This window comes from Rhizophagus irregularis, chromosome 14, assembly GCF_026210795.1.
Source record: "Rhizophagus irregularis chromosome 14, complete sequence".
Lineage (NCBI taxonomy): Eukaryota > Fungi > Glomeromycota > Glomeromycetes > Glomerales > Glomeraceae > Rhizophagus > Rhizophagus irregularis.
Genome location: NC_089442.1, coordinates 3,970,996 through 4,239,574, shown reverse-complemented (window position 1 = coordinate 4,239,574; position 268,579 = coordinate 3,970,996). Strand labels below are relative to the sequence as shown.

Here is a 268,579-nt window from a genome sequence, read left to right as displayed (position 1 = left end):
AGGTTGTGCTAGTGATAGGACAAATAGATATTGCAAAATTGCAAAATCACATTTTTTAATGAAACTTTTATTACAATATAGTTATAAAATATACAATAATGATTGGCTAGTTGTCACATGTCAGAATAAAATTGTTAAAAATTATAAAAATTCTGTTTTATTCCATAATACAGCAAAAATTCTGATTTATTCATTTATTATAAAAATGGAATTTTCCTGGGTTTCTGACTAGATATAATCTAGATAAAGTGAAAGACATATGTGGTTAAGCTATACAGAATAAGTCGCAGTTTATTAACTATTGATTATAGAACCAGTAGAAATATTAGAACAATGGAAGACATATATAATGAGACATATGGGCTGATTTGTTTACCTTTAATTAAAATATTAATTTTATTACATTTTTATTATACAAAATACTATATAATATACAGTAAATTGGAAATGAGTATTAAAAAATTTTTATTTAATGTTATTATACTATAATTTGGTAAATATTTCTTTTAAATTAATATAATTCTTAGCACTTACTATATATGTTAAAAATTTGTATCTCAACTTAAAACGTAAATATCTCCAGATTCAGTGATCCAATTGGCAAGCTCTTTTTTCATTCATATAGACCAGATCAAAGGCTTTCCAAAGAGCCTAAATTTATAAAAAATGGATCAGTGGATCCAAAGATATTTGCATTTAAGCATGTTAAAAAGTTCATACCTCAACTTTAAACGTAAATATCTCCAGATCTAATGATTCAATCGGCGAGCTCTTTTTTCGCCTATAAAGTCCAGAACAAGGGCTTTCCAACGAGCCTAAAATTATAGAAAACGGATCAGTGAATCTTAATATATTTGTGTTTAAAGATGGTAATACAAACTTCAACATAAAATAATTATTTTTATTGTTTGAAAATATCTATTATGATACCATTTTTTATATGATATTTTTATCATACTTTTATAAACATTTATAGCTACTAAGGCTATATAAATTTTTATTTTACTTTATATTTTATTAAAATATACTTACTTTTTAATAATATATGTTAAAAATTCCATATATATGAGAAATGGGTTTTTTATTAGTGAAATGGGTTTTTTCACAGCTTTTTTACATTTAATAATTTAAGTTTCGCAAATGTAAATTTTTGTTCAACTTATTATTTAGTCAAGTGATCATCAATCAGATGATTTTTTGGTATTACAAAACAATTTTGAATAACAAAAATTGTGAAAATCAATCAATAACTCTTTTTAATGCAGAGTAAACAAATCAGCCCATATGAAATGTCAAAATTTTACTATCGCTGTAACTGTAGATATTGGACTTGATCATATGGAATAGATAAATAGAAAAGGTCATATAATTGTAAGTTACGTGATAAGATATAATATTTATGATGAAATCACGTGATAAAAGTTATATGATAGAAGTCACGTGATATAATATATATGCTTTAGCTTTCAAAATAATTCAAAATGTAGAAGTTAGTCATATATTTCAATATTTGGGTAAACTTGGATAAAACTATTAATATTAAATTCAACTTTAAAAATTTCACAGATCAAAAAGTGAAAAATCAGGCATCAATCGATGCTTTAATCGGTCACCAATCAGGATAACTGATTGGTGACCAATTGGTGACTGATTGATGCCTGATTTTTTACTTTTTGACCTTTGTTTGAAGATATTTAAATATGTTATTTTTTACTTATCTTGAATTAATTTAAAAATAAGCCATCAAAAAAAATGAATCTTTTTCAAAAGCAGAACTAAAGAAAAGATGTGAATGTCTTACAGAAGAAATAAGATAGATAGAAGCATGAGGAAAAGTTTTTTTAAAAAAAAGCAATCTACTTTAAAACAGAAAAGCTTAGTCAACAAGGATAAATTTACTATTTTAGCTGAAATTTAGACTTTACTAAGATCATTAGCTAACCTAATGGGATGATTAGACAAATATAATGTTTTGGGATTTTGGTGTACTTGTTATCTTATATATAATTATTAACCCTTTTTTTACCCTGGCTTTTTTAATTTAAATCCTTTTTTTTATTATTTTATAATAAGTCTTGCTGAAATTTCCTGTAAGTATAGACTAAAAGAAGGATTTCAAAGTATGTATTTAACTGTAGAAATTACTCTCATAGTCCAAATTTTACCTAATAGTGTATATGTGAGGTTCTTTTTAGGATGACAAGTGTTTAAAATTTACTGATATTAAATAAACTGATTTTATTTTTTTATATACTGTATAATGTATTACAAATCAAATTTTCTAATAAAGTTTTAAATATAATTTTATAATTTATCATCATGACGAGACCAGTAATTCTCAAAAAGTGATCACAGTGAGTATTAAGAAGTTACCCACTTTTGCAAAATAAAAATAAAACCATATGGGCTGATTTGTCTACTCTGCATTAAAAAGAGTTATTGATTGATTTTCACAATTTTTGTTACTCAAAATTGGTTTGTAATACCAAAAAATCATCTGATTGATGATTACTTGACTAAATAATAAGTTGAACAAAAATTTACATTTGTGAAACTTAAATTATTAAATGTAAAAAAGCTGTGAAAAAACCCATTTCACTAATAAAAAACCCATTTCTCATATATATGGATTTTTTAACATATATTATTAAAAAGTAAGTATATTTTAATAAAAAATAAAGTAAAATAAAAATTTATATAGCCTTAGTAGCTATAAATGTTTATAAAAGTATAATAAAAATATCATATAAAAGATGGTATCATAATAAATATTTTCAAACAATAAAAATAATTATTTTATATCAGAGTTTGTATTACCATCTTTAAATGCAAATATATCAAGATTCACTGATCCGTTTTCTATAATTTTAGGCTCATTGGAAAGCCCTTATTCTGGAATTTATAGGCGAAAAAAGAGCTCGCCAATTGAATCATTAGATTCAGAGATATTTACGTTTAAAGTTGATGTACGAACTTTTTAACATGCTTAAATGCAAATATCTTGGGATCCACTAATCTATTTTTTATAAATTTAGGCTCTTTGGAAAGCACTTGATCTGGTCTATATGAACGAAAAAAGAGCTTGCCAATTGGATCACTGGATCTGGAGATATTTACATTTTAAGTTGAGATACAAATTTTTAACATATATAGTAAATTCTAAGAATTATATTAATTTAAAAGAAATATTTACCAAATTATAGTATAATAATATTAAATAAAAATTTTTTAATACTCATTTCCATTTTACTGTATATTATATAGTATTTTGTATAATAAAAATGTAATAAAATTAATATTTTAATTAAAGGTAGACAAATCAGCCCATATGCATATTTTTTTCTTTAATTTAGTAAAAGTATTTGAATCTAATAATTCTTTTGCATTATCCAAAAAGCGATTAGTCCAAGTAATATTAAAGTTTTGCCACTTTTTTAATGGAAAATTAGTTAATTGAGACAATGAAGCAAATGACGGAGTTCTGCTAGTATCATGTGATATAAAGATCATTTTTTTTTTAGGAAATTTGTGTAACTAACTTGCTCCATTTTTTGTCAGAAGTAAAATTTTCTTTTTTAAAAATTTGTGTAATACAGTCAGACCTCTATATACTGATACAATATATAACAATATTTGCTTATACCGATAATTTTAATTTTCCTGTTTTTTAACTAATAAAAAAACCTTATTATACCAATATTTTATATGATTTCATGATATAATATTGTTTAATACTATTCCTTTGTCCCTCATATAGTAATGTATATATAGATCTGATTTATATACCGATATATTAACTATTTAAGTTTAAATCACATAAATAAAGTTATGCAATTTTTCCTACTTCTAATTCTTAATGTAATTATATAATTAATACAATTTTGCTTCTAATTCCTAATGTAATATATAATTGATATAATTGATACAATTTTATTAATAAATTTTTTGAATTTTATAAATGTAGATTAAAATTGCATGTTTATATATATTAAAATATTTTATACTTATATTAATTACGTTATTTATAATAATATCGGCATATAAAATTTTTTTTATAAACTAATAATTCGATATACTGATTAGTGCTCAAACCTGTAAACTGTTAATCTGGATTGATAATGGATATCTGTTATTATCAGATATCCGGTTTGAAATTTTAATAACAGATTGTTATTCAAATATCAAATTAGCCGATTAGATTCAATCGGTTAAATCTGATAAAGGTTGGTTAATCCGGATTGGTTAGCAGATGTCAAATGATCTGTTGAATGATATAATTTACCATTTGCGTTTTTACTTTACATCAATTTCTTTTATTTTACATTATGTGATTTTCTCATTTCATTTTGTTTTACATTACGCGATTATATTATTATGAATGATATAGGAATAATAGGACTAAAGTTGCCTGTCGAAATTAGGGAGTTTTGGCATGTCGAAATTGTCAAAACCTAAAAATATTACGTTTTACATAATAACTTGGCATCCAATGATCGTAAAAAGATGTACTATAGCTCGTTAGAGTCGTCTCATAATGACGAGTCGAATGGTGGTTAGATCGTCTTTTTACTTTGCTAGTGTTTACGGCCAAGCCTCTCTCTACCTCTTCTTTGAGGCATTCTCGGGCTAGTATCTTATCATCTTTATTGGGCAACCATTATACTGAGTACTTAATTCCTCAGGTAACAGCACCACTATAGAAGACATTCCCCATCAGACCACTTTTTTAGGGCTGATCTGAAGCTAGGAATATACCGCCTACTCATCCTATACCCATTGCATGATACTGGTACTCTATTTATAGATCGTCTTTCTACTTTGCTAGTATTTATACGGCTAGAGTCCCTCTCCCCTCTTTTGCGGTCGTTGTGCCGTATCTATCGTCACGAGGAATAACTATACCGCCAAATCTTTGTGTTCTTAAGCAGACAGCACCATATATGAGGACATCTCAATCGGGCCACATTTAAGGCTGATCTGAAGCTAGGAATACACCGCCTACTCGTCCTTAAACCCATTGCATGATATTGGTACTCAATTTATTTTATGACCTTTAGAGATCACCTACTTTCATAGAGAACTTTTGACAGGTAGCATCAACCATCTAGTACCCTTCCATATCACCATTTTAGGTACGAGGTCTCACTCAAAAGCCACTACAGCTCGCGATTACCCAGCACTGATAGTACAGTTGTTTACCCTGCTGTATACTTTTGTAAGTGACACTCATCAGACCCAGAAAGTAGCAGGTATCTATCCAGGATCACCCCTTCACTTATAGTAGGGTATCGTAACCAATGAATAATCTCAGAATACAAGGGACGTAGGAAATTCGGCACACCTTCAATGTAGCTACCTGCGCTGAGTCTTCCATGCCAGGTCGGATTCGGTCGGATTTGAAGAATATATCTGACTCGACCCAGCAAAAATAGAAAAGATCCGAGTTTAACCCGACCCGAGTATATTTAATTCGAATAACCCAGGTTAAACCCAAAATTTTAGTAATTTTCATTGTCAGATGCGTTTAAGTAATATATCAAAAATATTTTTTCAAACATAATTTCTTCAATAACGCAAGGTAATTGATCTAAAAGATGATCATATAGGTCACACAACTTTTTATTATTAAAATTAAAGCTAAGCACGAATTTAAAGATATCTTTAATTCCTGTTTATTTATTGCTTTATATTTGAACTATGAAATCGAAATTGTATCACTTGCTTTAACAGAAATTTGACTATATTTTATGACTGCCAGAACTCTAAACACATGCATGCTCTAATTGTATCTGCTTTAAGCACTACATCTTTTTGCAGCTATCAAATCGGTTCCACCTGGCAAATACCTTTCTACTGGCTGAACGCTGGTTGCTTTATTAATTATCAAAATAAACTTATTAGCTAATGTAATATTAATAATTAATAATAATTCATACACATATCTGTAATTGCAAGGTGTCTTTAGCAATTTTCGCTATACTACTTCATTCATCTAACAAAATTATATAAAATTAATTAATATTAACGCGTAATCAATATGTGATCAGTGATTTTAATGATTATCTGAGTCTAATTTGGATCAAAACCCGAGTCAAGGAAATGAATAACCCAACCCGACAGGTTGGGTCATGCGGGTCACGAGTTATTAAAATTGTTAGTACCGACCCGATTTAAAATTCACTCGGGTTGAATTATCTGGATTAGACCCGAATTTTGCGGAGCATCTGCTTACCTGTTCTGCGTACGAACACCTTGGTTAGTCTAAGACCTAACAGAAGGTCTAACTACTACTAAGACATTGCACCCTCAGCTTTACCATCTAGGACAACCATCTAGCCATTACTGACCCTAAGCAGTATCGTAAAGTGACCCTTACCCGGACGGGAAGTCCCCCCCCCCACGAGTATAGTAGTGACGCAAAGGACAGGACTGCGCGCATGCCAATGGCCTCATAAAGAACGTTAGAAAGACATCATGACCATTAGTTGAAATGTGCGGCCTAACCGTACACACTAATTCACCATGATGCAGTCCAACTATGCTAATCTCTGTACCTTCACGCTATTGGTTGTAGCTAGGGATGGCAACGGTTGGTTATGGTTGGTTATGGTCAGTTATAATCAGTTATAGAAATTTAAACAGTCGGTTATGATCGGTTAAAAAATCGGTTAAACGGTCAGTTAAACGGTCGGTTAAACGGTCAGTTATACCATTTTACTTAAATAATTAGTCAAATGGTCAGTTAAACGGTTAAAAATAATCAGTCAAATGTTTAAATGGTCGGTCAAACGATCAGTTAAATGTGGTTAAACGGTCTGTTAAACGGTTATGATTATAACTGTTGCCATCCCTAGTTGTAGCGTTCGCTATAAAATTCGTTTAATTTCTGTGATCAGCGAAATTGAACCTGCGACTTCACCATACTCAAGCTTAATGAGGGTCTCAGTCATTTACCACTGAGAAAGGGTGATCAACCCCCTAGATCGTCTTTCTACTTTGCTAGTGCTTTACGGCCAGACTACCCACTGCCTCTTATGAGACTAGTCTCGGGTCAGTATCCTATCATCTATATTGGACAACTATTATACTGAGTATTTAATTCCTCAGGTAACAGCACTACTATTGAAGACATCCCCCATCGGGCCACATTTAAGCTCCGATCTGAAGCTATAATACACCGCCTACTTGTCCTTAAACCTATTGTAATGATACTTACATAACTCAATTTATTTTCACGACCTTTAGAGAGCACCTACTTTCATGGAGGACTTTTGACAGGTAGCATCAACCATCTAGTACCCTTTCATACCACCATTTTAGGTACTAAGTCTCACTCAAAGGCCACCACAGCCCGCGATTACTTAGCACCGATAGTACAGTTGTTTACCCCAAGTGGTATACTTTGTAGTGACCACTCAGACAAAAAGTAGCAGGCATCTGTTCAGGATCACCCCTTATGGTGGGTATCAACCACCAGGGATCACCAACAAGGACCCAAAGAGTAGGGAATCGAACTTTATGACCATGCTACCTGTTTTGTGCACGAACACCTTAGTTGGTCTAAGACCTAACAGAAGGTTAAACTACCACTAAGATATTACACCCTCAGTTTTACCATCTAGGACGACCATCTAGCCATTACTGACCCCAAGTGGTATCATAGAGTGACCACCCGGACAGGAAGTCCCCCAAGGTATAGTAGTGACTTCAAGGACAGGACTGCGTACATGTCAATGGCCTCATAGGGAACGTTAGAAGGACACTATAACCCTTAGTTGAAATGTGCAGCCTAACCGTACACACTAATTCACCATGATGCAGTCCAACTACGCTAATTCCTGTACCTTCCCACTATTGGTTGTAGCGTCCGCAGTAAAATTTGTTTAATTTTCAGGATCAGCGGAATTGAACCTGCGACCTCACCATACTCAGGCTTAATGAGGGTCTCAGTCACTTACCACTGAGAAAGGGTGATCAACCCTCTAGATCATCTTTCTACAATTACTGGATGCTGAGATATTAAGCGAAACGTCAAAAATCAGCATTTTATATTTTGAGATACTACGTCATTTGACGTTTTACATAATAACTCGACATCCAATAACTGTAGAAAGATGCACCATAGCTCGTTGGAATTGTCTCATAATGATGAGTTGAATGGTGGTTAAATCATCTTTTTAATATAACTAGATGCCAAGATATTAAGCAAAACGTCAAAAATTGGCATTTTGTATTTTTCAATACTGCGCCATTTGACGTTTCATTTAATAACTCAGCATTCAATGATCGTAGAAAGATGCACTATAGCTCGTTGGAATCGTCTCATAACGACGAGTCGAATGGTGGTTAAATCATCTTTTTACGATCACTGGATGCCGAGATAATAGGCGAAACATCAAATGGAGCAGTATCACAAAATACAAAATGCCAATTTTTGACGTTTCATTAAATATCTCGGCATCCAGTGATCGTAGAAAGACGATTTAACCACCATTCGACTCGTCGTTATGAGACGATTCCAACGAGATATGGTGCATCTTTCTACGATCATTGGATGCCAAGTTATTATGTGAAACGTCAAATGGCACAGTATCGCAAAATACAAAATGCTGATTTTTAACATTTTGCTCAATATCTCGGCATCCAGTGATTGTAGAAAGACGATCTAACTACCATTCGACTCGTCGTTATGAGACGATTCCAACGAGATATAGTGTATCTTTCTACGATCATTGAATGCTGAGTTATTATGTGAATATATTTGTGTCCGAAATTATTTTAGTATTACGGAAATATGTAATTACGTAATTCTGTAATTATTAAGTAATTCATTAAAAAACTCCGTATTCCGTAATTGATTTTGGACTCCGTAATTAATTTCGTATTACGAAAATATTTGGCCAAAATTAGCCTTAATTTTGGCCGATTTATATATAAAAACTTTAACAAATAATAACTCAGCACCCAGTGATCCGTTTTGGATGATCTTACTACCATTTGATTCGTCTTGATAAGACAATTCTAATGGTAGTAAGATCATTTAAATCCAATCACTAGATCGTGATCCGATACCAATAACTTTTAAATATTTATAGCGTAATAGCTCCGCCAATTTCAATGCTAGAAAGATGATCTTACCGCCATTAGAATCGTCTCGTCATGACGAATCGAATGGTGGTAAATTCATTCAAATCTAATCACTAGATCGTACTCCGATACCAAAATTCATTAAATGTTTATAGTAATTTTACTCCATTAATATCGGTGCTATAGATATGAAACACATATCATTAGATTCGCCTCGATGAGACGAATCGAATGGTAGTAAGATCATCGAAATCTGATCACTAGATCCCGAGATATTCGCAATTTTGCACTATTATGCAAATTTCAGAATTTCAGAATACGTAATCAATTACGATTTCGTAATTTCAGATTTCGGATTTGCCAATTGAATTTCGGAAACAACTATATATGTGAAACATAATATTTTTAGGTTTTGACAATTTCGACATGTCAAAACTATTTCAGCATTTCGGCATTTTAGTTTCAACATTTCGACAATGGCCTGTAGAGTTTTGGCAGGCAACTTTAAATAGGACAGGATCAACCTCACCCTAGAGAACAGCCAAAGATGAAAGAAATAAAAGCAATAAGCAATCGAAAAAAGAGAAGTTGGACATGGAAATATTTTGAAGATGTAGACATTAAAGAAAAAACAAGTAATAAAGGAAAACCACTTAAAAGATGTAAAGTTATTGATCTTAATGGAAATAAATGTGGAACCCTTTATATTAATGACGGTTCAACTGGAAATGCTATAAATAAGGTTGCTTGTTTAAACTTCTTCAAAATCCTACGATTAGTTTCATCAAAATTTTACTATAGATTTATTATAGTTTCAGCAGAGTTTCAGCAGTTTCGGCATTTATAATAAGTTTCAGCAGTTTCGCCTTTCTCCAAAGTTTCGCCAGTTTTTTAATATAACTTTAATATAGTTTTGGCAGAATTTCGCTTTTTGGCAAAACGCCATCTTGCCTAAACCCCTTAGGTTTCGGCAAGCAACCTTAGCTATAAAGTATAAACCACTTATTAAATGATTATGAAATAGCAAAGAAAGGCAAAATAAATAATGTCAGTATTTTTCATTAATTTATTCTTAATTTTTCCTTCATTTTTTGTGAATATTAAATTAAAAGTACAGTACTTAAGGGTAGGGTATTTTGATCATATGGTTACACATATGCAATATAATGTTAATCATGACCTAAGTCAATTTTATCAATTAAAAAAAAGTGTGACAAAGCCAAGCCACTAAAGAAACATATTATTATTGTTTAAATTTTTTATTTCCATATTTTTAAAAAGTTGTTATACCTGGTTTAATTAGTTTTTTTAGTATATGCTTTATTTTCAAAAAGTTTTACTTGTCAAGAGTTCAGTTGCAAGTTGCTCATTATACCTTAAAGTTGCTCATTACTAGAGCTCCGAACAGGTCAGCCAAATTCAGGTAACCTGACTCGATCGACTTGAAATTCAGTCGTACGAGATTTTTGAAAAATCAGGTGCATGGGCATTTAAGACCTCGACCTTAACGATTAACCTGTTGACCTGAAACTATTGATTCTACTATATAATAAAAGTGAGTTGCAGTATTGCGATTCACTTTTTTTATATTGATTTTATATAATAAAAGTGAGTTGCGGTATTGCGATTCACTTTTTTATATTGATTTTATATAATAAAAGTGAGTTGCGATATTGCGATTCACTTTTTTATATTGATTTTATATAATAAAAGTGAGTTGCGATATTGCGATTCACTTTTTTATATTGATTTTATATAATAAAAGTGAGTTGAAATATTGCGATTCATTTTTTATATTAATTCTATATAAAAAAAAGTGAATTGCAGTATTGGGATTCACTTTTTTTATATGATTTTAATATAAAAATGTTGAATCGCAATATTTCAAGAAAAAATGTTGCGAAAACGTTTTTTTCATAATATTATATTAAAAAAATGTTTCGTAACATTTTTTTTTTAATATTTCAATAATAACATTGCGAAAACATTTTTTTCATAATGTTATATTAAAAAAAAACGTTTTGCAATATTTTTTTCAATATTTTAATAAAAAACGTTGCAAAAAACGTTTTTTTTCATAATATTATATTAAAAAAAAAAGTTTTGTACCATTTTTTTTCAATACTTTAATAAAAATAGTCCTGAAATTTTTCAGGTTTCAGGTCAGGTCAGGTCAAACAGACAACCTGATATAACCTGACCTGACCTGACCTGAAAAAAAATTTCAGGTCAGGTTTATCAATTAACCTGACCTGATCTGACCCATTCGGAACTCTACTCATTACTTACGTTAACTCAGTCAGTTTGTGCTATTTTCTTACCAAACTTAAACCAGCTTCTTTATCTACAAATTCACTTATATAATAATATAATGGTAAGACAGATTTTTTGAAAGTTTACTATAAACTATTCCTTAAATTTATAGTTCTATATTGTTCTATTTTTAGATTTCTAGTAGTTTTCTAATTATTACTTTTTTTCATTATGGATAGATTATACATAGTAATTATGAATAAGCATATTGCATTGAAGTTATCAAGGAGTGGGTTATTGTTATTAAAAAGTAATTTATTTATTTTTTGGATAAAGAATCAAAAATCATTTACTGAGAGTACTTAAATATTAATTTTTATTGTAATATTTTATTTTTTGTAATTTATCTTACAAAATAAAATAATTATAATCATTATAGACGACAAATTAGTGAAACTGTGAAAATTTCTGAAGTTTTTTTCAATTTTTTCTTTGATTTTTCTTTCGTGCGAAATATTTCTTAAAAAATTGTCACGTGAAATTGATTGATTTTATTGGCTATTATTGTTGATCATCACATGAAATACTATTTTTAAAATGTTATACAAGTTGATCACTAAGTTAACTACAGAGTCAACAAAAAGACCCTACCCTTAATAAATTACTATTTTACTATACAGAACCAAACAATAAAGCTCTATATGAGCCAGCTTGAGCTGAGCTAAGGGCTAGCTCAGCTTGGCTCAGCTTGGCTTGTTCCAAAAGCTTACAAGCTAGCTCATTTTCAAAATCATATAAAATTTATTATAACTGAAATTTCAAAATGTGATAACTTCGCCAATATTGCTCCAAATTTAATGATTTTACTACAATTAGATTCGTCTCATCAAGAGGAATCGAATGGTAGTAAATTCATTAAATTTGGAGCAATATTGGCGAAGTTATCACGTTTTGAAACTTTAGTTTTAATTTTTAATAAATCGAGCTAAGCCAGCACCAAGCTAAGCGATAACTGCAGCTTAGTTTGGCTTGGCTTAGCTTAGCTTAAAAGCTTACGAGCTGGCTTTTCTATTGTTCGAGTTCACAAATACAAAGAAGGTCACTAACGTGAACTTTGTCAATTCTTAACTAATTGGATTATTGAAGATCTTCAGCTATTATACATTGTTCAAAGTCCTGCATTCTGCCGATATATTAGTGAATTGGATCCAGATTTTATAATGCCAGATGAAAAAGGCATTAAAAAGGTTATTTATGGTGCCTATAATTTCATATTGCCAACATTAATTGAAAAACTTAAGGTAAATGCAAAAAGTGTATCAATAATTGGACAAGGATATATTGGTGTAACTTATTCTTACATTGATATGAAATTTAACCTCAACGAAATTACTTTAACAGTCAATTATGTGAAATATTCTTATACTGCTCAACATATTACAGAAAGTTTGAAAGAAATATTGAAAGAATGGAATTTATATGATAAAGTTTTTACAATCACAACAGATAATACTGCAAATATAAAAAGAGCAATTGCAAATATAAAAAATATTAGTTGGCAAAGATTTAGTGCGTATACTATTCAACTTATAGTTGAAAAAGTATTAGTTCCAGCTAAAGTTCTAATTGTGCAAGTAAAACAGCTAATCGAATTTTTCATGCGTCCAAAATAATCTGAACTAAGGTTGCCTGCCTAAACCTCTCCAAAATTCTATGATTAGTTTCTCCAAAATTTTACTATAGTTTTATTATAGTTTTGGCAAGGTTTCGGCAGTTTTGGCATTTATAATAGATTTCATCAGGTTTCGCTTTTCACCATTTTGGCATTTCGCCAACTTGCCAAAATCCCCTAGTTTCTCCAGCAACCTTAATCTGAATGTTTAGAAGACATCCAAAAAAATATTTGAATGTGAATTCAGTAAATGATGAAAATCTAAATGAAAGAGAAAAAGAAATAATTGTAGTATTTTTATTATTATTATTATTTTTTTTTGATAAATCTTTAATCTATATTTACAATATAACTAATTTAATAATTTATTTAATTTTCTTTACACTTTACTACAATATTAGAATGTGAAAGATACGGCTAAATATCTCCAATTAATTAATGATGTATCTACATAATGGAACTCCAGCTACTTACTATATTTAAAAGGATAGATCAAAATTTTATTAAATACTTTATCATGTAATTCAGATTTGGATTCAAAAAAAGATGCAAAACGATTAAACCAGATAATGATTACTGATGATGAATGGAATCTCATTGCTGATTTAATAGAAGTACTATTATCATTTGCTGAAGTGACAGAAGACTTAGTAGGGAATAAATATGTTACAAATAGTATATGTGTACTAATGTTAATGGAGATTATTAAAACAGTAACAACTGGTTTATCATATAATCAAGATTCCGATGAAAAAGATGATGCATTTGAAAGTAATGATGTAGAAGAAGAAGAGCAGGATTCAACACTAAAGAGTAAAATTAATGAACCACTTAATACATTTGGATTGTTAAATTTAGTTAAATCAAAACTTTATAAAAATATAATAAAGTATTATCTGACCCTTACCACTGAAACCTAATACTTTCTATACTTGATTCTAGATTTAAAAAACTTGATTTTGCTCCTGAAACTTAGAGAATTGATACAAAACATCAATTACAAAAATTATTTGAAAAAGAAAGGAAAAATTGCCAACCTAGTTGTCCTAGCATAACTAATTCGTCAACTCAATCAAAAACTTCAAAAAAAAAGGAAGACTCTGATGGCACAGCTTTTCAAACCTAATACAGTGGTTGTTAATGAGATTGAAGAATATCTTAAGCTGCCCGAAATTTCTATAGAATCAAATTCTCTTGCATGGTGAAATGAAAAAAAAAAGAATTTTCACATCCTAAGTATTCTTGCTTAAAAATACTTAGCAGTTTCCGCAACTTCAACTGCCAGTGAGTGTCTTTTTTTAGATGCTGGGAATTTACTAACAAATAAAAGAACGAGAATGAAACTAAAATTATTCAAAAAGATTATGTTTTTAAAGAGAAATGCGTCCAATTTTAATACAATTCATCCTTGACTTTTAATGTTTGAAATTTTAAAATTTTATTATAATAAAGGAATTTGAAATTTAAATTTACATTTTTAAATTTATCTTAATTTTAAATAAATTTTTATATTTGCAAACCATTATCTATCCGTTATCTATCTGTTAAATAATCGTTAATGTAACAGTTAAACCAGTTTTGACCTGATTTAGAAATCAGATAAAAAATTCTTTAGCAAATGTCAATCCGGATTTTACATCTTAATTATGGTTGGATCTGATTAAATCACTAACAATTCAGAACTGAACACTAATACCAATGCTTTTTTCCTAAAATAGCAATATTGGTATATAGAGGTTTGACTGTATTGTATAATTTGACTGGAATTACAGAACTTAACCGAAATTAACTATATGACGAATAAGGTAATAAATATGATTTTTTCATTAAAAAAATTCTAAGTTCAAATAATACTTAGTAATTTTTGAAAGTTTGAGAATATGATATAAAGTGATGGTTTAAACATTACACAAATTTCTAAAAAAAGAAATTGGCGGTTAAATAAAAAATAAATAAATAAATAAATGAAAATAAATAAATTGAAATAAATTTAAAATTAAAAATAAAATCATAAAATCAAAAGTAAAAAAAACTACTAGTTAATTTATATTTTGCATTAAAAATAAAAAAATTAATTATTAAAAATTGAGAATAAATTATATATACTAATGGATCATTTTAACGCTCACTGGAGGTTAAATTCACCGGAGGACTCCGGGAGGTGAATTTCACCATATCACGTGATATTTATTATTATATTAAAATTTTGCTAAGATCGGTAATTACGTAACTTCAAATTTTTATGTTTGAATAAAAACGTGTAAAAAGTTTTTCTATTGACCATTTAGCATGAACTTATAAAGTTTTATTAACGAAAAGTTTCTTTTTAAATTACAAGAATATATATAACTTTAATTAAACTATTACACCCATCCACTAACCATTTAATCTAAGTTTTTTATTAATTTAAACCCTATAGTAATGCATAAGATATATAATCCTTTATAATTCAGTTAACAATTAATAATTTTATGACGGAAAAGAAATGAATATGTAAAAAAGGGATGAAGTGGATGATGAAATTAAAAAGACAATGTGAAAAATGAAATTGGAGTAAAGGGATGATGAAAAACAAAATGGGAGTGAAATGGGATGATGTAAATGAAATGAAATGACAAAAATGAAATGGAATGTTGCAAAACGAAATGGAGTAATGAAAAACGATATGGAGATGATGGAAAATGATATGGAGCGATATGAAATGATGAAAACCGATATGGAGCGATATGGAATGATGAAAGATGACATGGAGCGATATGGAGTGATGAAAAATAATATGGAATGATATGGAGTGATATGGAGTGATATGGAGCGATATAGAACGATATGGAACGATATGGAGTGATGAAAAATGATATGGAACGATATGGAGCGATATGGAGTGATGAAAAATGATATGGAGCAATATGGAGTGATGAAAAATGATATGGAGTATATAGAATGATATGGAGCGATATGGCGTGATGAAAAATGATATGGAACGATATGGAGCGATATGGAGTGATGAAAGATGATATAGAGCGATATGGAGTGATGAAAAACAATATGGAACGATATGGGAAGATATGGCGTGATGAAAAACGATATGGAGCAATATGGAGTGATGAAAAAAATGATATGGAGCGATATGGAATGATGAAAAATGATATGGGTGATGAAAAATGATATGGAACAATATGGAGTGATGAAAAATGATATGGAGCAATATGGAGCAATGAAAAATGATATGGGGCAATATGGAGTGATGAAAAATGATATGGAGTATATAGAATGATATGGAGCGATATGGCGTGATGAAAAACGATATGGAATGATATGGAGTGATGAAAAACGATATGGAGCAATCAGCAATATGGAGTGATGAAAAATGATATGGAGCGATATGGAGTGATGAAAAATGATATGGGAGCGAAAGGGATGATGATAAATGAAAAGGATAATTAAAAACAAAATGGGAGCAAAGGGAATGATAGAAAAATAAAATGGAGGCGAAGGGAATAATGAAATAATAAAAAACAAAAGGAGCGAAAAAAATAATAGCAAATAAATGAAAAGGGAGTGAAATGGATATAGAAAATGAAAAGGGAATAAAGTGATGATAGAAAATAAAAGAAACTGTTAGTATTATTTTCAATAAAGAAAACAATAAAATAGCAAAATACTAGCAATAAAAGTGAGTCTTACTTTAAACCTCTTGAAGTTATTTGAAATTGTTTTCTGAAAAACAAGTTAACAAGTTAGCATAAGAGAAAAAGAACATTAAACTAGCAAAGTAATAAGAAAATAAAAAAAATCTTACCTTAAAGAAGTTCCAGCCATTTTGGAAATAATACTACAAGAAAGCAAAAAACAAAATATGCGCTACGCGTTTGTGTAATATGAAATCACCTGGTGAATTTCACCGGGTAAATTTAAAATTTTAATGCATTGCAGATCAAGGTGAAATTCACCGGAGGTGAATGTAAAATTAATCCTATACTAATAATATATAGTAATATAAAATTTAAAGATATAATAAATTAAAGGGATAAATTTAACATTCACCCCAGGTGAAAATCATCTGGTCATGTGACATCAAATTTTACGTTTCAAAAAAAAATTAATTTATTTTTTAATATAATAAATAGAAATAATTTATTTATCGCACGTGCGATGCAAATTTTTATGTTTATCATTGCCATTTTAAGGGGGGTGGCGATGTATAAGCAGGTTGATCAACATAAATAATTTACAAAAAAGGAAAGTGGCGATGCATCGCACGTGCGATGAATAAATTTACTCTAATAAATAACATATGTATTATATAATTTACATTAATAAACCTTGTTTATAACAACTAAATAATATTTTTATTAGTATTTGAATTACATTAATAATTACATCAAAAATATCTGTCGTTCTTCTCTCTGATTATAATTTTCTAATATAGAGTTACAATACATAAAAATCTACGCTGCTCTCATATTAATTAAAGTAATTATTAGTACAATAAAAAATCAAATAAAGAGTGCATTCTGGTATAAAACTATGGAAGTATAGTATAATACCTCTATATTTTCCATTCCTAGCATTTAGATACTTTTTCTGATAATGACCAGATTTTCCACATAACAGACACCTGCGTTGACTCTTTGCCACTTGATAATTTGAATCATTCAGGTTTTCTTATATTGGGACCTATTTTTTTGATAATTCCATAGCGCTCTTTAATCTTTTCTTTAAGGGAGCATCTCATATTTTAGTAACATTAGGATTAGTAATCTGCCCAATTAAGTGTTGTAAGGAATAATTATATTGCTAGTATCTTGTGTCAATTGATCTTCTATATAATTATTCACTTCTAAATTATTATTAGTATAATCATTTCTTTCTGATTGTTTTTCATATTTGGCTGCAATAAAATCTTTTAGTATCTTAATTAATTCTTCATCAGTTTTTATTTTTAAAGCAACATTTATAGCAGTTTTTGCTGTAGAAAATGCAACTTCAAATCGATTTCTTTGGAATTATTTTGGCACATAATTTCATTAGGTTGAATATGTTTTACTCCTTGAAAATAACGCAAACTTTAAAGTGTAAAGTTATTTTGAGATGGTGGTGAATTTTCAAAACTGCAATTTAAATTAGTTATATTATCTTTGTACTATCTAGCAGATATCATGTTAATATGAAATTTTGCTGAATTTGAATATAACATTACCCTTCAGAAATGGTGACAGATAATGCCTTTTGTAACTGTTTCCATGTAAGTACAGTGAGTTCTATCAGATAACAGTGCCACTAAATTTTTACGTTATGATAATCCACCTATATGACGTATTCTTCATATTTCAATAATATTCTCAAGTTCAATACCACTTAGAAGTAATTGTAATGTTACTTGGGGTTTGTCAATTAAATTCTCTACAAAATCAGTACTGGTGGTATTAGATTTCAAATCCTATATAATATATAACAAATAAAGTAAATATTAATATTTTTATATCTAACTTAAACACATGATTTGTGAAATGATTTATTACCTCAATAAATGATGTTACCAATTGATCTTCATAAGTAAATGACTGAGAAATCTGAAATCTTTGCCATGACAATACAAGTGGTGTTAAGAAATGGATAAGAATTACGTCAATATTAGAAAAAAACTGGAATGATAAATGAGAAATTTCAACTGTAATTAGTTGATAATATTTGGATTCACTTTCATGTCTTTTGTTAATAGCTTTTTAACGTCACAGAGAGTTAAGATTACTTGCCAAAACTAGGGAGTTTCGGCAAGAAGGCGTATGTGAAACTGCCGAAACTAGTTTCGCAAACTATCTTAAAATGCCGAAACTGCCAAAATTGCCAAAACTGCCAAAACTGTTTCAGCGTTTCAGCATCATTTCTTATAATGATTTACTATAGTTTTGGCAATTAATAAGAAATTTTTACCATTTTAAATTAATTATACCATATGGATAGATGATCAGCCATTAACGAAAAAAAGTTTAATCAACATTTTTTAAATTAAACATTTTTTTTTAAAATAAATAATTTATCAAAAATTTTTTTCTGTTTAAAGAAATGGGTAATTAAAAAAATACATAAAAAAAAGCTATAAAACAAAATTCTTGAAAGATACTTATCGAATATGGAATTTGTTTCTTTTAGTTCTTTTAGTTTGGCGATTCTACTCTGCAAGACTCATAGTTTTGCGCTTAGTGATCTCGGCATTATAGAGTTCTCGGCCCTCCATAACATATAGTTTTGACGTTAATATTTATATATGTGATAGGCCCTGTATTGTATGTAGACTTTCTTAAACATGGAATTAACGGCAAGTTTATTTTTCTTTTACTTTTGTTTATTTCTTGGTTCAATACTAAATATACTTTATTATTAGATTTGCAGCTGCTTGGACTTGTTTGCTAGACATTCTAAAGTGGTAATTATAAAGGAAGGGGGAAGAGTTTTATGCTTTAATATAAGAGTGTTATTAACGTTTTTTTTTTCTCTTTTTTTATAGGAATGGACCTTTCAGCACTATGCAGCATTTTTACCAACTCCTGTTGTCTATTGATCAATAATATAACTCTTCATGATACTCGTTCTCACGACGTTCGTGGTGGATTTAAGATATACATAATATATTTAATATATTAATTCATTGGCAAAACTTTATAATTATTATTAAGGTTGCTTGCTGAAATCTAGGGGTTTAGGCAAGATGGCGTTTTGCCGAAAAGCGAAATTCTGCCAAAACTATATTAAAGTTATATTAAAAAACTGGCGAAACTTTGGAGAAATGCGAAACTGCCAAAACTTATTATAAATGCCGAAACTGCCAAAACTCTGCCGAAACTATAATAAATCTATAGTAAAATTTTGACGAAACTAATCGTAGGATTTTGAAGAGGTTTAGACAAGCAACCTTAATTATTATTATTATTATTATTATTATTATAATTGTTATAATTGTTATTGTTATTGTTATTATAATTATTATTATTAAACTGCTTGTGACTGCAAACCTCTCCAAAATTCTACGATTAGTTTCTCCAAGATTTTACTATAGTTTTATTATAGTTTTGGCAAAGTTTTAGCAGTTTCAGCATTTATAATAAGTTTTGTTAAATTTCACTTTTTTTCAGAGTTTCGCTAATTTTTTAATAAGACTTTCATATAGTTTTGGTAAAGTTTCGCTATTTTAGCATTTCGCCAACTTGCCAAAACTTCCTAGTTTCTCCAGCAACCTTAAACGTGAAAATTAATTATTAGTTTTCCTCCTCTTCATCAGTACTATATAATAAATCATCTACATTATAATTATAATAGCCTTTCCCATTTTTATTATCATCTTCACTACTACCAGCATCATTACTTACTTAAAGTTCAGAAGGCATGTCCGAAAACATAAGTCACCAATCAGTCACCAATCATAGAGCCTGATTGGCGACCGATTGGTGATCGATTGACGCCTGATTTTTCACTTTTCGACCTGCGTTGTCATTGTTCATATTCTCATCAAAATCGTCTAAGAGATCCTTTAAAACATTAATATCTTTAATTATTAAATCGTGTGATAAATCAATAAATTTGTTGATCCATACAGGTTCGATTAAAATATAACAATTGTCTTTTGGAATTTTTTCACTACCAGTAGATTTATGAGTAAGAGTAAGATCATCATTATCATCCTCGTCCGTTTCTTTGAAAGTCTCCGCTATATGAATATTTATTTCGTCATTACTAAGACGTACATTTTTCTTTTAATCGACTCTATAATAACCAAGTTCTGTTTTGGAATTAGATTTTCAATAGGTAATTAACTTATACATCAATTCTACACACGTCAAATGATCAAAAATAGGCAAAAAAAATGGTGCAAATCGCATAAACTATTCGCAAATTTGTATAAACTATTTACAAATAGTATAGGTTAATTCGTAAATAGCCAAAAACAGCCAAAAATAGCCAAAAATAGCCAAAAATAGCCACTGCTTTTCGCGCCATTTTTTTTGCCAATTTTTAGCATTTCGACCTGTGCTAATGTTGCCAATTTGAGGTTTAAACGTCTCTCAAAAGTCACCTTAAGGTTGAGAATCCACGTGCGCATGTAGCTGAATTTGGACATATTGAAAGTAAGTGATGGCAATAATTCAGGTTTTGGATCTGTAGCAATCAACTTTCACCAATTGAGTGGATCGCAATATCGCAACTCACTTTTTTTATATAGAATCTATATAAAAAAGTGAATCGCAATACCGCAACTCACTTTTTTTATATTAATTCTATATAAAAAAAAGTGAATTGCAGTATTGGGATTCACTTTTTTATATGATTTTAATATAAAAATGTTGAATCGCAATATTTCGAAAAAAAACGTTACGAAAATGTTTTTTCATAATATTATATTAAAAAAATGTTTCGTAACGTTTTTTTTTTTATATTTCAATAATAATGTTGCGAAAACATTTTTTTCATAATGTTATATTAAAAAAACGTTTTGCAATATTTTTTTCAATATTTTAATAAAAAACGTTGCAAAAACATTTTTTTTCATAATATTATATTAAAAAAAAAAGTTTTGTACCGTTTTTTTTCAATACTTTAATAAAAATAGTCCTGAAATTTTTTAGGTTTCAGGTCAGGTCAGGTCAAACAGACAACCTGATATAACCTGACCTGACCTGACCTGAAAAAAAATTTCAGGTCAGATTTATCAATTAACCTGACTTGACCTGACCCATTCGGAACTCTATTCGTAACTGACTGAGTAAAATATCAATTTTGTAAAGATTGAATCCAAGTCTTTTACCGATTGCAGCAACACATTTTATAATTTTTTTAAGAAAAACTTTTTTTAATGCTGCACTTCTGAAATGGGAATTTAAAAAAAAACATGTGATATATTTATTATCATCGAACTTATTAAAACGTTCATTAATAACTTTAACACAATGGCTACAAAAACAGGAATTAAATAATTTTGGTAACTTATTCAATACAGCTGCAAGTCTAGCCAAACTAAGAAAACAATCCGCAAGTGTAGCTAGAGCTAATACAGCTTTCCTTAATAGTTCCAGTACAAATGCAAGGATTTGTAAGTCTGAAAAAAATTTCGTGATTGAATAATTTGAGCAATACTATCATTTGCTAATAAGTTACCATTATTGGCAACAATTTCCATAAGGATTTGTTCCAAGTTAATTACTGAATTAACTGATTCACTTGCCGTAGTTCAACGCATTTTGCAATATGATTTCAACTTACCGCCAACAATCCCCTTTTCTTTGATTAACTGAGTTAATTTTGAATTTTCTTGATGTGAATTTTTGAAAAAAAGAAGTCAAGATATTGATTCGGCGTAACAAATGATCTCCAAATTCTTCTTTTACAATATCGCATACTATCAAATTTATACAATGCGTGATGCACCTAACATTTTCGATAATTGGAAACTTATCTTGAATGCTTTTCTAACATTTGAAGCATTATCAGAGACTACGGCCGATATTTGATCAACCCCAATATCAACAATTATCTTTTTGATAACTGATGATAAATATTCTGCAGTATGTGAACATTCTGATAAATCAGATAGTTAATATAGATATTCTTTTTTTGATGGCATCATTACAATAAAATTCCAAATTGGTGAGTGTGTGAGGTTTAGCGATCATCAAAAGCTAAATAAATAAAAAAAAATTATGATAGTGAAATAAAATAAAAATAAATTATATTGCCATAAACCTATTGTTAAATTAGTTTCACTCTCAATTTCTGTTTTCACTTTATTATTCACTTGTGTTAGTTCCCATTCTAGCATTTGACTTGCTAACATTTCTCTTGTTGGCGGATCATACCCACCATTGAGCTCTTTTATAAAATTTATAAAAAAAGGGTGCTTAACTATACGAAATAATATTCCGCATGAAACAAAAAATTTAATTAATGCACGGTTAATTCATGTAATTCTTGTATCAAAAAGGTCTGTTGAATCGTGATAATTGTCCATATATTGTTGACCACTTGAAAGTTTTCTTTTTTAGTCACTTTATCTTGCCATTCCAATATTTTTGACATATATTTTCTCACAATTGTTGCTGAGGCATTTTTGCAGTGGTTGGAAAGATATTTTTCAAGTTTTGAGACTTCACCACGCTTCCAAGTTATTTTACAATACTTGCAAAATGCAGAAAATTTACCTGAGCCAACAGATTCTCTTTTATTGATATCTTTCCTTATTGAATTTAACGGCTTTCCTCTCTTACTTTTTTGTTTGCCAAGAATAGATGAAACTTCTAAATCAGTGGCCATTTTGACATTAACAAAATTAAATGATACATGATCATATAAGGGGTTGTTAATAGTAGTGTTTGTATTCGGGTTTAGCATATCTGATTGTAATAGTGGATATCCGTTAAAAATCAAGTATCCAGATAAAAAGTTTTGAATTTTACAGTTATCCAGATTTGGATTTAATCTAAACGGGTTATCCAGATATAACCGTTAACTATAACAGATATCCATTTAAGTTAGCGAATATCCAATTTAATGCTAATCGTGCTACTAATGTCTAATGACCATTGACCGAAATCATGTGAAGAAGCATGTATTACAGATATAACGCGTCAAAAACTTGAAATTTATTGTCATTTTTGTTTTAGTTTCATGTTAATAGACAACTTGTAACACACTATCTTCATACGTTTATATTCAAAATGACATAACAAAGTAGTATTACACCCTTTCTTACTGCTCTTTCTCCAAATATACCACCTTATGAAGATTCTATTCAACCAGTAAAAAAGAAACAAAAAATTTCAAGAAAAAAAACTAGCTGAATATGGAAGTATTTTATCGAAGGGTTTAATGATAAAGATGAATTAATTATAATATGTCAAGTGGAAGGGGAAAAGGAAAAAAAATGTAATGTGAAACTTAAACATGATAGTTCAATGGGTAATGGAATTAGTCATTTATGGTCTGTTCATAAAATAACTAAAGATGGAAAACAACCTGCGGTATGGTATAGTTTATAGTTAAATCAGTAAAGTATTTTAATATTCAAATAGTAATATAATATAATTTCTTTTTTGTTAATTTTGTAGGATAAACAACAAAAGCTTGATGTAATTGAAAAACATCCAGAAAAACGGCAAAATACATTTTGTCAATTTTTGGTTAATTGGATTATTGATGATTTACAACCTTTTTCAGTTGTTAATAACCCATCATTTCGTATTTTTTGCAATGAATTAGATCCTGCATTTTTAGTACCAGAAGCAAAAACCATAAAGGCAATTATATATCAAGCATATAATTTTACATATCCGAAAATAGTAGAGCAAATTGGAAAGGAAGCAATATCTGTCACTAGTCGAACGATGTCAAATTGGGGACCAATCAGGTGACCGAATTCCATCCGATTGGTCCCTATTTTTTTAAAAATTTTCATCAATCAGTAAATCTGATTGCTGCCAAAAGATGGCACAAAAGGAGGATACTCGAGTACCAATCGGGATATTCAATAGAAAGCAATCAGGTATTAATAGTTACCAATAAGATATTTACTATTTGGCATATCAGTATACTGATTGATAACTTTTTGATTAAATGTCAGTATACTGATTGATTACTTTTCGATTAATTTATAACAATGTATTTTTATTTAAAATTATTTAGAATTTACATTAAAATATTAAATTACAAAAATCAGTACATTATTTAATAATTCCATATATAAATTATGATACTAATAATCACAGGTCGAACAGATGTCATTGTCGCAAAATTTGCCTGGAATTTTTCTGGAAAATTGAGAATTATCCCGGTAAATTGGGGTAAATTGTGTTACAATTTTGGGATAATGGAGGTCTTACAATTTGGCAAATTTTGTCAAAATGGCGGAATTCCTACAGAATTCCTAATTCAAATGTTGAGAAATTTTTCAGTAAATTATCATTAAATTGTGGAAAATTTTAGGCAAATCTTTAGTAATGATATGCAAACGAAGTGCAAATTGTGGTGAATTTAGTTAAATTTTTAGTAATTTTATGCAAACGAAGTGCAAATTGTGGTGAATTTTAGGCAAATTTTTAGTAATTTTATGCAAATGTAATGCAAATTGTGGTGAATTTAGTCAAATTTTTAGTAATGTTATGTAAACGAAGTGCAAATTGTGGTGAATTTAGTTAAATTTTTAGTAATGTTATGTAAACGTAATGCAAATTGTGGTGAATTTAGTTAAATTTTTAGTAATTTTATGCAAACGTAATGCAAGTTGTAGTGAATTTAGTTAAATTTTTAGAAATGTTATGTAAACGATGTGCAAATTGTGGTGAATTTAGTTAAATTTTTAGTAATGTTATGTAAACAAAGTGCAAATTGTGGTGAATTTAGTTAAATTTTTAGTAATGTTATGCAAATGTAATGCAAATTGTGGTGAATTTAGTTAAATTTTTAGAAATGTTATGTAAACGAAGTGCAAATTATGGTGAATTTAGTTAAATTTTTAGTAATGTTATGTAAACGTAATGCAAATTGTGGTGAATTTTAGGCAAATTTTTAGTAATTTTATGCAAACGTAATGCAAATTGTGGTGAATTTAGTTAAATTTTTAGTAATTTTATGCAAACGTAATGCAAATTGTGCTGAATTTAGGTAAATTTTTAGTAATGACGCCAAATTTACCAAATTTGAAATAAAAATTGTCAAAAATATTACATATATTTTGATATTTATTATATAATCCATTAATATCCCTACATATTCTTCCTACACCCTTATTGTTCTTTTTCTTTTTCTTTTGAGGTTCTGTGAGGAACATTATCATGAATATGTTCTGATTCTTTCAGACGATGGTTTGGATGATGATTTTTTATTTGTTTTTTTCGATTGATCACGCATGTTGTCAATAACTTCCTGCAATTCATCAAGTGCTTCGTTGTTTTTGTTTGTGGATTTTTTATTTTTTGAAATTCTTTTTGATGATCGTGTTTGTTGAGAAGTTTTCTGTGATGATGGGGGTTTTTGCAGTGGTAATGGTGGGGTTTTGGAGGATTGTTTAGATTGTTTGTTTGATCATCGTCCCGATGTCTGTGATAATGACGTTTCCTCTTGCTCCAGCTCGTTTACCTCATCCTCACCCTCTTCTTCTTTATCAGATTCAGCATTTATATCTAATTTATCGACGTTGAGATCTTAAAAGAAAAATTTTAAAAATTTTCTAAAAATTCCGTTCTATAAAAAAAAAAAGAGAACGGTAATACACAATTACCATAACTTGGTTGACTTTGTTGACTTTGTTCCTCCTCTTCGCTCTCCGATTCCGACTCATCATCTGATTCTTCGTCAATAGATTTATGGACTGAGGGAGATTCTCGCTTTCCGTCTTTAAGTGTCCACCAATTTAAATTTGGTGGTACTTTCTTATTTTTCCAAAATTCATCTTTAAGGATACGAGGACGTACTCTCTTATTTTCTGGAAAATATTTTTCCACGTACTCGTCAATTGAATGTAGAAGGTTCGTTAACTAAAAATAAACGTGTATTAGAAATAGATAAACTTCTGTTGTTTTTGAGGTTTGGCATTTTTCCAAAATTCGAAAGCATGCAAGGAAATTGATATGTCAAGATTTGGCGAAACCAGAAGCACCAATCACGTATTGATAAAGACATTTTAGTGTCACTGCGCATAAACAAAATGAATTGTCTGACTTACTTCATCAGATCTCCATGATAATTTGTAAACAAAAAGGTTTTTGCAGTCTGTGGATGCGTTTGGATCATTCTCCGGATCACTCTCTTCAGGAGAGTGGTATTCGTTCTTGTTTAATATTTCATTAATATCCTTGATACCGCGTTTTTTAAAAGATTTTCAATAATCGGGGTGATTCTTCATGGCTAATGCGCTCTTCATCCTTCGTTCCCGTTTCTTAAATTAAAATAACTATTAGTAATTTTCAATATTACCTAAAAATTTGGAACTTGATTAACTTAGGGCAGTGACATTTATTACGTAATATTTTAGGGGGTGGGAGGGTATTTAAAGGTCATATAACATATAAGTGTAACGTAAGATTTTTCATATTACATGGGGGTGGGGGAGTATGGGCTTATAGTAAATAGATATTATGTAATAAATGTCACTGCCCTTACTTCTGATAAACGGTTGATTATATGGCTCATTATTTTTTTTGTTTTATTTCTGCCTCGTTAAGCTGGCTTTCTTTCCATTTACGTCGGCCATTTTTATGCAAATCCGAGAACACATCCCGAACTATACTTAATGTTGCACAAATACCATGTTATTCAAGAAGTGATTAAATACGGGGAATCAGATCCTTTTCCAATTGTGGTGCAATCTCGCCGAACTTCTTCGTATAATCGATGGGAATTTCATCGATTTTTGCGCTACGAATTAGAATTTTAATTTCGTTCTATAAAATGAAAATTGATAAAATTAATGAGTTTAAACGTCATATAAATAATAAAAATATACCAAAACAAACTTTTATTTCTTTTCAATGCTTCTTATTATATTGTTTTTGTGCTGTCTCTTGCAACGAATGTAGATCTTTTTCAGGGATATATTCCTCATTGTCTTGTTTATCAAGTTCATCTTCGTCATCATCATCATCAACCTGAATATATTCTATTTGTCGATTTTGTCGTGAACGTTCTTGTGAGTTCAGAGAACGCTCCAGCATTCTCGTTATTTGCCTGAACCCAGTAGACATTTGTTCTTGAATTGACGACATTCCCCGTTCAAGTCGTGAAATACGTTCTTAATGTACAAAAAAAATAGTAATTTTTAAATTAAGTTTGCTATTTAATCAAAATTTCGAATGATCTGCCAAATTATCCGCCAAAACGTAAATTATACCTTCAGTATCCAGACTTGATGACCTATTTAATCGATTACGATTGTGTATTTGGTCGATGGATTTGGCTGAATTTAAGTGTGATAAAGAGCGAACTGTCTGAATGCCCTGTCCATCATGAGAAGCGTCGATGGATAAAGGAGAATGTAGTGTACGAGTACGACGCGTTAACAAACTTCTTTTTTTGGTCATTATCAGAAAAGAAATGAAGTAAAAGCTAGAAATGTGGAAGGAACGAATGTAAAATTGAAGAAACGTAAAGTAAAAAAAGAGTTGAGTAAAAAAAAAATTAGAAAGGAACAAAAATAAAATAATTTGAAAATTGTAAAGACGATTTTAATGTAAAGGAACAAAAATTGCAAAATCAACGTTTGTATTGTAAAAAAAAAATCACTCTTTATATATTTATTCCAATTAAATGTTTTCTTCGCATAATTGTTTGAAATAATTAAATAATTTTTGAATTGTTCTATTTTGGTCATCGCTGATTTTGGAAAATAGTTAAATAGTTAAATGATTTGAATTGTTCTATTTTGGTCATCGCTAATTTTTACAGGTCGAAATGCTAAAAATCGGCAAAAAAAATGGCGCGAAAAGCAGTGGCTATTTTTGGCTATTTTTGGCTATTTTTGGCTGTTTTTGGCTATTTACGAATTAACCTATACTATTTGTAAATAGTTTATACAAATTTGCGAATAGTTTATGCGATTTGCGCCATTTTTTTTGCCTATTTTTGATCATTTGACGTGTGTTTGGAATTAGTTAGCCAATCGCTAAGTATATTAAGAATATAATTAAGAATAATTTGGAATTTAATATATAAATTTAGTCAAACAAGGTTACGAGGAGTATACTGAAAGTTAAATTTATTGTTATCGCTGATATATTTAAGTATATAATTAAGAATAATTTGGCTATAAAAAGTTAAACAAGGAGTATACTGAAAGTTAAATTTTATTGTAGATCTGTTAAAATGTAACATATTCACTTTCGATTATGTATTGATCTACAATTGATGTATTGATGTTCGAAAAAAATATACAATTGATGTATTGAAGCTCGAAAAAAATAAAAATGTATATACAATTGATATATTGATGTTCGAAAAAAATAAAAATGTATCGTCTGATTATTTATTACAGCGAAATGCTGGTATTTTGGTTAAATTCACATTTTGTAAAATTAAATCAAAATTTGAAAAAATGATGAATGTTAATGAAAGACGCGTTAAAACAAGAACTAAAGAAAAATGTTATTGTAATAAATGCAACAGAAAGTATGTTGATCCAAGAACCAAACAAAAACATTCAATGAGTCTAAGTCTTGATGATGCAACTACTTCAAATGACCCAATGAGTATTAGATCGTCATTCGTTAATGAAGAAATCTCTATCAACCCTCAAGAAAGCACATCATCATCAGAAAATTTGTCAACATTTTCTTCGAAAAGGAGAAAACGAAGCAGGTATAATACTTATTTGGAGCGTGACACTCAAATGCAAAATATAAATGACAGTGATGATAACAATGACAGTAACGAAGAAACTGATAATTATGGCGATAGCGATGATGGGGATGATAGCGATGATAACGATAATGGGAATGATAGCGATGATAACAATGATGGGGATGATGGGGATAATAACGATGATGGGGATGATAGCGATAATGGGGATGATGGGGATGATGATGGCGAAGAAACCAACATTTTTGAAGATTACTCTCCACCGAATTATGATTTTCCAAACAATATTAATGAAAATCTGCAAAATATTGAAGATTGGATAATTGTGTTTGTTTTGAGGTATTTAAGGTTGCTTGTCTAAACCTCTTCAAAATCCTACGATTAGTTTCATCAAAATTTTACTATAGATTTATTATAGTTTCAGCAGAGTTTCAGCAGTTTCGGCATTTATAATAAGTTTTGGCAGTTTCGCCTTTCTCCAAAGTTTCGCCAGTTTTTTAATATAACTTTAATATAGTTTCGGCAGAATTTCGCTTTTCGGCGAAACGCCATCTTGCCTAAACCCCTAGGTTTCGGCAAGCAACCTTAGAGGTATCAAACTAGGTTTCGACTAGCAGATACCGCAATCGATACATTAATTAAATTCATCAAACATATTTTAACAAATTTTAATTACGATCGTTTTAAAGATTTTCCTACTTCGTTGTATACTGCAAGAAAGAAATTAGGATTGAAGCATCAATTTGTCAAATTTTCCGTATGTCCTTCATGTCACAAATTACATAATATAGATGATGTTAAACAACACACAATCCAACAATACAAAGCAATAAAAAAATGTGGTCATGTACAATTTCCAAATCATTGTTCACTTCGACAATGCAATGCTCCATTATCAAAACAAAAAAAACTAGACGATGGTAAAGTTGTTAATGCGCCATTATTAATTTATCCGATGCCCAGTATAAAAGAGCAACTTTTACAAATGTATCAAAGGCTAAACTTTGAAAAAAATCTTAAATTATGGGCCGATAGAAGCGTCAACGACCGAGTCTTATGTGATGTATATGATGGTGAAATTTGGAAGAATTTCTCAAATAGTGATGGAATAATAGTGGATGATGAATCTGACGAACAAAGATTTTTTAATAAAGAACATGCGGATGATCATTTGGGTATTATGATTAACGTCGATTGGTTTCAGCCATTTGAAAGGACAATTCATAGTTCTGGTGCTATATATGGAGCTATTTGCAATCTCCCAAGAGAATTGCGCTTTAAACCCGAAAATATGCTCATTTTAGGATTAATGCCAGGCCCTAATGAACCAAGCCTACATCAGATAAATCATTACTTGGCGCCAATTGTTGATCGATTTCAAACTTTTTGGGAAGGAGTGGGATTAGACAGAACTTCTGAACATTTATCCGGAAAATTGATAAAATGCGCAGTAATTGCTTGTTGCTGCGATATACCAGCTGCTAGAAAATTATGTGGCCATTATTCAGCCAATGTAAGCTGTCACAGATGCTTAAAGGTTGCAAGAAATAGAAATTTTAGTGGCATGGATGATATTGACGAATGGTTTGTTGCTAAAAGCGCGAATAGTCATCAAGAAATGGCTTTGGAATGGAGAAAATGTAAAAGCAACGAAGCTAGAAAAAGACATACGAAGCAATATCACGCGAGATGGTCAGAAATGCTCCGTTTGTCTTATTTCGATCTGATACGATTTTTACCTGTGGACCAGATGCATAATTTATTTATAGGAATTGCATCATTTATCGTAAAATGGCTTTGGTTAGGACATGGTAAAATAAATATGGATGATCTGACGAAAATTCAAAAAAACATGAACAATATTTATCCACCATCAGAAATCAGTCGAATTCCTCATAAAATAGATATTGGGGAAGGATTTTCCAATTTAACGGCTAACGAATGGAAAAATTTTTTCCTGATTTATGCCAGAGTCGTTCTTTGGGATTTTTGGACCAAGAAGACCGGAAAATCTTAGTACATTTCAGCCAAGCTTGTTCTATATTAGTCCGAAGGATTGTTACAATCAAAAATTTAGATGACGCGCATGAACATTTAATTGAAATTTTGAAACTTATCGAAACGAATTACGGAGAAGTTTCAATAACACCAAATTTACATCTTTCATTACACTTGAACAAATGTTGTAAAGATTACGGTCCTCTTTACTCATTTTGGTGTTTCTCCTTTGAAAGGATGAATGGAATTCTTGGTTGATATTTACAATAATATTATTCAAATTATTCAGAATTATTACTTACGATTTTACAATTATACAGGGAGTTTACCTAATAGTAGACGAAAAATTGAACCGGAAATTATGCGATTTATGATGCAGAGTTCTTAAATTGAACGAAGATTCAATACATTGGCTCTAAATCATCAGGCCATTTTTCAAATACTTGATTTAAATGATGATACAACTGACGATAACGAAAATGAATCTCTCGAAAGTGAGGAATTACAGGCATTTTTAGACATATCTGAAAAGCTGGTTTCTGGCGGGGCAACAGGAACGGAGGAATATCCTGGAGAACTTTTAAGTCCGATAAAATTGAATGTCATATTACCGGATGATATTTTGGATTTACTAGTTGATTACTACAATCACGCTTATGAAGAATATAATTTTAGCCGACCACGGTTAGATCCTTCTTCATCAACCAAAAATTACATTGCTGTAACTGGAAATATCACACAATATGGCAGATTGCGCATCGGTGCAGAATATTTTGGGTCAATATTATCCAAAAGGTATATTAGAAGCTCTTATATTTTAGCACGTTTTATAGAACAACGTGGAAATGATATAGACACATATCCCGGCCAGGTACAATTCTATTTCAAACATACAGTTCATCTTCCGAATGGTCTGACGGAACATTATTTGGCTTTTGTGAATTGGTATAAACCCGCTGCGACCGCAAACATCAGATTTTTTTTTTCTAGCGAAGATTCTGATGATTTTACGAATGATCCGGAACTTTGGAAAAAGGAGTTTTTTAATTCTTCGGTTGATAGTATAATTCCGGTTCATCACATATTAGATAGATTTGTTCCAGCAAAATTTAAATACAAACGTACTGAATACTTGGCCATTTTACCGTTAAATAGAAGATTTCACATTTAAATTTACCATAATAAATAATTTTTTTTTTTTTGCGAAATTATCTGATTATTATATCAAATTATTCAATATTCAGTAAATAATGTCGCATTTTTTTAGTAAATGATCTAATTTTTCGATAAAATGTTACATCTTTCTAGAAAATGTCAACAAATGTACATTTTGCAAAAAAAGTGTTGAAAAAAAATAACATTCTAACGAAAAATGTAACATTTGACCAAAAAAACATGAAATTTGCATGAAATTTGCTAAAAAATGCGGAATTTTCATAAAAAATGTACAGTCAACCCTTGTTATAACGAACCCTAGGTTCCAGACCTCAACTTCGCTATAGGGCTATAGTGAAGATTTTAAGAGATTTGATTGGTTAATTCGTTATAGCAAGGGGAAATTTATTATAGTTGTCTGAAAAATTCACTATATCGAGGGTTCGTTATATCAAGGTTTGACTGTACTATTTGGCAGAAAATCGGAATATTTGACAAAAAAAAAAGCAAAATTTGATTTTAATTGACAATATTATAACAATGTTATGAAATGTTGTTACAATGATATTACATTGGTGGCAAAATGTGGAATTTTCATAAAAAATGTACCATTTGGCAGAAAATCGGAATATTTGACAAAAAAAAAGCAAAATTTGATTTTAATTGACAATGTTATAACAATGTTATGAAATGTTGTTACAATGATATTACATTGGTGGCAAAATGCAGAATTTTCATAAAAATGCACCATTTGACAAAAAAAAAGCAAAATTTGATTTAATTAACAATGTTATAACAATGTTACGAAATGTTACATTTGAGGTGTAATGTAGTATTTTCCCAAAATTTCATAAGATTTGCTAAATCGGACAATGTTGTAACAATGCTATTCCAAAAAATTGCTCAGCGTAATGTAGCATTTTCCACAATTTCCCACCATTTTCCAGAAAAATGGGGAATTTGCATTTTTTGAATTTTGGACAATGGTGCCCCTTCGACCTGTGAATATTATCATATTCTTATACTTTTGAAACTTTTCTAGGATCTGGTAAAAAAAGTTTCGAAATGAAACTTTTCAAAACTCACTGATCCAAATCCAAGTCTAAGATCGGAGACAATGGTACCTAAAAAAACAGAAAAAAAAATAAATATTTTTTAGGTTCTAAAACGAAACTTTTCAAAACTTACCGTTACCGATCCAATTCTAAAGATCGGAACCAATAGCTGATAGTGCCAAAAAAAACAGAAAAAAAATTAAATATTTTTTTTAAATATTAAAAAAAGTTTCAAAACGAAACTTTTTGAAATTTACCGTTACTGATCCATATCCAAGGGAACCGGTAGTACCTAAAAAACAAAGAAAAAAAAAAGTTTTGAAGCTAAGCTCTTCGAAACTTGCCATTACCGATCTAAAGTCCAAGTTCAAAGATCGGAGCCAATGTACCTAAAAAACAAAGAAAATTAAATTAAATTATTATTTTTTTAAAAAAAATATTAAAAGTTTTGAAAGTTTAAGTAAACTTTCGAAACTTACTGATCCAAAATTCATATTGAAGTCCGGGATCGTTCCTAAAAAAAATTTGAAAATGGAACGTTAGTAATGCCTACTAATGTTCCTAATTTAAAAAAATCACGCCCTTCTTTATTTACCTTCCAGGCGTTTCATCAGTTCCGAAGCGTCTTGAGGGTCTTATAATAAAAAAAAAGAAAATGGAACATTAGTAAATGATACTAACGTTCATAATTTAAAAATAATATACTCCCCTCCTTCTTTATTTACCTTCCAAGACGTTTCGTCAGTTTCGAAGCGTCTTGAGAGTCCTACAATAAAAAAAAAAGAATTGGACTGTTAGTAAATGACACTAACGTCCATTATTTAAAAATTCACCCTTTCCCTTCTTTATTTACCTTTCAGGACGTTTCGTCAGTTTTGAAGCGTTTTGAGGTCCTACAATAAAAAAAAGAAAATGGAACGTTAGTAAATGCCTAACGTAACATTATTTAAAAAAAAATTCCCCCGCTTAACTTTATTTACCTTAGAGATGTTTCGTTAGTTTCGAAGCGTCTTGAAGGTTCCTACAATAAAAAAAAAAGAAAATGGAACGTTAGTAAATGATACTAACGTCCATTATTTAAAAAATCCCCCAACATTCTGTTAGTTCTGTGGGAAGGTTAATAAAAAATAAACTTTTTTTTTTATTTTTTTATAAAAAAAAAGATCATTGATCTGATAATCTGTTATTCATCGGATCCAATGATCTATCTGATACAAGTCAGAATAGTGTCGAAATGACGAAATCGACCGTTATTTCTGTCACGGAAAATATGAACAATTTGATAAATTCCATGATATCAGAAATATGAACCTTTTACAAATAAAAAGATGGAAAATAAAAATGGATCGACTTTTTTTACAGGGCGAGAAAAAATTAAAAAATTGGAACGTAACAAATGTTCTGATAGATTTTTTTTTAAAAAAACAAGTATTTGAAACGTTAAAAACGTTTCGATAAAAGAATTTAAAAATCTGAACGTTAGGTAACGTTCTGATAGGTTTTTTTTAAAAAAAATAACATTCGAAACGTTAAAACGTTTTGATAAAAAAATTAATAAATAGGAACGTTAGTTAACGTTCCTACAGATTTTTTTAAAAAACAAGTATTCGAAACGTTAAAAATGTTTCAATAAAAGAATTTAAAAATCAGAACGTTAGGTAACGTTCTGATGGGTTTTTTTTAAAAAAAAGAACATTCAAAACGTTAAAAATGTTTCGATAAAAAAATTAATAAATAGGAACGTTAGTTAACGTTCCTATAGATTTTTTTTTAAAAAACAAGTATTCAAAACGTTAAAAATATTTCGATAAAAAAATTAATAAATCGGAACGTTAGTTAACGTTCCTATAGATTTTTTTTTAAAAAAAAAGTGTTCAAAACGTTAAAAATGTTTTGATAAAAAAATTAATAAATCGGAACGTTAGTTAATGTTCTGGTAGATTTTTTTTAAAGAAAAAATGTTTCCATAAAAAAATTAATAAATCAGAACGTTAGTTAATGTTCTGGTAGATTTTTTTTAAAGAAAAAATGTTTCCATAAAAAAATTAATAAATCAGAACGTTAGTTAATATTCCGGTAGATTTTTTTTAAAGAAAAAATGTTTCCATAAAAAAATTAATAAATCGGAACGTTAACAAACATTCTGACAAATTTTAATAAAAATTCAAAATAAAAAAAACGAAATGTCAAAAAACTTTCCGTTTTATTTAAAAAGTAAAATAAAGAAAAAAATGAGTTAAAGATTGGTTTAACTTTTAAAGATTGGCTTTAACTTCATCTAAAAGAAGGTAATCTGAAGCTAAAACCGTTATATTCAATACAGCACGTGTTGTTATTTCGGGCAATCTTATTGATCAGCCAATATTATAGTTAAAAAAAAGTTAAACTTAAATACCAATTGATCAAATATAAAACAATCAGTAAATTTAAATTATACGATAGTTATCAATTGGGTAATAACCTTATTGATACCCGATTGAAGTATACAACAATTTCTAACTATCAAATAAATCAGGTGACTGATCAAAAAAAAAGTTACCAATCAGGTAGGTACCCGATTGGTCAGCATTTTACCTGTGTGTGGCACTAACAGCAGATTTGTGGACTGGCAGGAATCAGAAAGGATTTCTTGAAATTACATGTTCGTATATAGATCCAGAATTCATCCTTAAAGAGGTTATACTTGCGATAGAATATGTCCAATATCCACATAACGCTGAGCATATAGCTGAATGTTTTGAAGGTATTTTAAAGAAATGGAAAATAAGATATATTACAGCTACAATCACCACAGATAATGGCTTAAATATAAAAAAGGCAGTTAAATTGTTAAATGGAGTTAATTGGATGGGCTGTTTTGCACATACTTTACAGTTGGTAGTAGGAAAGGGACTGCATGTAGCGAAAACTCTGATATTACGGGTAAAACGTTTGATAGATTTTTTTATGCCGCCTAAACAGTCCAAAAGGCTTAAAAAGATTCAAAAAGACCATCCTTCTCTTGCTAATAATAAGGAAGGTGAAGAGCCTGTAGTATATATTATTGATTTAATTATTTTTTTTATTAATAATAAGGAAAAAATGTAATATGGTGGTCGTCACCTATAAACAACAATATTAATAATAGTCCGAAATTTAAAATTTTATTTATTTATATTGTGTAACTTATTTTTAAAGTACTTTGCTAAAATATAATAATTGCCGCATAAGCAGCAAAATTTTTTTTTGCTATATTACATGGAATTTTTGTGGATTTCCATGGAATTTTTGTAAAATCCATAAAAATTACATAAAAACTAGTCTGAAATTTTATGTTTTTATTATGGCTACTTATTAAAATTATCTAACTTTAACCCATAATATTAATTAAAATTCTTATTAAATTCTATAAAATAACCCGATAGAAATGTTCAGTACATGTTGTTCTATCATTTTATCGGTTTAGTTTTTTTTTTTACTATTCAATTTACAATTTATAAAAATTTGAAGTCACATAATATTAGTGTGGTTTATAGGTGACGGCCACCATATGAAATGTAAATACACTGAAAACACGTTAAAACAATTCATTTTAAAAAATAAATTAAAATTTATTAAATAATATTGACTACATACACGTTCTATTTAATTTACTTTATTTTAGGATGCTTCCAAAATTTCTAAATATCTGAATACTATTGCTGACGTTTCAACTAGATGAAATTCTAGTTACTTAGCTTGGAATCGTCTTATCAAACTAAAAGGATACATTAAGGGATTACTTAATCACCTTAAGCTTGAGTCTAATCCTGATTCCCAAAAGGATGCAAAGCGACTAAGAAATATAATGATAACAGAGGACGAATGGTCATTAATTTTGGATTTAACTAAAGTACTTTCACATTTTGCAGACGCAACAGATTATTTAGGTGGAAGCAAATATTGTACTTACAGTAGTATGAATCCCACTATAATTGAAATTATGAAATGGATTCGTCCATCTTCAAGTAACAATAACTTTACTGATATTAATCTTGATAGAACTGTTGATGCTTTTGGGGAAGTTTCTGAATTAGAAAAAAATAGGGAAATTAATACACCTATTAATACTCGCAATATTTTAGATCAAGTAAAAAAAAATTTGTATGATGCAATGATTCATTATTTTAATCCAGCATCATCAGAAGCTCTTCTGGCTGTCCTTCTTGATCCACATTTTAAAAAATTACAATCATTTACGCCAGACCAAAAGCAAGTTGCAGAAAATGAATTGCAAAATAAATATAATGAAATAAAGTCCAACCAACCCTCTACTGCTTCATCCTCACCTCCAGCTTCATCTCAGCGAAAAAAAAAGATCACTATTTGATGCCTTTACTAAACTATTAATAACCGAAAATAAAATAGGTGATTATTTAGCATTAGAAGAGATTCCGTTTGAAAAAGATCTATATGCTTAGTAGAATGAAAAAAAAGAAAAATTTCCAGTTTTAAGCCAATTATCTAGAAAGATATTAGGCATTCGAGCGGCATCTACTCCTTCAGAATGACTATTCTCAGATGCAGGTAACCTTTTAACTGTTAAAAGAACATGAATTAAACCTGAGTTATTTAGCCGTGTTATATTCTTAAAATGAAATAGTCACTATTTTGCTAGTATTCACCCTTCAGCTCAACAAGTAACTATTCTTGACGTTTAGAATTTATTATTCTATTATATACTTATATACTTTATATAAATCTCATAATGAATTTCAATAAAGCAATTTTTGAATAAAAATTTTTTATTTTTTTTTTATAAATCTATAAATACAAATAAAACTGTGTGAAAAAATTATATTAGGTTCATGGGTTATTTACTTTTATATCCAGATACAAATCTGTTTATAACCTGTTAGTTATTCACAAATATCACAGATTAAGCCCAGTTTAGCAAAAAATAATTTTTCTGGATAATCGGATTTAAAAATTCTTAACGGTAACAGATTTTTTTATCCAGATATTAACCGGATACAAACACTAGTTAATAGGGGTTATTAATAAAAAATGTAAAAACGCGTTATACATATATAACATTTTATATGATATTATTACAATTATATAATAATAGTCATTTTTTTACCACAATCATAATGTAAATATTATAAAGTAAAAAAAAGTTGGAAGAAAAATAATAAAAATACCGAGTGATCAACAGCTCTGTTAACTAATATGTATACTATTAAAAAAAGATAAATATGGCGTAACTATATTAAGATCTTATAGCTAGTTATACCGAAACTATAGATAAATGAGTCATAGAAGTTTCAGCATTTTAGGAAGTTTTGGCAGATTTCAGCATTTCAGCATTTCGCTACAATATAAGAGTTTTGGCATTTCGGCATTTCGCTACAATATAAGAGTTTCGACATTTCGCATTAGGCCAAATGGGTTTCAGCAAGCAACCTTACAGAAAGTACTAGTACTAGTGCTGTTTACTGCTTTCTTAATAATAGCATTAAAAGATTCAACGCTTTGAGTACTTTGTATTCTACCATTAAATTGGAATGGTAAATAAGATTTAGCACAACTAGAATGATTAAGATATAAAGCTTTTGTCATATAAGATTGACATTCTGGAAATAAATCTATCATTGATTTCCATTTTTGTTTAAACAATAACAATTCAATACTTAAAGCATTTTGACATGAATAAAATGCTTTACTAAAAGAAAGAAAATTTTCACCTAATTTTGCTTTAAGATGTTTTATAATATTCTGCCATATATGAAAAAGACAGTAAAAATAAGGTGTTATTGGGGAAACATGAGATGATGTATTGATTAGATCAGATTCAGAATCAGTCCAAAATGATTTTAGAGTCAAATTATTAGTTACTTTTATTAAGCATTGCAGGATCCATATATATGTAGATGCCATTTCATCCTCTACAAATGCATTTGCCACATTTCAGAACCTTCCATAATTATCCCTGACTATGAATACACTTAGATACATGTTGTATTTGTTAGTTTTGCATGTATTGTCATTCAATAATACATTGTGAAAACGGTGATACAAATCCTGCTGCTCAGATGATATCTAAAAAATGCCCGATAAATGACGTTCATTACCAGAGTGACGAATAAACACTTTCCAATTCAGATCCTCAGTCATTTTTTTAAAAAAACTATTAAGAAATGAACCAGAGTCTGGAGAGGACCCGCTTACTTATAATAAAAGTTACCGTAAAAAATTGGCCCTTTACTAATAGTTTTTACCTTACTTTTTTCTTAAATTCTATTGGTTAATTAGCTAAAAAGAAAAAAAATCATAACAATGTAACATAAAATTTCCTTTTATAGTAGGATCTGCAAAGAATTTTATATATGATTTTTATCTTAGGCCTGGGGGTGACCTATCTTATAAGTAAGCAGGATCCTGTCTGGAAATTCATTTTTACAATTTTCACGTAGCTTATAGATTGAATTATAGACATCTTGCTTATGAAAAACATGATATAGATGTTTTTTCTTAAGAATCTCTAATTGTATAATGGGCGCAACCTTGCAATCTATAAAAAATCTCAAATCCTGTAGACCTGTACCATGTTATCATTGAATTAACGATATCTTGCATTAAGATGAGCAATCTCAGTGGAATTTAATTCATGATTATATACATCTACTAATATTGTACATCTTATTTGTTGCTCTGTTTTTGGTAATTTGAAGTTGCAATGCCACTCACATTCTGTTTTGTTAGAATCTCGCACACGATGTTCATTCTGATTAATTTTCTTACGTGCCTCATAATTACCACTTAGAGAATAACGAAATGATTTGTGACAGGTAATAGTATAATCATTTAAATCTTTATCATTTCAATAAACCTGATAACCAAAGTCTCTTTCCTTCTATCAGTCCTGACTAACCTCGTGCCAGCAGTCACGGTAATACAAGTAGGCAATATTTGTGTATAAATCTATCAACAGATTTTCAGTCATCAAAACTATTTCCAATAGTGAGATTATACTAATAAGTAGAATAATCAGAAGTGCTTATATTATTAGATAAAGATTCAGATAGTTCTATAGATTCTATTGCATTAGATAGAGGTTCTACAACAGAAAAATTATTGTTTGGAGGTATACTAGTATCTTCAACGGAAAAATAACTATTAGAAAATATAGTAATATTTTCTAACTCAATGGAAAAATAACTATTAAGAGGAGTAATATTCTTTAACTCATTACTATTACTTTCGGGAAAAGATATATAAAAGGTATCTTCGCTATTTTTGGGAAAATTTATGTAGGATTCCCAGTCTAATTCCATTATAATAAAGAATTTGCAAGGATAAGTAATACTGCATTAATTATCACATTTTATAAACGAAAATAGTTTAGTGAGACAAATATTTATTTGAAAGAAATGTGTTTGACATATAGATTTGCGTGAAATAAAATTTAAAATAATTGTTCACCCCTAAGAAATAAAAAAAATTTAAAAATAATTAAATTCACCCTGTTTAAAAACTACCCCGAAAAAAATTTAAAATCATCTGAGATGAAATAATATTAAAATTTATTTAAAATAACCCGAGGGTGAAATTAAATTTAAAAATTAAAGTAATCACCTCGGGTGATTAAAATTAAAAATAACCTGGAGTGAATTTTAAATTAATTCAAATTAAAGTACTAATTTAAAATACAATATAAAATTAAGAATAATATATATTTCACAGAAGATGATACAATTTAATCTAGTATGATGAATATTATCATATGATTAATAAATAATTATTTGTTTATCATCATTTTTTTTAAATGTATTTTTCTTTTACAATACATACTCCTTTGCATTTCTTTTTTGCCAAATTTCAAATTAACTTCTAGAGATTTGTTTGTTATTTTATCACTTTTCTATTATGTTAGTTTTTTTCTTTGCTTTTATTAACTATGTTCTTTTTAGTTAATTTTGAAATGGCTTCTTAAAATAGTTTTGACTATTGAAGTTAAGGTAAATAAAACTTATTATTATTATCCACTCCATTCTTACTATCTGTTTCATTCAATTTTTATTCCTTTTTATGCAATTTTAATTTCTGTTTTTCTATCGTTCATTTCATTTATTTTTATTTTTCTTTTCTACTTTTATTTAATTTTGTTTCTTCTCATTTCTTTTTGTTTAAACCTTACTTTTCTTCATCTCTTTCATTTAATTTTCATTTATTTTTTTATTTATTTTGATCCTTTTATTTCTAATTATTCTTCCTCTTTAAAAAGTAGAGTTAATATAAAATCTGGTAATATAAAATAATTAAATAAATAATTTTTAAAACTATTAATAAACCACTTTTTTAATATTATTAATTGTGAATTAGATCAGTAAACTTTTATTTAAAAATTAGCCAATTAAATTTTAAATATAAATCATGTGATAAGATATGAAACTTAAGCATTTATACAGGAATGTTAGATCTAAATTTACCATAAAAATTAAAATATTAATATTAACTTTTTATTAAAAGTCTGGTAAAATTTTTGATTATTAAAAATAATTTTTCTATGAACTAAAAAGAAAAATTTATTAATTGCAATATATAAAAAAAAAGGTATTTTTTCTTTTTAGTTTATAGAAAAATTATTTTTAATGATTAAAAATTTTACCAGACTTCTAATAAAAAGTTGGCCAAATACTAATATTTTTAGTTATAATATATTTCAAAAATTAGTACTTAATTAATTAAAGTAATAATATAAATTAAAAAAAAAAATTAAAATAAAATCTAAATTTTAAAATATAAACTTTATTATTAAATGATATTACTGGTATATTATAAGTTTAAAAAAATTGGTTATATTTAAAATATATAAATTTAAGTTATTATAATATAAAAAATAAAGATGCAAATTTATTTTTTCTTATTTATTACTATTATATTATAAGTATTAGATAATTAAAAGAGTCATAATAATGTACAACAATAAAGAATTATGAAGAATTATGATTAAAAAATTCTTATTAAAGTTAATACTAATTATTACTACCAAAATTAATACCAAAATTAATAAATTTTTACTGAAATTTTTGACCAAAATTAAGCAAAATAATACTAAAATCAATAAATTCTTAAATTCTTACTGAAATTTTTGATTAGAATTCAGCTATTATCAGTGATTTTTAATTTATTGTCATTTTCAAATTAATGTAATCTCTTATAAGTTATTTCTCTAAAGAAATTAATATTCACAAATCTGAAAAATCCAGATTTTTTCTGAATAACTATATAGAGAAAGGTCAATTATTAGTGATTACCAGAGGAAATATTGGAAATTTTCAGTTATTTAAGTAGTTTTTCTTAAAAGTATAGTAATATTACATAAAGTTTTAAGGAAAACTACTTAAATAATTAAAATTTCTATATAAATTCCTTCAAAAATTGCTAATAATTGCCCTTTTCTACATATTTATCCAAGAAAATTCTGGATTTTTTAGATTTATAAATACCTATTACCTTAAATAGGTGATCTATATAGATTATACTAATTTGAAAATAGCAATAAAAAAAGAAATTACTTATATAAAATATATAGATTTTTTACAAAATTTTTGCTTAAAATTTTAGGAGTTATAATAGGAGTTATAATTTGCATAGAGGAATAGTTAATTATTTTAGAAAGGTTGTAAATTTGAATTACATTGGTAGAATTGCTGGTGATACCAGAATTAGAATAGAATTTTAGGCAGAATTAAAAATGTTAATGAAACTCTGCCTGTTGATATTTGCTAATACTAGTGCAGTAAGAATCATTTGTGATGAGATTTAGCAATACCTATAAATATAACCTTTTTAATATCAAATTTACTTTAAAGTAATTGATTGGATTAAATTTTTTTATTGAATTTATAAAAGTTACTTTCCAAAAAAAATAAATTGAAACTTTATTGGTAACCAGTTTACTGCGCCGACTACGCCGGTAGAATCAAATATAGACACAAAAACGGTGTTTTTTATTCTATATAAAGAATGGTCATTGTTCAGGAGTTTCGTCAAAATTTCCTATTATAACAATGCGCGTCAAATCACTTGACTTCAGGAATTTATAGAATTTATACGAATTTGAATCTAATAATAGTTTTCTAAAGAAATTCTGGAAAGCTTCAAATAAGGATGGATGATAATGATAATCAAGTTAATAGCGTTGGAAAATGGGGTCCACGACAGAAACACCACGTTGATCCAAATCGGCAATGGGCGGCTCAGAGCCGTCGTTATGAGTGGAAAGACACTTATGATGATGATATCGCTCCAACAGATCCAGAGTTGGAGACAGAACTTTTTGGAGAAGAGAATCATGTACATACAGGTATCAACTTTGACAAATATCAAGAAATTAAAGTCTCTGTCACGCCCGAAAATAGAATAAGGCCAGTAGAAGCGGTGAGTTTAGTAATACGTTAGTTATATTATATGTACCAAAACGCACTTTTTTCCCGATACTTTTTAACATTCACATTATTATAGTTTGATGAAGCAGAACTTCATCCAGTGATGAAGGAAAATATTAGGCTGGCTAAATATACTATCCCTACACCGGTTCAGGTATTGTTAATAATGGTCGCGTTATAGGTATATACGAAATTTAACGTGCGATTAATAAATGTTATTATTCCTTCAAAGAAATATTCAATACCTATCATTACTGATGGGAACGATTTAATGGCGTGCGCTCAGACCGGTATGTTCTTATGTTATTTTCAATAAGCCTGTCATTATTATTAACCTTTTATTTAATAGGTTCTGGTAAGACTGCAGCCTTTCTTATTCCAACATTATCTAAATTGTTCGGAAAAGCCAAAAAACTTGCTGCTCCCCGCCCCCAATCTGGAGCACGTAGGTTCAAAGCTGAACCATTAGTTTTGATTATCGCTCCTACGAGAGAATTGGCTACTCAGATATTCGATGAGTGTCGTCGATTTACTTATAGAAGCATGTTGAGACCTTGGTTGGTTTGATTCTCTCGTTTTATTGTTGAGTCTATTAAATATAAGACGATTAATTGTTTAACTGTTAATGATTTAAGTGTCGTATATGGTGGTGCGGAGGTAGCTCCCCAAAAAATCGAATTGGCCAAAGGTTGTGATGTTTTAACAGCAACTCCAGGTCGATTAAATGATTTTCTTGAAAGAGGGATTGTTAGCCTTCGTAGAGTCAAGTGAGTATTTAAGGTTTTTGGATGTATTTGATGTCTACTCCATTTATCAATTTTATTATTACTTTTGATATAAAGATATCTCATACTTGACGAGGCTGATCGCATGTTAGATATGGGGTTTGAAACCGATATCAGAAAAATCGTACAAAAATCAGGTTAGTCAGTTAAAGATGGATTTTATATTTAATATGTTTAATTTATTTATGAAATTTTTAGATTTATGCGAGGACGGGTCCAGGCAAACGCTCATGTTTTCTGCCACATTTCCAAGGCAGATCCGTACCCTTGCTACAGATTTTTTAGCGGAAAATCATTTGTTCTTAAAAGTTGGTCGAGTGGGTGGTACTACAAGTGATATCACTCAAAAGGTAGATCTGCTACTCAGTTATTATGACAATAGTGCTAATTTTATTAATATAATTAGTAATCGATAAATTGTATAGATTATGTTTGTTGAAGATCAAAATAAACGTAATTCTCTTGTCGAGTTATTATTAAAGCAACCACCATCTCGTACCCTCATATTCGTTGAAACAAAACGTGGAGCTGATTCGCTTGACGATTACTTGTATAATCAAAATTTTCCAACAACAAGTATTCACGGAGATCGTAATCAACGCGAAAGGGAAGATGCATTATTAGCGTTTAAGTAAGTTATATTCAATTACTTTATAAATAATGCAAATGACAATATCGATTCTTATAATCCTCACTTGTAATAGAACTGGAAAATCTCCTATCTTAATTGCTACAGCTGTTGCAGCTCGAGGACTCGATATCAAAAACGTGATGCATGTTATTAATTATGACCTTTGTAATGAAATAGATGAGTATGTTCATCGTATTGGAAGGTACGTAAATAATCAATCAATTAATTTTGTCATTTTATTATACATTTGTTTTGATATTTTATTAATTATTATATTTCAAATCATTAAAGAACGGCACGTGTTGGCAATAAAGGGTTGGCTACTACCTTTTATAACGAGAAAAATTCAGAGGTTGCTACCGAACTAGTAAAGATTCTGGTGGAATGCAAACAAGAAGTTCCACATTTTTTGCAATCATATATGCCCCCTGATAATAATTTGTAATTATTTTTTTCACGTTTACTTTTTTTAAATTTTCTTAAGAACATTTACTTACGCATTGTTTTATTAAAATTAAGAAATTTCGAAGATGACGACGACGGAGAAAAAAATTCGACGACTTCTAATTATGCTAGAAATACACAAGATAATAGACACGAAAATTGGGATAATGGTAGTAACCAAAAGTCTTCATGGGACGCTGGTAAAACTCAATGGGATAATAATAATCGGGCCGCAGGCAATAATAGTTGGGATAACGCAAAAAATTCGGATGATCCTGCACCGAGTTGGGATCCCTCAAAACCTACATGGGAAACAAGCCCACCACAAAATCAGCAACCTATGAATTCTTCAATGGTATCGAATGTCAATATCACTTTTTACGTAACTCTTCAGAAATAACTTAACTTATCGGCTGCTGCTCATTTTCACAGGTCCAAGATACGTATAATGCATCACAGCAACGTCCTTACCAATCTTATCAACAACAACCGCAGTCTCAATCTTTCCGATCTCCTCAATCGTTCCAACAACCACAACCACAAGGTATGGCACAATATACACAATCATAACATGCAACCTTCTTCACAATATCCACATCTTTAAATATGGTGGCACACAATCTGTAGTCAATGTCAATCTTCCAAGGACAAATAATCAATATGGTACGACTCCACAACAAACTTACGGTTATAATACACAATCGTCACAACGAGCGCCATCATACGGAGCTAGTGGCTACAGTGGCCCCCCTAATGATAACCGTTCTCAGCAAAATCCCTACAAAGGGAATAATGACGATAATATCAGGTATGATGGATTTTATTAATTATAGTTGTAATGCAAGCCCTTCTCAACTCAGATCTAAAATTGCCAAAAAAACCAAAAGGAACCCACGTCGCCAAGATGAGGCGACCCCCAGTCCAGACAGTTGGGGTAATGTACCACCACCACCACAATCAAATAACGAAGCATGGAATCCAAACAAAGTGCCGTGGGAGTAGACTAATATATATTCATTTGATTATTGAATGGAAGGTTTTAGTTTCTTACAAATATATATTTATATTCTTTTATCTTAAAAATCTGTTTTATGCAATGCATATGTTAAAGCTTATCATCATTTTATTGTATCTTTTCCCATTATTTTAGCAATATTAAAATTAAATGAATCACGTTTAATGAAATACGTTCATAGATAAAATTCACATGATCTAGAAAGATCATCATTTTATAAACTACGAATTTTGCATGTAAGAAAAAAAAAATGCAGGATTACTCTACTTTCAAAAATTTAAAAATAAATTTTCCGTCTCAATTTGTGCTTCATGTGGAGCTCAATCGACCCACTAAACTAAACGCTTTTGATCGAATGTCCGTCTAGTTTCTTTAAATTTTGGTTTCTAAAATAAAAATTTTTAACAATAAAGTATATATTTAAAATTTAGTTCTTGGCAAGAGTTGCACGCTTGTTTCAAACAAATAGCATTAGATTCAGACGTTAGAGCTGTCGTAATATCAGGAGCTGGCAAATTATTCAACGCTGGGATAGACTGTTTGTTATCTTAATTATTTCATATTATGTTTTTATTGTGAACTAATATGTATTATAAACCTTTTAGTAAATAATTTACAAGGGATAAATAATAATGCTGAAGAAAAAGATTTTGCACGTCGTGCTTTAAACACACGAAAGGAATTGCTTGTATGGTGATTTTATCCTATATAATTATTAACTTACACTGTTGACTGTTGCTCATAAGCTATATAATATTTTATAATGATAAAGGTAACTCAAGATTCAATTTCATCAGTTGAACAATGTGACAAACCAGTGATTGCTGCTATTCATAATGGATGCATTGGAGCTGGAGTTGATTTGATTACGGCTTGTGATATTCGATATTGCTCAAAAGACGCCTTTTTTAGTGTCAAGGTTAGCTAATTTCATTAACATATATATATATGAATGTATATATTTATTTTTCATTATAATTTTCTTGACTAGGAAGTCGATCTCGGTCTTGCAGCTGATGTTGGTAAGATGGATCCTTTCAAATATTATGTTCTTCCTAACGAATTAATCGTCTTATCTTTAAATAATAGGCACATTGCAACGTTTACCTAAAATTGTTGGTAACAACAGTCTTATTAGAGAATTATGTTTAACAGGGCGAAAGTATGTGATGAACTATTTGCATTGTTTCTATTTCGTACACACTAACATATGTATTTATTTTGTTGTAAGTTTTTCATCAACCGAGGCGCTTAATATTGGTCTTGTGAATAAAGTTCTTAGTACTAAAGAAGAAGCTTTAAGTAAGCATATTATATATATACTATTTATATTTATATTTTACTTATAATAATTTTGAAAATAGCGGAAGCATTAAAAACGGCGAATATTATTGCTAGCAAGTCTCCAATAGCTATATTAAGTACAAAGTAATATTTAGCAAAGTAATATTTAGCATGATTATATTTTTGAACATCGAAGGTTCATTCTAATTATATTATTTATTTAGGCATCTTTTAAATTTTTCCCGCGATCATTCTGTCGCTGAAGGTCTTGCCTACACTGCAGCTTGGAATGGAGCAATGCTAAATAGTAGTGTAGGTAAAATATAAAAAGTTCTCTTTATGATTATTTATTCAATCTAAATTTTTTATTCCCTATGTACTAAAGGATTTGATGGAAGCTGTTGATGCTACTATGGGGAGAAGAAAACCAAAGTTCTCTAAGCTATAATATATTATATGTTATTGTTGAAAAAATTTGTTTTCGAATTAGTAATATTTATAATATTTAAAGTGATGTTAACATTTATATAACATTTCTAATGAGACTAATGAGACTTTCATGAATATGCATTACAATATAAAGAAAACCCGTAAATACAGTGTTTTTGTGACAAAGCTGTACCCAATTATGTCTATTCATTCGTATTTATATTTTCATTGCACAATATTTACCAATTATTCATAATAATAATATAAAAAACAACTAAATGCCACAGATTAACGGATAGAAGAAATTTGAATATATGAATTTGCTTTAAAGCAAAGCGATTATTGCCATATCACATTCATCGTAAGGCACTTCTAATATTAATGTTTATTTTTTTCACAATCAAAAATCCAAGAGTGCATTTCCAACATCTCCATCTTCACCCTCAGGATTACGATCCGAGACACGATTCCTATTTCTATTATCATTCTGGCTGTGCCTATTTTCGTTCTCACCCTCTCCACCCTCAGATATATCCCCACCCACTCCTTCTGCTTCAGAAACTACGGATTCCTCAATGTCAGCACTAACAGCTGCAACTGGACCGACGACCTGATCATTTATGTTACCAACTCCATTAGCAATTCGATTATTTCTTTGTTGTGCTATAACCGTACTATTCAAATATTGTTTTAAGTCTTTAACCCCTTTCCCACTAAAAACACAGAACACTTGTCTTTGATGTGGTGTGAATTCTTTGGGAGCTTGTCTGCAAAATTGTTGAACTTCTGGACGTAAAAAGGCTGGAACACCAGTAAGAGATAAATGTGTTAAACGAAAACATGAATTTACTAATTCTAAAACTGCAGGAACGGTAAGATTTACACAGTAAGACAGATGCACACGTTCTAACGTATGCTGTACGACCCGGTTTTCAATCAAGGCATAGATTGCTTGATCTGTTATAAGAGCACATTTTACCAATCCAATACGACGCAATTTAGGAAGATGTGATAGTTCAAATACTGACGCGTCTGTGAGTTGAGTACAGCAGGCCAAATCAAGATATCGTAACCGTGTACAATGACGAGCCAGATGAGTTATTGAATGATCTGTGATACGCGAGCAATGACCTAAGTGAAGATAATGTAAGTGCTTCCCCAAACGAGTTATATGATAAACTCCCTCGTCTGTGATATTACCACATTTTGCTAGAACAAGATTACGTAACTTGGGTGCACTATGTGCAATTTTGAGTAAAGTTTGATCAGTGATGAGTGCACAGGATGTAAGATCTAAAATACGTAATTGTTCGTACAAGGCTGGCATAGTTTCTGTAAAAGATTCGTCAGTAAGTTTGGTGCAACAAGCAAGTCGAAGCTCGCGTAATTGTGTACAGTTTTCGAAAACGGGTTGGATTGCATCATTTGTTATTTGATTACAATTGGTGAGATCAAGCTCAAGAAGGTGCGGACAATTCTTAGCCAAAATAACCACGGATTCATCAGTAATAATGTCACAACTGCTAAGTTTTATCTATATTAATAATTGGATAATAATACGAATAAAAAAACCACACGTAAGAAAAAAATTAATGCTGTTATAAACCTTTGTTGTGTAATATCGGCACAATTTTTATCTTTTAAATTACAATACATACCCTTCTCAGACTCCTACATTTTGACGCGACAGCCAAGATACCTTTATCTGAAACTTTTTTACATAAGCTCACATTTAATCCTTGCAATCTTCGACATCGTTCACCTACTAGTTCTACAACTGCGTCCGTCAAATTTTCAATGTCTGATACATCTAGTGCAACTAACCCATCTGCTTTATCTAATAATTTTAGGAGTCCATTATCTGTAAGTCTTCTACATCCTCCAAGAGTTAGTCTTTCTAATCTTTCGCAAGAACTTAAACGTTTTAATATTTCGTCGCTTACATGCTCCCCCAAAAAGGAGAAGTTTAAGCGACGGATAAGGAGAGCATACGGAAAAGTTTGTGTACTTCGTGATAAAGTAACTAGTAGTTTAATGAGAGAACCATATCCAGTAAATACTGGTTTATGCCACAAGAGTTCAACCCCACAGCGACACCATGATTTACAAACAAGAATACAAGATTTTAGGTCGGCAGTAGAGGTAACATATTTGAAAATCTGAAGGATCAATTCAGAAGGTATAGTAGAAGCTTTTGCTAATGAATTTTGGGAAGCTTGAGAGGGTAAAGTCTGTTTTGTAACTTGTTCAGATAAGAGTTTCTCTGAGGCCATTGTAAGATTCTTGATCGGATTTAAACTTTTACCAGCTGCACATCCGAACTTATAAAGAATAAGTTTTTTTTGTTTAAAAAAAAAAAAATTTATTCAATATATCCAATATGTATTTAAACTAATAAATAAATTTCAAGAAAAAACCTTGATAATAGGATAAAAGTCTGCAGGCTGCACTATAATATTGGACATAATGAAGTTTAAAAAAAGTGATACCCTAAAAAACAGTGATTACCTTTCTACATCTAAATTTCCAGTCAAATTTCTTGAATTCAAGTTACACATGCTGTTGGCACAATCTACGCGATTTATTTGGATAATTTGCTGCTTTTTTTCCTAATAAGATATAAATTATACTTAATAGACCTAATAAAAAATTATAATAATTAGTATTTTATTTTACAATATAAGCAAATAAGTATTAGGCAATAAATAATTTTGAATTATACATTATACATATAGATTTTTGATATTTTTTTTTTTTTTATTAAATATTATTTGAAAAATTTAAAGGTGCAAAAAAGAAAAAGAGGAAAAAATATAAAATATTATCAACAAAAATAATTATTTATAATAAAAAAAACATTAATATAAATTATAAATTTATAAAAACTAAAGTATAATTCAATAAAAAAAAAAATTACCATCAAAAATTTACTTATAACGTTTTTTTATTAATACTTAAAAAAATATAATATTTTCAGATATATACATCCACCTGCCAAAGTATCCAGATACTTCTATAAAATGACCATTAAATCACATTATTTTGACATTTAGTAATCAGAATTTAATAATTTATGATTCATTAAATTCATCTAATTGAGACGCATCTAACCGCAGTATTTTCAAGTTTGTAAAATTAATAGATCAGAAGTTATTACTAAATGTCTTAAACAGTAAAATGCAAAATAACTTTTGATCTATCAATTCTAGAGATATGAAAATAATAGATATAATATACCTTAGTAAGACAAATCTAATGAATCATATTTCATCTTTCTAAGTTTAATAGAGAAGAAAATGTTGTGAAATTTGTATTTGTTAAATTTTTAAAGATGAAAAATAAATTACTTTATTTATAAAGTTAAATCACATTATTTCAATAACTAGTAAACAGAATTTAGTTATTTATGATTCAATAAACAAGATTAATCTAATTGCAATATTTTTATGTCTTTAAATTTGATGGATCAGATGTTATTTTCAACAGTAAAATGCAAATAATTCATTATTTATTTTTAAAAATTTGACATATACAAATTTCACAACATTTTCTTCTCTATCAAACTTAGAAAGATGAAATATAATTCATTAAATTTGTCTTGTTAAGTTACATTATATCTATTATTTTCATATCGCTAAGATTGATAGATCAAAAGTTATTTGCATTTTACTATCAGTAATAACTTTTGATCTATTGATCTTACAGACTTGAAAATACTGCAGTTAGATGCGTCTCAATTAGACAAATTCAATGAATCAAAATCATTAAATTCTGATCACTGAATGTTAAAATAATGTAATTTAATGGTCATTTTTTAGAAGTGTCCAAATACTTTTGGCAGATAGATATATATTATATATAAACTAAAACTAAATGTGATTATATAAATTTTCATTTATTGAAAAAAAAGTAATAAATATATTCAAGTATCTGAAATAAATATTGATATGAAAAATAATGAGAAAAGTTTATATTTGTAATATCATTTATTTTCTTATTATTATATTAATCATTTTATTATATTTCTCATATTTTTATATATTTTCTTATTAATTTTATTATTTCTTTTAATTTTTTTAATTATAATATAAAAAATTATATATATTGAAAGATAATGATTTAAATGGTAATTAAGAAGATATATTTCAAATTTTTAATGATTCAAATGTAATATTATATCTTACCAACTTACAAATAACTTAAATAAGAAATTTGTTATATTTTAATGCTAATTAAAGTTTGTTTAATTTATAATTCAGATCACATATCACATGATTTTCACATAAAAATCAATTTTTTCCAGAATTTTACTATTATATGACAGTAGATATTTTGCCATATCAGATATTTATATATATTTATTTAAAGAACTTACCGTATATCGCAGGCCATAGTACTCTCATATGCATAGTACCCCCTTGAAAAATTTCATAGAATTGTATAGTACCCAGGGGGATATTTTACAATTATCTCGTGATCTAGTGATCAGATTTGAGCCATCTTTTTTTGTTTGATAGCTCTCATTGAGCTCTTCAAAATAAAAAAAAGATCGTTCAAATTGGACCAGTAGATCATGAGATATTCACAAAAAACGGAATTTTTAGGCTTTGTTTAGTACCCAGTGTAGCCATAGATACTGAAGTAATCGCATAATATGGAGGAATAATATGGAATGAAAGATAAAACGATAGAAAGTCACATGATTGGATAAAATTAACCGGAAAGGATAAACTTTTAGGAGAAGGAATGATCTACATGATGTAATGTTTATTAAATGATTAACGGAGAATCAATAGATCAAGTAGGGAGTTGATCGATGTGGCTTAGCGACCAGTTTATCAAGTTCAACAATAAGAACAATTAGGAGGAGTAATCATAAGCCACAAATGATAATCATATAAAAAGGAATGATAGCGAATTAAAGGAACAAAAAAATAAAAACATGTAAAATATTGATGAACTGCAGCCGTAGTAGAAGAATAGCTGACGAGACGCAGTAGAAAAAATAGCACAGCCACAAAAGATGGATCTTTACGATATAATATTTAAAAGATTATTTTATTTTAAAGAAAAGATAGCACAGCCACAAAAGATGGATCTTTACGATATAATATTTAAAAGATTATTTTATTTTAAAGAAAAGATAGTACAGCCACAAAAGATGGATCTTTACGATATAATATTTAAAAGATTATTTTATTTTAAAGAAAAGATAGCACAGCCACAAAAGATGGATCTTTACGATATAATATTTGAAAGATTATTTTATTTTAAAGAAAAGATAGCACAGCCACAAAAGATGGATTATATCTTTACGACATAATATTTGAAAGATTATTTTAAAGAAAAGATAGCATATTAAAATAGTATAACATATTAGAAAAGATAATATATAAATAGCATATAAGATAACGCATAAAAAAGAACACATAACATAAAATATTAGAAAGAAATAAGAAGTAAGAAAAGAAAGAATAAGAAAGTTGGTTTAAATAGGAGCGGAATGGGAAGCGAATTCGACAGTCGTCAGATACGATGTAAAACTTTAAGTAAATTAGTTAATTGTGAATTTTATGAAGAATAAATAAAATACCCTTTATATGAAAATTAATTGTTTCGATTGTTTTTGTTACTATTTTCTTATGATGAAAAAGTAATTTTGTTTAATTAATTGTTAGTAAAGCGTAATGTTATTTTAAAGGTAATAGGTTCGCCCTAAACTTTATTGTAATGTTCGCTTAATTAATTTTAATTGGACAAATTCATGGTGAATTTAATGTCATAACAAGAATTATGAAATGAATAAAATATAAACTTTTGTAAAGAGAACTATCGTATTTTGAAAGAAGATAATGGATGAAATATCGTGGCGAGAGCTATCGCAATTAGAAAGTTAAGTAGTAATAAAACTAAACCAAGCGAGAATATTAATGTTTCGCTGAGAGCACATATAACAGAAGCAGGAAACTTTGTTTACCACCGGGTGGCAGACGGGGGTGACACCGGGGGTACAGGGTCAAACCCCCGATTTTTGCAAGATACCTGGGGTACTGTGGCCCACTATATACGGTAGTTTTTTTAAGTAAATAAAAACTTATTTGTCACATTTTATTTATTACTGTTTATTTTTATATATTAGTACATAATACTATAAAATCAAGATTGCTTACCTAAACTTCTTTAAAATTCTATAATTAGTTTTTTTATGATTTTACTATAGTTTTATTATAGTTTTGTCAAAGTTTTAGCAGTTTTAGTATTTATAATAAGTTTCATCAGGGTTTGCTTTTCTTTAAAGTTTTACTATTTTTTTAATAAAATTTTACTATTTTAACATTTTGTTAACTTGCTAAAACCCTTTAGTTTTTCTAATAATCTTAACTATAATATAGGACAAAAATCATATGATAGTTAAATTTTTGATGGTATTACTAAGAAAATTATAAAAATTGCTAAAAAAGTTTGGGCATTTTATTTGAAATTTAACAGATTTGAATTTTTCTTAATAGGTAAATAAGTTAATTTATGATCCAGTTTCTTAATAGGTTAATAAACAGTTTGATAAATGTAGAGCTCTGATTGGTTTAATTTAGTATAGTTTTTGCCAAATTGAAATTAAATTAAATTGATCAATAAGGGTACTATCAAATATTACCTAATATCACTTTAATATAAGAGTTTACCCCCCTCCCCTGGGTATACTTACCGTTCAAACCCAAAAGTTTGGGATTTGTCCAGTGGAAATATCAGGACAAATGGGATTTTCCAGCACTTCCTAAAATCCCATGATGGAAAAACTGGAAAAACTTATAATTCCAAATGGCCAAACTCAGACCAATCCAAAATCTGATAGACAAATGACAAATTTAATATGGATTTCCCCCAATTTATGTAAGAGACAAAATAAGTAAATTTAAATTCCTTTCTAATATTATTTAATCATCTTAATGTTAATATCTAAAAATATCATTAATTAAATATTTAGAATGAATATATTTCATTTGGAATCATTGGCTTAAATCCATTCTTTTTTAATTGCAAATGCTCCAAGTGAATTAAATTTTATTAATAATAACATCAGTCAAGATGAATTCACCACTGCTTTTAACCAAATTACTATAGTAATGAAAGAAGGTATCAATTTATTTGAGGATAATGATTCATTTCCAGTTTTTGATGATGACAGTGAAGAGAATAATGATTTGTAATTGCAAAATGAAAATGGATTAAATTTGGAAATAAGCAAATTAATTTAGTTAAATATAAATCAATTAGGTTCTATTAATGAAAATTAAGCAAATATAAATGAATCAAAAATTGAATTTAGAGACAAAAATTTTAATATTAAAGACTTGTTACATGATGATTAAGATAGTTTATTTTTATTAAAATTTTAATATAAAATTGTAATTTCTGTTATACATAATTGTAATAATTAATAAATTTATAAATAATAAATTGAATCGTAAATTTGAAATTTAGTTTGGATTTGGGATATTCACTTTGTCCAGATTATTTCAGTTTGGATTTGGAATTTTGTTTAATTTGTCCATATTTATCCAATTTATCCAGGTTTAGCTGATTTGTCCAGTTATGGCCGTTCAAACTTAATTTTTCTAGTTTTGACATTACACCAAATCCCATGGGATTTGGGTTTGGGTGGGCATTTACAGAATTTTAGTTTGAACGGCAAGTATACCTCTGGGTAAGATATGTTATATATATAATTTCTTATATAATATTGTATGTAACCTAAGATTTTTAGTTACCCTCCTTCCCCCTAAAATATTAGGTAATATCTAACAGCATCCTAATAGTATTGTTAATTACTGAAATTAATCAGTTTCAGTAATCATCAATAACAAATTAACTAACATTTTTGCAACATTTTCTATTAAAAGAATTAAAAAATATTGCAAAAATAAATTAAATTGCTTAATAAAAAATGTTTTTGCACCATTTTTTATTAAAATAATTAAAAAATATTGCAAAATATTTGTAAAAAACAGTAAAAAGATGTCAGAATTATTAAAAATGAAACAAATTATAAAATTGACAAATCTGGAAATAAAAGTATTAATTCATTTTTTTTATAAAATTATATATCACAAAGTTAAACTAAGCATTTATTAACTATTTATTAAATGCTTGCTTTAAAAATATTTAATTTAAATGCTTATTAAACCAGTTTTAATGCATCTTGTATTTGATAAACATTATTTTTTTATTATTAATAATTGATTAATAGAAATTAATATAACTAAAATACTTAAATTAATTATATAATAAACATTATTTTAATATTAATATTTTATTATGCTATAATTTTTATTGTTATATTTATTTTATGAATTTTACTAACTTTCTCTCTGAAAAATGGCATCTAGGTAATGTCATCTGTAAAAAAAATTAAAATTTATCACTTTTATAACTGTAAATTTTATTTTCCAAATAACATCATCAAATTTAATAACTTCAGCGAACCCAGATCTTATCTTAATCCTAATTCCTTAACCATAATTCTAATTCTAATTCTAATTCCAATCTTAACCCAATTTTAACTTTAATCCTAATCCTAACTAATCTAAATCTGGTTACTATTTTTTTTATTTTACATAAATGATATTACCTAGATTAAATCATATAAGAAGAAAACTAGTCTATACATTATTTTATTATTATATTTATACATTTTTCTATTTTATTATATATAATGATATACAGATTTTTATATTATGACTAATTTACTTTTTAAAGTTCTTTTTATTATATAAATTAAAAATTTGCAAAATTCTATACATATAGAGATCAGTAAAAAAAATATTTGAATTCTCCTTATCAAAATTCTACATGTTTAAAGACTTGACTATTTAAAAAAAAAAATAAAAATATTAATAATCAAAAAAATTCTAATACTAACTGAAATCTATACATTCAATGATCTGATTGCCTAAAAAAAAATTAAAACATCAGTAATATTAAAAAATGCTTTATTCATTTTGTTAACAAATAATAAAGTAAAAATAATAGCTTACCAAATCTAACATATTCAGACTTGAAGAGCAAATTAATTAAAAAAAAAGTAATAAATAAAAGGAGTTTACTATTTATTGCTGGTGGCGATTATCGGTGTCATATGATTTTTTAATTTTGGCTGAAATTAAATGATTGATATATAAATTGCCTTTTTTGGAATAGGGTGTAACCTATTCCCAATTTTTATGAAAAATAAAATTGCCTTTTTTGGATGGTATAACATTACTTAAGCTTTCCAAAAAGTGATATTTTCTGCGTTTAATTTAAAATTTAGCTGGAATTATAGAAAGCGCGACGAAAAAATTCAAGTCTCTGGAATACATAGTAAAAATGGAAACAATGAGGATGTGATGCGGGGTGACAAATTATACATTATTAAAAATCATGTAACACTGGCGATTCATAGCAATTTTATAAATAAAAATATTAATAAATATTTTATTAAAATAAATAAAAGAAAAAAATTACTTACTGAAATATTATGTTCAAAAAGCTAAAGATTTGTCTAAAAAAAAATAAAATTGTTAGATTAACATTTTATTATAATAAGAAAAAAAAATATATACTATAATATATGCATTCAAAGACTTAAAGAAAAAGAAGCCTTATAAAAAATATTTTTGCTTAAAATTTTATTTTATATTTAAAATATATGGGCTAATTCTTAAAATCTAATTTTTTTACACAAAAATAATTTTATTAAAGCAAATATAAATTATCATTTATATAAGAATAAGGCCAAGTAAATAAATTTATTCGTTTCTCATGATCGGGTAGGTCATGTAAATGTTGCAAAAAGATAAAAAAATTTATTTTATTTGGTCATGTGATTTTGGTTTTGACCGTCATGTCATAAAAAAATAATTTTTTCCAACTGGGTAAAACCCAGCAGCAAAAAATTTATTAAATCAACCAATCGTCTTTTGGTGGAATCAGCTAAATTTTTTTTTGAAAATAAATTTTTTTTCTGGACGGTCAGGTTAAATTTAGCAATTTTTTTTCATGAGAAACAAATAATTTTATTTCTTTAGCCTAATAAATTTAGAGAAAATTTATTTCTCACCCTGGGGTGAGATCAGTTATTACTCATCCTTATATCACTGATTGGCTGATCAGGCTTTACAATTACATCATATTAGTCAATTAATTAGTTATTTATACGCGTTTCATGTTAAAGCCTTTATTTTCATTGTTTTCATTATTTCTTTTGTAAAGTGATGGCTTGGATATGAAACAAACTTTAAGGTAAGAAATGGGAAAAGAGGAGGAGTTATTTTTTTTTATTTTAATTTAAGAAATGTTTTAACGTTCCTTTTAATTATTTCTTTTGTAAGGTGTCGGCTTGAGCATGAAACTGAACTTTAAGGTAAGGGGCATGCCAGAAATCAGCTGATTTCTCCATGAAATGCATGCCCACATTCTATCCTAGCTTCACTGTTAAAAAAAAGCACTGGTAGCGTGTCCAAGTAAAAAATCATCACATCCATCACACCCCTCAGTGTTTTCATTGTTTATATTTATCTGAGGGACTTAGTTTTTTTCGAGTTGAAAAAAACTTAGTCGTCACACCTTATCTGTCACCGCACTGTTCACGTGACAGTGCATAATTCCGCATAATGCCAGCCACCAGTGCTTTTTTTTGGGGGAACGCTAGGGTAGTTACCCCCACTCCTACCTGATTGAAATCTGATTGGCTAAAAAAATTATTACTACCGACAGTCAACTCAAAAATCTTATATTAAAAAGAACCGTTTATAATCACAGTTATATAAAGAATATATTAAATAACTTGGCATCTAATAATCGTATAAAGATGTACCATAGCTTGTTAGAATCGTCTCACTGAAACGAATCGAATGGTGGTAATTTTATCCTTTTATGATCACTGGCTGATGAATTATTCGACAAAATGTTAAGCATTGGCATTATTATATTTCTTGATTTACGTTTACTGCGCCATTTAACATTTTGCTAAATTTCTCGGTACCTAGTGATTGTAAAAAAACAATTAATAGCTCGTTGGAATCGCCTCATCAAGACGAATCGAATGGTGGTAAGCACATCTCTCTGTGATCAATATTGACGGAGTTACTACTTAAAAACCATTTAATATTTTTTAATTTTGGAAATTGATCTAGTGATTGGATTTCGATGTATTTTATACCATTAGATTCGTCGCATCAAGACGAATCGAATGGTAGTAAGATCGTCTCTTTAGGATCAATATTGGCAGAGTTATTACACAAAAACCATTAATATTTTTTTAATTTCAGAAATTAATCTAGTAATTGGAATTCGATGTATTTTATACCATTAGAACCGTCTCATTGAGACGAATCGAATGGCGGTAAGATCATCTCTCTATGATTAACATTGGTGGAGTTATGATACAATAAAGTTTTAAGTATAATTTTGGCCAAAATTATGTTAATTTTTGGCCGGAATTATGATATACTAATATAAAAAATTTTTTATATAGTCACATCTCTTTATAATCACCAAATATGGACTGTTCCAAATGTGTGACTATAAAGAGAGTTGACTGTATTAAATATTAAATATTATATATAATAATTAGTATTATATAATTATCTTGGCTTCTAGTGATTCAATTTGAACAAACTTTTTTTTGTTTTGTAAAGCTGGATTTATAGAACTAAATGGGTACTATAAATTAAAAAAAAGTTTATTAAAATTGGATCACTAGAAGTCAAGATAATTGCATTATAATAATTATTATAATGTAAATACAAATATTTTGGCTTCTAGTGATTCAATTTGAAAAAACATTTTTTTGTTTTATAAAGCTAGATTTGTAGAGCTAAATGAGAGCTATAAATTAAAAAAAAGTTTATGTTATATTTATATATATAAATATCATGTGATATATAGACCTGATCTGAAGCTTGACTCCTCCACTCTCTTTCAAATCAGCTTATTTCTGGCATGCCCCTAAGAAATGAGGAGGTAGTATTTTTTAATTTTAATTAAGAAACATTTTAACGTTTCTTTTATTTGTTTCTTTTCAGTTGTGGAGTACCAACTTCGAACTTTAAGGTAAGAAATGGAGGAGATGTTACTATTTTATTTTTTTTAATTTAAGAAACGTTTTAATATTTCTTTTATTTATTTCTTTTCAGTTGTAGGTATAGGTGCTATCGGAATTCCCTAATTACGACATTTCGGCATTACGACATATGTCGTAAATAATGCCGTAACCGTAATGTGGCGCCGTAATTAATCATTATCACGTGACTTTTACAAATGCTAAACAATTGATAGGAATGTTTTCTTTTTTTGGAAACTTGTGTAACCTTGTGCAACCCATTATTCAATTTTATTGAGGGATATAATTTCCTTTTTTGGAAATCTGTGTAATGTCACGTGGTGAAACGTGAAAAAATTGACCCGGCATTACGAACTTGGCTGAAATTAAGTTTAGTCTTATTCATTTACGGCATATATATTTACGACATTATGACGTTAAATTCAATTACGGCATTACGGCATCACGGTGTTTACGATTTACGGCATTTAATTACGGCGTTACAGCACGTGCCGTAACCGTAAAAATAATTCTGACAGCATCTATAGTTGTAGGGTACCAGCTTAGACATTAAACTGAACTTTAAGATAAGAAATGGAGGAGGGTTACTATTTTATTTTTTTAATCTAAAAAATGTTTTAATGTTTCTTTTATTTGTTTCTTTTCAATTGTAGGGTGCTAGCTTGGACACGAAACTGGACTTTAAGGTAAGAAATGGAGGAGGTGTTACTATTTTATTTTTTTTTAATCTAAGAAACGTTTTAATATTTTTTTTATTTATTTTTTTTTCAGTTGTAAATTGAATACGAAACTGGACTTTAAGGTAAGAAATAGAGAGGTGTGCTATTTTTTTATTTAACTTAAAAAACGGTTTAACATTTCTTTAATTGTTTCTTTTGTAGGATGCCAGCTTAGACACAAAATTTTCTCTTTTTTTAGGTTTGCCAATTCTCTTTAAAAATGAAGTGAGTGAGTGGTTTTAATTTAGTAATGAAGGTGAGAAAACAACAAATAAACAATAAAAATCTTTCATTTTCTTTTCTTTTCACCTTTTTATCATTTCATTTTCATTTCCTTTATTTCATTTTCATTTCTTTTTGTTTTCATTCCCTTTTTTTATCATTTTCCCATTCTTAATTTTCCTTCCTTTTTGTTTTTGTTTTTTTCTCTTTTGTTCTCCCTTTTGTTTTCTTTTACTTTCTTTCTTTTTATCTTTTTGTCTTCTATGATTTTATTATTATTATTTGCGTTGTTTCTCTTGTTTTATACCATTATTATTACCAGTTATGTCAAAAATAAATAATTGTAAAGTTTTATAAAGTTTTAAATAATAAATTTTTAAAGGAATAAATCACCAAAATATTTTGTAAAAAAATGGTTTATTATATAATATTTTTTTTAACCGTTAAGTTAAAAAAATTAGCCAATCAAAATCACGTGATAGGGATGAGGAATAAATTCACCTATAAATTTATACTAGATAATGCAAAAAAACTAATTAATTACATAATTTTTAAAAGATCAAATATAACTCTCATGACAAAATCATTGATAATTCTTCGTAAAAATAAGCTATATAAATAAATTTATATTCATTTGAAAAAGAAAATCTGGTGTAGACTGGGAAGAAGGGGATCATTCTAAGAAAATGTGGACTTACTCCCCTAGCCTAAGTCTTTCACTGACAGTGCACACATAGTTGCTTCGCCAAAGTTAGTGGGTGGTATAGTTCTTTACTAAATTAGAATTTATGTTAGTTTTACATGTATTGTATGAACTTATTTTTTAAAATCATAATAAAGATTTATATGTGCTGCAAGGCCCCTGAATATGAACGTTTTTTATATAGTGAACTTTGTCTGAGAAAGAATCAAAGTGTACAGCAAAATTTTGTTCAAATGTACAACATCAGCAAAAATTTTTTTATATTGTACGATGAATGTTTAATATTTGCTCCAAATTTAGCCAAAATGTACATTCAAAGCAATTGAATAAAATTGCAAAATGTACGACTATACTAATTAGATTAAATAAGAAACATTTTTGTTATTTATTAATAAAAGTTTTTTAATAATAAGTCAATTAAAATAAATTTCATTGATAAACTTTAATTTATTTAATAATATTTATTAGTTTTTTTATATATTTTGGGCAAATATTTTTTTAAATATATTTATATAATATTGCGAAAAAATGGTGAAAAATAATTCACTAAATATTAATAAATTAATAATATAAAATAATTAACCAGTTATCGTAATTTCGCAACTATTAATTTTTATATTAATGTGCAATTATTTTAAGTTTTTGTCTTAATATAAATCTTATAACTAATAATAAAAATTATCTATATGGGCTGATTTGTCTACTCTGCATTAAAAAGAGTTATTGATTGATTTTCACAATTTTTGTTACTTAATGTGTTATCTGAAGTATTGTATTTTGTATGATTTGTTTGTTAGTTTTTCTTTATAGTAAACTTTTCGCGTGTTTTATTTGTTTTACCTTTGTGTTTGTTATTAAAATTGTTTTGTAATACCAAAAAATCATCTGATTGATGATCACTTGACTAAATAATAAGTTGAACAAAAATTTACATTTGCGAAACTTAAATTATTAAATGTAAAAGAGCTGTGAAAAAACCCATTTCACTAATAAAAAACCCATTTCTCATATATATGGAATTTTTAACATATATTATTAAAAAGTAAGTATATTTTAATAAAATATAAAGTAAAATAAAAATTTATATAGTTTTAGTAGCTATAAATATTTATAAAAGTATAATAAAAATATCATATAAAAGATGGTATTATAATAAATATTTTTAAACAATAAAAATAATTATTTTATGTCAGAGTTTGTATTACCATCTTTAAACGCAAATATATCAAGATTCACTGATCCGTTTTCTATAATTTTAGGCTCGTTGGAAAGCCCTTGTTCTGGACTTTATAGGCGAAAAAAGAGCTCGCCGATTGAATCGTTAGATCCGGAGATATTTACGTTTAAAGTTGATGTATGAACTTTTTAACATGCTTAAATGCAAATATCTTGGGATCCACTGATCCATTTTTTATAAATTTAGGCTTTTTGGAAAGCCTTTTATCTGGTCTATATGAACGAAAAAAGAGCTTGCCAATTGGATCACTGGATCTGGAGATATTTACGTTTTAAGTTGAGATACAAATTTTTAACATATATAGTAAGTGCTAAGAATTATATTAATTTAAAAGAAATATTTACCAAATTATAGTATAATAACATTAAATAAAAATTTTTTAATATTTATTTTTAATTTACTGTATATTATATAGTATTTTGTATAATAAAAATGTAATAAAATTAATATTTTAATTAAAGGTAGACAAATCAGCCCATATGCAATTTAGTTAAAAGTGTACACCAAAACTTTCTATATTATAAAATAGGTGTACAACAAAGTCTTTTTACTACTAATTGAGTTAAGATTGCCTGCCTAAACTTCTCCAAAATTCTATGATTAGTTTCTCCAAGATTTTACTATAGTTTTATTATAGTTTTGGCAAGGTTTTGACAGTTTCAGCATTTATAATAAGTTTCGTCAGGTTTTGCTTTTCTCCAGAGTTTTGCTAACTTTTTAATATGACTTTCATATAGTTTCAGCAAAGTTTCGCTATTTCAGCAATTTGCCAACTTGCCAAAATCCTCTAGTTTCTTCAGCAACCTTAAATTGAATGTACGACAAATTTTTTTTATTGTTGACTATTAAGTGTACGACAAAGTCAAACTTCGACATGCTCAAAAAGGAAATTTGTATCACAGTACGATGTAACTATCCAAAAAATATCAAAAGTGTACGACAGGGTTCTTAATAGTATATTCAGGGGTCCTGTGCTGCAGCAAAAAAAAAAAAAAGAAAATAGAGATCTATCTAATCAATTTATAATTACGTTCATATTTATTAAATTTTATCTAAATTCGATTATTAATTACGTTCAGGTATATTTATTAAATTTTATCTAAATTTGATTATTAATTACTTTACATGTAGTAATTCAATTTGAATGATCTTTGCTCCATAAGATAATGCCAACTTTTATTTTTAAAATAAATTTAAAATAATTCATTTTAATATATGTAGATGTTCAGGAATCATCAATTATATTATTAATATAAAATTTTATAAGTTTGATAAAAGGCGATTTCTATTTGTACACGGGGTGTTAGAACCTAGATCACGTGACACTGATATTTATAATATTTACATGTGACTTTTAACTGTGGCATTTTTTATTGTAAAATTGCGTAACATAAATCACATACAAAAGCAGCATATACATACATGCTATAAATGCTATAAATGCTAAACATACATATCAGGAAGTTATGGGAAAAATGTTTATTACATGTACATTTTTGTAGATCATGTATATTATAATATTCATTATTTTAAATGAACATGTAATATTTAACATTAATGAGCATTATCAATGAGATTTTTATCATAATGTGCAGCATTAAATAATGATAATTCAATATTTATCAAATTTATATGAAATGATTTTTTATATTAGCGTACCAGTCAAGATAGACCATGATCTACGATTAGACATTGATCAAATAGTGTACTAATTAAAACATCATGCGTTACGCATATTAAAAGTTTAAAAAGGATCATCATCTTTTTTTAAACTTTCATTCTCTTTCATCCTTCCCCTATCGTCCTTTCTTTTCCCCTTCCCTTCTTTTCCTTTCCCTTTGTTCCTTCCTTCTCTTTCGTTCTTCCCTTCCCCTTTTCTTACGCCTTTTTTTCTTGGAAGTAATGTAAGTTTCATTTCGAAACTTACATATTTTTTTTAATTTATTTTTTTTTAATTTTATTTTTTTTTAATTTAAGAAACAACTTAACATTTCTTATTGTTATTTTTTTGTAAGACGCGTACTAGGAAGACACTGGCTTGAATACTACGATACCGAATTTTAAGGTAGCGAGAAATGGGAAAGGAGGATTTTTGTTATTTTATTTTAAGAAATCCACTAACGTTTCTTTTTGTTATTCTTTTTTTGTAAGATACGCACTATGAAAACGCTGGCTTGAATACTATGAAACCAGACTTTAGGTAGTGAGAAATGGGAAAAGGAGAGAGATTTTTGTTGTTTTTAATTTAAGAAATGAACTAACGTTTCTTTCATTATTTTTTTTTTTGTAAAACGAAGACGCTGGCTTGAATACGAAACTGGACTTTGAGGTAAAAAACTGGGAAGGGGGATTGGAGGAAGGGGACTTGAACCAAGATTCGTAAGAATCTTGGTTTTATTTGTTTTTTTTTATTATTTTAGAATGGTTACTAATAACTGTTCTTTTCTTTTTAGATTTCGGGTGGACTTCCGATCTTCGGAAAAAGAGAAACCAAAATTCGTAAGTATGTATGAATCTTGGTTTTTTATTTTTATTTTTTATTATTACGAACGGTTACTAATAACCATTCTTTTTTTTTGTTTAAGTTCGGGTGGGCTTCTGAGTTCCAAAGAACGGAAGACCAAAGATTCGTAATGGTAAGTACGAATCTTTTTTTTTATTGTTTATTTTATGGAACGGTTTTTACTAACCGTTCCTTTCTTTTTTTTTATAGGTTCGGTAAGCTTCTGACGAACGGAAACCAAGATTCGTAAGAATCTTAGTATTTTTTATTTTATTTTATAGAACGGTTTACTAACCATTCCTTTCTTTTTTTTATAGGTTTGGTGGGCTTCTGACGAACGGAGAACCAAGATTCGTAAGAATCTTGGTATTTTTTTTTTTATTTTATAGAATGATTTACTATTGTTCCTTTCTTTCTTTTATAGGTTCGGTGGACTTCTGACGAACGGAGAACCAAGATTCGTAAGAATCTTGGTTTTTATTTATTTTTTTTATTATTATGGAATGGTTTACTAACCGTTTCTTTCTTTATTTTTATAGGTTCAGTGTCTCGGGAGAGCTTTTGAAGAATGGAAAAACCTAAAGATTCGTAAGTACTAATACAAATCTTTTGGGAGTTTTTTTTATTTTTTTTAATATTACGAACAGTTACTAACTGTTCTTTTCTTTTATTTTTTATAGGATCAGGTGGTCTTCCAAAGAACGGAAAATAATAAACTGAGGGTTGTAAGTATTTTACTACGAACTTTAGATTTTTTTTAATATTACGAACGGTTTATTAACCGTTCTTTCTTTTTTTTTTTAGAGGATCGAGTGGATTTCCGAAGATCGGAAAAAGGAGAACTAAGGTTCGTAAGTATTATATTATGAACCTTAGATTTATTTTTTTTTAATACTATGAATGGTTCTAACCGTTCTTTTTGTTTTATTTTTTAGTGAAACCAAGATTCGTGAGTACGAATCTTGGTTTGTTTATTATTTTTTTTAAATATTATGGAACGGTTTTTTAGGTTTCGGGTGAATTTCTGAAAAATGAAACAAGAAGATCAAGATTTGTAAGTATATACAAATCTTAACGGAATGGATTGGTAAGTTTCGAAGTTTTACTTCAAAACTTTTTTTAAAATTTTTTTTTAAATTAATTTTTTATTAATACTTTTTTTATCTTTTTATTGTTAGGTTGTACTTCTTGGATAAGTTTCGAAGAATAACTTCAAACTTTTTTTTGTAGGTCCTGGAGTATTTAGTTAATTAATATAAAGATTGTAAGTTTCGTTGCGAAACCTACTGTCTTTTTTTTCATTTTCTTTAACAGTTGTTACTTTTAATAATAGAAAAATTTAGCTAATATTATTGTTATAGTGTATTTAATAAAATAAATTCAATAATATTATAAATTTAATATGATGTTTATTATCTTTAAATAATGTACATCATTAATGGACATTAAAATTAGGTGATGCACATCAAATATTGTGACATCGGTAGTACATTTATTTTATTTATTTTATTTTATGTGAAGCCGGCAGGGGATATAAACGTGAGCATGATTCCGAAGTAATACAACCCAACTGAATCCTACCATCGATTTCCAGAGGAGCTGGAAGCCAACCCGAACTACTTGAAAATAAAAGACCTGTACTACTACCACGTCTGGTAAAAGTCCAGGCGAACACACTGGGTAAAAAAAAAAGGAGAAGGAAAAAAAGTGGAGAGGACAGGTCCTCTTTCCAAGAAATTATGGTGCAAACACATAAACCTATTCTATCCTAAAAAATAATACATATTCTAAAATTCGTAAAACCACTAATTAAAGCGTAGGCTAAACTAGTTTCTGTAATAAAGTTAAAATCTCTGCTAAAACCGCCTTGTTATCTTTATTACCACCCTTTTTCTTCGAGGAATTCTTTGCCTTCTTCTGAGTTTTCGGGTGTTTCTCCTCCTGGTTATTATTTTTTGGGACTTTCTTCGAGGATGTAGGTTTATCCTTCTTCTTAGGCTGATTACTTTCCAAATTCTTATCAGACTTACTTGATTTTTTCGGATTTGGTGTATTTTTAGCCTTCAGTTTATTTTGTGCTTTCTTCAAGGTAGGAATGGAGTGTTGATACCATTTCAACTCCTTACCATCAGGTACGTAAAACTGTGGTGTATCTAAGGCTCTTAGTGTGGTCTCCCAATTCTCGAAATAGGCCACAAGTTTCCTCCTTCCTTTACTTGTTTGAATGATTTTAAATGAGCTAGCACCGCACTTCATTAAAAATTCACATGGTTTACAGTCCATCCACAAGGTAGCCATCGTCATAAACTCCAGAATGTCATGAATAACGGCTTGGAACTTTTCACGTTGTTTTTTTTCTCGTAAAGTCCAACTTGCAGGGAACCATCTAACGGGTATACCTCCCAGGTCTGTCGTCCAATATTTATTAAACTGGGGAAGGGCAAATGAGGAAAGTTCTATTTTGACTCGAAGAGTCTGATACTTATGTTGCCATTTAACGGAACATTTAATAGCGTTCCCCCAAAATTTTAACTCTGCTATAATTTTCTGCAGGTTCCAGGTATACGGGATATCGTAAACTATTATGTCTCGGATTCGCTCTTGCTCCTCTCCGACAGCTTCGTATCCTGTCAGTATCTGTGTAGCCTCCGGTTCGGATGATTTCTTTCCCTTTTGGGAATTTTGGGCTGATGTTTTTACATCAGGTTTTGCCTTTGTTGATTGGTTCGCGACTTGTTTATCATCTGTAACACGCACCTTTTGTTTATCTTTCTTCCAGGAATTTTCGGGTATCACAGTTTGATCAACAGGGGGCATTACTATATCAGGCATTGATGGAAGCTTGATAGGTACTGGATTTGGTGGCATTTGAAATCCTTGGCGTAAAAGTTCATCTACATCGGGCTTAAGCTGATATGACTCATCCATCAGATAATCATCAGTATGCTGAGATCCATCATCGTCGTCATCATCATCAATACCCGTATCGCCAAAATTGAGATAGAATTGGGTAGAAAAATTATCCCAAGACTTGGACGCAGCATATAGTGCTATAGAAAATATTAGCGAAAGGGTGGTGGGTTGTATATTCGTAGCTTGAGCTTGTGAAGAGAAGTTCGCAGGGTTGGCTGTCTCGCCAAACCTCTCTATCAGTATCTGGGCTTTATCTTTAGGTACTGAGGGGTTTTTTTCAAATAAGTCCTTGAGAAAACCGTCTGTAACAAAAGAACTTAAGTGGTGTGTAAAAGTTTGAAAATAAATTTTGTTAAACTTAGAAACGAAGTCTAAAGCTTCTTCGTTTGGTATTCGGCTCTTATCCATAGACATTTTTATATTAATGTAATAAAATTTAATAAAGGGGATTATTTTTTAAAAAAAAATTATTACGCAGAAATTTTTGTAAAAAATGTATTTGGGAAAGAGTCTCCTTCTCACATCGGTAGTACATTGCAGGGTCCGATGTTCAGCGTTTCTTTATGATGTACATCAAGTGACCGATGTACATTTGATGAACATTTTTCCTGTGACTTCCTGATGCATGTTATATATTGTTATATATGCTATATAAATGTGTTAATTTTGACACGTCTTTGAGTAATGTCCATACTGCTTACACTTCCCGCACCTTCGCCCCTTTGTTTTATTTATAACACTATGATCTGTTATATTAACCTGTGTACTATTTTTCAATACTCGTTTTGATCCCTTAGACGAAGACAATCCAACATTTGATTTAAATCTTTTTGGAGGCTGTCCTTTGTGTTTAATAATAGCTGGGTTATTAATATCAGCTAAGGGTTCTACTTCCTGAACATTCTTATTCTGTGCGTCATAGATAAAAGCCTTGAGTAAGTTCACTAACTCATGTTGCATATTAGTCTTAAGTGCACAGTTAATACCTTCTTTAATAACCCAAATAATTCTGTGTAAATAGCTTTACTTGATTTTACAGGTGTTTGGAAACCATGTGAATCAACCCGAAACAAAGAAAAGTGCTGAAAATTGATACTTTTTTCTGTTTCTACATTTTCTTGTGTTATGCCACATACCAGAATAGAAGAATGTTGTTGCAAAAGATCATTTGGATGAATATTAGTATCCAAGTACCATTGGTTTTGGATTATGCTTATATGAAATGTTGCATATTGGGAATAAATACCAACACGAAGAAAGTGACAGCATACCAACCCTTTGTTGATTAAAAGAAGACAGGTACATAAATGCATTCCTTCATTAAGCAGAATTACATAATGACCTATTCCTTTAGTTCTAGTTGCTCGTACATGCCATACTTCTATGATAGCTTCTGGTGGAATAGTTTTAATTAATGATTGGAAAAGGATTTGCCGTATATCTTGCTCCTCTTCTCTAATTCCAATACTTATTTCTTCATTATCAGTTTCCGTCTAGAAGTGTTAAAAATATGATTTATTAGTCACAAAATCACATATGAACGAAACCTAATGAAATCTAACTCAATATCAAAATTACTTGCCTCTATTAACTGTTGCCATTCTGTAATCCGATTTGCATCATAGCATACTGATTGATTCATTTGTGATCACTGTTTTCCAAGCATTACCGGCGTTAAAAAGTCTTTGATAATAGCATCCATTTGTCCAAAAAATCTTGTATTTAACATTGGCATTCCAACTTTAGGTAAGGCATTTTGTTCAATTTCAAACTTTTCAAGATATTCTTCATTTTTAACATAATCTTTAATACTATGTAATAGATCACATAATGAAGTGGCTCGATCAACTTTGTCATGTATGTGTTTATTAATTGATTCAATTCGTTGTGTACTTTGGGCTCCAGTAGTGAATTGTTTGTGTACCCAGGGTATTGCCCATGATTCCTTTTTAGCATAGAGTGATTCAGATAGATATTTTGCTGCTGCTGGATATTGATCTATTAACTAATTCCATCGGCATTCAAATAGTTCCTCACAAAGAGAGTTGTGACATATATAGAACTTATGGTGTAATTCCTTAAACTGACTAGTGACTACCCAATTTTCCTTTAAGCTTTTTTCGGAGATTTAGATCTATGGAAAATGCACAATAGGTGCTGAATATTGGGATAAATCTCTTTAATTGAACAAATCATTGAAGGATCTGAATCAGTAAAGATAACTCTGGAACAAACTCCTGTTTCAGACTTTCAGTAAGTATAGTATCAAAGATCCATCGATAAGTGTCTAATGTTTCATCTTCAATGATAGTACTTGCCACAATTCTAGTCTTATAATTATTATCAATTACAGTTAATATGCATAGCATCATTTGAAATCAAGTATTATAACGTCATTATATTTGCTATATAGCTTTCTTTGTACTGGTGACATCTAAAAAAGAGAGCTTAATTTTCTTGAGATTGGTTCTAGTCTAGGTTTAACTATCCAGAGTGGCTCTGAATCCTTCCATTCTAGCAATTGCTGAAGCATCTGGGATGCATCAGTGGCACCTGGATTGTTTTTCTGATGAAATTGATATACCGCGTTGTATAAATCCTTCTTATAAATAGGTTGGTCTGGATAATCATGTCTAAGCAAAGGATATATAGATCCTGAGTCCATTCGTCCTTGGTTAACATACTTCTCTATATCTTCTAACATTTTAGATGTTAATTTACAAAAACTTGGTGCTATTTCACGAATAATTGGGGTAAGAGGATGATTATGATGATTGTTAAATGAATTAATCTTTACAACACCATTTTTTTTGGACAGGTGACATTAAGTTTCCAGGAACAGAGCATTCGTGAAGAAAAAGCATTACGATGCTTAGTTGGATCTGAAGTAATTTGTGGATTATGTGAGCCAGACTTGGTACATTCGTAAGTAACCCTTCTCAAAATCCCTTGATCTTTTTCACTCGTTCTAATCTTATGATCAAATCCTTCTTTTAATGCAAACCTATCTAACCAATTCTTGAATTCATCCCAGCTTATGAAGGTGAGTCCGGAGACCAATTCCAAAGGTTGATTATCACTGTCTCCATCTGATTCATCATCTTGTAAAGTGTCATCTGACGTTGGTAAACTTGGCGCAGAAGGCTATTTAGAAACATGAATAAGTCAGACAAAATATTAACAAGAATAAGCCATGATGAATAAATGGATAACCAACATACATATAACATAAGACATGTTGGAGAAGTATATTGTGTAAGAGTACCATCAGCGTCTGGAACAACATATGATGTGAGATCTGTTAGAGTGGCATCATCAATATTTGATGTGAAGTGTGCCAGAGTAGCGGCATTTTTATCTGGAGTGTATGATATGAGGCGTGTTAGAAAATCATCAGCATATTATTCATCTGGGGCAACGTATGGCGCGAGGTGTGTTGGAGCAGCATATTGTATATATGATGTGAGGTTTGTATATTGTTCATCTGTATCTAGAACTTCATCTTGTAAAGTGTTGTCAAATGTTGACAGGTATGAATCAATAGACTATTAATAAAGAAATACAAACACTTATTATTTAGTTATATAACAAAATTTTGATGAAGAATAAATATAAGACTGACGTGTATCACATGATGCGTCAAAGTAGCATTTTGTTCATATGCAAAAACATCCATAGCGTTTTGAATGCAGTTGTTATAGGACATTATTACAGAATATAAAACTTAACGAAAGGTCAAAGGGTAAAAGCAAAAACAATTGTGATTGTAAACAATGTATTACAAATAAAGATAATTTTTATTATTCTGTTACACCGGGTCCAAACACCCCATGTATAAAATTTTATTATTCTGTAACACTGAGTCCAAACACCCAAGTATAAAATTTTTATAGTTCTGTGATACTGGGTCTAAACACCCCGTGTTTGCTTAGAAATTATCTTGATAAAATCTGATATAAAAAAATTTATTAAATACCTGTAGATGTAAACTACATGAATAAAATTATATTCATTTGAAAGAGAAAATTGAGGTCTATCTAATAAGCCTAAAATGTAATGAATTGAATCCAATATATTTATTTTTGATTTTTAAGTTTGATTTGACTTTGATCTTTAATTACGCCTCATCCAGTGATCCAATTTTCTTGATCTTTGATTTTTACGATAGAGCAAATTTCAGCTTTCAAATGAATATAAAATGATGATATTAGCATATCTCCAGGAATAATAATGCACGATTTTGTCACCTGCATAAAGTTTGATCTGAAAATTTTATTTTTTACCAAAAAATGCTTTCATAAGAGAATCCCAAATTCTTTTACTTTATTTAAAAGTCATTTAATTGCCGATCCATGAATAAACCGGAGCACGTGTTCTACATTTAATAGTAAATTACGGGGTTAATTAATCATAGTAAAACTACTTTTTTTTCAAATCTCTATTTCCAACTCATTTGAACCTTCTATAATGTCTACAGACAAATACAAAAGACAACTTTTAGCCACTGGTGATATCATTGAAACATTACACTATAGTGTTTTTGCAATAAACTGGTGGATTTTTATTAAAAAAACGCCAGAAAAATACTCGTGTATCCCTATATGCGTTAATATGAGAATTAAATTTGAGCTTAATAAAACAGAGTTCATTATTCGTATTATTAAACAAAGTAATAATATTTATCAACCTGGTTACATATGTGAAACTGATCAAGCTGCAATGGTTTATTCAACTCCTACTGCAGCAATTAACGAAACTTATAAAAAACTTTTCAATGTTCAAACACGATATTCAGGACCGTTAGTTATGGGGTTTGATGATGAAAAAATAGCTGAAGAACTTCAAGTTGGTGTTCTATTTTTTCCCTTTAAAATTAGTGTTCATAATATTACAGTTTTTATTTTTGCATTAGGCAGTTCTACATTAGAGGAGTTGAACTTTACGGATCCTGGTTATCAATCATCATTTTCGCACAAGTTTCGTGGAAAACAATCTCTTATAGTTCAATCAATTCTTAAAGATCAATGTCAAAAAGATATATATCAACAAGCAGAAAAAATTCAGACTTATAGTGGCATATCACCAAAGGATGTTTGGTCAAAACTCAAAATTCTTAATAATATCGATGGAGTAACATTCAAATTATGACTCAGGCTTTTGAACAATGTCTAAAAAGAAAAATATTGGTTGCTGGATTAAGTGGAAAAACCAACAATCAAGTATCATTGAACTTTCCTCTCACCTAATATGGGTATATTCAGAGAATTATGAATTTATTGATTGGAAATTACAAGCTTGGAGAAGTATGATGCGTAAAGTAGGATGCACAAACATTACACATTTTACTAAAAAACAATCATTTGTTAGTATTTATGTGATAAATTACGTATTATTTAAAAATGGGAAACTTTTTTTTAAATAATTTATTCACCTTTCAAATTTTTTGATAATATTTTGAATTCTGGACAAATTCTTTGGATCCTTCAAATGATCGGAACTTGATTTCTTATTTATATATAAAAAATCTACTAAATTACAATCCGCCTGAACCAGATATTAAAAATGATAATTTGAAAATGCACAACACTATTGACAAATTCTGGAAAAGTTTTGATGAGTCTATACATATGAATAAGCGTGGATTTGATGGAAAAATGAGAATTTTATCAGTTATTGCAGACAATTTTGGACATCGAGAAATTCGAGAGAAATTGAAGGTGAACTTTTTATATTTATAAATATATTTTTATTGTATTATAATGAAATTTTAGAAATGTTAGAATATATAATAGAATACATGTAATTTCAAATTTGATAATAAAATTTTGAAATAATTTATTTATCGCACGTGCGATGCAAATTTTTATGTTTATCATTGCCATTTTAAGGGGGGTGGCGATGTATAAGCAGGTTGATCAACATAAATAATTTACAAAAAAGGAAAGTGGCGATGCATCGCACGTGCGATGAATAAATTTACTCTAAAATTTTACATATTAAAAAGTATTGGAAACTATATATAAGAACGCAAAAAAATAATAATTTATCGTTATGTTTAATAGATTTCAAATGATCTCATAAGTGCTGCCAAAAAATACGCACATACAAATGGACCAGGATGTGTTGTAATGACCAAACCTATTATTACTAAAAGTCGAGTATCAGAAATACAAGATCAAGAATTTGAAGCATTTTTTGCAAGTGGATTCAAAAACTAATCTACCACTTCTTTATCTCAAGGATAATAAAAAAGCACTTTAGGATAAATTTGAAGCTACATATCCAGATGGTATTAAACGAGCATCATTTATGGCAAGATTAGCCAATGGAAGATACGTTTATCATAAGGATTTAGGTGGCCTCTGCAATATATATAATGAATATGGATATGAAGTTTTTGATACATTGATTAATATAATTTAATTGAATATAAACGAAAAGAAAACAAAGGTAAATATATAATTACTTACATATAAGAGTCAATATAAATCTAATTTCTTATCCTTATTTTAGAATTGATTAATCCATGATGTTGAAAAATTACGTCTACATTTAGGAAGAGGCTTCAAAAATGAACTTTTTGTAAATGAAAATGGTAAAATTATGCATGTTGATACAATCAACCATTGTTTGTTATATGCATTTGGAGAATGCAACAATCAACATAAATCCAGATGCGCAAATTGTGATCATTTATTTATATTAATGCAAGAACTTATCATGAAACAATCCAAGAATCCAAAGATAAATTGCATTACTTTTTGGCTCATCAGGTGAGAAAAGTATATCTAAATAGTCAATTTAAAGCGCAGCTTCTAGAATTAGATGAATATGGAGCAATCTTAGTATACGACTATAAAATGAGAATTTTACCAAAAAGTGCATGTGAAACAAAAGAAGAATTTTTTGGGAAAAAAGAATGGACACTTCATACGATTTTGGTTTTACAAAAAAGGATGATACAAACCTGGATGTTCACACCTTTTACCATTGGTCTACAGATACTGAGCAGGATGCTTGGTTCACTGCATCCTCTTTTAATGCGGTTTTTGAAACTCTAGATCCAAAACCACAATGGGTTAAAATTTTATCTGATAATGGTGGGCATTACCACAACTTTGAATTAATGACCATAATTACAAACTGGCATCAATGGTATAATATTGAGGTTTGTGGGTGGTATTTTCTGGAGCCAGGAGAAGCCATCATGCACAGGTGAGAAACTGTAATTAATGCGAATTATCTGTTATTAAAATTTTTTTTATTACAGATAGCGCATGCTATAAAGAGATACATATGTATTGGGCATTGTTTAGATGAAGGGGAAAATATTCAAACGGCTATTGCTGGATTAGGAGGAACTTCTGTTGCAAATCTTGAGCCAGTAAGAAATAATGCAACTGTTAAAACAATCGCTGGTATTACCAAGTTGTCATACTTTAAATGGCCAATTACGGGAGATTATGCTGGTTATATTTAAGCCCAAACATTGCCTTACATGGGTCTGTGGTCACGATTTTCACCTAGTGATATTACAAAATTAGTAAAAGCACCATTACATAAACCAATACCAAATGTCACTTCTCATACAATACCAAGTACAACATGGAACTTTCCTATTTCCCGAGCCCAATGTAAAACTAATAATAAACTGATACATGGTAATAAGTTCATCACAACTTGATTTTCTATTTGACTATTTCTAAAATATTTACCAAATATTATTATCCCAATAGCGGTCATAATACTCAGGAGACAAGAGGAATTAGAAATAAAAGATTGCGGTGTGAGGAAGAAAAAAAAGTTTGTAATAATATAAAACGCCAAAAAAAATAACTTTGGCCAGTAAAACTTGCTAAATTTGTATAAACTTAATAAATTCTGAATTTTTGGGACCGTCCAAATCTCTATTTCCAATATAGTAAATTCTTTTGTAGAGAAATATAAATGATTTCGTTACTTAATAATCTAAATTTTTAAGATTTCATTTACGTAATGTTTCTTTTTTTTGCAGGTCATATGATATTTTTATTAGATTCATTTGTGGCAAATATTATCCATTAATTAGTCACAATATAAAGATCGCCCCAAAAATTTTCTAAATTAGTGCTCCGATTTATTCATAGATCGGCAATTAAGGATTTTAGTAGAATAAATCTAATAAAATAATTTTAAAAGATAAAAAACAAATATATAATTAGTTATTTTGAAAAAAAAAATATCTTATTATTCATTTTACAACTATTTTACATTATAATTATTTTTTATTTGCATGTATTTTTTTCAAAGAAAAAACAATAAATTAAAGCTAAAAATTATGAAAAAATATGTATATAAAATATTAAGGTTTTTCTTTTACTTACTATTTAAAAATAACTGCTATATATTATATGCTTATAACCTTTTTTGTCATATTTAATAAAAGTGAATAGAAAAATGATGGAAGGAAGAGAAATGGTTATTACCATTATTTTTGAATATTAACTAGGAAACGGTAACCGTTGGTGCGTCCGAAGCATCATAAATTACATGTTCATAAATTTAAACTGAACACTAAAAATATAACACTAAAAATGCTAAAAAAAGTAATAGTATCACTAAAAAATGTCATTTTATTATCATACTTTAATACTTTGTACTGTGTTGCAAATTTTTAATTTATTCTCATGATTGTCAAAAAAAAAAATAAAAAGTTAACATTTAATTAAAAAAAATACAAAATGTAAAAATTATGAGTAAAAAAAAAATTAATTTATTATTTGAATGCCATAAAAAACTTTTAAGAAATAAGAAAATTTAAATCAGGGATAAAAAAATTTTTAAATTTAACGTATAAACAGTAGTCATGTGACTTTATAAAGATATTTTTAAAATCAGGGGCATAAAGATGCATGTAAACAAATCTAAGGTTACACCTGATCCTTAGATTTTATTGGCCATACACGCGTGCGGACAGACACCAACATGCATGGTATGGAGTAGAATGGAAGTGTCCTACGCTTACGCTTCGGACAATTAAAAAATTTTTTTTTATTTTTTATTAAATCTAAATTACATAAATATGTTAATTTAGTTTTGTGTAATGTTAATTTTATTAAAATATTAAATTTTTATAAAAATCTTAATTTAGACTAATTCCAAAAATCAGCACATATGATATACTGAAATAAGCAAAATTAAATATAATTTAAGTATATAATAATAGGCAATTTCTATTTGTACACAGGGTGTTTGAACTCGGATCACGTGACATATATTTATAATATTTTTAAGAAGGAACATGTAATTGTAAAATCGTGTAATATAAATCATGTACGAAAAAAATTCTTTCCTGAACACATTTTTTACGAAAATTTCTATATAATAATTTTTTTTAAAAAAATATTTCTTTTATTAAATTTTATTACAAACAAATATAAAAATAAATCTGAATAAGAGTAGAACTAGAGCTCTAAACAGTTCTAGTTTGAACCAAAAACTGATTCAAAACAGGACCCTGCTTACTTATAATAAAAGTCACTGTAGAAAATTGGCCTTTACTAATAGTTTTTACCTTACTTTTTTCTTAAATTCTATTGGTTAATTAGTTAAAAAGGAAAAAAATCATAACAATGTAACATAAATTTTCCTTTTATAGTAGGATCTGCAAAGAATTTTATATATGATTTTTACCTTAGGCCTGGAGGTGACCTATCTTATAAGTAAGCAGGGCCCTTTCAAAATTGACCAAAAATTTGGTTCAGTTTTTGGTTCAGTTCAATTCTATTTTACTTTAAGAAAAAATGCAAAAATTGAAATAACTCAGTAACCAGTGATCGTATAAAGAATGGTGTTAAGAACATCTCTCTAGAAACTAGTGATAAAATTATATATATTGATCCTAGAGAAATGATTTTGGCATCATTCGATAGGTTTTAATGAGACGAATCTAATGAGCCTTTTTTTTCATTTTTTTATAATCACTACATAACAAGTTATCTTAATTTTCGCATTTTTTTAAATTTTTGAACATTAAAAAATAAAAATTCTGATCTTAGATGGTAAGATCATGTTTCTAGCATCAATAGATACCTTTCTAATACTGATTTTCTAAAATTGCTTAGCATGACTTATAAGGTTGCTGGAAAAACTAGGGGGTTTTGGCAAGTTGGCAAAAGTTAGCAAAACTCTGGAGAAAAGCAAAACCTGACGAAACTTATTATAAATGCCAAAAAAAACTGCTGAAATCTTGCGAGAAACTAGGTTTAGGCAGGCAATCTTAATGACTTATCTCATGATATACCAACGCTAGGAACATGATCTTACCATCATTCAACTCATTTCACTGAGACAGTTCTAATGAGCTAAAGATTGTTCTTATACAATTATTAAAATTTAAAAAAATGCGAAAATTAAGATAATTCGTTATGTAGTAATCATAAAAAAATAAAAAAAGGCTCATTAAATTTGTCTCATTAAGACCTATTGAATGATGCTAAGATCATTTCTCTAGATCAATAGTTTCATAAAATATGTTTAGCAGTGAATATCTCAGGTTGAGTTATTTCAATTTTTGCATTTTTTCTTTAAATCAGATAGAACTGAACTGAACCAGATGGTTCCAGTTTGGTTTTCATTTGGTTTGGTTCCTACTTGAACCAGAAAAAAACTGCACTGAACTGAAGCTTTAAGTAGAACACAGTTTGAACTAGCTGTAGAGTTCATTTTTGAATTTAACCTAATATTTTATCAAAATATTACACACACTTAAGTTCTTTTATAGAGGACAGTTTCCTCAAGAACTTATTTGAAAAAAATACGTCAAAATCTGTGGATACAGCCCAGTTTAATATTGATAGAAAAGTTTGGCGAAGCAGCCAATCCTATGAACTTCACTTCACTAGCTTAAACTACGAATATACAACCCACTACCCTCTCGCTAATATTTTCTATAGCATTATATGTTTTGTTCAGGTCTTGGGAAAATTTTGCAACCCAATTCTTTCGTGATATAGGTGATGTCAAATATGATGAAGGTGTTACAGATGATGGATTAGATGAGTCATCTGAAGATGAGTCTGATGAAGATGAAGATGAGCTAATGGTCAATAAATTAGGATTACAAACACCAATTCCAGTAGTTGAAATGCCTCCAATTCTGCCTGATATGGAAATAACCCCTGTTGATCATACTGTAATACCTAAAAAATCCCAGAAGAAAGATAAACAAAAGCGCATACTACAGTTGATAAACAAGTCAAGAACCAATCAACAACGGCAAAAATATCAGTCAAAAATTCCCAAAAGGATAAGAAATCATCTGAATCTGAGGCCACTCAAATACTGACAGGATACGAAGCTGTCGGAGAGGAGCAAGAGCGAATCCAAGACATAATAGTTTACGATATTCCGTATACCTGAGACCTGCCAAAGATTTTAGCTGAGTTAAAACTATGGGTAATACTATCAAGTATTTGGTTAAATGCCAGTACAAGTATTAGACTCTTCGAGTCAAGATAGCACTATCTTCATTTGCCCTTTCCCAGATCTGGGAGGTATACCTGTGAGATAATTTCCTGCAAGTTAGACTTTATGAGAGAAATAATAACGTTCATGATATTCTGGAGGAAATGACAATAGCTACCTTGTGGTCAAACCGTAAACCATGTGAATTTTTAATGCAATGTGGTGCTAGCACATTTAAAATTATTCAGACAAGTAAAGGAAGGAGAAGACTGGTGGCATATTTCGAGAATTGGGAGACCACACTCAAGGCCTTAGATAAACCACCAGTTACCTTGCCATCAGGTAAGGAGTTGAAATGGTGTTGATACTCCATTCCTAACATGAAAAAAGCACAATTCAAACCAAAGACTAAAAATACAGAAATGTAAAGTTCTGGTAAGTAATCAGTCTAAGAGAAGGATAAACAACAATCCTTGACCAAAGCTTCTAAAGATAATAACGAGTTGAAGAACCTGAACGTTCAGAAGAAGGCAAAGAAATCCTCAATAAACAAGGGTGGTAATAAAGATAACAAGGAGGTTTTAGCAGAAATTTTGTCTTTAGAGGGGTTTATCCCAGTTGATTCCCTTTTTTTTATTTACCCAGTTCGTATGGGCAAACCTACATGGCGAAGTTTCATCTAGAAGTGTTTTACTCTTTAACAGAAGGTAAGGTCTTGTACCAATGTGTATGGGATGTATTATCATGTGCGCTAATGCGATAACGACTTTCTGAAATAAAAAAAAATATATATATATAAATCATGTACAAAAGCAGCATATACATACATGCAATAAATGCTAAACATACATGTTATATATGCTATATAAATGTGTTAATTTTAAGTAATATCTATACTGCTTACACTTCCCGCATCTTTGCCTCTTTGTTTCATCTATAACATCATGATCTATTATATTAACCTGTGTACTATCTTTCAATACTCATTTAGATCCCTTAGACGAAGACAATTCAACATTTGATTTAAACCTTTTTGGAGGTCATCTTTTGTGCTTGATAATAGCTGGGTTATTAACATCAAAGGGTTCTACTTCCTGAATATTCTTATTCTGTGTGTCATAGATAAAAGCCTTGAGTAAGTTCACTAACTTATGTTGCATATTTGTCTTAGATAACCCAAATAATTCTGCATAAATGGCTTTACTTGATTTTACAGATGGTTGGTAACTATGTGAATCAACCTGAAACAAAAAAAAGTGCTGAAAGTTGATACTTTTTTCTGTTTCTACATTTTCTTGTATTATGCCACATACCAGAATAGAAGGATGTTGTTGCAAAAGATCATTTGGATGAATATTAGTATTTAAGTACCATTAGTTTGGAATTATACTTATATGAAATATTGAATATTGGAAATAAGTACCAACACGAAGAAAGTGATGGCATACCAACCCTTAATTGACTAAAAGAAGACAGGTACATAAATGCGTTCCTTTATTAAGCAGAATCACATAATGACCTATTCCTTTAGTTCCAATTGCTCGTACATGCTATACTTCTATGATAGCTTCTGGTGGAATAGTTTTAATTAGTTATCTTCATTATCAGTTTTCATCTAAAAGTGTTGAAAATATGATTTAGTCACAAAATCACATATGGACGAAGCATAATAAAATCTAACTCAATATCAATAATCAACTCTATAAACTGTTGCCATTCTATAATCCGTTTTGCATCATAGCATACTGATTGATTCATTTGTGATCACTGTTTTCCAAGCATTACTGGTGTTAAGAAGTCTTTGATAATAGTATCCATTTGTCCAAAAAATCTCATATTCAACATTGGCATTCCAACTTTAGGTAATGCATTTCGTTCAATTTCAAATTTTTTAAGATGTTTTTCATTTTTAACATGATCTTTAATACTATGTAATAGATCACATAACAAGGTAGCTCAATCAACTTTTATCATGTATATGTTTATTCGATTCAATTCATTGTGTGCTTTGGGCTCCAGTAGTAAATTGTTTGTATATCCAGGATATTTCTTATGATTCCTTTTTAACATAGAGTGATTCAGATAGATATTTTGCTGCTGCTGGATATTGATCTACTAACTGATTTTATTTGCATTCAAATAGTTCCTCACAAAGAGAATTGCAATATGCATAGAACTTACGGTGAAATTCCTTAAACTGACTACCCAATTTTCCTTTAAGCTTTTTTCTGAGATTCAGATCAATATTGAAAATGCACAGTAGATTGGAATAAATCTCTTTAATTAAATTAAATGAATCATTGAAGGATCTGAATCAGTGAAGATAACTCTGGGATAAACTTCTGTTTCAGTCAGTATAGTATCAAAGATCCATCTATAAGTGTCTAATGTTTCATCTACAATAATAGCACTTAGTCTTATAATTATTATCAATTACTGTTAAGATGCATAGCATCATTTGAAACCTATTCATGTTATAAGTTGTATCAAGTATTATTATAACGTTATTGTATTTGTTATATAACTCCTTGAAGAAAAAGGGTGGTAATAAAGATAACAAGGCGGTTTTAGCAGAGATTTTAACTTTATTGCAGAAACTAGTTTAGCTTATGCTTTAATTAGCGGTTTTACGCATTTCAGAATTGTATTATTTTTTAGGATAGAAAATATTTATGTGTAGTGCCACAATTTCTTGAAAAGGGGACTTGTCCTCTCCACTTTGTTTATTTTTCCCAGTGTGTTTGCCTGGACCTTTATCGGACGTGGTAGTGGTGCAGTTCTTTTTTTTTTAAGAAGTTAGGGTCAGTTTCCAGCTCCTCTGGTCTTTGATGGTAGGCTTTATTTAGGTCGTATTACTTGTTAATCTATCCCTTTTTGTATTCCCAACCTGCTTCACATAAAATAAATAAATAAATAAATAAAGATTAATGTAAGTATATAAGTTATAAAATAAGTGTATTTTGGCCTGCCTTACAAGTTTACTTAGTGAAAAAAAGCTGGTTTTAAACACTGTTTTTGACTTTACATATGAATGAATAATCTTTGCGGATCATATCCAAAAATGGATGATGAAAATGAAAAAATTCAAATAAGTCAAAAATGGTATTCAAAACCCAGTTGTGCACTAAGTAAACTTGCATAGCAGGCTGAAATACACATACTATGTGTAACTTGAAAGTTTTATGTATTGGCGAAAAAGTTTTATTTGTAAAAAATAAATTTTTACAAGTCGCATGATCGAACACAGCTTTAGACGCCCATAACTTTAACTCCTTAAAATTAATATAGATTTTAAAGTAATTTATTTATATTGAATCATATGATATATTTCTATTTTTATTTAAGGAGTTGAATAAACAGGGTTTTAACTTGATTTTTTACTGGTTTTTGAAAAATTCAAAATATCAAATTTTCAAATTAAAAAATCATAGGGTGGTTTTACAATTTTGCAATTTGCTGTAACAAAAATCATAACAAAAAATTATTTATTTTATTTTTTTAACAATAAATCATTTTATTCATTAATTAATAATAAATAATTTAATTAATTAATTCTAATGATAATTTTTTTTAATTAAAAATCTATATTTAAATAGAATCTTCAAGAAAATGATCGATACCTTCAAGTTATTGCTGATGTGAAAACTTGTTGGAATTCATCATATCTTGCCTGGAAGTAATAAAGGATTTTATTAATATTATGATAACAACACTTTGTATTGATTCAGATAAACAAGCAAAAAAAGATGGAAAACAACTTAAAGATATTAATCTTACCGAAGATGAATGGAATGCAATTAGTGAGTTGATTTCAATTCTTGAACCTTTTGCTAATGCAACTGAATTATTAGGTGGTAGCCAATACGTAACTGTAAGTTTTATGTATCCTGCAATTAATGTAATAATAAAAGATGTAAAACCAAGTAATTCTAATTCTAATGAAGTGGAAGTTGTAGATTTTACTGAACCAAATACAGCATTTGATAATGATGTTAAAATTGCTAATAATCAATTAATACACCACAAGATTGTAAAAATTTAATTTTAAAAGTCAAAAGTGCTTTATATGAGTCCATTACTTACTATTGGAAAACAGGGTGGACATCCTTATATCACCTTACCGATTATTTGCTGATCTTATAGTAAATTGGATGATATCAGTTTTTAAAAGCTTTAGCTAAAGTCACAGAAGTTTGGCCGAAACTTGAAACTTTTATGGGTCATAACCTTCTTGAATTTCACATAGAGTCGTTCCTAAATTATTGCGTGCAAAAATTCCTGAAAAAGCCTTGTCACGAAACTTAACTAAGCAGCCCTCTTGTTAAGTTTCTACTGTAAAAAAAAAAGAAAAAAAAGAAAAAAGAATTCGTTTTAAAATTCTTTAAAAAAAAACATTAATATATGAAAGCTAATAATTTTAAAACTATTTCTAAAAACTAGAAAAAGAAGAAAATAAATGGAAATTAAAATTGTAAATTGCTAAAGCTCACCGGCGGTGATGGTCACCGTACCAGCATTAAGATGTATTTTCGACCGGAATTAAAACCCTAATAAAATACTGGCCAGAATTACATCATAATTTCATCATCGGTGATTATCACCACCGGTGATGTTTAGCAATACCCATTAAAATTTATTAAATTTACTACTACCACAAAATGTAAATACTAACTTTACGAAAAAAAATAAGTAATTTGTTACACGATTTTTTTATAGTTTTGTGAAACATCTATTTACAAGCCATCAAGCTATACTATTCTGAGGGGAATATCACTCAACAAAAAATCATGTAGTTTTCCAAAATATTTGGAAAGACCATCCTATTGAAAATTTGATATTTTGAATTTTTCAAAAACCAGTAAAAAATCAAGTTAAAAATCTGTTTATTTAATAAAAATAGAAATATATCATATGATTCAATATAAATGCACCCGCGCATGTGCGCACCCCTCCATTTTTGGTAATTTTTATGTAAATTTGTTGATCATTATTTATCACGTGACTGACTTTAGTAAAATCCCGATTTTTTTAAATATTCTGCCGCAACTCTTACATACATATTATAAAGCCTTAATAATTTATTTACTATGCGTATTTTTGCCTATTCTACAACTTTAGAATGTCATTTTTGACTTTTATATATAATATATCCATAGGGTGCGCACATGTGCAGGTGCGCACAAATTTTAAACCCTAAATAAATTACTTTAAGGTATTTAAACTTGCTTTTTTACTAATTCTTAAAAAATTCAAAATATCAAATTTTCAAATTGAAAATTATAGGGTGGTCTTACAATTTTGCAATCAGCTGTAATGTATGAAATAATCATATTTTAATAAATAAAAAATAATTAGAATAGAACAATTTGAACTTCAAAGTCACGAAATCACAATGTCCCAAATAACAATAAAATCACACACTAATTTTTATTTTTTCACTATAAAATAAAAGACAAAAATTAAATAAGATGAATAAATTTTACTAATACAGGTATTTTGATAAATACAAAAAAAAATCCAAGGCAGTAGAACATCAAGAGGCACATCTGAGAAAAAAATATTAAAAATGAATGATTCTACTAATACAAAAACTATACAAAAATGAAACAAAAGAAACCAAGAGACAAATGAACAGCAATCAAAATGTTTTGCATGAGAAAGAGAATTAAAATAGCAAAAAAGAGCAAGAGAAACAGAACAACAACATGAGGAACGTCTTCAAAGTATTCACAAAGGAAGAAAAAAGAAAAAGAAAATTGGGAAAACTAACGTAGACAAGCTGAACCTGTAAATTAAAAAACTGAAATGTATTAAAAGAACGAAACATCAACCAACAAACACGACAAGATCATAAAGGACAAGAAATAAAGGAAACTTATATGGAAAGTGATAACACGGATTCTGACTTTCAGCCTACACTGCATTCAGCCACCGCCATGATCAAGAGCGAATACCTTTATTAATGCTTGTCAAAAGGACATATAAACAGTGTTATTATGAAAAAAATACTGGGCATGCCAAAAAAGTTTTCTGAGGGTAATAATATGCATCCAGGTAACGTTCCCAACGAACTTAAAGGACTTAGTGAAATAGAAGAAATGCTTATTTCTCAGGGTTTCACTGTGATGACAGTATACCAGCTGCATGGTAGACAAAACGGCTATAGAGGACATGTGATTAATTTTCCTTAGGATATCTAGGGCTTTATGAAACAACTTTTGCGTGATCTAATATCTTTGGATGTTCTTGTTGTACGGCAGCAATCATCAAATAATTCAATGGTATTCAGGGATTTTACTGTATGAAGAAAAAACAATCCTTACTATGAAGACATAATAATTGACACAGATATTCTTCCATTTTCAACATGCTCCCACAATTTCAAGATGATCTCTTGATCGAATGCAAATGATAATTCTCCATCGCTATGGCCTGAGATTTAAGGTATACCTATAAACAAATTCCATACACCTAGTTACATGGTTAGAGCTTTCCCCACGCTTTATCCATATGGAAAGCTGATCTTTGTTCAGCACTTGTTAAAGAAGTAAAGCCTGCCAAATATTTCAGGCATCTTTTATGGTACAAAGATGGAAGATTTGCATGACATCCACAATGGAGATATTTTACTTTATAAGGTGGAGGGCATTACAAAAAGGACAAAATATACATTACAGCAGATTGCAAAATTGTAAGACCACCCTATGATTTTCAATTTGAAAATTTGATATTTTAAATACTTATTTTGGTAATAACTTTAAACTCCTTAATTAATTTATTTATTTATTCCAACAAGAGTAGTAATTCCTAACTAGTACAAATAATAGCTATCAATATACCAAAGTACACTTTAACTAAAAACCGTGTTTAGAATAGGAAAGATCATCCAGCACTAGGAGTTTAAATCCCTTGCTACTGGACCTCACTCTTTGATAAAGAGAAAGGCTAAACCTAGGTGAAACTTCGCTGCCTAGACTACCCATACAAACTGAATAAAATAAGGAGTAAACCGGGGCAAGCCTCCTTTAAAGCCAAGGACTTATAGAGTGAAATAAAAATGAAAACAAAAAAATTCTGCTGCTAAGGATGCACTATATTCTAATTAGAAAACTGAATCATAAAGAAACTTAGACTAATTTAATCTATGTAATAAAGTTAAAATCTCTGCTAAAACTTCACAGTTACCCCCTTACTCTTCAAGGATTTTTTTGCGTTCTTCTGAGAATTTGGGTTCTTCAACTGGTTATCATCTTTAGTAAGCTTGGTTGAGAATTTCTTATCCTTCTTCTTAGACTGATTACTATCTGTACTTTGTCCAGTATCACCAGACTTCTTGGTTGGAGTATTTTTAGTCTTTGGCTTGTGCTTCTTCTTCAAGGTAGGAACAGAATGTTGACATCATTTCAACTCCTTATATAAAGTAAGAAAAACTTGAGAGGTATCTAAGGTACTTTAACTCCTAAAAATTAATAAAGATTTTAAAGTAATTTATTTATATATATGCTGCCCAAATTATTTTGGGATGCCATAATTATAATTTTGGATGCTATAATACTATGTAAAGTGCCAAAATAATTTGGGATGCCATAATTAAATTTGGGATTTTACTTATAATTACAGCAGCCCAAAATAATTTGAGTGGCATGTATATTTATTTATATTGAATCATATGATATATTTCTATTTTTATTTAAGGAGTTATATATATTAGTTTTTTTAAAAAATATTCAATACAAAATTAAAATTTGTATACAGAATCTATAAAAATGTACAGTCGCGTCCGAAAGTGTTGCCCAATTACTTACAGATGAAGGCCATAATTATTAAGTCACTATGATCATCTCGGCATCCAGTGATCAGAATTCGACAAACAAAGGCTCATTGGATTCATCTCGTCAAGACGAAGTGAATGGTGGTTGGCCTATATCTCTAGGATCAATAGATGCCAAGATATAACTTAAAACATTCTTTACCTGAAAATTTTTCGAAACTCTAAATTTCACGAAATTGGGAATATCTCACTATCCAGTGATTCTATTCTGACAAACAAAGACTCATTGGATTTGTCTCATTGATACACGTCGAATGGTGGCCAGTTCATACATGTAGCATCATTATATCTCAGGATAAAGGCCAAACCATCAAAAAAATGTTTTAAGGTACACCTTAGTATCTATTAACCCTAGAGATATGAGACATTCACCATTCAACTCATCTTGACGAGACGAATCCAATGAGCCTTTGTTCATCGAATTCTGATCACTGGATGCCAAGATAATCACAGGTTTCCAGATGATTATATCTTTTATCTTTAGGCCAAAAATAAGCTAAAATTAAATAAAATTGCAACTACTAATTTTCCAACAAATTTATTTGGTTTAAACCAAGTAGAGAACATTTAAAAATGAACCAATATATTATCCAGAAGTGTGTCCCTCTCCCAAGAGCTGTAGGCGAATTTAAAGCTATATTAAAGAAAAAATAAAAATTTAAATAGTTCTGTTTTTGAGAAGGTTGCCACCCTGGCATTATGAAAATTTGATTTAGTATGAGAAACAAACTAGGTATGAATATTTTACTAATGTATACACTAGTGAAAAAATACAGATATTTTTGCTTTTGTCTTCATTTTCAAATCGGGCATCACTTTCGGACGCGACTGTACATAAAATATATATAAAACGTATTATTTTTGTATACATATTTCTTATAGAGATGCAATAGTTAAACATGTCAAATTCAAATTATCAAATTTTTAAATTAAAAAATCATAGGGTGGTCTTACAATTTTGCAATCAGCTATAATGTTAATATTCAGAATATTCAGTTGAAAGATATTAAGTCTATTTTTTTCTTGCATTTTTCTATATAGAATTGAAATATGCTTCAGCAAGATTGCTCAAACTAGTTCTGCTAAAAATTTCAGGTTACATTGCATTAAAGTATCAGGTTTTTATAACAATAGAGGAGAAGTTAGCACATTTAGTGTTTTAGATCTTTAGTTTAACACATGATGAAAAATCGGCAAACCCATTTTTTGCCTGGTATTAGAAATATAAGCTGGCTCAAAATTTGAAGCATTTGGCATAGTATTTTCTGCTATAGTTGCTTTAGTTTACATGTAAGCTTCATAAAGAATTGTACGAGTATTATAATCATATAATATCAATATGGTAAATTGGAAGAAAAGCTCTAGATGAAGATGATTAATTTTAGCCTCTTCTTGTAATATATATTGTTCATTTCTTCTTACATGTTCATTCAAAATAGTATTTCCAGAAATACATTTTTTCAATGATAGAAACAGGTGCTATAATTATTTTTAGGTATGAAAACTAAAGAGTCACATACACTACAATATATATAATCAGTTGATAGAGTGCCAACTTTATCACCTTCAATAGATGAATCTTTGAAAAAACTCTTTCTTCTTTTCATTTTTACGAAAATTTCTGCAAAAATTTTATTTAAATTTTTTCACTTTATTTAAAATTTTTTACATAAAATAAAAATGTCACACATGGGAGACTCAGTTGGAACACCTGCGGAGCTCTTTTTAGAGTTTATTGCCGAGAACGGTTTCCTCAAAACTTTGTTTGATAAAAACCCACAGCAACCTGTGGATAAAGCACAGCTTTTAGTAGATATGTTTGGCGAGTCTGCCAACCTGAACAACTTTGCTCAACAGGCGGCGGTGACGAATATACAACCAACCACCCTTTCGCTATTATTTTCTATAGCTCTTTACGTTTCGTCCAGGTTGTGGGATGATTTTGCTTCCCGTGCCTATACTAATTATGGTGACATGGGTGACTCAGAGTCGGAATGTCCCTCCGCTGATGACGAATTTGGATCTACTTTTTTATCAACTCTGAAAACTACACCAAAACCAGTACATATTACACCCCCAATACTGCCCGATGTGGAAATAACCCCTGTTAATCAAACTGTGACACCCGAAACTTCCCGGAAGAAATATAAACAAAAGGCACGTGTTGCAAAAGATAAACAAGTTATACACCAATCATTTACAGCAAATCCTGAGGCACAAACCCCCGACAAACAAAATACCCTATTTTTGGGGGCAAAAACTACCGCACCTGGGTCACACATATACTGACAGGATACAAAGAAAGCGATGATGAGCGAGAGCAAGTCAGAGACATTATTGTATATGACATTCCGTATACCTGGGACGTTGACAAAATCTTAGGAGAATTAACGTTATAGGCAAAACTATTAAGTTATCATTAAAACGGCAACACAAATATCAGACTCTTAGAGTCAAAATAGTTTTAAACTCATTTACCCTTTCCCAATTTAACAAGTTCTGGACGATTGACTTGGGAGTAAGGTTGCTTGCTGAAACCTAGGGGTTTAGGCAAGATGGCGTTTCGCCGAAAAGCGAAATTCTGCCGAAACTATATTAAAGTTATATTAAAAAACTGGCGAAACTTTGGAGAAAGGTGAAACTGCCGAAACTTATTATAAATGCCGAAACTGCCGAAACTCTGCCAAAACTATAATAAATCTATAGTAAAATTTTGACGAAACTAATCGTAGGATTTTGAAGAGATTTAGACAAGCAACCTTACCTGGGAGGTATACCTGTGAGATGGTTTCCTGCAAGTTGGACTTTACGAGAAAGAAAACAACGTGAAAAGTTCCAAGCTGTCATTCACGATATTCCGGTTGACATGACGATGGCTACCTTGTGGGCCGACCGTAAACCACAACTATTTTTAACGATGTGCGGTGCATGCGCGTTTAAAATTATACAAACAAGTAAAGGTAAGAGGAAGCTCGTAGGATATTTCGAGAATTGGGAGGCTACACTCAAAGCCTTAGGAACTCCACAAGCTTTCCCCAGAGTTGAAATGGTGTCGACACTCTTTACCTACCTTGAAGAAACCACCATCTAAACAAAAGGCAAAGTACGTTCCTGACAAGAAGCCTGGAAAATCCGTGCAACAGTCTGGTAACGTTAACCTTAAGAAGAAGGACCAGAAATCCTCGACCAGTGCTAAGAAGCAAGCCAAATCTATTAAAGACTCGTTGAAGGATCCCGAATCCCAGAAGTCGAAGTCCAATAAGAAGCCTAGGGATAAAGGAGGTAATAAGGATAACACGGTGGTTTTAGCAGAAATTTTATCCTTACTGCGAAAAATAGTATAGTTATTTCTGTCGGTTGACTGCCGGCGATTCTTACTTTTTTTCTTAATGATTTAGTAGTTATTAGAATAATAGATTTTATTCAGAATAGGCAGAATTAATAATTTTTTTTTTTCGACTGGGAACTCTCGCTAAATTAGTGTTTGAGTGTCTTTTTTTGTTCTATTTGGTTCGTAGCTTGAGTTGCGGCTAAGCCTGCGTTCCTTGTGGAGCGAGGCTAGGCGACCCCTTCGATTCGTTTGAGAGGTTGGGTTTTATTATTAGCTTGGAATAATGGTCTTACTTTGTAGGCTCTTGTTCCTATGTATTGTTGGACCCCAGTACTAGTCTTTATTTTAAAAATAAAAATAAAAATAGAAATCACCTTCAATATATCTATTCGTAGAAAAAATTTCTGGATTCTTTTTAAGTATTTTTCTAAATGGATCATGAATACGAGAGCATCACATTTCTGGTATTTTATGATCATATCTTTTTGTTAAAGTCATATTATATCAATTATTCTTCTATATTTTTCAAAGTTTACATAACTATAGCTTACTTGATTTAGCTACTATCTAAATCTATATCTGATATTAGCGTTTTAGTAGATTATAAGTCCTGTTCATTTCTAGATCGTATCGGATTGAAAAAATGTATAACCAATCAGATCATAGTTACAATTAAGCACAATTTTTATTGATCAGATTGGTTTATATATCCATAATAGCTTATAGGGCAAAAACACGTAGTTGTTATTTATTATGTTTATTATAAAATCGATCAAGGAAAAACACCAATTTTTGTAGATTGGCCTGACTGACCGCTGACCGCATCAGTAACCAATTATTTTGGGGTACAAATTTGCGATCAATCCGATCTGATCTAGAAATGAACAGGGCTATAGTAGATTACAATGATTTTATTGATTTTATAGTGTTTTTAGGAATTTTAAAAACTTATAGCAATTTATAGAAAGTATTACTGGTAGAATGCTGCCAAATCAGTATCCAATCAGATATAAGTCAGTAAGCTGATTTGTGTTATATTGGGTTCTGATTTTTCTTAACCGTGTTCCAATCAGATATCCAGATTGATGACAGATAATGGCATAATAGGGAACATTCAAATATTAATCAGGTATGAAATATAGGTATTTACCAGATATTTTTATTGGTATTTATTTTTATACTGAATTTTATTAATTTTAATAAACAATTCATTGAATTTGCATATTGAATTCTATCAATTAATAGACAATTTATTATATTAACTAATGTCTATAAAGTATTCAATCATATACATAATTTATCTTGATTTATTTTATTTTTGATATACTATAGCGCAATGTAAATACATGGGTAGATTAAATATAATTAATCTGAGTAATGCTATGCTATTCCATATAATTAAAACATCTAAGGCTCTAAGCTTTCTACCCTGGAATTTTTATATTGTATTTTATTATCTTTTGTATTCCTGAATAATATTTTAAAACCATATTTTTTGCATAACTTGGGAGATCAACAATGCATAAAAAAAATAATACTTAACTATTGCTTTCATTACTCTTTCTGTTAACTTCTGAAAGTTCTCTACCTGAAGTTTTGTTATGAGAATCAGAATCATCAAATACAGGTAATCTATTGTTATAAAGGTTATTTGCTTGTTTGGTTTTATTTCTATTATTAAAGACTTGATAAGATTTATAATATACTGATTAGAAGACTTGTAATTTAGTAAATGATTTTTATCTTCTGATGAAGCAGAGTGATGCGATTTTTTTTTTCTTTCCCTTCTGAGGATGATGAAGATATTGAAGCAGAACAATGCGATATATTTTTTTTCTTTCTTTTCCAAGGTTTACCAGAGTGTTTAGACTTATATAATTTATCTTTAGTGGATGAATCTAGTATTATAAAATAAAATATATAGTGTGATGGATGGTATCGTTTTAGAGTAGTTAAAGAAAAAAAATTCATAATGAAAAAGAGTCTTATTTATATTTTTTAAAATAAATTAAACTCGTTGATTAAGAGTTTTTGTATTACCTAAATAAAGCTTATTTTATTCACCGATTAGGAATTGATTATTAATATTAATAATACACATGTTTACAATTATTATATGTGATTTATAATTGATTCATTCTTAGATACTCCTCAAGTTTTCCTTAATAATAAGGAGTTGAAATGGTGTTAACTCTCTATTCCTACCTTGAAGAAGCACAAGCCGAAGGCTCAAAATACTCCAAAGAAGAAGTCTGGAAATTCTGGACACATTTCGAATTGTAATAAGCCTAAGAAGAAGGATAAGAAGTCCTCGACCAAGACTACTAAAAATGATAACCAGTTGAAGAACCCAAATTCTCAGAAGAAGGCAAAGAAATCCTCAAAGAGTAAGGGGCGTAATAGCATTAACAATGAGATTTTAGCAGAAGTTTTGGACCTATTACGTAAATTAAATTAGCTTAAATTCCTATCTAGTTATAGTTATTTTTCTAATTAGAATATAGTGCATTTTTAGCAGCAGAATTTTTTTTTACTTTTTATTCTACTCTATAAGCCCTTGGCTTTAGAGGGGGCTTGCCCTGTTTCTTCCTTTTTTTACCCAGTTTATATGGGTTTGTCTAGGCGATGAAGTTTCATCTAGGTCAAGCCTTTCTCTTTATCAAAGGGTGAGGTCTGGTGGTATGGTTAAATTCCTATTCTAGACACGGTTTTTAGTTGAAATGTATTTCGATATATTGATAACTATTATTTGTACTAGTTAGGGGTTACTACTCTTGGCGGAATAAAATAAATAAATTTATAATTGATTCATGTTTATGAGCTACTTATTGATTCTTTTTAATAATTTACTTTAGCAAAATGCCAAGATCATTGAGAAAATATACAAATAAAAAATGTTCATATGTCAAACCCAGAGAAAAGGTTTGATGTACATGCTTGTTGCACTGTGGTGGTAATAAATTGGTTGCAAAGAGGAATCATCAGGAATAAGAAAAGCGTCTTTAAACTCGTACTTCCAAATCTCGTGAATCTAAATTAACTTTGCAATCGATGGACTATATAAATAAACAAGAATCATCAAAATCAGATAAAAAATACAGGAAGAATGTTGGAAAAAATCTATACTCTACAAGTGATTCTTCTGATAGTTCATCCGGTAATAAGCAAATTCACTCTGATTCAGAACCCATTGTTATTCCAAATAATTGAAAAAGGCATGATCATTTTCATGAAACAGATGGGGTTCTGGGACAGCAGCTATCACATAGGTCTAACCATAATTTAGGGTATCCCCAGACCACCTCGCCTTGTTTTCTGATATGATATCATTATACCTGTTTTTCTACATATATTCCCAGGCATTATTACTATGCATGAATCCTTTCCAGATATCATAATTTTATGCTATATCAGATTACCTTTATAAGTGCCAAAGGTATGAAGGACACAAAGTGTTTGTAATACCAATGGCATGATTCAGCAATCAATTGTGGCATACTATTTTTATGATACTCTAAAAGTTAAGCCATTCTTGCTCTAACCAAAAATTTTTAACAGGAAGGCAACTAGATATGTTTTAAAGCTTTTCTTGCTATACAGTCAAACCTTTATATAATGATATGTCGGGACATATATGAAATTTTTAGAAAATATCATTATATCAAAGTTATACCAATATTTATATGTCCTCACATATAGTGGAAAATAAAATTTTATCAGTATATCAAGTTTTTAATAGTATATCAGTATATCAAATATCGGTATATCGAGGTTAGACTGTACAAAAAAATCTGGGACAACAGGTCTAACCAAAAGTCTAACCAAAAATCTGACCCAGGTCTAACCAAAAAATGTATAGCAGGTAGTCAACTAGATATGATTTTGTTCTGGCTTCACACAAGGATGACCACAAGGTGGGAAACATTTTAGAATTTATTAATTAAAGAAAAAAATTTTTAGGTTATTAGTACAATGTATCTAGTATGGTAACAAGTAATCGAGTTTGTGATAGATGTGGAAAAGCTTTTGCAACTCCACAAAAGTTTCGTGGGCATCAAAATAGAAAGTTTCAATGCAAGCCAGCAGTTAAATCTCAGGATCCCACACTGTATTAAAGATGTGAGCATCTAAAGATCTAGATACTATAATTTTAGTTCTAGACCCAATATGGTCTTCATCTTTTGAATTTGTGAAATAAGATATGTAGTTGCTCGTGATGTTTTTATATATGAATTTAGCTTCTGAATTCTTTAGTGAAGTTTCGGAAATGCCTAATATGTTAGTTAAACTCCTAACTTACCTTAGTAGGACCTGGTGATTAAAATCATTATACTCTACGAAAAAGAAGTACTCCACAAAAAGATAATGAATGGTTTGCTGATATGCAAGGAGATTATAAAGGAAGATGTGTGATATTCAATTTGTAAAAAGAGATTATGATCCTGCACGCCCACATACATCTCTAAAACATAAGATAGTATGGCAAGCTGATCTTAATCCAAATGTTAGAGATATACCATATTTTCCAAGTATAATAGCTGATACCCGTCAGAAAATAACAGAAATTCTTAAGAGTGAACTTGAAGAAAAGGGGCAAATCAAATCAGCCATCACTATATTGGCTACATATACAGAGAATATTGGAACATATAAGCAAGTTTATCATAGAGGAGTTATGTGTGTACTTCTTTTAAAGAATGATATAGATGGTCATTTAACAAAGACAGCAGTGGAAATCGAAGATAAAATTGTCAAATTTATGAAAGAAGGGTCTGGTTGGAAAATTGTTAGTATAGATGTATTAACTATTGAGATGTATAAACTGGATGCACGAAAATCAGGTGGACATTATGGCCTTAAACGAAACCAACTTAGACCAAAAAAATGGTTTCTTCAAAATACCCGACAGTTTTAAAGACCAATTCCATATATATTGGTCAAGTAGACAGTATGACAAATATAAGGGATCGGGAATGGTGTTAATATGTTCATGGAAATGGAATAAACATTATCAAGGACACAAAACTCATTCACCATATTTACTCTCAGCATACTTTTTATTTAGAAATATAATGTTTAGTATCTTGACCATTTACACGGTACCACAAGATAAGACAATTCTTTATGACGCCTTGGAGAAACTCAAAAAAGAAATGGGTGATGAAACTACGTGGAAAAAGTCAAACAATATAATACATATATTAATGGGAGACTTTAATTTAATCTCAAACGGCCAAATCGATCGCACTCCTCCACAACATATCTCCAAACCCAAATTTTTTAATGATCTTGAAACACTGGGACTTATAGACTCATATAGGAAGCTCAATAAAAAAATACTAGGGAACACTTATCACAAAAAAGGAGTTAGCACAAGATTAGATCAAATCTGGGTATCTGAAACCCACAGTAATAATGTATTAAATTTCTCAATTACTCCCTTGACGTATATCACATATAGTGACCATGACATATGGATTGCTATGTATGTATGTATGGTAGACAATGTATGGTGTATGGTGATTAATGTATGGTATACAGTATACTTTTTCATACGTACATACACTATTCAGTATAATTATAATTCAAAAAAAAATGTATGTACGTATGAAAAATAAAATTTCACGTGATCATACATTATTTTTAACCAATAAGAAAATTTTGCAATCTGATAAAATTAAACGTAATTTATATTTTCTTTATTTTGAAACAAAAACTAAATATAATATTTTTTTAACATTTGTTTCGATTCTCTAATTCTAATGCCTTAGCTTTAGCTTCCATCATTCGTGCTTCAGCTTCTTCTATTCGTGCTTTAACTTCACGCTCCTTTAATAATATTTCCTTTTCTTTAAGTTCCAGCTCAAGATTTTTTTTACAAATCTCTTTAAGTAATTCCTCATTGTCTGATAAAATATCTTCTCTTTCATGATTTTTCTTTGATTTAACGGACGTTCTACTACTAGAAGGTGATAAATTTCTTTTCTTTGATGATTTGGGCAATTTATTATCAAGAGATTCTTTATTTTTTTGAGTACGAGATGCTACATATTATAAGAAAATTTAAATTTTATAAACAAATAAATTAATGAGTAAATATATATTTTTACTTACTTTTACGCGCAATTGAATTTTATACTCTTTTAACATCACTTTTATCTCTATGAGTGTAAGGTACTCCTTTTTTATCATGAGTTTCAATTGTTGTATAACATCTTATATTGTACCTTTTCCCCCTTTAAGTTAATTTATAATAATTAGTATGTAATAAGTACTAATGTAATCTGTAATTAAAAAAAAAAATAACTAACTTTAAAATGGCTGATAATAACTTCAACTGTTTTCCTTCTCTGTTAACCATAGAATGAGCTGTTTCTGCGTTATTAGTATCTGATCCGCTTTTATTCCAAATCTCATGATCAACATTTGAAACATATTTGTTTAAAGAAGCTAAAACATATGGTTGTTGATAATAACTCAGCCATTCTAATATAAAAAACAATATTTTAAAATTATTATTAAAGTTTTAAAATTTCCAAAATAAATGAATAATATATCTTTAATTCCTTCATCATTAGTATCTTCTATTTGTTTTAAAAGATCATAAACTTGTTCTTTACTGGTAGCATTAGGAATTTGTCGTATTAAATTTTTTGTACTTGTAGAAAATTTTTTATGAAATAAATTTCTGAAAAAAAAAAAAATTAATTAAAATTAAAAATAATGTAAAAAAATAACCATTTATATTTAAATACCTTTCAAAGTGTATAAGACATGATTTTAAAATATATGTTAAGTGAATTTTCCAACTTTTTTCACTATCCAAATCATGCAATACCAAACCCAGACCTTTTGCCTGAGCAGCATCTAGATCTGCTAAAATGCAACCAATTCCTTGTCCGTGAATGTGCTTAAATTGCATATGCTGGCCGCTTACTTCATGAACTATTTGAAATAATGATGAGAACAGCCTATGATACCCTTCAGCAGTAAAAACATTAGTAAACACACGGCAAAATGATAATACTTAAAATATATTATAGTTAGTAACATCATTAATAAATATTGTTTATACAACATGATAAGATTTGAAAATTTTACTTACTTAAGTGGTGTTTAGAGTCATAAGTATTTATTTCAAACTCATTTATCTCTCCTTTTACTCGCTTAAAACTGACATCAATTTGAAAACAATCAAGTGTCATTGAGTATACAAGTGATAATTACTTGGCCATTATTTGAATAAAGATCTAAAAGAAAGTAGTTATCATTAATAAGTAATTTAAATAAAAGATGCAATAAAATTTAAAAATTTAGTACCAATTTTGCGAATATAATCAATTAAATCTGATTTGGGATTTAATATATTATGATAAATTTCCATAACTCCTTGTCCAAAAGGATGCAAGGTTTTATATGCCTTTCCTACTAAATGTCGTAACTTGTCTATATTGTTGAGAGAAACATGAACTTCTGCTAAAGTTTCTTTATTAAAATAAGCTCTAAGTAAGTTTCCTATTAGTTTAATATTTTAAAATTAATTAATTAAATAAATTATTATTAATTAAAAATTATAATTAATATTCTATACCTGATAATATTGATCTTGAAGTAATACTAAATTGCTTTTAATTCCAGAAGGAATTCTTTCAGGTGATGGTGAAGGATGGTTGTGTATTCCTATACATATAAGTGCTACAAAAGGACATTTATCAATATCATAGGGAATAAATTTAATGAAACGAACAGGACAAGGCTTATCAACTATTTTGCCACGACATTATGTGCATATTGCATATCTTAAACAAAAAAAAAATTAGTTATGATTTAAATAAATTTAAATAGTATAATTAATTCGTGATCTGTCTCAGAACCAGTGAAAGGTACTAATACATATCGGGGAACTATTATAGTAAATCAATTATTTCTTAAATAATTTTTTCGTGTAAATTTATCAAAATTTTTTTAAATAAAAATGTTTGAAATGTTTAAAAAATATAATAAAATTTTAATATAGTCTTTGTAACTGTTGTATCTCTGGGCAAATTCAACATCTATGCATTTTTAAGGGTTAGGGGCTGGAATCTGACGTTGCTAAAGAAAAAATTTTTTAATTAATGGTGCTATGACAAAAATATTATTATATTTAAATTTTTGTAATTTTAAGCCATCATTTACATTACTTCTGGATTAAAACTCTTCAAATAATTTTAGCTCAATTCCAATTTCAAATTTAGTTATAATTTGTTATATTTGTAAATATGTGATTTCTCACCATCTAGTGATCCTATAAGGATGAATTATAGCTATTTGGAATCCTCTCATCATGATGAATTGAATGGTGGTAATTCTATATCTCTATAATCAATATATAACACAACAATTATGTGCAATTATTTAATATTAACATATTATTAACCAGTTATATATCGATGATAGAGATATGAAATTATTACCATTCAATTCTAGATGATGAGAGGATTCCAAAGAGCTATAATTCATCCCTATAGGATCACTAGATGGTGAGAAATCACACATTTACAAATATAACAAATTATAACTAAATTTGAAATTGGAATTGAGCTAAAATTATTTGAAGATTTTTAATCCAAAAGTAATGTAAATGATGGCTTAAAATTACAAAAATTTAAATATAACAATATTTTTGTCATAGCACTATTAATTAAAAAATTTTTTCTTTAGCAACGTCAGATTCCAACCCTAACCCTTAATAATGCATAGATGTTGAATTTGCCCAGAGATACAACAGTTACAAAGACTATATTAAAATTTTATTATATTTTTTAAACATTTCAAACATTTTTATTTAAAAAAATTTTGATAAATTTGCACGAAAAAATTATTTAAGAAATAATTAATCTCTATAATAGTTCCCCGATATATATTAGTACCTTTCACTGGTTCTGAGGCGGATCACGAATTAACTTTAAATAATTACCACATTTTTTGCGTTTACAGCTTTTAGAAAGTATCATACTACACTTTATTGTATCCAGCATAGCGGACATCCCTATTTTATCACTGATCATTTGTCGATCATTTGCTGATCATTTATTCAATTATCACATAATATAATACTGTTGCTAAAAAAATTTACATAAAAATATATGCTCAAATTTCACAAATAACTTAAATTTAGTTCTAATTTATTGTATATTAAATTTCATTAGAAACTTTTTAGCTTTTATTATTATTTGGCATATATTCATTCATTTTACGAAATTATTCACTAAATATGTTACTAATAAAACACCTGCATTATGAATCAGATCACTGCATTATTTTTTTTATAGATTCTACATAATATAAAGAATATTTGTGCAAAGTTTTGAATTTCGCATATGCATATTCATCTCCGCCCATCAAATTTTGTCTGATGATCGGCAAAAAATTATGAATGATCACATATGAATAATGTGTTATAAAAATATTAAAAAATTATGCCAATAATTATATAATTAAAATTATATAATAATTCAATGCTTAGCTTATATTTCCATAATTTTTTTGCCACATTATTTTGAAAATATATGTTGCTTTTGCAATAAATTTTAAAATTGGAATTATGTGATCGGCAAATAATCGGCAAGGTGATATAAGTATGTCCGCCATGCTATTGTATCCTGTATTTAAATAATTATTAATTTTTATTTAAAAATGAAAACCAATTTGATATAAAAATAATAATGAGAAATAAAAAATACTTACAGATGCTGTACCTGTAAAAAGACTTTGAAGTAATGAAACATCAATTTCATCTTGTTTTATTTTAATATATCGATGCCACTTATCTCCTTGTTTATATTTATTGCAACCAATAAAATATGATACAATATTTGTTTGATAATTGGTTACTCTTTTAAGACGAGGTTTTCCATCACAAGAAATATTATCTTTTTTAAAATTACAGGGAGTATCTTTTGCTGCCAAAAATAAACTAGTAAAAATTCGAATAAGTAATTAAAATAAGTTTGTACATTTGAAATTAATGATAATTCATAACTTACGTGTATGTTTTAACTTCACTAGTATTATTATTATTTTGTTGTATATAATGTTGAAAAATTTCAGAATCAAAATCAACACTACAGTGTTCTTGATTAACAAGTTTAGGATCTGTAAATTGACAAAACTTTATTCCTTGGCATTTTCTTTGATCTTTCTTAACAGGAATTCCTCCAAAAAAAGGACATTTCCGGATATCTGTAGACCACCTGAACCATTTGTTGAATATTGAACCTTTCATTATGGTAAAGAATTAAAGATTTATGACTTGTTATCAAATTAAAAACCAGTAAATAATATGTAGTTACATCTGAAAACGCGTCCATGGCATTTTTCCAACCAGTTACATTATAAACAGTCGCAACTCCTTCTGGAGATGTTTCTGGATACTTCCACTGGAACAGCTGTATATATAACTTTGGGAACTTGTAGTTGAGTAGTAAAGAAAGCAAATGTTTCATTTTCATTTTCACTACTGCTATTATTTTCGCTCTATTTTTGTTTGTTAACTTTAGTAATTTTTTTTTTAATGATAATTTAATTTTAATAACATTTACTTACCATTTCAATTAAGTTTTCTTCATTATACTCCTCTATATCTGAAAGTTCAATAATTGAAGACATTATGAAGCTTGCACTTTAATCGAAGTTTGAAAGTATATTCTAAAAAAAAAACGCGTTAATAAATACACTTTACGTGTTATATGCATGAGTCCTATAAATTCAATTTAAAAGGCTAAATCATGGTTTAGAAAGACAAAAAGAGTAATAAAAATCAGTTTATTAATTGTTTTAATGTGAAAAAAAACCAATTATAGTTAAATAAAAATTTCTTGACTTAAAAAATACCATTAAAATGCTTAATTACTATTTTAAGATTTTGAAGATTCATCAACTTCTATCTTTGACAGATTGAATTGCCCATTGTAATTATTTATGGAGAATTTTTATTTAGATCGTTAACTTGTGAGAATTTGTCAATTATCTACAAAAATCACTATTTGATTAGATAATTAATAAATCAACAAATAAAACTTTCACACTCCTCAAAAATATCTCTTTTTCCGAAATGAATCATTTACCAACATTTCCCATAAGTAAGTTATTTACTAACCTTTTTCCCGAGTCAAATTATTTGTGAAAAATGCCAAAAATGTCAGAAATTCATTTATTTATATAGATTGATGTTGTATATATATACACAATACAACAAAATCTGTCATAATACAAACTGAATGGCATCTAAATTAATCTAACTAAATTTAGATATATTGCTGTATATTGTAAAGAAAAAAATATATACTTTACAAATCAACAATTTATTATTGTAAAATATTTATGACATAATGATGAGTTGACTTCTTCATGCGTCTTGAAAAGATTTTTCCTAATAAAAAAAATAAAAAAAGAAATGTTAGTAATGTTAAGCAAAAAGAACATTATCCTCATATAAAAAGAATCATTTTTCTCATCAATTACCATTAAAGAAGAAACTCATGCAATTCCTGAAAAAATTCACGTCTCTGGAAGAAAGGCAACTTAGAGAAATTCTTTAATTTATTCCAGAGACTTAACAAATAACCTAAAAAACAGGAAAAGACATTAATGCTTTTTCATAACATTGTTAACTACTTCAAACTAACCTGAAGACACTTACTTTTTAAAAAAACTCTGGTCTCTGGAACCTATAGAATTATTGTTTCAAAATGTCATTATTCCTACAATCATCTACCAAAAGAAACTTTCTGCCAATTTTAAATTCAAGAAACCAAGTCAAAGAAAGAATAAGAAAGAAAAAAAAAGAGGTTAATATTATTCTTAAAAGTAAATAAATTTAAATGAAACTTTTCCAGTTTACCAGAAATCTGTTCGTTCACTCCTAAAAAAAGTGTCTCGTTTCTGACAAAAAAAATTTTTTGTCATGTGAAAAGATGATGACATATAATTCATACATACATACTTTATTTCTGGTATGATAGATGGGAGACATACACTGATACACCGTGTATGCAATCAATACCATACATAGCCATACATGTGGTACCATACATACATACATAGCAATCCATACAATACTTGTTTTTTATTTAATCTTATTACGGTAACCATAGACACCTCTGACCCCATACAAAATAATAGGAAAAACACAGTATATGATAAATTACCCACTGGTAATGCCCACACTAGAGTCATATATGACTGCGATAACATCAAAAAAGCGACCTAGGAAAACTTCCAACTCAATATAAAAGATTAGATAGACTTACTTGACCAAGACACAAAGCCAATTTCACAAAATACTCTCAGGAAGACATAGATAGATATTGGGACCAACTTAACGGTATGATAGTAGAACGATATACAAACAAATTACTTAGTTTATTACATAACTATTACCATGGCAACCGACAGATGATAACAAATGAGGATGCCAAATCTAGATGGACCAGAAAAATTACCAAATATAATCTAGATTATGTTACTTCAACTGAGGACAATAATAAGTGTAACATAGCCATGTATGACATTTTCTCGGAGGATTGGTTTAACGCACTTAAAACAAAAGTGAATTGCCACCTAAAAGCCGATTACAAAAACATAAAGCCTCAGAAGCGAAGTCTATTAAAGACCGGATAGACAAGCGAGTAGAGATTATACGAGACGATCAAACTACATGGCTATCCAGCATATTAGACAAAAATACCCACACCAATATTGTTATAGATAAGGTATTAGTAGACGAAGAACCAGGAGTCACGACTAAGAGACTGGCTACAAACCCGGGAGAGGTTAAGAAAGCAGTGGACAATGACTTCGCGAACATGTTTAGGAAAAGAAATACACAACTGAACACATTGACACCATTTTGGCAACACATTTACGAACCCACAGGAAAGTTCAAAGAGGTTATAGAAGTTACAACAAAAAACATCACCCTGAAAGAGTGGAATAACACAGTTAAAGATTTAAACAAAAAATCAGCTGCAGGGTTGTCCGGCATTAACTACAAAATAATACAACAATTACCTGAGGAATTAGTCCTCCTCTTAATCAGATTTGGAAACTTAACAATACAAACTGGGCTTGTACCTATGGCATGGAAAACATCGGTAATTCTCCCTATACCCAGCCCACCAACTTTGAATACAACATTTGGAATACTCGACCTATTGCTTTGCTGGATTGTTTTCGGAAAACCTTTACAAAGATGATCACAAACAGGTTGAGTGCCATTTTGAAACAAAATAACGCACTGCAAGGCTACAATTGTTGTAGAATGTAATACATTTAGTTAACAACTTCATTGAGGATGCCAGAAAAAACAAAAAAGAATTATGGGTCCTCACACAAGACATGAAAAAAGCATTCAATTCAGTTGGGCTAGAGGTTTTAGAATGAGCCTTGATTCATATTGACATTCCAATATCTATGGTTGCATGGATTTTAGCACTTTTCAAACACAGATCTCTTAGGGTCGCCACAGCATATGGCTTAAGTGATGGGTTTATTGGAAATGATGGAATCGATCAAGGCGACGTGCTTTCTCTGTTACTTTGGCGAATTTTTTATGACCCGCTTTTAGTAGGAATACAACAAATTAAAGACAGTGGCTATGAGATGATAGTCACCTGGCAGAATGATATTAACGATCCTACAACTTGGACACAATATAAACTTCAGGTTCCCATCTGTGCATATATGGATGATACAGTGTTCCTAGAATCATCAAAATTTAGGATGCAAAAGATTGTAGACATAACAAATGAATTTTATTTGATTAATGACATCAATATCAACGCCAAGAAGTCAAAATTGATAATTGTCAACCCGACAGTGGAACAACGCACACAAACTATTCACAAATGATGTAATAAGATACCTTGGGGTCTGGTTTTCCAAAAAACCAAGTAGAAGAAGGTAGATGCAACGCCTGTCTACGATAGTCAATAATTTTTGTAATACAGTTCGCAGGAAATTTGTTTCAGCGGGTCAAAGTATCTATCTAGTCAACAGAGTATTGATACCTAGACTAATGTACATGGCTCAAATTATGATATTGTCAGAGCAAAATTGGAATCAAATATTCGCCCGGTAATGAAGTTGGTTAAAAATTGGTTGAAATTGCCTAAGAATACACCCTCATCACTATTATTTCATGAGGGGGGACTCGGTATGGACCATCCATGGAAACACTATTGCATCAATAACATAACAGATCTAATAATTAGATTAAATGGTGCTTCACATGTATCAACGTCTACACAAATTAGACTCAGGGATGCACTCATTACTGATCCGATTTTTGACTGCGAACTTCACTCAATGCCTTGGATATAGCCCCAAGCTCGGAAAAATGTTTCTTTTAATGCATTGGTAATATCCAAAGCAGTTGACATATCAATGGCGATAGATCAGATCAATAGATCATCTTGGAGCGTCATAGGAGGAAAGAACTGCTACTGAAATTCTTTAAACAATTTCAGCTTACAAAATACATATACCAGATCAATCAAAGCCTACATTATCCAATATACTATATTAACCAGTTGTTTATTAGAGGCACATATCTCATGTCATGGAAACAATATTGCAGATTAGCACTACTCCCTATACAAGGAAGAATAGCTAAATGGTATCATGATGTAGCCCACTTGTGTACATCTAGAATAGACAATTTAACAATCGCTAATGATCTGAAGCTTGCCAAAGTAAATCATTGGGCTTTTTTACTGGATATTGTACCAGATGCACGTCAAATCATTTTCATCAGGGAGCCAACAGCTGATACAGATGTATGGTCAATAGGCAAAACTCTTTCTCCTTTTCATTTTTACGAAAATTTCTTCACTTTATTTAAAATTTTTTACATAAAATAAAAATGTCGAACATGGAAGACTCAGTTGAAAATATATCTGTAGATGACTTTTTAGAGTTCGTTTCAGAAGAAGGGGAAACGTTCTTATCTTATACAACATTTCAGCTTGGACAGTTTGTTGAGAACGGTTTCCTCAAAACTTTGTTTGATAAAAACCCACAGTGACCTGTGGATAAAGCACAGCTTTTAGTAGATATGTTTGGCGAGTCTGCCAACCTGAACAACTTTGCCCAACAGGCGGCGGTGAACTATATACAACCAACCACCCTTTCACTATTATTTTCTATAGCCCTTTACGCTTCATCCAGGTCATGAGATAATTTTGCTACCTGCGCCTATTCTAGATTTGGTGATATGGGTGACTCAGAGTCAGAATATCCCTCCGCTAATGACAAATTTGGATCTACGTACATATCAACACCGAAAACTACACCAAAACCAGTACATGTTACACCCCCAATACTGCCAGATGTGGAAATGACCCCTGTTGATCTAACTGTGACACCCAAAACTTCCTGGAAGAAAGATAAACAAAAGGCGCGTATTGCAGAAAATAAACAAGTTATACACCAATCATTTACGGCAAATCCTGAGGCACAAACCCCGAACAAAAAAAATACCCTATTTTTGGGGGCAAAAACATCCGCACCTGGGTTACACATATACTGACTGGATACAGAGAAGCTGATGACGAGCGAGAGCAAGTCAGAGACATTATTGTATACGACATTCCGTATACCTGGGACGTTGATAAAATCTTAGAAGAATTAACGTTATGGGCAAAACTATTAAGTTGTCTTTAAAACGGCAACACAAATATCAGACTCTTCGAGTCAAAATAGTTTTGAATTCATTTACCTTCCCCAATTTACCAAGTTCTGGACGACTGACCTGGGAGGTATACCAGTGAAATGGTTCCCCGCAAGTTGGACTTTACGAGAAAGAAAATAACGCAAAAAGTTCCAAGCCGTTATTCACGATATTCTGGTTGAAATGACGATGGCTACCTTGTGGGCAGACCATAAACCACAACCATTTTTAACAACGTGCGGTGCTAGTGCATTTAAAATTATACAAACAAGTAAAGGTAAGAGGAAGCTCGTAGGATATTTCGAGAATTGGGAGGCTACACTCAAAGCCCTAGGAACTCTGCAAGCTTTCCGGGAGAATTCTCTGGAGTTGAAATGGTGTCAACACTCTTTACCTGCCTTGAAGAAAGCACTAACTAAACAAAAGGCTAAGAATGTTCCTGACAAGAAGCCTGGGAAAACCATGCAACAGTCTGGTAACGTTAACCTTAAGAAGAAGGACCAGAAATCCTCAACCAGTGCTAAGAAGCAAGCCAAATCTACTAAAGACCCGTTGAAGGATCCCAAATCCCAGAAGTCGAAGTCCAATAAGAAGTCTAGGGATAAAGTAGGTAATAAGGATAACACGGTGGTTTTAGCAGAAATTTTATTCTTACTGCGAAAATTAGTATAGCAATTTCGTTCAGTTAACACTGGCGATTCTTTCTTTTTTTCTTAAAGATTTAGTAGTTATAAGAATAATAGATTTTATTCAGAATAGGTAGAATTAATTTTTTTTCTTTTTTTGACTGGGAACTCTCACTAAATTAGTGTTTGAGTGTCTTTTTTTGTTCTATTTGGTTCGTAGCTTGAGTTGTGGCTAAGCCTGCGTTCCTTGTGGAGCGAGGCTAGGCGACCCCTTCGATTCGTTTGAGAGGTTGGGTTGATCTTTAGCTTGGAATAATGGATTTACTTTGTAGGTACCTGTTCCTATGTATTGTGCGACCCCAGTACTAGTCTTTATTTTAAAAATAAAAATAAAAAAAAAAGATTTCAGTGAATTATCATCCAGGATTTAATGATAACGGAACCATTGGATGGCAGAATACAGGACGATCCATACCAGCTGATTGCTGTAAAGTAGCAATATTAGATAAAGACTTCAAAACGCGTAGTTGGAACTTCCCTAGCAAATGGTTATCACACATCCATCATGTCTCAGTACCCAATGATAGGTCAACAATACCATTCCCAGATCCCGAAATTATCTTACCATTAGTTGAAGACATAGATTCACAGATGGATAGATGATGATAACTTAAAATCGCGATTAATGGAAATTAGAAATATACTAGCAGAGAGAACAGTAATTGAATATTATACAGACAGTTCACTTAAGCTAAATACCCCACATCAATGAAAAAACAAGATCCTAATTTAGTATACTCAAACATGGGAGCTGCATTTTGTGTTAATAATGAACCTGCATTGTCAGCTCAAGCAAACTTATCTTTATGGCCTTCATCTACACGATCAGAATTAGTGGCAATTCTTATGGCATTACTCACTGGCCCTATGAATGCAAAAATTAAGATTTATACAGATAGTCAGAATGCAATACACATGATAAATAACCAAAACAATAAACTGAGTAGGAAATTATTGAAGCAGTCAAATTCTTTAATTCTACTCAAGATAAATATTCTTTTACAAGAAAAAAAAATGGATCTAGTATTAATGAAAGTTAAAGGACACAGTGGAGATGCAATGAATGAAATGGTAGATAAATTAGCAAAGAACGTGTGTAGCAGCAACTCTTATTTTAATAATAGATTTAACTATGGCAATAAAATAGTTAGATATTTTCCAACATTCAAACAGATTCCAATTGAATACAATTTAAGGAGATTTATTAAAACTCTAATGAATACTAGGGTGGCAGCTGAATGGTCAATGTTAAAAACTAATGGACATGAGACACAAATAGCCTGGAATATAACTTGGAACCTGATTCATAGATATAAAGGATTTAATTGTATTTCATCAAAAAAACATTGGCATTTAATATTTATTGTCAAATTATTTACTAAACTTCTTCCTATAGGTACCACTCTAATCCAACAAAAACCAGACATATACAAAGATTTTGCTTGCCTCAGATGTAATACTAATAAAGAAGAAAACAGATTTCACTTTATTGAATGTGATGCCAATAAGGATCTATGGCCTATAATTAAAAGCAGAATACAAGATGACTTAGTTCCTATAATTCAAAAATTGAGTAATTCACCAGAAAATACATTCAAGGTTATAAGGGAAAAATTAAATCAGTTACTAGGATTACAATATGATGATAATAAATTTATTGATTTTTGTTCACTAGCTTTAAAAGCCAAGATTAGTAATAAATTATCCACTATATCAAAACAGACATTTGGATTTTCAGAATTAAAGAATATTTTATTTTTGGCCTCACTTCTGGATTCTTTTATTATTCACTTCAAAGAATTAATTTGGCTGCCAAGATGTAATGCTACTATAGCAGGGAAAAAAGAAAAGGAATTGGAAGAAAAGATAAATTGAATATATCTGAAAATATGGATCGGTACTTCAAATCCTCTCACCAACAAGCTAAACATCTAAGACAAGAAAAAAAGAATAATTTACCAGAGTCACAGGAAAATCAAAAAGTAATTCTTGATGATATTCAATCTAAGATGGATTCAACGCAACATAAAAATCCATCAGAGGAAGATTACATCTTATTAAAGTGTTACAAAGTGGGAAAAAAAGCTCATGACCAGATGTGTTTATTGATTAATAACAATTGGTGGTATAAGTTGGGCTTATAAAAAGACAAAAAATATTGTTAACAATGTTGTTATAGATTTAACAACAACATAATTTGGATCATTTAACTTTAATTTTTTATATATTTATTTTTATTTTTAATTCTATACTTACTTTATTTTAGTTTATTTGTTACTTTTTACTATTAATTTTTACTTTTATTTTTAATTTTATTTTAAATTGCATGTTTATTTTTTCTTTTTCTATTTTATTATTATTTTTATTTATATTTTATTTGTATTTTATTAATGTTATTATTTTCTTTATTTGTTTTGCTATCATTTATATTTTGATGATCGCATCCTATTGGGTGGATATAGCTTATGATAATTTGTTTATATGGTATATGAACTTAATATCAATAAAGTATATATAGATCATTAAAAAAAAAAAAAAATTTGGATCACTAAAAGTCAAGATAATTGCATTATAATAATTATTATAATGTAAATACAAATATCTTGGCTTCTAGTGATTCAATTTGAACAAACATTTTTTTGTTTTGTAAAGCTGGATTTGTAGAGCTAAATGAGAGCTATAAATTAAAAAAAGTTTATTAAAATTGAATCACTAGAAGTCAAGATAATTGCATTATAATAATTATATAAAAATTTATTTATTTATTTTATGTGAAGCAGGTAGGAAATACAAATAAGGGCATCTAGCAATCACTAAAAAGTGACGAATCTGCCCAATAAAATTCCTATCATTGAAAACCAGAAAAACTGGTGCCCAACCCTAACTTCCTGAAAAAAAGGACCTATTTACAAGCACTTCCACTTATATCTAGGCAAACACATCAGATTAAACAAAAAAGAATGGAGAGGATAAGTTCCTTTTTCAAGAAATTGTGGTACTAAACATAAAAGGATTCTGCTATGCTAATAGCAAGTACAAATTAGTAGAAATAACTAAATTCTGTTAAGACTAAACTAATTTCTGTAATAATTCTAAAATTTTTGCTAAAACCTCCTTATTTAAACTATTACCACCCTTCGCCTTCTTGTTCAAATTGTCCAATTTCTCAGATGCTTTCATTTTTTGGCTCTCAACTTGTTACTTGTATTAGGAGCTTTGGTCAAGGATTTATCATCCTTCTTCTTTGACTTCGCATTACTGGAATGAGCTTTTTTTCCTCCAGAACGGTCTTTAGTTGAGGGCACTTTCTTTAGGTTAGGCGTAGAGTGTTGACACCAAGACAACCTGATCCCTTCTGAGCTCAAAACTTGATGGTAAATCTAAGACCTTGCGTACGGCCTTCCATTTCTCGAAATAACCAACAAGCTTCTTCTTACCTAGTGATCCGATCCTATTTCTAAATGGTCATCCGGATCCAATAGGACCCAGAAATATATATATAGGGGTCAGGTGGTGAAAAATTTTTTTACTATGAGCTGTACGCAGAGACTTTTTATATGAGTAGTACGCATAATTGACACCTGATATTGAAAATCCTGCAAAAATACGCAAATAAAATTTCAGACATTAAGTTATTAATTATTTTATCATGGCTTCTATATTATTTATAAAACCAAATACTAATGTGAAAAAATAGAATTTACCATTTTTTTAATAATATTTTTCTAAAATTTCACTTTTTAACCCTTAGAAATTTCTTTCAATTAATACTAAATATTACAATGCGGTTAATTAAATAAGTACGTACAGTAAATATATTATATATATAAGATTAGCCAAATTTAGGCCAAAAATACGCAAACTAATTTTTTACATATAAAAATTTTGATAAAAAATACGCAATCTTGATGACCTAACTATAGATGAAAAATTCTAAAATTGTACGCAAATCAAAACTTTACTCCGTCTAATTTCACTATGATGGCGACGCATCTGTGTACCCTACCCCTGTATATATATTTCTGGGTCCTGATCCAATCCCAAATCTCTTCAGCAGATCCGGATTTCCATCCGGATCTGAAATTTTACGGATTAATCCTTAATTTAGGATCTATCCAGATTAATCCTTATTTGCATTAATTTAAGATCTATCCGGATCTATCCCAATCCGAATTTTAGCAGATCATCCATGATTCGTAAATTTTTATTGGTCCATTTACTTGAAGCTTGCGCCTTCGGAGAATTTATTTATTTTTTTTTAAAAAAAAATTAGTCCGCTAATATATTATTATAGAAATTAGTAGTTTATATTTAATATTAATGAATATTTCATTTATTCCATATATTCTTGTTATTTATTACAAATTTAAATACTAAAAAGTAAAAAAACGGTTTTAACAAATAACAATTCATAAATTCAAGGTTAATATTATTCAACTTCGTCCCACTCTTTTGCAAAAACTTCCATTGAACGGATATTCCTCTTTAAAAACAATATCTGACCCACTAAACTTGTGTCTAAACGATTTCTTTTTGCTGAAATTAGTGAACCAGCGTGAGAAAATAACCTTTCGCTTGACACAGAAGTAGCTGGAATTCCAAGGTATTTGCGGGCAATTTGTGATAACTTTGGAAAATTTCCTGCACGAACTCGCCACCAATCCAATGGATCTTCTGCTTCCAATGCAGCTGGCATTGCCAAATAACTATCAACTTCATCAATGGTTACAGGTGTTAACGGTTTTTTAGTCTTACTTTGACGGCACTGGCGGTATTCTTTTTGTGAACACGATGAAGATTCTGCACCTGAAAAAGGTATGATTGGATTAGATGGCTCTGCTATAGGTGCTATTGGTGTTGTGTTATTTGAGTTATTAGAATTCAACTCATTAAACTCATCACAAAGTTTTTGAATTATTTCAATTTTTTTATCTTCTAGTTCTAAACCTAACTCCTTATAATGCGGATCTAATAAAGTAGCCATTAATCCTGTATCATTGGGGGTATCCCAGTAATAAAGTAATGCATTGTAAACATTATTTTTTACTTTTTCCAAAATTCCTTCAGTCTTTAATGGATTTTTAATAGAGATTTTCTTTTTGGTAATGTTGCTTATAATCTCTTCATTATCGATTTCAACATCACCTTCTTCAAATATTGTGTCTTCATTAAGATAATCAGCATCATTTGATGGCAGGTTTTCTGAGTCAGTAGCTAAATCAAAGGTGAATTCCTTAATAGTTAGCATCATTTTACTAAGCATTACATATGTACCTCCAGAAAAATATCGAGTTGCTCCCTCAAATGGAGATAAAAGATCAATTAATTTGTCTAACAATTCCCATTCTTCTATGGATAACATGATTTTTTTTAGTTTAGTACCATCCTTTTTATCCTCTCTATTTGTACTAGTATATAAATAAGTCTGAAGTTGAATTATTGCATCTTTGAGATAAAAAAGTCTATCCCAAGCATAGTATGAAGAATTCCAACGGGTCTGTACATCTTGTATACAGCGCATTATATCCTCATATCCCAACTTACGCTGCACTTCTTCCAATCTTTCTATCTGCTTTTGTGTTGAAAAAAAATTGATTATACGTTTTGTACGTGCAGCTAAAATTTCTACAGGTGCCAATCCTTTCCCAATTGCTAATTGAAGTGTGTATGCAACACAGGGAAGTCTTTGAATAGTTTCACATTGATCTTTTTGAGTTAAAATAGGAAACGCCACCTTCATATTAGAACCGTTGTCAGTAATAATTGCTGTTACACGCCCATTAAGATCCCAACTTGAAATGCAATCATAAAGTAATTCAGCAACTAAATTTGCAGTATGAGGAGATGATGCATACTTTATCTCTAACATGCAGCCGTAATACCAATATATCCATGCTTAGCCCTACTGGACCAAAGGTCCATGGTAAGAGATACTGTTGCAGCAGTTTCGTTTAGAATATTCTTTAAATTTTCATAATTATTTTGATAACTTTTAGCTATCATAGTTTTAATTTTTTGTTCTCCAGGTACTACAAATGAAGGATCAAAATGGGACATTTTTTCTTTATATGCTGGATTTGTAATAGCAGCAAGAGGTTGATCGGTAAGCAACATCCATTTAAGAACTGATTCTTCTCGTTGTTTTTGAATATGCTTAGGATGAGGTCGACGAGATTGAGCAAAATCTGTGATTTTTGTATTTTATAGCTAAATTTAAATATAATTAAAACATTAATAAAAAACTTTAAATAAATTTTTAATTGTAGCAAAAAATTTTACCCTTTTCGGAGCATTTTCATTATCCTCATCGATAATTTGATGAACATCTCGTAAATGTGCAACAAGATTTCCAGTTGGGCTTCCTGTATTTCGATATACTTTACCACATTGATTACCATTTTTATTCAAAATTATACAAGTACGAGTTTGTTCTCCTTTTATATTGTATTCTATTTCAAAGTGATTTTTCGTAAATGATGATTTTTTTCTTTTATTTACATGATTTCCGCTTATAGAACTCAATAGGGAACTTGTTTCAGTTTCTTTTTTTTTAATAAAAATTTGAATGATTATTAATTTTATTATTGAAAAAAATTTCTTAATTTAAGCTTATTTAGATACCTTTATCTTTTTCTGAAAGGGTTTGTTCGATTATGTTAATATTAAAATCATCACTTTGAATATAGTTAGAATCATCCATTTTATTTTTAATATTTTGTATTTTATTTATTAGAGTAATTACATTTCAAAGAAATTTGAGGGATTGGAGAAAAAAAATTCAGTATTAGTAAAGAAGGAAATAAAAAGGGGTTGTATAACCGCTCCATTTCATAAAATTTTTTTATAAACGATAAAATGGAAAAGTTCAAAAAAAAATCAAACATTGGACATCCGGATGGTCATCCGGATGATAGTCATCCGGATTATTTAACAGATCATCCTTTTAAAAATTATAGGATGCAGATATCCGAATTCAATCCGGATTGAGGATCTATCCGGATTAAACGGATTTAGGATTGGATCACTATTCTTACCTTTACCTATTTGTATAATCTTAAATGACTTGGTCTTAAGTTCGTTTAAATATGTAGTAAGTCTTCAGTCATTTCACAAGGTGCATGTAGTAACTTCTTCCAGAATGTTGCCTGGAATTTCTCTCTTTATTTTCTTTCGTGAAAGCTCTAACTTGTGGGAAACCATTGCACTGGTATACCTCCTAAATCTGTAGCCCAATTATTATTGAACTGTGGCAAGAAAAAAGAGGACAACGCTATTTTTACCCTAAGAGTTTGATATTTATGCTGTCATTTTATCGAAAGCTTAATAAGGTTGTCCCAAAGTTTTAGTTATACTGCTATTTTTTCAGCAGACCAGGTATATAGAATGTCATATACTATTATGTCACAGAATAAATTATTAGCTGGCGATTTTTTCTTCTGGAAATTTTTACCTTTTGATGTTGATTGGTTCATAACTTGTTTATCATCTATAATACATGTGGATTAATTTATCTCTTCTTTCCATAAAATTTTGGGTGTAACAGACTAATCAACAGGAGTCATTTTCACATCAGGTAATTTATGCTGCAATATCAGAACTGGATTTGATGTAGGTGTATCTGGCATATTTTCTATTATATCTGTATCACAATCCTTGGCTGAATCATCCAAATCATCCAAATCGGATAGTCCTAATGCTTCTTGTTCGTTATTGTAAAGTGCCATTTTATAGGCATTCCACCTTGCTAAAAGGCTATAGGCATTATTAACGAAAGAGTCATAGGTTGTATATTTGTGGCCTTGGACTGTTCTGCAAAATATTTCACGTTGGCACCATCGCTAAAAGTAGTCATTAAAAGGGTAGCTTTATTTAAAGTACCGTCACCAAACTTAGAAAACATTGTCTGTAAGAACCCATTTTCTATAAAGTTCGCTAAAGCCATTTTGGTATTATCAAAAAATATTTCAGACATAGTGTCAGCTATCTGAGAGTGAACTCCCTTGATAATAGGTGAAATTTCAGTCTTTCCAGACATTTTAATAAAAATTTTTTAATAAAAGAACGAATTTTATAAAAAAAATTTTTGCAAAAATTTTGCATAAAAATGTGTGTTCAGGAAAGAGATTTTTTTCATCTAATAATTATATAAAAATAATTAAATTACTTACATTTATATTTAGATATATAAATATCACGTGATATATATAGACCTGATCTGAAGTTTAACTCCTCCCTATACATGAAGCCCAAAAGTAGAAATATTTCAACTTGGGTAGGTCAAAAGTTGAAATTAAAGTCGAAATGGTCGAAATTACATCATAGTCATGTGATTTTTATAATTATAATTTAATATAAAATTTTAAACGTGAATAACTCCGTAAATATCGATGCTACAAATATGATATATATATCATTGGAATCCTCTCGATGAGCTGAATTGAACCGCATAAAGATCATAAAAATCGAATCACTAGATGCAGAGATTGTTAACTTTGAATTTTAAAATTATTGTTTACTATAAAAATTATAAGACTATTTAATACCAAATTTTAAATGTGAATAACTCCGTGAAATACATATCATTGGAATCCTCTCAATGAGCTGAATCCAACCGCGTAAAGATCATAAAAATCAAATTACTGAATGCAGAGATCGTTAACTTTGAATTTTAAAATTATTATTTACTATAAAAATTATACATATGCGCGAATTTAGTTCATTTGAATTTAATTGACAAAGTTGCCTTTAGCGGTCCTTTACGTAATACTAATATGATCGGCATTCATGTGTTTTTATGTCATATGATTATAAAGACCCGTTAATAAAAAAAATTTTCCGTTCAACTAATCGTAAAACAAAAATAACTTAATGAAAAATACGCATTCAACCCATCTAACCACTATACAACCCATCCAACTAACTTCGGTATATACTTCAGCATAAAACTGGCATAATTTTTTTATAAAACTTACTGAAATTGTTAGTTTTCTCTACTTTTTTTTTAGTTATTCGTTTACTTATAGAATTTTATTTTTTTTAAGTAATGTCTACCCGAGATTCAACTAGGTTATATTGTTCAATCTGCAAAAGGCGTGTTAAAGGGTTCAAAAATCGCTCAGGTCTACAAAGATACGAAACATTAAAACATGTATCTTACAATACACTTCCTTCACATATTCAACCAGTTTCAGAGTCCGAGCTTTCACACTTGAAAAAAGCTATAATTAAAGAATTACAAAAACGTCTTAAAAACCATCATACTGCTGTTGGGAAACAAGTATTTTCGATACATTGTAGTGAAGATGCCTTTGTTGGTATTTTTAGAAATCATATAACGCGTTACTCTCCATGTGGGTCTTCTTATTTATGTATCTTTAAGGGAGAAAAGGCCTTTGATGAAGTTGGAAAAGTCTTAGATGACAAAAATTGGGGTGAGCGCAATTATGGAGGAGGATAATTGAGTTTTGTTCGTTTGTATATGCCTGAAAGTGAAAATAACAGTTATAATCAAAATGCAAAAAAATTAAAATCAAAATTAGTTTATAATGGAGAAATGACCGTTAAATGGAAGTTGACGGGAGGTAGAGACAAAAATAACCATAAATTTGAAGCGGGTTCAGCTCAATTTCATTTTTTTTTAGACTAATGTCAAATTTAAAGAAAATTTTATAAACTTATGTAATTAGGTTTTTATTATGATAACGATGGAATAAACTATTATCAATTGAAAAAAAATTACATAAATATAGTATTAGTTCAATTGCCCATAATAAAAATTACTTGATCACAAAAAATTTTTTTTCTTTTTTATTGTTAAACAAATAAAATCCTATTATTGTAACCTATATTTTTTGGATTTTTTTAGAAAATTAGGAACTTTATTTGATGCAAAATATAATTGCCAATTTTCATGCTCTAGCATTTCTAAGATTGCTCATTTTCATGAATTTTTATTTCCCCATCTTTCAATGTATTTTGAAAATAAAGGCACATCTGCATATGGTTCTTTTTTTCTACTGGTGAACATGAAAATGCAGCCAATCCAAACTCGTGATGGATTTCAAGAAACTCTGCGGCATGATTACATAAAACATAAATGTATGGTGTTATATCTTGGACACGATACATACCTCTAACAAAATTACTTCTATTTGGATGTCCTGTAGAAAAAGCTGTAAATGCATCTAACCAAGATTTGGCCTTATAACGAAAAAATTTGCCTGTTGTTTTCTTGTCTTGCATTAAATGATATAGTTCATTAAATTGATCCCACAAAGCACGAATTTGTATAGCTCTCGTTATTGATTGAAAAACAGCAAAAAGATCAAATCCTTTGAGGATTTTTAATTTGTCTGGACCCATCAGCGAAGTGTATAATAAATTATTGGTATTTTTTTCATGCCAAAATTGAAATGATATGTTAAGCCTCTGCATTTCCAATAAAATTTTGGCTTTCCAAATTTCTTCATCTGCAGTTTCATGGCGAAGATCAGAAATCATTAACTCCCATAATCTATCTGTTATCCGCAAAAAAATATGCAATTCATCAACTACCCAATTTTGTAGTGGTATCATATAAAATAATAGTTCTTTGATGTGGCCATTTATTTGTTTGTAATTAATTTTAATATCATCCATTGATTTGTTAATTGTTTTTGACGTAGTAATAATATCATTTTTGCTACAATCACACCAAGGACAAAAGTATTGTACGTTAGCAGCTTTCATTCCCAAACAAATTGCCAAAAATTTCCAATCAGAACTGAAATACAATTCTACTGGCCAATGATTACCACCTATTTGATAAAAACCTCTCTCTTTTAATACATTTAAATCAGAAATTAAAGGAGCTAGTGCATTTCTAAGAGAATCATATGTTTCAGCACCTGGATATAAAACTAATGTGTAGTGATTATCTGGTTTCTGTAATCCATTTAGATCATTTAATAATGTCATTGTTATCATGACGTGTTTTACTTTGCGTCCCACATTACGACCATCTCCCTGAAATTCGAATATATAAAGTTGATCTTCTAGGAATTAAAATTCCTTTTTCAATATATAATGGTATAATGTAATTTAAAATATCTGTTATACGGCGCTGTCCTCCTTTGCCAATTGATTCCAACATATTCATAATAATTGTACTATCAGTAATATCTGGATTTCCTGTAATTGGTTCAAATGCAGTTGGTTGTAACAAATCAACTAGAGTCATTAGAACTTTTTTTTTCATTTCTGCATTGATTTTTTGTCGGCAATCACATATTACATTTTCACGTGGAAGATCTTCAATTCGTGCCAGAGATCGATAAGCTTCTCTTGAGATATGGCCCCTATCCAAAGACTTAACCACTGCTTCAATTTTTTTCATTTCCTCTATTTTACCCAACATTCCAAAATTAATTTCATATATATCATCATAAGTTTCAAATTTTATTTGTTTAAGCTTTATTTGATCATCTGGACCTTATGTACAGTAAATTGTAATAAAAAACGTGATTGTCATTAAACCTAAAGAAATATTAGAAATGGACCTGGAATCCTTAGATAAGTTGTATGTTTGTTTTTTGCTAAAGCTCTGTTAGTTAGAAGGATAAACTTATTATCTTTTTTATTTATTTTTTTAACCATATAGAAATAAATTTTTTTATTTCTTTGATTTAGATGTCATCAATTTATCGATGATAGCAATTATCCTCATATTAAATATATGGCCTCTAACAATTAACAAACTGTTACATATTAATGCATTAACTTTCATAATACGAAGGCATAAAATCTTTATTTTACTTATGTAAATTTACTATATTTTATAATACTTTAAATAAAATCTTCATCAGTTTTATAATAAACTACCAAAGATAAAAAAACAAATCATAGATCAATAATTGCAAATTTAAAAATAAATAAACGATACTTTTTATGATAGTAAGATAGTGTAAAAAACATTCATTTTTATTTTTTTATTATGTCTATAGATATCTTTTTATTTGGCTAACGTTTAAATATTTTTTATGGTAATTACAAACAAAAAATAAATTTCAAAGATCTAAATTTATGTAAGTTCATCTTGATTTAAGAAACCTATAATTTAGAATTGGCTTCATATCATTTTTGTATTAATATTAATTTTAAATTCTGGCCAAAATTATGCTAATTCTGGCCAAAATTTATATCACGTTAAATTGTATTTTTTAAAAGTTAAATCTACTTATCTGGTTATTGTATTTCACATCCTAATTTTGCTGCATCTTTTTTAGTATAAAATTCAACATATTTAGACAATGAATCAAATTCGCCGATATGAAGACTATTTAATACCAAATTTTAAATGTGAATAACTCTGACAATATTAATGCTACAAATATGAAATACATATCATTAGAATCCTCTTGATGAGCTGAATCCAAGCGCGTAAAGATCATAAAATGGAATCACTGGATGCGGAGATCATTAACTTTGAATTTTAAAATTTTATTTACTATAAAAATTATAAGACTATTTAATACCAAATTTTAATCGTAAATAACTCCGTTAATATTGATGCTACAGATATGAAAATACATATCATTGAAATCCTCTTGATGAGCTGAATCCAACCGTATAAAGATCATAAAAATCAAATTACTGGATGCGGAATTAGTTAACTTTGAATTTTAATATTATTGTTTACTATAAAATCATATAATTATAACATAATTTCGACTATTTCAACTTTTGGAGGGGCTCAAGTCAAAATCATTTTGACCATTTTGACCAATTTCAGTTTTATGTATACTTCCCCTACCCCCGCCCTTTCAAATCAGCTGATTTCTGGCACGCCCTTAATATGATGCAGTAGATTATAAAAAAAAATACTATCACTTGTAAAATTCACAATATGTTTTAAAAACTCAAAGTAAAATTTTTATTATAATTTTGTAAAGTAATACGTGAAAAAGGGCCGGCCAACTAAGTAAAAAATGAAGCTAATACAAGATATTGGAGTAGATCAGTAGTAGAACTCATTTAAAGAGAGGAATAAAACATAGAACTGGCCCTTTGAAATTTAGTATATAATATTAATAGCACAAAGCTAATATATACGCATTGACACTCGTAGATTTACAGAAGACTAGGCTTAGCAGATTATAGGTGCTGTCGGAATTATTTTTACAGTTACGGCACATGACGTAACGCCGTAATGAAAAGCCGTAAATTGTAAATGCCGTAACACCGTAATGCCATAATTTAATTTAACGCCGTAATTCAATTTAACACCGTAATACCGTAAATTTATATGCCGTAATTGCTCGTAAGTGTTACTTGTGTAACTATTTTTTTTTTATAATAAAAAAAATTTTTTTTTCTTAATTTCAGGACGGACTTTCTGAAAATTTCTGGTAAGTGGTGGGAAGGGTTTCTTCGATATTTATTTTGAGAAACAACATTAACTTTGTTTCTTTATTATTTCTTTTTTGTAGGAACAGATCTGGACCTCTAGGACTTTTTGGTAAGTGAGAGAAAAGTTTTCTTTGGCATTTAAGAAATGACAGTAACGTCATTTTTTTTTTTAGAAACCGTCCTGATGGCTAGTCAGATTTCCTGGACTTTTTGGTAATGGGAGAAGGGTTTTCTTTGACACTTATTTCTAAGAAATGATAGTAACTTCATTTCTTTTTTCTTCTTTTTTAGGAATGATTCTGGCGGATTTTTTGGATTTTCTGGTAAGTGGAAGAGCTTTCTTAGATGTTTATTTTTAAGAAATAATATTAAATTTGTTACCTCTTTCTTTTTTTTTAGGAACGGTCCTGGCAGATTTTTTAGACTTTCTGGTAAGTGAAAGAGGGTTTTCATGAATATTTATTTTTAAGGAATGACGTTAACTTCATTTTTTTTTTCCTTTCTTTTTTTTAGAAACGTTTTTAACAGATTTTCTGGACTTCTAGTAAGTGGGAGGGTTTTCTTTACATTTGTTTATAAGGAGGGGGGAGTTATTTGATATTTATATTCAAGAAATGTCATTAATTAATTTTACTTCTATTTCTTTTAGAAACTTGATCTAGTTATTGTTTATCAAACATTGACAACAAGTAATATTTTATCTTTGTGATAATAGATAATAGATAAATAAAATTTTACTTTTTTTATTTTTAATCAACAGTAAATTGTTGTTAGTTTACAAAACTGATTAGAAGGGGAAGGAGTCAGAACTTAATTTTGTAAAAAAAATTTTCGAAAATGAAATATTTTTGTGTTACATAAACTTTTACAATAAATAAAGGTAACATGACTTTTGATTTTGATTTTAATAATCTTTTTTTTAAGAATTTAATAAATCTTACAAACTGCGAACCCCATTTTTTTTACATAATCTCTGTGGCTGTAAAAATGAGTTCAACAGTTTCAGAAGTCAAAAGAGGTCGTAAAGAATCACATGTTTGGGACCATTATATTAAAGAACCATTGGATAGTGGTCATTATACAGCTAAATGCCATTACTGCATACAAACATGGTCTAGAGGAAGACCAGAAATTTTAAAATCACATTTAGCATTATATTGTAAGGAAGTGCCACTAGCTATTAAATCAGAATATATGGAGATGTTAGCAATTGGATCTACATCTACAAATAGAAAACAAAAATTAGATACAGATTCATCAGCAGCTGAAATTGATGCAGATAAAAAGGATAGAATTGATCAAGCATTAATTCGATATTTTGTTTGTTGTGGAATCCCATTCTCAACCGTTAATCATCCTTATTTTATAGATTTTGTCCAGAGTCTTTGTTTTGCCTATAATCCTCCTAAAAGATCATCACTTTCAACAACTATTTTGAATAAAGAAACTGCAATAGTTTTGAAAAAAATCAAAGAAGAACTTAAATATGAAGAGGATTTAACATTAGGTAATTTATTTTAAATTATATCAAATTAAAAAGTATAAATTAATATTTTAAATTTTAATTCTATTATATATAGCGGTTGATGGATGGTCTGATCTTTTGGAAAGATCTATTTATGCCTTTATAATAATTACTCCAGGTAAAAGGCAATATATTCATACTTTAAAAGATACATCAGTTTATTCTCATACTGGATTTTTTAATGCTACTGAAATTGAAAATGTTTTGACTACAATTGGACCAAAAAAATTTGCAGCTGTGGTATCAGATGCTGAATCAGCTATGCAAATGGCAAGAAGATTAATTTCTGAAAAGTATCCTTATATTTATCAATACGCTGTATGGCACACCATATAAATCTTATTACAAGTGATATTATCAAATTGGATTTTGCAAAAAACACATTTAAAAAATGTCAAACAATTATAACTTTCTTTAAAACATCATATCGTGCAGGTGCACATCTTCAAGAAGATATTATTCAATCTTTAACAAAAGGAGGTGGTTTAAAAACATCTGTAAAAACAAGATGGTCTACTGCATGGGATTGTTGTGATTCGATTATTCATTTAGAAAATAATCTTAAAAATGTAAGTTAATATTAAACATTTAAAATAAAAGCTATAATTAATATTTATATCATAATTTAGATTCTTGAAACTCAACCTGAAATTTTTCATAATGCAATTTCAACAAAAAACCTTCTTCAAAATCGTCAGTTTTTTTAAGATGTTGAGCAACTTCGAGCAGTTCTTGCACCTGCTAAAAGAGCAGTTCAGGCTATTGAAGCAAATGCAAGCAATATGGTATCAATATTTATGGAATTAATTAAGATGGCAGTTGCAATTAAGCAAATTTCAAATTATTTGGATTTAGATTTTTAAAAAAAATGTATTAGTATATTTAATAAACGTTGGGTACAATTTAATACTGATACATATCTTGTTGCTTTTTTTCTTCACCCAAAATATCAAGGTAAACTTAATTATTTTATTGTTTTTATTTTATTTAATATATTTATTTATTTAAATTTATTTAGATAATGGTTTTCAAGATAAAATATTTCATCAAATGGCATTAACTGCAATGAAAATTTGGTCAAAATTTGGTGGCAATACAAATAGTTGTACAATTTTACTAGCACAACTTTGATCATATTGCGAAAAGAAATCTCCTTATGATATGGAATATAAAGATGGACATGATACACCTGAACTTTGGTGGTCTGTGGTCAACATGTAGACAGCCAAAAAATTATATTCAAAAATTAGCTTTGAAATTATTTGCTATTACTCCTCATCAAGCTGCATGTGAACGAGCCTTTTCAGTATTAAATTGGATGACAGGAAAGCTATTTATATAATTTAAAAAATATTTAATATTAATATAATTTATTAATAGTTTATATTTTAGGTTAGATATTAATCGGCTTGAATCAATGGCTCAGATACATTCATATTACATCACAAATGCGAAGGTAGAGCTAAAATTTTCTAGCAGTAATTTGAGTGAAGATGAACTTGAAACTGCATTGCGAGAAGTAACTACAGCCATGATAAATAATGATGATCTTTTTACTGATGATGATGATGAGGAAGAAAATGATGATGTGGCTTCAAATGATGGAATTATTGAGGATGATACTAATAATAATTTTCTTATGACAGATATTATGAACTTAAATGATTTTAGAGAACAGATTGATGAAAATTCAGATTCAAGAATTCAACAATCTGACGAACTTGTAGATTATAAGGATTCAGATATTGATTTTGAAGCAATACTTGATGATGAGGAATTAGTAAAGTAGTAAATGTAGTATATTTAGTAAAAATAAACATTATAGTTAGTATTAAATAAACATTAATTTGTAATCAAGGTAAACAAACATTAATTAGTAAATAAAATAAATAAATATTATAATAAATAAAGTATATAATTCATTTATTCATTGTTCATTTTATGATTAGTCATATTAAATAATTCATTACAATAAAATCAACAATCTTATTTTCTTTAAAAAAATTTTTTATTATACCAAAAAGAAAAAAAATGAAAAAGAAATGAAGTTAACATCGTTTCTTAAAAATAAATGTCTATCCTCATTTACTGGAAGGTTCAGAAAATCTGCCAGGAGCCCAGGACAATTTCTAATAAATAAAAAAAAAAGAAATGAAGTTAATGTCATTTCTTAGAAATAAATGTCAAAGAAAATTCTTCCTGACTTACCAAAAAGCCTAAGAAGTCCATCAAAACCGTTCCTAAAAAAAAGAAATAATTAAATGAAGTTAATGGTGTTTTTTAAAAATAAACGTCAAAGGAAACCTTTCCCAATTACCGGAAAGTCCAGAAAATCTGCCAGGACTGTTTCTAAAAAAAAAAGATTTTTTTTTTTGATTTTTTTTAATTAAAAAATAAAGTTATGCAAGTCTATTTATGGCATATAAACTTACGGCATTACTGTATTATGGCATTACGGCATTTACGATTTACGGCATTTTATTACGGGTACGGAATTATTTACGGCTTATGTCGAAATGCCGAAATGGTGTAATTAGTGAATTTTAACAGCATCTATATAGCAGATGGCAGAAATGCAAGAAAAAAAATGCCCTCTGATAATTCACTTCATTCATAGTTAATGATATAAACAAGTAAAAATGAAAAAAGTACTTAAATGAGTTGTATTTGTCACAGAATATTTTTTATTTTTATTATTTTTATTTTTATTTTATTCTATTTTTATCTTTTTGTTATTTTTAGTTATTTTTAGTTATATTACTTGTAGTCGTTCTTAGTTGTTTATAGATTAGATAAAAAGCAGAAGCTTAGCGATATAAAGTGGCTGAATATAAGTGGCTGTATAGACAAATGTGCCCAGATCGCCACAATTGGCCAGAAGGCAATATTGGCCGAAAGACGATTATGTCTGAAGGATAGAATTGTCCTAAAAATTTAATGTTATATAAAAGACCGGTGTTTAAAGATAAAAGGGATAGTTTTAGTTTGAATTCGTCTAATTTTATTGTTATAAGATAGATATCGGGATATTACAGAGTGCCAGTTGAAGCAGTAATATCATATTCTTTTTATTAACAAATAAACCTGTCAATTTGCTTCTGAATTATTTATACACAATTTATTACATGTTATCGCATTATTTATTATCGTTTCATATCGTTTATTATCATTATATTATTTATTTCTTTTTTATATATCATTGATTATTTGTATACATTATATTATTAATTATATACACCCACCACTTGATCTACTTTAATTTATTGTATCATATATTATCGCTTATAATCATTCAGTATCGACTGTTAATATATACATGTTTACCTTATTATTAGTTATTTATCACCATATTATATTACTACTAACGTACTGATCCTTATTCTTCTTTCTGTTACTACCTACCAAACATCATAAATTGGTGGTGACATATTCTTTTTTGTGAATCTGAGCCATTATTATCTATGGTAATTGATAATTATGGCTTTATTGAATTCCATGACTTGCTGAAACAAACTTGTGACAAGTGACTATCATTACAGTCAAACCATATTTTTCCTGAAGCTTAGCTTCAAAAAAGGGAAAATATTAAAATTATTTTCTTAGCAAGACTCTCTAAGCATAGCAGATTTTTCACATGATTCTGCAATAGAGTAATTTATTTTGGTCATATTTGCATACATGAGCATTGTGGCTGGTTCATACGGTGATTCTTCACAAAGAGAATTATTCCATATTTAATTAGTATTCGGCATCAAATAACTTACAAATATACTGTATATATAGCGAAAAAAATGTACAAGAAATATTGTCAATATACAGATGATCTATGACAAATTAGCAATTGTTTCATCTGCCAGGTATGATAAAATTTTTCAGCTTGTGACATTTAACCAATCAAATATATCATGAATTTCGCACATTTATTACATTGTAAACACTCAAACCATAGTGCATAAATTTAAGAGAAATGTTTATTAACTTTTGTCTAAAATTTACTAATAGTGTTTAATATTAGTTTAGAGAGTAGAGAACTCTTCTGTAGAGTGAAGTACATTTTAAGAATGTGATTTTTGGTTAGAATTTCTTCCAACAACTAAGGAGGAGTAATCTGCAATAATCAGAACAAGACAGAAAAGGTGAAGTGTTAGAGGTAATTACTTTTAAAACTTTAGAAACAGAATCCTTCAAATTACAAAGAGAGTGAATCAATAGTCACTTACTTTAACATTGTAAAATGTTTTCAATATTGGTATTAGACTTATAAATTGGAATTTTTAAGTGGGTATAACTATGTCTGCAACCAGATACATCTTATATAATCCATCATAATCTAAGTCTATTTGATAAATGTAAATTTGTACTCTTATAAATGCAATCGAGTGTTAGAGGACCTTGAAAAATACATATGGAGGTCATAAATAATCGGCAAGATTTTGGCCTAAAATAAGCAACTTTTCAGGGCCAGAATTATGATAATACTGGCCAGTATCAAATGAACAATAAAATTTAGGCTGGCAATATCTAAAAAAGTCAAGAGATTTTCATAAAAATTTTAGTTCTTTTTAAGCAAACTCAAATGTGACCTTTTTATGTATTTTTTGGGATCCTAGTATTAGCAAATGTATAAAAATCTAAACCAAATCTAAGCATTTACCATAAACTCACATTCCAAAGGATGTCATCCTAACTTTATTTCCATACTTTTTAATTAACTCATCCAAAGTACTAGATTGAAAGTTCACTAGCTTGACAAGATCTTAAGAAACTAATAAAGATGAGTTTTTATATTTTGGTGGTTTAACTTCACTAAAAAGAATCTCATTATTTGTGTTTATCAAGACTCAAGAGTTTAAAATCTGGTTTTTTACCTCACAAATTTTCTTTATTAGTACAACATTGGCTTTTTGAGGAAGTGCTCTTGCTGTTCGCCCTTTTATTTAAATTAGACATTGAATTATATGATTCAACTAATTATACAGCAAGCTCAGAAACCAGACCAATTCAAAATTTGAATCGCGAAAGATTTCTTTTAGTAAATTGTGTAATATTCCATGAACAAATATCATTATTAGTTTTGGAACTCAGAAGTAAACTATAAAAAGAAAGATATTCATTAAATTTAGTAGTATTACATTAATTATGATGTTTTAATACTACTAGTTACATAAAATAATTTGACTTCCACAAATTTTTTTATATCATCTTGATTGCTCAACTTATTAACTTTTGAAAAATTTACACACCAAATTTTCTGAATATGTGTGAATGCATTCAATAGCTGGAATTTGGAAAGGAGCTTGAAATTAACTTATAAAGCAGTATTGTAACCAAATCTGAAAATGATTCAGCTTTGTCTGTTTTATAAGCATTATATTGGACAGACAACTATTTTATCATAAGGTTGTTAATGACTTTATGTATAATGTGAATATAATCATAATTCAGATTATTGGTCAGTCTAATAGGATTATGCAAATTTTGACGGACTGATATTTTTTGTTGATAGCTAAATAATTGATATTTTTCTCTTATTTGCAATTTAGTTATACTTTTTATATACTCTTACTATAATAATAGCATAATTTTGTGTGACTGACACAATAATCTAGTTATTGGTTATGGTGGATAAAATATTTTGGGATGACCGATATTTTACTCTCCTAACCAATAACTATTATATACAATACTTACAAAATCTTATAAAAATCAGTTTTAAAGGATAGAAAGGGGTTCTTTTCAATTTCTTGAATGGTTGACAGTTGAAAATTATGAAATTCAGCAAAGAGATTATATTTATCAAGGATCCACTGAAAAAGTGTACAAGTATAGTTCATTAATATATTGACACCACATTGAAGTTGTATTTAGATTCATTTTTTATATTAGTTCTGTCAATGACATTTTTCCAAAAATAAAGAACTTGTGATCATTTCTAAACAGAATATGATTAGTACATCAATTTTTTATTTTCTGGCACCCAAAAATGATAATATCTTAGCCAATAAATTATATACATTGAATTGCAGTCTTTATTTATAAATTATAATACAAATGTTATATATACTGAAAAAAATAAAATTACTAATTATATATCTTTATTATATTATTATTGATTATATATTTATTTTCTAATAAAACAAATGATTCAAATAATTTTTTGCATCATGAAATTTTGAATTGTCAGATTCAATTAGTAAATAGATGTTTAAATGTGTTTTACTGACTCACTTTTACATATATACTATTAATTATCATTATTATTTAACAAATAAGACCTAATATTTTATAATTTAAATTATAATAATATTTGTTATATGTAGTTAACAATGTTAGATTTTACTACTAAAAAATCCATGCAATAATATTGCAGTAGCAGCATTTACATTTAATGAATCTATATATTTAGACTTCTTTGTATTTGGTGATAATATATGCAATAAATAATGACAGGTATTCAAAATATTTGAACGAAGACCTGTTCCTAAGAAATTTTTTGTATAAGTATATATAATAAATAATATACAGTATAAAGTCATGGCTAATCTTTACCTTCACTTCCAATAACTAAAATCACGGGATGTTTTGATAAAGGATTATTTAATTCATTAATAGATATAGAATTCTTATTAGAATTATTACTATTAAAATTTGATACTGCTCCATATATAATCCAATTATTTTGTGATGAACAATTTAAAAAATTTGCTAGATTATCAACATCATAAACATCCATAAGTTCCAAAGCGCCCGAACTTGCTTTAGATGTGAACGCGGATAATGGTGCACTATAATATATAAATTTGGCTTTTAAACACTTAGACACGTTAGGTTTTAATCAAAGATAAATAGTCAAACCTATTCTTTGAACATAAAACAAGCCCATTAACACCGAAAAAGTATGCTGATCTTTTTAATAAAAATGCGTTAATATTATTTTATAAAAAATAGATTAATAATTCTTTATTTCATACCTAATAATAGCGCCTAAATTCTACAAATTAAACGTTCTGATGTTAAACGACAGTGAATAATGAAATAATTACATACAGTTGAAATAACCTAACCTGTGGATCAACAACTTGATCAAGTGCAAGCCAAAAGGGTAGAGTTCCATTTGACGAAATATACGAAATATTTAGAGGAGATTCATATGGTTTGATGACTTGATACCTAGCATGTATTATTTTTTTACAAGTATCAATAATTTAACGCACAAAATTTCTTACATACAGTTTAACAAAATATTCTAATACATTTTATCGGATTGTCTCCCAAGACATGCAATTTTTATGGGTTTAAGTTTTGAAGCTTTTAAAATTATACCCTGAAAAGTTTTAAACACCATATTCAGTGAATTATCAACGCTAATAGAAAGAATTAATTTCACAATCCTACTTGATGTGGCCTGTCATCCTTTAATAATTTGTTTAATTCATCTTTTGCCGCTTTCACGATTGGAATATTTGCTTCATTTGCTAATGATAGAATCTTTTCAGGAATGATTCGACTAAATTTAAATTAAAATTAATTTTTATAAATCATGAAAAATATTTGATAAATGAAAATTATACCTTTCTTTTTTACGGAAAATAAAGCTTTCTTGAACGAATAATCGATGAAATTTTCTTCGTTTTTGTTCAAGTGCGGGTAATACAACTGAATGACCATATAAATAATCAAAATCTTCCTTTTGTAGTCTAATATAAATAAAATATGAAAAATAATTCTTTTATTCTAAAAAAAAAGTATTTTAACGGTTTATATACTTTGGAGAAGAACGCTTGTAAAGGTCATTTCTATAATAATTCTTTGTATTTTCTAGTAGTATATGAACTAATTGAAGCTAAAGGTTTTGAAATATTTAAAAGAACATATATGTCTGGTCTTCATACCAGTCAAGTCGGCTTTATTGTTCCGATGATACGCTTTATGGTAGGCAATTAAACTATTCTTTGCTGGTAAATGACTAGAACGTAAAACTAAAGCACTATAATAATTAGGACGTAATAACATTTTAATTATGAAGAACAAGTCATTGAATCTCTTGAGAGATTATCTATCAGTTGATAATCAGATAAATGACTGTGATTAAATAAAACGAGTATCTTGATAATTTATTTTACATTTATGATAGTTGTAATGATAAAAATTTTTTTTTAATGCTTTCTCGATTTTCGTTAATCTGATTTTTTCCCATTGTGACTCAAATCAGCTAATAAAGGCACGGAATGGACAAAAGTGTCAACAATTTCCATTCGAGTTTCACGACATCCATAAGCGGAGGGAATTATTTCAATTAAATAATTACGAGGAATCACTATCCTTGGAATTTCCTATAATAGAAAAATAGGAATTATTAAAGACAAGGCTTAATAAACAAACCAAAATTTATATCTTACATCTTCTGGCCGGTCAAAAAGATACGCATATAGACATCTTAATACTGATTCGTGAGCTATTATTAGTACATCATTTTTCTCGTATTCAAGCTCAAGAATAATAGATTCGATACGAACTGCCAAGTCTTGATATGACTGTTAAATTTAAAGTTAAATAAATAAATAAATAATAAATGTAATAGTTTATTAGCATCAATTGAAATATCTACTTCAGCCCTAGGATAACGATAATGATATGGATCCTTTTGTTGTTTTTCATATTCTTCAGGAAATTTAGCCTATATAAATATAAAATATCGTGAATAATAACAACTACTATTAGGAATAGTAAAATTATATCTTATTCAAATCACCTTAATCTCTTCTACAGTAAGGTTATCGGCTTCTCCCACATTAATTTCGGCCAATGATGGACGATGATATACATTAAAACCTTCATCAAGAAAAGGTTTTGCTGTTTGATATGAACGCTGACGTGCTGAAGTCCAGATCTTTAATTATAAAAATATATATATATTTTTTTAATATAATATTGTACGATGTAACTAAATATCAAATAAAACAACACCCACCGTCAACATTCTTTCATCGTCATCCCATCCTTGTTCTTTTCGTTCTTTTTTCTCTCTCTCCCTCAACGCTAATAAAAAGTTTTTTAAAGTGTAAGCATAATGTTTTCCCGCAAGACTTAATTCTGCATCAGCTTTTTGGGACGTTTCGTTCATTGATTCACCCGACTTATATAAAATGACGCGTAGAACGTAAGAATAATTTAATATTGAGTGCCTAAATCAATAATACATGTATCATGACCACTATGACCGTACCCTGGCAAAATATATAATTCTTGGAGAGATGTGCAAATTCATTAAATAGAACATAATTCGACTCTAAAATTAAAATAAAATTTTCTGAGTAAAAATTTGTTAATTCATCATTATTATATCAAATGCAAACCTGAAGATATCCCTTCACGTTATTTACAATTATACGTTCACCAACATTAATCATTTTAACAAAACTTAACTCCGTGTCATTAATAGTTTCGTAGTGTTCCAAATGATTATTTATACGCGTCTAAATTTGCAATTATCAATAACGTTTGAGTATTTTTTCTTTTTTTTTTTAATTCAATAAATTCAATACTCATTTTAGAAAGAAAAAAAATCTACCCAATAGTCCTTTACGGCCTCCTCAGGGTCCCAGCCAACATACTACGGGAAAATAGAGAACCTTAAGTTTTATATTGTATATATAATATAAAATATTTTAGAATCAAATAAAGAGAAAAAATTTTTTACATCCGGTGAAGTAATTTTGACACTTCGTATATTAGTTTCGATAATTTCCGATTTATCACAGATCGATTCGATAAAGAGAGGCTGATAAAATAAATATTAATTATTTAATAAATAAATCAACCATGAATTGTAAAAGTTTTAAATTTACCTACGTGAACATTATGGCTAATTAAGATATCGTGTACTTCTTTACGTCTGTCTTGAGTTGTATTACTAGCGTCATAAATGCCAACCTGGCCTCCTTCTTGCAACCATTTAATCATATCTTGTAAACATTCTGTTGCTATTTTATGGCGAGCTTCAGCGGTCTCGAGATTTCCTATTAAAATCAAATTAAATATCAAACAACTAATTCAATAGAATAAATGCAATGAAAAGCCTACCAGGATTGAAAAAATCATGCGGTAAACTAGAAGCATTTCCAATAACATGACGACGATAATTTCCTACACTAAAAACCTTTGTAGGAACGCCTAACCATCGAAGATAACGACATAACGAACGCGCCACGTGTGTCTTTCCTCTTGCTGGCAACCTTTTCAGTTTAACAAAGTAACAAATAAGTTCTAAATTAGAGAAAAAAAAACTTGAAAGACTTACCCAACGGTAATAATTGCTATTTGTCCGGCATGAAACAAACGTCCTGAAGTAGTTTTGTAAAGTTGTGCAGCCATTATTAATTCTAAAATTTCAAGAACCACCTTTTTGGTACATCGTATAGTGTAACCAAATTGAAAATTGTATTAAATAGAGTTTAGAACTTGTGGCACAAGTGCACAACGTGCACAACCGATCATTACCTATATACGAAGCATAAGTTTTAGGTATAATTCGTATAATTCAACTGTAGGTATGAGAAATATTGACAATGTAAAAAAAAAATTCTTTTATTTAATAAAAAAAATATGTTTATACTTTGAATGAGTAACATTAACATAAAATAACTCTATCAGCTAACCGTAATTCCTTCTTTAAAAATTTCTAAATTTTTTAATAATTTAATTTTAAAATTATTAAATTATTTAAAGACCAAAAAGAGTCCAAACAACAATTGCAAAAAACGGCAACGTAACATGCTAACATCTAAATATAATACTAAAGAATACAAAACATACTCGACTAAATCAGCTAGCTGCTCCGTATTTTTTTTTTCTTGTAAAAAAGAGGATTAAAATAATTCGTATTTTGCTCATCTTCAATTAAACTATATAGAATATTCGATAATGTGAATACAGAGTATATAATAATCCGTAACTGCTTCCGGCTCTCGAATGAATTAAAAAAAATTTCTATCTTAATGCAGATTTAAATGAATATTTGGATTCTTACTATCATCTGTAGAAAATTCTTTTTTAAATTACTCCGCCAATAATATCAATAATGTCATTTTGTTGGATATAATTTCTTTCTAAAATAGTTCATGTAATACTTAGTGAGATTTAAGGGTAAAAAGATGTCATAAATCAAAGAAGCCAACGCTATTTAAGAGCTCACTTCAAATAATTTTTAAATACATTTTTCCATTTTCAGTTCCACCAAAAAAAAATATGGACTTTTAAAATTCTCATTGTAAAAAAAAAATCTACTTGAATGAAAGATATAATATAAGTCATGTTTTTTCATCTAATAAACCTGATGTAATAAATAGCAAATGCTAGTAAAGCTAATAACGTTACACTTCATTAAACATTCTTTTTTAAAATTATTTCCATAATTATATAATTATCTCTATTTTATCACGTGAAAGAATTTGCAATATTTATATATTTAAAGTCCACTGGGTTTAAATGTAAAATGTCTACGAAAACAAGATTTATTTTAAATTATCTCCTGGCTAATTTGAATAGTAAAATTTTACTTAATTAGCCAGGAGATAAGTAATACATATTAATTCTGGATTATATGAAAGAGATTCTTGAATTTATCAATTGTACATAATTCATATGCCACTTTTAATATTCAAAGAATGTTACATAAATTAATTTCAATATATTATGTGAAATATTTGATTTTAACGCTGTAATGCCGTAGTATACCTAGTAAATTTATTAATTGTGGGGCGCAGTATTACATTTAGTCTTAGTGTATAAAATTTTAACTTATTTTTATTTTTATTTTAATTGGACCGAAAAGTCGTTAAACTATTAGTCATGAGAATCAAGGATAATTGGTCTGTGATGACCTTAAACTATTAGTCACGAGATTCAAGGATAAATGAAGATCCGAAAGATACTAAATTGGATGAAATCAAGTGATCTGAGGTGTCAAGTGATTAATTTGTTGATCACTACGTTAATATTATAAATCATAATTCAGGAGTTCATGATGATCAAATGGATACAAAATTAAGATAATGGAAATACTTTAAAACAATGGAAATACTTTAATAATTTAAATCCATGAATCGAAATTATGAATTTAGTTACACAAAAACAAACATAAAAGGGCGTGAAGATCACCTTTTGGAAAGGACAGAGAGAGAAATTGGACGAATTTTGTTATGAATTATTTATTTTATTATTTAATGTTATTAAACCAAGCATATTATTGTATTTATTTAAATTATTAATAAAGAGTCATTTTGTTAATACCTGAGGTGGCAAACATAATTCTCTATGGGCTCAGGTGTTACAAGTGGTGCATGCTCCGAGAAAGGAAAAGTGATCATCCTCACATGATCACTACAGGTTATAAGTACAGGATCTCTGAGAAAAGAAAATGATCACCCCCACGTGATCATTAGAAGTTACAAATAAAGGATCGACGAAGTTAAGGAATTATAAAAGTAAAAGTCCTAAGTCTTGGTTAAAAAGAATTTAAGGTGTATTAACGTTAAATTTTAATAAAATAAAGTCAAATATTTTAAAGGATACGTGAAAATAATGGTTACCAGGGTAAAAGGTATTAATTTGGGTAAGTATGACCATAAATGTATAAAAAAAAAAATATAATAATGTTCATAAATTATAATTTTTGATCTAACTTGACCACCGGCTGATATGTCAATGAAAAATTATTATTACAATAATTTCCATGCATATGAATCAAATATGCATGGTAGTAATTAATTATCAAGGGAAATGCGAGGCTAATCAAGTTAGAAGGGGTTTTAATAGAATATTGTAAATAAGTTCCATGAATTAAGGATTAAAAATAATTTTTATAAATAATTGAGGTTAAGTTAAGGATAAAAAGTGTACCCAAAAACCGACACTATAAATACGATGGTAGGGTAATTCTGTGTGAACTCAATTGAGGTTTTCTGTGTGATCGATTGAGAATAGTTCTGTGTGAGCTTTTTCTGTGTGAACTCAATTGAGGTATTCTGTGTGATCAATTGAGAATAGTTCTGTGTGAACTTCCAAAAACAATTCTGTGTGAGGGTACCCAAGAAAAATCATGATTAACGTTAACAAAAATTAAAATAATGTTTGCTGGACAAATATATTCAAGGAAAGTTATTAAAAAATTAATAAGGATATAAATGATAAGAGATTTTGTAGCGTAGTAAAATTATATAAAATGTCAATACAGGTGTCGAGATTATTAATTAAAGATTATCAAAGCACAGTAAATTTTAAGATATAATAGAATTAGAGGCGTAGTAGGAGCATATGAAAGAGGGAGATTTGAATCTCCCACTTATTAAATGAATTGTTGACACCGAGGAAAGATACATCAGTCTTGGAAATACAACAAATAATCGGACAAATCAAATATGGATTCACACTTCAACCTTAGGTTGGAAAATTTTATGGAATATAAATTTATTTGTACAAACCTGTAAACTACCATACTCAGTAATGAACAAATGAGGTAAAGGCAAGCCCAGTATAGGTCAAATAAAATATAAAAGAAGGATAAAAAGTAAAAGACGCGAAAATTTTTAGAGAATTTTATTAAAAATGGAATGGTACCATGTTTGGAATGCTGGATATATAAACCATAAACAAGAACATGACCTAGGAGTGATAGAACCAGAGGAATGTTTAGCATGTGAAATATGTAACCCAATAGAAAGAGAAGTATCGGCAGCATTCAAGAAATTTTGGGATGCTTTATTTAAATTTGAGGATACAATACTAATGTACAATAATGTGACACATAAAGAATTGTTGAATTTATTAAGTATGGACAATAGAGAAAGGGAGGACACAATACATAAAGGAAAATGTAGGAATATAGTAGATAGAATAATTGAATCAATAAGGTACAGACAACAACCAAAAATGAAAGAAAAAGGATTGAGAATAATAATTGTAGTAATTGTAAGGGATTGTATTGAAGGAGACTTAGAAAATGAAGTATTTGATCGATTAATTGGATGTCCAGAAATAATGGAACATGGATACATTTTAGAAGATTGGGATGTTGAAAATAGATTTCAAAAATTTTGGGATTGGTATAACACGATATTGGAAAATGAAATGAAAGCAATACATGTTAAGAAGTTAGCAATGAAGTTATTCAGGGATCTATTATATGAAGAAACAGAAGATCTGTTGAGGAAAGAAGAGGTAATTGAATTATTACTCCAGATAGAATATCAGAATAGATGTGAGACAGACACGCAAGAAGGAGGTGATGCATGGATAAGATATGTATCAAAAGTAAGACAAAGATTTATTGATACCAAACAATTTACAAGGGAACCTGAGGACCCAGAAAGTGATAGTCCTGAAAGTTATGAATTAGAGGACAGTGATGGTAGTATACATTATGAAATAAAAATAGAGGATGATGTCGAATGGACGGATGGAATCATTAAAAAGAAAAATTGAAGAAATGGGTGGAAGGTTCACTGACAAGGATATACAAAGAATGTGGGGACCTAAGGATAAGGATAGAATTGATATTAACAGAAGACTTTTTAGGTACATTTTTCGAATTAATGAGACTAAGTGATGAAAAATTAAAAGATGAAATAAATGAATGGTTAACAAAAGAAACATTGAGATGTGGAAATTGTAGAAATAGAAAGTTACCTGATATGATAGCAGACATTGGACAATGTAAAAATTGTGAACAAAAAGAATTATTAGAATTAAAGGATGACTTAGAAAAATTAGGATACGAATTAAATGTGTCAGAAATAGAAAGAATGAGAAAATTCAGGATAAGCAATAGTATAATATTAACAATGGAATTTATGGAAAAATATTTCCAGGAAATTGATACGAATGACAAAGAATTAAGGATAAAATTATATGAATGGATAAATGAAAATACCACATTTTGTAATGAATGTGGAATAAGATGGATAAACAATAAATTTGACGAAGGAAAAACCAAGTGTAGGGATTGTGAAAATGACGAAAATGAAATTGATATCGGGGTTAAAAGATTAAAACAAATATGTGATGATAATAAAATAGGAATAACTAATGGAGAGTTATTGAGGTTAATCAGTATGGGATATACTGATGGAGAAATATTGGATCAAGAATTTATTGAAATATTCCAAGGAAATAAAAATGAAATGGAGAAAAATTTAAGGCGAATATTAGATAAATTTCTAAAACAGCAAGCTGGAATTGAGGATAGTGAAAGTAGTGGAAATAAATCTGATGATGAAGAATCGGGTGGGTCTGAAAATAAATCAGATGGATCTGGAAAAGATGGAGAAATTTTAAATCCAAATGAAAGTGATAACAATGAAAATTTTGAAGAACCTTATGAAGAAAACATTATAAATAGACCTGGTTTTGACTCAAGTGAAAGTTCAGAATCAAATTCTGAGGATAAAAGCGAAATATCTGATTATAATATAGAAAATTTATTTGAAACGCCTTTAACACCACCGATACCACCAATCCCACCAATAGTACCAATAATTATGGGAGCAACAAGAGCTGAAGTAAGGGAAGATTTTAGAGCGGCTTTACTAGCAGCAACGGGACATGATATAGGAGGTAATTGGGCTGGATTAGTCGCAGCCAACCCATTAGCAAATGCAATTGAGGATGCAGGAAATGTAGCTGGAGGAATAATTAGTATGCCACAATTTTATGGAAGGGAAGAAGAAGACATAAACGATTGGGTAAGACAATTTGAAACAGCATTTACTGCTATAGGAAAAGCAGCAGGAGTAAATGGAGCTGACAAGCAGCAATGGCAGCTACCTGTTTGAAAGGTGCAGCAGCACAATGGTATAATGAAAAGAAGGAAGCAAACAATGGTCATTTGGTAAATTGGCAAGATAACGATAATGATAATGATTTAAAACATAGGATTAAACAAAGATTTACCAGGGAAGATGTTAGAAAAAGGAAAATGTTAGAATTAAGGAAAATAACACAAGGAGTAAATGAAAATGTTGAAGCATATACGACAAGGTTCAGGCAAATATTAAGGATAGCTACCAGAGGCCATGCATTAGATGATGAATTACAAGTGGATAATTATATCGAAGGATTAACACCAACATTGGGATATCAAGTCAGAAGACAAAACCCAGCAAATTTAAATGATGCAGTAAATACAGCAAGGAGAGAAGAGGAAGCTACTAATGAATTAATGAGAAAAACACTTAATATACCAATTAATACCCAAAGAAAAGGAATCGATATACAAGACGACAAGCCAAAGAATATATTTGAAAAACCATTGGAGAAAAATTATGAGGATGACCTTGCCGACATGTTTAAAAAATTAGAGGTAAAACTAGTAAATCAAGCTTGGAGGAGAAAGAGACCGCAATAATAATAATAAACCAAAGAATAGCATCGTAGCATGTTATAATTGTAAACAACCAGGACATTATGCAAATGAATGTAGGGTAAATAATGGTCAAAGAAATTATGGAAGACCAAATAATCAAAATTATAATAGAAGATCAAATAACTATAATGGAAGACCAAATAACTATAACAGACCACCAAACCACCAAAACAATAATCGAGGATTCAATGTAGTGGAATATGATAATTATAATGACCAATATGACCAATATGATTATGATAGTCAGGATTATCAGGATAATTATGACCAAGGATATAGTTATGACGACCCGTATTATCGAAGATAATGATGTAACGTTTAACCATGTTGATCAAGATTTTTATACTGGGGAAAAATAAACGAGAAGTAACATAAAAAATAGGTCAAGTAATCGAGATATAGATATGGAAATTGACCAAGAACAAGCACGAAGAAGGAATAATAAATATGCAAGCCAAGAGGAAAGGGCAGCAGCATTACCAAAAAGAGGATTCACTGATGAAAGTCTGAGGAAAGCACAGAAGCGAAGGAGAAATAATAATACGTGTGGAAATTGTGGACGAAGAGGTCACTATGCAAAACAATGTAAAAATGAACGTGTTGAAGGTATTCATAGGACAAGCGCATTTCAAAGAAATATACCAAAATATAATGTATTAGAGGATATGAAAAGTACGAGCAAATGCAACTTTTTCACAAATTATAGATATGAGCGAAACAAAGAAAAATATATTATGAAGGAATGAGAAGGTATCACAAACAGATTGACTACAAGAATCAATGAACAACATTGAAGCAGAACACTTAACTGCATTAAGGGGTAAATTAATAATAAACCAAGAATTAAAGGACGTAATGTTTGATAGAGAGCAGCAGTAAATGTAATAACTAGTCAGATAATGGATGAAATGGACCTAAAAATCGAGGAACCAAGTACAGTAAGATGTGTGATGATAAATGAGGATAAATTAGCATCTAGGGGTACCACGACAATATACATACAATTTGGGGATAAGGAAATACCCATTAAGGTTGAAGTAATTGATTCAGGAAAAAACGAAATTGTGTTAGGAAATGGGGTATTAGATATGTTCAAAGCAAATATAGATTACACAGATAAAACAATAATAATTAGAATGAATGATGAAACTATGGATATACCAGTAAAATACACACAAAGGACCATTAAAGGGTTTGAAGAAACATTTGATGAAGAGGAAATATTAGAAGAATTATACCAGGATGAATTGTATAACATATATGAAGATGACCATGAAGGTCAGGAAGATGAAAATTTTAAAGTATAAGTCTTGGTCAGAATGATACTGAAGAGACGATAAAGAAGCACAAAAGTGACCATGAAAAATTTACTGAAAAATTTAAAGTAGGGGACATAACCAATGAACAAAAAGGTAAATTAAAGGTATTAGTAGAAAAATATAAGGATATATTTGAGTACGATGGTGAAAAATATAATAGGACAAACCTAGTAAAACATGAAATCAGATTAAAAGGGGGTACTGAACCAATAGCCCAAAGAAAGGGTACAAAGAAAATGATGAAAAAGGTAAATTCATCAGAAAAGAGGTTGACGAGATGTTAAAATTGGGAAAAATTAGAGAATCTAGAAGTCCATGGTCTTCACCAGTGACTTTAGCAGGGAAAAAGTCGGGAAATTATAGATTTTGCATCGACTATAGAAAATTAAATAAAGTTACAATAACAGATGCATATCCATTACCGAGGATTGATGAACAATTAGAAAGGATAAGTTCAGGAAAATGGTTTACCAGTCTAGATTTAGCATCGGGGTTTAATCAGATAGAAATGGCTGAGGAAGATATTGAGAAAACAGTATTCATATGCTCAGCAGGATTATATGAATATAATGTCATGCCATTTGGGTTAACAAATGCGCCTGCAAGTTTTCAAAGGTTAATGGATAAAGTATTAAAAGAGTACCTAAATGAATTTGTGATAGTATACATTGATGATATAATGATATATTCGGAAAATTTTGAAGACCACCTAAAACACATAAAGTTAGTGTTAGAAAAATTAGAGGAAGCCAGTTTAATACTAAAGTTAAAGAAATGTATATTTGGAAAAACAGAAATAGAATTTCTAGGACATGTAGTTGGTAAAAATGGATTAAAACCAAGTCCAGGAAAGGTTGAAAAGATACAAAAATTAACAGCACCTATAAATATAAAAGGTGTAAGGTCAATATTAGGGTTATGTACGTATTATAGAAAATTTATTAAAGATTTTTCAAAAATAGTAAAACCAATAACATCTTTATTGAGAAAAGATGAAAAGTTTGAATGGGGCATCAAACAACATGAAGCATTAGAAATATTAAAAAGGAAATTAACCGAAGAACCGGTGTTGAGACAACCAGATTGGTTAAGGAAATTTATATTAATTACAGATGCTTCAGGAATAGGATTAGGGGCAGTGTTGGCTCAAAAAGATGATAAAGGTCAAGAATACGTAATAGAATATGCCAGTAAAAGTTTAAACGGGACAGAACAGAGATGGCCAATAACCGAACAAGAATGTTATGCAATTGTATGGGGAATACAACATTTCCATAAATACTTGATCAATAGAAAATTTGAGGTAGTAACAGACCATGCAGCTTTGAAGGGATTAATGACTGCAAAAGTACCGAAAGGAAAGAGATCAAGATGGGTCGTGGAATTGGAACAGTATGATTTTGAAATAACCCATAGACCGGAAAAGAAAATAAAAACGCAGATGCCTTATCAAGAATAATATAAATAGATGGGTAAAAGAGTTACTTTTCAAAAATAAGAATGGAACAAGTGGTAAGAAATACAAATCATAAAATAAAGGATATAATCGAAAATTTAGAAGGTATAACAAAGGAATTAAACAGGATAAATTATAACTATAAATTCAAAGCCAAAAATTTTGAAGATAGTGAAGAAAGACCATTAATATTGGAAACTCAAGAGGAAATATTACAAATAGAGGTGATATTAAGTAAAGTAAACAAGCTAAAATTATCAGAATTATGTAAAAATGGGACCTAAAATAATAATCATATGTGGAGTTGATGGTACTGGAAAAACATTCATTGTAAATAAACTTATAAAAGAATTTGAAAAAGTAGGACAAAGTGTGAGGTTTAACACCTTTAAAAGGAGAAGAGAGGACAATGATAAGTACAAAATACCAAAGAAAGGCGTATAGAATGGGAATTCGAAGGAAGTTGTCGAACAAATCAACAGAAGAATGGAAGAACATGATAATGAGGATTGGTTAATATTAGATAAAAGTCCCTATAGTGAGTACTTTTATCAACAAACACCATCATTCGACAGAGGATACATAACAAGATATGAGAACCACCTATTAGAAAAGGAAGTATTTAGGAGCAAAAGGATAATTGATGAATCAATAGTGATATTTTTAGAAAATGAAAAATGTTGGGAAAATTACAAAGGTAGAGAATATTCGAAAAAGGATCAAGGACATAAAACATCATACCCATTATTAGATGAAGAAAGATATATGGAGATGGTGAAATCATTTAAAGAATGTCAAGATATTTACGAAGGAGAAAAATATGCTAATATTAAAATATCAAATAATGACGCAGATTGGGAAAGAGTATATAATAAAATAATAGAATTAGATAGAGATAAACCACCAATAGAGGTTAAAAATGTTGAGATTAAGGATAACATCAGAGTAACTGATGGTAAAAAGCATATTGAGAAAAATGGTAAAAACATCAGAATAATAGAAGACTTTGAAAAGATGGGAGCACTATATTTAGCTCACAGTCATGAATTATCGGCACATATGGGAATCAAAAGTACTTATGATAATTTAAAAGATAAATATTATTGGGAAAATATGCTGAATGATGTTGAAAGATATGTAAGGACATGCGATGAATGTCGAAGAAGAGGAAAACCACAAGGGAAAAATGAATTACACCCAATTAAAGTAGTAGAACCATGGTATCAAATCGGGATTGACTTTGTTGGACCATTGAACACGACAACAAATGGTAATAAATACATCATAGTAGCAATGGATTATTTTACAAAATGGCCAGAAGCCAAAGCAGTAAAGGAAGCAACTGCCAAAGAAGTATCAAAATTTATTTATGAAGACATCATTTGTAGACTATGGATGTCCAATGAAAATATTGAGTGATAGAGGAAGTCATTTCAATAATGAAATGATTAAGGAATTAATGGAAAAATTCAAAATTAAATGGAATTTTTCTACAAGTTATCATCCAGAGACAAACGGACTTGTTGAAAGATTCAACCGAACATTAGGTCAAGCATTAGCAAAATTATCAACCAAAGATGATTGGGATCAAAGGATAGCACCCATATTATTTGCTTACCGAAATAAAAAGCATAGTTCAACAAGAATTCGACCATTTTATTTAACATACGGAAGAAATGTACGGACAATAATGGATGAAAATATCAAAGAAATTAACCTAAGTGATAGAATAGTTGGATTATTAGAAGAACTACCAAAAATCTGACATGAAGCCAAAGAACAAATACTGAAATCTCAAACAAAACAAAAGAGAGTATCATGACAGAAAAATAATCAAAGAACACACCTTTGGAATTGGAGATAAAATACTACTCTATGATAAAGCCAAAGCACAACAACTATCGGGAAAATTAGAATCAAAATGGTTGGGACCATTTTACATTCATGAAATACTACCGAATGGAGCTTATAGAATTAAAAATATTAAAGGTGTCATCAAGAAGATACCTGTAAATGGAGAATTATTAAAGACTTACCATACACCGATGAGTAAATGATAACTATCATCAACGGACTTAGAAAAATAAAGATAATTTATAATCATGTGAAATAAAATCACATGACATAAAAATAATTTTCGAAAATAGGAAAAACTAATGAAAATTTCCTAAGAAAGACCGAAGTGAAATCCGGTACGGGGAGGAAAACCGTGAAACTTAACAAACACATGATAAACCGCAGATGTAGACGCAGCAAAAAGGAATATTTAAAACGCAACTGAGTCAAGTGACAATGCATGTTTGATTTAGTGGTATAATTCGCACCTACCACTTCGAGACACGAGTTCGATTCTTAGAATAAATTTAATGTGGGCATTAAATTTTTATGCGGGATAGTTGTAATGCCGTAGTATACCTAGTAAATTTATTAATTGTGGGGCGCAGTATTACATTTAGTCTTAGTGTATAAAATTTTAACTTATTTTTATTTTTATTTTAATTGGACCGAAAAGTCGTTAAACTATTAGTCATGAGAATCAAGGATAATTGGTCTGTGATGACCTTAAACTATTAGTCACGAGATTCAAGGATAAATGAAGATCCGAAAGATACTAAATTGGATGAAATCAAGTGATCTGAGGTGTCAAGTGATTAATTTGTTGATCACTACGTTAATATTATAAATCATAATTCAGGAGTTCATGATGATCAAATGGATACAAAATTAAGATAATGGAAATACTTTAAAACAATGGAAATACTTTAATAATTTAAATCCATGAATCGAAATTATGAATTTAGTTACACAAAAACAAACATAAAAGGGCGTGAAGATCACCTTTTGGAAAGGACAGAGAGAGAAATTGGACGAATTTTGTTATGAATTATTTATTTTATTATTTAATGTTATTAAACCAAGCATATTATTGTATTTATTTAAATTATTAATAAAGAGTCATTTTGTTAATACCTGAGGTGGCAAACATAATTCTCTATGGGCTCAGGTGTTACAACGCATATCATAAGTAAACGAAATTCTCTGTTTAATTGCCGATCCGCCTAAAATCGGCACTGCGTTACTAATAAAATTCGGGGTTAAATTTGCCGATTTTGTGCTAAGAACACAAACTTCAAAAAAGGATTTCTCATAGATGACATATTGACTATAAAAAAAAAATCATATGATATACTGAAAAAATATTTGAAAAAAACGAATTTGCAAAAAAAAGTTATACATTCGTATGCAAAATAATGAGTTTACTATGCGCGCGCGTCAGATTTACACCTTAAAATATACGAAATTTCAATATTTCATTTTACTATATTGCATTATTTACAATAAAAACCTATAATTTTTAGCTTCTAAAGTTGGTTTTAAAAGCTTTTTTAAAATATTTTTATTATTAAAAACAAGTGAAAGTTGAAGAAAACCAGTTACAGAAATATAATTATAAAATTTTTTGGCAAATATGACTTGTCATAAAATGAAAGAAAATATTGTTTTTATGATATTTCTGTTTGTAAAATGGGTGAAACTTATTTCGCGCGCGAGATGCAAAAAATGCTTTTTTTTTATTATCGCTATTATCCCCGAATTTTATTAGTAACGCAGTGCCGTTTTTAGGCGGATCGGCAATTAATATTCATCTGTATCTTGCTTCAAAAAAATCCAAAATTTACATTATAACTTGGCTTTAAAATGGACAAGAAGAACACATTATTGAAAGATATATTTCCATACCACCTCAAACATTATGGAACCTATTATTTTATATATTTATTATAATAATAAGCAAATCAATAGTCTAGAAAATTATTTGGTTAGTCAAAAATACACGTATTCCAAGGTTTTCTCAACGAAAAATTAAAAAATGAGAAATGATCGTCACTTGTGACATTTAGAATAATAAATATTAAGAATTTTTAAAAGTAGGATGTATTGCTTCCATAAATGCAAAAAATTTCCAGTTGAATTAAAAATTTCCTTCAAGAAAAAGTTAACAGATTTAATTGTTATGGGGCAATATTTGAAATTACTTTTTTTTATTGCTTTTTTAATGATCATTCCATTATTCAATTTGGTATAACAAATATTAATCTAATCGGGATAGTAATGAAGTTATGACCAAATTAAGAAGCGGCATTCTCGCTGCCATTATTTTCGCCAGGGACTGTAATATAAATGTTTAATTTGTTTTAGCATCCATCTAGAATACTTCAAAAAAAAACAAAAAATTTCTTCCTAAAATTTTTTTAATACCCGGCATAAAACGTGATGAATTGTTTATTAGTACACCACTAGAGCTCAATAATTTTAAACCATTATCAATTTCGAACGCTTATCAATATAGACTATAAACTTTATCTACAATTTATTATGCAAAAGATTATTATTTAAAAAACAAAGAACCAATAATTAGAAATAATTTTCATAAAATTGCCTTATCTGGAAACAATTACGGTACGACAATGATGGTAATACAATGACGATACTGATCTAAATTTATTTTGTCTTATAAAATCATGAATAGAAACTTTATTTTCATTGAGAAACTTGTCATCCATTTTAATTTATTAGAATGATTGATAAGAACCAAGATACCAACCGGTTTTAATAGCTAATTAGAACATTTTGGGTTATTTCGAACAATAGTAAAACTTTTAAATATAACAGTTATTCAGTTCCCCAAATGAAGCAATTCTACAGGTGCAACGATGCTAAATTTTCTTATTTTAAAACTAATTTTACTCCTTTTCAGATACCTTTTACGGAAATGATTTTAGTAATTATCAATTTAAGATTCCGGAGTTCGGAGATAAAAAAAAAATTCAATATAAATTTAGTCCCTTTAACAGAATTTTTTTTAACCGTCATTATTATAAGTCGGTTTAAAATTTTATCGCCATGCACATTCCTGGTCTTCCCGATAATTTTGGTAAGAGTTTAATAAAAATTTTCGACAAAAGTTTATACAGTATGAAAAATAAATCACGAATGTTATTAAAAATCAATCCGTAAATGGATGATTCAAAATTTTATTACCGTAACTGTGAATTTTAGAAATGAATCACGTGTACGCTATGCATGTTGTAACCGATAACGAATATTTGTGTCCTTCTTCATTCCTTCATTTCATTTTTAGTATATCAAGAGGTTATAGATGATTCTACCGTTCTTATAAATCCTACTCTGGCGCAACAACAAATAACCAACAACCCTTCGATTGTGGAAGATGGAAATGATTCAAATGAATCCGAACTTTCTTCGTCTCAATTTGTGAATAATAACGTCGTAAACCAACAACAACTTGATATTAACAGCTCTTCGAATGTGCAAGGTGGAAATCCATCTCAAAAATTAACAAATGATGATGCAAATCAACAATCACCAATTGAATCACCTCAGCATAATTTAAGTCAAATCATGAATACGAATCCTTTCGGTGATAATAACTCGCAAAGATCGGAAGGACAACAAACTTTCAGGCCTTCGGATCCAATCCAGGATTTAAGTCAAATTATGAATATGAATATTTTTTCAAGTGATAATTCACAAAATGACCAACAAGACTATCAAAATTCTTCCAAAGGCGTGCTTTCTGAAGAACAGTCGACTAGTTTCGCTTTTCCGAAAAGGTCAAATAGCAATAGTTCAATTATAGAAGAAAGTGGTGGAAACGATGCTAACAATGAACTTGATTTCAAGGAAAATATCCGTAGAGTTCTTAAAGCTCAAAAATCTGATTTGGAAACTCAAATTAAATACGGTAAAGACTTGGCCGAACATATTCCAGGGTTATATCGATTGTTAGACTTATGTAAAGACGATGGTTCTAATGGTCTTGGTAAGTTCCTTATATTTATTTGTGAATTTAAATTATAAAACGATTTCTATTAAATTTTCATTTATTTTATTACCACGTTTAGTGGACAAAATAATTATTTCTAAGGGTTCTTTAAAGATACTATGCAACGAAATGATCCCGTTAAGCTTCAAGTCTATTTCTGATATTAACTTTACGAAGTTGAATACGATTTCGCTTCGCCTTATTGGATGTTATGGAAATCATATTTTAATAGCAAAACTTTTATTAAGTAAAAAAATAATAAATAAAGAAATGTAAATATATATATATTTTTTTTCTTTAAAAAAAAATCATCAGTTGTAATTAATTATTAATTTTATTTTATAGATATGACTTGCTTGCTAATTCACAATCTTCCATGGATAAATCTTTCTTACGTCCTGGTTTATACTTGTTACTGGTTAACCCAGACCTGGGTTTAGTTGTTCATTGGCCTGAAATAGGATGTTACGAAGAAAATGCTTCTTCGCAACGTAAGAAGAATATGACCAACCTACATAGGTAATTATATCCGTTTCATCAAAGTCTCGTTACGATCTAATCGATATATATAATTGACGTTGTTCAAACACTATAGATATTTGACGAAGCTTACTGACCATCAACTTTGTCTCATGAGCGATAAAGACTTGGAAAGTTTTGAATGGAATAAGGACAATTCTGATGTTGATTCAGATGATGATGATGACACATGTTATGAGTTTGAAGTCAAAAAAAGTCAAGAGGAACAAGAAGACTTCAAAATCTACCCGGGCTTCGAGGTTTTGATTTAAACTAATTACGTTTAATAGTAGCAATAAATTTTTTCCTGTAAAATAACTAATTTATGAATCATCATATTAAGGTGAATTTATCTGATAAAATCAAAACCGAGATAAATAATAATATTCAAGATGATATACCTTTATATCCAATTGGTATTTAATTTTTTTAAAAAAAGTGGAGGTAGCTTCTTTGAGGTTTAAAAATTTTTTTAATTTGATCTATTATATTTAGTTGTGGAATCGGCCACAAACCAATCGTTTGTTACTCGACAATTGATAAAGACAGCTTCTCAATTACGCTCGGCTGCGCCAATCTTTACTGCGTTTGATTTTCAACGAGAACTACAAACAAGATTAAAAGGGCGGAATTTACATATTAATCGTGAAACAATGAACATGAAATCATTAGAGATTTTAATTAAACATGGATTAAAAATGGAAGATGAGCTTTTAGGTCCATTGCGTAATGCAATAGCTGCTGCGAAGATGAAATATGATAAAAAGAAGGACCAAGAAAAAGACGAAACAAGTAAAGATATTGAGATCATTTCAAATTTGGCATGGAAAAAATTACGCGATAGTTATAGGTATTTGTCGTTTTTACCATTTCTAATTTTATTTGAGTATTAATTCGTATTATTTTTTGTAGTCCTTTTGAAGATTTTATTGGTCAAGAATCTTCCGAACATGAGCATATAAGTGATGAAGGTAATATATTAAATATATTTAAAGTCTTCGATGTTATGCAACTATTTTATGTATTTTATTAATCAATTATGAATTTAGATTTAGAAAGAATTCGTAGAAAATATCCTGACATGGAAGCTCAAATTGATAAAAAAATTTTAATTAATTCCAAAGCTTGGGGTAAACTAAAGAAACGATATGCACTAACTTCGATAATTGTTGTTGATATATTTAAAATGACTAAAAATGCTGGGAAAAGCAATGAAGAAGCTACAATAGAGATTTTTTATAATATGTTCGTAGATGAAGAAACTGATACACATAAATTAGTAAAAAAACATACTGAGAAACCACAATCATCTGGAGTTTTTTCAGGGATCTCTAATTTGTTTACGGCTTTTTTGGATATTATAACTTTTTCTAGTTCAAGCATTAATCGTGCAGATGAGGAGTCGATTAAAATATCCAAAACCATGTCGGATAAAAAATTTGTACAAGATCTTGCCAATTCACCGTTTTTTGGAAAATTTAATGATATCAAACAAAAAATTCTGGGTATTTTCTTTGAAGAATACCAAAATTGGAGAAAGAATACTTTTCCTAGTAACATTAAGGAAATTTTGCCAAGAGTTTCTTTCAATAAACAATTATCAGAAAGATTAACCAAAGAATTTGAACAAGAGAAACAAGAAATTGAGGATTTCGAATTTGACAGAATTTGTAATGTCATAGAAGAAAAATATCAAGATGGGTAAATAAGTCCTAATTCATTAGTTGCTAAATTGTCATTACCTTTATATATTACTCATATAAAAAATTACGTAATATAGGTCTATGCGACTAAATATACGAAATATATCAGGTAATAATTTATCAACTTGAATATATATTAAGCACGTGTATTTATATTTTGTTTATTTTCATTTTACTATTATTAGTTTCTGAAAGTTTGTTTTCAAACGGATATCGCTTCTATCATGAAATTGAAACAACTCAACCAAATCAACTACAGATAACAATTTATGAAACATCGTTAGAACAGGCAGATATCCTTCAACTTCAAGAAGATGAATTACATGTTCCAAACCCAACTTTACCTTCTCATTATAGTCGTGGACAATCATTTCATCTTGATCCTCAAGTCTATGACTTTAGGTAAGAAGATTATTACCTTAATTTTAGTTTTAATATGAAAGGAAAATCTAATAATATATTGGTTATAGGAAAATATCACAATTTGATAATCATAAATTCCTTCTTGTTTTATGGAACAAAAGAGCATCAAAAACTGAAATATTCTTTGATACTGCTCAGAAACTAGCACAAAATTTCAAACAATCTTATTCAAATAGGCCATTTAAGACATTAAATATGGATGAAAATTATTTTATTGCAGTAAATGAATCCAAAGAGTTAATTGCTATATTTGATACAAGGAAAGTGGTGGTAAGTTTCGAAGTTTTACGGTTTTATAATTCTAAATCTCATGAAATTAATTTCTATTTATCATCTTTTTAAATTAGTTAAACGTTTTTTCTTTCAATGATGGTCAAGCAAATTTATACTCGCGAAATTCAAACATCCAGTTATTACAATGGTATAGTGGTGCGGTTCCGGATATTCAATATTTCTTGTTTATTCAGGACACCGAAGATCTGTGTTTCGTTGAAAAAGGTGGTCGTGCACGTATATTCAACCTTGTAAATCAGCAATTTCGGCCGGCAGTTTGTAACCTTCCACCAAATACAGCAAATGTTTTAAGTTCTCCAGATGGTTCTTGTATTGTAGCGTTTGTGAAAGAAAAAATAAAAGTCAAAAACTCTACTAATGACGAAAATGAAACCGATGAGGAAGACAATTTAACCGATGATGAACAGGATTCTACTAATAGAGGAAGCGATCTTAAGGAGATATGCCGTGCATATGTTTATTTTTGTACAAATTTTGGAAGTTCAGTTAGTAAAGGTTTGCGATTAAATTTTAATATTCACTTATACAATGCTTTGAAATTATTAGATTAATATTTAATTATTTCTATTCTTATGTTTATAGTTATCGATTTACCGCCAACTATTCAATCCTTAGAATACTTACAATTCACTTGTATAAATAAACTACAAACCCACTTGATGTCATTGGATTTGGAAAATGGATGTTTTAATTCGATAATAGTAAAAATTACTGTAGAGAGAACTCAATATCGTTTCCAAGAACGCGTACAAAAACAATCGCTTGGACTCGTTAAAGTCTCTCACAAAAACTTTAAGTATACTATTATTGAAGGAAAGAATACTCGCTTTGAGAAAATTGTTCAAAATGGAGAACATATTGTAATTTTGGGAGAAAAATATAGTGTTCTTGAAGTTCTTTCTGATACAGAGTTAAAAATTGATGGAAATTTTAAACAAAAAAATGGATTTGACAAATGGATGGAATTCCGTATTGAACCTAAGACAAAGCTTAATGGTCTTATCGATGCTTACGGATTAATGTTTGAGAGATATCCAGTGGAGAGTTGTATTGATCCCGAACAGAACCGTCCTCTTAGTTTAAAAATAGTACTAGATGTCGATAATGATATTGAAAAATATGGCGAGAAGTTTGAAGACTATATTATTGAAATGTTCAAGAATTTAAAGCGTTCTACAAAAAAACCAACATCAATATTAGAGGAATTTACTACATCCGTTATCACATTTCAAAAGCTTGATGTCGAAAATGCAAAATTTCAGAAGAAATTTTCAGCAAAATGTCAATTAGGAGAGTGGATCATTCAACTATGTTGTTTAATTCCTATCCAAATTGCTGTAGCAAGAAATAACTTGTTTCAGCCACTTAGAGATGGATTATCCTCGAATGATGATCATGTTGGACTTGACGATGATGGTGATGATGGTTATGGTCTCCATGTAGATGGTATAGCCAAGAATATTTCTTTTGGATGGTATGAAGGAATTTTCAAGCACTTTGGCGATAAAAAAGTTAAAGTTGTTTCTAGTATGGGTGAGCAATCATGCGGAAAATCGTTCATGCTAAATCATCTTGTCGGAACTACATTTGACGGTTCTGCAATGGTAAATTTTAATTATTATCAGATTAATGTTTCTCTTAAAAATTATTAAATTAAATTTAATTTTTAGCGTTGCACCGAAGGTGTATGGATGTCGTTAGGTAAATTTAAAAGTATTTATATATTTTAATTGAGAACATAAATTAAACTTTTTTATCTTTCAGTAAATACAAAGAAATATATTTATGTTGCACTCGACTTTGAGGGTTTAAAATCCCTCGAGAGAACTCCGCAAGAAGGTAATTATTTATACATATATGTTTTTTGAAGTGTTCATTATAATATTATAATAATAATAATTTCTTACATGTAAATACATATTAGATTTATTTTTAACACTCTTCAATACAGTTGTGTCAAATCTTATTCTTTTTAAGGTTAAATATAATTTTTTTATTATTATAATAATCATTAGTTCTTTATACATTTTGTTAACATAATTGAAAATTTAAAACAGAATCAATTTGCAGTAAATAGAGACATGTCGACAATGTTTCAAAGATTTCAAGATGGCGCGACGCTGTTTGAGTCAGATTCAAAAATATTTCAGGTACAATATTGTTTAGACTTGAACCGTAAAAAAAATTTAGTTTATTAATATTTTTATTGATTATTTAGGCAAAACTTTGTATCATTATAAAAGATGTTCCTAGTGCTGACAAAGAAGACATTGTTAGAGAATTCAGGTTAAAATTTAGTCAATTGGTTTCGGAGGTATATTTATTACTATAATATTGTTTTTTGGGGGGAAGGTCATTTCATTCATTTTATTTTATTATAATGTTTTAGGAGGGTGAAGACAACTTTATTTCAAGAATGTACAAAGGGGGACTAGACATTATTCCTTGGCCAATGTTTAATGATGCATCATGGTTTAAAACCTTATCAAAAGTTAATAAGAAGTTGGATAAGCAAGAAGCAAAATATGAAAATGCTAGGACTTTTTTGCAAAATACGAAAGTAATTATGGCTAAATTGAAGGTTTGTAGATTTTATATAACATCTAACGAAATAATAATGATATAAAAATTATTAATTTGTATATGTATACTTCAGATATGCGATTGGGGTTCATTGGACGAAAATCTTATACAGATTCGTGTTGCAACCCTAAAAAGATTACTTCCAACCGTTGTTGCTTATGGTTTGGAGCAGAAAGATTCTGTTAACGAACAACTTATGGTAACACGTTTTTGCTTGTATTGAAATATGTAAATTGAATTATTTATGTTATTCTTTTTTCAATAGGATCGCGATTCTGGAGAACCAATTGATGATCAAATTGTCATCCTATCTGATATTTTAAGTGACTACGAAGGATCTACTAAAATATTACCAGATTCTGATATCCAGTTATATGACGAACACGAGTCTTTCGAACGACTTTCTGAAGATTTAAGATGTTATTTTGAAGATTATGTGCAACCACGAAAAGAATCATCTAATGATAGAGAGTGGTTTGCTAATTTTGAAAAATTCTTTAGATATATTATTGAACGTCGCGTTTTGCGTGTTCAAAATTGGTATGTGAAAAATACTGCTAAATTTCCACAAGATAATAATGATGTTGTTAATGGAAAGTATGCAATGGAGCAAGAATTAAGCAAGCTCACACTCCTATGGACTTTGTGTGGATTAACATGCCATCAATGTGGTTTGAAATGTGTCAAAAATCGGGATCACAAAGAAAATCATGACTGTTTAACCGATCATAAGTGTCATTTTTTTTGTCACTTTACTGAAGCCCATAACGACAATTTAATCCCGAAATGCAGTCACAAAGCTGGACATGAAGGAAAACATGCTTGTGACAAAATAAGCCATTTATGTGGTAAACCATGTAGTCTTGATGACAAGCGCAATTGTCAGAAAGTTTGTTCAAAGGAAATCGGACATGATGACAGTGAACATTTATGTCAATCAACAATTCATTATTGTGGAAAAGATTGTTCGTTATCAACACATACACAAGATGAAGATTACCAATGTCCGAATAAATGTATTAAACCATACGAAGAAGAGCATGATTCGCATCGTTGTGAAAACCCAATTTGTCCAATTCAATGTCCAATTCCAAATTGCAAGGAAAGGTGTCAAAGTGATGATCATTTTCATGCCTTTTCCGACTTACAGGTTAATCATTTTTGTGGGTATGTATTATTGTAATCTTTTCTTTTTTCTTTAAAATGTTATTAATTAAAGAAAATCTTTTGATTATTAAAGTAATGAGCATCAATGTCGTGAAGATTGTCAAGATGATGGTATATGTCAAGTAGTGACTGAACCTAAAAAGCAGGAAGAAACTTATAAGGGTTTAGTCAAGGAAACTTCTATTACATTTACAAAGGTATAATTTAGAGCGTATAAAGTTATTAATGTATAATATAAAAATGTATTAATTCTTGTATATTCTATTGTAATAGTATATTCAATTAAGTGAAAGATTAAAATGTAATAAAAAGATTCCTCCTAATGAATTTACACATACTGGAACACATACGCATAAGGAAAATGGATTTCATTATTGTAATGCACAGTGTAAATTCTGTGAATATTATGTGTGTATTACGCAATTTTATATTTATTTCATATTTTTTTTTCTTTTTTTTAATCATAATTAACAATTTCTAACATTAGTGTACATTACCATATGGCCACGCACAACAAACTCATGAAACGAGACATGGAAATATGACTCAAACTGAATTCACAGGAGAAGATAGTGAATTTGAATATGCAGGGTATGAAATATCAAACATTAAAAGAAAATCTATCAGACATGATGTCTTGTTTTTTTTATTAAATATTATTCAATTATTAGCCATAAATTGAGAGTTGGTGATCAAGGAACATTTGTTCTCTGCAATTTGGCAAGTATTATATAAATTTCTAAATTATTTATATTACAATTATTTTCCTTTAAAATAATTTGTCTTTTCTCTATATTAGCATTGTAAAGATTTAGGTAGACATCGTCATATTGATTACTGCAAAAACGAGGAAAATTGCAAATCAGGAAACCAAGGGCAAGGGCAAGATATACAACATATTAATGGTAATTATAACACTTTTTTAGGTTACTGTCTAATTATCTGTTATTTATTAACGATCTAATGAATTTTAGAAAAAGTACAACCTAATCCCGAGAAACCGAAAGATTTTATATCTCACAAACTTTTCTGGGAGCGAACAGGTTTCAAAGGTGCATATTAAAAAATATTTTTAGTATCTATTAATTATTTTAATACGTGTATTTATAATTTATTAATTAATATATTTACTTGATATTAGATCCTTATACTGTTCAAGAACAACAAGAATTTACAAAATGTGATCATGAATGCCCCGATGAAAAGCATCATAAATCTCAAGGATCAAGTGCTCCTCCTCCAACTAAATCATTTTGCGAATTACAACTTTTTCATGCTCCGCTCAGTCCAAGTTCAAATCCTCCAAACGGTTATGGGTATATATCTTTAGATGGACATCATTTTAATTGTGAAAATCCAAGTACACGTGAAGCCGCTTTTCATATTATTTTTGCATTGGATCGTTCGGGGTCTATGAGTTACAATGACAAGAGGCCAATTCCAAACTTTCCAATTTACAACAATTTAATACGAAATCATAATAATAGGACTGGTGCAGTTTATCAAGCGGTAATATTAAGTATATGATTTTGCAAGACCTTTCTTAATTTTAAACAAGTAAATTTTTTAATATAGGTATATCAATTTATGGAAGCACGTATAAATTCTGCAAGGGCAAATCAAAATCAATTGTCATCAGCTATGCGTGATAGTGTTTCGTTAATCTTATTTGACCATGAGGTTTCTAATTTTATATTTGAATTTAATTCATATTTGTTTTTATTACTAAAGTAAATCAATAAATGGCAGGTTACTGTTCCATTTGAAAATCGAGATTTAACAGATCCAAAAGATTTGTTAAATTCAATGCTCCAACACCAAGCTCGCGGCGGAACAAGTTTTGATCTTGCGATTCAGAAAGCTGGATTTTTGATTACAAAATATTTTGATAATTCAAAGTAATAGTTTGAAATTTTGTAGGTTAAAAATATAGGTACTCATTACTCATTCAATATAATGATTTTTTTTTAGAGCAAATATCGTTATCTTCTTATCCGATGGACTATGCGGTGTTCCAGCAAATCAACTTCATACTATTTGTAATCAAAATAAAACGAGGGGGTAATTTATTATTTTATTTATTTTGTTTTTTTCTAAAATAAAGAAAATTTATTTTTTTTAATTAAACCGAGTTATCTTTGAAAATTTCAGATCTCCGTTATATCTTTATACGGTACTATTTAGCAGTGAATCACAAAGTAATTCTTTAGAAGAAATGGCGAAGATTGCACAATCTTATCATCCTGCAAATACTTCATCTGGAGCTCTACGATGTCAGTTTACTCGTACTGTTAATGAAGTTAATTTAGTTAATCATTTCACTGGGGTGGCAGAAAGTTTAAGAAAACATAAACCGGCTTTGTTAAAGAAGAGTTAGAGAAGAATCTTATTTCTTAAACATATTCAAGCAAATTTTTCTAGAATTATTCAGATATTTTCTTGATAGAATACATATTTCATGTTTTTGTATCCCTTTAATCCTTTTAAAGAATAATGTTATAATACTCACTGTTAGAACGTAGAATATTTTTCGATGACATTTTTTCTTTGAAATTTTTCGTACGAAATTACGTGCTCACGAATTATTATTATTTTTGAAGAAATTGAAAATGAGATAGTTTAGTTTAAAATTATAATATTCAAGGAATTTTCAGTAATTTTTTTTTAAGCCCGTCGATCTTTATTGAAACATATTGAATAAAAAAGAATATGGCCTAGCAAATTTGTTTCATGAAGAATCACAGTACCAAACTCCACAATTATATAATTTTCGGTAGGGTAACTAGTGGGTAACTCATATATTGTTCGGCTATAAACTGTACGTGAATTTCATCTTATTCGTCGGGAAGATTATATCATTGAATGATAAAGGTTTTCCTTTTTTTGTCGAATTGGGAAACAACAATGAGTCATGATTTAAATTTTTTTTCTAGATTATCAAAGCAACTTATAGTAATAATTTGATAAATTTGATCATTTAAAGCTAATAGCAAGTAATTTTTTCCAAAAGTGATTAGTTTATTTAGTGTGGGCAAAAATTGTTTTAGACGCGTTTATGTTACGAGTATTAACTAAGCCTAAAGCGAAAATTTTAGTCATAAAATAATCTAATAATAAAAAAGATCATTTTTGGTAACCAAATTTGTTGTAAGATATCAGTTTCTTTTTAAAAGCGTATTAATTTAATGAATTCAAACAATCGTATCTATTCTACTTGGTAGTGACTATTAACCGCTCATCATGAGAAATTTTTGAGGGGAGAGTAACTTTATGAGTTATAACGTATAAAAAAAACTTTATATAAAGGATTTATCTTCAGAATGAAATCCTTTTAACCGAAATTTTAACTATTTCGGTTTTCAAGAAATTCAGTTATGCAAATCACTAATTCTGCCCAACTTCCCGATAATTTTGGTAAGAATTTGGATAATAATCATGTGATAACATGTGATATTAAATTTGGTTGTTTTTCCATTCATAAGAATATCAGGAAAATGAAGACATAAATGACTCTACTATTCTTATCGATCCTTTATTACCATCTGCAAGCATTCCTTTAGAGCAACAGCAAACCAACATCGAACATAAAAATCTTTCAAATATACAGGATGGAAATGAAATCAAAGCTCCTTCGCCTCAATTAGTAAATAATGACGTCGAAAACCAATCGGTTAATTTACTTCAGCAAAATATAAATCAAATTATGAGTATGAATATGAATCTTTTTAACAGTAGTAACATGCAAAGATCGGAAGATCAAAGACTCTCAGATCAAGTTCAGAATAATGATAACTTAATCTCTCATGATCTTAATAAAATTATGAGTTTTTCCAGTGAAAACTCTCAAAACGATCATCAAATTTATGAAAATGCTATAAATTTCCGAGCTGATGGAATTTTGTCAAAAGAATCTCGGGACCAAAATGTAATTCCAATAGGCATTGACGAAATAACGAATACGGACATATTCACTATCAAAAATGAAACTGAGATGCAAAAGAAATCTTCTGATTCAACAATTGGATCAAGATCAGCTCATTTTAATAACAGTTCGATGGTAGAAGTTAATTTTGGAGATATTAAGAATAAAATTGATTCTAAGGAAAATATCCGTAAAATTCTCGAAAATAAAAATTATTCGAGTACCAAAATTAAATATGGTAAAGACTTGGCTGAATGTATTCCCGGGTTATATCGCTTGTTAGATTTATGTAAGGACGACGGTTCGAATGGACTTGGTATGTTCTTATATTATTTAGCAGTTGCTAGTTTCTGCATATCATGACACATTTTGTAATTTATTTAGTGGACAAAATAATAATCTCTAAGGACTCCTTAAAGAAGCTATGCAACGATATGATTCCATACAGTTTTAAGTCTATTTCTGACATTAACTTTACAAAACTGAATTCGATTTCGTTTCGTCTTGTTGGATGTTACGGAAATCATACTTTGATTGCAAAACTATTGTTAAATAAAAATATTATTAACCAACAAATGTATGTAATTTATTCACAATGAAAAAAAAAATTAGTTTATTAATTATAATAAAGAATATTAACTATCCTTGTCATTTAGACACGATTTGCTTATAGTTCCTCAATCTTCCACGAACAATGCAAATCAATCTTCCTTACGTCCGGGTATTTACTTATTAGTTGTAAATCCAGATTTAGGCTTAGTTATTCATTGGCCTGAAACAGGGTGTTATGAGGAAAATGCTTCTCCGCAACATAAAAAGAACATGACTAATCTTCATAGGTATTTTATGAGTTGATGATTTATCCACGTGGTAATTTAGTTCGTAATTACAATTTATCAAATACTGTAGATATTTGACAAAGCTTACCGACAATCAGATTTGCCTTATGAGTGATAAGGACTTGGAAAATTTTGATTGGCATTTAGACGATTCCGATGTCGATTCTGACGATGATGATGGCGCCAGCTATGAATTTGAAGTTAAGAAAAGTCAAGAAGAACAAGAAGATTTTAAAATTCATCCAGGCTTTGAGGTTCTTTTTGAGTAGCCTTATTATACTGCAAATTAAATTTTTCCTTGAAAATTAATCTAAATTATTAATTATAGGTAAATTTATCTGATAACGTCAAAACTGAAATAAATAACAATATACAAGATGATGTACCATTATGTCCAATTGGTAATTTACATAATTTGTAATACCTTTAAGTTTTGATACATATTTAAAAATATATATATTTTTTTTATAATAGTGGTCGAATCAACAACAAATCAATCATTTGTAACTCGCAAGATGATGAAAACAGCTAAAACATTAAGTAAAAGCACCTTAACTTTTTCGGCGAGTGTACTTTCGACTGTTTCTACAGAACTTTATAAAAAGCTTCAAGGACGTAGTTTATATATTAATCGTGAATCAATGGATATGAAACAATTGGAATTGTTGATTAACAACGGATTCAAAACAGAGAATGAACTCTTAAAACCATTTCATGATGCAATAGCCGTTGCGAAATTGCAAATAGAAGTAAAGAAAAATCAAGAAAAAGATGCAGTGAAAAGAGATGCAGAGATCATTTCCAAGATGGCATGGAAGAAATTAGAAGATTCTTACAGGTATTGCAATAAGAAATATATAAAAATGTTGAAATTTTTTATAATCATAAATAATTTTTTAGTATAATCGAGTCAAAAATTAATGGCGGAAACTCCGTTTCTCAAGAAAAACAAGATGAAATTATTAGTGAAGAAGGTAATAATAATATACTTTCCGAAATAACTAAGATTCGAAAATTCAAAAATATTTACTATTAATGTTTTTAAAAAATGTTACATTTAGATGTTAACAGAATTCAATCAAAATATCCCAAGATCGAAGAGACAACTAAAGAAAAAATTAAAATTAATTCTCAAGCTTGGTATAAGCTGAAAAAGAGATATGCTTTAGCATGTATTGTCTTATTTCAAGTTCTCAACTTATCATCAGATAACGACAAATCAGGAAAAATTGCAGAATCGGCAATTCAAGATTTTTATAATATGTTTGTTGATAAAGAGAATGATATATACGCACTAGTTAAAAAATATGAACGACAATCTCTCTTTTTTTCTATATTATCCACAATCCGAGAGAAAATTACATTTGATTATTCACGCATAAATCAAATTGAGGAGAAATGTAAAAATTTTGCCAAAAACAAACCAGATTCTGAGTTTGTTCGAGACCTTATAGATTCTCGATTTTTTGGAAAATTTATCGATATAAAAGAAAAAGTAGTGCAGACTTTCTTGAATGAATACCAAAAGTGGAAAAGAGACACTTTCCCAGATAATGTTAGAGAAATTGTTCCAAAATATTCCTTTAACAAACAATTAATGGATAGAATAAATGAAGAATATTCTCGAGAAAGAAAAGAAATTGAGAATCGTGAATTCGAAAGAATCTGTAATAAATTAGAAGAAAAATATCATGATGGGTTAGTTATATGAAATTATGATTAATTTATTGTATCTTCTCAAGTGATTAATCATTATGATTATTTTTAGACCCCTACGTTTGAATATATTAAATGTTACTACAGGTAAATCAATGATTAATCAATTATCTAAAATTTTATAATACTCCAATCTTCTTTTTTTAACAGATGATCGGTATGGAAAGTCATTCCGCTTAATTCACGAGTTAGAAACAACTCAACCAAATCAATTAAAAATAACTATTTACGAGACATCATTAGAACAGTCAGATGTATTACAAATTCAAGATAATGAACTTTATATACCAACTCCTATTTTGTCTTCGCGTCAATGTGGCATCACTTTTCAAATTGATCCTGCAGTTTACGATTTCAGGTAAATAATATTTTTTTATTACATTAATAATGTTAATAATAACATTAATATTATTATTTATAATTACAGAAAAATATCTCAATTCGATAATCGTAAATTTCTTCTCGTACTTTACAATAAAAAAGAGAAAAGAATTGAAATATTCTTTGATACCGCCCAACGATTAGCACAAAATTTTAAATCGTATTCAATTAAAACGTTTAAAACATTGAATATAGATGACAATTTTCTTATGGCAATTAATGAGCCAAGAGAATTAATTGCTATATATAATACAAAAGAAGTTAAGGTATTTATCAAAGAAAAAAAAATAAGACTAGTTATTTATTAATTAAATATTTTCTTGTTAATTAAATTTTTTTTTTAAAAAAAAATAAATAGTTAAATGTATTTTCTTTTGGTGATAATCGGTCAAATTTGTACGGACGTAATGCAAATATTCAGTTATTGCAGTGGTATAATAATAATATACCAAATATAAAATATTTCCTCTTTATTAAAGATACTGAGGAATTGTGTTTTGTTGAAAAAAGTGGTCGAGCACGTATTTTTAATCTTGTGAATCAGCAATTCCGACCGGCAATTTGTAATCTTCCGTCAAATACAGTAAACGTTTTAAGTTCCCCTGATGGCTCTTGCATTGTAGCATTCACAAAAGAAAACATAGCAGTTGATAACCTTACTGATAGTGATGATGAAAGCGGTGAAAAAAGCGAAGAAGAAACTGAATCGACTTCTGATAAAGCTGATGTCAATGATGTTAAGGAACTATGCCGTGCCTATGTTTATTTTTGTTCGAATTTTGGAGATTCTGTTAGTAAAAGTACGTGATTTTTAAATGTTTGTTATATATATTTAAACTTAATATGAAATTACGCTTAACTTTTTCTACTACTTTATTTTATAGTAATTGATTTACCACCGAACCTTCGATATTTGGAATTTTTAGAATTCACTTGTATTAATAAATGCCAAACTCATTTGATGTCACTTGACTTACAAAATGGATGGTTTAACTCTGCAATAATCAAAATTACACTTGAGAAAACTCAATATCGTTTTCAAGAACGCACGCAAAGACAATCTATCGGACGTGTGAAATTAATTGATCCTTCTCTTATTGAAGGGCAAAATACACACTTTAAAAGAAGTGTTCAAGTTGGCGAAAATATTGTAATAATGGGTGTAAAGTACAGTATAATTAAAGTTCTTTCGGACACAAAATTAAAGGTTGCCGGTAATTCTAAACCATCAAATGGATTTGATAAATGGACCGATTTCCGTATTGAACCTAAGACAAAACTAAATGGTCTTATTGATGCCTATAAATTAATGTTTGATAAGTATCCAGTTGAAAATTGTATTGATCCTGGACAAAATCGTCCTCTTAGTTTAAAAATAGTTTTAGATGATGTTGTTGATGATATCGAAAAATACGGCGATAAATTTGAAGATTATATCATCGAAATATTTGAAAATTTGAAACGTTCTACAAAAAAACCCGCCTCGATATTAAAAAAGTTTTCTACCTCAGTTATTACTTTCCAAGAACTTGATATTGAAAATGCGAAGTTTCAGGAAAAATTTTCAACAGAATATGAATTGGGCGAATGGGTTATTCAACTTTGTTGTTTAATTCCTATACAAATTGCTGTCGCAAAAAATAATTTATTTCAGCCACTTAGGGATGGATTATCTTCGAATGAGATTGATCAGGTTGAATTTGATGATGGTTATGGTCATCATGTAGATAGTATAACGAAAAACATCTCTTTTGGATGGTACGAGGGAATTTTCAAACATTTTGGGGATAAAAAAATTAAAGTTGTTTCTAGTATGGGCGAACAATCATGTGGAAAATCATTCATGCTAAATCATCTTGTTGGAACTACCTTTGACGGTTCTGCGATGGTAAATACAATGTTCCCCCCTTTTTTAAAAAAAATCTTTTAATAAAACCTATTTTTTCATTTTTTTAGCGTTGCACTGAAGGTGTATGGATGTCGTTAGGTAATGCTTTAATCAATTTATTTATGTTCTGTACTTCAGTTCCTTTATCGAAAGTTACCAATTTATTATTTTGTAGTAAATACAAATGAATATATTTATGTTGCACTTGACTTTGAAGGCTTAAAATCTCTTGAGAGAACTCCACAAGAAGGTATATTTACAATTTTATTATGAATACACAAAACTATATTTTAACGAGCCAGTTGGAATAACCAATTTTTTTTCTTTAGATTTATTTTTAACACTTTTTAACACAGTCGTATCAAATCTCATACTCTTTAAGGTAGACATTTTTAGTAATTTATTACTTTTTATTATCAAATTATTATTAATATAAATTATAACTTCAAACAGAATCAATTTGTGATAAATAGGGATATGTCAACAATGTTTCAACGGTTTCAAGATGGCGCAACGCTATTTGAGTCTGACTCAAAAATATTTCAAGTATTAGTTAAACATTTTTTATAATCTTTCAAAAAAAAAAATTGAGTTTATTAATGGTTTTTAATGATTTTAGGCAAAATTATGTATTATAATAAAAGATGTACCCAAAAATGATAAAGATGAAATTGTTAGAGAATTTAAATCAAAATTTTCTCAAATAGTTTCGGAGGTATATTGATCTTTCATTATTGTTTCACTATTTTTTTTTTTAATTGTTTTTTTTATGTTTTTTTTTTGTTTCAATTTTTTAGGAGGGCGAAGACAATTTCATTTCAAGGATGTACAAAGGAGGATTAGATATTATTCCTTGGCCTATGTTTAATGATGCTGCATGGTTTAAAACCTTATCTACTGTTAACAAAAAGTTAGATAAGCAAGAAGTTAAATATGAAAATGCTAGAACTTTCTTACAAAGTACTAAAGTAATCATGGCTAAATTGAAGGTTGTAAACAATGCGTCTTAATGCTGAAATTCTTTTTCCTTTGATTAATTTTTATATTTGAAACTTAGATATGTGATTGGGGTTCATTGGACGAAAACCTCATACAGATTCGTGTTGCAACATTAAAAAGATTACTTCCAACTGTCGTTTCTTATGGCTTGGAGCAAAAAGACTCTGTTACTGAACAACTTACGGTAAACGATCTTAATTTACTACTTACATTTCAACTTTTTATAAACTGGAAGTTTTTTTGAATACTTTTCATTTTAATAGAATCATGATACTGGAGAACACATCGATGACCCTGTAGTTAGCTTATCTGACATATTACATGACTTTGAAAAATCTATTGAATTACTACCAGATTCTGATATCCAGTTATATGAAGAAAATGGATCTTTTGAACGACTTTCTGAAGATTTAAGGTGTTACTTTGAAGAAATTGTGCAACCACGAAGAGAATCATTAGATGATATCATGTGGTTCACAAACTGTGACAAATTTTTCAAATATATTATTGAACGTCGTGTTTTGCGTGTCCGAAACTGGTATATGCAAAATACTGCCAAATTTCCACAAGATAATAGTGACATTGTTAATGGAAATTATTTAATGGAACAAGAAATAAGTAAACTAACACTTTTCTGGACTTTGTGTGGATTAACATGTCATCAATGTAACTTAAAATGTGTAAAAAATCGTGATCATCAAGAAAATCATGATTGCTTAACCGATCATAAGTGTCACTTCCTTTGCCATTTTATTGAAGCCCACAACAACAGGTTAATCCCAGTGTGTAGTCACAAAGCTGGACATGAAGGGAAACATGCTTGTGACAAAATTAGTCATTTATGCGGTAAACCATGTAGTCTTATTGACAAGCGTAATTGTCAAAAAGTTTGTTCAAAGGAAATTGGACATGATGACGGTGAACATTTATGTCAATCAAAACGGCACTATTGTGGAAAAGATTGTTCATTATCGACGCATACCATAAAAGGAGATTATCATTGTCCAAATAAATGTATTATATCATATGAAGAACAACATAGTTCACACCGTTGTGAAAATGAAACTTGTCCAATTCAATGTCCAATCCCGGATTGCAAGGAAAGATGCCAAAGTAATGATCATTTTCATTCCGACTTACAAGTTGATCATTTTTGCGGGTACGTATGTTGTGTAATGACTTGTCCGCTTGCTATTTCATTCCATTTATTTTTATTTATTTTTTTAAAAAAATGAATTCAAATTTTATATTAAGAAACGAACATCAATGTCAAAAATTTTGCGAAGACGATGGTATATGTAAAGTAACAACTGAACCTAAGAGACAAGAAGAAGTTTATAAAGGTTTAGTCAAAGAAACTTCTATAGCATTTACAAAGGTATATATTACTGTAAATTGATACTATTGAAACAAAAATGTACTGACTTTTGAATATAACCAATAGTATACTCAATCAAATGAAAGACTAAGATGTATCAAAAAAATTCCTCCGAATAAATTTGAACATACCGGGAAACACACACATGGGGAAGATAGCTTTCATTTTTGCGATGCAAAGTGTCAATTCTGCGAATATTTTGTATGTATTAACCAAAAAAAAAAAGGCATAAACCTATATTTATATTTAATTTATTTCCAACAATTATAATCATTTGAAAATTAGTGTACTTTACCTTATGGGCATAAACAAATTCACGATACAAGACATGGAAATATGACACAAACTGAATTCACTGGAGAAAGTAATGAATTTGAATATGCAGGGTTAATACATTCATTCGCAATATTAGCAAGTTATTAATGTTGGTATATTAATAATACTAATTGGTAATATCTCTAAATTATTAGACATAAATTAAGGGTCGGAGATCAAGGAGTATTTGTCCTTTGCAATTTGGTAAGTACTACATAAATTATAAAATTTAATAAATTCCTACTTTAATCCCAAAAAATTTTCCTTTCTATATTAGCATTGTAAAGATTTAGGTAGACATCGTCATATTGATTATTGTCAGAATGCCGAAAATTGTAAATTGGGGAATCAAGGTCAAGATATACAACATATTAATGGTAATTTCAATTTTTGTTATTTTTGTTGAACTCTTCCTATTATTTGCTAATTATTTGATTAATTTTAGAGAAAGTTCAACCTAATCCTGATAATCCAAAAGATTTCATTTCTCACAAACTTTTCTGGGAGCGTACAGGTTTCAAAGGTATAACATTTATAATTTAATTCCTACGTGCTCGCTCCTTTAATGTAATAAATTTTAACAGTTTTAACATATTTTCTTTATATTTAGATCCTTATTCTGTACAAGAACAACAAGAATTTACAAAATGCGATCACGAATGTTCTGATGAAAAGCATCATAAGTCTCAAGGATCAAATGCCCCCCCTCCAACTAAATCATTTTGTGAATTACAACTTTTTCACGCTCCACTCAATCCAAGTTCAAATCCTCCAAATGATTATGGATATATATCTTTAGATGGGCATCATTTTGATTGCGAAAATCCGAGTACACGCGAAGCTGCTTTTCATATTATTTTTGTATTGGATCGCTCGGGATCTATGAGCTGTAATGATAAAAAACCGATTCCAAATTTCCCAATTTATAATGATTTAATAAAAAATCATAATAATAGGACTGGGGCAGTTTATCAAGCGGTAAGAAATAATCATGAGTTTTTCAGTTTTACTGAATGATTTCTATAAACTTAAATTTCTATTCAGGTCTATCAATTTATGGACGCGCGTATAAATTCCGCCACAACAAATCAAAACCAAATGTCAGCTACTCAAGATAGTATTTCATTAATATTATTTGACCATGAGGTTTTTTTTAATTATACTTTTATCAATATTTTAATTTAAATTCATACTTACTTTAAAAGACGCGCTAATCATCAAAATAATCCCAGGTTATCGTTCCATTTGAATATCGAGATTTAACAGACCCGAAAGATTTGTTAAATTCAATGCTCCAACACCAAGCTCGTGGTGGGACAAATTATGATCTTGCAATTCAGAAAGCTGGATTTTTGATCACATCTTACTTTGATCCTACGAAGTATGTTTAGATTTTTGCATTAATTTAGAAATAATTTCAAGTATAATTTATATTTATTTCTATTACTTTAGAGTGAATATCATTATCTTCTTATCTGATGGACTATGTGGCGTCCCATTTAATCAACTTCATACTATTTGCAAACAAAATAAGACGAGAGGGTGAATGTTATTCATTTTTTTCCAAGACATAGACAAATATAATTTTTACTAATTTTATCAAAATTTTTAGATCTCCGTTATACCTTTATACGGTATTGTTCAGCAGTGATGCGCGTAGTCATTCTTTAGAAGAAATGGCAAAGATTGCTCAATCATATCATCCACAGAATTCATCATCTGGTGCTCTTAGATGTCAATTCACTCGTACTGTTAACGAAGTAACCTTAGTTAACCATTTTACTGGTGTTGCGGAAAGTTTAAGGAAACACAAACCCGCATTGTTAAAGAAAAATCTTAATTAGTAATAATACATTATAAAATTTGACGGTGGGTATGCTAAAAAGGAGGTTCATCATTTTACAAATTATACAAGTTACGATTTATAACTTTATATAATTCTGAACAAATTCATATTTTAATAAAGAAAGCAGAGAATTTTGAATAAAATAAAATTTTTTGTCACATTCATAAAAGGATAACGTTAATAAATATCATAATACATTTTTAGGAATATATACACATAAAATGATATGATCAAGGTGATTTGGATTATATCAGCCCTTTCTCAGTTATCACCGAGTGAACATATTTCAATGAGCAAACTGACAATATCACGTGATTATTCTGTAAAATTATTGGACCGACACCCAACAAGTTCTTGGCAAAAAATTTGCCAGTTATTGTTGTGAACCATAGTGAAGCAATTATTTTTTTTTTCAACTGTTTCACCTTTTTTCTCCAGCTTTGGTGGGGCCAAACTCAATGGAGAAGACCATTACCTTCGAGGATCACTCCTCTAAGTCGCGCTGAAAGAAAGTAGATTTGTAAGTTTTGAGCGATGGATGAGAGAGAGAAAAGAAATTTTCTTCGCTCCAATTTTCTATGTGAACGGATATTATTTGACAATTAGGAGGACGAGTTGAAACCAAAGGAAAAAAAAAAGGTAGATAACGAAGAAGTACGTGGTGGTAAAGAAAAGATATGGATTATGAGAACAATTTTCGCGTCGCGTCTGACTGGAGGATTTGTCTAAACTCAAAATATTGATAAATTAATCGCATAAATTTAATATTCTATATGTCTTAAATTTCCGTTGCATTCTTATGTCATGTTGAATTTAGCCATCAAATTATAGATTTTTATGGATTTTAACAATGTCATTATAATTAGGGAATCGTGCATAACATTCTTTGATTCTTTATTGACAATTTCAACAAACAGATGATTAAAGTATGATAAAAAAACAGTCCTATATTTGAAATATAATAAAAACACAGTAATTACAAAAATAGACTGTTATATTGCTTAAAATATGAAAGATAATGTTATAAAAGTTATTACGATTTTAGAGAATACTGCAACTAGAGTTTTGAATTATAATAATCAGTAAATTAAAATTAATAATAGAATATTGTTTTAAGTTTATTTAGTATATATGGTTTTTTGTGCTATAATATTTCATAAAATAAATATTTTATAATTAGCATTTGTTTCAAATATCTCAACAGGCTTTATTAAAAAGACTTTATCACAACGGATCTGGAGTTGTAAATTCATTATGTGCGTTTCATGAATCTATCACGAAAATTTAAGTGCTTTGAAATTATCATAGAAATTGCCTCTTGTCACGAAGACAAAAATTTCTATTATGCAAGACCAATAAATAATAAATTGATATTATCATAATGCAAATGATGGAATATAGTTGGTTAAAAGAAAAAAAAATCAAAGTAGTAGAGTAATAGATAAAAAAAATAAAGAATTTTTCTAACCATCACCGGGTGATGATCACCGGTGACTGAAATTATGACGATCGACCAGCATTAAAAAATATAGTGCCGGTAAAAATTGATAATTCTGGCCAACGGGGATAATCACTCCCGGTGATTTTAAGTAAAAATCTGTACTATTTCGAAGGAAAAAAACAATTATTTATTTTTAAAGGTAAATAAAAATATTCTTTTATACTAGTATGTTTATAAATTGGCGAACAAACTAAACTATAATTACTACTTAATTCGAATTTTCAATTTTTACCTTTAAAACGATATAATACTAAAAGGTGCATTTATTAGTCAAAGAATCATATAACTTTAAGTATACTGTATAATTCAGAAACTTCTTAAAAGACAAATCGTATAGCCAAGTATCCTCAAAAGTGAACAAATATGGAAATCAAATAAAAGTGATTGCTAGTAAAGTTTCTTTACATTTATTTTAAAATTAGATATAAATTAAAGGTACGTTTCTCGATATGCCTTTTTTTAGCCAATAAAATATTTATTTCCAAACGATATAGTCCCATTAAATCGTAAGCGCAAGGCTAATGAACAGATGCTTGGGAAAGTTTTTGGAATAGTCACTGACGCTGAAAATTTTATTTCATAGAATGCTCGAAGATAAGCCAAGCTTCAAATTATCGGAACTGGTGGTCGTTGTAAAGTTCTCAGCCACATTGTTTGGCTATTGGAGGAGGCGCAAAAGTCAGACTCTGCTGCTACTGTAAGTAACGAGAGGGAAATAAAAAGGGTGAGGTAATTGAGCAATCTTGCGGAAAAATCAGATACTGTAGATAGATCGTAGGTCTTAGTATAAAAATTCGTCATACTGTATATCACGGGCGAAGTTGTATTTATTTTATTTAGCACTTCGTTCACTTGTATAATGGGAAGATTCCCAAATTTGTATTTATCTTTTATCTGTATTAATAAAAAATTTTCTTAGCAAAATTTATATTATGGGACCATTTACACGCTAACACGCGCACATTCGTGAAAAATGGTATAAAATATTAATGGCAAAATTAATTTTAGATATTGCTAAAGAAATAGTGTGTAACCATGCTACCTGTTCTGCGCACGATAATAGAGAAGGTGAATATCTTTCCGAAAAATATGTCAATAGTAAGACCCATGCTTTGGATCATTTATGATTTTATGGTCTGCAAATCTCACTAATAGTAAAACATTAGTGCCCGTGGTATGCAGTTGAAAATCGTCGCACCCAAAAAAAGGGTCTTTGCCTAAGGATGTTCTTATTGTCAAAGGTCAGGCCAAAAATGTACCTCAGTCCAAAAATATGGTAAACCACTAAACCACGATATAATATTGACTTAGCAAAAAATATTGCACAAGAGCGAGGTGGTATAAATAGAATGAACACCCTCGAGGACTAGAACTCGACATCTACTATCCACAGTTTGGATTTGCTAGAAATACAAGGCAAACAACATGAGCAACATGTAAAACACTTTCATAAAGACCCGGTAAAATTTGATGCATGTTCAGATCAAAAGGAACTCTGTGAAGAGAATGGGATTTGCTCTAAGATATGTTTGGTATTACGAGGATCCATACGTAGTCATTCCAAATCATCTTTGAGAGTTGGGTCTTGTTGGATAAAAAACTTGAGATTTCACTCATTTATTCGACTATAATTTTATTCATCCGGAATTACGCAAAAATAGAATAAAAATTCTCAAGCACACATAACGCGTCGACCGCGTCGTATACATGTTAAAAATCACAATCCCAATGTGAGCTCAAACAAATTATTAATATATTTGTTTAAACTATCTACACTAATGTTATCAACACTAACTCCATGATCCGATTTCTTGTCGCGATATTTTATTCTGTAATTTGGTAAATTTGGTAATTTATAACTTTTTTTTAAAAAAAAATGACCTTAGAGATTAAAGCGCAAATGAGGGTCAGGACTAGGATTTGTCCCATTTTGAAGTTGTCTATTAGATTAAATAATGATAATCTTTAAATTCCAGCCAGAGCTCTCACCTTCATATAAACCCCTCATACCGATATAATAAAATATCATAGAAACAATTCTATCCCAAAATAACCACTTGCCCTAAACTAGCCTTCGCGCACTACAAACCTTTCCCGCGAGACAAATCTGTGTCCCCACAAATTCCTCCTTTCTGCCTGTGACGCTTCCATAACTGGGCAAATTCATAATTAGTTATTATCAAGTTTGCGCACGAAAATTCCATCCATAACGTAGAATTTATACCAAACATTTTGGCGCTGGTAAATTTTTTCGAGCAGTGTCACTTTTTATAGTCTTAAACAAGAGGTATTAATATATTAATACCTCTGTATATATTAGTAAAAATATATACAACTTGGTATTCAACTATTATGAATTTTCTTTCTTACTAAATCAAGCATTATACATATAAATAAAGATTCTATTAAAATGTCAAAAACCATGTCAAATATTTAATTTGTACAAAATCTCGTTAATTCACCTATGTTTTGGAAAGTTTAATAGTATTAAACAAGAAATTCTAAATAATTTCTTTAAAAAATACCAAAATTGGAGAATCCCAATAGCATAAAAAAAAAATCACCTAGAATTTCATTCAATAAACAATTATTAGAAAGATTAGATAGAATAAGAGAAAAATATCAAGATGGATTAGTCTTAATTTATTAATTATAAAATGATTTGATGATTTTATTGAAACTTTTTATAGACCTTTACTATTGTATAATAATAATACATATTACATACTGACTTTCAAGTTTATGATTTAGTGTATATAAATAAAAAATAATATTAACTTATTTTCTGTAGAAAATATTTGATACAAAAAAATAGGGTGAGTTTAAGAAATTATGTTTTAAGTTCTATCGTTTATTAATTACTATTAATTTAAAAATATACAGTTACTGCCATAGTATTGTGATATTATCCCGAATATTCAACACATCTTATTTATTAAGGATATTGTTTTTGTTTAAAAAAAATGGACGCGCACGTATATTCAACCTTATAAATCAGAAATTTAGACCGACAGTTTGTAACTTTCCATCAAATATACTAAGTCCTTCAGATAGTTTATTTGTAAAAAAAAGTGATGAAATGATTATTAGAATTCCTACAATTTATTTGTATAATAAGTCACAAATTCATATAAAGTCATTTAGATTTAAGAAATTACTTTGAAAAAATTTTACAATCACGAGAAGATATGTCTGATGAAATAAAACAAGTGGTTTGAAAATTTTGTTAAATTCTTAAATTACGTTTGTTGAGCGTCGCATTTCACGCGTTCAAGAATGATATGTGCTTAAAAGAAATAGGACATCCTGATGGTGTCAATCAACGTCATTATCGTGAAGAAAATTATCAACACATACCACCGTAAAAGGAGATTATCATTGCCTAAATAAATGTACGATTTACACCGTTGTGAAAATGAAACTTGTCTAATTCAATGTTCAATTCCAAGTTGCCAAAAGAAAATGTCAAAGATCATTTTCATTCTTATTCAAGGAATGAGCATCAATGTCATTAATTATTCGAAGATGAAGGTATATGTAAAGTAGTACTTGATTTAAAAAACATTTCAAGGAACGTTTACAAAGGCATAATTTTAATGTATAAAGTTATTAAAGTTTAATTGATTTCCTTTTATTAGTATGTTTATTAGTGGTTAGGATGTTGAATTTGAAACACATACACATAATGAAAACGGGTTTCATTTTTGTAAAGCAAAATGTCAATTCTGTGGATATTTCGTATGTATTGTATATTTGTAAAAAATTTCATTTATATAAGTCGATATTAGCATTGTAAAAATTTGATATTTTATATTCATTACTTTATCTCTTAGTCGAAACTTTCATTAATAACAATAAAAATTATAAAACAAGTTCAACCTAATTCTGATAGATCAAAAGTTTTCATTTCTCATAAACTTTTCTGAGAACAGGCTTCAAAGGTATTTTAAACCATATTCATAAAAATTGCAAAACTCTATTTACCTATAATAAATACATCCATTCCTCTATCTTAATTTCTAGATTCTTACGAATTTCAAAAAGCCAAACAAAATTGTAGGTTAGGTGTGTTATCTTTATAATAGTGTTTGTTTGGAGTAGCTTAGGGTTAGGGTAAGGAGAGTTGATTTATTTATTTATTTTTTTTTTAAATAGTAACGCGTTTTATTAATTATGTTAATTTACAAAATTTACATATTTAAAATTAAACACCTAGAGCTTGAAATTTTCAAACCCTATAACTAAGTATTTATCGAACTATAACTAAATCTATCTAAAATTTAACGTGTAAAATAAAAAAAAAAAAAAAATTCAAAATATTTCTATCTATAATTAAACGTTCGCTAATTTAACTATTGTATCCCAAGATCTAGCTATATTAATACCGTCTGTGATCGATCCTTTCATTTTATCTAACGTTACTAAACTAATTTGTTTGTGTTTTTTTATTTTTTCTATTTTGTCTAATTTTTCTTTTGTTTTTGGTTTTTTTATTTTTTCCTCTAATTCTTCATCCCGATATTCTTTTGTTATTGTTTCCTTATCGTCTCTTTTCCTCCTTAAGTCTACTTTTTTAATTTGAGCTTTTTCTTCCAGTCTTTTGATTTCTTCGCATCGTGGAATCCATATTCGTTTTTTTATTTCCTCGTACGTGAAGATCCAAAGTTTTTTGATAGTTTCTTTAACTTTTTTCTCTTTTGATAGATCGTTAAATTTTGCGTTATATATCCCTCTTATCAATTCCCATTTTCTACTTTTCCCCAGAAGAATTCTTGAAGGACTTTCTATTATATTGATAAATTCGCAATTATAGTTTCTTAATATTTCAAGTTCTTCACTTTGATTGGAATCGATTAAATTTGTTCTAATTTATATGGTGATTCTCGTATAATTTCATCGATTGAGAATTCATTATCTTCACATAACCATATGTGTTCCCAATCTTCTTTTACCTTTTTCCCACATCGTATACAATTATCTGTATCTATTTTGTTAGTATTCCTTCTATATAAAGTTTTATAAGTGGGTTGTTCTTTGAGTAAATTTTTAATTCTATACGAGCGTTCTTTCGTATCTTTATCGCCACATTGTCTCTGTGAGAATTTAACTCGATTACTAATAAATTCTAGACTTGTTATCCAATCGAATTCTTTACTATAATTGTACATGAATAAATCTTCCAGTTTCTCACTGTTTAGGATTTCGTTTTTCCATATTGCATTCGTAACTAATTTTCTCCACGATCTAAAACCTCCTGTTATTAATTTGTTATTCCAAATTAAGTTATATTCATTCACGATCAAACCTTCCTCTATTAGTTCGAAATTATATTTTATCGTGTTAACTACGTTATTGTCTTTTAATATTTCTTGCATCTCTTTTCTTTTTTCCTTCATCATTCTATACTCTTTTTCACTTGCTTCAATTAGTTCAATATTATTCGTTTCTAATAAGTTTTCGAGAAGGAGAGTTGATTTAGGTTCATAATGACAATGGGTGCGTTTACAAATTCATTTAGATCGGATTGAGCCGACGCCTCAATCCAATCCATATTTACAAATTACAAAATCGATTTGGATCGAATTGAGTTGATCAACCTGATTCATTTAGATCGGATTTTACTATTAAATTTCCAATCCATGGTGTACCCCACGATTAAACATACCGGTACTACTATCCACCAACCTACCACCACATGTTTACCCCCTATGACCCACCTATATAATTTTTTTTTTGATGAAATTTTTTTTTCATGTTAAATTTTCTTTCATATTTCGTTTAAATAATGGAAACAACACTTCATGACAGTGAAACTTTTAATAAAAATAATAACGCGCAAAATTCTACTAAGGCGGACCTTAAAAACAATAAAAAAAAAATCATGGTTTGGTCCAAAAAAATTAAATATATAATTGAAACAAACAAAGAACGTCTTTGAATATTCATTATTATTTAACTTTTAGGTCTAAACTAAAATGTGTTAAGGTGGTATACAAAAATTCAAAATCCGACACCCGTATTTGTAAACACAGATCGGATTTTATAAGAATCTGATTTAATTCAAATGGATCGGCAATCCAATATAAATCCGATCTAAATGAATTTGTAAACGCACCCAATGATAATCACGATACGTAATTATTTGTCATAATATAACACTTTTCTTAATATTACTTTCATTCAACATCAAATTTTGATATGTCGGAAGAGTGCATACAATAAATTTTATTTGATTCAATATAGTGTATTGTCCGAAACTAAATAAAATAAATTGATACACGCATGAGATATAGCAATATTAAACTTATGAAAATCTATATCGTACTATACTGTAACTACATAATTATAGAGCTTTAAATTAAATCAATATAAAAGCTGCAAAAAGATTAGTGGTCTATTTAATATTACAAATAAGGATTTATATGGGCATCAAATGATTTATTGAGCTTGGGGACGAGTCAAAAAATTCTTGAGAGTTAACTCGAGTTACAGAGTTAGAGTCGACTCGACTTGTCATATTATGGATTAATTAAATAATTAAAATCCAATAATAGGCGGGATTAGATTTACTATTTTTTAAGTTTCTATTATGAGAATTTCTTTCTTTATAATGAATCGAGATCACTTAATTTTAGTCCGAGTAAATTACGGACGTTAACTCGAATTCTCCAATTAAAGTATTATAAAGATTATGTTGTTTCTTTTCATAATTCGTAACATTAAAATATAATATCATATAGCAAATAATTTATATTTCAACGCGTCTATAGGTAATCTTATAATTTCTTCATTTACAAATTTCAGACATCATATGAGAACGTGGTTGAAATTTCAACATAATTTATATTGTTAAATCTGTTAAATCTTAATTTCTGGCCAAAATTAATATTTTTTAATCACGTGACAATTAAAATTTACATACCGAACTTCTATATACCGAACTTTTGCCCTTGAACCGCGAGTTCGATATAACGAGGTTTGACTGTAACCCTAAAATAAGTACTCTTAAATTAGTTATATAAGAAGTAACTTTAAAAGAGTTCTTACGTTCAGACATTAATTAATTTTTATATTAGAATTTATTTTCACAATGTAATAATTTTAACCCAATAAATTTAACCCAAATTCGTATCTTATAATTTTTATATAATAATAAACCAAGCAACGCATTTTATTTAATAAAGTTCTTATTTTATTTAAATTTAACTCAATGTAACTTGTTGTGGAAAAGGTGGCAGCTTTTCTCGCACGGAAACAATAATTGAAAATTTTAAACCTAATTTATCCACTAATGGCACTATTGTACTTATTATTATACTTTCTTTAGCAAAGATGGTTTGTGTTTTCTTAAGCTTTCTGCTACGTTAGTAAAATGAATCACTAATTTATTTGCATCGTTAACACGAGTAAATTGGCATCGTAGAGAATCGGATGATGAATTCTGTGGATGATAAGATTGTGCAATTTTTGCCATTTCTTCTAAAGTGCCACTATGCGAATCGCTGCCAAATAATACTGTATAAAGATATAATGGAGATCTGAAATTTCCAAGGATTTTTAATTAAAAAATAAGATCGTTAACATATTTTATTAAAAAAAAAAATGACAAAATACCCTTTTTCTTTATTTTGTTTACAAATAGCATGAAGTTGATTTGTTGGAATATAGCATTCTCCATCAGATAAAAATATAATGACATTTGTTCTAAAAGAAAATTTAAAAAGAATAAGTTATACCGAAAAGTTTTAATATTTTAACAAATTCGAAAGAACATACTTTTTAGAATCAAAATGAGCTTCAATCAAAGATCCAGCTTTCGTAATTGCACTATCATAATTTGTTCCTAACCAAGCTTCGTATTGGAGCATTGAATTTAACAAAACTTTCGGATCTGTTAAATCTTGATATTCAAATGGAACGCTAGACTGTAATATTTTGATGATTAGCGTGTACTTTTAAATAAATGCAAGTCCAATTTTAAATGTTGATATGTGTAAAACTAAATACCCAATTGTTAAACAAGATTAATGAAATACTATCAGGAATAGTTATTTGAGCAGAATTTCTACGTGCGTCCATAAATGAGTATACCTATATTAATAATAAATTTAATCAATAAAAATAATGATAAATAATTAAATATCATTTAATACTACCGCCTGATAAACTGCGCCAATCCTATTATTATGTTTCTTTTTTAAGTCGTCATAAATTAGAAAACCTGGAATCGGTTTAATACCTTGCATACTCATAGACGCTGAACGATCCAAGACCAAAATAATGTGAAAAGCAGCATTTGGATTTTCACAATTAAAATGATGTCCATCTAAAGATATATATCCATAATTGATTGGAGGGCTTGAACTTGGATTGAGTGGAGCATGGAAAAGTTGTAATTCACAAAATTTAGTATCAGAATTATGATGCTTATCGTCGGGACATTCATAATCGCATTTTTCAAATTCTTGTTGATCTTGAACGGAATAAGGATCTTAGAAAATATTAAACAGTTAAGATATATGTATATATAGGCGATAGAGTAATTAATTTATATATGTTGTACCTTTGAAGCCTGTTCGCTTCCAGAAAAGCTTGTGAGAAATGAAATCTTTCGGCTCATTGGGATTAGGCAAAACGTTCTCTGATAAATAATAATAATAATAATAAGTAAATAAGTTCACTTAGGACAAAAGGGTTTATAGATTACCATTTATGTGTTGTATATCTTGACCTTGATTCCCCAATTTACAATTTTCGGCATTTTGACAGTAATCAATATGACGATGTCTACCTAAATCTTTACAAAACTAATATAAAAAAAAAATCAACATAAATAGGAAATTATCAATTATAACTTTATAATTATGTAAAACTCACTAAATTGCAAAGAACAAATGTTCCTTGATCACCAACTCTTAATTTATATCTAACAATTAGACATCTTAATTAAAAAAACAAATATCATATTTACTGTATTATTTTTTAATGATCAATATATCATACCCTGCATATTCAAACTCATTATCTTCTCCTGTAAATTCAGTTTGTGTCATATTTCCATGTCTCGTGTCATGAGTTTGTTGTGTGTGTCCATAGGGTAATGTACACTAATTTTTTATAGTTTTAATATTTTAATTACCAAAAAATGAAATTAAATAATTAAACATAATTTCTTAATACATACATAATATTCACAAAACTGGCATTTTGTATCACAATAATGAAATCCATTTTCCTTATGCGTATGTTTTCCAGTATGTTTAAATTCATTTGGAGGAATCTTTTTATTACATTTTAATCTTTCACTTAACTGAATATACTATTATAAATAACAAAACTTTAATACATTTTTGTATTATACCAACTATAAAAATTAGAACTTTATATGCATTAAATTGTACCTTTGTAAATGTAATGGAAGTTTCTTCGACTAAACCTTTATAAGTTTCTTCTTGCTCTTTAGGTTCAGTTACCACTTGACATATACCTTTATCTTCACATAATTCACGACATTGATGCTCATTCCTTAAATCAAAAAAAAAATTTTTTTTTTTAATTAATGACATTTATTTGAAAAAATAATGAAAATAATCATAATAATACATACCCACAAAAATGATTAACCTCGGAAAAAGCATGAAAATGATCATCACTTTGACATCTTTCTTTGCAATTCGGAATTGGACACTGAATTGGACAAATTGTATTCTCACAACGATGCGAATCGTGTTCTTCTTCATATGATATAATACATTTATTTGGACATTGATAAACTCCTTTTGGGGTAGATGCTGATAATGAACAATCTTTTCCACAATAGTGACGTTTTGATTGACATAAATGTTCATCGTCATCATGTTCAATTTCCTTTGAACAAACTTTTTGACAATTGCGCTTATCATCAAGACTACATGGTTTACCACATAAATGGCTTATTTTGTCACAAGCATGTTTTCCTTCATGTCCAGCTTTGTGACTACACTTCGGAATTAAATTGTCGTTATGGGCTTCAGTAAAGTGACAAAAAAAATGACACTTATGATCGGTTAAACAGTCATGATTTTCTTTGTGATCCCGATTTTTGACACATTTCAAACCACATTGATGGCATGTTAATCCACACAAGGTCCATAGGAGTGAGAGTTTGCTTATTTCTTGCTCCATTTCATACTTTCCATTAACAACATCACTGTTATCTTGTGGAAATTTAGCAGTATTTTGCATATACCAATTTTGAACACGTGAAGTTCGACGACCAATAATATACTTAAAGAATCTATCAAGGTTAGAAAACCATTCATTGTCATCAGATGATTCTCTTCGTGGTTGAACAATTTCTTCAAAATAGTTTCTTAATTTATTAGAAAGTTGAATACAAGTTTCATATTTATTATCATATAACCAGATATTAGAGTCTGGTAATAATTTAGTTGATTTTTCCAAGTTATTCAAAACGTCACATAAGTTAATTATTGGGTCATCAATTGGTTCTCCAGAATCGTGATTCTATTTGAATAAAAAATTAGATATACCTCTCATCAAGAATTTAATATCAGATATTGTGTGCATTAAATAAAATTTAAATTTACCACAAGGTGTTCAATGATAGAATCTTTTTGTTCTATACCATAAGAAACAGCGATTGGAAATAATCTTTTTAATGTTGCAACGCGAATTTGTATGAGGTTTTCGTCCAATGAACCCCAATCACATATCTAAGTTTACATCCAATTATGAGAATATTTTTTTAATTATCTTTATTTAATGTTTACACAAACCTTCAATTTAGCCATGATTACTTTTGTATTTTGCAAGAAAGCTCTTGCATTTTCATATTTCGTTTCCAGTTTATCCAGAGTTGTTTTAAATATTGATAACTTTTTAAACCATGCGGTATCACCAAAAACAGGCCAAGGTATAATATCCAATCCATTTCCATACATTCTTGTAATAAAATTATCTTCACCTTCCTAAAACATTCAATTAGTTTTATTTTTTTAAAGAAATAGACAAATAAAATTTTTTAATTACCTTTGAAACTAATTGATCAAATTTCGATTGAAACTCTCTAGTAATACCATTTCTATCTACTTTAGGCACGTCTTTAATGATAACACAAAGTCTTGCCTATAATAATTAATGGGCAATGACTTTTTAATATTATAGTTTAAATAATTATTTATAATCATGATTTACCTGAAATATCTTTGGATCGGACTCAAATAATTTTGCACCATCTTGAAATTTTTGAAACATTGATATATCTCTATTTATGGTAAATTGATTCTTTGGAATTAAATAATTTATTATTCATATTAGTAACATGTAAAACAAAAGCGGGTTAGCAAAACAGACGATATTTACTTTAAAAAGAATAAGATTTGAAACAACTGTATTAAAGAGTGCTAAAAACATATCTAAGGATAATAAACATTCTCATTAGTTGATAATAAAAGGGATGAATTGTAAGAGATATATACCTTCTTGTGGAGTTCTTTCAAGAGATTTTAATCCTTCAAAGTCGAGCGCAACATAGATACATTCTTGTGTATTTACTATAATAAAAGTTAATAAAATATCAATAAAAAAATATATATTTTTTAAAAATTACCTAATGACATCCATACGCCTTCAGTACAACGCTAAAAACAAATTAGTTAAAAATTTAGAATTAATAAAAAGACTTAAAAAAGAATAATTATTATACCATTGCTGATCCATCAAATGTAGTTCCAACAATATGGTTTAGCATAAATGATTTCCCACACGATTGTTCGCCCATGCTTGAAATAACTTTTACTTTTTTATTACCAAAATGCTTGAAGATTCCTTCATACCATCCAAAAGATATATTTTTTGATATAATGTTTACATGACGACCATCTTCAAGTTCAATTAGATAATTTTCATTCGAAGATAATCCATCTTTAAGTGGTTGAAATAAATTGTTTCTTGTTACAGCTATTTGTATGGGAATTAGACAACAAAGTTGAATAATCCACTCTCCTAATTGATATTCTGATGAAAATTTCTTCTGAAAATTCGCATCTTCAACATCAAGTTCCTGAAATGTAATCACTGATGTAGAAAACTTTTTTAGGATTGATGCGGGTTTTTTTGTAGAATCCTTCAAATTTTCAAACATTTTAGTGATATATTCTTCAAATTTTTCGTCGTAATCTTCAACATCATCATCAATATCGAGAACTATTTTCAAACTAAGAGGGCGACTTTGTTTAGGATCGATACAGTTATCAATTGGATATTTTTCAAACATTAATTTATAGGCATTAATAAGATCATTTAGGTTTGTTCTCTGAAGCGTAGGTGACTTTTTTTGCATGCATTTTTGGAAACGAAATTGAGCTTTTTCAAGAGTAAGTTTGACTAATAAAGAATTCAAACACCCATTCTGTAAATCGAGTGAGATCAAATGAGTCTGTCGGTCATTAATACAGGAAATTTGAAGAGACTCCAAGGATTTAAAATTTGATGGTAAATCAATAACTGAAATAACAACAACAACAACAACAATAATAAATATTAAATTTAGTATAAATTTTTATATCATAAAATAAATTTTTAATTACACACCTTTACTAACAGAACCTCCAAAATTTTCGGAAAAATAAACGTAAACACGATTAATTTTCTTAATTTCATTATAATCTTGGTGTTCTTTATTACCAGTAAAAATAATTGAATCAGCTTCTTCAGGTCTAACTTCCACAAATGCCATGATACAAGAACCGTCTGGAGAACTTAAAACATTAACCAAATTAAATGGAAAATTACAAACTGCTGGTCGGAATTGTCGAGTTATGACATTAAAAATACGTGCTCGTCCATTATTCTCAACAAAGCATAGTTCCTCAGTATCTTTGATGAATAGAAAATATTTAATGTTCGGTATACTATTATTATACCATTGCAATAATTGAATATTTGCATTGCGTCCATATAATATTGATCGATTATCATCAAAAGAAAATACATCAAACTGATTATCATAATTTTTTTTTAAAAAAAGAAAAGAAATGCTATTAGACAAAAAATGCAAAAATTAAATAAACTAGGGATTTCCAACAAATACCTTAACTTCTTTCGTATTATATATTGCGAGGAACCCTTTTGGCTCATTAATTGCAGTAATAAAATTTTCATCTGTATTCAATATTTTAAATGGTTTAATAGTCGAATGTGATTTAAAATTTTGTGCCAATGGTTGTGCAGTATCAAAGAATATTTCGATTCTTTGCATTTTTTTATTGTAAAGCACAAGAAGAAATTTACGCTTATCGAATTGAGATATTTTTCTATAATTACAAAAATGATATTAGATATTGTTACTCTTAAAAGATTTAATTTTAAATTATTTATTAATATCTTACTTAAAATCATAGTACTGAGGATCAATGCGAAATGATATACCATATTGATTCATGTTAGAAAGTAAAATTGGACATGGAATATGAGACTCATTTTCTTGAATCTGAAGCTTATCTTCTTCTTTTAATGATGTTTCATAAATAGTTATCTGCAGTTGGTTTGGTTGAAGCTCTTCAATATCATATTCAACCACAAAGTATGCAAATGATTCTATAAAATAAAATATTATTTTATAACCTGATTTATTAAAAAGTATATTCAAGTAATATAAGAAAATAGATTACTTTTTACATTTAATACAATTAATCGCATAGAGCTACAAAATGTGTAATAAATTATTAGAAAATATATATAAAGAATAATTTCTAAAAAACTCACCCATCTTTATATTTAATTTCTATTTCATTACATATTTTTTCAAACATATTTTTCTCAATTATTTTTTCTTCTTCTTCGTATTCTCGCTTTAATTTATCTTCTATTAGTTTGTTATTTCGAGTATTATTCAAAATTTTTTGAAGATTTTCGGGAAAATCATTTTTTTTCCATTTATTATATTCTTCAAAGAAAGTATTTATAATTAATTCTTTAATATCATCATTTCCTTTAAATAATTCAAATTTTACGAGTTCTTGAATAAATTCTTCATCTGATTTGTCTTTGGTCTTCTGTTTTGCTTTATTGATATTTGGATCGCCAAGTACCCATCGCATTGCCTTATCGAATTTAGAATCACTAGGTGTCCAATTGAATTTTGATTGTATTTGTTGTGTATATTTTTCAAGCAATTTTTTTAAGTCAGTTTCGTCATCTGTGAACATATTACGAAAAGTTTTTACTACATATGATTCTGTTATTCCATAATCATTTTCTCCTGCTTCGTTGACTTTTTCCAGTATATCCTCAATGAAGGTATATGTTAAATTATACCTTTTTTTCATTATATTCCAATTTTTTGAGTTAATTTTAATCTCTTTTTTAATTTGATTTTCTATTTCGGGATATTTTGTTCGAATTCTTTCGAAAACTACATAATTAAAAATACAGTAAATATTGCCGGTTTATTAATGATTGTTTTATTTTATATTTACCCGTATCGCTCATATTTGTTTGTGATAATGAACTATCCTGTATAATACATTTGTCAAAATTACTATATATTTCATATATGAAAGAAGTTAGTTAATGATAACATAAATGTATAAATTAATTCAAATAAATATTATTAATATGCGCACCTCTCAAAGACACATAGTTTTATTGATGCCATTTGTTGAATGATTTTGAAGTCCTCATCGATAGCACTTTTTTCTTGAATCATCTTCAATTTATTTCGCATTTTAGCAGCAGATATTTTTTCGTGCAATGGAATTAAAAGTTCTTCCATTTTTAATCCATGTTTAACAAATAATTCCAATGCTTTCATATCCATCCTATTACGATCAATAAGTAAATAACGATCTTGCAATTTAGTTTCAAGATCATCTGGAAACTGTTTTGCAGAAATATATGAAGTTTTCCTTTTTAAATTCCAAGTTTTCTTTATCAGTTGCCGAGTGACGAATGATTGATTCGTAGTAGATTCAACAACTAAGAATAAAATAGGTTTATTTAACTTTCAATAAATAAAAGATAAATATCAGCTTAAGTCAAAGTAAAAAATTTTATAATACTGTACCTATTGGATTTAATGGGACATCATCTTCCATTTGATTATTAATTTCGATCTTGATTTCGTTAGACAGATTCACCTTTATATGAAAAAATTAATAAAAAATTATTAATAAATTATAGACTTATATATTTATTTAATATAAAAATTAAACCTTAAATCCATTATCAATTTTGAAATCATCTTTTTCTTCTTGGCTTTTCTTTACTTCAAATCTATAATGTATATCATCATCATCATCTGAGTTATTACAAGAATTTTCTAAATTTAGATCAAAATTTTCTAAATCTTTATCGCTCATAAAACACATCTGATGATCGGTAAGTTTTGTTAGGTATCTAATAAAACAAATTCAAAAATGAAATTAATTATAAAACCCTAAATTTTTAATGCAAAAAAAAAACAAATAAACAATACCTATGTAAATTAACCATATTCCTCTTAATCGGGGAAGAATCATTTGAAGCATTTTCATAGCATCCAATTTCGGGCCAATGAATAATTAAACCCAAATTAGAATTCACTATTGATAAGTAAATTCCTGGACGTAACGAAGGTTGGTTTGTATCACCAATTGATACCGAAGCTGTAAGTGAATCATACCTATAATGAAAATTTGAATTAATTATTTTCGTATATATGATATTATTACAAAATAAGATATATTATATTTACAATTTTTGATCAATTATGTTTCTACTCAACAAGAATTTTGCGATTAAATTGCGATTTCCATAACATCCAATAAGACGAAATGAGATTGAATTCAATTCTGTATAATCAATTTCAGAAATAGACTCGAAACTTGATGGGACCATATCATTGCATAGCTTCCTTAAATATTCCTTGGAAATAATTATCTTATCCACTTCAAGAAATTAAACATATTAAATCACTATTACTTTGCAGAATTTTGCAGAATGTCCTAACAATTTGAATTCACAACTAAACTTACCAATGCCGTTTGAACCTTCATCATTACGTAAGTCCAACAATCGATACAAATTACTAATATAATCAGCTAAGTCGCTCGAAATCTCATTGTAATTAGCTTGCTGTGAAGACGTCGTCAAAGGATTGACATGAATGAAAGAGCCACTCATGCTCTCCTGAACCTCTGAAGAAAGAATAACAAATATTTTTTGAATTAATTCTAATTAATTGTATATTGTTTATTTTATTGAATGCAGATAAGACTTTGAATTAAAAGGCATATAATAAGTAAAAAAAATTATATTATATGTACCATAAGAATCGTTAAAAATCTGTCCAGAATCACGAATTTGCATGATATGTACAAAATTTAATTTTAAACGATAAATCTCATTCCATAGATATCCTTGTATATTTATATAAATAAAAGTTCTAAAATTGTTTTTGGAAACAATCGGCTAAATAAAGCGCCGACATATAATAAATTCATGTGACAATTGGATCCTCTTAATAAGGGAATTCTTAAGACCATACTATGTTTTTTGTTGATAGACGTACAACAAAACGTGAACCGTGAGAAATTGATTTATTTTGAAACGGTGTAATGTGCAACATGCATAAAGTTGAATTTAAAAATCAATATGACGACATCGCTAATGTAAGGAAAAGAAATAAAATAATCAAAAACTTCAAAACTAAAATTAATAGTATATTTATGTAATACTTGCTAAATTGGTAAATGATTATTTAAATATTCACAGAATTGAAACTTTGCATCATAAAATAAAAATGATCAATTTATATGTTTCATGCGTATATTCTCTGATATGTAAATTTTTTTTTTTACAGCATCTTAATTTTTCGCTTAGTTGAAGAAGACATACTGTATATTTACTAATTATTTTGTGCCAGTAAATCGGATTTTTGATCGGTGACTGCGTAACTCAGAATTATGATCGCTTTTTTTAAATTGGGCTAAAACAAACAAAAACAAAGTGGCGATAATATTAGCGATCAACAAGCTCCAGACTGCAAGTTTTCAAATGAAAATACAATTCATAAGTTGATTTCATCCAACTAAGTAAATTAACGAAATCAATTACTACAATTTTATATTGTACATACAGTAGCTTTAACAACCGTGTATTGAAGGTAGTATTATTACGGTTCTGAGCAGATTTAGATATAACTTCGTTAATTATCTGTCGATACAATAAGAATTTAACTATAATCGGCTCGTATTATGTTTGAACTGAGACTCAAATTTATTTATAATAAATTGACAAGAAAATATAGATAGATTGATTGATTAACGAAAGTTAAGAAATATTCTAACGATTTCTTGAGGAATTATAAATCTCTGACTGTGACTACTGTTATATAGTAAGATTTAACATTAATTAATACGAATCAAATATATTTTAAGAATAACATATCGGAAATTAGGCCTTAATTGTTTCCCTAAACTATTAATATTACATAATCTGATTCTCTAAAAACAAAAAAATTTCCTTTTTTATGCGTTTAAGCCCCATGTAGAATCGCGTCTAACCCTCTTTTTATTATGTACAGTATATTATTATGCAAATCACGTCTAACCCATTGTCCCAAGTACTATGATCCGTCAAAATATTTATTGTTTATAACAGATGAGTTTCTAGAGTATTGATGCGAGTATGTATATAATAAAGTGGTCACCAAAAGTATATTTAAGTGGCGTAGTTTAATTTATTGGCTGACAATTGATATGACGGTCCCTCTTACTGATTGCAAAAATATCCCCCAAAATTTTAGGGACTTCCTCTATCGGCCGATATGATTATTAATAAAAAGAACATCGTGGCCGGATTTGTCGAATGTGACATAAGTATAACCACATAAAATTTATTTGACCAATCATAATCATTGTGAATCGTTGGAGTCGTTATACACTTTTACCATGATATTTTATATAAATCAAATTGTTTTAATCGTATGCTAAAAAGAATAAGCATCAGTGTTTATACATGTTCACAAATGTTAGAAACTTATTACAATAATAAATTTTAATATTAAAAGCTTAATTTATAGTCTATATATATATATAATTGCAAATATTTTTAATATTTAGCCCATTAATCGATTATCTTAGGAAAAAAAAATTGTTAATATCTTCTAACCGACAAGATCACTTGACATGTCAAAGTTGATAAATAAAGGTTTCCCTTATACCTTGTTATCTTCTCTGTCTTAGAATTAACATGTTGTTTGTGCTGAAGACATCCGGACATTTTACTTATATTAAAGCCCAATAGCGATAAAAGAGTCAATATAGTTATAGTAATATAGTATCGTGATAATAAAATATTTCTTGGCTTCTGGAACGGCAAAAATAGTTGGATTATACAAAACTATTCTCTGAGAAATATAATGATGGTGCTATTTATGGCCAATAAAAAAAAATATTCTATTATACTATATGATTTAAAGAAAGGAGAGTATAAAATGACAGGCGTCTTACAATTTATTTTTTTGTGGCGCAACCTGCGGTTTGTCGAACTAGTTCGTTAAAAATAGTATTTTTATGTAGCATCATTATTATATTCAGAACAAAATTAACTTTTTAAAACGATACGCTATACTAAAAGAGCCAAATTAATCAGAATCCCGGTAGGTCAAAAGATTTCATTTCTCATAAGCTTTTCTGGAAGAAAACAGGCTTCAAAAATATTTAAAAAGTATTCAAGCTTCTATTTACATATAAGTACATTCAATTTAATTTTCTAGATCCTTATTGTGACAATCATTAATCATGATGTGCAATTATTTGTCACAAATATTGGTAGAATTTCTTTATCCAATGGTCCTAACGCTTTGGCTCACACTTTGACTCACGTTAGCTCGAGTCCTTACTCAAGTGTCGTGTTTTCACTAATACAATTCCCACTAATACCATAGTTTTAACAATATTTACAAGTTCATAAAATGACATTAAAGCTAAAATTATTAATATTATTAATTGAGATGATAAACTAATTAATCAGGTCCTCGATGAATTAAACCATTACGTTCAGTTGCGTGAAAAATAAGTAAATGAAATCAATTTCAGCCAAAAATTTACAATATTTTTATAAAGAACTTCAAAAATAACACATAAAATATTGAAAATTTTTAAACCTAATAAATCTAATTTATCTACTAATGCACCTATTTTATTCATCAATAAAGTTGGTTTTATGTCTTTTAGGCTTACTGTTACGTTAGTAAAAGTGATTAATTAAAGTAACTTCATCAATAGTATGAGCGAATTGACATTGTAGTATATAATGGAGATCTAAAATTTTTAAAAGATTTTTAATTGAAAAGATATTAGGTTATTAAATATATTTTATTAAAAAAATCTGAATATCATACCCTTTTGCTTTAGACAATAGTACGAAGTTGACAGCTACATAATGTATACTGAGACCAAAACTTTGACAACGGCTGAATTCTTCAAATACTTATAAAATTTTTTGCGCTTATATTTTAATCTAAATATATGAGTGAATTTCTGCAAATTAGTAAAATAGGAGAAACATATAAATGTAACAACATTAAATGTTATTACTTCTTGCAATTATACAAAATATTTTTGGGATCTTTTCACCATAATTGTTTCTCATTATATAATATATGGCTCAATAGTAATGCAAATGCAAATAAAAATAAATGACATTTAATAAGGTATAAATTTGTTAATAAGATGCCATCGTCTGAAATGATATATGATTCTACTCTGGGTGTAAATTATTAGAATGGATACTTCATTATATCATTAATTGTACTTTATATTTAATATATTTATAATTATATTACTTGTATATTATTTATTATTTGGTTAAAAGAATTATTAAACAAAAAGTAATTAATTCTATATTCATATTTCATAGTATTTCGATCACCTCCTGGATATACGGTTTCTTTCAATCGTTTGAATTAGTAGTGCGAAAGAAATAAAATATTAAAGGTTTATTTTGAGATCATAGAGATTTCTTATGGCCACTACATGACCAACCATTCGGTCCTGTGAACGATGCATATAGATCCAATAATTAATATGAGATTGTAGACGTATCTTACTGGGATTTAGTTAATCCAGGATCATCCCATACAGGCCATACTGCATCATAATCTAAATTTGTAAAAATCGACATCAAAATTTTAAAATGATGAAAGGATATTCATTGGAAAAAGATTTAAGATTATTAATAAATACAAAATAGATTGATATAGAAATTTTATGTGAAGATGAAAGGGCAATTTAGGAAATCTGGATCGGCAAATTATTGGGCAATAATAAGATTGCCAGCAAAGATCCAAGGACTTTTATTCTCAACTTTCTCGCATATTCTCAAAATTATTACATATATTATTGTAAAAGGACCCTTGATGATCTTTACATATGGATAGCTTAAATTCTTTTATTGTTAAATTAAGGAGAGTCTGTTGATCAGATTTTCATGATGCGATCATACAGTATTAATCCTGCGAATTATATAAAAAGGTGATGTCCTGGTTAGTGAACCCTTTTATCCGCCGTATGCAAGTAAAACGAAAAAATCAAGCAAAATAATAAAACTTACATCATCAATATTATCATTCAAACGAACTCTTATATTCCGCAAAGTAATAATAAGGTATGTTGATTTTATTGCTCAGCTAGCTTCTTGAAAACGATGCTAATCGACGGATTTTCCCTCCTCTATAGATGTTCCAAAATAAAACGGCATACTACTCTTCTTATTATATATCTGCATTTGATCTCGCCGCTGGCCATATTTATATTTGAGCTTCGTAATTTTGGTTTTATTTCATTTGATACTTTGGTGATCGTGTATTCTGTTGCTAGTACTGTATTAATAAATTGAATAAAAATTTTATTAATACTATAAAAAGTTGGATTTAATATCATAAAAGTAGAATGTATTATCATCACGCGTATAATAGGCGCGGTGAAATTATTCAATCTAATCACATGCCTTAACATCACGCTCCTCAATAAATTTGGCGCAGTATACCTAACGACAATGAAAAATAAGCATTTTCACGTGCCTAATTCTTGATGTTTGGCGCAGTATCGTACTGGCGATAAAAAATCGACATACCTTTATTATAACGCATTAAGCAACAAATTTCTAAGAGGTTGGTCAATGATCAGAATTCTCTTCGCCTGTTTCTTCTCTTTCATCTTCATCTTCGCTCCATTAAACTTTGTCATCATTCTTTCATATTCGCTTTCAAGCTCTATATCATCATCGTCCACTTCATTTTCTATATCGTTAAATATAAGGCGGAGTGGAATATTGTGAAAATGAATCGTAGAGGTAAGTATGTAAGTACGAATAGGAAATATTATATTAATTATTTTTTTACCACAGTTGAATTTATGCTGTAGGTTCGAAATTACTTAATCTCGGAGAAGTTCTCTTATGTGAAATAATCTTTTACATAGTGGTAGTGATAAAGATAGACAAAGCTTTCGTAAATATGGGCGGGATAAAATCTAGTGTAGTAAAGAGTATAGGGATGAAAATCTTGTAGTTAGTGATAGAAACAAATTAGCTATAGATATTTTTCGTAAACGTGAGAGAGCGAAGAAATAACTTGATGCTGGAACTCGCATTAAATGGTCTAGGACCCGCGTACTCCCTCCTCTTCGATAGCATCATGCATTTCATTCGCTACCTCTATCATTTTATATTTATTTCATATCTAAAAATTAAAAATTAATAAAGATTTCGCCCTCTAGGGCTTATATTTTTTTAATTATATAATTTTGATTGGCAAAAAGTGTAAGACAAAAAGTTAATTCGTTAAAAATCTTAAATAAAGTTAAGAATTAGATACAAACGAAAATACTCCCTTTGAAATCATAAAACATTAGGGCAAACCAAAAAAAAAAGTGCAGTCATTGTTGAAGCGTACCACCTGGTCGAGCGTACTCATTCAGACGGACTGTAATAACGTCCCGCTTATCCATGATGAATAACCGTAGTTTTTTCCCGACCTTCAATTTAATACCCAGCAGACACTTGCGCAGGGATTATTTACATATTAAATATGAAAACATCCGCAGAATACAAGAGTAACCGTAGTTTTTTCTGCACGAGTAAACCAACTGCACTTTGAAGGAAAAGATTTTTGTTATACGAAAATTTATCGCGAAATCGCGAAATTAATACGGTAAAATAGATAAACTGTACTGTACAGTCAGCTAAACTGTACTGTACGAAAATATTTCAGCCAATCATAACTCATTGTATACTTTTCAATTTTTTTATTTATCGTACAATAAATCTAATTGGTGTTATCACTTCGTACAGTACAGTTTAGCTAACCGTACAGTACAGTTTATATGTATACTCAAGATCTTTTTTATTACAGACCCCGGCGAAAAGAATGGCGGTCAATTTTTTAATAATATATGCAAATTGTAATAATAAATCATTAAAATATTTTTTTATATTCTGAAAGATGGACAAAAAATACATATATTTTATTATTAAATTAATATTTGGTATGGCCTCCATTTGCATCAATACATGCTTTAATACGACGTAGCATGCTTTTAGCGCAATTAATAATTACGGTATTATCAAGATCGTCCCATTCCTTCCTAATTAAGTCAAAAAAATTATTTTTTGAAATATTTTTTTTTGTGCGACCATACTCTTGACCTTTTTCTCAACATTTTTCTTTAAAACAGCCCACACATTCTCAATGGGGTTGAGATCTGGGCTGTAGGAAGGCCAAGGAAGGATCCGACCTGGAAGGTGATCTCTCAAATCATTTTGAACATCACGGGAAGTGTGTATCGGGTCATTATCTTGTTGAAAGACCCATCGACTACCATGTACTTCATTTGCATTATAATATAAATGCTCATTCAAAATTCGGAGGTATAAATGACGATCCAAATTTTCAGTGAACATGTGCATGGCGATTTTTCCCTTAATGCTGATTGCACCCCAACATGAACTTTAAATGGATGTTTTACCATCGGAGCAATTGGTTTTGCATCACGTGACCATGCAGGAAGGTGTTACAAAACATTTGGAGTGTAGTTTCATCGGAAAAAACTACTTTTTTCCAATTAAAGTTCACATGATCATTGGCCCACACCAATCGGTTCTCTCTTGCTTTTTTGTGTCAAAAGAGGAACCCTTCTAGGGAGAACAGAAGCAAATCCAAGGTTTTTAAGCTCACGACGAATGGTACGTTCACTAACCTCAAGCTCAGAATTTTTTTCTTCTTTCATTTCACCTGCTGTAGTGAAATGATTGCGTTTGACGATCTTCCCAATATGGCGGCGTTTTCTGGGGGTTAATTTTCGTGGTCGACCAGAGGACTGATGTACAATAATCTTACCATTTTTTTTAAGGAACTGACATATCGTTCACAGGAGCGTAGGGGAACACCTGTTATTTGTGAAATTTCTCTTGCATTTCGGATATTTTGCCTCCAGAGAAGATTAACAGCATTTCTGTTTTTTTCAAAGGTGGTTAATGTCATTTTGAGAGGAAAAACATCAAGAAAGTTACTTTTTTCATTTATTTTTTTTCTTGTTGTTTTTAAGGTATATGTCACTGACCAATTTGGAAACAATTAATAAATTCCAAATCGGGAAAATGGCCATGTTACAGTCCAAAAAAGAAGTAATATTCCCACCGCCATTCTTTTCGCCGGGGACTGTATAATCACAAATTTGAATTCGATTGGTCAACGACATTACAATTTATAAGTAATCGAAGTAATTTTTCGTTTTATCAATGCAGTTTTGAAGATACCAAAGATCGATCACATAAGATTAAAAATCTTTAAAACAGTTGCTAACGTATAGTATTTTGTATAAGAGGAAAGTAAATGGAATAATTGATGATATGTGTCCTAGATGTAACGAAGATATTGAAGATTGGGAACATATTTGGGTTTGCGAAGCTAATGAGTTTGAGATAGATGAACTTATAAGAAAGTCAATTTACGAGTTTGAATTAAAATTACAAAAAGAAGGTAATGGGGAAGAGATAACGATTTTGAGAGAAATTATTTTTGATTTATTAGAGTGATGGATCAACAATCACAAGTTTTAATTGGGAAGAAAAGGTTTTGGGAATTACTACGTGGAGTATATAATGAGAAGTTTAATAAAATTGCGAAAGAAAAAGAAAAAAAGAGAGTTATTTAAATTTATGGAATTTTTGTTACGAGAATATTAGGTAAAAAATCTGGTTAAAAAGGTGTGAGGTAGTTGCAGAATTAGAAAAAGAGCGGGGTTTGGAAAAAAGAGATTTGAGGAAAAGGAAAGAATCACCAACGAAGGACGATGATGATGGAATAGAAATAGAAAGTAATAATAAAAATAAAAAAACAGATGAAAAGGAAAAATAAAAAAAAGAAATTTTAATAAAAAACTTAAATTAGTAACGAAAGATAGAATGATAGGTACAATCACAGAAGGGATCTCGATCAAGAAAAATTGGCATACTATAGTGAAATTAGTTTAGTTAACCCTATAAAAAAAAAATTCTTTAAAATGTACTTAAAATATACTTATGTATTTTTTTAAAATATACTTAAAATATACTTATATATTTTAAAATATACCTAAAATGTACTTAAAATTTTTAAATGTACTTATAATATACTTAAAATTGCAATTTTAAGTATATTTAAAGTATAAAATTTTATACTTAAATTACATTTAAAATATACTTAGTTGCAATTTAAATATAATTTAAGTATAATTTAAGTGCAAAATTTTATACTTTAAATATACTTAAAATTGCAATTTTAAGTATATTTTAAGTATATTTTAAAAATGTTAAGTATATTTTAGGTATATTTTAAAAATATATAAGTACATTTTAAGTATATTTTAAAGAAATTTTTTTTCATAGGGTAATAGAATAGATTATATAATTTTTATTTAGAAATTTAGACTAGATTGAACTTAGTTATAGAGGGTATTATAATTTATATTTTCTGGGTGTTTAAAATTATGTAATCAAATGTATTTTGTTGCTTAATTAATAAACGCGTTACTATTTTTTTTTTTAAAAAAAATTACTAATGTAGTTTTATATCGATAATCACAACCAGTGATCACATTATTACTACGCCATGAGTCGGTTCAGATTTCAAAAGATTGCGTATAGTTTAGACAAGTAATAAACTGGCGGGCATTATACAGAAACGCCATTTCACTTTCCGGTCATGTGAGAGGCTTGGTAGATCGATCACCTGAAATGCCGACAATTTGTAATTATTTTTCGCATGTATAAATAAAATTTTCTTAGCAAAAACGGTTCTCTCGGGGAACGATCGGTCGAAATAATCTACTATAAGCGGATGGGATCATCGGCATAGTTAATTAATTCAATTCTCTTACTATACTGTAAGTACTGAATGCGTAGAAAATTCAAACCTTTTTTTTTAAAAACAAAAAAATAAAGGAAAAAATTTATTAAAAAAAAGATACATATTGGCATAGAACTAACAGAAATATCATTCGTGCGTATAAATAAATATCAAATTTCTAATTCTTATGGGGCCAATACAGAATATAATACAGTCTGCTTCCTGAAATAGTGTAATAATAACATAGTAAATCAATTCATAAAAATACAAAATGAATTAAAAAGTCTTTTTCTTCTTTTTTTTGAAATTAAAAGCTAATAAAATTAATTTAGACGAAAACTTGGTATTCATTTATAGTTCATTTTAAATTGAGACAAGTAATTGTATGTCTATCGTTATCAAATTCTGCAAAATCTTGTTGCTCTGGATAAGGATCTAGGAAATTAGAGAAATGGGAATGTACTTATTATATGTAAACAAAGATTTATAATTTTTATAAATACTTTATAAATACCTTTGAAGCCTGTTCTCTCCCAGAAAAGTTTATGAGAAATAAAATCTTTTGGTCTATCGGGATTAGGTTGAATTTGTTCTATAATTTTTATTGTCATTAATGAAAAATATCGTTTAATAGAAAAAAATAATAGGTATAACTTACCATCAATATGTTTTATATCATGTCTTTGATTTTCCGATTTACATATTACTTCGTCTTGACAATAATCAATGTGACGATGCCTACCTAAATTTTTACAATGCTAATAATATCGAAAAAAAAAATTGATAGAATTTTAATAACTAAATAAGCACTTGTAAACAAAATTAATATATACCATGTTACAAAGAGTAAATTTCCTCTGCCCATCAACTCTTAATATATAAAATTATAATATCATAAGTTAGTTAAGGTTCAAATCTTAGTTTAATATGCCTAATATATACAATACCTTGTGTATTCCGATATATTGTCTTCATCGTCTTCGGAAAATTTAATTTGCATCATATTACTATCAAAACCGTGTCTTGTATTATGAAGTTGTTCATGACCATAAGGTAATGTACACTAATTATAAATCATTAAATTTAAATTTTTATTTATAAATTAAATAAAATTTTTAAGAAAATATACTATTCATACAAAATATCCACAGAATTGACATTGTGCTTCACAAAAATGAAACCCATTTTCATTATGTGTATGTTTTCCGATATGTTTAGATTCATTCGGAGGAATTTTTTTACTACATCTTAATCTTTCACTTAATTGAATATACTAATCATAAGTTAGGAGTTAATACATTTTGTCATACTATTTATATTCAATAATGTTATACAGTATATTAGATTATACCTTTGTAAACGGTTCTTGAAGTTGTTTTTTCGGTTCAATTACTACTTTACATATACCATCGTCTTCGCATAATTCATGACAATGATGTTCATTCCTTTCAATTATTAAAAATTTAACAAACAAAATAAGTATAACTGATAACGTAAAGTAGATCACAACAATACGTACCCACAAAAATGGTCAACATATAAAAAGCCAGAATAGGAATGAAAGTGATCATTGCTTTGACATTTCCTTTGGCAATTTAGAATAGAACATTGAATTGGACAAGTTCCATTTTCACAACGGTGAGAGCTATGAGGTTTTTCATACGATTTGATGCATTTATTTGGACAACGATAATCTCCCTTTACGGTATGGGTTGATAATGAGCAACTTACTCCACAATAATGCCGTGTTGATTGGCATAAATGCTTGCCATCAGGGTGTCCTATTTCTTTTGAGCAAACTTCCTGACAATTACGCTTACCAATTAGATCACATGGTTCATTACATAAATGCTTTATTTTTTTACAAATGTGTTTGCCTTCATGTCCAGCCTTATGAATACATTTAGGAATTAGTTTTTTGTTGTGTGCTTCGACAAATTGGCATGGAAAATTACATTTATGATTTGTTAAACAATCATGATCATCTTCATGGTTGAAATTTTTTATGCATTTTAAATGACATTGTTGGCATGTTAATCCACATAAGGTCCATAATAGAGCTAATTTATCAAGTTTTTGTTCCATTTCATATTTTCCATTGATGACATTACTATTATCTTGTGGCAATTTAGCAGTATTTTGTGCATACCATTTTCGAACACGTGATATCCGACGCTCAATTATATAATTTAAGAATTTACCAAAATTTTCATACCACTTGATTTCATCGGACGTTTCTTCTTGTGACTGCACTATTTCATCAAAATATTCTCTTAAATCTTCAGAAAGTTGGACAAATGACACATATTCATCATATAAATGAATATTGGCATCTGGTAATAATTCAGTAGAATCAAAATTGTTTAAAATATCAGATAAGTCAGTTTTTGGATCTTCAATTGGTTTTCCAGTATCATGATCCTATTGAATGAAAAAAATTTAGAAAGTTTCATAAAAACCTATATATTTAAATATAAATAAAAGAATCATTTTTTTTTTTACCAAAAGAAGTTTAGTGACAGAATCTTTTCGTTCTAAACCATAAGAAATAGCAGTTGGGAGTAACTTTTTTAATGTTGCAATACGAATCTGTATGAGGCTTTCATCTAATGAGTCCCAGTCACATATCTACATTCAAACATAAAATTATTTTTTCTTTTTTAACTAGAATATTTAGTTGCATTTCACTAAATAATATATACAAACCTTTAATTTAGCCATAATTACTTTTATATCTTGTAAGAAAGTTATAGCATTTTCATATTTTACTTTTTGCTTTTCTAACTTTTTGTTAACAAATGATAACTTTTTAAACCATGCAATATCACCAAAAACAGGCCAAGGTATAATATCCAATCCACTTCCATACATTTTTGTAATAAAATTATCTTCACCTTCCTAAAACATTCAATTCTTAGTGTTTTTTTAAATAAATAAACTAACAAAAATTTTCAATTACCTCTGAAACTAATCGATCAAATTTTGATTGAAACACTCTAATAATATCATCTCTATCTACTTTAGGCACGTCTTTAATGATAACACAAAGTCTTGCCTGAAAATTAACAATGATTAATAAACAATGATTACTTAATATTATAGTTTAAAGATTTGTTTGTAATAATGAATTTACCTGAAATATCTTTGGATCAGACTCAAATAACTTTGCGCCATCTTGAAATTTTTGAAACATCGTTGATATATCTCTATTTATGGTAAATTGATTCTTTTGGAATTAAATAATTTATTATTCGTATTAGTAACATGTAAAACATAAGTAGGACAGTAAAACAGGAAATATTTACTTTAAAAGAATAAGATTTGAGACAACTGTATTAAAGAGTGCTAAAAACATATCTAAAGAAAAAAAATGTTTATTAATTGATAAATAAAAAAGATAAATTGTAAGATATATATACGGTATATACCCTCTTGTGGAGTTCTTTCAAGAGATTTTAATCCTTCAAAGTCGAGCGCAACATAGATATATTCTTGTGTATTTACTATTGAATAAAGAAAGTTAATAAAATTTTTTAATGCAGCAAAGAATATTAAAAATTACCTAATGACATCCATACGCCTTCGGTACAGTGCTAAAGACAAGTTAGTTAACTTCTTCAGAATTAACCAAAAGACTAAAGATATAAATAAATAATTATACCATTGCTGATCCATCAAATGTAGTTCCAACGAGGTGGTTTAACATAAATGATTTTCCACATGATTGTTCGCCCATGCTTGAAACAACTTTTACTTTTTTGCTACCAAAATGCTTGAAAATTCCTTCATACCACCCAAAAGATATGTTTTTTGATATAATATCTAGATGATGACCATCTTTAAGTTCTATTAGATAATTTTCATTCGAAGATAATCCATCTTTAAGTGGCTGAAATAAATTATTTCTTGTTATAGCAATTTGTATAGGAATTAGACAACAAAGTTGAATAATCCACTCTCCTAATTGATATTCTGATGAAAATTTCTTCTGAAAATTCGTATCTTCAACATCAAGTTCCTTGAAAGTAATAACTGATGCAGAAAACTTTTTTAACATTGATGTAGGTTTATTTGTATAATACTTCAAGTTATCGAACATTCCGGTGATATATTCATTAAATTTTTCGCCGTAATCTTCAATATTATTATCTTCAATGTCAAGAACTATTTTTAAACTAAGAGGACGATTTTGTTTAGGATCGATACAGCTATCAATTGGATATTTTTCAAACATTAGTTTATAGACATTAACAAGATCATTTAGTTTTGTTCTCTGAGACGCAAGTGACTTTTTTTGCATGCATTTTTGGAAACGAAATTGAGCTTGTTCAAGAGTAATTTTGACTAATAAAGAATTCAAACGCCCATTCTGTAAATCGAGCGAGATCAAATGAGTTTGTCGATTATTGATACAAGAAATTTGAAGAAATTCCAAGGATTTAAAGTTTAATGGCAAATCAATAACTGAAAATGAAAAAGTAAATATTAATGATTACAATATAAAATTCTAATAATAATAAAAATAAAATTTTAAATTACCTTTACCAGCAGAAACAAAATTTTTGGAAAAATAAACGTAAACACGATTTATTTCCTTAATATCATTATTATAGTCGCGTTGCTCAATATTATCAGTGGAAATAATTGAATTGAATTCATCAGGTTTTTCTTTTGCAAATGCCATAATACAAGAACCATCGGTAGAACTTAAAACATTTACTAAATTACGTGGAAAATTACAAAATGCTGGTCGAAATTGTAAATTCATAAGATTAAAAATACGTGCTCTTCCACTATTCTCAACAAAGCACAGTTCCTCAGTATCTTTGATGAATAGAAAATATTTAATGTTCGGTATAATATTATTATACCATTGCAATAATTGAATATTTGCATTGCGCGCATATAACCTTGATCGATTATCATAAAAAGAAAATATATCAAGCTGATATTATGTTTTTTTTCAAAAGAAAAAAAAAAGGATTTTAGACAAAAAATTGCGTCAAAAAAATGAATAAAACCAGGCATCTTTATTAAATACCTTAACTTCTTTTGTATTATATATAGCGAGCAACCCTTTTGGTTCATTAATTGCAATAATAAAATTTTCATCTGTATTCAATATTTTAAACGATTTAATAGTCGAATGCGATTTAAAATTTTGTGCCATTTGTTGCGCAGTGTCAAAGAATATTTCAATTCTTCGCATTTTTTTATTGTAAAGAATAAGAAGAAATTTATGGTTATCGAATTGAGATATTTTTCTGTAATTTTAAAAAATATATTAAATTTTATTCTCCTACAGTAAAAAGATTTTAAGTCACAAAAAATTATCAATATTCTTACTTAATATCGTATTCTTGAGGATCAATGCGAAATGAAATACCATATTGGTTCATATTAGAACATAAAATTGGATATGGAACATATGACTCATTTTCTTGAACATGAAGCCCTTCTTCTTCTTTTAACGATGTTTCATAAAAAGTTATCTGCAGTTGGTTTGGTTGAGGCTCCTCAATATCATATTCAATTGTGAAATACATATATTGTTCTATATTTTCAGAAAAGAAAAAATTATTATAAGACCTGGTTCACTAAAAATATTTAAAAAAAAATAAATAAATAATTTACTTTTTACACTTAATACAATTAATCGCATAGAACTACAAAATCGTAATTATTTATTAGTTAATATAAATCAGGAATAGGTTCAAAAAAAAAAACTCACCCATCTTTATATTTAGTTTCTATTTCATTACATATTTTTTCAAACATATTTTTCTCAATTATTTTCTTTTCTTCTTCATATTCTCGCTTTAATTTATCTTCTAATTGTATGTTTCGAATATTTAGCAGAATTTCATGAAAATTATTAGGTAAATCATCTTTTTTCCACCTATGATATTCTTTAATGAAATTATTTATAATTTTTTCTTTAATATCATTATATCCTTCAAATAATTTAAATTTTACGAGTTCTTGAATAAATTCTTCATCTGGCTTTTCATTGGCCATTCGTTTTGCCCTAGTGATATTCGAAATTTTAAAAACACCAATTATAGCATTCCATCTGGATTTTGATTGCTGTGCTTCCGGTGTATATTTGTCAAACAATTTTTCTAAATTAGTTTCATCATCAGTGAACATTTTATAAAAAGTTTTTATTGATTTTTTCTTTTCATCGTCGTTTTCTTCTGCTTCATGCAACTTATCCTCAATAACGATACATGTTAAATTATATCTTTTTTTCATTTTTCTCCATTTTTTTGAGTTGATTTTAATTTTTTCTTCGATTTGAGTTTCTATTCCGGGATATCTTTTTCGAATTCTTTCGAAATCTATACAAATAGGCATATATTATAAATACTAATGGCTTTTTTTGTGCTTATTTTACTTAATAATATATTTTAATCATACCGCTTATATTTGTTTGTGATAAATCATTATCATGCATAATATATTTATCAAAATGACTATATATGTGAAAAAACATATTTAACAACATGAATATATATAGCAAATTAAGTTTAAAAGCGAATATTTATAGAATACCTTTCAAAAGCACGTAGTTTTCTTGATGCTACTTGTTGAATGATTTTGATATCTTCAGAGATAGCTTGATCTGTCCTCATTTTAATTCGCATTCTAGCAGCAGATAATGCGTCATGCAGTGGAATTAAAAGTTCATCCATTTTTAATCCGTGTATGACAAATAATTCCAATGCATTTATATCCATTTCAACACGATCAATATGTAAATAACGATCTTGCAATTTAGTTTTGAGGTCAATCGGAAACTGTTCTGCAGAAACATACGAAGTGATATTATTTGAATGTAAAGTTTCCTTTATCAGTTGTCGAGTGACGAATGATTGGTTTGTAGTAGATTCAACAACTAAAATAAAATAGTTTTATTTAACGTTTAATAATACTAGTAAGATAAACTCAGCTTAAGTCAATATAGATTTTATAATATTGTACTTAGTGGATATAATGGGACATCATCTTCCATTTGATTATTAATTTCGGTCTTGATTTTATGAGATAAATTCACCTTTATACATAATAAATTTATTAAGATTATTGGCTTAATTAAATAAATAGGGAACATTTATAAATGACACAAAACCTTAAACCCGTTATCAATTTTAAACTCCTCTTTTTCTTGACGTTTTTTTACTTCAAACTCACATTGTGGTTCGTCATCTTCGTCTGAGTTATTATCAGGATTCTCTAAATTTAGATCAAAGTCTTCTAAGTCTTTGTCGCTCATAAAACACATTTGATGATCTGTAAGTTTCGTTAAGTATCTAATATAAAAAATTCTAAAATAAGATAAAATCCAAACTTTTAATGTAAGAAAAAAAAATAAACAGCACCTTTGTAAATTAATCATATTCCTTTTAATCTGGGAAGAAATATTCGGAACATTTTCATAGCATCCAATCTCGGGCCAATAAATAAGTAAACCCAAATTGGCTTTCATTATTAATAAATAAATTCCCGGACGTAACGAAGGTTTGTTCGTATCATCAATTGATACGGAAGATGTAAACGAATCATACCTGTAATAAAAACTTGGATTAATTATTTTGCGTACTATAGTATTATTACATGTTATCATATTTACAATTGTTGATCAATTATGTTTTTATTTAACAAGAGTTTTGCTATTAAATTACGATTTCCATAACATCCAATAAGACGAAATGAGATTGAGTTCAATTCTGTATAATTAATTTCAGAAATAGATTTGAAACTCGATGGAACCATATCATTGCATAGTTTCTTTAAATATTCCTTGGAAATAATTATCTTGTCCACTTCAAGAAATTTAGTAATAGTAAAAGAATTAATAATCTTTACAAGATATTTTAACAATTGATTTTACAACTAAATTTACCAATACCGGTTGAATCATCATCGTTACATAAGTCCAACAATCGATACAATCCACTAATAGAATTAGTCAAATCGCTTGACTCCTCTTTGTATTTAGCTTGCTGTAGATATGTCGTCAAAGGATCGGAAGAGTCATTCGTGTCCTCCTGGACCTCTAACGAAAAAGTAAAAATATATCGAAGAAAGAGGTGATGTTATTTTGAATAATTCGAATGAATTGTACATTGTGATCATTGTTAATTTTATAAAGGATGCAGACAAGAAAAATTTATATATAAATAAATAAAAAAAAAATATTTATGTACCATTAGAATCGTTAGAAACTTGTCCAGAACCACGAATTTGCATGATACTTTACGAAAATTTCTAAACGATAAAGAAGATACTCGTATCGGTAATAAAACGATAAATGTTGCCCTATATGAGACTAGTATGAGACTAATATGAGCATGCATGTGAAAATTTGAAAGATCATCATTTATTCTAATAACTGATAAGTACTTTATGGTTAGGTTACGTCACGTCAATGGCGTCACATATCCACGTGACTTCGTAAACATAATTGTGTTTTTCAAGTTTTATTACGTACTACCTAACATTCTTACTCCTGATAGTAATATGGATTTACAACCTGTTGCGTTGCAACCAAGTTACGGTAACAAAATTTCCATATCTGAGTATATTAGATATACATGGGGTTTTATTCATTTATAGTGTAGATGGAGGGAAATACATAAATACAATTACAGTTTATATTATTATATTTACATTCTATATAATAAATACTTTGAAAGATTTCTTTATATACAATATTTTAGTTTTGATAATTGTCACGTACCTTGATACACTGATATGAAGTAGTTCTTGATAAAGCAACATACAGCTGCCATGTGGATTTAGTATTAACAATATTACACATTATATTTATAGAAAGAAGTATGACAGCAAAATTATATTATTAGTATTAATAATTATAATTATTAATAATTATACTAATTAAATGTATTATATTTATTATAATTTAAAAATTATAAATTTAAATAATAAAAAAAGAAACGGAAAAAAAGGCTAATCTGAATCACCGAACCAAACCTAAATGGTGAAAGAATGAAAAAAAAATTTTATTCGGTTTAAAAAAAACCAACTAAAAAAAGAAAGGGGGAAAAAAATTTTTGGTTTGGAAAAAAAATCAAACTGAAAAAAGAAAAGAGAAAATTTTTTTTCCAAAAAAAAAATGGCTTGAAAGAAACAAAAAATTTTGAAAAAAAGAACTGAAAAAATTCGGAAACAAGATTGGTTCGATAAAATGGAAAGTTTTTAAAAACAAAGAACCAAAAAATTAAGATCAATTCGAAAAAAAAGAAAATTAGAAAAACGAACCGAAAAAAAATTTAAAGAAATATTTAAAATTTGGATTAGCCAATCGAATTTGCACATGACCAACTACAATTTTCGGTAATGTGACTTTGTACTACTAATCTATTTTTCACCTTTTTTTATAGTTGTGAAAATAAAAAAACGCGTTTTTTTTATATTAAATACCTGATTGAAAATTTTTTTGCAACTTTGGGTGAACCTCAAGTTTTGAATGTTACCTTTCTATTTAATGCATTATAAATTTATCATTTTATCAATTAATGTATTAAATTATATGAATAATACGAAAATTTATTGTTAACTAAGTTTCTAAAATAATGAATAATTTATTCGCTTATTTTAACAAAAAACAAAAAATCCAACAATAAATTCAATAAATTTATAAAGTGAAAAGGATCATAAGAAATATTTTAGGTAAACGTTTCTTTATAATAAAATTCGTCAAGTCACATGGCGTTTCATTACACAATTCAAATTATTTATATGGAGACTATTCTAAACGTATAATAGATTCTACCGTGATATTTAAATGTTAGAAACTCATTAATAAAGCTTAATTCATAACATAACGTGTACAATACAGTATATCAAGTAATAGCGCTTCCAAAAAATAACAATATATGTGAAATTCCATTATGAAATTCACTTTGAATATACGCTAGAATAACTTTAAAACAATTCTTTCTTGAGTTGATAACCTACACAATTCAGCTGCTATAACATAAACTGAAGATCCAAGTAACAATTATTGATTATTTCACTTAAGTACATATACTGTACTTGGAAGTTGATTTTCATATAATATTTGGTAAATTAATTGAATCAAAACAGAAAAATCAAAATAAATATATTGGATAATATCAAATTTTTAGTGGCATTTTAGTTATATCTGTACTTATTGAAGCATAATAAAATTTTCTGCATAGAATCAAAATTTTATTATCCTTATAAAATTTTTATTGCATCATAATCGTTCAATATATAAACAAGAATTCCTCTTTAGCGATACTGGTTCATATTTTCTTAAAACTCTCAATAACGCTGGATGATGAATTTTGTGCACGATAAGATGATAAATCGATAAAGTTGGTATCAAAAGTCTACAATCAAAACCTTCTGACCAATCAAAACAATAAATTTGCGGTCACATGTAATAGGCTTTTTTTTTTTCTTAACTGAAACATGGAAGAAATTTACGATTATCAAATTGAAATAATATTGATTATTTTAAATTATAGATTATACTGGTTTAAATCTTAGACGTGTTGACTACACATGTTTACGACGTCGTTTACGATATTATTCCACTGAGTGACTGAGAATACTAAACGATAAGATCCCTACTACTTGAACATTTAAAATCATCGCCTGGCTGTCCTGCCATGTTTTCATAAAATAGATGATTGACTTCATTATGTTATACAGAACAGGCAAAAGTAATTTAAGTAGTACCAAAGTTGATAAACAAAGGTTCCCTTTATAACTTACTATTCTCTCTGTCTTTCAAATAACATATCGTTTGAACAAATTACATTCATGACAATGTTTTTTAGAAATCACTTAGCATAAATCTCATTATTACTGTAGTAATCGTGTTTACTAAAAAAATAAATATTTTAAGGGTGTACAGTATATCAAAAAATATACTGGTTTATGTCTTCTTAAACTCTCGATAACACTGACACTAAATAATATTGTGTATGAATTACTTCTAAATAATAATACCGTACTTTACTAAAAATGGCCAATTTTTTGAAATGATTTTGTAATAATTTTGAAATACTACAAAAATACATTTAATACATCAAAATGGTTTTATTGTATTTTTGTTATTATTTTGTAATTATATTGTATCTAGGTCTATAAAAATAACTCATAATAATATCACAATAATTTTTTAATATTTTTGTTATTATTTTATTATTATAATATAATTAACTTTGATATTATTTTAATATTTTAATCTCAAAAATACCTCAAATATATCTTAATATATTTTAAAAATTTTACAAAATAATTGCACAATTGTTTTGAAAGCCATCGTATCTAGGTCTATAAAAATATTTCAAAAAATTGGTTATTTTTAGTAAAGTATATGATACGAAATCTATACCGTAGTTTTTTTGTTTAACTAGTATACGAGGGGATGGTGTTGTAAACTCTTCTGACCAATCAAAATCAAGAAATTTGAAAGCATTCCCCGTTTTGCAGCGGAGTCATTCTTGCATTTTGTGCGGACGCGTAGAAAAAAAGTTAAACAATTCAACCATTAGGAAAAGTGAAGAAGAAAGAAATTTGTAAATTAAGTAAAAATTTTATAGATTACTCTTATAAAGCATTGAAGTATAAATGTAGAAAGCAAATTTCTAATTCCTATGAGACCAATACAAAATAAGCAGCAAATAGTATAATAATATAAAAAAATTCTAAATAAATAAAAAAAGCCTCATCCTTTTTTTTTTTTTGATATTTAAAGATTTAAAGCCGCAAATGAAATTAATTTAAGTGAAAACTTGGGTTTGAATAAAGAAGGTTAATATATATATATAATTCATTTTAGATTGAGACAAATAATTGTATGCCTATCATTGTTTTTCTGGATAAGGATCTAGGAAATTATAGAAATGGGGAGAAATGGGAATGTATTTATTACATATAAATAGAGATTTATAATTTTTCATAAATACTCTATAACTACCTTTGAAGCCTGTTCTCGTCTTATCAGGATTAGATTGAATTTGTTCCTCATTAATAAAAGATAGTGTTATTCCAGTCGGGAGGTAGGGAGGTGTACCTAAGAGGCCGTCACTGGTTGTCACTAGTATCACTAGTAAAAATTTCAACTGGAGAAAAGGCAATACTGTCTACTATGATTCCGCTAATATCGAAATTATAATATTAAAATTTAATAAATAAATAAGACCTTATAAACAAAATTATATATACCAAGTTACAAAGAGTAAATTTTCCTTGACCATCAACACTTAATATATAAATAACAAAAAAAAAGTCAGTTAAGGTTCAAATCTTAGTTTAATATGTCCAAAATATACAGTACCTTGTATATTCCGATGCATCGTCTTCAAAAACTTTAATTTTCGTATTAACATCAATACCGTGTCTTGTATTATGGTCATATTGTTCATGACCATAAGGTAAAATGCACTATTTATACATCATTAAATTTAAATTTATCATTACAAATTAAATAAATTTATTACAAAAATATTCTATACATACGAAATATCCACAGAAGTGACATTGTGCTTCACAAAAATGAAATCCATTATCATTATGTGTATGTTTACCGAGATGTTTAGATTTGTTCGGAGGAATTTTCTTATTACATCTTAATCTTTCACTTAATTGAATGTACTATTTTAAAAAATTATAATTAAAAGTTTAAGAGTTAATAAATTTACCACACTAGTAATCATTAATAACTTTATACATTGAAATTATACCTTTATAAACGCTCCTTGAAGTTGCTTTTTAGGTTCAATTACTATTTTACATACACCACCATCCTCGCATAACTCATGACACTGATGTTCATTCCTTTTAAATTTAAATATTTATAAATAAAATAAATAAATATAAATGATAACGAAAAAGAAGATTACAATAATACATACCCACAAAAATGATCAACATGTAAGTCAAAAAAAGTATGAAAATGATCACTTTGACATCTTTTCTCGCAATACGGAATTGGGCATTGAATTGGACAAGTCTCAATTTCACAGCTGTGTAATTCATGATGTTCTTCATGCGATTTAATACATTTATTTGGACAATGATAATCTCCATTTACAGTAACTGTTGATAATGAACAATTTTCTCCGCAATAATGACGTGTTGATTGACATAAATGTTCACCATCAAGATGCCCTATTTCTTTTGAGCAAACTTTCTGACAATTGCGCTTATCAATAAGATTACATGGCTCACCACATAAATGCTTTATTTTTCTACAAATATGTCTACCTTCATGTCCAGCTTTATGGCTACATTTCGGAATTAATTTTTTGTTGTGTACTTCGACAAATTGGCATGGAAAATTACATTTATGATTTGTTAAACAATCATGATCTTCTTCATGGTTGAAATTTTTCATGCATTTTAAGTGACATTGGTGGCATGCTAATCCACATAAAGTCCATAATAGAGTTAATTTATCAAGTTTTTGTTCCATTTCGTATTTTCCATAGATGACATTACTATTATCTTGTGGCAATTTAGCAGTGTTTTGTGCGTACCATTTTCGAACACGTGATATACGACGCTCAACAATATAATTCGAGAATTTAGCATAATTTTCAAACCACTTGTTTTCATCGGACATTTCTTCTCGTGATTGTACTATCTTTTCAAAGTGATCTCTTAAATCTTCAGAAAGTTGGGCAAAAGATTCATTTTCATCATATAAATGAATATCAGCATCTGGTAATAATTCAATAGATTCAACATCGTTTAACATATAGTCAGTGAAGTTAATTGTTGGATCTTCAATTGGTTTTCCGGAATCCCGATCCTGAATGGAATAAAATTTTTTTGGTTAAAAGGATTCATAAAATTTTATATTTTTCAAACATAAATAGGAGTAATTTTTATTACCATAAGTTGTTTGGTAACAGAATCTTTTTGTTCTAAACCATAAGAGATAGCAATGGGAAGTAACCTTTTGAATGTTGCAATACGTATCTGTATGAGACTTTCATCTAATGAACTCCAGTCACATATCTAAGTTTAAAACATAAATTATTATTTTGTTTTGATTAAAATATTCGACTTTTTTTTCATTAAACAAAGTTACAAACCTTTAATTTAGCCATAATTACTTTTATATTCTGTAAGAAAGTTATAGCATTTTCATATTTTACTTTTTGCTTTTCTAACTTTTTATTAATAATTGATAAGGTTTTAAACCATGCAATTTCACCAAAAACAGGCCAAGGTATAATATCCAATCCACCTCCATACATTCTTGTAATAAAATTATCTTCACCTTCCTAAAACTTTCAATTAGTTTTTTTTATAAAAAAAAAAATAAACAAACGAAAATGTTAATTACCTCTGCGATTAATTGATCAAATTTTGATTGAAACTCTCTAATGATACCATCTTTATCTACTTTAGGCACGTCTTTGATGATAACACAAAGTCTTGCCTGAAAAATCGATAATAATTATTAATAGGTAATGTTTTTTTTCGTATTATGATTAATTATAATCGTGATACCTGAAATAACTTTGGATCCGATTCATATAACTGTGCGCAATCTTGAAATTTCTGAAACATTGTCGATATATCTCTATTTATGATAAATTGATTCTTTTTGGAATTAAATAATTTATTATTCATATTAATAAAACATGTAAAACACTAAAACAAAAGCAGTAATAGTACAATATATATATATATTATATATTTACTTTAAAAAGAATAAGATTTGAGACAATTGTATTAAAAAGCGCTAAAAACATATCTAAAAATAAAAACCATGTTATTAATTGATAAACAAAAAGATAAATTGTAAGGTAGCAATATATATACCTTCTTGTGGAGTTCTTTCAAAAGATTTTAATCCTTCAAAGTCAAGCGCGACATAGATACTTTCTTGTGTGTTTACTATTAAATAAAAAGTTAACAAATTTATTTTTGATGCAGTAGAAAATATTAAGGATTACCTAATGACATCCATACGCCTTCGGTATAACGCTAAAGAAAAGTTACATAGTTAAATTTTTTTATAATAAACAAAAGATTTAAAAGGAATATCATATATCAATTACCGAACCATCAAATGTAGTTCCAACAAGATGATTTAACATAAATGATTTCCCACATAATTGTTCGCCCATGCTTGAAATAACTTTTACTTTTTTATTACCAAAATGCCTGAAAATTCCTTCATACCAACCAAAAGATATGTTTTTTGATATAATGTCTACATGATGACCGTCTTCAACTTCAATTGGATAATTTTCATTCGAAGATAATCCATCTTTAAGTGGCTGAAATAAATTGTTTCTTGTTACAGCAATTTGTATAGGAATTAAACAACAAAGTTGAATAATCCATTCCCCTAATTGATATTCTGATGAAAATTTCTTCCGAAAATTCGCATTGTCAACATCAAGATCCTGGAAAGTAATAACTGATGAAGAAAACTCTTTTAGCATTAACGCGGGTTTATTGGTGGAACGTTTCAAATTTTCAAACATTTTAGTGATATATTCTTCAAATTTTTTGCCGTAATCTTCAGCATCATCATCAATATCAAGAACTATTTTCAAACTAAGAGGACGATTTTGCTTAGGATCGATACAGTTATCAATTGGATATTTTTCAAACATTAATTTATAGGCATTGATAAGATCATTTGGATTTGTTCTCTGAAACGCAAGTGATTTTTTTCGCATACATTTTTGGAAACGAAGTTGAGCTTTTTCAAGAATAATTTTAACTAATAAAGATTTCAAACATCCATTCTGTAAATCGAATGTGATCAAATGAGTTTGTTGGTTATTGAAACAGGAAATTTGAAGAAACTCCAAGGATTTAAAGCTTAAAGGTAAATCAACAACTGGAATAAAAAATATATATAATAATTGTAATATAAATCTTAATATTGTAAAAATAAAATTTTAATTACAATATTAATATTAAATGTTGCAGACCTTTACTAACAGGACCTCCAAAAGTTTCGAAAAAATAAACATATGCACGATTTATTTCCTTAATATCATCATTATCGTGTTGCTCTTTATTATCAGTAGAAATAATCGAATCAGCTTCTTTCGTAAATGCCACAATACAAGAACCATCCGGAGAACTTAAAACATTTACTAGATTATAATAAGGAAAATTACAAACTGCTGGTCGGAATTGTAGATTTGCGAGATTAAAAACACGTGCTCGTCCACTATTCTCAACAAAGCATAGGTACTCAGTATCTTTGATGAATAGAAAATATTTAATGTTCGGTATACTATTATTATACCATTGCAATAATTTAATAGTACCACATCCATATAATCTTGATCGATTATCGTTAAAAGAAAATACAGCAAGCTATTATCAATATATATATAATATTTTAAAAAGTGGTTTTAGATAAATTACGTTAAAAAAATTAAATAAACTAGTGACTTTTAACAAATAAATACCTTAACCTCTACCGTATTATATATTGCGAGCAACCCCTTCGGTTCATTAATTGCAATAATAAAATTTTCATCTGTATTCAATATTTTAAATGGTTTAATAGTCGAATGTGATTCAAAATTTTGTGCCAATTGTTGCGCAGTATCAAAGAATATTTCGATTCTTTGCATTTTTTTATTGTAAAGCATAAGAAGAAATTTATGGTTATCGAATTGAGATATTTTTCTATAATTATAAAAATGATATTAGATATTATTACTCTTAAAAGATTTAATTTTGAATTATAATTTATTAATATCTTACTTAAAATCATAATTCTGAGGATCAATGCGAAATGAGATACCATATTCATTCATGTTAGAAAGTAAAATTGGACATGGACATGGAATATGGGACTCATTTTCTTGAATCTGAAACTTATCTTCTTCTTTTAATGATGTTTCATGAATAGTTATCTGCAGTTGTTTTGATTGAAGCTCTTCAATATCATATTCAACCATAAAGTAACCAAATGATTCTATAGTATTAAAAATTTATTTTATAACCTGATTCATTAAAAAGCTAAGTATATTCAAGTAAATATAAGAAAATAGATCACTTTTTACATTTAATACAATTAATCGCATAGAGCTACAAAAAGTGTAATTATTAGTTAATATAAATAAAGAATAGTTTCTAAAAAAAACTCACCCATCTTTATATTTAGTATCTATTTCATTACATATTTTGTCAAACATATTTTTTTCAATATTTTTTTTTTCCTCTTCATATATTCGCTTTAATTTATCTTTTAGTTGTTTATTATACCGAGTACTTTTCAAAATTTCTTGAGGTAAATCATCTTTTTTCCATTTATAGTATTCTTTAATAAAAGTATTAATAATCTTTTCTTTAATATCATCATATCCTTCAAATGATTCAAATTTAACGAGTTCTTGAATAAATTCTTCATCTGACTTAGCTTTGGTCTTTTGTTTTGCTTTATTGACGTTTGAATCATTGATGTTTGAATTACCAAAAATCCATCGCATTGCCTTATTGATTGGAGAATCACGAAGTATTCAATTGAAATTTGATTTTATTTGTTGTGTATACTTTTCAAGCAATTTTTTTAAGTCGGTTTCGTCATCAGTGAACATATTAAAAAAGGTTTTTACTAAATATTCTGTCATTTCATCACTAGCTTCGTTGATTTTTTCCCGTATATCTTCAATAAAGATACATGTTAAATTATACCTTTTTTTCATTTTTTTCCAATCTTTTGAGTTAATTTGAATCTTTTTTTCAATTTGACTTTTTATTTCGGGATATTTTGTTCGAATTCTTTCGAAATCTACACAAATAGATACTATGTACTGTGACTCTGTGAGATTTGATGTTTTTTAATGATTGTTTATTTATATTATATTTACCCGTATCGCTTATATTTGGTTGTGATAATGAATTATCTTGCATAGTATATTTGTCAAAATAACTATATACATCATATATAAGAGGAACATATTTAATGATAACATAAATATATAAAAGTAAATATTAATTAATAAACGCACCTCTCAAAAGCACGTAGGTTTGTTGATGCCATTATTATTTGTTGAATGATTTTGATATCTTTATCGATAGCATTTTTTTCCTGAATCTCACGCTCTTCATTTCGTTTTTTAGCAGCAGATATTTCTTCGTACAATGGAATTAAAGGTTCTTCCATTTTTAATCCATGTTTAACAAATGATTCCAATGCTTTCATATCCATCCTATTACGATCAATAAGTAAATAACGATCTTGCAATTTAGTTTTAAGAACATCTGGAAACTGTTTTGCAGAAATATATGAAGAAATCCTTTTTAAATCCCAAGTTTTTTTTATCAGTTGCCGAGTGACGAATGATTGATTTGTAGTAGATTCAACAACTAAGAATAAAATAGGTTTATTTAACGTTTAATAATAAGGTAAACTCAGCTCAAGTAAATGTAGATTTATAATATTGTACCTATTGGATATAATGGGACCTCATCTTCCATTTGATTATTAATTTCGTTCTTGATTTTATTAGGCAAATTTATCTTTATATAAAAAAAAACTAATAAATAAATTATTGGCTTTATATATACAGTATATGAAATAAAAATTAAACCTTAAATCCGTTGTCAATTTTGAAATCTTCTTTTCCTTTGCCTTTTTTCACTTCAAACTCAAATTGTGTTTCATCATCTTCGTCTGAGTTATTAACAGAATTCTCTAAATTTAGATCAAAGCTTTCTAAATCTTTATCGCTCATAAAACACATCTGATAATCTGTAAGTTTTGTTAAGTATCTAAAAAAAAAAATGAGAAATTAATTATAAAACACTGAATTTTTAATGCGAAAAAAAATAGAAACAATACCTATGTAAATTAACCATATTCCTTTTAATCTGGGAAGAAGGATTTGAAGCATTTTCATAGCATCCAATTTCGGGCCAGTGAATAAGTAAACACAAATTGTCTTTCATTACTAATAAGTAAATTCCTGGACGTAACGAAGGTTTGTTTGTATCATTAATTGATATGGAAGCAGTAAGCAAATCATACCTGTAATAAAAACTTAGATTAATTATTTTCGTATATAATAGTATTATTACAAAATAAGATGTTGTATTTACAATTGTTGATCAATTATGTTCCTATTTAACAAGAACTTTGCGATTAAATTACGATTTCCATAACATCCAATAAGACGAAATGAGATTGAATTCAATTTCGTATAATTAATTTCAGAAATAGATTTGAAACTTGAAGGGACCATATCATTGCATAGTTTCTCTAGATATTCCTTGGAAATAATTATTTTGTCCACTTAAACATAATGAAAAAAAAATTAATATTACTTTAAGAATGTTCTAGCAATTTAATTTACAACTAAACTTACCAACGTCATTTATATCATCATCATTGCATAAGTCCAACAATCGATACAGTCCACTAATGACATCAGCCAAATCGCTTGAAACCTCATTGTATTTGGCTTGCTGTGAAGACGTCATTAAAGGATTAGCAATTGGCAATTTGGCATGATTGAAAGAGTTATTTGTGTCCTCTTGAACCTCTAAGGAAAAAAACAACAAATATATTAAAGAAAGCACCATGCGTTATTTTGGATAATCCGAATTAATTGTACATTGTGACCATTGCTGCTTTTATTAGAAATGCAGACAAGAAAAATTATGAACTAAAAAGCATACAAATAAAAAAAAAAATATTTATGCACCATTAGAATCATTAGAAACTTTTTCAGAATCACGAATTCGCATGATACGTTACGAAAAATTTTAAACAATAAAACGATGCTGTATCTTGTACAAGTACAAAAAACAATCGGCTAAATAATGTGAACATGACATGTGAAAATTTATAGATTTTCATCATTTATCCTAATAAGGGAATCCTTTATGACGATGATCAAGAGTGAAAAGATGCACAAAAAATTCTTGCGGTTGTATTTACAATGTACGGTACAACATGAAAATTTTTTTACTATGTATGTTTTATATGCAATTTTTGATTTTCCATTAAAATTAAAAAAGTTATATATAATTAAACAATTGAGAGTCTTTTTAATAATTATAGTGTTATTTTATCTGCTCAACTTACGTTAACTTAGGAATAAATTTTTAGATGTAGTAGACGCGTTGTGGGTTGAAGGAATCGTAGATTCCTGGACCATATATTCAGATTCACCTCACAGAAACACAATATTTAGTTGAAATAATAATATCAATAATAATTAATTGTTAGTTATATAAGAAACTATCCCGAGTCTACCAGTACAATAATTATAAGGGAAATACTTTACGAATAATTAACTGAATAAACTTGTATTTAATGCTAGAGGCAACTGCAGATCCTTTTCACATTCAGCTCTTCGATTAATAAGTTTATTTAGAGAAACTTTTACTATAGCTTAACTTTTCGCTCAATTAATTTTCAGGAAATTCAATACATCAATTATTCTTAATAACATTTACATCCTTAATTTAGCTACTGATTTCTGCCTATTTGGTAGGCTTTGTACTTTAATACAGTGTACGAAAAAAGATAATTGCTATGGAGTAGTCTTTAAATGATCGTCAAAACACTTGCCCAGTATATTCTTTTTTGGTTAGATTTTACTAGACAAATTAGGAAAATAAAACTTCGAAAAATTGGTATTCTTATATTCATATATTATTTATTTATTATTATAGATTATATAGATAATTGTGATTATGGATTCGTCTTAATCTTAATCCTACTCGATTTGATTTTTACCGAATTTGCACCTTATAAATAATTTTTCCAAAAAAAAAAAAATTGATAAAAATTTACATCATAAATAAAAGAAACGATTGCCTCATTTTTACTCATAAAATATATTAATAAATTATTGTTTATTCATGAAAATAGTTTTTGTTATATAATATTATGTAAAAAAAATTATTTAATAATTAATAATTGAAAACGTTTTTCTCAGATAAGATATAAATGATTTAATAAACTTATTGTTATTATCTGTTTAATTTATATTCAAATTAATGTCATGTTATAATTTATACATATTAGCAAAATAATAATTAATAGATATCGTAAATATTTTGTAATTTTTTTTGTTTATTAATAAAAATTATAAAAATTGAACTAAAGATAACATTCATATATAATTTGTAATAACAAAAAAAAATTATTTTAGATTTAAAAAGAAAAAAGAATTCTAAATAAATAAATAAATAAATAGTTTTCTTTTTTTGTTGTTATTTGAAGATTAAAACTGTTAGCGAAATTAATAAAAAGTTTAAAAGTTTAGGACCTGAAAGAAAGAAAACTACTTATTATAATTCATTTTAGATTGAAACAAGTAATTGTATGCTCATCATTATCGAATTCTGTAAAATCTTGTTTCTCTTGATACGAATAAGGATCTATAAAATTAAAGACAGAGAAATGGAATGTATTTATATATGTAAATATATAACCAGAGATTTATAATTCTTATAAATACTTTATAAATACCTTTGAAACCTGTTCTTTTCCAGAAAATTTTATGTGAAATGAAATCTTTTGGTCTATCAGGATTAGGCTGAATTTGTTCTATAATTTTTATTAAGTCATTAATAAAAGTTTCGTCTAAGAGAAGAAGGTAATGAATATAACTTACCATTAATATGTTTTAAATCATGTCTATCATTATCATTCCTTAATTTACAAATTTCTTCATTTTGACAATAACCAACGTGACGATGTCTGCCTAAATTTTTACAATGCTAATATCGAAAAAGATGAAATATACAATAGTTACATATTAAAATTTAATAAATAAATAAGACCTTGTAAACAAAATTAATATATACCATATTACAAAGAGTAAATGTTCCTTGACTATCAACACTTAACATAAATAACAAAATAAGTTAGTTAAGGTTCGAATCTTTATTTTAATGTCCAATATACTGTACATATAATACCTTGTATATTCCGATGCATTGTCTTCAGAAAATTTAATTTGTGTCATATTACCATCAATACCGTGTTTTGTATTATGAAGTTGTTTATGACCATAAGGCAATGTGCACTAATTATAAAATCATTAAGTTTAAATTTCTTATTATAAATTAAATACAATTATTACAAAATATACATACGAAATATCCACAGAATTGACATTGTGCTTCACAAAAATGAAACTCATTTTCATTATGTGTATGTTTTCCGATATGTTTAGATTCATTTGGAGGAATTTTTTTACTGCATCTTAATCTTTCACTTAATTGAACATACTAATAAAAGTTTAAGAGTTAATACATTTATCATACTAATCATACTTACATAACTTTATACATTAAAATTATACCTTTATAAGCGTTCCTTGAGGTTGCTTTTTAGGTTCAATTACCACTTTACATACACCATCATCTTCGCATAATTCATGACATTGATGTTCATTCCTTTTAAATATAATAAATATTTAAAATAAAATAGAAAAAAAATATAACTGATAACGAAAATATTGCAACTATACGTACCCACAAAAATGATCAACTTGTAAGAAACCAGAATAGGAATGAAAATGATCATTACTTTGGCATTTTCTTTGACAATTTGGAATAGAACATTGAATTGGACAAGTTTCACTTTCACAACGGTGAGAATCGTGGGGTTCTTCACATGGTTTGATACATTTATTTGGACAATGATAATCTCCATTTACGGTACGTGTTGATAATGAACAATTTTCTTCACAATAATGACGTGTTGATTGACATAAATGTTCACCATCAGGATGTCCTATTTCTTTTGAACAAACTTTCTGACAATTGCGCTTATCAATAAGATTACATGGTTCATTACATAAATGCTTTATTCTTTTACACATGTGTTTGCCTTCATGCCCAGATTTATAATTACATTTCTGAATTAATTTTTTGTTGTGAGCTTCGATAAAATGGCATGAAAAATTACATTTATGATTTGTTAAACAATCATGATCATCTTCATGGTTGAAATTTTTTATACATTTTAAGTGACATTGATGGCATATTAATCCACATAAGGTCCATAATAGAGTTAATTTATCAAGTTTTTGTTCCATATCGTTTTTTCTATTGATGACATTACTATTATCTAGTGGCAATTTAACAGTATTTTGTGCATACCATTTTCGAACACGTGATATACGACGCTCAACAATATAATTCAAGAATTTAGCATAATTTTCAAACCACTTGTTTTCATCGGACATTACTTCTCGTGATTGCACTGTCTCTTCAAAATGGTCTCTTAAATCTTCAGAAAGTTGGGCAAAAGATTCATTTTCATCATATAAATGAATATTGGCATCTGGTAATAATTCAATAGATTCAACATCGTCTAAAATATCAGTTAAGTTAACTGTTGGATCTTCAATTGGTTTTCCAGTATCATGATCCTATTGAATGGAATAAATTTTTTTTTTTAATTCAAAAAGATTCATAAAATTTATATTTTTCAAATAAAATAAAAGTAACTTTTTCTTACCAAAAGTTGTTTACTAACAGAATCTTTTTGTTCTAAACCATAAGAAATAGCAATTGGGAGTAATCTTCCTAATCTGGCAATACGAATCTGTATGAGGCTTTCATCTAATGAACCCCAGTCACATATCTAATTTAAAACATAAAATTATTATTTATTCTAAATATTCAACTTTTCTTTAATAGACAACGTTTACAAACCTTTAATTTAGCCATAATTACTTTTATATTCTGTAAAAATGTTATAGCATTTTCATATTTTACTTCTTGCTTTTCTAACTTTTTATTAACAATTGATAAGGCTTTAAACCATGCATCATTATTAAAAATTGGCCAAGGAATACAATCTACTTTTCCTTTATACATTTTTGAAATAAAATTATCTTCGCCTTCCTAAAATATTAAAATAAAATATAAGAACAATAATTAAAATAATTAATCATTATAAACATTAATTTTACAATTTATATGTTGTACCTCTGAAACCAATTGGGAAATTTTTGATTTTAACTCTTTGATCGTATATTCTCTTTTAGTTTTTGGAACATCTTTTATAATAATACAAAGATTTGCCTAAAAAATTGTTAATTTAGAAATATTCTATAAAAATAAATATAAAATATACATATTCTTTTTACCTGAGATATTTTTGAATCTGATTCAAATAAAACAACTCCATCTTGAAACCTTTGCATCATTGACAATGAATCTATTTTTACATAAGATTGGTTCTATTTTGAAGTTATTGATTTATGTTAATAAACATGATAATAATCTAGCAATAAAAAACAATAAATCATTAGAAAGTAATTACCTCAACTTTAAAGAGAATAAGGTTTGATACAAGTGTATTAAAAAGTATCAAAAACAACTCTGATAATAAATCATAAATATTCTTATTAATAATTATACAAAATTGAACAATACTAAAAAGTATAAGCAGGTACCTTCTTGCGGAGTTCTTTTGTAAGATTTTAAACTTTCAAAGTAAAATGCAACATATATATATTCCTTTGTATTTACTATATTTTTAATGAATCAGTTAATTTATATTCAATTAAAATGGAAAATATTATTTGTACTTTACCTAATGACATCCATACACCTTCAGTGCAATTCTAGTAAAAATTAAAATTAATTTTTTAATAAATTGATTAAGATGATGATCATTATTATCTAAAAACAAGGTGATATATACCATTGCTGATGCATCAAATGTAGTTCCAATAAGATGATTTAACATAAATGATTTTCCACATGATTGTTCACCCATGCTTGAAACAATTTTTATTTTTTTATTACCAAAATACTTGAAAACTCCTTCATACCATCCGAAAGAAATGTTTTTAACTATACCATCCAAATAAAAACTATAACTATTATTATCAAGTTCAACCTGATCAGATTCATCTAATAACAATCCATCTTTAAGTGGTTGAAATAAATTGTTTCTCATTTTTGCTATTTGTATAGGAATTAGGCAACAAAGTTGAATAATCCATTCTCCTAAATTATATTGTGATGAAAATTCCTTCTGATATTTCGTGTTTTCAATATCAAGTTCTTGAAAAGCAATAACTGATGTAGAAAATTTCTTTAGTATTTCTGCGGGTTTCTTTGTAGAATGCTTTAAATTCTCAAATATTTTGGTAATATATTCTTCAAATTTCTTGCCATATTTTTCAATTTCATTATTTTCATCAATATCAATAACTATTTTTAAACTAAGAGAGGAGTTTTGTTCGGAATCGATACAATTTTCGATTGGATATTTCTCAAACATTAATCCATAAGCATCAATAAGAATATTTGGCTTTATTACAGGTTTGATATCTTTTGATTGTTCTTGGAAACGATATTGATTTCTCTCTACAGTAATTTTTACTATTATCGAATTAAAACATCCATTTTCCAAATCCAATGACATCAAGTGGTTTTGTAGTTTATTTATACAAGTGAAATGTAAGTATTCTAAGGATTGAATAGTTGGCGGTAAATCGATAACTATAAACATAAGAATAGAAATAATTAAATATTAATCTAATAATTTCAAAGCATTGTATAAGTGAAATTAATCACAAACCTTTACTAACTGAACCTCCAAAGTTTGTACAAAAATAAACATATGCACGGCATATCTCCTTAAGATCGCTTTTTCTATTAGTAGAATTCTGTTCATCATCGGTTAAATTGTCTTCCTCATCGTTTTCATTCTCGTCATTAGTAGAGTTTTCAACTTTTATTTTTTCTTTCACAAACGCTACAATACAAGAACCATCTGGAGAACTTAAAACATTTGCTGTACTTGGTGGAAGATTACAAACTGCCGGTCGAAATTGCTGATTTATAAGGTTGAATATACGTGCACGACCACTTTTTTCAACGAAACACAGATCCTCGGTGTCCTTAATAAACAAGAAATATTGAATATCCGGAACCGTACCACTATACCATTGTAATAACTGGATGTTTGAATTGCGCGGGTATAAATTTGCTTGACCATAACTGAAAGATAAAATGTTTAACTAATTTAAAAAGATGTAAATAGAAATTAATTTCATGAGATTTAGAATTATAAAACAATAAAAACTTCAAAACTTACCACCGCCCTCCTTGTGTCAAATATAGCAATTAATTCTTTGGGTTCATTTACTGCAATAAAATAATTTTCATCCGTATTTAATATCCTATATGACCTATTTGAATAAGATTGTTTGAAATTTTGTGCTAGTTTCTGAGCAGTATCAAAAAATATTTCAGCTTTTGATGCTTTTTTGTTCCATAAAACAAGAAGGAATTTATGATTATCAAATTGGGATATTTTCCTATAACAAATATATTATTAGATTTTTCCTTTCATATTAAAACTAAAATTAAGGTATTAATCTTCTTACCTAAAGTCATAGACTTGAGGATCAAGATGAAATGATGTACCATATTGCCCACAACTATAATGAGAAGGTAAAGTTGGATTTGGAACATGTAATTCATCTTCTTGAAGTTGAAGAGTATCTGCCTGTTCCAACGATGTTTCATAAATTGTTATCTGTAGTTGATCTGGCTGAGTTGTTTCAATTTCATGATGGAAGCGATATCCATTTGAAAACATACTTTCAGAAGCTAATAATAGTAAAAATGAAAATAAATAGAATAAATACACTGTGCTTAATATATATTCAAGTTGATAAATTATTACCTGATATATTTCGTACATTTAGTCGCATAGATCTATATTACATAATTTTTTATATAATTAATTTATAAAGGTAATAACAATTTAATAACTAATGAATTATGACTTATTTACCCATCTTGATATTTCTCTTCTATGACATTACAAATTCTGTTAAATTCGAAATCCTCAATTTCTTGTTTCTCTTGTTCAAATTCTTTGGTTAATCTTTCTGCTAATTGTCTATTAAAAGAAACTCTTGGCAAAATTTCCTTAATGTTACTAGGATAAGTATTCTTTCTCCAATTTTGGTATTCTTCAAAGAAAACATCCAGGATTTTTTGTTTGAGATCATTAAACTTTCCAAAAAACGGTGAATTAACAAGATCTTGTACAAATTTTATATCCGACAAGGTTCTGGATATTTTAGTCGATTCCTCATCTGCATGATTAATTCTTACACTAGAAAAAGAAATTAAATTAGAGATCCCTGGAAAAACACCAGATGATTGTGGTTTCTCAGTATGTTTTTTTACTAATTTATATGCATCAGTTTCTTCATCTACGAACAAATTATAAAAAATCTTTATTATAGCCTCTTCATTGCTTTTCCCAGCTTTTTGAGTCATTTTAAGTATATCAATAACAATTATCGAAGTTAGTGCATATCGTTTCTTTAGTTTACTCCAAGCTCTGGAATTAATTAAAATCTTTTTATTAATTTGAGCTTCCATGTCAGGATATTTTCTACGAATTCTTTCTAAATCTAAATTCATAATTGATTAATAAACTATATAAATAGTTGCATATCGTCTAGTGGTCTAGGGAGATCAGGATCTTAAATGTATTACCTTCATCACTTATAATATTTTCATGTTCGGAAGATTCTGGACCCATAAAATCTTCAAAAGATCTATAAAAAATTAAGTTAATACTAACCAATACTCTAATAAATTACAGTGATAAATGAATACCTATAACTATCGCGTAATTTTTTCCATGCCAAATTTGAAATTATCCCAATATCTTTATTTGTTTCGTCTTTTTCTTGGTCCCTCCTTTTATCATATTTAATCTTCGCAGCTGTAATCGCATTACGTGATGGGCTTAGAAGCTCATCTTCCATTTTTAATCCATGTTTAATTAAAATCTCTAATGATTTCATGTTCATTGTTTCACGATTAATAAGTAACTTTCGTCCTTTTAATCTTGTCTGTAATTCTCGTTGAAATTCAAACGCAGTAAAGATTGGCGCAGCCGAACGTAATTCAGAAGCTACCTTTATCAATTGTCGAGTAACAAACGATTGGTTTGTGGCCGATCCCACAACTAAATATAATAATTTAGATGGAAAATATTTTTAAATCCTAAAGAAGTTAACTTCACTTTTTTAGCATAAATTAATTACCAATTGGATATAAAGGTATATCATCTTGAATATTATTATTTATCTCGGTTTTGATTTTATCAGATAAATTCACCTTAATATGATGATTCATAAATTAGTTATTTTACAAAAAACTATTATTATAAAAAAGCATGTAAATCGAAACCTCGAAGCCTGGATAGATTTTGAAGTCTTCTCGTTCTTGGTTTTTTTTAACCTCAAATTCATAACATATGTCATCATCATCGTCCGAGTTGGGATGATTCCAATCAAAATTTTCCAGGTCTTTATCGCTCATAAAACAAAGTTGATGATCGGTAAGCTTTGTCAAATATCTATTTATAATAATGATGTATGAAATTTTTTATTTTTTTTTATAAATAAAAATTTTTTGAACGGAACAATACCTATGTAAATTAATCATATTCTTTTTAAGTTTGGAAGAAGAATTTTCTTCATAATATCCAATCTCGGGCCAATGAATGACTAAAGCTAAATCAGTATTCACTATCAATAAGTAAATTCCTGGACGTAATGAAGGAGTATTTGTATTGTCAATTGATACGGAAGCAATAAGCAAATCATATCTGAAAATATATATATATTAATTACTTATCATATCGATATAAACACAAAAAATAATGCACTCACAATTGTTGATTAATTATAGCTCCATTCAATAAAAGTTTTGCGATTAAAATATGATTTCCATAACAACCAATGAGACGAAATGAAGTTGAGTTCAATTTCATATAATCAATTTCAGAAATAGATTTGAAACTTAATGGGACAATATCGTTACATAGTTTCTTTAAAGAATCCTTAGAAATAATTATTTTATCCGCTAAAAAAAAACAATATGGGACATTTAATAATATTTTTTTCAAATTCAATATTATAAATAAATGTAAGAAATTTACCAAGGTGATTTAAACAATCATCTTTGCATAAGTCTAACAAACGATATAATCGGGGAATATATTCAGATAAGTCATTACCATATCTAATTTGAGCATTTGAATCTATATTCATGATTTTATCAAATTGTGGTCCAGAAAAAAAAAATTTTTTTTTAATTTATAATCGGACCTGTTAATCCAATTTTAACTTCGATGCAGTAACACTGCAGTGATTTTTATTTTATTTACTTAATACGGACGTAAAAAAAGCCGAAATCAAATTGCCATGTTGATCTTTTTTTTGCAAAGAATTTAAGTTACCACGTGATAAAATTGTTAAATGTATCAATCTACGAGAATCATTACTTTTATTCTTACGTTCTTAGAAAAATTGATCCATTCATATTACAAGAATTACTGTTTCTATCACAATGGTGTGGAAGAATTGAAAAATAGTAGAATGATCAAAAAAGATTCTCTTTTACAAAGATACTAAATAGTATTAAAACATCTCAGATCATGAGAGACTTAAAAACGAAACTATGGACAGTAACTTGAGTGCAAAATCGGCTGGATTTCAAACAATAAAAAAAAAAAAAAAGGTAGTTACGCCTGATAAATTCATATTTTAATTTTTTTTTTTGACATTATGGATTAAATCATCGATTTTTTTTTAAAAAAAATATATATGTATATATGTATAAATTCACAATTGAAAATTCATTATTAATAAGCAATGTGCATGAAAATTATAAAATGAATAAAAAAGTATCTTTGCCATAATCTGAAATTATAATTTATATGCAACCAGGAATTAAAAAGATGATGTAATGACATAAAGATTAAAAGCGGATCAATCCGAAAACTTAACGGGCACTAACAATCATTTAGTGTGATGAGATATGAAAGTCTTGGTTTTTTGTTATTAAATTAAGAATCATAGATTCCTTTATTATACTTTTATAATTTAAATTATAACAAAGATATAAATGATTAGCTAATTAGTTAGTGTTTTATTTTATTTTGCTTATATTTATATATTTTCAATATCAAGTAATCCGATTTATGCAACGTTATTGATGATTTTATTTGTTGTACTTAAATAAATGTTTCTCTTATTATAGTTGTATAAATAATTAAACCAATAAATATGAATACAGCAGGCTATGATCGTAATTTTTAGATTACTGTAATTTAAAGTTAACTTTTGTATAAGATGATAATTTGAGAATTTTCTAGAAAATTATTTTAAAATTAATTACCTATATTCTATTTTTAATAGTAAGAAATTTACAGACAAAGAATAACGTAAATTTAGTAATAATAAACAAATAAATTAAAGTAAAATGTATTAAGAAATATAAAGAAATATACAAAATATTAAAAAATATAAAATAGAAAACCACAAAAGCAATAGTAAGTATGTCCACATTAACTTTGACCGATCATTTGCACCCAGCATTAAGTGTATAATTTTATCAGATCAATTAATAAGATAAAAGGTAATTATGATATGCGTGGAAAAAGCAAAAGAGTCTTTAATTATCTATCTTTATTTTAAAATGGACACTAAAGAGCGATATAAATTACAAAAGGAATTCTTTATAATTATTTAATTATTTGTAAATTGTAACAAAAAAAGATGTGTCTTAATTATAAATATCTTTATTTTTATTTTTCAAAATTAAAAATCCACATTTCCCGTCAGATAAAAAGATAATGATATTCGTATATGGTCAAAAATCAAAATAAGTAGTTTGAATAGCAAGGTTGAATTCGTTCCACCACTAGCTTGGTGTTGAAGTAATATATTTAACAAATCCTTAGGATCCGTTAAATCTCGATTTTCAACGGAATAATAACGCTATCATTAAACAGAACTAATAAAACACCGCCACGCATGGCTGGCGACGCTTGATTTTGACTAGTTTTGGCGGAATTTATGTGGCATTAAAAATTCAATAATAGTAGAATTACTTAATAAAACTGGTGAAAACAATTAAACATTTAATAATATTATTGTTATTATCGCCTGATAAACCGCCCCAGTCTTGTTATTATGGATTTTTTATTAAATCATCGTAAACTGGAAAGTTTGGAATTGGCTTTCTATCACTAGAACTCATAGATCTAATACAAAAATAATATTAAAAGCAGCTTCACGTTTAGGGTCCATACTCCATACAAGACTAATTAATCAAAACTATGTTAGCGATATTGAATATTTTATTATGAACAGATTTTCATGTTACACATATGACCAATAATTATTTTTTTCAAATTTCAAATTTTCAAATTTTTTAACGTAAAATTTTAATAAATTTTCAAAGTTTGCTTTTATTTATTTTTAACAAATTTGAATTTTTTAATGTAATTTAAAAATTTTTTAAATTAAATTATTTTCCAAATAAATTTTCAAACAACATGTTTGCTTTTTCTTCTCGCTCACTATCTTCAAGATTTTCATCACTCGACCCGATTTTTAATAAATTCAAACATTGGAGAGCTGATTTAGGGCATATTTCTCGTAGTGAAGGTACTGATAACAAAGGTGTCCTTAAAACAATGCAAGTAAAACTTCGTTTCCGCCTAAACAGCAAAAACTTAGTGGTAAATGTAGCCAACAATTAAACCACTTTGATGAAGTTCTAATGACGGACTTTAAGTAGCACATTCAATTTTATTCATTTGATTTTATTCATTTGATAATCATTTAACAAATCAGTACCTCCTAATTATTCTGATTCAAAAAAAGAATACGGGTCTTCAACAATATTTCGAAGTTTCATAGTTGTATTAATATGAAGTCAGGCATTTGATGTGCACATCGACCAGGAAGAAGATTTATTGGCACAAAATTTTGAACTGGTATTTGTAGTTCAGAATCATATCCTGTAAGAAACTTGGCCATTGGATAGTAAAAGTCATTTCCAAAGCGAACTAGTAGCTTAATTTGAATATTTAGAACTGGATTATGGAGCCAATTCTGAAATAATTAATATATGCTTTTGGTGTTTTCTTTCAGGCTTTAAGACGAGATAATAACCATTCTGTAAATTGTATATGAATATCTCTTCGTTCTAAGTATTGTTCAGCACATATTAACTCATAAAGCCATCTTGATCTAATAGGTAATTAAATTGTTCTTTATAACGTCTACAAATATAGAATTTCCATTTGCTGGGAGTTCTTTTTACGAAAATCCACTAACATTTGGCAACTTTCAAAAGCAACCTCTTCAAAATTATTCATTATTATGTGTGCAACATGAAGTCCGCATGGAATTCAGAATAAATTAGCACCACTCTGCTTATTAAATAAAGAGATTGCACACTGATTGCACCACCAGATTTGCCACTCATATAATTTGTATTATCAGAAATACATACAAAGTATTGTTCTGAATTTACTTTAAAGTGATCAAAGATATCATAAATTGCTTGAGCAACTGATATTCCTGTACAAGTTGCTAAGTCTTTCATTTCTAATACTTGAAAATCTGGCTTATTATTTTTTGAATTCCATAATATAACACACAGTACAAATATCTTGTGCTGACCTCGTGTTGACTCATCAAGCATTATTCCAAAAGTAAAAAATTCTGAGAGTATTTTGATTGAAAATTTGATTTACATGAATTTCACTAATTTCCTTATTCCATCAAATAATAGATTGTGATGAGATTAGAAATGGTGTACTTTCTCCAATTAGAAAACCTAAGATTAATTGCACAGATTCCGAAATGACATTTGACCGATTTGTGATACTTGCGTAACCATATTAATAAAATTTGTTGTATAATGATGTTTATTTTTCATAATAATTGCTTGAATACTTGCTTTCAAGCTTTGAGAATCAGTTAATAAAGGTTTGCGGGCTGCAGCACTTACTTTTGAAATATTGCTGTTTTTTACGTTTATATTGTGATAGTGTTCCTATTAGTTGGTTAACTTTATGACTTTTTTTAACATTAGAATGTTTTAATCAGGTTATTTGTTTTTGAAATGCTTTATTATCCCGAATTAATGAGCCTGGATCTTGACAAACTTGTAGAGAGAAGAATTTACAAAATTCAAAGCCTTATTTTGTAAAAAAGGTGAAAGCAAATTACCCTCTCATTTGACCCTTTAGAATATCGCATAGTACTAAGTAAATGAACTGCAGATTCTAATTGATTATCTGGTAATCCTCATTAATTTTTGACGGCGTGTATTAGTTGCTATTAATTTCCACTTTATCATCATTAATCTTTCATTAATCTTCACCTCATCATCATTAATTTCCACCTTGTTGTCATTAATCTCCACTTCATCATTAATCTCATTAATCTCCATCTCATTGTCATTAATCATCTAGTTATTAATCTTCACTTCATCATTAATATCATTCATTTGTGTAATCACTTGGCATTTTGTCTATTAAAATAATTGACATAATTAAAAATATTTCACCCTTCAAGTAGTCTATAAATAGCTTAAGAACAAAATTACGTTCAAATATTTCTATTTAACATATAAAATTTTAGATATTTGAAATTGTGATTAGTGTAAATTCTTTCTATTGAACCATTTTTAAAAGCTGTAAAAAAAATGAACGTAACTATTTTGGATAGTTCTTAAGAACACTTTCCATCTGAAAGGAGGTTGAAAAACAAACACAAGATTTGTGAGAAACTTTTAGAAACTTGTATTATATTTATTATTAAAAATTAACAATAGACTATTTAATTAAACTTTATAGCTTTACATAGTATAAAATCTGATCATAATAAAATATTCAATGTCGCTAACATAGTTTTGATTAATTAGTCCGTGTGACACCCTAAGCTCCACGTGTACTTGGATTTTCACAATTAAAATGATGTCCATCTAAAGATATATACCCATAACCGTTTGGAGGGTTTGAACTTGGATTGAGTGGAGTATGGAAAAGTTGTAATTCGCAAAATGAATTAGTTGGAAGAAGAGCACTTGATCCTTGAGTTTTATGATGCTTTTCATCGGGGCATTTATGATCACATTTTGTAAATTCTTGTTCTTGAACAGTAGGATCTAATATCAAGTAAATATATTAATTAATAAATTATAAATACACGTATTAAAATAATTAATAGATATTAAAGATATTTTCAATATGCACCTTTGAAACCTGTTCGCTCCCAGAAAAGTTTGTGAGATATAAAATCTTTCGGTTTCTCGGGGTTAGGTTGCACTTTTTCTAAAATTCATTAGATCGTTAATAAATAACAGATAATTAGACAGCGACCTAAAAAAGTGTGTTATAATTACCATTAATATGTTGTATATCTTGCCCTTGGTTTCCTGATTTGCAATTTTTCTCGTTTTTGCAATAATCAATATGGCGATGTCTACCTAAATTTTTACAATGCTAATATAAAAGACAAATTATTTTGATTTAAAAAAAATAAGCTGAAATATAAATAAATAGAAATTTTATGTAATACTTGCCAAATTGCAGAGAACAAACGTTCCTTGATCACCAACTCTCAATCTATGGCTAACAATTAACGAATATTTAATTAAAAAAATTATATCGTATTTAATAGATTTCCTTTAATATTAAAATTTATCATACCCTGCATAATCAAATTCATTATCTAATTCAGTTTGAGTCATATTTCCATGTCTTGTATCATGAATTTGTGCATGTCCATAAGGTAATGTACACTAATTTTTTATAGTTATTATAAAATTATCAATAAATGAAATTAAACAATTAAATATAAAATTTTGTTAATACATACATAATATTCGCAGAATGGACATTTTGTATCACAATAATGAAATCCATTATCATTATGCGTATGATTTCCGGTATGTTTAAATTCATTTGGAGGAATCTTTTTATTACATTCTAATCTTTCACTTAATTGAATATACTATTTACAATAGATTATACAAGAATTAATAAATTTTTATATTATACATTTAATAAGTTTATAATACCTTTGTAAATGTAATAGAAGTTTCTTTGTCTAAACCCTTATAAGTTTCTTCCTGCTTTTTAGGTTCAGTAACTATTTGACATATACCATATTCTTCACAATACTCTCGACATTGATGCTCATTGCTTTAATCAAAAAAAAATTTTTAAATTAATAACATTTAAAGATAATGAAAAAAGATTATAATAATACATACCCACAAAAATGATTAACCTGTAAGTCGGATAAAGCATGAAAATGATCATCACTTTGACACCTTTTCTTGCAATAGGGAATTGGGCATTGAATTGGACAAATTGTATTTTCACAACGATGCAAATCATGTTCTTCTTCATATGGTTTAATACACTTATTTGGACAATGGTAAACTCCTTTCTGTGTATGTGCTGATAATGAACAATTTTTTCCACAATAATGGATTGTTGATTGACATAAATGTTCCCAGTCATAATGTCCAATTACCTTCGAACAAACTTTTTGACAATTACGACTACATGGTTTACCACATAAATGGCTTATTTTGTCACAAGCATGTTTTCCTTCATGTCCAGCTCTGTGACTGCATTTCGGGATTAAATTATCGTTGTGGGCTTCAATAAAGTGACAAAAAAAATGACATTTATGATCGGTTAAACAGTCATGATTTTCTTTGTGATCCCGATTTTTGACACATTTCAAACCACATTGATGACATGTTAATCCACACAAGGTCCATAGGAGTGTGAGCTTGCTTAATTCTTGCTCCATTGCATACTTTCCACTATTATCTTGTGGAAATTTAGCAGTATTTTTCACATACCAATTTTGAACACGCAAAACGCGACGTTCAATAATATATCTAATGAATTTTTCAAAATTAGCAAACCACTCTCTATCATTCGATGATTCTTTTCGTGGTTGTACATAATCTTCAAAATAACATCTTAAATCTTCAGAAAGTCGTTCGAAAGACTCATGTTCGTCATATAACTGAATATCAGAATCTGGTAATATTTTAGTAGATCCTTCGTAGTCACTTAAAATATCAGATAAGATGACTATTGGATCATCAATTGGTTCTCCAGAATCGCGATCCTATTGAAAAAAGAATAACATAAATAATTCAATTTATGTATTCAATACAAGCAAAAACGTGTTACCATAAGTTGTTCGTTAACAGAATCTTTCTGCTCCAAACCATAAGCAACAACGGTTGGAAGTAATCTTTTTAGGGTTGCAACACGAATCTGTATAAGGTTTTCGTCCAATGAACCCCAATCGCATATCTGAAGTATACATATTAAAATAAATAATTTTTATATTATTATTATTTCGTTAGATGTTATATAAAATTTACAAACCTTCAATTTAGCCATAATTACTTTGGTAATTTGCAAAAAAGTCCTAGCATTTTCATATTTTGCTTCTCGCTTTTCCAACTTCTTATTAACTTTTGATAAGGTTTTAAACCATGATGCATCATTAAACATTGGCCAAGGAATAACTTCTAGTCCCCCTTTGTACATTCTTGAAATAAAGTTGTCTTCACCCTCCTAAAACATTATAATAAAATAAAAATGAATGAGATGATCTTCCAAAAAATACAATATTATAATAATAAATATACCTCCGAAACCAATTGACTAAATTTTATCATGAATTCTCTAACAATGTCTTCTCTGTCAGCACTAGGAACATCTTTTATAATGATACAAAGTTTTGCCTAAATAATCAATAAAAATATTAATAAACTAAATTTTTTTACGGCTTAAATCTAAATAATATTGTACCTGAAATATTTCTGAATCAAACAGCGTCGCACCACCTTGAAATCTTTGAAACATTGTCGACATGTCTCTATTTACTGCAAATTGATTCTGTTTTAAATTTTCAATTATGTTAACAAAATGTATAAAGAACTAATGATTATTATATCATAATAAAAAATTAGATATAACCTTAAAAAGAATAAGATCTGACACAACTGTATTAAAGAGTGTCAAAAATAAATCTAATATGTATTTACATGTAAGAAGTTATTATTATAATGAAAATTTCAAAAACACATGTATATAAATAATTACCTTCTTGCGGAGTTCTCTCGAGGCATGTTAAAGCCTCAAAGTCGAGTGCAACATAAATATATTTCTTTGTATTTACTGAAAGATAAAAAAGTTTAATTTATGCTCTCAATTAAAATATATAAATACCTCTAAATTTACCTAACGACATCCATACACCTTCGGTGCAACGCTAAAAATTAAATTTAATTTAATAATTTTCAAGAGAAACATTAATCTGATAATAATTAAAATTTACCATTGCAGAACCGTCAAAAGTAGTTCCGACAAGATGATTTAGCATGAACGATTTTCCGCATGATTGCTCACCCATACTAGAAACAACTTTAACTTTTTTATCGCCAAAGTGCTTGAAAATTCCTTCATACCATCCAAAAGAAATATTCTTTACTATACCATCTACATGGAGACCATAACCATCATTCGAGGATAATCCATCTCTAACTGGCTGAAACAAGTTATTTCTTGCTACAGCAATTTGGATAGGAATTAAACAACAAAGTTGAATGATCCACTCTCCTAATTGACATTCTGATGAAAATTTCTTCTGAAATTTTGCATTTTCGACATCAAGTTTTTGAAATGTGATTACGGATGTAGTAAATTCCTCTAATATTGATGTTGGTTTTTTTGTAGAACGCTTTAAATTCTTGAACATTTCAATAATATAGTCTTCAAACTTCTCGCCATATTTTTCAATATCATTATCGACATCTAGTACTATTTTTAAACTAAGAGGACGGTTCTGTTCGGAATCAATACAACTCTCCACTGAATATCTCTCAAACATTAATCCGTAAGCATCGATAAGACCATTAAGATTTGTTTTAGGCTCAATACGGAATTCCATCCATTTGTCAAATCCATTTTTTTGTTTAAAATTTCCATCAATTTTTAACTCTGTATCAGAAAGAACTTCAAGAACACTATATTTTTCTCCCAAAATTACAATATGTTCTCCATTTTGAACCATTTTCTCAAAGCGAGTATTCTTTCCTTCAATAATAGTATAATTAAAGTTTTTGTGAGAGACTTTCACAAGTCCAAGCGATTGTTTTTGTACGCGTTCTTGGAAACGATATTGAGTTCTCTCTACAGTAATTTTTACTATTATCGAATTAAAACATCCATTTTCCAAATCCAATGACATCAAGTGGGTTTGTAGTTTATTTATACAAGTGAATTGTAAGTATTCTAAGGATTGAATAGTTGGCGGTAAATCGATAACTATAAACATAAGAATAGAAATAATTAAATATTAATCTAATAATTTCAAAGCATTGTATAAGTGAATATTAAAATTTAATCGCAAACCTTTACTAACTGAACTTCCAAAATTTGTACAAAAATAAACATATGCACGGCATATCTCCTTAAGATCGCTTTCTCTATTAGTAGAATTCTGTTCATCATCGGTTAAATTGTCTTCCTCATCGTTTTCATTTTCGTCATTAGTAGAGTTTTCAAATTTTATTTTTTCTTTCACAAACGCTACAATACAAGAACCATCTGGAGAACTTAAAACATTTGCTGTACTTGGTGGAAGATTACAAACTGCCGGTCGAAATTGCTGATTTATAAGGTTGAATATACGTGCACGACCACCTCTTTCAACGAAACACAAATCCTCGGTGTCCTGAATAAACAAGAAATATTGAATATCCGGAACCGTACCACTATACCATTGTAATAACTGGATGTTTGAATTTCGCGAGTATAAATTTGCTTGACCATCATTGAAAGAAAAAATGTCTAACTAATTAAAAAGATGTAAATAGAAGTTAATTTCATGAGATTTAGAATTATAAAAAAATAAAACTTCAAAACTTACCACCACTCTTCTTGTGTCAAATATAGCAATTAATTCTGTGGGTTCATTCACTGCTATAAAATAATTTTCATCCGTATTTAATGTCTTAAATGGCTTATTTGAATAAAATTGTTTGAAATTTTGTGCTAGTTTCTGAGCAGTATCAAAGAATATTTCAGTTTTTGATGCTTTTTTGTTCCATAAAACAAGAAGGAATTTATGATTATCAAATTGTAATAATTTCCTATAACCAATATATTATTAGATTTTTCCTTTCATATTAAAACTAAAATTAAGGTAATAATCTTCTTACCTAAAGTCATAGACTTGAGGATCAAGATGAAATGATGTACCATATTGCCCACTATAATGAGACGTTAAAGTTAGATTTGGAACGTGCTCATCTTCTTGAAGTTGGTGAGTATCTGCTTGTTCTAACGATGTTTCATAAATAGATATCTGCGTTTGATTTGGTTGTGCCATTTCAATCTCATAATTAATTATGAAATAGTTCAATGATTCTATTTTCGAATAATAAATTTTAGAACTTATTTAACTTATTTATAAGCAAATAAATTAATTTACCTATTACATTTAATACGCTTAACCGCATAGACCTTTACAGTTAAATTTTGTTAGTTCGCTCTATTAAATTATATTTAATTAACATTTAATTAACTAATATTTACCCATTTTTGTATTTACATTCCAATTTATTACATATGTTTTCAAATTCATTTTTCTCAATTCTTTGTTTTTCTTCTACATATTCTTTCTCTAATTTACATTCTAATTGTTTGATAAATAAAGATTCTGGGAAGATTCTTCGAATTTCAACAGGAAAATCATTTTTTTTCCATTGATGGTATTCTTCAAAAAAAGTACTATTAATTTTTTCTTTAATATCATCATATCCTTCAAACAATTTAGAATTTACAAGTTTTTGAATAAATTCTGCATCTGCCATATCTTTGGTCATTTGTTTTGCTTTATTAAGTTTCGAATTATTTAAATTATAATAATCAAACAAGTCGCAGGCACTTGATGAATTTTGAAAAGCTGACCGTTGTGTATATTTTTCTATTAATTTATGTAAATCAGATTCTTTATCAATAAATATATCATAAAAGGTTTCGCTTATAGATTTTGTCAACCCATCATTATTTTCTTTTACTTTACTGGTTTTTTCCAATGTATTCATATTCTCAACAACAATACATGCTAAATTATATCTTTTTTTCATCTTCTTCCAATTTTTTGAATTAATTTTAACTTTTTCTTCAATTAGAGTTTCTATCCCAGGATATTTTGTTTGAATTCTGTTTAAATCTATATATAATTAAATTTCAACATTAGAAAATACATGTTAATTTTCTTATTGAAAATAATTCACTTAAATAATATATTTACCTGTATCACTTATATTTATTCGCGATAAAGAAATATCAAAATGACTATGTAAAAAATCAATTATATAAATAGATGGATTATAAAAGTGATTAAATGATGTTATTTGATACTGTACCTATAAAAAGAATGTAATTTCATCAATGCTATTTGTTTCATGATTTCAATATCCTCAACAATAGCACTTTTTTTTTGATATTTCTTTTTTTCATGTTGTACTTTAGCGGTGGCCAATGCTTCATGCAATGGATTAAAAAATTCGCCTTCAACTTCCAATCCATAATTGACAAATAATTCCAATTCATACATATTCATTTTATGACGATCAAAATGTAAATAATGATCTTTGAGTTTATTTTTGAGATCAATTGGAAATTGAGTTATAGAAACAGGTGAAGTGATTTTATGTGTATGTGAAGCTGTATCTATCAATTGTCGAGTAATGAATGATTGATGTGTAGTAGACCCAACAACTAAAATAAAATAAATTTTTTTAAATAATAAGATCTCAATTATAGTTGCCGTCGAAATTGGTATTACGATGCGGCACAGCATTAACCATGACGGCGTGAAATAATTTAAACGCTGGCCACCTTAATTATTACCGTAATCACGAATTTCGATATCAAAAATATTTTCAGCTTAAATAGAAATTTTGTTATACCTATTGGAGATAATGAAACATCTTTCGTTTGATTATTAATTTCAGCTTTGATATTGTGAGGTAAATTCACCTTCATAGTAAAAATCATTTAATAATTGACTTAAGTTTTATATCAATACGTAAAATTGAAATGTTTATACCTCAAATCCAGGATAAATTTTGAAATCTTCTAAATCTTCTTGTTCTTCTTGCCTTTTTTTAACTTCAAAATCATAACATGTATCATCATTATCATCTGAATCAATATCAGAAACTTCCATATTCCAATCAAAACTTTCCAAATCTTTATCGCTCATAAAACAAAGCTGATGATCAGTAAGCTTTGTTAAATATCTATTGCATTGATGAATGTAAATTAATTATATCAGCTGAGTTATATTTAACGAGACTCCTATTAAAACAGATACATTACCTATGTAGATAAGTCATATTTTTTTTACGTTGAGAAGAAGCATTTTCCTCATAACATCCTATTTCAGGCCAATGAATAATTAAACCTAAACCTGGATTAACTAATGACAAGTAAATACCAGGACGTAAATAAGATTTGCCCATGGAAGGCTGTGAGACGACAAGCAAATCATATCTATTAAAATAGAATCAATTAATTACAACATTACAACCAACTACATTTTATAAAACTCACATACATTTTTTTGTTTATAATATTTTTATTTAATAAAAGCTTTGCAATTAAGGTATGATTTCCGTAACATCCGATAAGGCGAAGTGAAATCGAATTCAATTTCGTAAAATTAATGTCAAAAATAGACTTGAAACTTAACGGGACCATATCATTACATAGTTTCCTTAAAAAATTCTTAGAAATAATTATTTTGTTCACTGTATGAAGGAAGTTATAAAGTTTATAATAAAATTAAAATTGATTAATTTTTTTAATAGTTTAATTTCATATGTAACACAAAGAAAATATACCAAGGCCATTTGAACCGTCATCTTTACATAATTCTAATAAACGATATAATCCAGGAATATATTCACATAAATCTTTATCATAGTCAATTTGAATATCTGAATAAAATATGTCTGCATTCATTATTTCGTTGAGAATACAAAGAAATTTTTTTTCACTCGAACCGGATTTTAATGGGCTTAATTAACCGGTTATCAACCGGTTTAAACCAGTTTAACGCAGTAAAACCTTTACGACAAAAAATTATATATTTAAATATTACTCCGCTCTATAGTATAAATCCTCAAAAATATTAAATAATTATCTGAGAAAGCATCAGACTGCATTAGATCGTTCAATTACGAATAAATCTCAAATTCAATTAAAGATTGTTACACGATTTCAAATTTTTAATATAATATTCAATAGATAAGAGATATCATTATTGTCCGGAGCGAAGCGAAGGACTATATATGTTTATGACATATTGGATCACGTGGCGATGTCCGTTTGTCCACACGCGTCATTTCTGATTGGTCCGCACAGATTGTGTCATTGAAATTTCGTGCTACTTCAAAAATAAACAAGTGTAATAATAATCATAATAAGTTTATGATAAACATGATTACCTGATAATCTCTTTTTTTGTTTGGTTTCGGCTAGTGAGTATATATTTTTTTAATTGACTTCAAAGGAATGTTTTTGATTTATTTCTTATTCTTTTTCTAGGGTTTCTGGATTTCTTGTACATACTGGACTTTAAAGGTAAATTAGGAAGTGGAGGGTTTTTTATTTGTTTAACTTTAAAGAAACGTTTCTAACGTTTCATTTCTTACTTTTTTCCTAGGGTTTCTGGATTTCTTGTATATACTGGACTGGTAAGTTGTCTTTTTATTTGTTTTGCTTTAAAGAAACGTTTCTAACGTTTCATTTATTATTATTTCTAGGGACGCGGGTTTTTTGTATATGCCGGACTTTTAAAGGTAAATTGTGAAGAGGGGCTTTTCTTATTTGTTTGACTTTAAAGAAACGTTTCTAACGTTTCATTTTTTATTTTTTTTAGGGACGCCAGATTTTTTGTACAAATTGAATTTTTAAAGATATTTGGATTTTTGTACAAAATCTTTCGCTCCGGACTTACAACGGTTTCCGTTTCCTAGTGGTAATTAATATCATAGTATAGGGAATATTTGAGAAATCAGATCTAGAATAAAATTTAAACTGTATTTACTTCGGTTATAATCTTTTCAGTAACGCTATAAAATTTTTTATAATAAATATTAATTTGGGACAAGACTAACAACAAATTTATGTGTATCTAAAATTAATAAAATCAATAGTAAATTTGGATTAACAAAGTTACTGTATGTATATTATTTATCGTTATCAGTTATACAAATGTTGAATAGCTTAAAAAGAATTCTAATGCCTGATTACACTAGACAAGCTTCATAAACAGATGACGGTGTAATTTAATTTTTAAAATATAAAGTAAACAACATCAGAAGCTGAAGCAGAAGGTAATGAAAAAGCACAATTGAATTATGACTATGACGTTAGGGTTCTTCTAAGTGAGCGTTCCTGTTCTAGTTGAGGAACATTAAAAGAATTTTCTCCCACTTTGTCGTACCGAATTTTATCGTAATAAGTAAATAAAATATTTGCTAATTGGCAAAGAGCTAGAAATAAAGATTGCAATTAAAACGTAGAACATAAATAAATAAAAATACATACAATTGGAAATAGAGTTTAAGCCATTTTTATTTCAGATTAACGTAATATAACGGTGATATGGGAATAGATATAGTTAGCAAATTTAAATCAAAAGATGATATAATTCATTTTATTGGACAATGTAAAAATTATTATGGAAATAATGAGTTAATAGATGCATTTAAAAATGAAGTAATTGAAGAAAATGGAAAAATTGGTATATTAAACAATTATCGTTATTTCTGAAAATGTAAGAAAGAGATTAAGAGAATATGTTGAATTGTTAAATAGTCAAGTTACGGTTTTTGGTATTATCAATTTATGAGTTAAATAAAGAACTAGAAGGAAGATTATGGAGTTTAAAGAATAACAAAGGTTTAATGGTTAAAATAGAAAAGAAGAAAATATTGATAAAGCAATAATAGTTGGCGAAATAGGAGGAGTGGAAATAATTGATGATAAAAAGATTATAATAAAAGGGCTTAAAATATCTTACGGAAGTTTAGGAAGAAAAGATTAATAAGTTTGATACTTGTATTTGAATAAATAAAATAAAATTATATATGTATCTGTGACAATTTAGGGAAATTGATGTTATTATTGGGAGAAATACGAAAGTATAAGAAAGAAAAAATGGATAGACTTATTGGTTCTTTTTTATATTAAATTCAATTACAATAAATAATATTTTTTTTTTATTTTAATACATTTGAAAAATAAATTGTATAACCTATCGGCAGGACCTTCAGCACCGCCACCACTACCCGGTCCTTGTAAAGATTATATTAACAAATGTTGTGTAGCCTATCATGCTTGTATAAACGGCATAAATTCTACTCTATATGAAAATGAATTAAAACAATGTAATATCAATTGCAGCATGGGAAGTTGCTTAGATTTAATCTTTCATTTTAATTGCAATACAGAAATGTCAGGTCCACAAAAAGGTCCAAGTTCGCAAGATCCAAGCCCACAAAAGACCCAGGTTCACAACAAGATTCAGATTCACAATAAGGTTTAGGTCTACCATAAGGAAACAATGTCAAGAGATAACAACGTCAGCAATAACTCTCTGACAAATAACAATCCTCCTCCAAGTGATCCAACACTTCCACATATTTTATGCCTGTAAACTCCTACTATTTTATTTCTAATAATCATGTGTACTTTCCACCGAATATGAAGCATAACACATTTATTACAACGAATAATACTGAAATCTTTTTAAATCTTTTTCTTCAAATATTAAAAGTTATTGTAGCGCACTGATAGTTTTAACGATTACACAGACAGATTTAGAACACTAGCCTCTATTAATGATATAAAATAAATTCTTTAAGTAAACTTACAAATTTCTATATAGGAGTATGGGATCTTTGCAAGAAGGAAAAATAATTGAAAAAAGAGTTTAGTAAAAGTTTTCCACGTGTCCATATGAAGATTTTAATCTCGTATTATGCACTTTATCGATCACGTACACCTTGGTTATCATCTTTCACATCTTTTATTATTTTTCGTTAATGAACGATCAATTTTTAGTTGGAACCTCTATATTATAGAAAAAGTTTTTTTTTGTATATCCAAGATTTTATAAAATTCTCTGTCCAAAAGTCGAAATTGCGAACCAATGTCTAATAAAGTACAATCGGTATGTTTTTTATAAAAGAAAAAAATTTAACCGTATTTGTAATTAATCTCTCATTTCTCGTTGAATTTATAGGAAAAAGTTAAACCTAATGGAATATCATATTCTTCTAACATGAAAAAATATATTTAAAATTATTTTTGATAATAGAACAAATGTCTAACTCATGATTTCTGTAGAATATTTAGTTAATAATATGGATAAAACTCCAAATTATCCCGAAACTCAAAATCCCGAAATCCAAAGTCCCGACATTCAAAATCCCGACAGGTACAAGATCCGAAAAATTGTCCCACATTAAGCTTTAATGCTGCCCGAAGGTCGCTCCGTAAGATTTTGACCTGCCTGTCGGGATTTTGGATTTCGGGATTTTCACCCTGGCGCAGTACGTAATGCAATAAGCATATCAAAATCACCATGAAGAAATAAACAAATAGAGAAATTTGAACTGAACCAAATGTAGTTCGATGCAGGACCACCGTCAGCATAAAGTTATAGAATAGGCGGCATAGTTGAAATATAATGTGTTTGAATTGCATTGAAAAATCCAGTTGCATGTCTAATTGCATTGCTAGGTTGAAAAACAGTATCTTTATATGAAACAAAGACATTTCCATGGTAAAAAGAATCCTTGTTGGACATCAATAAAAAAATAACTGAAGAAGTAAGGGACAATATAGTAAAGACATTCTCCGATTGGAACTTTATGCTTATCATAGTGTGCATCTGGATGATCTTTACGTAATTGTCTAGCTTGAATTTGATATTTAATATTGAACTGACTAGTATAACGCATTGTTCGAGTAGAAGCAGGATTAGTTGGCCAAAATTGGAGGCGAATCCATTCAATAGATGGATTATTGATGCTGCATGGTAATGGTACATCATAATAATTTCACGAAGATCATATATACAAAATTTCTTGTTGCTTTCAATCATCAACTGCAGGTGTATTCTACAGGCAAATAAAAAATATTTACTTGCTTATTTAAATAAAAATCTAAATAGAATACATTTTACTTAGTTTAAATATCTACTTCGTTAAAATATGCTCCTATTTCATCCCAGAAAACATCAAACTTTTTTCCTTTAAATCCATTATTAGAGCGCAGAATTGATGGATCCTCAAGTTGAATCATTATATGTAAACGTTCTTCAATTTCTTTGCTAATTTCATTATTTATTGCAGAGGCATCACCAGTTAAGTCAAAATATAAAGTTCGAAGTACAGCTGGTGTAACCTTTTATAAATAGAATACCTGAAGGAAATTGCATTAGTTTCGCCTATTATAAAATTTAATTCTAGTACTAGTGATGCATTGTATAAAAAAACTCACTTTTTTTAAAGCATTTTTGCGCATCTGATGTGTCTAATATTTTGGTTAATTTTCATTAATTGCTGCTATTACACGCGCATTTTCTGTTTCTGATCGATGGTCACTTCTTGAACATTAAGTTGCAAATTTTTGATGTAATGTATTACCTCATGTGACATATATTTATCAGGATCAAAAAATCTTTTTCAAATAAAAAATCCGAGAGTTCTCCATATTTGGAATGAAGCTATTAGATGCTTCTATTGAGACATCACTATTATGTATTGTATTCATTTTTTGATTAACCTCTCGTAAATAAATGATATACTTTTTTAATATTTTCAATACTTGAATAATAAAATCCATCCATTTATCATCACTTGCCCAAGGCTGTTCAATAGACAATTCTAATGATTTTACCAGTTGCTCAAGTTTTTCATGTGAGAGCTGCTCCTTTTTATGATGCCTAGTGAAATAAAATTTATTATAACTTTCATTATGTTGATATTGCTCTAACTCATTGAATATACTTGTAATTTTAATGACATTCTGTTGAATCACTTGATTTCTAGAACTACTTTCACCATTATCTTCCTCCAGTTGAATAGTGAATCTTATATGTTTTAATTCTAACTCTGGCGTTAAAGAAAGTACCTTTCTTCGACATAAATCCATTTAATAAAAAACTAGTAACGCATCAAAAAAAAATCAAATTGCGTGAAAGTAAATTCATTTTATGTATTAGGATAAAGAATATTAAGACTGAATGTTTTAATTCATCTAAATACTCCTAACTAAAAGTTATTTTTTACTAAAAAAAAATCATGTAATCTTATGTAAACAATCATTTTTTCATAGCACAAAAATAATAGTTTCGCATTTTTTTCATGTCTTATAATAAAGTCACTGACAAATATGCACAGCCTGCTCAGCCTCAGTATTGACAACAAAAAATAATGAAGGCCGATTATATGTTCACGAAACTAGAGGAAGTAAACTATTAGCACATTACGGGACTGTTAATCGTCTGAAAGTTGAACTGATAGTTCGCTGTAGTTTAAGAATGTCTTTAGCTTTCTGCTGTAGCACAATTCGGGACTGTTAGTGTCTGCGGTGTTGAACTGTTAGTTCGCTACAGATCCCATGCGTAAATAATATTTCTCATATGTATGGAATAATTTTTATAATTTGAATTGCTGTGAAATTTTGTAAGAATCTGAAGAAAATAAACTCTTTAACTGGCACAAATAAAAAGCAAAGAGACTATACGACTAGCTAAGATCAAGGTACCGTTTTTATTAATTATTTATGTTTTTTGAAATTCACTAACCCTTGTTTTCTGATACAGTCAAAAAATTTGCAAGAACATACCGCTACAGTGGCGGAATTCCATAAGGATATCGCTAAGAACTCACCACTATTGATCATAAAAGGGGAAAAAGTCTCTCAGATAAAGATGTGGAACAAGAAGAATATGATATGAACCTGAAACCAGCTGAGGTCCGATATCTTAAACTTTATCACCAACTTTATGGTTGTAATTAATACATTTTTTTGAATACAGAACTTTAAGAAATGTTTATTATTCAGATTAAGAAGAAAAAGGTTCTCAATTTTAATAATGTTACATTTGATGAATGGACTAACACATATGTCAGTGACATTTTACAAAAAATTGAACCAATCAAAGAAAATAGATGGAAAGATTCTCAACGTCATAACGTAATTATATTTGTGAAGATGTTTACCATTTATATCTTATCCATTTATATACATACAATAATCGATCTGTCATCAGAATTCAATGAAGGAATGTACTTGTGGTTTGGAGAAATTGGGAAGACTTGAAACGAAAGTTTCGGGATATAAATTCGAAGTAAAAAAATTCGAAGGTGACACTTTATTCGATATCATTAAGACAGAAAAGGTTTGTAAAAGACATGTTGCGCACTGTACCCGTAACACTAAACTACATTTACTCTTAAATCTTAAATGTTTAGTCATACCATTATTTGGAAGCTCGTACCTATCTATTGAAGAAAATCTCATTTATGACAAGCATCGACAAGTTTTAAAAATATATTACCATAGAACCAATGCCTTTCAAACTCGGAGATATCCGAAGAAATAAATTAATACCTACAAACATGAAAGGAGAAATAAAGTTTCCTCCAGAAAAAAGAAAATTATTAATAATAATTAATATCATGTTTCAACAAATCTGTTCAAACAGCATGTAAGATGTTCTACGAAAGGCGTTGTCAACGTTACTATATTTCACAATTAAAAGTGCTGGCTATACTATATACCTAACGCCAACTACTAGAATGTTAATCCTCATTTTTTGTATGACCTAACTTATAAAATATACATTTTATTTAAGAACAAAATTAATTATTTATTTGTTTTACCGCTTGTTTTATGAATAGTACTCAATTATTGGATTTCTCGACGGTTTTACCGTCCATTAGATAATTTACTCGTATGAAAAGTGATTAAAGCCAAAAGTATAACGGTCAAGCTGGGGCACCAGTTTCTTTTCAATTTGCCTAAATTCCAAACTGGGGAAATTGTAAAATTTAGGGCAAACCTGTGTTGATTTTATTGAAACAATGTATACTTTTGATTAAAATACTTGTGTATTTTTGTGGTATACATTTTCTAGTTGAATATATATGTTGTAGTATAAATATATATTTTATATAACTTTCAGATTATAGACTCTTGATAGACTCTTGCATAAACTTTTGGACGTAGTACAGCAAATAATATAGATAATTCGACAAAAATTAATAAAAAAAAATGATTAATGCGGTTTTGGTGAATTAATGTTACGTAATTTTTAGTGGCGTACGATTGACCGTATTTGACTAGTCAGTTGTACGTATACTTTTTTTCTTACTTCAGGTGTCGCATTATTTTCGAGCCTAAATGTTATTGAGCTCGTTAGAAAGAACCGATGTATCGTGTTGCTGGAAATTTTTTCAGATATATGCGCATTTCCTTTTATACCTCTTCAAACCATCTTCTATTAACATTTTCAACATTTTCTTACTCCTACATTCTGATTTCCACATCACGCCTAAAATAAATACACATCATTATTTTTTATGAATATCTTTTAATGTTATCTCTTTTAACTTAGGTATGTTGTCTGAATCAATTAAACGTGGACGTCTTAATAACTTCAAAATATAATGGTGAGCTATTAATTCTTCACTAATTCCAACGTCTTTATTAGAAAATTAAATAATTCTTTAATGCCTATTTTTATGAACTTATATATAGACACTAGAACAATCGTCCACTGATAAAGAGAAAAAAGAAAAGAAAAAGAATATATACTATATACTGCATGTAATCATGTAATCATCAACTATCTATAAAAATATTACGTGACAAAATTCGAATAAACTATTTAATTATTCTGGATGTTCACAATTAAACCGATGTCCGTCGTCATTTTGATCAAGAGGAGCGTGAAAAAGTGGCAATTCACAATATGATGGATTATTTGCTCCTTGATGCATTTCATTGGAGCATACATAGAAGCACTTTGTAAACTCTTCTCGTTCTTGAACAGAATAAGGATCTAATTTTAAATAATACATTAATTATATTAAATACAAGCATAGTACATAAACTAAATAATTTAACGTTTACCTTTGAAGCCTGTTCGTTCCCATAAAGCTTTGTGAGAGATGAAATCTTTCGGTTTATCAAGGTTAATTTGCTCTAATTATTATTAAATAATGAATTTCGTTTAAAAGGAAAGGAAGAGATTTTATAATTTACCATCAACGTGTTTTATATCATGTCTTTGATTTCCTGATTGACAACTTTCTTCATTTTTACTTTCTTCATTCCTACAATAATCAGTATGGCGATGTCTGCCTAAATCTTTACAACGCTAATATAAAGAAAAGAATTATTGTCATAACATAATCAAATGTTTAATAAGAACATAAAAAATTTTCTTTTTTATATAATACTTTACCAAATTGCAAAGAATAAATCGTTGATCTTTCAATTTACGTCTAGTGATTAAATACATTTATATTTTATTTTAATAAAAGAATAACATATTCAGTATGTTCATAATTTTTCTTCTAATATTATACCTCGTATATTCAAACTCATTATCATCATCAATGATCATATTTCCATGTTTCGTGTCATGACTTTGTGTATGACCATAAGGTAATGTACACTAAAAAAAAGTTTAAAATAAATAATAATAAAATTAAATAATAAGATTTTGTTAAATACATACGTAATATTCACAGAATGGACATTTCTTATCGCAATAATGAAACCCGTTATCTTGATGCGTGTGTTTTCCTGTATGTTCAAATTCATATGGAGGAATTTTTTTATTGCATCTTAATTTTTCTTCCTTCTGAATGCACTATTAATAATTTATAAATTATATTCAAAGTTAATATACATATATACTTTTATCGAATCAATTTAAAACAAAACTTTTATATGTACTTTTGTAAATGCTATTTGTCGCTTTGGTTCAGTTACTATGTTACATATACCATCTTCCTCGCAATTTTCTTGGCACGGATGTTCATTTCTTATTAAAGTATATAATAGATTAAAATAAAAATATATCGATATATACATATATACAAAAAAAACCAGAAAGTCATCATAATACGTACCCGCAAAAATGACTAACTTCTAAATCATCATAGGAATGAAAATGTTTGTTACTTTTACATTTTTTCTGGCAATTCGGAATTGGACATTGAATTGGGCAAGTCTTATTTTCGCAACTGTGTGATTCATGAGGCTCTTCACTTGGTTTAACACATTTATTTGGGCAATTATAATCTCCTTTCTCAGTATATGTCGACAATGAACAATCTTCTCCACAATAATGAATTGTTGATTGACATAAATGTTCCCTGTCATCATGTCCAATTTCCTTTGAACAAACTTTTTGACAATTACGCTTGTCATTAAGACTACATGGTTTACCACATAAATGGCTTATTTTATCACAAGCATGTTTTCCTTCGTGATCAGCTTTGTGACTGCATTTCGGGATTAAATTGTCGTTATGGGCTTCAGTAAAGTGACAAAAAAAATGACATTTGTGATCGGTTAAACAGTCATGATCTTCTTGGTGATCCCGATTTTTGACACATTTCAAACCACATTGATGACATATTAATCCACACAAGGTCCATAGGAGTGTGAGCTTGCTTAATTCTTGCTCCATCGCATACTTTCCATTAACAACATCACTATTATCTTGTGGAAATTTAGCAATATTTTGCATATACCAATTTTGAACACGTGAAGTACGACGTTCAATAATATATTTAAAGAATTTATCAAAGTTAGCAAACCATTCTTTATCGTTCGATGATTCTTTTCGTGATTGTACAATGTATTCAAAATACTTTCTTAAATCTTTAGAAAGTCGTTCAAAAGACTCATGTTCGTCGTATAGTTGGATCTCAGAATCTGGTAATATTTTGGTAGATCCTTCGTAGCCACTTAAAATATCAGATAAGATGACTATTTGATCATCAATTGGTTCTCCAGAATCACGATTCTTATTAAAATAATAAAATAAAATATATTGAGAATTTCATCAAGTTTAAATGTTTCGTATATATAAGTAAAAAGTATTTTACCACAAGGTGTTCAATAATAGGATCTTCCTGCTCTAAACCATAGGAAACAGCGGTTGGAAGTAACCTTGTTAATGTTGCAACACGAATTTGTATGAACGTTTTTTCTAATGAAGTCCAGTCACATATCTAAAAATTAAAAAATAAAAAATCAACTTGATTTTTTTAATAATTTTACGTCATAAATAAATATAATACCTTTAACTTAGCCATGATTATTTTTATATTTTGTAAGAAATTATTAGCATCCTCATGTATGGCTTCTTGTCTAACTAACTTTTTACTAATATTGGATAAGGTCTTAGACCATCCAGCATCATCAAACTTTGGCCAAGAAACGATGTCTATTCTTCCTTTGTACATTCTTGAAATAAAGTTGTCTTTTCCTTCCTAAAAATATTAACAAATCAATAGGTGCAAAAAATAAAATCTTCGAAAATAAATATTATTACCTCCGAAACTAATTGAGATATTTTTGATCTAAATTCTTTAACAATAACTTCCTCGTCGGCTTTAGAAACATCTTTTAAAATAATACAAAGTTTTGCCTAAAAGTATAAAGTTTCTTTTTCAATGGTATATTTGACCGATTTTATACGAAAATTGTAAAATGAAAGTACCTGAAGGATTTCTGAATCTGTCTCAAATAATCTTGCACCATCTTGAAATTTTTTAGCCATTGACAACATATCTCTTGATTGATTCTATTTCGAAAGTTAATATTTAGTAAAATATATATATAAAAAAAAGAAATAAGTAAATTATTAACCTTAAAGAGAATAAGATTTGATACGGCTGTATTAAACATCGTTAAAAGTAAATCTAAAAAAAACTTTTTGATTTAGATTTAGATATTTTATTAGTTTTTTTTTTTAAAAAAAAGTATAAATTTACCTTCTTGTGGACTTATCTCCTGATGTTTAAAATTTTCAAAGTTAAGTGTGACATAAATATACTCCTTCGTATTCACTATAAATAATTAAAAAATAGCCATTTTACATTTAAGATAAAAAAATGCAAAGAAAATTGAATAATGCGAATAATTTTTTACCTAATGACATCCATACACCTTCAGTACAACGCTGTAAATTAAAATTAATTTTAATTATTAACCAGATAAGAATAAAAATCAATTGTAAAGTTTTACCATTGCTGACTCGTTAAATGAAGTTCCGACAAGATGATTTAGTTTTTCACATGATTGTTCACCAACACTAGAAATAACTTTTACTTTTTTATCGCTAAAATGCTTTAAAATTCCTTCGTACAATCCAAAAGATATATTCTTTGCTATACTATTTACATAATGACCATATCCATTATCAGATTCAACCCAATCGACTTCATTCATTTCATCATTAAGAGGTTGAAACAAATTATTTCTTGTCACTGCAATCTTTATAGGGATTAAACAACAAAGTTTAATCATCCATTCATCTAATTTATATTCTGGTGAATGATCTGACGAACATATTTTCAAAAATTTCACATTTTCAACAAGTTCTTGGAACTTAGTAAATGATACGGAAAATTTCTTTAATATTGTCGCAAGTTTTTTTGTAGAATATCTTAAATTCTCGTATATATAATATTCAAATTTCTCGCCGTATTCTTCGATATCATCATCATCAATATCAAGAACTATTTTTAGATTAAGAGGATTGTTTTGTTCAGAATCAATCCAATTTTCAATGGGGTATTTTTCAAACATCAATTTATAAACATCGATAAGATTATTAAGTTTCGTTTTTGGTTCAATAGGTTCAATTTGAAATTCCATCCATCCATCAAACCGACTTGTCGACTTAAAATTCCCAGCAACTTTTAATTCGGTGTCAGAAATTACTTTGATTATATTGAATTTTTCTCCCATTATCTCAATTTTTTGACCATTTTGAATATATTTCTCAAATTGGGTATATTTTCCTTCAATTAAAGCATAATTGTAAAAAGGATTTGCTAATTTTACCCGTACTACTCTTTGCATTCGTTCTTGAAATCTATATTGAGTTTTTTCGAGAGTGATCTTAACAATTGCCGAAACTAAACATCCTTTTTTTAAATTAAATGACATTAAATGAGTTTGTTGCTTGTTTACACAAATAAATTGTAGGAATTCTAATGATTGAATAGTTGGGGGCAATTTGACGACTATAAAAAAAAGAAAATAACATATTAATTTTAATAGTTCATCACTTTTTATTTAGTAAAATAAATTTAAATAAAATCACAAGACCTTTATTAATAGAGGAATTTCCAAAATTTGTACAAAAATAAACATATGCTCGGCATATTTCCCGATCATCATCAATTGTAGTTTTTTTTGCGAAAGCTACAATGCAGGAGCCGTCCGGAGAACTTAAAACATTTGATGTATTTGGTGGAAGATTACAAACTGTTGGTCGAAATTTTTTATTTACAAGGTTGAAAATCCGTGCTTGTCCACCTTTCTCAACGAAACAAATTTCTTCAGTATCTTTAATGAACAAGAAATGCTGAATGTTCGGAGTGGTACCACTATAACGTTGTAATAACGGTATTTCTGGATCTCGTGCATATAAATTCGTTTTATCATCAATAAAAGCAAACACACTTAGCTAATTAAAAATGCAAATTGTAATTAGTTTGTTTGAACTAAATTTTTATAAATCTTAGCTTCTAAATACTTACCACTACATTTCTTGTGTCAAATATAGCAATTAATTCTTTAGGCTCATTAATTGCCATAAGAAAATTTTTATCGGACTTCCATATTTTAAACGGTTTAATTGAAGATTCTTTAAATCCTTGTGCTAACTTTTGAGCGGTATCAAAGTATATTTCAATTTGTTGCTTTTTTTTATTGTAAAGCACAAGAAGGAATTTACAAATACCGATTTGAGATATTTTTCTGTTGATTTGGAAATTATATATGTATTAAATATTTATCAAAAAAAAAAAACATAAATTTTATTGATTATTACCTGAAATCATAAACTATAGGATTGATCAGAAAATCAACACCAGAAGGAGACAAAATAGGACTTGAAATATAAAACTCATCATCTTGAATTTTCAAGATGTCTGATTCTTTTAATAATGTTTCATAAATAGTTATTTGTAATTGATTTGTTTCTAACTTATAAGTTAGACGAACGTTATCTTCATCTGTTGTTAACAAAAATATTTAGGTTATTAATGATTGAATAATAACTTAATTATAATTAATAATTACCTGCTTCATTTATTATTTCTAATACATTTACACGTAGAGGTCTAAAAACAAAATTATAATTTTTAAATAAAATTTAAAAATAATAACAATTTATATATAATTATATAACTTACCCATTGTTATAATTTTTTTCTAACTTACTACGTATTTTTTCAAATTCACGATTCTCAATATCTTTTTTCTCTTGAGAAAATTTTTCCCTTATTTTCTCCATTTCCTCTTTGTTAAAAGAAAATTCTGGAACCATTTCTTCAACAGTATTTGGAAAGCTTTCTTTTTTCCAATTTTGGTATTCGTTTAAGAAAACTTCTAATACCTTTTGGTTGAAATTATTTTTTTTTCCAAAAAATGGTTTGGTTAGGTATTCTTGAACAAAATCAGAATCATTTTTAGTCTGAGTAAATATTTTGGCTTGTTGTTCAATTCTATTGAATGTAGTGTTCGCACCAGTGAGTGCCTGCTGTGATCGCTTCACATATTTTTCAACTAATTTATGCGTATCAGTCTCTTTGTCAACGAACATACAATACAGTTCTTGAAGTGCATTATCGATATTTTTTTCATCTGAAATTTTTCCAGGTTTATCTAATAATTTATAAACATTTCTTACGACAATATATGATAATGCATATCTTTGTTTCAATTTAATCCAAGCAGAGGAATCAATTTTAATTTCTTTTATCATATCTTTGACCTCGGGATATTTTGATTGAATTCTATTAATTTCTGAAATGAAGAATATTATATTTTAATTCAATTTTAATGACCGTAATAATCAATTATTGAGAATTTACCTTCTTCGCTAATATTATTATTTGCTGCGTTGTCATTATCAACGTATGTCTCAAATATACTAAAGAAAAAAAATTATTTTTTTATCACATATTAACATAATTTGTGTATAACTTTAGTGTAATACCTATAAGATTTCTTCCACCCTATTCGAGTAATAATTTCCGCATCTTCTTTAATTGTATGTTTTAATTGATCGATCTCCTTTTTTTCCCGTAATTTTAACGCATTTAATGCGTCATGAAATGGGTTTAAAAGTTCTTTTTCCGCTTCAAATCCATTATTAATTAATATTTCTAATTGTTTCATGTTCATGGATTCACGGTTAATAGATAAACTACGTCCTTGAAGTCGATTACGAAGTTCGGTTGAAAATGTGAATGTTGAACAAGACAAAGATTCAATATCCGATGAAATCGCCATCTTTCTAGTAATGAAAGATATGTTTGTAGCCGATTCAACAACTGATTTATAAAAAGTCCTTTTTGTTAATCTCTTGATATCTTGACATAATATATAAATACAATTTAATAATTAAGTTACCAATCGGATATAACGGTACGTCATATTGAATGGTGTTTTTTATTTCAGTTCTGATTTCATTAGGTAAATCCATCTTTAAAATTGAAATTTAAGTTAAGGAAAATAAAATAATAAAGTGTATATTTTAATTTAATTAACCTAAACAGTAACCTTAAAACCAAGATTGATTTCGAAGTCGTCTTTCTCTTCCTGACTACTTTTGACTTCAAATTCATAACATGATCCATTTTCGTGGTCTGAATTGAGGTCGAGACTGTTTAAGTTCCAATCAAAACTATCCAAGTCTTTATCGCTCATAAAGCAAAGCTGACAATCGGTAAGTTTTGTCAAACATCTATATTATTCGATTAAATAGATTTAAAACTTTTACGCGATTTTGAAAAAAAAATTATATTAATAACTCATATAATACCTATGAAGATAAATCATATTATTCTTATGTTGTAAAGAAGCATTTTCCTCATAGCATCCAGGTTCAGACCAATGAATAACTAAGCCTAAATCAAAACCTTGATCCACAACTAATAAGTAAATTCCCGGACGTAAAGAAGATTTATTTTTATTGTCTGAAGTTATAAGCAAGTCGTATCTAAATAATGTAATAAAATATATATAAATAAATTATTTAAGTATAATATTTTCATATTACATACATTTTCTGATCGATAATTTTCTTATTCAATAAGAATTTTGCTATGAGAAAATGATTTCCGTAACATCCAATAAGACGAAATGAGATTGAATTCAACTTTTCATAATCAATTTCAGAAATAGACTTGAAACTTGATGGAATTATATTGTTGCATAGCTTTTTTAAAGAATCCTTGGAAATAGTCATCCTGTCCACTAAAAAAAAAAATAGTGAAATACATAATGAGAAATGTTTGATTATCCTAACATTTAAACTTCAAATATTTTTAATTTTACAAATAAATGCAAATCAATATACCAGAACTACTTGAACCATCAACTTTACTTAAGTCTAACAAACGATATAATCCGGGAATGCATTCGGCCAAATCTTTGCCAAATTCATTCGAATCGATTGAATTATTTTTGTGACTTCTGATGGCTTCACGGAGATAATTCTTTGGCTCAGTCCTCTTATTATCTTTTCTGGCTCTTATTTTCGAACTGTTATTAATTAAATTTTGGTTGTTTTTCTCAGAACCATTATTGGGTTGATAATCATTTAGTAATTCTCCGTAATTAATTGGAGTCGGATTTACGAGCTCACTTGTCGCTTGATATTCTTCGGATAATGATTCACTAGCTTGAGATTTGTAATCGTATTCATAATTTTGTGGATCATATAAATTATCGTTTGAATAAGGATTATTATTGGGATAAGGATCCACGATTTGACTCAAATTTTGCTGTAGTAAATCTGAATCATCAGGTGGGGAAGAAGGAGGATCAGCCTCAATTCTCTGATCGTAAGTCTCGCTTTCATCTGAATCATCCGAATTAGAGTCGTCATCCTCTAGGTTTACCGAATTCAGCGCCGAATTATTATTGGAGACAAAAACACCAGAACCGATCATCGAATCCTCTAAAAAAAATGGTGTACAAGTGTAAATTAGAATATCCTCATTATCACGTGTAATTTATCACGTGATTCTATCTTTTTTCTCGTTAAAAATTTATCCACTTTCGTTACTCATGTATTTTAATAAAGTTTTTTCCTTAAAGCGTATTTGACAGAGCGAGTTTACAATTTTTATGCTGTATATACATTATATGAAATTATTAAATATTATATATTTTTTTTACCATCGTCGGAATAGTCTTGATAGTCTTGCATAATATGTTTTGAAAAAGAAAGATAAATAGCGTTCAGAACAAGAACCATTATTTATGTAAATGCATTAACTGTTGATCCTACTCTTAATTGTTTTCGTTAAAGGCATTCTGTATAACAATTGCTAAATAATATATTTAGTAAGGAAGCACATGAAATTACGTATGATAGAAGTTTATAAATAGCTAATTAAATATCAATTCAATCCGATTTTTAATATTGAAAAAATAGTAATTCTGTAGTACTAACTTTACGTCAATTCTCCTTTATTATGGTATTATGGGTGTAATGGTGAAGTACAATTACAAATAATATGCAAATGCAGAACAATGGCGATAATTTAGTACTCATTAGAAATATATATAATTCAAACTTTTTGAATGAGATGAACTGAACATTCTAAGCAATAGCATGCGCGAAAAAATTTAAGTTTATTATAACAAAGAATTCTTATCATATTATACCTTAACCTAATGAAGTTACCAAAAAAAAAACTGCAGTTTAATACATGACGAAAAATATTATCAGAGATGGTCTAAACAAAACTTTAAAAATAAGTAAATTTCAGCGATTAAGATAGTTTTATAAAAATTAAAGTAATCCAAATCATCGAATTTAAAATAAAATATTATTTAAATAACCTTAATCTATTTATTCGATTCTTCTAATTACTGTATTTCCGACTAGTAATATAAAAGTTTAAAAACAAAAAAGTTTCGGTTACACGTACACAATCCCACATTATACAAATGGTTGTGGTTCTCATTTAAGTGATTTTCTTTATCTTTTCCTGTCACTACATGGATCAACAATTTATGCAAAATTAATACGGAAAAAATGGAACTGATATACTTGATATACTTGAGAATACATTTTTTCGAATTTATAGCCCAAGCTCCACCCCTGTTTTTGGAAGTGATCAGTTTTGAGATTTGTTATTACCAGTTTATCGATAGTTAATCTCTCTAAATTCGTCTTCAGTTTAAACACTCATTGAAATATTGATTGAAAAAAGCGTAATATATCATTTATAGTTATATTCCCATATAATATGCAAGTTCGGCACATAAATATATCACGTGATTAAGAATAATAATTTTGGCCAGAAATAAGATTTAATTATCACAAATACCAGAGCTATGCTAATTTTCGCCCCAGGTTCCCATTGGATCCGATGTAGAATTAGCTCGGATTCCATGTAATGACGGCAGAAGATATGGTCCGGATGAAACAAATGATAACAAATCAAAAAATTCCAAGGGCGAGCATTCTGTATATTAAGAATTTTTTTATATGCTTTATTATAAACGGTAAATCAATAAAAGTTCGGTATACGTTATATCGAGATTTTTTTTAAATAATATGAAACCGGGTTTCGTTACATTGAAGTTAAACTGTACATATATACTTAATGTCATCCCAAGACAAACCCGCCAAGAAAAATTTACTTATGAATCAACTATATTATCTGACCATGAATTATGCAAGTGAGCAGTCATTCAATGGCTTAATGGCTTTATCGCCCGGACGGATGTTCCATACTTTATTATTCGATATAAATAATAAAAAATTTCTTTACTTCATTGGCGAATTGCTACTTACGTAAGATTTTCGATGTGCTATGTTAAGCATTAGCATTCATATCTATTTTGTAAATTATATTATTTATATGCAATTATCTAGGCGAAATGTATGAAAAAATGTATTTAACATTATAAGCCTTGTTAATAAAAATTTGAATCTCGATCAAATTAAATTTCATGATATTATATGTCTCAATTTCAATTTCAAGGAATTAGAGAAATACCAAATAACTTTGACTTAATCTCCTCATAGGAAATATATCGCACATCTGGGTACTTTACACGTATGGTTTGCTTCATCAGGCTGTAAATTGGGTTAGGAGGCCAAAAAAGTCAAAATTAGTTACCCGGACAAGAATAGTAGGTCTTACCAACTTACTGCTAATTTGAAAGGCTTCATTAACTAGTTCGGGTGATGCATTGGGAAAATGTTTTTGTACTTATCGATAAATTTAAAAGTAGTTTGTTTTGGAAGGAAGGAGTGAATATAAAAATTAAAATGAAATGGAGAGTCTATAAAATTTAACTTTTATCAAGCTATGTGAGCCAGTGAAATTGTCATTTAACTAATTTTCAAATAATGATATCTATATGACATGAGAATTTTTATCCCGCGGTTCCTAGTTAAAATTTGTGATTTTTTTTCTTGATATTCTCGCGGGTGGTGTTTATTTAAAAAGATGGAATAAAAAGTATATCATTATTAGCCAAAATAAGTATACTAAAAGGCTTTATGGTACGGATACCGTGATATAGTAACTGTGGAATATCATGATTTTCACGGCTGTGCCGTGAAAATCATTGTCCACAGTTCCCCGTGACATTTGTGATTGTCATTACATTTAATAATATTAGATAGGTAAAATTATAGGTGAATCTGACGAAAGACCATATGATTTAAGAAAAAAAAATTTTTTTTTTTCTGAATTTGATCGTTTATCTATATTTATTTATTTATTTATTTTTTTAGGGGGATTACAAGGATTACATATGTGTTTTCGAATAAGGTTTAATGCATTGCAAAAAAACGAGTTTTTCAACATCGCATATCGGAAACTGTAAACCAAAAAAAAAAAATTATATAATATAATAACAGGTAATAATAGGTGAACATGACATTCATCAGATAACATGTTAGTTAAATAGAAATTACTTGATTTTATTTGATGAGCACCTACGTTGATTCAATGTTAAAGTTAGATTAAAATTGTTATTAAAAAATAAATAATGTTACATGATTATTAAATTATATAAATTTGAAATTTCTATATTATTACATATAAGGTTCTACTTTAGATCATCTGTGTCATTTTCCAACTGACGATTTTAAAACCCAATCGAATCACATGATCGAAACGGCTGATGATCGAAAGAAATGATTTCGACTACAGTAGCAATTGATAATTATCTTTGTCATTCTTCTTCTCTTGATCCTCTATGCTGTCCTCCAAACACGTTGACTCTATTGTTTCTCTTATTCCCATTGTCATGACCTTCTTTTTTTTCCTTCCCCATCTTCATTCATATTAATAGCTGATGACGGTAAATACTTCCCACATTATTAACACATGATTTGCGGTTTTGTTCAACTTCTACGTTAGTCTGACATTCCGGCTTATCTGTTTCCCTGTATTCTTTAATAACTTTCACAATTTCGCATGATGTACTTTTATTAATAGATGACAATGCATATGGTCTAGGTTTCTCTTCTTTTAACTTTTTCTATACTTGTTCACAGTATCGACGACTTCCTCTAGCGTAAGTTGTAGCTTGCTGTGTTCCAATGTTTTTTCTGTTTCTTCCTTTGTTTCATTCACCAACAGCGTTGTTTTTAAGATATCATTGATTTTTGGAGATATGCCGTTTTATCACTATATCGTTCCCTTCTTTCCTCTCGATGATCAAGTTAGGTAACTTCAGAGATTGAATCTTCAGCTCCTCTTCTTTTCTTATCTTTTGTCCTTTATCTTTCTCAACTTTTTCAATAACTTTCTTTCCATTTTTTTTCATCGTTCTTCTTGATAGAATTCGTTTCTTCCTTTGGATCCTTTGCTGGATCATTTTCCATGATGATCAGATTCTCCCTTTTTCCCTTCAGTCTGAATCTTCTTATCTTCATTATTTTCTGAAATATTTTTTTCTTATTTTCTTTAATAACTATACTTTTTTCTTTATTTTCTTAAATAACTATACGATACAAATAACTTATACTCGACAAAAGTTTTCTTGTCTAAATCTGAGTCTATTCCGTCGAAACACATTCTACTGTATCTTATTCTTTGAAGTAAATAATTCTTCATCTAAATCTATCAAAAGAGCTATTTCATACTCTTTCTTCTGTTATTGTTACTGCCACTCTCTTCAGTTTATATTGATTATTTTATAAATTCCGCGTTGATGTATTCCCATAAAAATTTAGTTTTTTCCTTAGATGAAATATCTCCCCTTTCCATATTTCTAATCAACTGCTATTGGTCCTTTTCTGCTCTTTGTACTGTACTTGTATTTCCAGGCTAATTTTTCTCTCAGGAAAACACCAAACAGGCCTTAATTAAATTCTTCCACGTAATTGTCATTTAGGTAATTCCCATTTGGTATTTATATAATTTTATTTGTTACAATCTTTTTAAGTCTGTATTACACATAAAATGCCGCGTAAGGAATTTTAACTGAACTTCTATCACAAATTTTTAAATTAATGAAAATCATAAGCAATTAAGATAATTTAACATGTGCTGTTTATCTATTTACTATTTGTGGTTACTAAACGAGCAAAAAAATAAATTATACCAATTTAGGTCACGTGCTATTTTAATCAGTTAAACGTCAAGAAATATAACGTTGTCGAAATCAGCATCGCTATCGAATACCACATCAAAAAGAAAAGGTAAAGTGGTAGATGATAATCAAAGGAGAAACGAAAGTCCGAAAGAAAAGAAAACACGGTGTCAGTTTCCGAAGAAGAGGTAGTTACAATTTGTTCTCATTGGGTTGATCGAACAGTAATGTTAATTAAACCTTTCTAAATAACTGTTGTAAGTACAGAAACATGACCTGACGATAGCCTTACAAATCACGCGCATTGCATTTGTAACACTCAGTGAGAAAACATTTATTTAGAGGCAGAATAAATTGATGTATATATATTACGTATGTATTTACAATTGATTATAGCATCAACATGCAGATAAGAAAAAATATTTGAAAGTAAATTAATAATTACACGGAGCAAAAATCTAAGCTATAATGTAAAAAAAAAAGAACCTAGTTCTAATCGCAACGGTGATAATTTCGAGGGGCATGGAGATTTAGGATATGAAGGTTGATTTTTGTTTTCCTCCTTCTTTTTCTTTAATAGTATATCGTCCACTGAAGCCAAATGGAGAATATTATCTACGCTTGTTTTATCTCCAAGTTATTGCTTTTATTTACTGCCCTAACCGTTGACAAGACATCAACCTGTAATATCACACAAAAGTAGTTATTATAAGTATCTAACAAGATATCTATAAATATCTAATTTCAATCCTTTACCTGCTAGTTCAATAGGCCTTTTAAATCGTTAGCAAATTGTTCAAAGTCTTCAAGGAGGAGGTAGGAGGTGGGTATTTTGGTACACATAAAGCGTTAAAGTAAATATATTGATGCGATTGGACGAACTAAAAACTTAACTTCGATAAACCCGTCTATAAGAATTTATCATAACTGGCTTCTGATTGTGATACTTACTAAACGATTGCACTATATAAACTCATGCACGTTCTTTTGGTACAGTTTTAATAGTTTATTTAGAATTCTCATTGAATTTCGACATAATTTTAACCGATCGCCGTCTTTTTTTTGGACGTGGTACCTTTCTTCTATATGAAAATTCTACTATAATTATGGTCTGGCTTTTACCGGTTGTTCCGATTACCTTGTATAATCCATCAAATTTGTGGTCTTTTGTGTCTGGAGTAGTTTGTTCAGCCCTTAGTTAAACAGTAATGATTAGTATGATTAATAATTAAAAACTTTCGAATTTTAATAAAAGTGATATTTACATGCAACATCTAGTTCGTCTTGATGCATTCTAAATAATCGATTCAAGATATATACTATGGTGTCGATGGCAAAAGTTCTTTCTAACTCGTGGCCTTTATATTCGACTCTCATTGGAACTTCAAGTCGAACAGAACTATTTATAGGAAATAAGTAAATAAGTAATAGGATGAAAAATACACAACATTAATATAAAAAAAAATACTTACAAATGCGTTAATATTTGTTGGGCGATATAATGAGCTTCATGATAGTAAGGATCATCTTCCGGAGACATATGACTTGCGCACAATAGCTCGAGTACACACGCCCTCAGTAAATTGCTCATGTTGTACAAGTTCGGAGGTTGGTTTCCAATTTTTCTTCGTTATAACTTTTTCGATTAAGTTGATCTCTATTAAGAGACTTTTTAACAGACTTATACACCTCCTCATCAGAGAGATCTAGTATGCAATTAAGACATACTAACTCATGTAATTCTCTGCTGGATTTTATCTTTTTTTGGTGTTCAGCCAAGATGCTCGGCAGCTTACTGCGGAACTATATCCCGTTCTAGGAGATTAAGTATGAATGAGTAAAATATTAAAATATTATACATAAAGTTGAAAAAAAAAGCCAAAATACCCGTGTGAGGCTCCTAATTTCGTAATCTGCATTTAAATCATACTCCTCCGATTCATAACCTGCGTTTTCATCATCCTGTCATAAAAGAAAGATTATTGATTTTTGTATACTTTAAAAATCATACGAAAAAAAGACTCACAGGCTTTAGAGCTACTTTCACTAACTTCTAACACGCGTTTTGTATTCTTGTATTTTCTTTACTAAGTTCAACAAAGCCATCAGCAAACATGCTGATGGATCTTTGTTACTGATTCTGTATTGTTCCGTAATTGAGTGACCTGTAACATATTACATATCAAATTATTTAGTACAAATAACGTACTATTATAGTAAGAAAATCGTATGTTGCATGTCTAAAAGAACAAAAAAAAGCTACCTTCATACGTTCGATTTCGGCGGGCTCAATAGTCTTCTGACTTTCAATCAATTCCAATTTCTGTTTGGTATGATGACGAATCTCAAGCTGTTCGTTGTTGTTGTTTCTGAGGATTTCCATGCCTTCCATCATGGAACATGAAGGAAATGATTAATTTGCTAATAATACATAAACAAAAATCAAATCCTCATTGCTTTAAAGAGCATATAAGGCCGTGACGAACGAACAGTCCAACACATGGTAACGAACAGTCCCAGTGTTTCATAAGAGGCTTGAAGAAAAGGACAAACGAACAGTTGATCTTCCGGTTCAGTCCACATTACCTCTTCAGATTGTAGCAACAAAAACAACGAACAGTCGCTTAACGATGCATATAATCCTATCCTAGACATGTGCTATCCATATATAATACACCTGAAATTAATCTTTGCCTTTTGCCGTATATCCTCCTTAATCAAATTGTTATCAACAGTCTTCTCAAGTTACTTATGTGATCAAGAATCTTTGCCTTGTCACTTTTGAGCTTCTCGCTTGAACCGCACCAATTAACAAAATCGTCGAGATTCCACAATTCTGGCAAAGTAATTTTGTAGGTAGTCGTCTACTTTATAATATAATAGTCTGACAAAAATTTGGAAAATGATATTTTTTTTTTGTAGATATAGAGAAATCTATTGTCGCACAGAATAGTTGTGTACAATTCATCCCACGTGACTTTGTAATTATTTGTAAATGTATCGTTCTTGACCTATCTAACTTCGAATTACTTCTCTACGTAATAAGTGACATGACTGAACTGCTGAAGCCTGAAGGCCCCTCATTAAAATAATCAGAAATTGGAGCCTGTGGTTGCATATGCATTTCAACATCGATGGCGAATTTCTAGAGGAATGTTATCACAAGATGATGCCAGAAGACACTTTTGCTTCTTTGTTAGGATCTATGAAAGTTAAAATACTTTCTATATCAGATTCCAGCGTGCAACACCCTGGTGAAACGGGAAAATCAAGTACAAAGACGCAGTAGCAATCAATAAAAAATCACCGTAGATCGCTTACAAGATCTCGAACTAATCCTTTAAATGAGCGCACTCTCCTTCTCTCCGTGTTAAGATAACCATATCGACTTTCACATTGTCTAGAATTGACCAAGGTTTTTGGCTTACACGTTAGACAATGACCCGTTACGATGGCTCTCGGCCAGTTGGACCCCCCATAAAGAAAAACAGTGAGAAATTCCAGCTAGTCATTCACGACATTCCTATGAAATGCACAAAACCTGATTATGGAACTTCGAAATTTTTTTAAATTTCAACGTTAAATCTTTCAAGTGTATGACCATGGTCGAAGGCGAACATATATCAGCTTGAACTTCTACTTGTTTCCATTCTTTTTGTGTCACAAAATTCATACAATTGGGATTGAAATTCTACAAAATATGTGCAAATTGCTGAATATAAAACTTTAAGATTCACCTTATTTTTTTTAACTAATACAATTTAAAAAAAAAAAAATTTTTTTTTTTAAAACTTCGGGATTTGATTACTGTCAGGATTTTATACAGTTGAGTTTTCTACAACTGTTTGGATTTTGATCTGTTCAGGATTTTAGTATTGAAATTATAGACTATCAAGATTAGTAAACCCCTTCCAATAACAAATATATTATTAAAAATATTGACAATAATGTAGTTTCTAGTTGTTTTTGTTAGAATAATTTCTTTTTTGCATTTGTTTCTTTTTTTTTTTGTTTTTTCCTTTTGTAGATTTTTTTTTCATATTCTAGGGCCTTACATCGCTATTCTAGGTCGGTTCATGGGGGATTTCTTTAACCTGATCATATTTGCGCGTGTATCTCTCACATGAATCCGACTATAGGAGTAACGATGGTCGGTTGGGCGATTGTCTTTAGGCGGCCTTATAATAGACATTCAATGAAATTAGACAATTAGATTACAAACAGTAGTTCCTTGTTAACTATAGTGATTCGCCACAAATAGAATGCTTGTTCTTTGTTGTTATTAAAGAAAGAATAATACATTGTTAGTACCATAGTAATTAGAAGAAAAGGAAATTGTAATATGCTTCAATTCTTATTTATATATTTTAAAAATATTTACCTTGTTTTTTTAAAGTTTATTCTAATTTTTACTTACCTTTTTCTCAATAAGATTATAGGATTATACGAATCAGGTTTGTATCTGGATTTTGAGATATTCCAAATATATTAAAATTAGAATATATTTTAAATATTTTAACCTATAAAATACAAAATAATAAATTAGTATCATATTAAAAATGCGGGATCTCTTGTAGTAAAATATTATCGAATTTCCCTATAGATTTTGTTTGATATTGAATAATTTATTTGCGTACATTATTGACCAAGTTATCTGTAATATTCGTAGTAAAATTCCATCATATATCAAATCAATTAAATTACTAATATTCATAATAATTCTAAGGTAGTATCATTAGAATTAATAAGAATATAAAGATTAATAAATAAATATGTGATGAAGCATGTGCAATATTTGCAAAGGATGTAAAAAAAAATGGAATGCGCGCCGAATTCAAAAATAAGGCACGATTTTATGCCTGATTAATTTGAAAATATAAATAATATTATTAGTTGAATGGCAATATTGAACAATATTAAGGAATGGGCTGGCTGTAAAAATAATATCTGATGTGTGGGTGTAAGTTAATTAGTTAATTTACGTAATTTTTTGTTAATTATTGTATTATTTCATAAAAAAAAAGACTACTTATTGGTATGATTGCTTCAAAATGATTTTTAGGTGAAAAAACCAAAGAAATATTCTGATATTAATAAGTACCGAGATAAGATCATTTTCTTGTAAAGGTTGCATCACAATCACTATTAATGGGAATCTTGCATTATCCAAAATAGCAGAAATCAAACATATTTTACGCAGATGTATCCATTTCACCTGAAATCCATCAGAAAAAATTGATTCGAAACAACTTATTGATCATGATTTTAGGCTTAAAACAGTTCCACTTTTGGTAGATGAAAATTGGGTAAAATAGGCACAAACGGGATGAACTTTCTGCACAGAACGATCTAAAAAAAAGTTCATATCATATTTAAAAGATCATAGTCCAAGTGCCCCTAAGATGTTTTTATTTTGGAAAATATTGAAATATTGTTAATACTTAATATAAGGAATGCACCCTAAATAATATCACGTAGATAGTATTACAAAACTCTCAATTTAAAAATACATAAAATTGGTATTGATGCCACGACTGCTATGCGAAGTGATTAAAAAAAATATTGTACTTTGATTTTAATTAAAAATAAAATACTGTAATTATAATTTATTGCGCATAAAATCTAAAAATACAATATTAGCCGAAGTCGGATTTCCATTAGTGTACTTTTTTTTGAAAAATGACAGAAATTGTGAAAATGGTAACGAACTAGCTTCATTATTGATTTCTTATTACAATTAGAACCTACTTTGTAACGTAATTTTATTTCTGATTCTATCAATTTCGCCTAGTAATCGCTGCATCTAAATCAACTGGTTCACTTTCTATGACATAAAGAATTTGTTCAATTTCATCAGCATGTTTTTGTTTGAGAAGGTGTTAGGGTGCAGCTATGCCTTCAGCACATTAAGAAAGCTGCAAAAGCGAGGTTATTTAAATAAAATAATATTTCAACAAATAATTATAATGTAATTTCTCAACAATTGGCACATCTTTTAACCCAATTTTAAGTTTTGTCTAAAAAAAATTATGCCCATTAGTATGAAATTTCATAAACAAATACCTCTAGGCTCCAGCAATACACTTATGGACGGCTGATCAATAAATGAGTAGTTAGCAACTTTGATAAATTTGGCAGAAATGATTTCTATAAAATTATAAAATTAACAATGCTGAGTAAATAAATGCAAAACTATATAAATTTAACGATTTATGATAAATAAATCGATTAATTATTTAGTTAATTATTCGATTATTGTATAAATTTAATCGAATTTTATCGTTAGTCGATTTTTGGTTGATCTCGATCAAAAAATTTGACAATGATTTTCACCACCCGAGTCAATAAATATTACTTGTGAAAAGAAACAATCTTAGTAGGGCAACCATACAAATAGTCTGACTTTTGACATTTGAAGCTAATTCAGTCTAGCGAAATGAAACGTTCTTCGTGAATTCAATAACAATTCTACGAGAAATATTCGGTTGGAAAGTTAGTTACGTTTTAGTAGGAGTGCCAAACTGCCAATTCTACAAGAGATTTACGTTTTAGTAAGAGTGCAAGATATTAATTTAATAATATTTTCGTTGACAGTAGATTACTATTTGCAAAATAAAAGTACAGGCAAAGTAAATAATTTCCTTTGCAGATTAATAGATTAATAGTGTGATAAACGTATTCTTGATGACAGAATTGGCTAAAAATGCTTCTTTTTAAGTGAATTAAATATTAGAAGTAATATTGCAGTTCGTTGAAACTTTAAGTTCTTTCACTGAATATCGTAACTTAGTTTATAACGTTGTGATGAATATTTTATATTTTGTCGTGAAAGTTAGCCACTGTATTATTGAAGTCATAATTGCTTTACTTATTACTATAGGGAAGAACATTATACGTAGGAGGCTAAGCATTCAAGCGTTCTTTTGTATAGTAGGAGTGTAATACTCGGGTACTATGGGGAAGAACATTATATTATATGTAGGGGGCTAATTATACAGAACGCTTTACGGTAAATAAATTACTTCTCGACCAAAATAGTGAATAGTAACAAATTTAAAGAAGTGAGTAACGAATAAATTTATTAAAATTAGATTGATTGTTTTAAAATTTTCATATGTCGCTTAGGTTGGTAATTACAAAGAGTCCGACAAAGACATTTTATTCTTATTAAACAGAGGTACTACATTATAAATGTTAAATATAACCTTATACTTTCAAAACTTTCAAAACAAATTTTTCTAAAGATATTCAATCACGTGATTAATAGCGCTATAAATGCAAAAGAGGATAAAGCGTACAATGTAGTACAAATTAAATAAATTAAAATAAACAATTGTTCTTTTGCTTAAAACAATCATTGTATGTACGATCAATTAATTACTCTTGCAGAAAGGTTCTTAATAGAAGAAATTTGCTTAGAAAGGAAAATTCTTCCTTATAATCATTTTTAAGTAAATTTTCCCTACAAGTACATAAAAAGGTATGATAATAAGAGGAATGATAAACTATATTATTATATTAATTATTGATATGTTAATCCGTTTGAAAACCATGAGCCTATGATGTCAAAGTTTTTCATGATTTTTTTTTTTTTGCGGCGTAACTGTCAATTATCGTCAATAATTCTTTAAGTTTTATTAACGCCAGAATTATCCATAATGAATTTCTTTGCCTGTAAAAATCCTCAGTTTTTTGACTAAAATATCACATGTACAGGCAACATAACCAATAAATACTCCTATTTTTTTTTTTTTAAAAAAAAAAGGCTATAAATAATAATAAAAAAAAAAAATTTTTTTTTAAATATTGTTCTATTAAATAAAAAAGGAGTCATGTACGTAATTTGTTTTTTCTTTACTCATTCGGAGTATCCTTTTCTTAATTATGATTGGATTCTTTTTCACTTTTTAATAATAGAAATTTCAAAATTTTAATAATAGTAACAATGGTCAAATAAACCTGTTTATGTTATATATTGTTTAACTTTGAAAAAATTCTCATTTTGAAAATGAAATTAATCATATGTATCCAATAATATTTAAAGCATGTGATTTGATGAACCATTTTTGGCCGAGTATCAACATTTAAGCCGAGTAAACTACATTTGGGCCGAATAACTGTTGCATAAATTCCGAAAGACGGCAAATCATATCATATCATGTGCAGATAAGGAAAACTTTGATATCTTTTTAATATTAAATATTAATAATAATTAATAAATATTTATGATCTCTTATCAGGATTCAAAAGAATGATCTCATTTAAGGAGTTACATCCCGAAAGAAAAATTTCGACATTTAAATTAGGAGTTCGGCCATTTTTTTTAAAATAATTACTTGCCTTAATTTGCCTCAATCACATAGAAAATACATTTTTTTGCATTATTTTGTTTGTTTTTTTTGTTTTCCTTGTATGTAATCAAACATGGATTTGATTAAGTACAAAATGGGTAAATAAAGAAAGAAGACAATTGTTATTAACAATGAACATATGCATATTTTTTTAAACCAACTACCAAGCCAACATAGGAGAAAAAAGTTCGAAATATAGAATTTACATATATTGACTGCGCCCACACAATGTAACGGGATTTAACGGTTGCAACGTAATCATGCATTAATCATATTATAGTACCCACGTGTGATCCTTAACAAAATCGGTTAAATCCATTTTTATTATAATCCTAATTTAACCTTATAATAAAAAATTAATTTTAGGCTAAGTTTTAAAACGTGATTTGCCGTTCTTTGTTTAAATACTCTTTCTTCATTATATACGTATGTAATTAATATATACGTATATATATGTTTATTGTAAACGTATAATATAAATCGACTATTAAGAGATGGCTTAAAATACAGTTTTCCTATTTTTTTTTTCTGGAATGATTTAAAAAAAGAACAATTAGTGATATTGTTAAAAAAGGCTTTGTTGAATCAAATACATGCTGTATATGCTATTCGTATATGCTGTATATGCTGTTATTAATTACTTTAATTTTATTATAAAATAATAAATATAAGTTTTAATTTAAAAATTAAAATTAAAAAAATATTTAATAGTTAATTTTAAATAATGTAAATAATGTAAATAATAATAAAGAATATTAAGAAAAAACAATGAGTATAACAGAATTCGCATATTCATTATTCATTAGGTGTCCATTGAATCCATAAAAGATCCTTTTAAGGAATCTTATATATATCCTTTTTTAGTTATTCTCTTTTAAGTTGTAACATATAATACGCGGATATATGATGAAATTGTACGCATAAATGAAAACAAATAAAAATGAATGAAAATAAATGCAAATAAATGGAATGAATGAATAGAATTCGAATTGAAATGTTCTTGATTACGTGATTTAGAAGTGATTGGGAGTTATTGAAGTGATTGTGAAATATTTTTAAAATGATTGTGAGTTAATTGTGAGTGATATGTGATAAATGCGCGTTAGATTCAACTTTTTTTAGCCTTACATTTAAGAACGCGACCAGGTACCTGCATTACATATAATGAGAATATGAGATAATCATTTTTTTTTCACATATGGGAACTAGATTGGACGGATTAGGACTGAATGGGACAGATTAGGACAGATTAGGACAGATTTAGGGATAGATGAGACTGAATGCGTATTGATGGGACCAATGATAAATATATATTTTTTTCACAATATTAACCATCTTAACCCCTTTTTCTTTTTTTTTAAAGAAAAAGAAGTTAAAGCGATACAAAGCGTTACAAAAATCAGGTAATTACTACCTAAAAAAGCGAGATTTCATTGTTCTGCGAAAGAACAATCAATAAATAAATCTATTTCTTGCTAACTTGAAAGAAAATCTGTTATTCAATTTTACTTTTTTAAAAATTCCCGCTCTTTTAAAAATCACGTGAAATGATCGTAGCAAGTAGCAACCAAGTACTATTTTTCCCAAAAAGTATAACAAACTGTACTAAATATATATAAATTGTTTCTTAAATATTGTATGCAATAATTAAATGTAATTATTAAAAAAAAAAAAAAGAAAAGAAAAAAAAAGTAAATAAATAAATAAATAAATAAATGATAATCTTTGTAAAAAATGATAATAAACATGTTATGTTCAAGTTTAAAAAAATTTACCAAATTAGTACAAATAGTTTTTTTTTTTCAAAGATGACTCGTTAAAAAATATTTGAAATTCAAAAAATTTTTTTTTTTTTTGTACAGCAACCTTAACTTATCTATGCCGTAACTCAACCGTATCTTCCCTGTAACCTTACAGTAACTTACGTAATCATTAACATCCCCCTTAAATAATTTGTTTTTTTTTTTTCTATTGTTCATTTAAAAAAAAAATCAGAAAATTAATTAATTCACAATGAGTAACGTTGTATACAAGTAAATATTTTTCTTTTTTTTCATCCAAGTGATGATTAAAGAAAGAAAAATTAAATTTTCGGGATTTTGATATTTTTTTTTGGGACGAACAGCACCGACAGCGATTTTTTTTGTTCTGCAAAGTTGGTATGTGTAACACATGTGTGTTTATTGATCGAAGAAAAGGTTTTGTGATCCGGTTTTGGTCTAGATTATGTTTTTATCCCAAAAAAGGGTTTCCCCCAATTTTCAAATTTTTGGTAAAATTAATTTGGTAAAACATAAATAAATAATAACTTGAAAAAAAAACTCGCTAAAGATTAACGATAAAATTTTATTTTTATTCTTATTTTTATTTTTATTTTTTTTATTTTTTTATTTTTATTTTTTTATTTTTTTATTTATTTTTTTTTATTTTCTTTTTTTATTTCTTTTTTTATTTCTTTTTTTGGGGAAAAAAAAAAAAGTATTTCGTTAAATTTTGGAAAATTGGTAAAAAAGGGAATTTTTTAATAGAGTGTGAAAATCATCCATCATTACAATTAAAATCGTAAAAAGATTGTATTTTTATTAACCTGTATTTTGTAATACACACATTAAATTTTATGTAGATGAGTATTGAGTAGATCTTATTAAAAGAGAATTAATTACATTGTCGAAAACTTTTT

General features: G+C 28.5%; 42 protein-coding genes across 43 annotated transcripts; 19 read left to right on the top strand and 23 right to left on the bottom strand.

Annotated features, from left to right (window-relative positions):
• Positions 1-15,632: 15,632 nt before the first annotated feature.
• OCT59_006610 (uncharacterized protein) lies at positions 15,633-16,177 on the top strand (the record flags this gene model as incomplete). Its single annotated transcript, XM_066141373.1, has 2 exons — positions 15,633-15,773; positions 16,004-16,177. The coding sequence occupies 2 exons, from the start codon at positions 15,633-15,635 to the stop codon at positions 16,175-16,177; spliced, it is 315 nt and encodes a 104-aa protein (XP_065998164.1).
• A 9,903-nt stretch (positions 16,178-26,080) lies between these two features.
• OCT59_006609 (uncharacterized protein) lies at positions 26,081-27,187 on the bottom strand (the record flags this gene model as incomplete). Its single annotated transcript, XM_066141372.1, has 4 exons — positions 26,081-26,199; positions 26,277-26,532; positions 26,721-26,849; positions 27,158-27,187. The coding sequence occupies 4 exons, from the start codon at positions 27,185-27,187 to the stop codon at positions 26,081-26,083; spliced, it is 534 nt and encodes a 177-aa protein (XP_065998163.1).
• Positions 27,188-27,522: 335 nt separating this feature from the next.
• Positions 27,523-28,074, bottom strand: OCT59_006608 (uncharacterized protein; the record flags this gene model as incomplete). Its single annotated transcript, XM_025332660.1, has 2 exons — positions 27,523-27,785; positions 27,885-28,074. 2 exons carry the CDS (start codon positions 28,072-28,074, stop codon positions 27,523-27,525), a joined length of 453 nt encoding a protein of 150 aa, XP_025169070.1.
• A 1,013-nt stretch (positions 28,075-29,087) lies between these two features.
• Positions 29,088-29,708, top strand: OCT59_006607 (uncharacterized protein; the record flags this gene model as incomplete). The annotated part of the gene is made up of 1 exon (XM_066141371.1): positions 29,088-29,708. One exon carries the CDS (start codon positions 29,088-29,090, stop codon positions 29,706-29,708), a length of 621 nt encoding a protein of 206 aa, XP_065998162.1.
• Positions 29,709-37,516: 7,808 nt separating this feature from the next.
• OCT59_006606 (uncharacterized protein) lies at positions 37,517-37,903 on the top strand (the record flags this gene model as incomplete). The annotated part of the gene is made up of 1 exon (XM_066141370.1): positions 37,517-37,903. The coding sequence occupies one exon, from the start codon at positions 37,517-37,519 to the stop codon at positions 37,901-37,903; it is 387 nt and encodes a 128-aa protein (XP_065998161.1).
• Positions 37,904-40,547: 2,644 nt separating this feature from the next.
• On the bottom strand, positions 40,548-40,850 carry OCT59_006605 (uncharacterized protein; the record flags this gene model as incomplete). Its single annotated transcript, XM_066141366.1, has 1 exon — positions 40,548-40,850. One exon carries the CDS (start codon positions 40,848-40,850, stop codon positions 40,548-40,550), a length of 303 nt encoding a protein of 100 aa, XP_065998160.1.
• Positions 40,851-43,689: 2,839 nt separating this feature from the next.
• Positions 43,690-47,013, top strand: OCT59_006604 (uncharacterized protein; the record flags this gene model as incomplete). The annotated part of the gene is made up of 14 exons (XM_025309554.2): positions 43,690-43,959; positions 44,044-44,121; positions 44,200-44,257; positions 44,317-44,524; positions 44,603-44,734; positions 44,810-44,889; positions 44,951-45,102; positions 45,178-45,383; positions 45,457-45,585; positions 45,675-45,824; positions 45,903-46,182; positions 46,260-46,371; positions 46,455-46,635; positions 46,715-47,013. The coding sequence occupies 14 exons, from the start codon at positions 43,690-43,692 to the stop codon at positions 46,827-46,829; spliced, it is 2,151 nt and encodes a 716-aa protein (XP_025169072.2). The 3' UTR covers positions 46,830-47,013.
• Positions 47,014-47,092: 79 nt separating this feature from the next.
• On the top strand, positions 47,093-48,574 carry OCT59_006603 (uncharacterized protein; the record flags this gene model as incomplete). Its single annotated transcript, XM_066141365.1, has 10 exons — positions 47,093-47,199; positions 47,274-47,380; positions 47,448-47,530; positions 47,615-47,761; positions 47,834-47,864; positions 47,932-48,004; positions 48,074-48,144; positions 48,207-48,270; positions 48,351-48,438; positions 48,512-48,574. 10 exons carry the CDS (start codon positions 47,093-47,095, stop codon positions 48,572-48,574), a joined length of 834 nt encoding a protein of 277 aa, XP_065998159.1.
• Positions 48,439-51,020, bottom strand: OCT59_006602 (uncharacterized protein; the record flags this gene model as incomplete). Its single annotated transcript, XM_025321376.2, has 3 exons — positions 48,439-50,089; positions 50,214-50,876; positions 50,973-51,020. The coding sequence occupies 3 exons, from the start codon at positions 51,018-51,020 to the stop codon at positions 48,956-48,958; spliced, it is 1,845 nt and encodes a 614-aa protein (XP_025169074.2). The 3' UTR covers positions 48,439-48,955.
• Positions 51,021-72,159: 21,139 nt separating this feature from the next.
• On the top strand, positions 72,160-72,507 carry OCT59_006601 (uncharacterized protein; the record flags this gene model as incomplete). The annotated part of the gene is made up of 1 exon (XM_066141364.1): positions 72,160-72,507. The coding sequence occupies one exon, from the start codon at positions 72,160-72,162 to the stop codon at positions 72,505-72,507; it is 348 nt and encodes a 115-aa protein (XP_065998158.1).
• Positions 72,508-73,422: 915 nt separating this feature from the next.
• On the top strand, positions 73,423-74,103 carry OCT59_006600 (uncharacterized protein; the record flags this gene model as incomplete). The annotated part of the gene is made up of 1 exon (XM_025329451.1): positions 73,423-74,103. The coding sequence occupies one exon, from the start codon at positions 73,423-73,425 to the stop codon at positions 74,101-74,103; it is 681 nt and encodes a 226-aa protein (XP_025169077.1).
• A 428-nt stretch (positions 74,104-74,531) lies between these two features.
• OCT59_006599 (uncharacterized protein) lies at positions 74,532-75,173 on the top strand (the record flags this gene model as incomplete). Its single annotated transcript, XM_066141363.1, has 2 exons — positions 74,532-74,672; positions 75,018-75,173. 2 exons carry the CDS (start codon positions 74,532-74,534, stop codon positions 75,171-75,173), a joined length of 297 nt encoding a protein of 98 aa, XP_065998157.1.
• Positions 75,174-75,874: 701 nt separating this feature from the next.
• OCT59_006598 (uncharacterized protein) lies at positions 75,875-76,435 on the top strand (the record flags this gene model as incomplete). The annotated part of the gene is made up of 2 exons (XM_066141362.1): positions 75,875-76,123; positions 76,226-76,435. The coding sequence occupies 2 exons, from the start codon at positions 75,875-75,877 to the stop codon at positions 76,433-76,435; spliced, it is 459 nt and encodes a 152-aa protein (XP_065998156.1).
• Positions 76,436-95,967: 19,532 nt separating this feature from the next.
• Positions 95,968-96,477, top strand: OCT59_006597 (uncharacterized protein; the record flags this gene model as incomplete). Its single annotated transcript, XM_066141361.1, has 1 exon — positions 95,968-96,477. The coding sequence occupies one exon, from the start codon at positions 95,968-95,970 to the stop codon at positions 96,475-96,477; it is 510 nt and encodes a 169-aa protein (XP_065998155.1).
• Positions 96,478-97,295: 818 nt separating this feature from the next.
• Positions 97,296-97,712, bottom strand: OCT59_006596 (uncharacterized protein; the record flags this gene model as incomplete). The annotated part of the gene is made up of 2 exons (XM_066141360.1): positions 97,296-97,606; positions 97,673-97,712. 2 exons carry the CDS (start codon positions 97,710-97,712, stop codon positions 97,296-97,298), a joined length of 351 nt encoding a protein of 116 aa, XP_065998154.1.
• A 336-nt stretch (positions 97,713-98,048) lies between these two features.
• On the bottom strand, positions 98,049-98,767 carry OCT59_006595 (uncharacterized protein; the record flags this gene model as incomplete). The annotated part of the gene is made up of 3 exons (XM_066141358.1): positions 98,049-98,250; positions 98,318-98,588; positions 98,668-98,767. 3 exons carry the CDS (start codon positions 98,765-98,767, stop codon positions 98,049-98,051), a joined length of 573 nt encoding a protein of 190 aa, XP_065998153.1.
• Positions 98,768-101,234: 2,467 nt separating this feature from the next.
• Positions 101,235-101,829, bottom strand: OCT59_006594 (uncharacterized protein; the record flags this gene model as incomplete). The annotated part of the gene is made up of 2 exons (XM_066141357.1): positions 101,235-101,520; positions 101,591-101,829. The coding sequence occupies 2 exons, from the start codon at positions 101,827-101,829 to the stop codon at positions 101,235-101,237; spliced, it is 525 nt and encodes a 174-aa protein (XP_065998152.1).
• Positions 101,830-115,504: 13,675 nt separating this feature from the next.
• Positions 115,505-115,995, bottom strand: OCT59_006593 (uncharacterized protein; the record flags this gene model as incomplete). Its single annotated transcript, XM_066141356.1, has 2 exons — positions 115,505-115,704; positions 115,839-115,995. The coding sequence occupies 2 exons, from the start codon at positions 115,993-115,995 to the stop codon at positions 115,505-115,507; spliced, it is 357 nt and encodes a 118-aa protein (XP_065998151.1).
• A 1,008-nt stretch (positions 115,996-117,003) lies between these two features.
• Positions 117,004-117,417, top strand: OCT59_006592 (uncharacterized protein; the record flags this gene model as incomplete). Its single annotated transcript, XM_066141355.1, has 1 exon — positions 117,004-117,417. One exon carries the CDS (start codon positions 117,004-117,006, stop codon positions 117,415-117,417), a length of 414 nt encoding a protein of 137 aa, XP_065998150.1.
• A 467-nt stretch (positions 117,418-117,884) lies between these two features.
• On the bottom strand, positions 117,885-118,598 carry OCT59_006591 (uncharacterized protein; the record flags this gene model as incomplete). Its single annotated transcript, XM_025323206.2, has 1 exon — positions 117,885-118,598. One exon carries the CDS (start codon positions 118,596-118,598, stop codon positions 117,885-117,887), a length of 714 nt encoding a protein of 237 aa, XP_025164113.2.
• A 352-nt stretch (positions 118,599-118,950) lies between these two features.
• Positions 118,951-119,355, bottom strand: OCT59_006590 (uncharacterized protein; the record flags this gene model as incomplete). Its single annotated transcript, XM_066141354.1, has 1 exon — positions 118,951-119,355. One exon carries the CDS (start codon positions 119,353-119,355, stop codon positions 118,951-118,953), a length of 405 nt encoding a protein of 134 aa, XP_065998149.1.
• Positions 119,356-124,032: 4,677 nt separating this feature from the next.
• OCT59_006589 (uncharacterized protein) lies at positions 124,033-124,660 on the top strand (the record flags this gene model as incomplete). Of its 2 annotated transcripts, XM_066141353.1 has the most annotated exons (2): positions 124,033-124,073; positions 124,264-124,660. In XM_066141353.1, the coding sequence occupies 2 exons, from the start codon at positions 124,033-124,035 to the stop codon at positions 124,658-124,660; spliced, it is 438 nt and encodes a 145-aa protein (XP_065998148.1). The 2 variants fall into 2 exon arrangements, with proteins under 2 accessions (XP_065998148.1, XP_025169080.2); XM_025311702.2 differs by lacking the exon at positions 124,033-124,073 and having other exon boundaries at positions 124,403-124,660.
• Positions 124,661-129,200: 4,540 nt separating this feature from the next.
• On the bottom strand, positions 129,201-130,884 carry OCT59_006588 (uncharacterized protein; the record flags this gene model as incomplete). The annotated part of the gene is made up of 10 exons (XM_025321377.2): positions 129,201-129,352; positions 129,421-129,656; positions 129,727-129,777; positions 129,843-129,862; positions 129,936-130,041; positions 130,125-130,195; positions 130,267-130,378; positions 130,443-130,568; positions 130,638-130,689; positions 130,764-130,884. 10 exons carry the CDS (start codon positions 130,882-130,884, stop codon positions 129,201-129,203), a joined length of 1,047 nt encoding a protein of 348 aa, XP_025169081.1.
• Positions 130,885-130,961: 77 nt separating this feature from the next.
• OCT59_006587 (uncharacterized protein) lies at positions 130,962-133,245 on the bottom strand (the record flags this gene model as incomplete). Its single annotated transcript, XM_025321378.2, has 12 exons — positions 130,962-131,204; positions 131,271-131,405; positions 131,480-131,548; positions 131,624-131,761; positions 131,843-132,007; positions 132,098-132,160; positions 132,228-132,347; positions 132,443-132,484; positions 132,572-132,652; positions 132,724-132,890; positions 132,955-133,106; positions 133,172-133,245. 12 exons carry the CDS (start codon positions 133,243-133,245, stop codon positions 131,049-131,051), a joined length of 1,362 nt encoding a protein of 453 aa, XP_025169082.1. The 3' UTR covers positions 130,962-131,048.
• An 8,865-nt stretch (positions 133,246-142,110) lies between these two features.
• OCT59_006586 (uncharacterized protein) lies at positions 142,111-142,350 on the top strand (the record flags this gene model as incomplete). Its single annotated transcript, XM_066141352.1, has 1 exon — positions 142,111-142,350. One exon carries the CDS (start codon positions 142,111-142,113, stop codon positions 142,348-142,350), a length of 240 nt encoding a protein of 79 aa, XP_065998147.1.
• A 4,587-nt stretch (positions 142,351-146,937) lies between these two features.
• OCT59_006585 (uncharacterized protein) lies at positions 146,938-157,336 on the top strand. The gene is made up of 33 exons (XM_066141350.1): positions 146,938-147,002; positions 147,210-147,911; positions 147,994-148,186; positions 148,260-148,433; positions 148,510-148,693; positions 148,777-148,849; positions 148,929-149,283; positions 149,346-149,404; positions 149,483-150,134; positions 150,214-150,245; positions 150,322-150,538; positions 150,607-150,829; positions 150,907-151,348; positions 151,436-152,457; positions 152,524-152,554; positions 152,618-152,692; positions 152,778-152,830; positions 152,911-153,003; positions 153,072-153,167; positions 153,243-153,434; positions 153,510-153,635; positions 153,702-154,603; positions 154,677-154,800; positions 154,877-155,011; positions 155,091-155,194; positions 155,275-155,323; positions 155,403-155,508; positions 155,578-155,655; positions 155,745-156,112; positions 156,179-156,283; positions 156,353-156,501; positions 156,575-156,664; positions 156,755-157,336. The coding sequence occupies exons 1-33, from the start codon at positions 146,972-146,974 to the stop codon at positions 156,978-156,980; spliced, it is 7,461 nt and encodes a 2,486-aa protein (XP_065998146.1). The 5' UTR covers positions 146,938-146,971; the 3' UTR covers positions 156,981-157,336.
• A 641-nt stretch (positions 157,337-157,977) lies between these two features.
• OCT59_006584 (uncharacterized protein) lies at positions 157,978-168,023 on the top strand (the record flags this gene model as incomplete). Its single annotated transcript, XM_066141349.1, has 33 exons — positions 157,978-158,017; positions 158,086-158,841; positions 158,910-159,102; positions 159,182-159,364; positions 159,435-159,618; positions 159,693-159,765; positions 159,839-160,202; positions 160,265-160,338; positions 160,426-161,062; positions 161,133-161,167; positions 161,231-161,438; positions 161,508-161,727; positions 161,820-162,261; positions 162,346-163,349; positions 163,418-163,448; positions 163,525-163,599; positions 163,679-163,731; positions 163,803-163,895; positions 163,969-164,064; positions 164,147-164,338; positions 164,407-164,532; positions 164,612-165,507; positions 165,603-165,726; positions 165,793-165,927; positions 166,012-166,112; positions 166,197-166,245; positions 166,319-166,418; positions 166,487-166,564; positions 166,652-167,019; positions 167,086-167,187; positions 167,274-167,422; positions 167,494-167,583; positions 167,654-168,023. The coding sequence occupies 33 exons, from the start codon at positions 157,978-157,980 to the stop codon at positions 167,883-167,885; spliced, it is 7,503 nt and encodes a 2,500-aa protein (XP_065998145.1). The 3' UTR covers positions 167,886-168,023.
• Positions 168,024-174,241: 6,218 nt separating this feature from the next.
• On the bottom strand, positions 174,242-174,787 carry OCT59_006583 (uncharacterized protein; the record flags this gene model as incomplete). The annotated part of the gene is made up of 1 exon (XM_066141348.1): positions 174,242-174,787. The coding sequence occupies one exon, from the start codon at positions 174,785-174,787 to the stop codon at positions 174,242-174,244; it is 546 nt and encodes a 181-aa protein (XP_065998144.1).
• Positions 174,788-176,700: 1,913 nt separating this feature from the next.
• OCT59_006582 (uncharacterized protein) lies at positions 176,701-185,738 on the bottom strand (the record flags this gene model as incomplete). Its single annotated transcript, XM_066141347.1, has 33 exons — positions 176,701-176,926; positions 177,003-177,092; positions 177,165-177,313; positions 177,396-177,479; positions 177,545-177,879; positions 177,952-178,029; positions 178,096-178,195; positions 178,266-178,314; positions 178,392-178,495; positions 178,573-178,707; positions 178,790-178,913; positions 178,996-179,894; positions 179,978-180,103; positions 180,167-180,358; positions 180,420-180,515; positions 180,585-180,674; positions 180,753-180,805; positions 180,869-180,943; positions 181,000-181,030; positions 181,096-181,895; positions 181,983-182,388; positions 182,482-182,704; positions 182,780-182,987; positions 183,062-183,093; positions 183,156-183,804; positions 183,869-183,930; positions 184,016-184,367; positions 184,456-184,528; positions 184,604-184,787; positions 184,867-185,052; positions 185,125-185,317; positions 185,405-185,566; positions 185,696-185,738. 33 exons carry the CDS (start codon positions 185,736-185,738, stop codon positions 176,701-176,703), a joined length of 6,609 nt encoding a protein of 2,202 aa, XP_065998143.1.
• A 7,545-nt stretch (positions 185,739-193,283) lies between these two features.
• On the top strand, positions 193,284-193,791 carry OCT59_006581 (uncharacterized protein; the record flags this gene model as incomplete). The annotated part of the gene is made up of 2 exons (XM_066141346.1): positions 193,284-193,413; positions 193,652-193,791. The coding sequence occupies 2 exons, from the start codon at positions 193,284-193,286 to the stop codon at positions 193,789-193,791; spliced, it is 270 nt and encodes an 89-aa protein (XP_065998142.1).
• Positions 193,792-195,118: 1,327 nt separating this feature from the next.
• On the bottom strand, positions 195,119-203,013 carry OCT59_006580 (uncharacterized protein; the record flags this gene model as incomplete). Its single annotated transcript, XM_066141345.1, has 29 exons — positions 195,119-195,195; positions 195,275-195,352; positions 195,419-195,518; positions 195,594-195,630; positions 195,708-195,823; positions 195,899-196,033; positions 196,112-196,205; positions 196,280-197,181; positions 197,263-197,388; positions 197,467-197,658; positions 197,720-197,815; positions 197,894-197,966; positions 198,066-198,117; positions 198,189-198,263; positions 198,323-198,353; positions 198,422-199,224; positions 199,300-199,705; positions 199,802-200,024; positions 200,107-200,314; positions 200,395-200,426; positions 200,492-201,101; positions 201,181-201,236; positions 201,316-201,658; positions 201,745-201,817; positions 201,893-202,073; positions 202,143-202,328; positions 202,394-202,586; positions 202,673-202,819; positions 202,971-203,013. The coding sequence occupies 29 exons, from the start codon at positions 203,011-203,013 to the stop codon at positions 195,119-195,121; spliced, it is 5,688 nt and encodes a 1,895-aa protein (XP_065998141.1).
• A 3,614-nt stretch (positions 203,014-206,627) lies between these two features.
• OCT59_006579 (uncharacterized protein) lies at positions 206,628-212,243 on the bottom strand (the record flags this gene model as incomplete). Its single annotated transcript, XM_066141344.1, has 21 exons — positions 206,628-206,650; positions 206,741-206,836; positions 206,911-206,920; positions 206,989-207,025; positions 207,101-207,207; positions 207,283-207,417; positions 207,507-207,600; positions 207,678-208,576; positions 208,660-208,785; positions 208,863-209,054; positions 209,117-209,212; positions 209,284-209,376; positions 209,478-209,530; positions 209,599-209,673; positions 209,733-209,763; positions 209,838-210,631; positions 210,726-211,119; positions 211,215-211,437; positions 211,516-211,729; positions 211,811-211,842; positions 211,903-212,243. The coding sequence occupies 21 exons, from the start codon at positions 212,241-212,243 to the stop codon at positions 206,628-206,630; spliced, it is 4,065 nt and encodes a 1,354-aa protein (XP_065998140.1).
• Positions 212,244-212,273: 30 nt separating this feature from the next.
• OCT59_006578 (uncharacterized protein) lies at positions 212,274-214,503 on the bottom strand (the record flags this gene model as incomplete). The annotated part of the gene is made up of 9 exons (XM_066141343.1): positions 212,274-212,545; positions 212,625-212,686; positions 212,766-213,123; positions 213,204-213,276; positions 213,348-213,528; positions 213,599-213,784; positions 213,856-214,048; positions 214,122-214,298; positions 214,461-214,503. The coding sequence occupies 9 exons, from the start codon at positions 214,501-214,503 to the stop codon at positions 212,274-212,276; spliced, it is 1,545 nt and encodes a 514-aa protein (XP_065998139.1).
• A 1,561-nt stretch (positions 214,504-216,064) lies between these two features.
• OCT59_006577 (uncharacterized protein) lies at positions 216,065-223,826 on the bottom strand (the record flags this gene model as incomplete). Its single annotated transcript, XM_025327209.2, has 28 exons — positions 216,065-216,147; positions 216,239-216,316; positions 216,384-216,489; positions 216,577-216,613; positions 216,691-216,797; positions 216,868-217,002; positions 217,077-217,170; positions 217,249-218,150; positions 218,240-218,365; positions 218,437-218,628; positions 218,713-218,808; positions 218,874-218,966; positions 219,050-219,108; positions 219,183-219,257; positions 219,323-219,353; positions 219,434-220,239; positions 220,319-220,760; positions 220,838-221,060; positions 221,130-221,355; positions 221,432-221,463; positions 221,543-222,173; positions 222,259-222,320; positions 222,382-222,736; positions 222,816-222,888; positions 222,961-223,129; positions 223,202-223,381; positions 223,446-223,638; positions 223,715-223,826. 28 exons carry the CDS (start codon positions 223,824-223,826, stop codon positions 216,065-216,067), a joined length of 5,718 nt encoding a protein of 1,905 aa, XP_025172465.2.
• Positions 223,827-226,117: 2,291 nt separating this feature from the next.
• OCT59_006576 (uncharacterized protein) lies at positions 226,118-226,324 on the top strand (the record flags this gene model as incomplete). Its single annotated transcript, XM_066141342.1, has 1 exon — positions 226,118-226,324. The coding sequence occupies one exon, from the start codon at positions 226,118-226,120 to the stop codon at positions 226,322-226,324; it is 207 nt and encodes a 68-aa protein (XP_065998138.1).
• A 623-nt stretch (positions 226,325-226,947) lies between these two features.
• On the bottom strand, positions 226,948-227,274 carry OCT59_006575 (uncharacterized protein; the record flags this gene model as incomplete). The annotated part of the gene is made up of 1 exon (XM_066141340.1): positions 226,948-227,274. One exon carries the CDS (start codon positions 227,272-227,274, stop codon positions 226,948-226,950), a length of 327 nt encoding a protein of 108 aa, XP_065998137.1.
• Positions 227,275-228,377: 1,103 nt separating this feature from the next.
• OCT59_006574 (uncharacterized protein) lies at positions 228,378-236,673 on the bottom strand. The gene is made up of 28 exons (XM_025330612.2): positions 236,536-236,673; positions 236,250-236,442; positions 236,012-236,185; positions 235,740-235,932; positions 235,600-235,669; positions 235,054-235,408; positions 234,939-234,982; positions 234,218-234,857; positions 234,114-234,145; positions 233,842-234,049; positions 233,550-233,772; positions 233,033-233,474; positions 231,957-232,945; positions 231,860-231,890; positions 231,722-231,796; positions 231,596-231,648; positions 231,428-231,514; positions 231,265-231,360; positions 230,999-231,190; positions 230,798-230,923; positions 229,855-230,732; positions 229,660-229,783; positions 229,458-229,592; positions 229,289-229,380; positions 229,162-229,210; positions 228,982-229,081; positions 228,833-228,910; positions 228,378-228,744 (listed from the first exon to the last, which is right to left on the bottom strand). Exons 1-28 carry the CDS (start codon positions 236,654-236,656, stop codon positions 228,515-228,517), a joined length of 6,030 nt encoding a protein of 2,009 aa, XP_025172464.2. The 5' UTR covers positions 236,657-236,673; the 3' UTR covers positions 228,378-228,514.
• A 1,630-nt stretch (positions 236,674-238,303) lies between these two features.
• OCT59_006573 (uncharacterized protein) lies at positions 238,304-239,246 on the top strand (the record flags this gene model as incomplete). Its single annotated transcript, XM_066141339.1, has 3 exons — positions 238,304-238,442; positions 238,517-238,600; positions 238,966-239,246. The coding sequence occupies 3 exons, from the start codon at positions 238,304-238,306 to the stop codon at positions 239,244-239,246; spliced, it is 504 nt and encodes a 167-aa protein (XP_065998136.1).
• Positions 239,247-242,761: 3,515 nt separating this feature from the next.
• OCT59_006572 (uncharacterized protein) lies at positions 242,762-243,261 on the top strand (the record flags this gene model as incomplete). Its single annotated transcript, XM_025327207.2, has 3 exons — positions 242,762-242,908; positions 242,985-243,113; positions 243,187-243,261. The coding sequence occupies 3 exons, from the start codon at positions 242,762-242,764 to the stop codon at positions 243,259-243,261; spliced, it is 351 nt and encodes a 116-aa protein (XP_025172462.2).
• Positions 243,262-244,608: 1,347 nt separating this feature from the next.
• On the bottom strand, positions 244,609-253,190 carry OCT59_006571 (uncharacterized protein; the record flags this gene model as incomplete). The annotated part of the gene is made up of 29 exons (XM_025330611.2): positions 244,609-244,778; positions 244,850-244,921; positions 244,982-245,096; positions 245,184-245,223; positions 245,308-245,396; positions 245,460-245,594; positions 245,681-245,768; positions 245,857-246,758; positions 246,841-246,966; positions 247,036-247,227; positions 247,290-247,385; positions 247,458-247,541; positions 247,607-247,659; positions 247,732-247,806; positions 247,889-247,919; positions 247,985-248,988; positions 249,074-249,434; positions 249,508-249,727; positions 249,801-249,984; positions 250,052-250,092; positions 250,165-250,777; positions 250,846-250,904; positions 250,971-251,307; positions 251,387-251,459; positions 251,537-251,720; positions 251,799-251,975; positions 252,040-252,232; positions 252,336-252,938; positions 253,160-253,190. 29 exons carry the CDS (start codon positions 253,188-253,190, stop codon positions 244,609-244,611), a joined length of 6,348 nt encoding a protein of 2,115 aa, XP_025172461.2.
• Positions 253,191-258,224: 5,034 nt separating this feature from the next.
• OCT59_006570 (uncharacterized protein) lies at positions 258,225-259,139 on the bottom strand (the record flags this gene model as incomplete). Its single annotated transcript, XM_066141338.1, has 5 exons — positions 258,225-258,229; positions 258,305-258,321; positions 258,687-258,741; positions 258,814-258,947; positions 259,021-259,139. 5 exons carry the CDS (start codon positions 259,137-259,139, stop codon positions 258,225-258,227), a joined length of 330 nt encoding a protein of 109 aa, XP_065998135.1.
• A 212-nt stretch (positions 259,140-259,351) lies between these two features.
• Positions 259,352-259,940, bottom strand: OCT59_006569 (uncharacterized protein; the record flags this gene model as incomplete). The annotated part of the gene is made up of 5 exons (XM_066141337.1): positions 259,352-259,363; positions 259,436-259,510; positions 259,575-259,601; positions 259,684-259,713; positions 259,812-259,940. 5 exons carry the CDS (start codon positions 259,938-259,940, stop codon positions 259,352-259,354), a joined length of 273 nt encoding a protein of 90 aa, XP_065998134.1.
• Positions 259,941-268,579: the final 8,639 nt, after the last annotated feature.

What these genes read in the sequence shown, in the direction of transcription:
- OCT59_006585 (XM_066141350.1), top strand. Translation starts at nt 146,972, where the DNA reads ATGCACATTCCTGGTCTTCCCGATAATTTTG. An exon ending in CAAATCTTATTCTTTTTAAG is followed by an intron (nt 152,831 to 152,910) that starts GTTAAATATAAT and finishes AATTTAAAACAG; the next exon opens with AATCAATTTGCAGTAAATAG. An exon ending in AATCAAAATAAAACGAGGGG is followed by an intron (nt 156,665 to 156,754) that starts GTAATTTATTAT and finishes TGAAAATTTCAG; the next exon opens with ATCTCCGTTATATCTTTATA.
- OCT59_006574 (XM_025330612.2), bottom strand. Translation starts at nt 236,656, where the DNA reads ATGAATGCAGACATATTTTATTCAGATATTCAAATTGACTATGATAAA. An exon ending in GAATGTAAATACAAAAATGG is followed by an intron (nt 234,146 to 234,217) that starts GTAAATATTAGT and finishes TTAACTGTAAAG; the next exon opens with GTCTATGCGGTTAAGCGTAT. An exon ending in TGGAAGTTCAGTTAGTAAAG is followed by an intron (nt 232,946 to 233,032) that starts GTTTGCGATTAA and finishes TTATGTTTATAG; the next exon opens with TTATCGATTTACCGCCAACT.